Here is a 288358-nt window from a genome sequence, read left to right as displayed (position 1 = left end):
CGATGAGAGAGAAACATCCACCAACTTCCTCTTGCACACCCCCTACTAGGGAAGTGCCCGAAACTAAGGTACATACATACTCTTGACCGGAATTGAACCTGGGACCTATCAGTCTGCAGGCCGATGCTCTATCCATTGAGCCAAACCGGTTTCAGCATAGGTTCTGAACTTGGAATCCATCCTTGAAAACTTAATTTATACCTATGAGTGTAAAATACACACCCGATCATCTATATTTAATTTAACTATTGAGCGCATATGGTCATACAGTTTTAAAATTTTTTTTATTCTATATTTTAGATATAGCCTCAAATTATTCTTTTAAAATTGAAAATCTCAATTTAAGAACCATGGAAAGGTATCATTGAACCTGAATATACCCATGCCTACCTGAGATAGCTGAGTGTGCCTGAGTATACCTCACAGGTCCCTGTGTTTATGCAACACTGTCTTCCAGATGAGCAGGAAGGTGAGGTTAACAGACCTAACATGTGAGTGTGGGCAGCTGTCTCAGCACTTGCCCTTCCATTAACTGCATTGGAAGACCGAGGGCAGTCACGAGCATTCCAGAAGGAACTGTCCCACGGACTGCTCAGGCCTGACTAAAATAGAACCCTGACCCAGCCAGGAATGTTTACCTTATGGCATTTCACCTCTGTAATAGAGAGGAAGGCAACGCAAAACCCAAGCGATCCAGAAGCTGAAGTAGATAGGTGAAGGAAAGATACGTTCTGAATCCAGGTTCACAGCAGGAGTGGAAGTAAAAAGTCGGAGGGGAGCTTGTGTGTCTTTCCTCCTACTCACTCCAAGAATTGCTTCTGGAAGATTTTTTTGATCTGATGAGCCATATTATATTTCCCATGTAACACCTAGCATTTGTCTTTGGCACTGATGAACTGGTAGATTGCAAATTCAGCCCCCTACCACTTCACACATAATTTTTTAGGACTGATGTTCTCAGTTGCTTTATTATTGACAAAGAATAAAACATATTTAGAACAATGGAGAGCCAATTACATCACCACGCTCTCAGAACAAAATTTACCCACATTCTGTTGGGTGAGGTCAAGGTAACCATCTATCTCCCTTCCCAAGTTAGGTATACCTTCTCTTGGAAGCTTGTGCTTCCAGTCTCTGCCTCAGTTCTCCAAATGTTAAATGTTGTTCACCTCACTTATTTTCAGGAGAATAAAATGAAATCTAAGAAAAACCATAAACATTGTGAAGGAAAGAATTTAGTTACCTAGCAAGGGCATTTCTGACTGCAAGGATGGCAAAATACTGCACACACACCCCCGCCCACCTCCCCCGATCCCACACAATACCTCCTCTTCCCATATCCAGTTCCTGTTCTAGAAACTGTTAAACAATAAATAGATGTGAGATGTGTGGGAATGCTAAGGTGCAGAGCTGCCCAGAACAAGCATGGAAATCCAGATGACTTCTTTTGAGTCTTGTATGAATCTCTAAGCTAGGACTTTACAGATGTATCTTGTTTATACAGTATAAGTATTTTTGAAAATTGTATGGAAATTAAATTTCATCTATTAGATTATATTTTAATTAGCCTACTTATTTTGATAAAATTAAGAAATTTCTAATTTGCATTTTATTTTTATGATGGGCTTAAGAATATAAGGAAGGATTTAGTTATGTTGATAAATGTAACAACCTGTGTGAAAATATTTTGAAAATGGAAAAAACTCTTAGTCCAACTGCTGATAGACAATATAGATAGTACATTAGCTATCTATTGTTGCCTAAAAATTGTCCCAAGACCCAGCAGTTCAACATCTCAAAAAGAGTGAAAAGGAGAAGATTAAAACACACACACACACACCAAACTGGTAGCTTAAAACAACAAACAATATATTTCATAGTTTCTGAGGGTCAATAAACTGGGTTTAGGATCTCTCTCCTGAAATTGTCGTCAAGCTATGAGCTGGAGCTGCAGTCTTGGAAGGCTTCACTGGGGCTGGAGGATCCACCGCCAAGTTCACTCCTGAAGCTGCTGCCTAGAGGCTGCAGTTTCTTCTATATGGGATTCTCCATGGAGCTGCTTCTATATGGGATTCACCATGGCTTCCCGAGAGAGAATATCTACCTAAGAAAGAGAATGAGTAAGATAGAAACTAAAGTATTTTATAATCTAATCTTGGAAGTAACATACCATCACTTCTCTCTATTCCATTGGTCACCCAGACCAATCCTGATACAGTGTGGATACAGTGGCACTACACAAAGATGTGAATATCAGGAGACAGGGATCATTGGGGGCCATTCTGGAGGATGACAACCACAGAAAACAATTTAAACAGTGAATCTTTCTAAAAATCCTTGTTCCGTGGCTTTTTATAATTCATATTAATAGTAACAAGCCCGTTTTCCCAATGAGATCTCCAAATAGGCACAGCATTGGAAGTCTTCAACCTGGGACAAAAAGTAATATCAGATTGATGAGTATAGAAGTACATTAAATTGAATTAATTGGGGAAAACTCAGAAAAGTACACAATACCAAAACTAGTTATGAGACAGAGAAGCATCCGTTTTTTTAAGGAAATATCTGAAAACTGGTTACACAAGTCTTGAGCTTCTCACCCAAGGGCTTTCCCACAGATCAGAGGTATAAAAGGAAAAGAGAGAGAGGACTGGTAAGGAGGGTTTGTTGCAGAGAATAATTTATTGTTATGAGTGTTTTCTAAAGGAGATGAGTGAGAGGTTCTTTAATGGGATTGTGTTGAGAGCTTGAAATGTGGTCTCTGTGGCTGGAGGGCCAAATGGACAGGTGTCTGACTCTGCCCAAGACATTTGGAAGTGAAACAAGATGTGCTGGTAAATTGTCGGGTGCTTTGTGAAGAGGAGTTGCCAGCTCGAGATTGCCCTGAACTTCCAGAGTCTGCCAGGCCAGAACCAGGACAAGGATTTTGGAAAGAGTCATGTGTTTAACTTTTCTGTGGCAACCAGCCTCCCAGATGGCCCCCCAAAGACTCCTGGGGAGAGCATGCAGCTTTTTGTAGAACCTAAAAGGTCCTAGGGATGGAGTTATCCTGGATCCATGTAAAATCCAAGTAGAGGTCTACATGAATGAGGAGATCAACAGAGAGATTCTGCATGACCTGAAACAATCAAAAACAAGAACTGAGTCAGGAGGAGCCAGCCAATGAAACATTCAATGAAACATTATTGCCCAGACAGGAGAATTGCAGTTTAAGGCACAAAGTGAGAGAATCTCCAAATAATCTATAAAAATGGCTTATGAATCAGTTTCAATGATCTACAGGACCAGGGAAGATGAGCCATCTTAGACCAGTGGCAGCTGAGCAAGAACTTTTCAGTACCCCTGCCTCCTTGCCCTCTCCATTCAGGGATCCTGACTGGCAAGCTAGGGGTTGGGGCAGCAGGGAGGTGGGACCATCATCAGGCATGAAAACCATGAAGGAGATCCCTGTCCTCATGGCACTCCCCAGCAGCCAGGCAGCTAGGTCCCATCTGGCGAGGTCAGGTTTAACATCAACTAAAGCTTGAAGTTTATTACCTGGACTAGACACACAAAATTATTGAAATTATACTGCGTGTCTTATGGAGACTAAAGGATTTCTTTTACCTAAGAGTGACAAAACTAGTCCAAGGGGTAGACAAGCTTTTATCCCAGGGGCAAGATTATATAACAGAGCACTAGGAAATGAAATAAAGTTGTTTATATGACTCTATCCCATGATTTCTTCTTCAGTTTATAAGTTTCACCAGCAGTTGCCTCTGTGTTTGAAATTAGGGGCATTTTCAACATGAAGCTCCCAAGTTACAGCTTGCACAGACAACATTGTCACAGGTGAGAGCTTGATGGAGAAATAAGTGAACTAGACAATTAATGGAGCCCAAATGTCCGTCTTGTAGGAGGCTGTGATGTAAGATTTTTTTCACTCTCTCCAAGGCCAAAAACTTGAAAAGTCATTCAATTCCTGGCTCTTCATTCATTTATTCATTTAATTGTTTATTCACTCATGAACCTTGGTCTGACCTTCTACCATGTACCATAAAAACTCCCTTCCAGTCCCCAGAAAAACTATCTCACTCTCTTTTATATCTAGTTCATTTCTTTACCTCCAAGACTTCTCCCAAGTTCATCAGTTGCACTGAGCCAAGTGGCAGCTTTCCTATAAGAACTATTTGGATAGGGTGTAGAGAGAGTAGATAGTGTATGTAAATGTGATGTGACACAGGAACTTTGATAGTCTCTGAAATTTTTTTATCACAAATATAATTTATATATTAATTTTCTACCACATATATAATTATATATATATATATTATGTATGTGTGTATACACACACACACACATAATGTATTTGCATTTTTATATATGTACTAGAGGCCCGGTGCATGAAATTCATGCACAGGGGGGTAGGGTGTGTGTCTCTCAGCTCAGCCTGCACCCTCTCCAATCTGGTACCCCTCAAGGGATGTCTGACTGCCCATTTAAATGGGCATATTACTCTTTTATTAGATAGGATAGGTATTCTTAGTAGCACAGTAAGAAATATATTTGCAATCTGGAAAATTTAAATAAAAATAATATTTCTTATATTCATAATGCTTACAGAATTCTACCTATATGTTTTTTCTCCTAAGAAGATCAATTTCTGTTTTTATAGCCATTATCTCACAAGCCAAAGATCCATTATCTTTCTTGGTGAGGACCAAGGAGGCTAGATAATTTAATACTTAGGAAAAAACTAATGTCTACTGCTATATTAAACATTTTAATATCTTTGGGTCTTAGTTAATTTTTAGGGAGATTTTCCCATAATTAAAAAGCTGTGTATATATTATATTTATGTAATATAATATTTGTATTTCTATAATATAACATGAAGATATTTAATACATATGAAATTAATTTAGATATGTAATCACAATCAAGAATGCATTATTTCAAACATGAATAGTCATACTTGCCCCACTTATTTGAAAGAAAATCCTTAACAAATGCCTAATTTCCATGACTATTTCATTATTGTTTGGCTCCTATATTTATGCTGGTATAAAACTTTTGTTAATCAGCTTAACAATAACCTACAACCTTCGGACCAACTAAAAACTTTTAATTATGGTAGCATCAAAGTAAATTTTGATGTCTGGTTCCTCAGTGTTCCCTGAACACCCTTATTGCCCAAATTTGTCCCCTCAAACAAAATGCCTCCACCTCCTCTCCATGTTGCCCACCCTTGACATTTAGCTCAAGCAGGGTAGCCCTTACCAGTAACTAAGTCCTTGACTTAGCAGCAAGTTTGGGTGGAAAAAACTAAAGATTTTACGGTTGATCACCAATTTTCTTCTTACTTACAATGCCATGTGGTGACTGATATCTTAGGCAACATTAATGCTGTATTAATGTGTGAATTGTGTTCAGAGAATGATTATTTACAGTCACAGGACCCTTGACCTGAATGCATCTGGGGTGCTGGGCTCAGGACTGCGCACTGCCTTTGGGCAGGAGTTTTCCTGACTGAATAGAGTCCAAGGAGGACTGGATTCTGGGTCCTGTGGGGGAGGAGGGAAGGATGGCTCTTCTGCAGCGGACAGGGCTCAGGGACTGCAGGGACTGTGGGTAGTAGTTCTCTTCACAAGTGAAGAGGGCTCAAACAAAACTCTTTTGTCTGGAAGATAGGGGCTTCTGGCAGAGAGGGGACCAGGGGGCCTCGGCAGGAGGGGCTGGGTGGGGGAAGGGCGAGGAGGATGGGCCAAGACCCGCCCCTGTTGTGTGTTCCCCCCCCCTCCCCTGCCAGCCTCTCAGCCCACAGTTCCTTTCAAGGTGCACAAATTCATGCAATGTGCCCCTAGTAAACATATATTATTTGACAAACAACAACAACAACAAAATAAAAGCAGCTTACTACATATCTATTGTGCTGGATAATGTACTAATTATCCTAGCCCTAGTCACAAAGAAATTAATGCGTGTTGTCAGGGTTCTGTTTCAGAAATGCCCACCTTTTCATGTAACTTTGTCTGGAATTTTCACCCTCATTCATTTCCCCTCTTCATTTCCCTTCCTTTTTTTTTTCTTTTTTTCTTTTTTTTTTTTCTTTTTAAAGAAAAAAATGATCTTTTGCTGAAATCAAATTTGTTTTTTTGTTTACATGGTCAGAATTACAGACAGGAGATGAGCAGATGGCAGAGGCTTGAGGCTTAGCTGAGGCTTAGCACAGCTAATAAAAGGTAATTTCCCAAAGACTTAGAGAGTCGAGGGGCATTTGAGATTCTGTAAAGCCCCAAACCCACTGCCTTTGCCAGCACCTCCCCGATCCTCTCTCCGTAACCCCTCCATCCTCCCCAGGAACGTGAGGTTGCCAAGCTGCCGCTGATGAGGCCACCCGGAGGCTCAGCTCCCCGCGCACATTTGCTGGGCTGTCTGGGTAACAGGCTGGGCACCATTGTATTTTAGCAAATGATTTTGGCACCGTTCAGCTGCCCAGGCCAGGCCGCCTGGCTGGAGGCCCAGAACCCCCGTTGTGAGAGCTACCACAGTGTGAAGTAGCATCATCGACTTATTTCACTGTGGGTCGAATGCCTTGTTTGGTCCTCATTTCATTTTTCCTCCTCCCCAAAGGCCCAGCTGGATACTTCCTACATCTGCTCTGTCCCATTTAGCATTTGTGCCCCAAACTTCTCTTTATTCTGTTCCTGGTTTTCTTTGAATAGAAAGATTTCCAAAGGGCGGCCCATCTGCTTCCCTAAGACCGTTCTGGGCCTTTGTCATCCACACAGAGATGTCCCTTTGCTAGTCCCCTTGTCACTGTCATGCCAACCCTGTACAGTGTGCTCACCATACAACCGAGGGGGAAATGCTGCTTGTGCTTCTGTTTTCTTATGTCCAAGAGAGAAATGCTGTGAATCGTGGATGACTCGTTCCAGAACACCCAGGTTGGCTGCAGGATGCAGAGAGGACCGGAATTAAAGCAGAGAGAAAGTCACTGGCCGCACAGACACTTTATCTCCCCTCTTCTGGTCTTCATCATGAAAGGTAATGCTCTCCTAAGATTCGGTCAGGAGACCCATGGACGAGGGAGAAATTTGGCTTCATTTAGACTGATGCAACTCCAGCCTCTGAGCTTTCAGATCAGAGCATCAAACACGTATGGAACCCTCATTACTTTATGTGCCCGGTCATGTGCTATACGTTCTTGTGGAGGAAGAGCAAGGAGCTTATTTTGGTTACAAAAGAGGCCGTTCAGCAGGATGTGATGGTCATGGTGGGGTGTGCCCAGGAAAACATGGGTACACACAGGAAGGTACTCTGCTCACCTTCTAAAAGAGATGATGTCTGAGGTTGGACTGGAAAATGTGTTCCATCAATCAGGTAAATCAGTGGAGAAGGGGGTTTCTGGAGCCAAGTGAGAAAACATGAACAGCATTCTCAGAGACCCGGTCACAGTCCAGCCTGGTGAATGCAGGCCTCCGCAGCCAGTTTGCAGCTGCTGTAAGGTAGAGCAGCAGGAATGGAGTTGGAGAATAAAGGCTGGGCCACGTCACAAAAGGCCTCCTGTAGGAAATGGAAGGGCCGTAAGGGAAGGGGAGATGCGGAGGGAAGGGGAGCGTGACAGGACCAGGTTGCATGTTTAGAAAGTTTACCCTGGCAAGATAGATTTCAAGGGAGGGGTGCTGGGCAGGGAGGTCCCAGGGACAGAACACTCAGATCAGATCCTTTAAGTACCAGTCCCTGATTCCTGCTCCACAGCCCAGTAGTCCTTATAGTCCTTCCAGAAATTCCATTGGCTTTACTTCCACTGCTACCTCCCTGTCCAGCAGCACCTCTCACCTGCACTATTGCTGCAGCTTCCTCCCTGGTCTTCGTATCCCTCCTGGTTTCCCTACATCTGTTCTCAATGCAGCTGCCAAAGTGACCCCTGTAAAACCTATATCCGATCCTATCATTTCTCTGCTCAAGACCTAGCAATGACTTCTGACCCTGCACAGGAAAAGCTCGAGCCCCTATCGCAGACTCTGACCTCATTTCTGACCATCTCCCAGCTTCCTCCACTCCAGTGGCACTGATCTTCCTGCTGCTTCCGGAACACACCAACTGCGTTCCCATAGGGAGGCCTTGTCTCTGGGCTTGGAATGCTTCCCCAGGTGATGGCATGGCTTGTCTCTTTCACATCTTTGCTCAGAGGTTATCTTCTCAAAGAGGCTTACTCTGACCACCTCATGTAAGATGGTTAACTGCAGCTCTCAACCTCTATTCCTCCCACCACTACTTTTTTTAAAGTAGTCTTTTTTCCCCATATTTTAATATGTTACATAATTTTCCCATTTATTACATTCTTATTGTTAGCTATCTACCTTCCACCACTAAAATGTAACTCTTCAAGGGCAAGGAATTTTTCATATTTATATATTTTTTTTAATTTTTAATTATCATTGACATTCAATATTATATTCGTTTCAGGTGTACAACAGAGTACCTAGACATTTATATACTGCATGAAGCAATCACCCCAATAAGTCTAGTACCCATCTAACACCATACATAGTTATTATAATTTATTGATTATATTCCCTATGTTGTATTTTGAGAGCTTTGTATATTTTGTTTGCTAATAGTATCCCATGTTCCTAGAATAGTGCCAGCCTTCAGTATATCCTTAACAAATATTTGTTGGATCAATAATTAGCAATAGTTCAAGTAAGATATAATAAAGAACTGAACTAGGACAACGGTAGCGGGCAGAAGAGAAAGACTTTAGACATATTGAGAGACTTTCTGATTGATTAAAAATTCTGGGCAAGGAAAGGGGATGGTCTGGAATGAATATCAAGTTTGCATGAATAACTGGGCCAGAGGGCAACCTGATATGGGGAGAAAGGGAGATAACAATGAATCCCATTCAGAGCATGTTGAGATGGAGTTGGCTGTGGAATACTTAAGTGGAGACCCAGCAGGAAGTTAGAATTCCAGCAAAAAATTCACTGGAGAGATGAGAAGTGAGGTTGTAGCACTGGGAGTCATTGGCATATTAACATGTAAATAAGCTAATGATACCCCAAGTGGCTCATAGGCCCAGATATTAGTGATCAGGGAGATCTATGCATTCTGCTGCAAGTACAGAGGGTCTAGAGACTCCAGGCACACTTCAGAACTGTTTGCAAAGGAGATGGATAAATTTCTCTACACAGGTGATCCTTGAATAGCACAGGGTCAAGAGTGACAAGCCCTGCTCCCCGTGTCTTGAAAAATCAGCATGTAAGTTTTGACATGCACCCTCCAAAAAACTTTACTGTTGTCTAGAAGCCTTACAGATAATATAAACAGTCAATTAACATATATTTGACATATGTATGGTGTGCTGTATTCTTACAATAAAATAAGCTAGAGGAGAGAAAATGTTATTTAAAAAATCATAAGGAAAATACACTTATTCTCTTGAAAAAAGATCCATGTGTAAGTGAGCCCACGCAGTTCAAACCCTTGTTGTTCAAGGGTCAACTGTAATTTCCAGTTTCCTTCTCCAAGGGCAGTTTTTCCTGTGAGGCATGATCTATAATGCTCCAAGATGAAACCAAGTTAAAGGTAAAACGGTTCTTGGGTTAATCACATTTTGTTCAACCGAAAAGTACTAAACACACACAAAAATGAACTTAATTGCACTTGTTTATCTCAGATAATTATCTAAATGTTGCTGAAGGGCTAAAGTATCGTTTTTCCCTCTAGACAAAAACACAGCGTCCCCGCTGGGAATCTCATAGATTTTAAAAGGGCATTGAATTAAAGCAAGTAATATTATCTCCCTTTCCAGAGGGGATCAGGTCACAAAAAGGTTAAGGCAATTCCCAAGGATTGTACAAAATGTCAGAGGGCAACTCCTGGAACAAATCTTCAAAACTTGGTCCCAGGCCAGGGCCCCCCAAATTGAGGTCACCGTTTTGGTCATAAAGGCTTAGGCAGATTGATGAGACAATCTGAAGTAAAGTCACTACAACCATGTTAGAGTTCTTGGTTTGAATGTGAATAGTTCACTCTTTTCTCTGGCTTTAAAAAACTCATCTTGAGGCTTCCAGTCAAGGTGGTGGTGTAGGTAAATGTAGTACTCACATCCTCCCACAACCATGTCAGAATTACAACTAAACTAGGGAACAACCCTCATTCACAACCACGTAGAATCTAGCTGAGCAAAAGTCCTACAACTAAGGATGCATAAAAGAAGCCACATCAAGACTCATAGGAGGGATGGAGAAGTGAAGAACAGGCTTATCTCAAACCCATGAGTGACAGATAAAAACCAGGAGGAATGTCTTGGCTGAAGAGGGTCCCCTAAGGAACAAGGGGTCCTGGCCTCACACCAGGTCCCCAACTGAGGGCTCCAGTGCCAGGAAGAGAACCCCCCCAACTTTTGGCTATAAAAGCCAGTGGGGATTGTGATTGAGTGAGACTAGGGCTTCTGGAGTCACAGGAATTCCTCTGAAAAGGCCCTCACACAGATTTACTTAAACTCACTCTTTCTGAGATCTGATGCTGGTACAGTAGCTCAAAGGTCACCAGGGACATATAGGGAGAGTTGAATTGTCTGGCAAAAGGGCAAGGGCTGGAGGAGTGGCTTTCTCCCAGACACAAGTGCTGGCAAAGGCTGTTGTTCATTTGCTGAGCCCACAGAGTAGGCAGGTGGTGCCATATCTGAGTCTCCATCAAGCTGGCTATCACTGTTTTTCCAACCCTGGTGATTTCCTGACACCCGCACCACCAAACTTGCAGGCCAACCTAAGCTGTTTCCAGTGGCTTTTTAATACTAATGGCCTGTCTTGCCTCATGTTTCAGACTTTCCTAACATCTTTCAAACGAACAGCATCTAGCCCTGGAATGCCTGCACCTCTTGCTAAGAGGCCCTGAGCCTGGTTCTAGCAGTAGCCAGCCTTGGTTTGCAGCTTGGCCTTTCCTGGGCACCTCCAAGCCCAGCACAAGTAGCAACCATCTTTCTATAGCTCATGCCAGAAGAAATATTTTAGGCCAAAAGCCAGAACTCTTGCTACAAAATATTAATATAAATGTTGTACCTAAGGAAATTTGAGTTTTAATTTGAACATAAAATTGGGCAAAATAATTAATATTAATGACTGCAGCTTTGCTCAATTTCAGTGCTGAAACAATGGCACATATGTAAAAGAAAACATCCTGAAATCAAATATAGAAAGCCATGTCAAATATTTGTATATACCTATATTTATTGACAGGAAAGAGCTACACAAGGTAATATTTAAAAAAGAAAATAAAAACTAAACCCAGATGGCAGAACAATTAGTGTGAATCCATTTTTGAAATACACAAGTATGCATATTTGTTTGGGAAAAATAATTAGAAGGATTTACATGATATGTGTATATTAGTATCTAGCTCTGTATGCTGGCATATCAAATTTTGTTTTTTAAATGTCTATCGAAATGGTCTATCCTTTTGACTATGTGTTTGTTTAATTGTAAAAAGTTTATTATGACCTAAAATCAGGAAATAGCAACCTAATTGAAGGTGATTCCTCCTTATTGACTTCTTCCCAAGAAGTCAGGAGAAATCTTGTCTTAAAAATGAGTTGCTAAAGAAAAATAAAAGAGTTGCTTCATTATAAGTGAAAAATAAAATTTAAAAAACAATAATCTAAATAAATAAGTAAATGACCCAAACATCAGCTCTACTCTCCTTATTAGAACTCATACTTGATTCCTAAAGAAAAAAGGCTACAGCCTCCAGCCCTGCCAAAAAAGTGAGGAGTGGGGGTCTCTGGCCCGTTTCTGCTCAGATTCTCCTCCTCCTGCTTTCTCCCCTAGAGCTGTAGTTCCCCACTAAGGATTCATCAAGCGCCATGCTGGTTTAAGTCCCCTCCTACATCAAGACCTGTTCTTCACGATGAAAGGAAAGGAAGCCAGCAGAGTAGGAAAACTGGTGAGTATGCATAAAGTAAGGACGGATCCTTGGAGGTCTGTGGAAGCATGGAAAATAATGCAGCCCTTTTCATTAGATTTACAGTCCCCTCACTTTCAAATGAAGGGTCTAATGTGTAATCAAGGAGGTCAGAGCTGAAGCATAAAAGATGTTGGAAGCCCATAATTTATCAAAACAAAAAGAACAAATGTGATTTGGGGTCATTTATGGGCTGCATGAGGCTCAGTAGTCATCTTGGATGGAAGTTCCATATGGCTCTTGCTTCAAGCAGAGCTAATCCATTTGGAATAGTGAAGGGCATTTATCAGCAATCAATCAGTGAATATTTATTGAGCATCTTAGGTAGGAATTGACCCTTTTGTTTGAAACATTCTAGGGTTTTATCAGAGCAGAGTTCCCGAAGGAAATCTCCAAGTAAACAGAGGGAACCTCCACTGTGTCCTACCCTTCTGGTCTACAGTTTATTTTTTCCTCATGAATCTCAATGACTCCTACTACCATGAACCCCAATTCTTCTTCCTTTAAACACCCAGTTAAAACTTAGACACAAATGTCCTTTCTTTGGTTCCCTCAACAAAGACTAGACAGACTGACATTGACAAGAAGAATTTTCCCAAATATTAACACAACTCAAAAATAATATTTTATAGAAAGTTCACCAGAGAAAACTGGTCATGACTCCAAAATGGATTAGACAAGCCATGAATAATAGCCCTCCTTTAGCCATAGGTGGCATGCGCAACTCTGGGGTCATTTACAGAAGTTCCTCCCCACCTGCTTTCTGCCATCAGCCTTCAGCTACCACTTGGCTTTCCTCTCCTGCTTCCCAATTTTAAGGTGCACAGTTCTTGTAGTTTCTATATTCTATTGTTTAGGGATGCACATGTCTCTTTAACTGAGGCCATGATAAGTGTATCATAGTTGGAGACTATTAAAGAACATCAATTTTGCCTTCAGGTCTTTTTCCTCATTTTAATATGTTATGAAAGCTGAAAACATAGTTCAATTATTTGAAAGAGGATGGTTGATGCTTTCTAAAATCTTGGCCTAGATTAAACTGTAGTAACTAACCCTAACCTCTAATAATATGAATGCAGTTTTCATATTGTGGGAATTGAAGTCAACAAATATTTATTTAATAATTACAATGCGCTAAATTATGTATAAAATATAGAAAGATTGACAACGACAAGTAAAATGTAGCTTTGTGTTTCAGAGAGTTTACATTTTAATAATGGAAATAAGACAAGCTTCAATATAATATAAGACAGAAAATAAGTACCATAAGATTTATTTTACTGTGCTAAGATGGCATAGAAGAGGAAGAGAACACATCCAATTGGAAGCTGAGGGAGTACTTCTCAAAGGAATTAGAACTGGAGTGAGCTTTGAAAGATGAAGTGGACAGATATGTCAGGCACTTCAGAAAGAGGATATATTATTAACCAAAACCAGAGTTGAAAAAGCATGGCAGTAGTCAGGCCCCTTGGCTATGAGTGGGAGATTAATCACAGCCAGAGCCAAAAAGCAGATTCAAGGAAGAGAATTTGTACCTAATTCCGTAAAGAATCAGTGACTGTTGAGGATTTTGAGCACGGAAATGCAGTAATCTGAGCCATGCATTAGGTAAACTAATTGGGGATATATCGATTCAAGGGAGTTGGGACTAGAAAGCAGGGAAGCCACTTAAGGTCAATTACAGTGGTGTAGGCGAGGAGAAATAGAGGTCTGAACAAGGGAGGTGTTACTGGGCACCACAGAGGGTGGTGTGAGAGCTCAGAGAGATAGCAGCTGAAGGGCTTGCAAACAATCACTGTGTGCAGCAAGGAAGAATGAAGAATCAAAATGACTTGAAGGTGTCCAGCATGAGAGACTGGGAGGGTGTTACAACAACCTCTGACTTTAACCTTGACAGAAAAATCAAGAGGGAGGACCTATTTGAAGTATTAATACTATTTAAAACAACAACAACTGAATGAAGTAAGCTGAGGAAGGCCTTTGGAAAGGAACAGAGTTCTGAAGCAGTTGATCCCATTGCTGCTCTCTTTTTCATTTTATGCAGAGTTAAAACACTGATAGCTTCCCGGGTTACAGTCACTTTATTACAGGGGGGAGTTGGAATGAGTACATGGCAATCAGTAGTCCCCAAACACTCTTTCCTTCTATGAGGCAGGTTTGAGGCTCTCAAGAGATTTGATTCTTTCGGTTCAGCTCCAAGTATCCTCAAATTGATGAACAAGGTGATATTCAGGCTAGAGATTAAGTGATCAAAGTATGTTAAAGAAGTCATTGATCCAGAACCTCTTACCACAACAAATCCTGGGCAGAATCTTTGCAAAGAGCCCTTAGCGTGAGTCAAGGCAGAGAAAAGTGGTGGACACAGAATGCCGCTGATTGTAGGCAAGCCCTCTCTAAGGTCTCTGAGCCAGAAAATCAGCCTCTCTGATTTGACATGACAGCGACAAGCTGTCCTCCCAGTGCTCCTTCCTCAGTGGGACAAGCAGGGTACCAGATGGCCAGGCATTCGGGCACCTCTTGTTTTTGCACTTCCAGCAGAGAAAATAGCCTCCGGGGCACACAGGTCCATGTCATGAGCATCTCCTGCTTCAGAACTAACCTTCCATTTCTGTCCCTCTGCTTTTGACCTTGGGAATCTGGGATGGTGGCTGTTTTCTGGTCAATGATTAGCTTTTTTGCTGTTGTTTTCACTTATCAGCCTATAAAGAGAGGACCCTTTATCACCTTGCTTGTCTCTGCTGCAAGCCTCCGGACATAGAGTGACCATACATCTCAGTATTCCTGGCCTGGGACTGCGAGGTTTAGACCTTTATCCTACATCCTTTTTAAGTTAAAAGTTACATTCAATAGAATAGCTTTTTAAGTGTTCAATCTAATAGGTTCTGACAAATGTATTCATCTGTATGAGCAACAACCAGTAAGGCTTATAGTCAACAATAGGCTATTAGCAGTTAAGTTTGGGGGGAGGTGGAGTGTCAAAAGTTACATGCAGAATTTTTAATGCATGAGGGTCTGTGCCCATAAGTCCTCACATTGTTCAAGAGTCAGCTGTACACCATACAGTAGTGCTGACTGTGGTCACAATAGTGTCCATTAATTACATCCTTAGTATTTATCTTATTAGGTCTAGTAATAATTAATGTCGTTTTCTAATACTTTTTTAAATAGAATTTATTTAAACAATACAACAAAATTTAATCAACAATATAGTTGCCGTTGTTTTCTACTACTTGTGCCCAACACTCAGGAAGCATTTTAATCCCTCTGTTGTAAAATTCTTGTGATTTTGATGCAAAAAATTTGGTCAATGCATTTTTGAGGCATTCTTCATTATTAAATTTTTTTCCAAGAAGAAAGTTTTGCAAAGAACGAAACAAATGGTAATCGGAAGGGGCAATATCAAGAGAATATGCAGGTTGAGGGAGAACTTCCCATTCCAACTGGCGCAGTTTTTCAGCAGTGATTCTTGCAGTATGCGGTCGTGCATTATCGTGGTGAAGAATTACGCCCTTCCGATTAATCAGCACGGGTTCTTTTTCTCTTAAAGCTTGGGCTAACCTTTCCAATTGGGCACTATACACTGCACTTGTAATGGTTTGGTTAGATGGTAAAAGTTCATAATGAAGAATTCCTTTAAAATTCCACCAAACACACAACATCACTTTTTTCGCATGCAAGTCAGGTTTTGGCGTGGGCTGCGGAGCCTCATTTTTGTCCAACCATTGAGGCCGCCTTTTCAAATTAACATACAGCACCCATTGTTCATCTCCGGTAACAATTTGCTCTAAAAACGGCAAACAGTTTTGACGAGAGAGGAGCGAACTGCAAATTGTGACTCTTTGATTTCGGTTGTTGTCGGTCAACTCATGTGGAACCCATTTTCCAAACTTTTGGACTTTGCCAAGTGCACGCAATTGATTGGAAATTGTTTTTTGTGAACAATTTAAAGTTGTCGCAAGCTCTTGTTGGGTAATTTGAGGATTTTGCACCAAAAGAGCTTGAAGAGCTTCTTGATCAAAATTGGACACACGGCCTCGAACACTCTTGTCATCTAACGAAAAATTTCCCTCGTGAAATTTCTCAAACCAACGCTGGCATTTTCTGGCGCTAACTGCATCTTGACCAAGAGCACTACAGATGTTTTTTGCAGCCTCACTTGCTTTTCTTCCTAATTGGAACTCGTAAAGCATGCAGTGCCGAATATGCTCTTCATCTGCCATCTTCTTAGCCCTAGTTTTGCAACAAAAACCAAACCAAACACAAACTTTTTCAAGCAAAACTTGTTAATTGCACTTCACACGTTCTGTAGATACCACGTGTTTGAAGGTTATGTCAATACAAGTCAACGCCAAGCAAGATTTTAAACGAATGTTTAAAAACGACATTAATTATTACTAGACCCGATAGAACTGAAATCTGTGCCTTTTGACCACCTTTATCCAGTTCTCTCACCCCACCCTCTGCCTCTGGTAACAACAAGTCTGATCATTTTCTATGAATTTAGCGCTTTTATTTTATTTTTTTGATGTCACTTATCAATGACATCAGACAGTATTTGTCTTTCCCAACTATCTCACTTATTTCATTTTGAATAATAATGTCATCAACATTCATCCACGTTGTTGCAAATGGCAGGATTTCCTTCTTGCTCATGACAACAATATTCCATGACAGTAATATTTTCATGGCTGAACATTTCAGAAGTGGGATTTCTGAATCATATGGTAGTTTTCTTTTCTCTTTTTTAAAAATATATTTTATTGATTTCAGAGAGGAAGATAACAATATCAATGATGAGAAAGAATCATTGATCAGCTGCCTCCTGCATGCCCCCTACTGGGGATGGAGCTCACAACCCCCACATGTTCCCTTGACTGGAATCAAACCGGGGACCATTGAGTCCATAGGCTGACACTCTATCCACTGAGCCAAATCAGCTAGGGCTGGTAGTTTTCAATTTTTAATTTTTGAGGAACCTCCATACTATTTTCCATATTGACTGTAAAGTAGTACACTGGATTTCCTTCAGAGTTGCTCTTAAATACTATCTAGAAATAATATGAATAGTAAACTAACTTCATGGAGTGAAAGTAGATGGCATTTTCATACCACTTGGTTTCTAATCTTAGCTTTGTCTCGAACTCAGTGTGTAACCCTAGGTTAGTCATACCACAGATAATAATATTAATAATAATAATAATAATAACAATGGCTGCTGACCTTTATATAGAAGTATGCTAGATATTTCACATATTATTTCATTTATATAAAGGAGGAAAGATTACCAGGGTGAAATCAAGATAGAAATTCAAAGAGTAGCGATAAGAAATATCCCTAAATAGTAGCTGTCACTGTAATAAAGATTTGGCACAAAGCCTCTCATTGAACCTTCACAATAGCCCTAATGAGGTGGGTTCTGTTACCTCAGGAAACCGAGACTCAGACAGCTTACAGTGCCCAAGGCCACAGGCAGCTGGCAAATGGCAGGGCTGAAATCCAAATCCAGGCAGCCTCCCCCTAACACATTTGTTTTTAATCTTGATGCTCAACTACCCAGGTCCTAACATGGAAAGCAGATAGGCAGGGAAAGACATATAAGCTTTTCATGGGAACGTGGTCACAGGCATTCAGGTAGAGCAACTGTCTAGACCTCTCATCACTTTAAACATTTATCCCACACCTGCCACTTACTGAGTGCTGATAGATGAAGAGTTTTCCTGAAACACTTCACATGCATTTATTTCTATTTCCCTCCTGAAATTGGCTTTTGCCGTTGCCTGGTCTTCTCTCACTGGCTCTGTGATATTGTTTCAGGGCATCCCTGGCCCACCTTCTGATGCTCAGCTGCTTAGGATTCAGCACATTTGCAACGTTTCCCTGCTTTACTCACTCCCAGGTTTCTGAGAACACATTTTCTTCACTGCGGACAAGCCGATCTAATCCTTGGTCCCAGAAACCCTCAGCTGTCATTGGTGATGGGGGAAGAATGATTAGACAATCTACACCAGCAGGAGCCAGTATTCACGATGGAATGTTTTTAAAACTGGACCCAGCATTCTGAACTATGCACGATAAACTTGTGCTTCCTCCTCCACCAGCTATGGAGGGAAAGCCAATGAGAACCAGCTGTAAGTCACTACCAGGTGGGGCAGCAGCCGAACACCAAAGCCAGTTGAAGAGATCGGAGCACACAAAAATAATACGGGTTGGGGATCAGGACAATACAGACAGCTGCCAAGTAGAGTGAAGGTCAATTCCAGGTTTAGATGAAAGCCAAAATTCAGGTCTTTAGTTCAAGTCATGCTGATTCAATTTTATGTTGGTGGGCAATGTCATTATGTGAAGACGCAGATAACACAGCCAAGTAGGTATCCACGACAACAGCTCTTACTGGGGAATAACCTTTGCTATTATTTTAATTTTTTAATAACTATTTTCCTCCACAAGTGTCGAAGAGAACACAAAACCACTCAGGGCACTTGAGATGGAGAACTCCTGGGCAGGGACTTTAGCCTTATTTTGACCCCAGTGACCTTGCCACAAGGTGTAATTAGAGATTCTTAAAGGTCCCCAATGATGGTCTGCAAGTGCTCTTTAAAAAGAAGTGGGTGGCCAAAACCAGTTTGGCTCAGTGGATAGAGCGTGGCCTGCGGACTGAAAGGTCCCAGGTTCGATTCCGGTCAAGGGCATGTACCTTGGTTGTGGGCACATCCCCAGTAGGGGTTGTGCAAGAGGCAGCTGATTGATGATTCTCTCTCATCCATGTTTCTAACTCTCTATCCCTCTCTCTTCCTCTCTGTAAAAAAATCAATAAAATATATATTAAAAAATAATAAAATAAAATAAAAAGAAGCGGGTGGAACACTATCTGGGAGTTCTTCAGATTCTAATTCATCAAGCAGCATGCCCGGATCTCCTTTTCACAGGGAATTCTCTCTGAAGTGTTTGTGGTAGCACTGAGACAGCATTACAAACTAGCCCAATGACAGGCATCTTCAGATCCAGAGCTCATGTAAATGTCTCACTTCCTGGGGCTTGAAGGGGCCGAAGGGATGAATACCAGACCTGCCCCTGACTTCTGGGAGAGCTGATTATTTCCCACAGTCTCCTGGCCCAGACACAAGCCTTTACAAGGGAGCCAGGAACATTTCCGGGAGTTGAATGTAGCCCTGAGGTCACGGGTGTGATGGTGCACAATGATTAATGAACGCTTAGTCAGGATTATATTTAATGTATACTTAGGTGTAGCAACTGCTTGTAGTCAACCATTTCTCCGGGACATCTCCTCATTGCCCCTGAACCATATGACTATGACTGTTAGACGTGTACCTGAGATCTTGGACCTTCATGAATAGTTGATGGAAGACACACAGGATTGCCAATGTGTCCCCGTCCGGCACCTGCCCTCATTGTTCCTATGTTCGTCTCTATTGTATTTCCTAAAATGGTGCCCCTTTCCTCCATTTAAGAACTGTTCGGCTAATTGAATACAGTCAAAGAAAGAAACAGAACAAATGAGTGTCCTCCTGTTCTGCCTTATTTGCGGTTCAAAGTCCACAAATGAAATGTGTTCTATGGTTCTGAGCTACTTTAGCTTAACTACCCATGCTTAATCCTGCTCCTTGCCAACTTTAGACGCAGTAAAAAATGTAGACAAGGCCAATTCCTTATCTTTAAAAATAAGTTTTGACAGAAAATCTGAATCTCTGGATTTGTTTTTTTAGAGGAAATGAGGTTTCTAATAATTTCCTAAGGAAACTGCAAGTTTCCTTAACTTACTAATTTATTTACCTAAGTAAATAAGCAGCAAACAAATAAAAATGTGATCATATTGCCTTAGGGTGGCAATCCCGGGGTCAGCTATGAAAATATCTGATGAACATATTCTTCTATTGTGTTAAGTTGTTTTATCAGCCATCATCACCACAATGCTGTTATTCTCAGGTGAGAGGCCAAGGTTAAAGCTGAGTCGTGTGGGTGGCTTGGTCCTGATTTACCACATTCCCATGAGGACCAAATTCCTTTCTGAATTCTGTGGGTTGCGTGGATCCATGATCTACTTCTTCCTCTCAATGCTGTGGCCACAAGAATTTAGTCACAAAATATTCTCTTTCTCTTCTCTATACAAGCTCAAGCCATTATTGGCTTATTCTCCTAATAGAATGAGGATAATTGGTGTTAAACTATAATTGACTTAACTGTCTTCTTGTCAGCTGACCTATGAGTTGAGAGGGAAAGAAATCAATTTCTAGAAATCTAGGTCAAATGCATCTTATCTTCTCAGAAGTTAGTCTTGACCCAAAACCTTCCAACATATGTGCCGTTTCCTGAGAAAGCGAGGTCAACCACATAGAAATCAGTGTTTTAGAATAGTGACTTATTTTAATTAATTGTCCAAACAGCATCCTCAGTTCAGCTCTAAATTAAGACATTTTATTATTATTGAAACTGGAACTTTTGGATCACTTGCAATTTACATCCTTCTAGAGAACTTATTACTCAGAACATAACGGAGACTGCCAAGGTTCTTGGAAAACAAAGGACTGCTTTTTGTTTCTTTGTTTTTACTTGTGTCTCAGTTATATTCTTGTGTACCCTGGACTCTCTGCCTAATCTTGCCAGCTTCTGAAGGCAATTCCACATGCCCTTCTCTAAACTCGCCCATGTCTATCCCTTAATAGGTAGAAGATTAAGCATTTCCTTGATTTCTCTGAGTTGGAATGATAGCATAAATTCATTCAGGATTTCATTTCTCTATCTTACAAACCTATTCTTTGAATCATTTGGGAAGAATGACCTTTTTTTTTTTTTTCCTTCAAGAAGGTCCACACACTTTAAGACAAAAATCCAATTAAACATCCAGGTAATTAAATAATCACAACCCTTGCAGGTACCCAGAGGGCTGAAACTGGGGTTTCGAATAGATGAACCATTAAGCAAAGTCTTTTTTTCTCTTAAGTTGGTTTGTTTGAGCAAACTAAAATAACTGAAACCATGTTATTTTAAAAGCAACATTGCAATAAAGGAGAATTTAAAGAAATATAAAACATGATATGCACCATAGTTTTCTAGTTTCCCATCTATCTTTCAACGATTCCCTGATTATTGTGATGATGACTGCTTGCAGCAAAAAGGAAAACAAAGTACAAAAAACATCAACTCCTTTTCCATGAGTCAACCCATATGTGATACACATTTTAAATTCCCACAACGTGTTTAAAAATTTTTATTCTTATGATCTTCTAGGTTTCAGGGGGGTGATATTCTTATGATACAGGTAGCTAGTACATTTGTTCCTGCTCAACAGGAAAAAAAACAACCACACCCAGGCCGGAGGAGAGAGCCCCGACTCTCGGGAAATTAGAGGAGAGTTCACAGTGTTGAGCCAACTTGCTGTTCAGCCCACTGAGCCCCTCCAGCAATGATACTCACTCGATACCTGCAAATTAAGTTCTCAGAAATAACTGACATCATATACATTTATTCAACAAATACTTCTCAAGGGCTTAGTATGTTCCAGGCACTATCCTCAGGTGCAAAACATAGAAGTCACAGCCCTGTCCTTGGAGGTTAAGAAGCCATGATGGAAGCCAACTCATAAACAAAGAGGCCGTGCGGTGTAGGGATGAGGAACGTGGGTACAGGAGTCAGACAGATTTGAATTCCTGCTCTGCCACTTTCTTAGCCTTACGACCTGAAGTTATTTATAGCCTCAGTTTCTACATCTGTAAAATCTGGATGAGAGTAGAACCTAGGTCAGAGGTTTGTAGTGCAGGCTCAATAAAATCTTCCATTTAAAGCCACTTCGTCCAGGAGCAGGGACATATTCTAGGCAGGCCAGGAATGCAAGGTCGTGTACAGCTCAGTGGTAGCACCAGGGAGAGCAGAGATTGATCTAAGTGAGCAGACAGAAGCCCTTCTGTTTCAAGACTTTATGAATATAAATAATACTGAGCTGAAGCCAGCTAGCCAGGAACAGAGAGGGAAAATGTCTAGCGCTGCTCTGTAGCCATGGGACGCTCAACTTACGAAACACAGAGGTACCCAGTTATCTGTGGGGCTGAAATCAGAGAGGATCTTGATTAGCCTCAGAGAGTGCTGTAAGACTAGATTCTTCCTGCCTCTCTGCTTTTAAGTCCTGATAAAGCATATACTTCCTGTATATTGTTTGGGTTCCTGGGTTATTACTAGAGATGATAGTCTGACTCCCTCCTACTGACTGCAGCGCAGGCTGGCTTCCCCGCAGGTTGCTGCAGCTGGTGGGCCAGAGCTCTGTTCTTATATATGGTCTGACCACTGTCTGTTTGCATGTTCAGTCTCTCAGCCTCCACCCAGACAGTCATGAGTTTTGATGAGTAGCAATCCAGCTTCCCCCGGCGGAGATGGGTGAGGACTAAGCGGATCTGTGTCAGTCAGAGAACACCCTTCCTCAGCTACTACACTGAGCAAAACTGGAAAGATGGCCTTTCAGAAAGGTCAGTGCTGGAGGGATGGCAATGTTGTTACAGAGACTGTGTGAAGGACAGGCCTTCTCTCGTGTCTCTCTGCCTCTGCCTCTGCCCATCACCCACTTTAACCGCCTGGTCCTGCGATTCCAAGGAAAGACGCTGATGCTGGTCATTTGTACTTTATTTCAAATTAGAGTGTGCATTGTTCTCAATTATTCATTTACATACTGCTTACTATTTGTTGCTCTATACTTGTTATTCTTATTTAATGAGAAAGCAGGGGGCCTTAACTAATATTAAGGTCAGGGGTCCTTTGCAGAGCTCCCGAAATTGCAACGCACAAACAAGCAACCATCAGGCTCTTAGCTCATTTATTAAGCTGACCCTTACGAAACCGCCAGTATTTTGGTTTGTCCCCAAAATGGCAGTTACTGATATAGAGAGTCCAACAACAACAACAAAACCCAACGAACTAGTGTCATAAGATTTACTCCTAGAAACCAATAGGGTGACTAGGAAACACTTTTTAAAATATCCTAAGGCCCACTTCAACTCCTCATTTTCATCTTCCCCCCAACATACACAATAGCAACTTTTAAAGTGTGGAGGGAAAACTTCAAGATCACATCTCTCTCAACTCAGCAGAGGGTTATAACCATCACAGGGGAACATATTGTAAGCCATATCTTACTTCTTTCATTTCTCTGCTCTTAAGTGGGGATGTTTTTTGGACCTCAGAGTGTTGCATATGAATTCTCCTTCACAATGGAGTGTTAATGAATAAAATTAGATTTCATCTCCTCTGCAGAGAGGGCGCTGAGGGAGTGAGAAACCATGTTGCTAGCATGTAGAGGAGTGTAGAAGCCAATATTGGGTAAAGCACACGTAGTAACGTGTTTCTCCCTAGCTGTCACCTAAGAGGAAGCTACCTCGATGCCCTGCTGTTGGAAAATGTGCTTGCCATTGATTTCCTAATATGCTGGTGGACATCTTGTCAACCACTGTCAATGCAAAGCCCTCAGTAATTACACTTTCTGCGAGAAAGATCCTAATTGTGTTTCTATGCCAAAGCCTTGTCCTCATATACTGTTCCGTGGTAAGTCAGAAGGGAGGCTGCAGCAATTGCTGTCACAAGGAATGTGCAAGGCTCCCCAAAGGAAGTTCCTCTAATTAATGAATTAGAGACTGTATCCTTCTGATGGAGGACATCTTAGTCATTTTTCTTTCCTACTGGAGTGAAATCCTTTCATGTATGGGACAGGTTCAAGGTTAGAGAGTTAGCAGAGTTACCCAAATCCACTCTTGAGCTGTCTGTCTACCATGTTACAAACCACTGTTGAGTTTATAAAGATATCCAAGGAAAGCAGATATAAGGACATAACCATGAAATTTTTATTCTCCTTGACAGATTATCTAGATATCACACTTATATGTCACTATTTCTTCCATTCCCTTGATATTTAATCAAAATCAACCTTATTCTATATCTTACATCATTCATTTTTCTTACATTGTAAATCCAGTGAGAGAAGAAACCATGTGCTCTACCCCAGCTCACCTTTTTCCACGTTGGGCCCGGCCAGTGTTGCTAAGTGGTTAGTGTCGACCTATGAACCAGGAGGTCACAGTTTGATTCCCAGTCAGGGCACATACCCAGTTTGTAGGCTCAATCCCCAATAGGGGGTGTGCAGGAGGCAGCCAATTGATGATTCTCTGCCATCATTGATGTTTCTCTCTACCTCTCCCTTCCTCTCTGAAGTCAATAAAAATATAGAAAAATAAATTAAAAAGGCAAAAGATCTTCATCTTTAAAAAACAACAATAACAAAGTTGGGCCATAAATACATCTCTATTGAGTAGTGAGTGGACCTTCATCGATACAACTAGGTCTCCATACAACTCCAAGGACCCAAGACAGACCATAAGTAAGCACTGTTACTGAAAGGTATTGCTTGGAGGCCTGGAATCGGATTCCAGGCAATACATTCAATCCTTTTCTCAAAAGAACGGGGGATTTTGAGAAGCAAGTAGAAGCAGTTACTCTGTGCATGGACAGAAGCACACGAGGCCGTCACCACAGGAGATGCTTTTCGAAAGGGCCCCAGGCAATGGCCATGGAGTCTCCTGGGTCACTCTGAAAGAAATCCCTGGCCTTTCGGCATCGCCCCCTCACAATGCCTGCTGTGTGCTCACAACAGTTCTGCTCCGGCCCCTTGGCACTGCTGCTTCTCATGAATTCTCTCATAATGTCTCCACAAGGTTTCTGTGCACCAAAGAAATACAACACCAAAGATATCCCAGGAAAACTGGAAAAGAAAAAACCCTCACCCTCAGCGTCACCCCTGAGGGCCAAACATTCAATCTCAGAACTTGGCAAAGGAAAACAAAACAAACAAAAACAGCCCACTGCCTCTTTGTCCTTCTTTGTTCTTCCTTTGTTTGAAATGAAAATTTCACCTCGGAAGTCAAAACCAAATAAAACACCCAGAAAACATGCAAAGCTCTCAGTGTGCTCTGAGCACAGAGCTGCCCTCCACTGCCCACCGCTGCGCTGGCCAGATAACCCATCGGAGGAGGAGCAGCCTCCAAAGCCCACAAATGAGTCATTCTGAGAGCCGGGGCTCCCCAAGGGTACCATGGGAGATTATCAGCCAGGCAGAAATGTTAACATCCATTTTCCCATCATTGTGAGGCCTTTTGTTAGAGGGTTTTCTTCTGGGCAGAAAAGGCACAATGCCCTGCATTCTGGGAACATTTTATGCAAGTAGCGGTTACACTGTGTGAAACTGCTCTGTGTCCGTCACTGCAGCCCAGCAAAGATCTCCTACAGAAGGATTTCCACCCCAGTGCTGTCACCTCGCATGGCCCTCTGGTCAGGAGAGGACTGGCTCTGCATGTCTCCTCTGCAAGGGAAAGTGGTTGGGCCTTGCACGGGGTGGGCTCTCAGTGGTGGCCCAGGTAAGGGAGGCTCCACTCAACAACTAGACAGGGACTCTTCCATGTCTCTGTTCTTGAGGCTGAAGAGGATCAGGTCCTGGGTCAATACAACACTAGGAATCCTGGGACTTCAGAGCAGAAAGCACCCTCTCATCTCACCTACTCCTATCTGTAGGGAAACTGAAGCCTGGAAGGACCATGGGACTTGCCCAAGGTCAGAGAGCCTAGTCATAGTGAACCACACCCAGGGCCTACATTTCTCGGGCCACATATTGTTTCTATTCATTTAGTTCCTTAATAAGTAAAAATATTAAGGTTGAAGCACTGTGCAGGATTCCAAAGAGATGGCAATGAATAAGGCTATAATCGAGCTCAGCCGGTGTGGTTCAGTGGTTGAGCATTGTGTCAACCTATGAACCAGGACACATGCATGGGTTGTGGGTTCAATTCCCAGTGAGGTAGCCAATCAATGATTCTCTCTTATGTTTCTTTCTCTCTCTCCCTCTCCCTTCCTCTCTCTGAAAAAAAAAAAAAAAAAAAAAGAAAAAAAAAGAAAAAAAAAGAAGAAAAAAAAAGTTATAATCTATGCCCTCAGAAGGCACTCACTGTCCAGAATGGGAGGCAGAGGCAAAAAGATAGATACAATGGCAAAAGATTGAACAACCTCAGTGCCTGTCATCAGGGAACTTGTTAAATAAATGTGGTACGTCCATGCTGTGGGGAAGCAAGCAGTTGTTAAAGCAGTCCTAGGCAGAGGCCAGCCTGAGGAGAAAGTCTCCAAGTTGTATTACTGGGTAAAAGAAACAAAGTCTGTATTTCTCAAATGTATAATGAGGACTTTGGATTTGACCAGTGGTTTTTCAACCTTAAAAAATTATGTAAAACTATACATATTGTAACCTTTTAATGGTGCAGTTTGATGGAGTTTAGTATATTCACACGGTTCTGTAACCATAACCACTATCCATCTCCAAGATTTTTCTGCGTACTTTTTAAACATTAACTCCCGATTCCCCCACCTCATGGCTCCTGGGAACCACCAGTCTAATTTCTGTCTCTATGAATTGGACTACTTTAGGTTCCTCATATAAGTGGAATCCTGCAGTCTTTGTCCTCTTGTAATAGGTTTATTTCACTTAGCGTCGGAGCTTCTAAAGTTCATCATGTAGCATGTGTCATAATTCCATTCATTTTTTTGAAGCTGAATAATAGTCTATTGTATGTATATACCACATTTTGTTTGCCCATTCATCTGATGATGGGCACTTTGGGTTGCTTTCATCTCTCAGTTATTGTGAATAATGCTGCTGTGAGCATGAGTGCACAAATATCTCTTCGGATCTCTACTTTCAATTCCTTTGGTTATATACCCAAAAGTAGAATTATTGGATGATATGATAATTTGATTTCAAACTATTTGAGGAACCACTGTACTGTTTTCCATGGTGGCAGTGAAAGGGCAGGGCGAGGCTAACTCCTCGGAATGAGAGGGCAGGACAGAACTCCTGATCCTCCATTTTGTGTAACTGGACCCTAGCCCTCACCCAACCAATCAGGGTCAGCCAAAGCAGTGACATCACCACCCCTATAAAACCCCTTGATCTGTTGAAGCTCTCGCTCTTCCACCACACCATTGTCGGTGTAAGTGGGACAGAGCCCGTGCTAGCATGGAACAGGCATTCTGGTATTGCATCGGTCTCGGCTCCCTGATGGTCCTTGAGGATCACGAAATCTGGGCACAACAGCAGCACATTTTACATTCCTACCAACAGTGCACAGGGGTTCCATTTTCTCCATGTCCTTGCCAACACTTGCTATTCTCTCTCTCTCTCTCTCTCTCTCTCTCTCTCTCTCTCTCTCTCTCTCTCTCTTTCTCTTTCTCTCTCTCTCTCTCTTTCTGTAATAGCTATCCTAATGGATGTGAAGTGGTATCTCATTGTGCTTTTGATTTGCATTTCCCTAATGATTAGTGATGTTGAGCATCTTTTCATTTACTTATTGGCTATCTGTATGTCTTCTTTGGAGAAATGTCTATTCAAGTCCTTTACCCATATTTTATTGCAATAGTTGGGTTGTTTGCTTTATTGTTGAGTTGTCACCTTTTTAAAAGCTTGGGGACTCCTACTTTTAATGAAATTGTATATTAAGACCCAGTATACAAAATAGAAAAAGCAATGCTGCTCTGGTTGAATTAGATTCATGTGGAAGGCCTAGCGGTCTGACCAAACCTTCCCAAGGATTTCTGTCACCTCTGTCCTTCTATCCCTCCTGCATCTCCCTGCCCCTTCCCCATCAGGAAGAGGCCTCTCCAACACCTCTGCCCAAACCTCAGGGCTCATGGACCTGAGCAGACTTGAAAGTCACTAGACTAAACAACTGCTAGGTTACCTCCCAAATAATAGGATGTGTGAGTGGGAAAAGATACCAATTTGCATAAAGGAGAAGCTATTCAAAGTAAAGGAACTCATCAATACTTGTTTTCAGAACATTCACTGTGATGTTCACTTCCTTCCAGGAAGCCCCCCAGGTTTAACACATGAGTCATACTTACCCACATTTTTCAGAAACACCAAGCTGGTTTGTCTGAGTCATGTGTTATCAGATGTGGAAGTGAATCTGACTGCTCTGCGTGGCCTTTGCTGCACAGCCTTTGACTAAGTCTCTCTGAATTTTGTTGGTTTTTTTTTGTTTTTTTTAATCCTCACCTGAGACTATTTTTCCATTTATTTTTAGAGAGCGTGGCAGAGAGGAAAGACAAAGAGAAATATCCATGTGAGACACATTAATTGGTTCCTTCCTGTTTTTGTTAAAATAATAATAATAGTAATAATAATAATAATAATAATAATAAGCAAGTAGAAATATCTCTGTGGTACATGGGTTGCAAAACTTTCCTTAATTTCTTCTGCCCTCTCTGTGTCTCCCCACCCCCATCTTTTGCAATGGGGCTTTGTGGCTCCTCCCATCAAGAAATGGAGTCTGGCTGAAACTGGTTTGGCTCAGTGGATAGAGCATGGGCCTTCGGACTGAAGGGTCCCAGGTTTTATTCCGGTCAAGGGCATGTACATTGGCACATGTTATGGGCACATCCCTGGTAGGGGGTGTGCAGGAGGCAACTGATTGATGATTCTCTCTCATCGATGGATGTTTCTGGCTATCTATCCCTCTCCCTTCCTCTCTGTGAAAAATCAATAAAACATATTTAAAAAAAAAAAAAAAGAAAGAAAGAAAGAAATGGAGTCTGTTTTTTTCATTCCCTGATTCTGGGCTGGCTTTGTGATTTGCTTTGATCAATACAATGAGGTGTATGTGGTATTGGGGGCAGTTCTGAATCTCATTTCTGCTCTCATGTCTTCAGCCACAGTGAAAACAAGCCTGGCCTTCTCTGTCTTTTAATAAGAGACAAGTGGTTCCATCACCTTGCGGCCCCAGCTTACAGCCAGCCAACAGCCACACATGTCACTCAAGTCTTCCTAGCTAATCCAGCCCCCAGCCACCCTACTCACGAACCATAAATAATATGAGTGAACCCAATGCAGTTCAATAGAACTGCCCAATTGGCCTATAGCCTCATGAGAAATGGTGAATGCATCTTCTTCTGGGTCACATGTTGGATGGTTTGTCACATGGTGATTCCTAACTGATATTATAACCAGCTACTTCTTATAACAAAACTCGAAATGACCAAGAAGATGGTAGATAAGAGAAAGCAGTTCTGGGATTCTATTGGATCCTCTACAGTTTAAATCTTCCTCTCAGTAACTCATTCTTTAAGAGGTACTTGTACTTTCACTATCAAAAGGAAAACACTACAACTTGAATTTAAGGAGATTGGCACAAACCACAAAAGGGTGTAGAGAGAGTGTCTCATTCAAAATACTCAGATATGACCCAAGTATTTGGGTCTACCAAGGAAACATGCCCTGGATTTGATAAGCCATTTGATAAACATTTGATAAACATTTCTGTATGGTTCCCTCCAGCTTCCCCAGCAGCATTTTATGAAAACGTCAACTGACGTCATTTCAGGGAGCATATATATGTGTTGTTATTTGATTATAAAATGTTTAAAACAATAACAGAAAGCAAACAGAAATGGCATTATATCAAGTACCCTTTCCAAATCAGAGAACAGAGGTCTGCTGAGGATTAAGAGTCCAGCATCCCCAGCTATGCGCTCCCCCTGCAAAAGGGAGCGAGAGTCCTGAAATATGGCCTCTATGGAGCAAACAAGGGACTAGCCTTCTCTCTGTCCACAGCTCAATACATCCCCTTGCAGTCATTACCACAGTTAATGACAGGCCAACACGCCCCAATGTCAGACAGTCACCACAGCTCAGCCTTCTGGCTCTCGTCTTCACAAAGGCTGGGAGGTCTTCCTTTTGAGAGAGTTCAGCAGGAAGAAGGAAAATGAGGCTAATTTATGTAAATGTATGCAACATAAGTCAGATTATGTGCCAGATAGCACAAATGGCTGGGGTGATCTATTGCTTTCCTGCTCTGCACAGAATGAGTTCCAGACATCAGCTCTTTAGTTTAGTGCAGTGTACCTGGGCCACCAACTAGGTTTTGCCAGTCTTTTGTTTCTTTATCTTTAAAAATAAATAGGCAGCCCTGACCAGTTTGGCTCAGTGGATAGAGCGTCGGCCTGCAGACTGAAAGATCCCAGGTTCGATTCCAGTCAAGGGCATGTACCTTGGTTACGGACACATCCCTAGAAGGGGGTGTGCAGGAGGCAGCTGATTGATGTTTCTCTCTCATTAATGTTTCTAGTTCTCTCTTCCTCTCTGTAAAGCACATGTGTCAAACACAAGGCCCGCGGGCCAAATCCGTGCCGCCAGGCCTTGCAATGTGGCCCGCACCGCGCTGTCATCACTGCACTCCGCTGCGTTTCCATCACAATGACAGTTTATGACTGTTCAGTAAACCATTCGGCCCGCGATTTAGGCTGGATTTTAGATTTTGGCCCCTTCTCTGATTGAGTTCGACACCCCTACTGTAAAGAATCAATAAAATATGTTTTAAAAATAAGCATGCAGGATGCTTGAAACCTATATGATATTATTAACAATGTCACCCCAATAAATTTAATAAAAATAAAAATACATTAACAACAAAAATAAACAGGCACAATTCCATCTAACAGCCAACCTGAATAAGTAAACCCACAAAGTTGGAATCAGAAAGTTGTTAACGTAAGATGAAGTAGAATAAAAAAGAATTTTAAAAGGAAAGAGTGTGAGAAAGGAGACAAAGTTTGATCAACATTGATGAATATCAGAAAGATGGGAGAATGGGGGAACTAAAAAGAAGCAATTGTGTGTGTGTGTGAACTTTATAAGGTCAATGCAACTGAGGCTGATTGCCGATTAAAGTCAAGAGTATACCTTTAGGAATGCACAGGAATTGAATGAATAAAGACAGTGGGTATTTTTATATAGGTAGGAGAGATAAGAAAGGCAGGTGTAGCTTAAGGGGCTTGAGAGGTCAAGGAACAGATTTTTCTGGTGAGCAACATCATGAATTGCAGAAGCATGACTAACCCAGAGAAGCCAGGAGACAAGAGATTGAAGATATCAGAGAGAAAGGGAGCAAAATATTGTCCCAAGACAGGCAGGAAGAGACAGGATTCAGAACCTGTTTAAAATATAGCAGGTTTAAAATGTACAGCTCAGGTGTTGTTTAATAGAATTGAGTTTAGCTCAATGGCTTCATTTCAAGCTTTGTAACTTTTGGTGTAAAGTGGATTCAATTCAAGATTTAAACTCACGCAACTGAATGGTGAACAATTCTACCCCAGGATGGCTCTGAGCTTCCCAGAAGTTTGGCTGCTTTCCTGACACCTGGGCTCCCACTGCAGTGTGGGTGGATGCACCTGGCCATGAGTATCATCATGCTGTGGTATCTGTTGCTGATGTCTGTTGTCCCACCACAGTTTCTGGTCTCAAATTCTATCTACTCCGAATTCTCCTCAACCGGACCCCACTGGGACTTCCATGCTCAGTTACATCCTAGCAAACAGGGGACCCTCATCTGCCACACATCATGCCTAGGGGCTGCTCTCAGGCTCACCCCCCTTGTCACCATATCTCCAGCCACTACCCAGACATTGCACACATACACACACAGAACTTCTCTCCAAGGCTTCTAGAATCCCCAGCTAATTCCTGGTTAGCCAACCAATGGTCTCTTCGGTCTGGGATGCTTTAAAATTTGGGGGATTCTAATGCTCCCCAGGAATCAGCTGAGTGTAGGGAAACCTCTTTCAGGTAACCTTTAGCTACTGACCTCCTTTTTTCTCTCCATTCTTCCTGTTGGGCCAGCTATGCGGTCATCCCCATTGGAGCAAATGCTGCTTTTTGGATTTGGAGGAAGAGCTACTCAGAGTTTTAATATTTTTTATTATTTAAAAATATTGAAAATGACTATGAATGCTGTTCAAGAATTTAGAACAGAAACAACTATCTAAATAAAAAGCAGGTTGGAAATAAGAATTTAGTAAAACAAGTAAAGAACAGTCAGTATATTCACTGCTAATTCCTAAGGACTTCCCTGAAGTCCTTTTCATTAGCCCTGGAGGCCAGGCTCCTTTCTCTTCCAGAAAGCCATGTCTCTCTTGGCATCCCATCTATGTCAACAAAACTGTCAAGAACTGCAAAGCTTCTGAGCTTTTATTCTCCTTGTAAGCCAACAAATTAATCTCTGGTAGTTTCAGGGATGTTGACAGAAGACATGAGACTCTTAGGTCAGAGACAAACAATTTTATTACAGCAATAGCAGTAGTTGAGCATTAGCATTTTCTTATACTGATTCTCCAAGTTTCGAATCTCAGAGTGACATGAAGAGGGCCGGCTGTCTCCTTCACAAGTAGTGCATTGAGTTACAGGAGAAGAACCCTGAGTGTAAAAAATCCAACATTTTTTTGATGGGCAGCAAACATGCCTGCCCTTTGTTCTATGAAGAGTCATTATCTCTATCCTCCCAGACTGTCTGCTATGAAACATCCTGGAAAAGATACTCCAGAATAAATGTAGTCAGTACTTCTGCTCATAAGATGCCAAGAAATGCAAGAAGTCCATAAAAAAGTGTCAGCAGGATGGGTTCCTTCTATAGTCTTCAGTAATCTATAGAATTTTTACAATTGCATTGTCTCATCATTTTACTAAGAATTTTGGAGAGAAAAGGAGGTCAGTATGAATATATGTATTTTATATTTCATCTTTGTTTCAGAAATCTTGAAATTTGCTTGAACCTTTGTACTATTGAGTACGTTTTACTTTCATTAACATAAAAAATAAAAATTTATTTTTAAAATTTTTTGTATGGATGATAGGATTTAACATATCACACAGGCTGTGCCATCTATTTAATTCTGTATACTTGTGATTGCATTCACCCAGATGTCCTGAGTGAACTTCACCCACTATGTTCATTACCCTAGGTGAAAGGAGAGGTTGAAAGAAGCTGCCTTTGAAATTAGAAATGTCATTTGGAAATAGATAGCCCTGGCTCAGCCATGCTATGGGAACTAATGTGTCAGATGACCACATTTGGACCAAAGTCCTGCAGGAGGAGAAAAGTCTCCCATAGACAGCAGAGGAAAGACACTGGCTTCTAGAGACAAAGGCCCCAGGAAAAGTAAAATTTCTAATTTGGTCGAGCTACACTTTCACAGGAGAAACTCCTCTCTCGATTTCTAATATGGCAACATCTTGTTTTGATTTAAAGAGAAAAGGTGGTTAGGTTTCTGTCATTCCTTCCAAACCATCTCCAATGGCTTCCCCTCGGATGTGCATGGAATGCTAGGTTCTCTAAGTTCCCACATTCAGCTCTCTTTTCTTTTTTCTCTATCTCATTTTAGTTGGCTGTATCTATTCCCAGGGAATCAATGACCTTATATAGATTTCTAGTCTACCAATGTAGTTGCTCCCCTGAGAAAGAGCCCATTCATTGACATTACCCCAAGTCACTCCTAGTTCAGATGATTTGGAGTTTGGGTTGGTTTTATGATCTGCTGAAGGTTGTGCCATATAACCCTTTTTAAATAAAAGAAATTAACCTTGTATGAATGAACTCGGGCACATCATGCCCTTCTTAAATATTTATTAAGTAAGTGAGAGAAATAGCTAGATAAAAATAAGGGCTCTATGCTGATAGTGGTTAATGATAATATATCTTTATTTTTATATGTTATCATTAAACATGAACTGTTCTTTATACATATAAATGTGCTATTGCTCCATGATTAATGCAGTTCTTTCCTCCAATGCTGGTGATGATTATGTAGTGAGTGATGCCATTACTCTTTCATCTGGTCTTCTTTTAAAGGAAGTTGCACATATTAGTGGATTAATTAAAGGATGTTCTATCTCTATGCTTGTCAGGGACTATCTCCTCTACTTTCCTTACACATCTGTTCCATGGAGGATGGGGGTAGTCTGGTTATGAAATAGAATAGTAAAAATAACTGTGTTGTATGACAAAAGCATGACTCAGGTGTATAATACTTGTAACCAGCAAAGAGATGATAAATCTTTGCATTTACAAGAATTATATAAACATTCAACCTTTATGTACATGCCTTGGGAAAAGGCTCCAAGAACTAGATAAGTAAATAAAAACTCTTGACTCAGAGCCAAATTTCTGAGCTTATACTCAGTTATCAGTTGTAAGGAAAATCTTGAAACATCACTGAAATTGCCTAAATTTCCTAAATGTGTATATCTTATATCAAATAGGAGAGAGAGAGAGAGAGAGAGAGAGAGAGAGAGAGAGAGAGAGAGAAGACAATGTCATTAAATTGAAACATGCATGCAGTGTCTCTATCTTTTGCCTCAGAAGTCTGTTTCTCTTTGGGCTAAAATTACTTTCAAAAAATATTAGTTGCCTACAGTCAGTTTCAAAGCTTCCCGGAATGTCATGGCTAAAAATGAATCAAATTCCTGGCTAATTTCCTTTAAGACAAGACAATACAAGACAGTATTACACTGCTGGCTTCTGCCTGAAGCTCCCCCGATCCAAAAATAAATAAGTATATTTAACATGAAAGAAATCCTAAGCCTTTTAAAAAAAAGTTTGGTTTTACTTGTTACATGAAACTCTTGTGTTCGAACAATCTGCTATATTTGTCCTCACTTTGTCATGGTTTTAGGCACTTCCAGGCATACCAAAGAGACAGTTTGCTTATGTCACCAAGGTTCCATGCTTTGAGGAGACACTGGATTAGGAACAAGGCGCCTCAACTAGACCCCTCCTGCTCGCTCTGAGAGTGATCACAACCTCCAGACAAGCTGGCAACCGCAAATGAATTTCAAGTATTTGAGGAACTAAGTTGGGTTAAAGGCCACCTCGTCCAGGTTTTGTCATTCAAACCTTGATACTGAGGTATACTTTTTTCTATAGTCTACATATTTTTCTTTAGTCTGCATATTTCCTATATATGTCTATATTTTTATAATATTATATATTAGTGGACTCGCTCCTCCCCATTCAGTTAATTTACAGCTTATTTTGTAAAGCAAGCTGGTAAATGTACCAAAAGTCTTAAACTGTTCATAGCTTTCCTCCCACTTAATCCATACCTGGAAATCTTTCCTAAACAAGGCATCCTAAATATTCAAAGCATTACCACAGCACTAAAATATTGAAAATGATCTAAATGCTGAACTGGAGGGTGCTAATTAAATAAAGTATATTCTTAAATGGTTATAAAACACAATATTTTTTTTAAGAATAAAAATATACCATAGAAACCTGCTTCTGTGATGATAAAAAACCATGACTTCAGATTTTGCTGATAGTCCCTGATATATATTTAATCCAAATGATTTTTTTAAATTAAAGTACTAAAAGAGAAAAGGCTAAAAGGTAAGTATTTTTGTAGATTCTGCCAAAACATTCGATTATAGTGAGCAGTTGTAGCTTCTTGAGACATAAGCTTATATTGGCTACTAAATATTTCTAGCACTAATCATAGATTCAAGCTTATTTAGTAATAATGACAATAGTACTATCTACTATTTTTAAAAACCATCTACATGTCATGAACTATTCAAAATTCTCTGCACAGATTACCTTCATGAAGCATTATAGCAACCACACAAAGCAGGACTGACCAGTGGCAAATTGTGAAACTTCCATTTGTGTTATTTTCTTTTTTAAAAAAATATATTTTATTATTGATTTTATACAGAGAGGAAGGGAGAGAGATAGAGAGTTAGAAACATCGATGAGAGAGTCATGGATCAGCTGCTTCTTGCACACCCCCTACTGGGGATATGCCCACAACCAAGGTACATGCCCTTGACCTGAATCGAACCTGGGACCTTTCAGTCCCCAAGCCGACGCTCTATCCATTGAGCCAAAGCGGTCCCGGCCATTTGTGTTATTTTCATTAGCCATTTGATATCTCCCGGAAACAAAATCAGACATCCTTTAATGGATGAAGCAGTTTCTAAAAAAGTGACATAGTTTGAAGTTGGCTCAAATCTTTTAAACATCATGGATTCTCCTTAAATGATCAGAATCCATTGACTCTAAGTTAAGCACTTACACATGGCAAATATAACAAATCTTAGGCTTGGGACAAATTAATTGCTTTTTTTAAAGATATTTTTTAAAACACTCTGCCCCAAAAGGGGCTGTAATAAAAATATTTTTACAATGAGTCAGTTTAATTGATCCTAAGGAATGTGATCCTAAGGAAATGACTTGAACAGAAATAATGAGATGAAAGAGGAGGGGCAGGGCATTCCAGAAGGTCCTCGCCACTTCTGTTTGCATCAGTGTTACCTGGGGCTCATCCAGTTACTAACTCTGGGCTGTTTTCAGGAACTACCAAGTACATGGAGCTCAGGGATCTCCTTTTTTCCTATTCACTTGATTATAATGGTTTCCAGGATTAATAAACAAACTCAAAGTTTGGCAAAGGAAGCAGTTGTCCCATAATGAATCATAATACCCACAACTTTGCCATCTAAATATAGGGTGGGGCAAAGACAGGTTTATAGTTGTGAGTACATGAAACTCAGAGTTTATTCTTGTGTTACTATTTATTAATTATTGTATTATTTTCCATATGAACAACGTAAACCTACTCTCGCTCCACCCTGTATATAATGGTATCCAAGTCAAGTATTTCTATGGGATGGATTTTAATAGTCTTTATAGGATGGAATTTTTAAGGAATAGAAACCCCTTTTCAATAACATATTACAAATTCTTGAGACCTCTTTTAGTTTTTCTTGTAGGTAAATGGAAAAAAAAGAGCACAGTTCCCAGGGTGCTTAAGTTTATCCAATGAAGTGCAAGTTCTTTAACAAACAGGTGGGAAATTGAGACCCAGGATTGCAGGAATCAGGCTGCCACAGAATAAATACCTGACTAAAAATTTCTTGACTCTCTTCACAAAGTAGTAAATTATAAATATTTCTCTTCTCTGTTTCCTGCACAGTTAGAGAGCAGTCCAGTTCCTGAGTAGGGGCGACAGGATTAAGAAAATGAAAGAGACAGACACAAATACAGTAGGGAACCATGGGAATGGGTGGGACCACTGTCCTCTGATGGAGAGACAGGGACCCAGAGCCTATACAGCGAATTTATTTTATATAGCAAAAAACAGAAAGTTTTACTAAAGGTCAAGACAAAGGAGATGATGTGCATTCTTGGGTGAGCCCCAGTCATATTCATTCCTGGTGCTTGACTGGATTTAGATAATGAAACCCACCCTCTGGAGCCTGGGTTGAAGGTCAGGCTGACAACTCTCCTGCCTCTGGCATGGTATGTTTCCTAGACGTGGCTCTGCCAACACCACTGGATTCAGCTGAATATAATTAAAGAAATGCTCATGTGCCTTCCCAGGTGCTCGCTACAGTAAATGACAGAGAAGAAATAGAATCTGTGACTCCCAGAGCAATATTCCTCTGTGATATCACAATAACTCAAGGAAGGAGGCTGTGGACTTGGGCCTGGGAAGAACTTCAAAACAGTCAATCATTCGGAATAAGAAGTTATATTTGATGGGCAAGTGGCAAAGAAAGATGCTGATCTTTCTTTTGTTTATTTGTTTGTTTATTTTTTTAGAGGAATGTGTTATTGAGAAACAGATAGAAAATAATAAAATCCACATGACTCAATGAGAGCTTTTACTTTTACCTGTACTTGCAGAAATTTCTTTTAAAAATGTTTGTACCCTGCCGCTAATCAATGAAAATCAAAGATATCCAATAAAACCTATTTGAGAAATCCTAATAGTTTTAAAAACTTTTAAAAATATATTTTATGAATACCAGCCTCATACAATTACTAGCCCTAAGTCATTAAGAAATAACAATCACAGGACTTAAGTTTTTCCTTGAAATAGGAGTTGGATCCTTATTGGAATCCTAAGGGGTTTGTTGGTTGCTTACTTGCTTGGTTTATTAGGAAGTTCATTAGTTTAAAAAATGTGGTCGATTCTCCTCAGGACTTTTTACCAAGATGATAAAATGGGGGGAAGGAGGGGAAGTAAATTGAGATTAAAATAAGGCAGTTATTCTCATTTATTCCCATTGGGAAATTATTTTTATCATCTGCACGTTCCTTACAACATATATTATTGAGTACCTATGGGCAAGACACAGCTGGCCTAAGAATATTAGATGAGTTATGTCATGGCTCAGTCAGGGAGAGAGTTCACCATCCAAATACTGATGAGATAGTGTGTCAGCCTACAAACCAAAGGGTCCTGGGTTTGATTCTGGTCAAGGGTGTGTTCCGTGGTTACTAGCTCCTTCCCAGCCAGGCCCTAGTCAGGGGCATGCAGGAGGCAACGAATCATTGTCTTTCTTTCACATAAATATTTCTCTGTCTTTCCCTCTCTCTTGCACTCTCCCTAAAAAATCAATGGAAAAATAGTCTTGGGTGAGGATTAAAAAACAAACAAACAAATACTAATGAGAAACCAGAATGAAGATGCCATATGGAAGGAATGGACAGAGAGAGTCTTGAACCACATTGAGCAATGGGCTACTGGGGTTTCAAAATGAGGAAGCTATTCTTCTTAAACTCAAGCAGCTCATGAGATTTATGTGACCTAAGAATTTAGGTCAGCTTCCTGGCACTACAGGAAGGGAAAACTAGATCTAAGTCACTAGGTCTAAGCTCTGACTGCTGTAACTTCTGTACCACCTACAGGTGATCAATTTGAGAAAGGAAATGACAGAACTAACTCATTAATAAATGTAAAGGGGCACTTGCTAGTATATATCTTCTAGACTAATAAAAGAGTAATATGCTAATTAGACAGGGAAATCTTCCTTGGACCTCCTTCCAGACAAAGCTAGGGGCTTGGCCAGCCTGCAAACCACCCTCAAATGGCCCTCAGCTCCTCACCCAGGCCAGCCATATCCCCCACAGGGACCCACACCCTGAAGAGTGGCCAGCCTGAAAACAGCCCTCAGGCCCTCACCCAGGCTAGCCATGCCCCCCAGGGGAGATCACCACCCTGATCCAGGACCCTCTTCAGGCCTCTATCTATACTAAAAAAAGAGTAGTATGCTGATAAGACTGGGAGATCTTCCAGACAATCTTCTGAACAAAGCAATGGTGGATGGGCTGAGGCAGAGGCAGTTAGGGGTGATCAGGCCGGGGGTTGGGGGGGGGGGGCTGTTGGAGGCAAGTAGGTTGGCAGTGGGGGACAGTTGGGGGCAATCTGGCTGGCTGTGGGGGGCAGTTTAGGGAGAGCAGGCTGGCAGGCAGAGAGATTAGGGGTGATCAGGCAAGCAGGCAGGTGAGCAGTTAGGAGTCAGTGATCCCAGATTGTGAGATCAGGCCTAAACTGTCAGTCGGACATCCCCCAAGGAGTCCCAGGTTGGAGAGGGTACAGGCTGGGCTGAAAGACAACCCCCCATGCATGAATTTCATGCACCAGGCCCTAGTATTATAATAAAATAGGTAGCATTTATTGAGAGCTTACCTTGTACAATATATAATCCTAAACTTTTTACATGAATTATTTCATTTAAACCCCAGAGTGCTCCTATGTGGTTGGCACCATTATCATTTCCATTGCATACGTGAAGCAACTAAGCCACAGATGTATTAATTTATGTATCACGAGTGGCCTGGTCTCCTTTAGAATCTGCTCTCTTGACTCTTCTGCTGCTTTACATATTATTAAGAATAGAAAATACTTAATGTGATTAAAATAATTCTATCACAAAGCAGCTTATACTATAACCAAAGGGCTCCCAAGTCTCTGCATGCTAACTACTTATCTTAGGTAATATTAAATGAAAGAGCCGAGACCGGTTTGGCTCAATGAATAGAGCGTCGGCTTGGGGACTGAAGGGTCCCGAGTTCGATTCTGGTCAAGGGCATGTACCTTGGTTACGGGCATATCCCCAGTGGGGGGTGTGCAAGAGGCAGCTGATCGATGACTCTCTCTCATCGATGTTTTTAACTCTCTATCTCTCTCCCTTCTTCTCTGTACAAAATCAATAAAAATATTTTTTTTTAAAATATTAAATGAAAGAATGTTCTAACAGGGGTCCTCAAACTTTTTAAAGTGGGGGCCAGATCACGGTCCCTCAGAGAGCTGGAGGGCCTGACTATATGAACTACTAATTCCTACTGTAACACCTCGGCTGCGCTCACTGCCCAAAAAACCTGGCGGGCCGGATCAGACTCCTCTGCGGGCCGCATGTGGTCCGCGGGTCGTAGTTTGAAGACGCCATAACCAGAAAAGTCATAAAAACCTTTGGACATTCCAAATAATGGAGTTTGAATTATGGTCAAACCACTACTAATACGTTTAACTCTCCAGAGGAAGAAGTCAAGGATTGAGATATGATTTACTTCTTCCTCGGACAGCCAGAGTAATCTGACAAAACTAAGCCATCCAAACTACAAGCAAGATATTTGACAAGCTCTTCCTGGTTCCTCTAAAATGCAATTTTGGCAGCAACTTTTGACAGGATATCAATTTAGTGCATAAATAGAAGCACTCTATTATCACAAAGAGGACAGCCCTGAGCTCAAATATTTCCTATTTATGTCTAAAATAACTAAAAGAGCTGTGACCAGTCTTTGAAAACGTATACACTGCAGCTCTTCATTTCTCTTTGCGGGTCCTAGGAGGGAGCAAACAGCAAAGGGGAGCTAACCCAGAGCAGCAATCAGGAAGCTGTCTCGAGAAGGTGACATTGAAGGTTCTCAACTCAAAGCAGGACTGACCACGAACGAGAAAGGAAAGGGTGGGGAGCAGTGTTCCGCAAAGCAGGAACACGCCACAAGAGGCTGAAGGCAAGACAGTACACAGGAGGCCAGAAGTTTAGCGTAACTGGATGTCAGAACTTGAGAACGAGCTCAGAGAAGGAAGGCCAGCTGTGGCGCAGTGGATTCCTGGGGCGAGAAGAAGCTATTGAACATTGTCAGTAAATGTTAAGTGCACTTCCTATTTCCCAGGCTTCATTTAAGGCTTCATGAAATAATGTGTGTAACGTAGATGTGCAGCCTTTAAAAACAAGTATGAAGGAAATACCAAGGTGTTTATAGATCTCCCCTATGATGGCAAATGCAAAACATTAGAAGGTCTCCATAAAAAAAACTCATGGATCTCCTTTCAACTGTGAAGGGGTTCCCAGACATTTCCTCATGGCCAATCCCAGGAGCCCATGTCACAGATAAAATCTACTCGCTCTCAATGGCGGATGTCCACACATTTTTGGAAACAGCTTTGGTAGAAACATGCTTTTGCTCAAAATTTTCTGTAATAGGACAAAGCCATCACCTGTCTGTGAATTAATTTTTCTGGAACATTCCCAGTTTACCAAGGTAACAATCACCATGGACTCCAAAATATTCTCAGCACTGACTTCCGAGGCACACGGTGAACAAGGAGCAATCATCAGGATCCATGGAGCCCCTGAAACCAGGTAAAGCGGTAGCAGCTGCTAAACAACTGAGGGAAACATGGAAAACTCAACTGTCGGAGAAGCCAGAAGAATAAAACTCAACTCTGGGACCCAAAGGGTCATGCTACACCATGCCTATGTAATCACTACTTCGCCAAAAAGTGCACACAACAGGCACAAATGAATCTTCATCTCGCACTATTCTTTCCTAGCCTAAGGACAATTATGGATCATTTGACTATCTCTCTGGAACTTCCAATCACTATGCCTTTTTAACCTTCCAACTAATTTTATTGAGCAGAGAAGCACCATATTGGGAACCAGAAAAGACTATGACCTAATCCCTTTGCATTGTTCACCTTGAGATGGAATAGGTAGGCAGGTGTATATATACAGTATACATGTATATGCAATAGAGAGTCGGGGTAACAGAGCATTGGAATATACAAGGCATTACTTCAAACTATGGGATCAATGTTGTCCCCAGATCTGGGGTCAGAATAAAAAAATAAACAGGAATTCCCAGCTGCACGTTCCTACCAAACAAATCCCTTTTACCCAGGACAACAGTTCATCTTTAATAGGAAAAACAGGAAGCATCCTATTCAAAATCCTGGTGGAAGGATGCAGGCTGAATATTCATTAGGATGGGGGTGGAGGGAAGCAGGAACGAGAAAATAGCAGGAAGCCAGGGACACCCAGAGGATGTGAATTTCTCAAACCGTTGAGATGTGTTTCCTAGACAGCTCCCACTGAAGAGGGATGTGGAAATTTTCCTATTGTGCGGCTAAATATGACAACGATTACCAGTTCAGATACTAAAATACTCTTTAGTTCCTGGCCATTGTTGGGTCACTCTATGTACATTTTAACACTAAGGCGTATGGAGTAAAATGTAATTTGCTTTCTGTCCTGTCACCTAGAGTCAGATGGAAGAATATAGAGACAGTATGAAATGATAACTATAATGTAGCGAAGCCAGGGGGGTTAGCAAAGAAACATTCGCTTTCTTCGTGATCTTCTCTGTTGCTGTAATTAGGTCACTGTCTTCCTGCTGCTGATAAGTACCATTTTTGGCTTGGTTGAATGTTTGGTGGGCAGGTCGGCCTAGAGGCAGACTGCCAGAAAAAGGATCATATACACGCAGGAGTGCTATACACACAGGACAATAAAGTTGCACCAGGAGAACGAGTGTCTGTCTTTTTCTCTCTGTTTCTCTGCAAAAAGGAAGGAAGCAATGCGTATTGGCTGAATAATTAACAGTTGGATGTCTTGCAGAATTGAGACATCATCTATGAATACATCCCCTCAAAGGGACAGCTAGGAAATTTTAAAGGTGACCTAAAAAAAAGAGGGTTTCAGTGAAAAAGTAGTTTCTGGCAATAGTTAAGGCAAAGCTAAATGCATTTGGCTGTGCTGCATAACGGAAATCGATGTTCTCTATTAGCTAAATTTGAGGTCATTTGTGTTTGCTTTCCCAGCCCCTGAGAATTTATAGTCAGAAAGCCCAATCCTTTCAGAGTGAGTCACAGCCCTCTCCCCTTCCTTCCCCTCCTTTCTCCTGTGCCCACTCCACCTCCAGCCTACATCTTTCTAACTCTCTGCCAAACACACTAAACTTGGCAGGATCATCTCTTTGTGTTCAGGTTCCTTTTTACTTTTTAAATATGTTTTTATTGATTTCAGAGAGGGGAGGAGGGAGACGGAGAGAAATACAGAAATTACCCTGCAGACCCCTACTGGGGATCAAGCCATAAACCTTAACCAGGCAACTGTCCTGACCAGGAATTGAACCCGTAACCTCCTGGTGCATAGGTCAATGCTCAACCACTGAACCACACCAGCCTGGAGGGGTTCTTTCTTGCACATCTTTCTGTGGGAAGGGGACGGTGCAGTGACAGCACAGACTGACTCCCTCAGGGTGTCACTGGGACATCAGAACTTTGTATGGATATACAGAGAACACTCAGCTCCAGCAAGGGGGTGGGGAATATAATAGGCAACTAACACTACATACTCTAGTGTCCTGCCCACTCCTGAAAAAACACACACAGGTAACGCTTGGTCATGGAAAAGGAAGTCACAGAAAGCCTGCATGCTGGAGGAAAGGGCATGATGGGTTGCTCAGTAAGGTAGGGAAGGCTGCAAGAAGGGATTGTTGATTTGGCAGATACGGGTCTCAAGGTTTGCTGTTTGTACTCTTTTCAAGAAGTCCTTCCATTCTACCTGACCTCCGCCACATGCAGCCTTTTCCTAAGGGAAGATGGAGGACACCTTTGGGAGAAACAATGGAGGGGTCATGAGTACTCTCCCCCTACAATGGACATGCATGCCACATTATTGCAAAAAAAAAAAAAAAAAAAAAAGGAGCTTTGACTTTCTGGATCCTTTCCAGGTCTGCTTCTCCAGGTCAGAAATCCACCTGAGAAAGGGTTGCCATCCAGCCCTTTCCTAAGTAAACGCAGCCAGCAGTCCACACCGGGGTGGTGCCAGCTGCCTCGGAACTCTGAACTCTGAACTGTCCCTGCTTCCCTCCTAAGATCGATCGTGCTATTTGGTGGCTTTGCCCTTTATAAAGCACATCCTGGCTCCACTGGGACCCTCAGAACGTGATGTGGCTGGTCCTCCGTTTAGGGATGAGAGTCAGCAGTGTCTTGTCTGAGGTGGGAGAGGAGCTGCAGATCTGGCCGCAGCTCTGGACTGCAGAGCCCAGCTCTGTCCTCCATCCCTGGCAGCTCGTTTTCGGAGTTTTATGTGTTGAATCCCTCATGACCGGGTGCTTAAAATGGGTTGTTTTTTTGTTTTGTTTTTTCCAGATACTTGCACAAGACCCAGGGAATTTCACCTTCAGTGTGAGAAATACTCTTTCCCCCCTAAAATTCAAAGCATTCTTTGGCGTTGCATGGCATGAAAATAAATAGTTTAGGCAGACACACCCTTCTCTATTGGCAGGTTGTACCGAAATGGGTCTTTACATTCTCAAGAGACTTAGCTTGGCGCTACTCTTGAGCACCCTCTGCTCTGACTCATTTGTGACTACTCTACCTCCAAACACAGGGCATCCCAAAAGCTAAAATCCAAAGTGATCAGGAGCACTGGATGTGAGGTGAACCTGTTGCCAGAGTTCACTTCTCTGCTTCATCCTTTTTTAAAAAAATTCATAAGGAAGCAATTTTAAATAAATCATTTCATCTCCCGGGGACACGGTCTCCCCACCAATATATAAAATAGTCATCTCTGGTTGGCCTTTCTCTGTAAGGCAGAGGCATGGAGAGGGCAAGGGGTTCTTCCTGAGCTCCTAAGTGCTCACCACACACACACACACACACACACACACACACACACACACACACACTCTTCTGCACTCCGTTGAAGCAGAGAAGACCTCGGTATACGAGCTGCCGCCTCTTGCAAAGCTGAGGTGTTGGAGGCCCTTTGTAGAACACTAAGCCTGTTCTCCACAGAGTCCCTGCCTGCTGGGAGCTGGGAGAATACGGAGTTCATTTAACAATTCTAGTCCTCGGAACACACTGCTGGGGAATAACTCTCTACCCACACATCCACTGTACAGATGCCTGTGCACAAAGGTTCCTTGAAGCTTTTCTTTTATAATAGGAAAAAAATGAATAACCCAAGTGCTGCTGTTAAGTTTTCTTTGTTAAAACAACAACAACTATATTTATCCATACAATGAAATTAATCGGCTGATTTTAAAACATATTTGAGGGGATTTTGCAATGCCTTTGGAAAATGCCCACAAAATAATTATCAAACTGAAAAAGGTGACTCTCTGACCATACTGAAATGATGTAATTCCCCAAAGGTTAATGGTGTTTATCCTTGAGTTATAGTTTTATGAATGTTTTAATTTTTTTCTTTAGACTCTTCTGTCTTTTCAAAGGTTTCTATAATGAATGCTATATTTATAAACAAAAACAAAAACAACAGAAAACCACACCAAATAATTCTGGAAGCAGAAGGAATAACCCATATCTTGTTCATTCCCTTAAGCCTTCTCATCCCTATCCTCATCCCTTGTTCCTAGTCCTCCTGTGCCTCAGCCCCCAGTGCCCTATTCTTCTGTGCCTCGTGCCCCTGTGCCCTGTCCTCCCACATGCATTATCCTCCCCTGCCTAGTCCTCCTGAGCCATGTCCAATCCTGCCCAGCCATCCCGTGTGCTTAGTCCCCCTGTCTAGTCCCCCTGTCTGGTCCCCCTGTGGCAGCATTTCTTTTTTATACCCAGCTGAGAAGTAAAACTTTGTGGATCTGATTCTCGATTCAGGTCAAACCTGCTTTTCCTCAATAAGAGAAGATGTTCTGGCTAACTCCTCCCCTCTTTTCTCCTCTCACTACCCTTCATACTCTTCACTCCAGCCCGGAGACTCCTGACAAATGCTATAAACAGCAACCTGGTCTTGCACCATGGCCTTTCAAGGTCTGAATTATCTCACCCAGAGTCAAATTCCAGAGAGAGAGAGTGCGTGGGAGCAAGGGAGAAAGAGAGAGTGTGTGTGGGAGAGGAGAGGAAAGGAGAGGAGAGAGAAGAGAGAGAGAGAGAGAGAGAGAGAGAGAGAGAGAGAGAGAGAGAGAGAGAGAGAGAGAGAGAGAGAAACAGGGTGATCTTGGGTTCAGGCTTCCTAGTGGATCCGGTCCAGGTCTGGCAGTGATGAATGAGGAACACAGGTCCGTTCCCCGGGTTGGGAGCCCTGGCCCTGAGCCCTGAGCGGTGTATCCCACTTATCCCCTTTGTGGGCTAACATGTGACATTGTTTGAGCTGAAGGAAGCGTCGTGAATTCACTGATTCATTAGATTGGCCTGGTGCATCCATCACACCGACAACTGGATCAGCTAATCATGAGGCGAGCATACACTCAAGCACACACAGCAGCCTGATCAGGAGATTAGGAAAGGCTGGTTGTGGGGACGCAGGTTTCCATCTTCCCGCCACTGGGACAGGTGCCACAGGCTGTGCTGGAGCCAGAACAGCCTCACATCGACGAATGCGTGTACACGCGAGACATTAAAATAAACCCTCTCAACGGCAGTTCTTCATAGTCTTCCTTCCTTTACACCCCCCAGCCCCACACCCACTCCTGCCCAGCCCCCCAGAGACAATGAGCCATTTAACAAAGAACGTGGCTTTTCCCATCTCTCGCCTGTTCTAATACAGGCTGAAGTGCCACAGGGCCCACCTCTGATGAATAGTAATGTTAAATGTGTCTCCCTTCCAGCATCCATCTCTCCTCCAAACCTCAGAAGTCAGCCTCCCCTCCCCTGCAGCTCCACTCCTCAGTTCCCCTTTCTCACGCCCCCACCACGGTTTCAGTCCTCCCTGGCCTACCGCTTTTCCCAGGCGGAGGCAAGGAGCGTGTCCCCACCTGAGACACAGAAAGAGTCTTTGTTCTACCTGCAAGCTCCTCAGCATTTTCATCATTTAATTACTGCCGTTCTCCCAGGCCAACTGCTTGGCAGCGGGCTCCCTCCAGCTAAAGAGGCTCTCACGTTTTCCCAGGGAGACTGCCCTGGAGAATCTGTGAATGGAGACTAATTTGGGATGTTGCCGCTGGTATAAAGAGATGACTCCAAAGTAGCTAATACTTAAATGACAAACTGGGACAGAGGTTATGCATCTCCTTCAGGCACAGCTCATCTTTTGGAAACCGCCTCTACTCTCAGATCCAATGTCTTGGGCACAGACTCGTGGACTGCCTGTTAACTGGCCAGATTCAATTCATCTTCTTTCTTTTCTTTTCTTTTCTTTTCTTTTCTTTTCTTTTCTTTTCTTCTTTTCTTTTCTTTTCTTTTCTTTTCTTTTCTTTTCTTTCTTTCTTCTTCTCTTTCTTTCTTTCTTTTTTTTTTTTTTTCTCTCCCCACAAGGAGAGCTGGGTCGCATTCATTATGACTTTGGTGGCCAGGAACTGTCCCCTTGGTTGTGTGCTCAGCAAAAGGACAACTTGACTTCAGTCTTCTGGAATGTGCATCAGCCAGGAGTGTCTCAGTGACCCTGAAAGGTGTCAGCACCTTTTAAGCTGTAAAAAGAGCAAAGCATTCCACACCTGAGGTGACAACATTCCAGGCAAAAACGGCCAGCCCCCCAGCTCCGGCCTTGAGAAGTGGGAGGCTGACTTGCTACATACGTTACCGTTACCGTTACCGTGAAATGGAGACTCAGATGCAGCTCGCACTGCCTGGGCGTTGCTAACTCTGTGTGATCCGGTCCTAACCCTCCCTTTGCCCTTTGATACTCTCATAGGAAGTGTCCGCTTATGACTTTCTTCAGTGCTCCCAGCGAGGGTGGTTTTCAGTTGAACTCCTAAATTGGAAAAAAAAAAAAAAAAGGCCAGGGCTTCCTCAAGGACCATTCTCAGTATTAGAGGACTGGAGAGAGTTAAAACTTGCATACCCAGCTTTTCTCTCTCAATCCCACTCTTATTATTATTTTTTAATTATTATTATTAAAATAAAATTGACATATAACATTGTATAAATTTAAGGTACAATTAAAACATTTATATATTGCAATGATTACCACCATAGTGTTAATACCTCTATGAGGTCACATATTTATCATTCCTTTCAGTGGTGGAAATAATAAAGATAGTCTCCTAGCAACTTGGAATTTTACAATGCAGAATTGCTGACTGTAATCATAGTGCTGTGTGTTAGCTCTACAGGACTTATTTATCTACTAGCTGCAAGTTTATACCCTTAAACAATGTCTTCTCAACTAACTTACCCCCCAAGCTCCTGCTAACCACCACTCTACTCTGTTTTTATGAGTTGAGCTTTTTTAGATTCCTCATATAAGTGATATCATGCAGTATTTGTCTTTCTCAGTCTGACTTATCTCACATGGCATAATACCCTCAAAGTCCATCTATTGTTGCAAGTGGCAGAATTTTCTTCTTTCTCATGAATGAATAGTATATATATATATGAATACTTTTCATCAAATTTTGATGTAAATTTAAGGGTAATTTCCATAATCAGAATTCACTTTTAGAGCACCAATTGCAACCAAACTCTAGAATAGCTAATGGAATTACAGCAACAACTAAAGGAACTTACAGCAGAGTTGGGAGAAAGTGGTCAAATTTGAATTTGGGTGAACTCTGAAGACAGAAATTAATGACAACGTGGACAAAAAGGAAAAGAAAAAAGGAGAGAAAGAGTACACATCACCATAATGACAAACTGCCTTTATTTTTTAAGAAGATTAGATAGATAGCTCATCCATTACCTCACTATTTTAACTCTTTAAAAAACAAATACCCAAATTATCTGTCCCACGCATTTTCCCCATTATCAGCTCCAGAATGAGCATTATTTGTAAGTATCTGTGTTACATATGAAAGATGTTTTAGCTTTGCAGCCAGTATTCCTTTGTCATCCCTTCCAGGGGGTGAGAGAGGTGTAATGTCAGAGATGAAGAGAAACATAAAAAATGTCAAGAAAATAAAATTTAGGGGAGTTTGGGGTCATCCCCAGAAATGCCACTCCGGTGGGCCCTGATGAGATAGGTGAATGGGAAGTGTGGGGCTGCCCTCGAATATGGCCCCATTCAGAGACCCTAGTGTTTCTATTCTTTCACTACCCGTAGGAGTTCCACCTGGAATTGCCCTCCTTGTCCTGTTATTGAAAACACGATGTTCACACATATGAGGACTCCTCACACATATGAGGGACCACGATAAGGAAGCTGTCTGATCCTCTCGTACTTCCCGGGGGGGGGGGGGGGTTGGAGGCATAGTCTCTAGAGAGGGTAAAGCAGGAGAAAGCCTCTGATGAGGTGATAGCAAGCCCATTGAGGGTGGGAGCCATCCTGAAAACGTGCTCACATCTCAACATAGAGCTGCTCTGGCCTCTTCCCCAGTTGGCTCTCAGGATTAGACCTTGGCTTAGAAGTTTATTCTCTGTGGTATATGACCAGCCCAAGACTGAGAGGGAGAAGCTGAAGGCACTGACATTATGGATGCCCTCACCCACTCAAGTAAACAGTGCAGCAAGATCACTCTAAACAAAGATCACCCATGGTCCTGCCTTCCGCTTTTTAGCACCTCATATGTAAATATGAGCAGAAATCCAAGGGTCACCCAAAATTTGAGGAAATCACATAATATAAATATAAACACTTAAACAAACCAATGTTTTGAAGTACTAACATAAAGGAAACTAAGACTGTACAGAGGGTAAGAAAAAAAATCAAGTGAATGAATATTTGTGTTCTCAGTGAGATAATATATGGATTCATGAAGCAAAAATAGGTGGTCTACAAAATGAACATTCAAAGAGATGCAGGAATTGTTCATACAATAGAACACCGTACGGCAATGAGACAATAAATATTGCTGTGTGTTGTGCTGACTCTCACAAATATGATATTGAATAAAAGAAGCCAGATACACAAAAATACATATTCTGTGATTTTGCCTATATAAAGTTCACAAAAATCCTATAGTGTTAGAAGCTGGCATAGTGCCTTCTCTCTGTGGGGAAGGTGTGGAGAAAATCTTATAAGTTTCTAATAAAATAAATAAATAAAACAGGTTTTAAACAAAAGGTCAAGAATCAGAATAATATCATATTTCTCATCAGCAACTGCAAGCTAGAAGATAATGAAGCAATGACTTCAAATTTCTGAAGAAAAGTGATTTCTATATCCAGCCAAATTATTTATTAAATAAGATACACTGAAGATATTTTTAGATCCAAGGTCTTTAAAGGTTTATCTTCCTGTTACTTTTTCTCAGCAAGCAACTGGAAGCTCTCAGAAGCTACATAAACCAGAAAAAGGAAGATGAGATCCAGGAAAGAGATGAACCAATGGAAGTCCCAAGATGATGGCCAAGGGAAAACAAAGTGACAGGTGTGTGTGTGTGTGTGTGTGTGTGTGTGTGTGTGTGTTGTGTGATGTATACATACATGACACACACATACGATATATACATATATGATATATATACTGTTGCCTATATATTTAAATTGCATATGTATAGTATTATAACTAATATATTTTGCATATTATAAGACAAAATATAAATAAGAAAAGGTTGAATTAAAAATAAATGAGAGTTCTATTATTTTCTTCCTTCACCCAGTGAATATATGGCACACCTGCTTGCATCCCTAAGATAGGGGTTAGCTTCCTTGTATTGGTTGATCAGATTCACCTGGAGAGGATGCCTTCGCGAAACGGACCACAGACGAGGTAAATGTGAGCAACTGAGAGAGAAGCCACCCCTCTGTGGTGCGCCTTGCTGAGCACCGTCAGGTGGCTCTGGGTTTGGCCTGAGGTGGATTCATGAGGTCCTAGAGCCTTGAAGGCCTGAGCTTGGGGATCAGAGAATCGAATACTCAGAAGATGCAAGTACCTTTAAGACCATCTCAGTTACAACTTTCACTTTACTGATGAAAATAATTTAACTTCAGAATCTGGCCTAAATCTAGTTCAAGATCCTTTTGACACATCTGCTCTTTATGGATGCCCAAATGAGTGTATGGAAAGTCAATACAAAGAGATCTCATGTGTGCCAGTTTCCTGTCCTGTTTCCCATGGTATATGCATGTGGCCCACTCTCCTATTTGCTCCTGATCCGTGCTTCTTATGTGTGCTCTGAGCTGGAGCGAGGCTGTTTCTTCAGAAAACATTCTCTGAAATATTTTTGAAGAGCATCACAGAGTTCTTGTTATCTAATAGATAGACCAAAAGTCTGACTTCAAGCATGTTTTCCTTTTCTGTTTTATCAAAGGAAAATAAAGATGGAAAGCTTTTTGTAAGTGCTTATGTCTTATTAGGATGTTTTTAAAGTAAATAGCCTTAGTCATAAATGTTAACATTTGTCTATCTAAAACAGAAGTATTTTCAAGTGACAAGATTTAATAAATTCCAACTTACAAATTGGGCTAATTCACCTTAATTGCTTGCAGCAGTAGGCACTAAACAGAGATCAGCATAATTGTGATTATACTCCTGTTAGCCTTTACAAATATAATTAGAGCCAACTATGAAGAAAAGATTCCGTTAAAATTCCTTGTGAAGACATGAGAAGTAGACGCCCCTCCACTAGGAGGCAGCATTGTGATTTGAGGATAGACTGGCTCTGTGGCCTTGAACCAATTAGTGTCTCTCCCCCGCACTGAACAGTGTGATTGATTATTCCATTTACAAGGTAAAGCTGTACTGGCTGAGGAATGGTACTTCTGTCTAAGATTAAGTAACATTTTGCCTGCCACCTGAAACAAATAGAGTACACACAAACAACAACAGCAACATGTATGAACCAACAGTTTTGAAGACACTGACTCTTAGGCAGTGAGGGATAGGGATCTCTGAAAGACAGGAAACAAATTAAATGAGCTCTACTGGCAGAAGGAAAATTGAAATATTCTATTCTGAGGTTCTTATACTATATATAAAGTGGTTGATTATCACTGACAAAAAAAACAGTGGTAAATTAGAGCTGAATACTACACATTATACATTATACATTCTATACACTCTATTTTAGAAGCCATTAAAGTGACAAAACAAAGATTTGTGGCTAATAAACCAACAAAGGAAAATAACTAGAATTATTTTAAAAAATAAATCAATAAAAAAATAGGAAAAGTGAATAATAACAGATAAAAAACAAACAATAACATAATAAACTTAAACCTGACTGCATCAATAATCACATTGCATGCAAATTCTCTAACCACCTCTAATTAAAAAGTAGAGGTTGCCGAAACCGGTTTGGCTCAGTGGATAGAGCGTCAGCCTGAGGACTGAAAGGTCCCAGGTTCCATTCCAGTCAAGGGCATGTACCTTGGTTGCGGGCACATCCCCAATAGGGGGTGTGCAAGAGGCAGCTGATTGATGATCTCTCTCATCAATGTTTCTAACTCTCTATCCCTCTCTCTTCCCCTCTGTAAAAAAAATCAATTATATATATATATATATATATATATATATATATATATATATATATATATATATAGAGAGAGAGAGAGAGAGAGAGAGAGAGAGAGAGAGGTTAGCAGATTAAATAAAAAATGAAGAGACAAAGAATACTACTTATAAGAAATGTTTTTTAAATATTAAAAAACACAGATCAAAAGAAAAAGAATAGAAAACAATACAATATGCTACACTAATCCAAAGAAAACTGGAGCGGCAGAATTATTAACAGAGGGGCATATAACGACAGAGCTTTAAACTACATGAAGCAAAAGTTGACAGAACTACAAAAAGAAACAAGTCCAAAACTAGAATCAGCAATTTCAATAATTATCTCTCAAATATTAATAGCAAAACTAGAAAGAAAATCAGCAGGCATATAAAAGATTTAAAAGTCACTATTAACCAAATGACATAATGGACATTGTATTCTGTCCAGGTTTTATAGTTGATTTCAGTGGGGAATACAAAGAGAAGTAATTATTATATAATTACTTCTGACAGAATTCTAAATTCGGTTTCAAGATTCCTGCTCCCTGAAGCGGATGCCCTCTGGAATCACCTCCCCTTGAGTGCGAGCAGGATTTGTGACTGTGATAGAATATCACTCCCATGATTGTTACTTTACATGGCAGAAGAGATCTTGCAGGTGAAATGAAGGCCCCTAATCAGTTGACATTGAATTAATCAAAAGGAAGATATTTCTAGATTCATTTTATCTAATTAGAGGTGCTTTTTTCTTCTTCTTTAAAAAAAATATATTTTATTGACTTTTACAGAGAGGAAGGGAGAGGGATAGATAGAAACATCAATGAGAGAGAAACATTGATCAGCCAGCACCTCCTGTGCACCCCCTACTGGGGATGTGCCTACAACCATGCCCTTGACCGGAATCGATCCTGGGACCTTTCGGTCCAAAGGCTGAGGTTGTATCCATTGAGCCAAACCAGTTTCAGCCAGAGATATTTCCAAAGCCAGACAGGCTCTCTGGCTACCCTTGAAGATGCAGCCTCCACAGCTACAGGAATGAACCTTTCCCACAGCCACATGGGCTTGGAAGGAGACCCCAAGCCTCAGAGGAGACCCCAACCCCCGCTAACACTTGATTGCAATCTTATGAAACCCTCAGCAGAGGTTTGATTGAGGCCCTGCCTGGAATTCTGACATACTAAAACAATGACACCATGTATAGTGCTGCTTTAAGCCTCTGTGTTTGTCATAAGTTGTTACACTGCAAAAACCTAGTATATTTTCTCCTACTTGGCACAGTGATTTAAACAAAGGAAGTCTAAACCAATGTTATCCTGAGTGTTGATTATTTCTCAATATGCTTTCTAACAAATCTCTTTGTAGGTTTTCCTTCCTCCATAATTCCCAATGGAGTATTAGAGAAACATCTCAAAACTTCAAATCTGCTCAACATCAACTTTCCAGCAATGTTGACTGGAGCAACTCACCTCTGTGCAATTGCAATATAAGCTGCTTCATTACTTCCTTTGCCCTTCTTGGTTTCTCAGGCTGAGTTTTAGGAAAGAAAAGTTAATCTTATATCTCTAGAGGCCAGGTGCATGAAATTCATGCACAGGTATGGTCCCTAGGCCTGGCCTGAGATCAGAGCCATCTTCCCCAGCTGCACGCAGCCAGCCCTGCCCCCTGCTGCCACCCCCCCCCCAATTCCCCATTTGCATCTGGTGATCAGTTCTTACTGGCCAGGGAAAGGGACTGAGTGATGGTCAGTGCACCTCATAGTGACTGGTCCAGCAGTTGTTCTGGTCATTTCGCTGTTAGGGTCAATTTGCATATTACCCTTTTATTATATAGGATAGAGGCTTGGTGCACAGGTGGAGGCACAGGTGGAGGCCAGTTGTCCTGCCCTGATAGGGGCCCCAGATCGAGGTGGGGGTCCCCACTGAGGAGAGGGGCCAACCTGGGCAAGGGGCCTTGGTTGTTCTTGTCATTCTGCCATTTTGGTCACTGGGCTTTTATTATATCAAATTATATTAATTGTTGCCACATGAATTGTTATCACCCAGCTGGGGCAAACAGCAAACAGGTATAATTAGTAAACCAGAAGAAGTGACCATTTACAGCTACCCACCAGATGAGCTGAGTTAAAGTCACCTTGAACGGACAGGATGCCACCCCACCCCGTGACATGACAGTTGTCCAAAGAAAGCATGATTTCCAGGTCAGCTATGAGAGGTATCATACCCATCCAAAGGACATATGGGGACACAGGACAAGGGAATAGCGAAACAAGGCAGTATGTCTCTTAGGATGTTCCTTGAGAAAAAGAAATCTGTTAAATTGTTTGGGAAACACCAAGTACCAATGGGCCCCCCTTGGAGATGCATAACACCAAGTAAGGACAAGCCAGGTTTGTGCAGTAAAAAATCCTGTTGAACTTGGCTTCGGCCAGGATTGCCCAAATTTTTTAGCTCTGCCTTCTGTCCAGGGTTTATAGTTGAGTTCAGCGGGAGGGGGATGGAGATGTGGTTGGCAGAGCCATTTCTTCGGCACACCTACTTACCCCTGGAAACACAAATGTTTATGCGTGGAAACTGTTTTTGTGAAATGTGGATCTGGAGATTGAAATTCATTGTGTGTTTATTTATCCTGTCCCCTCTTTCCGATGATATTCCACTCCAGGTCAAGGGTCAATCGTATGTAACCTGGTGAAACACATTCCTAGCATAATTGTTCTCAAATAGGAATTGTCATCCAACCTCCCCACAGGCTGGTGTGAAGCGCGAATGCAGCCCAGTATCCTGAGATAAAACACTTCCTCCATAACTCAGGAATTCCAGGCATTGATGATCGGTCAGGGTTATCAGACCAAAGCATCAACCCACATTTTCTAAGCTCCTACCAGGTGCTAGGTTCAATTCATTCTCACTACACATGGGTTTGCCAGCTCAGAGAGGAATGGCCATGCTAGGAAGAATTCAGGAGGGATGAAAATTTATGGAACCCCCAGGAGCTTCTGGGAAAGAGGGTGAATGGCCTGGCTGGTGATGACAACCCCGGCACATGAGGTGAGAGCTGCCCTGACCACTCGGCAGGGCCTTGGGTGGCCCTGGATCAGATAGAGAACTCACCCCCCAAAAGCAAAGCCAGCTTGCAACAGACATTAGGACAAATGAACCCCTGATAGAAATGTCTTCCGGTTTAGAACAAAGAAGGAATAGGAAAGAGGGAAGTATCCGAAACAGAAAGAAGAAATTACTCTCTATTTTGCATTGACTCGAAGATGCACTTTTTTCACATTTGAACATCTCTGAGCTCCCTGCAACTGGATTCAAAGCACCTTAAAGCCGCTGTCCTCTAGCATCAACGTGACCTATTGTCATTGCCTGCGTGTGCAAACTCGTTCGCAGCTGCTGCTGTTGTCATCACTTCAACAGGATTATCCGTGTTGGCACTACACGTGCTGGGTTTAATTGCTGTGAAAAATGCCTTCAGGAAGATTACACCACGATTCAGCGCTGAAAGGAAAACTTACAGGGTGTTCAGAAAGGCGAGAGGAGAGGGGAGGGGGCAGATACGTGTTATTTGTGAAGTGTATATTCATTAGAGGAGAAATGATTGCAATTCCATTATCTCTTACAAAGAACCGTATGCTTTACCCATGCTATTCAAAGTGTAGGTCCTGGGCCAGCAAGCAGCACCTGGGAGCGTGTTAGAAGTGTAGAATCCCAGATCCTATCTTAAACCTACTGAGTCTGGATCTGCAATTTAGAACTTACCAATTGTTTGTCTCTGGAATTTTCCATTGAGTCTTTTCATACCGCGGTTGACCACAAGTAACTGTAACCGCGGATAAGACGAGACTATTGCCTGCCACCTCTAGCAGGTACCACATCTCACGCCCTATTGCACTCCATCCTGAAAGGCAGGCAGGGTCTCCTTCTCATTTTTTTACAGGTCAGTAAGCAGTGGCTCGGAGAGCTTAAGTCACTGAAGTTCCCAAAGTGACAGCCCCTGAGAGACTTACCCTGCTACTTAGACCCCACACTCAGAGGGATTTCTCAGGGACAACATTCTGCCTCCTTTAAGGAAGCCTTGGCAAATGGCAATGTAGGGGCCCTGTGTGTAAATCACTATCTGTTTCTTTGTCCCTCACCCCGACCCCAATTTTGTGACTAAAGCTTGCATCTTGGTTCAGTGTGCTTTACTTCCTGAAATTTGCTGACACCTGCTGGCCAATGGAAGGATAGCACTGAGTGAAGAAGTTTTCCTTTAAGGTCATGGCCCTGCCCCGCAAAGCTGCAGGCCTGAGGGGGCCAACGTGAACTTCATGGAAGGAGACAGTGAAGATGAGAGCGGAGAGCACTAGAAAACACAGGTCTGAACACGCCCAGGTCCCAGGCCAGGCGGGGAGAGCCTCAGGACTCCCAGTCCTGCCACATAAACACGCTATGGTTCCTCGGGCTCGTCTGACACAAGGCCGCAGATGGTCTGTGCTCTGAGGAACGTGTGATAGATCAGCTATTTCTAACAATGCAAGGAATAAATCTCACTGGATAACTGAGCAAATCCCTGCAGCTCCCCGCCTTCCTGTGTGGCACTCTTGTGGGACAGGTCGGAGAGTTGCCCTAAGTTTTCATTGACACTAGGTTTTGTTTACCGGTAGGTAATAATAAACACAAGCACACGCACACACAAAACAAACGAACAACAACAAAAGTCATGCCTTGTTTTTTACTGATAATAGTTGGGTGTCAAGAGGACCATGATGTCTGTCTGGGCTTTTAAAAGACTGCAATACCACTTCATCCTAATAGGTGGAGACAAATTACCAGCTGAAGTATATTGCATTCCTGCCTTCTGGCCTTGACAAGTATTTTCCAGCATTTGACTAGCTTTATATTTGGGATGAGTGAACAAGGTAGAAGGGAGTGGTGGGGGAAGGAGGGGGAAGAGAGACATAGAAAAGGAAGATTAGTCCTGAGGTGGAGTGAGATGAAGATTGGAGGAGGTCCCATGGGAGGTAAAGATTTGCCTTTGGGCCCTAACCGGTTTGGCTCAATGGATAGAACATTGGCCTGCGGACTCAAGGGTCCCGGGTTCAATTCCGATCAAGGGCATGTACCTTGGTTGCATGCACATACAGTGGGGAGTAGGTGGGAGGCAATTGATCCATGTTTCTCTCTCATCGATGTTTCTAACTCTATCCCTCTCATTTCCTCTCTGTAAAAACAAAACAAACAAACAAACAAAAAACAATAAAATATATTTTTTTTTAAAAAGGTTTGCCTTTGGTAAGTTTGCCTATTAGAATTCCAAGTGGACAATTCCATATGTAATTCTGGAGCCAAAATGCGAGTTTAGAGAAACAAAAAGACTATAAGAGTCATTGGCATCTGCATGAGATGATCCGATGGCCTACGCAGGAGAGACAGAGAAGCTTGTCTCAGAACAGAGTCCCCAGGGCATTCCCACACTGAGAAAAGATAAGTGAACTAACCAGATGAAGAAAGAAAATTGTGCAGTTGGGAGCATTTCAGAAACTGTGAGGTCCTGGAAGCCTAGATAAAATATGTCTCCAACAGGACAGTGTTCAGCTGTGAAAATGGTGCTCTGAGGACAGAAAATTGATGATGCGGTGACAGATGAAAGTTGTCGGTGAACTTGATAAGAGCCATTTCTGTGGCATGCTAGGGACAGAAGACGACTGGACTGGGCTGAAGACAAAAACGTGGGTGTGAACAAGGGAGTGAGGTCAACCCTTTTGAGAGTTACCTTGGTAGGAAGCCAAGTCCAAAGGCAGTATCTGAAAGTGGATGTGAAATCAAAGGTCAAATTTTTAAAGATGGCATTGTGCATTTACTCTCTCTCTCTCTCTCTCTCTCTCTCTATATATATATATATATATATATAGATAGATAGATAGATAGATAGATAGATAGATATAGATATATAGATATATAGATATATAGATATATAGATATATAGATATATAGATAGATATATAGATATATAGATATATAGATATATAGATATATAGATATATAGATATATAGATATATAGATATATAGATATATAGATATATAGATATATAGATATATAGATATATAGATATATAGATATATATCATATATATATTTAGGGAGGAAAAGAGAGGGAGAGAGAGATAGAAACATCAAAGATGAGAATCATTGATCGGCTGCCTCCTGCATGCCCCCTACTGGGGATTGAGCCTGCAACCAGGCATATGACCTTGACTGGAATCGAAACTGGGACCTTCAATCCACAGGCTGACACCTGAGCCAGGTAGGGCACTTTCACAATTCTTATCAATACAGATATTGTCCTCCATTATGCATGAGAAAACTAAAAAGTTAATATTCCATATATCAAAATGTTTTAAAAATAACAACCAATGTTGTTGTTTTTTTCTTTATTGATTAAGATATTATGTACGTGTCCATTATCCCCCCACAACCCCTACTCAAGCCCTCACCCTCCTGGTATCTGTGTCCATTGGTTAGGCTTATATGCATGCATACAAGTCCTTTGGTTGACCTCATCCCCTTACTCCCACCATCCCCCATTTTCCCTCTGAGGTTTGATGGTCTGATTAATGCTTCTCTGTCTCTGGATCTGATTTTGTTCATCAGTTTATATTGTTCATTATTTTCCACAAATGAGTGAAATCATGTGATATTTATCTTTCTCTGACTGGCTTATTTCTCTTAGCATAATGCTCTCAAGTTCTACCCATGCTATTGTAAATGATAAGAATCCCCTCTTTTTTACAGCAGCATAATATTCCATTGTGTAGATGTAGCACAGTTTTTTAATCCACTCATCTGCTGATTGAGTTTAGGCTGTTTCCAAATCTTAGCTATTGTAAATTGTGCTGCTATGAACATAGGGGTGCATATATCCTTTCTGATTGGTGTTTCTACTTTCTTGGGATATATTCCTAGAAGCGGGATCACTGGATCAAATGGAAGTTCCAACCACCAATGTTAATCTCTATCTACACTAATAAAAGAGAAAAATGCTAATTGACTGTACCTTCACTACACCCACAGCCAATTAGAGCAAGTATGCAAATTAACCCAACAAAGATGGTGGTTAGTTTGCATATGCTGAGGGAGAGAGGAGTGAAGACTGAAGACAGCACTGAAGGAAGAGGGAGGGAAAGGGGAAAGCAAAGTGGCTGCCAGAGGGAAAGAGAGAGCGGCGACGGGTGGGATGGTAGGGCGGGTGGTGGTGGTGGCTGAGGCATGTGTGCAGCAGCAGCTGCTGCAACAGCGGCCGCAACTGTGGCAGCATCGGTGGCAGCCGCTTGCAGGAATCTTCCTGCGACAGGCCCCTCGTATGTATGTTTGTGTGTATGTGTGTATATATATATACCTATGACGAGAAGGCTACAGAAACTCTGCCGGGGCTGCAATGGCCTAAATAGTGACCCGTTTGGTACAAACTGAGAAGACCTTGTTCTAGAGTTTCTATGCAAACCTACAGATCTAATACATGCATTTTCATTTGTTTGAAATTGGCTTAGAATTACAGTCTTTTAGTTTAATTAGTTTTTATATTTATAACTATTTTATATTAAATATTGTATAACTATAACTATGTAGGCCATAATATTATATATAGATATACTCTATATAATTTTGTTTATATGAAATAATTTTCATTTTAGACAAACTTTATGGGTCATTCCTAAGAAAATGCATGATGCTGCAGCTGTTACTGCAATTCCCACTCAGGCTGCCCTCAGCTCTGGCCTCGGGTCTGCACACCTTGCAAGCATGCATCTCAGTAACACTCCACAGCGTGACAGCCAGGAATGATGTTACTCACCTTGCACTTGAAGAGTGGCTGCGACTAATGCCCGTTTTGCTGGCTCTGCACAAAGCAGGGCAGAGAGATAGCCAAGGTGGTTGGCATGAGGTATCTGATGGATCTGTGCCGCTGTCGTATCCAAAGCAACTCCTCATCGCCCGGCCCTTGTCTCTGCCTCTGCTCTAGCCTGAAGTTCTTTCCTTTCAGCTCAAGTGATCAACATTTGAAAAGTAAAGATTCTAAGAGGGATAACCAAGGTAACGGACCAGGAGTGGATGGGAACCCTCTCGTCCCAGTGGAGTACTTGAGAAGGCTGGGCTATGGAAACAGGCTCCATGCAAACAAGAAAAAAGAAAAAAGTCATGAACTAGCTTTAAAAACTCCTTGTACTTCTTGTTCTGGGAGATGTTATTAATATAGTCGTTTACACTTTCTTAAATATCCCTATTTACCAGATGGAAAAATAAACATTTGAATTGTGGGGTATCCTGACCCTTTGTTCTGAACTCTGAGAGCCAAAAAGGACTCACCTACAGTCCTTTTGGATTTGGGAATAAATAAAACTTTATGAATAATAAAAAGCCAATAAGTACATATCTATCAACAATTGAATCTAAAAAACAAAATAAACAAACAAACAAAATAGAAACAGACTCAAAGATACAGAGAACTTTTTGACGGTTGCCAGATGGGAAGGGAGTGAGGAGATGGGTGGAAAAGGTGAAGGGATTAAAAAGTACAGATTGGGAGTTACAGAATAGTCATGGGAATGTAAAGTACAGCATAGTGAATATAGTCAATAATATTGTAGTAACTATGTATGGTGCCAGGTCGGTACCAGATTTATTGGGATGATCACTTAGTAAACTATATAATGACTAATCATTGGGTTGTACACCTGAGACTAATATTGTATGTCAACTATAATTGAAAAATTAAAAATTATTGCCCTAGCTAGTTTTCTCCAGTGGTTAGAGTGTTGGCCCATGGATTGAAGGGTCCTGGGTTCAATTTCATTCAAGGGCATGAACCTAGGTTACAGGCTCAATCCCGGCCTTGGTCAGGCATGTGTTGGAGGTAACCAATTGATGTGTCTCTCCCATATCAATGTTTCTCTCTGTGTGTCTCTCCCCCTCCCCTCCACTCTCTCTAAAAATCAATGGAAAAATATCCTCAGGCCAAAACCAGTTTGGCTCAGTGGATGGAGCATTGGCCTATAGACTGAAAGGTCCCAGGTTCAATTCCGGTCAAGGGCATGTACCTTAGTTGCAGGTACATCCTCGGTGGAGGGTGTGGAGGAGGCAGCTGATCGATGTTTCTCTCTCATCGATGCTTCTAACTCTATCCCTCACCCTTCATCTCTGTAAAAAAATCAATAAAATATATTTTTTAAAAATATCCACATGTGAGGATTAACAAACAAACAAAAAAGAAATAAAAATAAAAAATTATTTAAAATTAAGAAAGACAAAGCCCACTTCATCTCGAACCATAGAACAGATCGAGTCTGGCCTGCTTATAAAGCTGTCTTTAAGAACATGGTTTTCCATACTGGTAATAAAAATGCTAAATGACAAGATCAAGTCATGATTTCCACCCCCACCCCCACCCCCCACCAGCAAAACACTTAGTTTGGGTCTTGGAAATAGCAAGAAGGCATTCAGCAGAATTTTATTTCACCATTCCTTGGTCATACACACTTGGGCAGCTTAACTTTTCTGAGTCTTAAGACATTTCATAATTTGTAATAATAATAATAATAATTCCTAGCCAAAGGGTTAATTTAAGTGTAATGAAAGTATAGATCAAGGACCCAAAGCTGAGAACAACAGGTGTCCAGTACTCCCCACATTCTTAAGACTTGCAGAGAGCTAGCCCCAAACCTGTTTGCATCATCACCCTATTACCCTAAACCCGCCTCGGACATAGAAGGAAGACTTAAAAAGCAAGGAGGTACCACTGCACACCTATCAGAATGGCCAGGATCTGGAACAGTAACACACCAAACGCTGGAGAGGACGCAGAGCAACAGAACTCCCACCCATTCTTGGTAAGAACGCACGGTGGTGCCGCCACTTGGAAGACAGGTTGGCAGTTTCTAATAAAACTAAACACACTCTCACCATACGTTCCAGCAACCGCACTCCCTGGTATTCATCCAAAGGAGTTGAAAATGTATGTCTACATAAAAAACCTGCACATGGATGTTTATAGCAGCTTTATTCATAATTACCCAAACTGGGAAAACTAGGAAGCAACCAAGATTTCCTTCGGTAGGTGAATGGATAGGTAAATGGTGGTCCATCCACACAATGGAATGTTATTCAGACAAAAAAGAATTGGGCTATCAAGCCATGAAAATACATGGAGGAATCTTAAATGCATAGTACTAAATGAAAAAAAGTGACTCTGCAGAGGCTACACACTGCATGATTCCAACTCTATGACATTCTAGAAAAGAAAAGAAAAAAATGGACACAATAAATAGTTCAGTGGTCACCAGGGGTTAGCAGAGGAGGGATGAATAAAAGGAACACAGAGGATTTTTAGGGCAATTATTTAATAAAATATTCTGTATGATATTATAATGGTGGATACAAGTCACTATACATTTGTCCAAACCCATAGAATGTACAAAAGCAAGAGTGAAACCTAATGTTGACCAAAGTCTTGAGGGACAGTGATGTTCAATGTAGTTCCCTCCATTGTACCATGCTAGTGAGAGATGTTGATAATGGAGGAGACAATGTATGTGGGAGGGCAGGAGATTTAATGGAAATTCCTCTCAATTTTGCTGTGTACTTAAAACTACTCTAAAAAGATAAAGTCCTTTATCTTTTTCATTCGAGAGGCTGGTAGTGCATTTCCCCCAGAGGGTAGGAAAAGGTGTTCCCCTTCCACATCCCACCTGCTGCAGGCCAGTGGACATGGTATCCAGAAAATATTGGAAAACCTGAAGCACAGAGTGAACACATGGACTGGGGCCTGACTTTTGCCTGTTTTATAAAGTTCTTAAAAAAAAATTTATATATATATATATATATGATTGATTTCAGAGAGGAAGGGAGAGACAGAGAGATAGAAACATCAATGATGAAAAAGAATTGTTGATTGGCTGCCTCCTGCCCACCCCACACTGGGGATTGAGCCCACAACCCCGGCCTGTGCCCTGACTAAGATCAAACCATGACCTCCTGGTTCATAGGTAGATGCTAACCTCTGAACCATGCCAGCCGGGCAGTAAAAGTTCTGAAAGCCAGAGACTGTGGCTGAGTTCCATGAAGGCAGAGGGAAGAGAGATGGGTGTGATGGTTTCCCTGGGTCACAGGTTGAAAGATGGAAAGAGACCCCCAGTGGAGGAAGGGGGATATGGCAACAATCCTGACCCACAGGGAATCAGAATGTATAAGAAATCAGAGGGGCCAGAAAGGGGAATTATAACTGGTTGTGCCGAGTTGGGGTCTTCAAGATCCTCACAAAAGGACCCTAGGAGATGGTGAGTCAGTATTTGGCCGTCTGCCATACTTAAGTGGGCAGGTAATCATTGTCCCAGTCAGTTCCAACCTTTCAGCCCCTCAGCTCTTCTCCCCCTCTTCCCTGAACCTCAGAGGAGCGCAGTAAGTAGGAGAGGGGGGACAGAAAGGAAGTTGACCTGGGTCCAGCCACAGTGCAGGCCTCCCAGCCTGAGTGAGGCAGGTCAACGCTAAGGAGCAGAAGCCCTGGAAATTAAGAGAGTGCTTGGTGTTTTGATATTGGACTGGTTAATATCTGAAAGGAACAAAAAAGGCTAAGGACTCAGAAATCCATCCAAGGGCAGTGAAGAGCAATTCTATAGAAAAGTACTAGTATAATGACACAGCATTGCGAAAGCATCAGGTTGGCCTCTCTGTGTGACTGTAGAAGGGGTGTCGAACTCAATCAGAGAAGGGGCCAAAATCTAAAATCCAGCCTAAATCGCGGGCCGAATGGTTTACTGAACAGTCATAAACTGTCATTGTGATGGAAACGCAGTGGAGTGCAGTGATGACAGCGCAGTGCGGGGCCACATTGCAAGGCCTGGCGGGACGGATTTGGCCCGAGGGCCTTGTGTTTGACACATATGCTGTAGAGTCTATCTTGTAGGTGGGGCTTTGGGGGTGGGCAAAGGGAAAGGGGGAGCAGACAGAGCTCTCTCTAAGGAAGGCTCTGTGCCCAGCTCTCTCTGGTGGATTTTTCACTTTTTTTTGCATGGCCTGGGGGTGGGTGAGAGGTGACAGTGGAAGAACCGGTTTTGCATAGAAAGTCTGGCACCTTTGTTCTCAAGCTTTGAAGCCTCTGCCAGAATCCCTGGAGAACACTGGAAAAGTCAGATTCACATCCTGCTACCAGAGGCAGAGAGAGTCTGTGAGCTAAGTATTTTTCACCACGCTTGGCACATGGTAGGCACCCAGGAAATGGTAGCCATTATTGTCTCCTGATGAAAGATAAATCATCTCCATTTTGAAAGAGCAGAATCGTTGCTAAAATTTATTAAAACCTTTAACTCTATACCTATATTCTGAAATTTCACTCTCTGAATGTTCAAGTGGCCTTTCAGAAGGTGGTTTTGCATGATGGGAGTAAAAGCACAGAGTGATAAACTCGAGTCCCACCCCACTGGCCACCCAGCTTATGCCCAGGGGCACTGGCGTAGCATATGGCTCCCATAGTGGGTTCTGATCCAATGGCTCATTGTCTGAACCGATTTAACCCCGGGAAGACACAGTTGTCAGGACCAGGTCAGGCCCTGGCAGGAGCTTGAAAATTTCAATGAAAGGAAACATTGGGAACAAGCTTTATACCTGCCTCAGATGTGTTGATTTGGTGCCTAACCAGAGACAGGTAACTCGATTCAACTGAGTCTGACTAAAATAATGTTGAAAGTATTATTGCCACATTGTAAGACATTGATGGATCATGTCATTATGTAAAAGTCCAAATCTTCTTATTCTGGGCTCTTTGGCCCCTTGAGTTGGCTCTTCCATAAAATACCATGGCCTGAGCGAGTCTATTTTGAAGAAGTGGCGTTAGAAGAAGTTTAAATTTAAAAAATTTGGCTCTCAAAAGAAATTTCAATCATTGTACTGTTAATATTTGGCTCTGTTGACTAATGAGTTTGCCAGCCACTGACTTATTACATGTCAAGCAGAACGCGACACCTGGATTGGTATTACATATGGCCGTTCGTTGAATGCATGTACCACCGTTATTGGAAAAACATTTTAAAGAGCACTTGTTTTCTGGGATGAAACTCTCTCTGTGAAGCCTCTTTCTATCTAACACGTGTCTCTCTCACTTCGATATTTCTCTATCCTCGGGTGAGGATTAACAACAACAACAAAAATTTATCAACAGTGACACTTATGTCACATTAAAGAGAGAACAGCAGAAAGGAGACACATTTTGAACCCTCTTGCAAAACATTACAATAGGTGACATTTTAACTTTACAGACGCCAGTGGAACTTTTTGCAAAAAGCCTGGTGAAGAGTTTGCCACCTTTAGGATTCATTGGGGGAAGACAATCCAAAATGGATCCCCAGAATTAAAAAATCAAACCAAAGCAAGTCCTCCCATCTCCAGGCTGGGGGGTGCTCATCGATTGGTTGCCTCCTGCATGCTGCCAGACCAGGGCTGGGAGCCTCCAAACAAGGTATGTGCCCTTGACCATAATCAAACCCAATACCTTTCAGTCTGTAGGCTGAATCTTTATCCACTGAGCCAAGCTGGCTAGAACTTACCTCTCTTTAATGTGGCTACTAGAACATTTATAATTACTTTTACATATATAAATACCTACATACTAGCATAGTTACATAAACTCAATTGGACAACACTATTCTAGATGAATCCTACATTTTGGTTGTAAATATTCCTGAGGTATTTTGATATTTCTATTCACAGATAGTTGAACATACTTGTTTTATTTTTTTTTTAAGTGTGTTTTTATTGATTTCAGAGAAAGGCAAGGGGAGGGAGAGAGAGAGAGAAGAGAAACATCAATTTGATGTTTCCTACATGCCCTACACTGGGAATCAAGCCTGCAACCCAGGCATATGCCCTGACCCAGAATTGAACTGGTGACCTCCTGGTACATAAGGTGACACTCAACCACTGAGCCACACTGGTCAGGCTAGCAACACACTTTTGGTAGACAGTTACATTAATGGTCCTGATTTGTTCTCATCTTTTTATTCATGCCCTGGAAAATCCCTTTCCACACTCACTCTGGGCTTGGCCATGTGACTTAGCCAATGTGAGCAGAGTGTATTAGGGCTGCTCTCTCTTGCTGTTAGAACCCTGCATCTACACATGGTGCTCCCTGGACAGCCTCCTAGAGGGTCAAAGACCCTAAGGAAAGAGCACAGGTGTTAGGCACCCCAACTATTTCAGCGGATCCCAACCCCAGTCACAGCCACTTGACTAAGCCCAGGCAAGACCAGTAGAAATATCACCAACCATGCCACAGAATCAAAGAAAAAAAAAATTATTGAAATTTTGGCAAAGTCCACCTGATCCAACCCTTTCAGTTTTTAAGATAGAAATCCATCTTACATATAAGGTTTGTGCATAATTCAATTTAATTATATTTACATGTAAAACACATTGCTAACCTCTCTAAAGTCTCCTCCAAATGATTTCAAACTAGCCAGATATGTCACCAGTATGTCATTTCTTACCGATGGCCTCTCTTATTTTCACCTGCGTTATCACGCAGTTCAAAATTTACATACTTTATAGGTTTATCTCAAGAAACTTCCTCCTCTCCTAACCTTTAGAGATAAGCACTCTTGTTTCCATTTATTGCTCCTACAATAAGTAACTTTTCATAGGTGCTGTCACTAAGGAGTGGCATAGCCACGACTTCGGAATCCTAAGGCATTACTTCCTCCAAGAATCTTGTGGCCGATGAATCCTAAAGCCAACCTCCTCCCAGCGGGATCAGCAGGTTCTCTCCAGGCAAAAGGAGCCCATCTTCCCATGAATTCAATCTGTGATGTAGAGTAGAGCTAGCAGCTAAAAGCATCATGAGTCAATTGTTCATGAACTGTACTCTAAGAAAATCAATTGTCAAAAAGTTTAAAACATATTTAAATTGAAAATGACGTGGCTGGAGTCCAATAATAGCAGACGATATGGACTCGCCACCCTTTGAGGTTTATTTATTTATTTATTTGTTTTAAAAATATTTTTAAATTATTTCAAAGAGGAAGAGAGTGGGAGAGAAGAACAGAAACATCCATGATGAGAGAGAATCCTTGATTGGCTGACTCCTGCATGCCTCACACTGGGGATTGAGCCCGAACCTGCGGGATGGGGCCTAAACCAGCAGTTGGATATCCCTCTCACAACCTGGGACTGCTGGCTCCTAACTTCTCATCTGCCTGCCTGCCTGATTGCCCCTAACTTCTGCCTGCCAGCCTGACATCCCTAACTGCCTGATCTTGCCTCTAACTGCCATCCTCTGCTAGCCAATTTGGTTCTGATTGGTCGGTTTCTATGTCAGTCAGTGTCAAAAGCTCCACCTCCTAGACAACAATTGGTTCCCCATTGCACCCAGATTTGGTTCTGATTGGTCAGTTTCTATACCAGTCAGCATCAGAAGCTCCACCTCCTGGGCAGCTATTGGCTTTCCACAGCACCCACATTTGGTTCTGATTGGTCGGTGTCTATGCCAATCAGCATCTCTGGGCCTATCAACGGGGCCTGATCAGAAAGGCGGGGCTGATTAGCAGCTCGGGTGGAGGCCTGGAAATAAATGGAGGTGCTGGCTGCTGGCCAGACTGCGAGAGAAAGAGAGAGGCAAGTGCTGATTAAAAGCTGCCACAGAGGCAACGGATCAGTCCCTGCTTCCCTCTTCAGGCCTCTCTTTAGCTCTGATTCACAGTCCTTTCAGCAGTTAGTGCTGAGGCACTGCACCTGCAGTGGAAGCAGTCAGCACTTGTTGCCCCAGCAACCCAGCTGATTTCAGGACTGACTTCCGATTGGTTGAGCCTTCTGGGTTACTAGTATTAGGACCCAGGGTTTTTATATATTAGGATTGTCCAATTATATAAAAACATCATACTTTCAAATAAAAAGAAAAGAAAGGGGGAAAAAACATTCTACAATACTTTTAGAAATGCCCTTTCAATGATCTTTCCAATGACTAAGAAAAAGTCTTTTTAATTATCTTCAGACTTCTGTATCAAAATTGGAAAGAAACAACTTCTAAGATTGTTAAATACCTCCTTCTGCAATATAACTTAATTTTAAAAGTGTCCTGGTTTTGAACACTTGACTTACAAAATGAACAACTCAGGCCCTAGCTGGTTTGGCTTAGTGAGTAAAGTGTTGGCCTGCAGACTGAAGGGTCCCAAGTTTGATTTCAGTCAGGGGCACATGCCTGGGTTTTGGGCTGCATCCCTAGTAAGGGGCATGTAGAAGGCAGGCAATCAATGATTCTCTCTCATCATTGATATTTCTCTCTCTCTTTCCCTCTCTCTTCCTCTCTGAAATTATATATATATATATATATATATATATATATATATATATATATATATATAAATATATATATAATGTGTGTGTGTGTATATGTGTGTGTGTGTGTGTGTGTGTGTGTGTGTGTGTGTATAGTGCAAACCTTTAAAAATGTATAAAATTTTTTAAAAATCAAAATGAACAACTCAGGTCTGAAGACAAATGGAGCCAGAGCTAAGGGTCTAAGTTCTTGTTCACACTCCATGCTCTACGTTGGTTAGTGACATGGACACACTTGTTCTAATGCCACCACTTTGTATGTTGGCTCTTTATTTGAGTCTTATAGCTATGGAAAACTAGATGTACTCAACATTGCCTTTTATTTGAAATCACTACCACATCGTCAATATGAACACACTATTCTCCACTGTTCTCTTAGACATGTAGGTTCCAATTTTTATTACAAATTTTGGAAACACTAGATAAAGATTTCAATGAGGTTTAAATGCAGTATCACTCAGATGTATTAATATTAATTAATAAACACTAATTATCTACTGGTTTGGCTCAGTAGATATAACGTTGGCATGCCAACTGAAGGTCCCAGGTCTGATTCTGGTCATATGCCTGGGTTGTGGGCTCGATATCCATTAGGGGGTGTACAAAAGGCAGCCGATCAGTGATGTTTTTATCTTTCTCTCCCTCTTTCTTCTTCTCTGAAATCAATAAAAAATATTTTTAAAAAAGAAAGAAGCACTAATTCCAAGTGCCTACTATATGTTACATATTTTACAAAGGTCACCTCACTCATCCTTACAACCGTCCTCCTGAGTAGTAACTAACTGCTCCATTGCACATTTGAAGAAAAAAGTTCGGATCCTGAGAGCCCCACTTCCAAAGGAAACAGCAGGTGGCAGAGCCGGGTTTATGCTCAGGTCTGGCCATGTCAAAGCTGCCTCTAATCACCTTTGGTCGCTTCTCCCCACCCCCCATCTCTGAATTCACACCAGCAGAATAAGAAGAATAAAGCCATGATCTCATATGGTGCTTCCAGCCCCAACAATTTGTTTGTTTGGACACACCGTGGTGATTTTGTCCGTGTGTCCATTGTTGGGTTTTGTACAGGTCTCTCTGACATGTAGCAGGGTCAGGGACCGAAGCTGTTAACATTATGTGTTGCTCTGGATCTAGGCGAACTGAAAAACCGATAAATGCCTGACCAATGGCATCAAACCTCACAAACAACTGACACGTTTTGCAAGTTTAACAGGTTCCTTTTTGAATACTAGACAGAGAATGTTGAATGGATGAAAAAAAGGTCTTTCTTAACAGCTCATGCTTGGAAATGTCTCTATTTTATGATGTTCATTTTGTAGCTACTGAACTAAACACATCTCATGGCAGCCATAAGGTAAATAATCTGCATTTTTTTAATGTTTTCTTATGATGTGCCTGGTGAAATCACTAGATATTGCTCTTGTGTTTCTCCCATGGTAGTTGTTTTATTTCTGGTTGTTGATGTGAAACCTAACTGTGAACAGAACAAGGCAGGACAAAAAACTCCGGCACAGCTCTACACTGTTCTCTACTCTTAGCAAGGAAGGCAGAGAACCAGCATGTTCTGCAGCAGTCCAGGCAATGAGCATTGTTTTGCTCTGAAAACAAGGAGGGAGATACTATTTTTAATACTCTTTTCTCACCGCCAAGTCCAAACAGTCTGATACCATTATAATTAGCTAGTTATCAATAACAGGAAAGAAAAGCAGTCATTATAGGCATGTGGTTTGGGTAGCTTTACCAGGAAGCTGCACTTTCACACTTCCTAGGGAACCAGTAGCCCATTCCCTGGAGAAGAGATCCAACAAAGGGGAGACAGACACATGCACAGTGAAGTTGGGGTGACATAGGGAAGGTACTTGCCTATTAGTCAAACCAGGAAACAGACACCATTGACCTAAGTAGGCAGGGCCACTGCAAGCCCATAAAAATCTGGAAATACAGCCTGGTCAGTATGTCTCAGTAGTTGAGCATAGAGTTATGTACCAGGAGGTCATGGTTCAATTCCCTATATCTCTCTCTCTCTCTCTCTCTCTCTCTCTCTCTCTCTCTCTCTCTCTCTCTCTTTCTTTCTCTCTCTCTCGATCAATAAAGAAAGTTCTCTACAGGTTTAGATGTTTCTTACATCAACAATAGAAAGACCAGATATAGGACTCTGAGAACATTTCACCACAGCACACTGATCTGATGGGCCCTTCTTTGTCCATCACAATTTGTAACATGGCTTCCAGGATAAAATCACTGCAGAAGATTGGGATTTTGTACTTAGTGTTATCTGAGACCCAGCCTTTGCAGGCTAACAGGGGACCAGCATTAGATACTTTAGACTTAGTCACTAGGAATACACTAAGGTTGGGAGTTTGATCTCCTGTCAGGGCACATACAAGAAATAACCAATGAATGCATAAATAGTGGCACAACAAATCTCTCTCACAAATAAAATTTTTTTTTCAATTTAAATAAAGAATTAGTCGCTTGGAGCCCGCCATTCATCAGGAAACCTGGGGCTCAGTAAACAGATTCCTTTCCCGCCCTAGGGCCCCTTTTCAGAAAAGAAATCTATTCTAGAGCTGGGGATCGGTTAACACCAACAGGTACTAATCTCAGCAATAATTCATTCCTGCCACACAATGATTCATGCTTTGTTTCTCACTCAGCCTTCTAGTGAACTCGGAAGTCCGTGGAACAAAGAGCCCAGGGCCATAATCATGCTATTCTAGCTCAATCTTGTCTTTCTTTTATTACCATAGAAAGTTATCCTCATAGGCTTACACTTCGTCTTAAAAATCTGGAGCTATCCCATTATCTCAATACCTTCCATGCTGAGGAAAAAAACAAACATTCAAACCAGCTTCTTTACTGAGCTGCATGTTACAATCTATTTTGGTCCGGCTGTGGATGCTACCTGAATGAATTCAGGGCAGAGAGAGATACCATTGATTTGTTGAATGGTTACTGTTGGGCCAGGTATGAAGATGGATTTCAGGGCAAAACAGAACAGGTGGCCCTGAGGTCTGCCACAAAGAATCAACAGATTAACTGGAAAACCGATGACTCGGGAGCAAGGAGCTGTGGCAATTGTTAGGATAGAAGAGGGAGGTATGGACGTACACAAGAGAAGAAGTGATCATCTGAATGATGCATTGGGGTTGGGAAGTGGCAGGCAGGACTCCAGGAAAAGATGGTTGCATAAGAAAGAATCTAGAGGCAAAAGGGAAGACAACCCTGAAAAAAATGAGGAAAATCCTTGGATTTCCTGGGCTCTGCGTGAGAAGATGGTACTGGGAAAGGGAGGAGGTGATGGGCAGGAGGTGCGGCTGGAGAGGAACTGTGGAAGGTTTTGTAAAGGGTTAATGCAGGTGTAGGGTGTGATTTAAGTTGGACAGCGTACACTCGCTCTGCTCCGAGGGCCTATGTGGGGAACAGGAAGGGAGAGAGAAAGCCTGGGTGTAGGAAACCAGTTAGGAGTCAGCTTAAAGGGGAAGATGAGAGGATGATTTGGGTTTAGGTAGAGGCAAGCGGGGAGAAAGAGAAGTGGATGGCTGGAGAGATTAGGAGGTAGAACATACAGGATTCCCTCCTCTGCATGGGTAAATAACATCTGGGCTTCATTCACTGCACAGAGGAATCCGATGTGAAGGGAACAACTTTTGGAGGAGGTTTCAGAGCCCATGAAGTCTTTATGAAGTCTCCCTGCTGTTCTAAGCAACCTCATTGAGGTCCAAAGCAGAGAGAAACTGTAGTGCTTTCAAAGCAGAAATGCTGTCTCAGAGCTGATGGGGGCTTCAATATTTTGAAGAAATGACCTGCTGTTTTTCATAGCAGCTGCATGGGCATTATGATATAAGTGAGCATTTTGTTTTTTAGCAAGAGTGCAGATTAAAACTAAAGTGCTCACTTATATCATAGTGCCCATGCAGCTGCTATGAAAAACAGCAGGTCATTTCTTCAAAATATTAAAAATAGAGTACCATATGATCCAGCAATTCCACTTCTGGGAAATTGAAAGCAGGGATTCCAAAAGGTGTTAACACCTATATTCACAGCAGGATTACTTGCAGTAACCAAAAGGTAGAAGCAAGCCAAGTATGGATCAAAGGATGACTGGATAAACAAAGCGTGGCGTATACCTACAATGGAATGCTACTCAGCCTTAAAAAGGAAGGAAATTCTGACACCTGCTGCAACATGGTTGAACCTTGAAGACATGCTAAGTGAAATAAGCCAGTCAGAGATACTAGAATACTCAAATCCCATAGACAGGAAGTAGAATAGTGGTGGTCAAGGGTTTAGGGGATAGGAGGGGTAATGACAGAAACAGGAGTTATTGAAAAGTGGTTAGAATTTCAGTTTGGGAAGATGAAAAAGTTCTGGCAATGGATGGTGGAGGTAGCAGTTATGCCATTGTAATTAGTCAGTTATTAATAAATAGAGACCTGGTGCATGAAATTCATGCACTTGGTGGTGATGGAGGGGTCCCTCAGCCCGACCTGCACCCTCTTGCAGTCCAAGATCCCTCACCAGCTGTGAGCCCTGCTTCTGGCTGAGCAGCTCTCAGCCCTGTGAGAGTGCACTGACCACGAGGAGGCATCTCCTGCATTGAGCATCTGCCCCTTGGTGGTCAGTGTGCATCATAGTAACTGGTCACTCCTCCGTTTAGTCGATTTGCACATTAGCGTTTTATTATATAGAACTAGAGGCCTGTTGCAAGATATTCAGCAAGAATAGGCCCCTGGCTTCACTCCCAGTCGCCCAGGAGCTGGCACCCGGGAGGGGAGCCGGCACATCCCTGCTCCCTGGCCACCTGGGAGCTAGCACATCCCCCTCTCTGGCTGCCCAGGAGCAGGCATGTCCTCGCTTCTGTCTGGAGCACCATTCCAGTAGCTCCCTCCAGCGGTGCCCCTCCTTCCCTTTCCCTCATAGCAGGCTTCACTCTGCTCAGGTGCCTGCATATGCAAATCAACCTCCATCTTTGGTTAATTTTCATACTCACTCTGATTGGCTGTGGGTGTAGCGGAGTGATGGTTAATTTGCATATTTCTCTTTTATTAGGTAAGATAGCAAGGGAACAAAAAGGAAGGCCAGACATTATAGGCATGTCATTTGGGCAGCTTCACCAGGAAGCCGAAGTTTTATTTCCTCAGGGAACCATGGGTCCACTTCCTTTCAGAGGGGAAAGGCACCAGACAAAGGGGAAGATGGATGTGAAGTTGGGGGGACATAGAGAAGTTAGTTGCCTGTCAATCTAGCCTGGGAAACCATGGATTGGCTAGAGGGAGTAGAACCCATGCAGGCCCCTCAAATTTGGGAATACATAGACAAAGGAGCTCTCTCTCTTGGCTTTCTGCTTCTTTTAGTTTTGTAGATACCCATGTTCCCTCCATAGCCATGTGGCCCTGCAGACCCCACACCCAATGGACTGATGGACTGCAGTGGAGAGCACAAACGAAGCTAGCCTGATGCTGGGATAGCCGATGCCCAGTCTACTGGGCAGACATAGAATGGAAACTCGGCATCTGCTTTAATTCTAGCCCTATTGATGTCACACTGCATCTCTTCCATGGCCGTGAAACTGGACAATGAATGTGTGTAGGCTGCCTATTACGAGGTAAGCCAATTCAGCAGAGGCAGAGTTGAATCACATTTAAGCATTTTCATTTATTAATATTGCTGGCAACATAGGAGTGCTGCAGGTCATCCACAAAAACCTGCTCTACCTGCCCCTTCTACCCCCCTCCCCCATAAGTCAGCTACTAATACAATATTTAGTAGAAGGACAAAGATTACATGGGAAATAGGCAAAAGGAATAAGAATGAGTATGTAAAAGAAATAAAAAATGGGTATTTTGGTTACAGGTTACAAGCAATGTGGGCTGGAGGTTGCAAAGGGTTCACACCTCCAGGGACTCTGTTTTGGCAACAAGGCTGTTAATTTTTCCATGATGATAGGCAGTTCTTGGATAAGGAGAATGGACCACATTTTGAGGTGGACTTTCAGGTCCCGGAGCATACAACTCCCAGCCAGGTCAGAATGTGCTTAAATCAGAAAATAACAGCCACAGTTAACAGAGTATGGTTAATATTTCTTACAATTACAGCTAGTCCTCACTAGTCTATTTCTCACTCCCGGCCCTAACAGCAGCACAGAGGGAAATGGGACCTTGGAAACTAGGGGTGTAATTCCACTGGAACAGAGCTTTCTACAATATCCTGCTCTCAGAATTAGACTGAAATTCTAAGTCTCAGACATTTCTTTTTCTTTGGGTATTGCAAGAAGCCCACTCCCACCAGCAATCAGGTGGAACCAGGAGAACTCTCCTCCGATTACAATAGCACAAAATGAATTTACTTAAAGCCAATGAGCCATACACTTAAAAATGGTTAATATGGTAAATTCTACGCTTTTCTTATTTTACCACAATTTTTAATTAAAACTTTTTCCAAGAAAGGTAGTGATTCCTATTGTCCACACTAAAATGTTCAGAATTAGTTGTACACCTGAAACTAATACAAAATAATATTGACTGTAAACTATAATTTAAAAATTAAATGAAAAGATAAAAGGTTCAGAATTATTTCAAACAAATGTTTAATTGGATTTTTAGAACATTTTAATGTTAACTAATTATAAAAGATAGTGAACTTTCATTTTGAGAAATATAGGCTATGAGGAAAGTATTGTTAAAAGAGAATATTTAGAAAAATGTCAAATTATGACACAATATAAAATGAACGTATGTCAAACTTTTTATCTCCTTAATAACAATGAAACTAGTATGATGTTACAGCCAGTTCAAAAAAAAAGGAATGTAAATAACAAATATATGTAGGCAACAGGTATGCTAAAATAAATTTAGAAATCAATGCCAAACTGGTCAGTTTACATTTTACTGACAAACTCATTTGCATTTCTATGGACAACAATCAGTTGGAGGACTTACAGGTTTTCTACAATTTACAGAATTGTAAAATGGCTCAAAAATAATGGAAGGCCACAGGGCCCTATGTAGTTAGATAAATCTGAAAAGTACACCCAGTAACATCCCTCTCCTTTAGTGTGCGCCTCAGAATCCTACAGGAGTCTGAGAAATAAAAGAAAATAATAATCCCTCATCCCCGAAGCGCATTCGCTTTGATTCTTTTGAGTCAAACTTAATCTGACTATGGAGCCTTTTAAATATATATTGTTGATTTGAGAGAGAGAGAGAGAGAGAGAGAGAGAGAGAGAGAGAGAGAGAGAGATCAACCAACGAAGAGAAAGAATTATCATTTGGCTGCTTCCTGCATGACTCCTATTGGGCATTGAGTCTGCAACCGGCTATGTGCCCAGACTGGGAATGAAACCTTGACCTCCCGGTTCATGGGTCAGCACTCAACCACTGAGCCACACCGGCTGAGCCTTCATTAAGCACATTATACTGGCTAATGGAGCAAATCGATCCAGTGCAATATTCGGGGACACGCCTCCGGGTCGTGGTGCACGCGTGCCCCAGGCAACCAGGCTGGGCGTGGCTGCAGGGACCCAGCGGGCAACTTGGAGGGAGGAAGGGTGCGCGCGGGGCGTGGAGGAGGAGAGGACACACCCCGGGCCAGGACCAGAGAGACACTTTGCCAAACGAGATTAGACGAGAAGTATAAAAGCTGCGCAGCCACTGAGCCCAGCTCAGCTGTCCGAGAGCACCGCCTCCTTCCTTCCCCGCCCACGGCCCCGCGTAGCCTCCGGAGGAGCCAGAGGCGGGCCGACCTTTGCTCGGTCGGCCCCGGAGCAGCCCGGCCGGCCGGCCGCGGAGGAGCCAAGCGTTGGCGCTCCCGGACCCCGAGCCCTCCCGGGGCCGCGCCGCTCTCTGCGCGCCCCTCCCGCCCGGACCGGTTTCTGGACGCCCGCACCTCGGACCGGGTTTCGGTCACACCCGCCCGGCCCCGCGAGTGGTTTCGATTGCGGCGAGCCGGGAGGGCGGAGCGGCCGGAGCGCCGGGAGGGAGCTAGGCGAGGGGCAGCTGCAGGGAGGACCGTCCCGCATCGGAGAGAGACCGCGGGGCGCAGGCCCCACCCCCCACCCCCCACCGCCCGCGGAGGCCCCCTGCCCACTTCGGGGCAGGAGCCCCGCGCTTCCGGGGCCGTCGGGGCCTGAGATCGCGGGGTCCCAGGACCGAGGAGGCATCGGCGGAGAAGGCGCCAGTGCAGAGGGCGTCGGTGCAAAAGGCCTCGGTGCAGAGCGCATCGGTGCAGAAGCCGTCGGTGCAGGAGGCAGCAGGTGAGCGCCCCCGGGAGCGCGCCCCGCCGCCGGGAGATGCGGACGCCGGCGGCGATGACGCTGGGCATGGTGCTGGCGCCCTGCGGGCTGCTGCTGACCCTCACCAGCACGCTGGCGCCCGGCTGGCGCCTGGTGAAGGGCTTCCTGGACCAGCCGAGGGACGTGGTGCTGTACCAGGGCCTGTGGGACATGTGCCGCGAGCAGAGCAGCCGCGAGCGCGAGTGCGGCCAACAGGACACGATGGGCTACTTCCAGGCCGAGCCGGTGCTGGTGGCCCGCGCGCTCATGGTCACGTCGCTGGCCGTCACGGGCCTGGGGCTGCTGTTGGCGTCGCTCGGGGTGCGCTGCTGGGAGGACGAGCCCCACTTCGCGCTGGCGGGCGCCTCGGGCGTGGCGCTCTTCGCCGCCGGCCTCCTCAGCCTCATCCCCGTGTCCTGGTACAACCACTTCCTGCAGGACCGCGCCGTCCTGCCCGCGCCCGCCAGCCCGGTCACGGTGGAGGTCAGCTACAGCCTGGTGCTGGGCTACCTGGGCAGCTGCCTGCTGCTGCTGGGCGGCCTGGCGCTGGCGCTCAGCTTCGCGCCCTGGTGCGAGGAGTGCCGCCGCCGCCGCCGCAAGGCGGGGGCCCGCGCCGCCGGCCAGCGCCGCCCCAGCATCAGCACCGTGACCATCGACTGGCCCCAGCCCGTGCTCCCGCCCGCCATCAAGTACTACAGCGACGGCCAGCACCGGCCGCGGCCCGCCGACGCCGGCCCCGCCGCCCCCGCCAAGCCCAAGGTGGGCTTCCCCATGCCGCGGCCGCCGCCCAGGACCTACACCAACCCCCTGAACGTGCTGGACGGGGAGACTGAGGTCAATTCCCAGGGCGCGTCCTCCCGCAGCACCCGGCCCTGCCAGAGCTCCCTGCCCTGCGACTCCGACCTGTAAGCGGCGCCCGCCAGCCAGCCCGGATGGGGGGACTGGCCAGCCACAGTCCAGCTCTGAGCAGCTGGATACACCTGGCTGGGGTGGGAGCCCTGGACTCCTGTCCTGCTCCTGTAAGATGGTTTGGAGGGTGATCGTCCTTTCCTGCGGCCAAATTGGACTCCGTGGACGATGGATGCAGGTTGGGTTTGGTTTTTCTTTGTAACAGAGGTTAGATTTTTCTCTCCAAAGGGACCACACCAGGGGCTTCTTTACAGAGGGACAGACTTCTCCTGCTTTGAGCTGAAGGACATGGAGCGACTTAGCATCTTGTTGAGCGGGGACTATAACAACAACAACAACCAGTCCAGACCAGCCCATAGAGGCTCAAAAACTATTTGACACCTTGAAACCATGTTCTGAAATGCCGACGGACTTTTGCAGCGATGTCATTAAGCGTTATTCATTTCTTTCCGCCGTATAATTGCTTTTCATGCAATCTCTCAGAGACCCGCGTGTTTCTGGCTATGTATGACTGAGGCTCTTAAAAAACGAACTCTGAGCCGTGCACATAACCAGCAGCTAACGTTGGTGGCTTTTATGGAATGAAATGACCTGGTTAACCTATATTTACATTTCTTTATGTACACCTAGCATTTACCTTTTTTTTTTTTATGACTTGTTTTTGGTGTGAAAGTTGAGGTCACACCAGAGTTTCCCTTTTAGAAGCCAAAGAATGAAAGGACTAATGCTATAATGTAGTTTTGTCCCTCGGCTGCCTCGCTCTAGACTCTAGAGTCTAGAGAGAGAAGATCAGGGATTAAACATTGGTGCAGAACAGAACATGCTGATCACATTAGGTTAAAGTGCACGTATTTATATATCTCTCATTTATAAATAAAAGTTGAAAGTGAGACTTTCAGTATGTCCACAGGTGCTTATTGTCTCCAGTACAACCTCGGGGAGCTGAAGCCTTCATTTCTATTGATAACCAGTTCCTGGCAGGTCCTGAAACCCAGCCATTAGATCTCTGCACCTCTCAGCATAAGATTACCAAAAGGTGCCAACGGGCCCCACTTCAATGCCTGGCTGCTTTCTTTCCAGGTTCAGACTGTTGTCTGTGCGAAGCCAGGTCTACTGTTGAAAAACTGTAAACACCAGTTTCCACCTGAGGAGCGACTAGAAACCTTTTCCTCTTGAAACAGAGATGCCTGGTCACAGGTCGGCAGCCATGTGCTCACAAGCAGGACTAACTTTCCAAGTGATTGATTTCAAGGTGCTTTTAACAGCACCGGATCTCATCTTTACAGCCTGCCCTTGGTAGCCAGTTCGAAGGTAGGAAGGATCCGTCCCGAGAGCTGTGATAACAGCACTAGAGAACTAACTGAACAGCTCACACCGCTCGGTACCTGTGGGAGGGATAATACAGATTCACTTCCTTAGCCATTTTGTACTGGAGTTACCCGTTTCTATCTTTTTGTGACCGAACTTTAAAGTGCAGGCATATCCCCTGGGGATCTTTTTTCAAATGCAAATATAATGGGCCTGGAGGGAGGCCTGAAGCTGATTTCCTAAGATCTCCCCAGAGATGCCAAGGCTGATGGCTTCTGGCTGCCACTTGGGGCTGCCAGGCTTTCACTGGGCCTGGGCCTCACTCAAATTTCAGTCCCACAGCAGCACATAATCAGACCTTTGAGAGCTTGCCCTCTCGCTGAGTTAAGGGCTAAACTCTAGGGAACAGAGGCAGAATGGAGAAAAGGCAACCCGGCTTTTTTCACCTAACACTTCAAAAGCGGTTAGAGCCCTGGATGGCATGGCTCAGTGGTTAGAAGCATCAGCCTGTGCTCCAGAGGGTCACCGGTTCAATTCCCAGTCAAGGGCATGTACCTGGGTTTCAGGTCTGACCCCCACTCCTGGTGGGGGTACGTGGGGGAGGCAACCATTCTGATGTGTTTTTCTCTCTTCCTTCCCCACCCTCCTTCCTTCCCCCCCCCACTCCCTTCACTCTCTTGAGTCAATAAAAAAAAAAAAATCCACATTCCTTGAGTGAGGATATATATATATACTTTTAAATGACTATCACTCTTGTAGTTTGAGGAGTGATTCTCTCCAAAATCTTTTCTCTGCATAGGGTTGTTTTCACAGTGTGTTATGAATTTTCCAAGGTCAAGGAGGAGGAGGTCATTGAAGAGGAGGGCAAAAGGGAAGAATTAGCAGTACAAATATATTTTCAAAAGGGATTAGGCACCTGAGAAATCAGGATCTAGCAGATGACATAAAGACATTGGGTTTGTGGCAAGTGCCAAATTCATTGAATCCTTTCTGCATCATAGTACCACATATTCCTAGGGAAGCTCTGATAGGAACAAACTGCCATTTTGTATGTTTTTACTTTTCCTTCCTCGCCAATTATTCACTGGCTTATATTCAAAATATGTCCTCTCTGGAGGTTAAGATTAGCTGCCAAGAAAACTCTATTTTTTCCCCTACCAACAGATATGAAACCGAAACTTCTTGTGTGTCTTTTTATCTTTATTGTAGGACGTGTTCCCAGGAAACTCCAGGTTGGGCTTGGGCTGCCTGTCGCTGTGTCCAATAATGAAGGCAGAGTGAATCATATCAGCCATTTTTTTTTTTTTTTTTAATAAGGCCAACCAACCAAGCAAACAGGGTGCTTACAAGCATTTTTTAAAAAATATATTTTATTGATTTTACACAGAGAGGAATTGAGAGGGACAAAGAGTTAGAAATGTCAATGAGAGAGAAACATCGACCAGCTGCCTCCTGCACACTCCCCACTGGGGATAGGCCCACAACCAAGGCACATGCCCTTGACTGGAATCGAACCCGGGACCTTTCAGTCCGCAGGCCGACACTCTATCCACTGAGCCAAACCAGTCCCGGCACAAGCATTAAATCCTGCCTTCCAGCAAGATTCAAAGCACAGGATTATAAAGGGGAAGGGGCTGGGGTGCAGAATGCAGCTATGTGCAAGGCTGAAGGTCCACAGACATCAGTTATTGTAATTAGTCATCAGGTGATGAGATGATATTGATAAGGTGATGATTTAACTCCTGATGGGTCGGCCCAACCATGCTTATTGGTTCTGCTTTCTGGATTCACAGCTGAGTCACCTCCTCAGTTGCTTTGCTCCTCAGTTTCCTTGAAAAGGAAACGTTAAGAAAAACAAAACCTCCTATCCTATATAATAAAAGCCTAATATGCAAATTGTCCCCTCAGACAGTCATTGGACCAGGACTTGGACTCGGAGACTGGGAGTTCAACTGCTCGCTATGACGTGCACTGACCACCAGGGGGCAGCATGGAATATGGCGGGTACCAAGACACCATGCTGGCAATGGGTGGCAGTGGAGGCACTGCCAGCCCCAATGGGGCCCCTATGAGAGCAGGACCACAGCAGGATGGTGGAGCAGGTGAACTGGCGGCACCAGGCCAAGGCAGTGTGAGTGGGGCCCCAATTGCCTTGCCGATCACCCCACTGCCACTTGGCTCCCACATGCTGAAGGAGCCAGGCGGGGGGCCAGCCCCAATCAATCACCCCGCAGGCTGGATGGTGGAGCTGGTGAGGAGGTAGTATCAGGCCAAGGCACAAATTCATGCACCAGGCCTCTAGTCTATATACTGGTGTAAAAGCCCAGTGACAGTTCCAGCAGAATGACCAGTGGCTATGATGCGCACTGTGGCAGCCAACCAGTCTCATCTGGGCCCCAATACCCCCCCACCCTCCCACCCCTCATCCTCGACCAGCCCAGATCCCAATCCGCCTCCAAGACCTTGATTGGAGACAGGGTCAGCCGGCCATCAGCCTTGGCTAGCAGAAATTTGGGGTCTAGGGACCTTGGAGGTTCTCGGTCTTGGGCAGTTGTGCAGGAAAAGCCCTCCTTTGGTGGAAGTGGACCCGGGATCAGGGCACCCAAGTCAGGGATGGGGTGAGAGGCTTGCCTGGTGGCTGCTGCAGTCCCAGCAGCTGGGCATCTGGCCCAGGCCGGAGCATCCCAGAAATAGGGGCAATGGGGTGGCTAAGCTCAGGGTGGTGCCCAAGAGCCAGGAGACCTGAGGCCCAACCTAGGCACTTACCCTTCCTGATCCCAGCAGGCAGGCCATGGTGCATAGCAAGGCGCTAGGGTGGCACAGCAGACAGAGGGGAAGCCAGCAGGGAGAGCAAGGCCCCACACCTGCCAGTGCCCCAGAGAGGCATTGGCAGGGCTGGAGCTGGAAACCATGGCGGAGTGGGCGGGGCTGCAGACACTCGCCTTTTCAGCCTTGGCCTTGGAATTCTGCAGGTGATCAGTGTACCGGCTACCAGGGAGTCAGAGGCCAGCCCTGCTTCAAGAGAGAGGACGTGGTGGAAAGTAGCAAGGCCACAGGAGGGATGGGAAATGTTGTGGCCATCTTTGGGAAACACAGCTGCCGTGGTCTTCAGTAACAATGAACAGATAATAGTCTTTGGCCTCTGTTCTACAGAAGAGGAAGCTAAGACTCCAAGAAAGGAGCTTTCCGCAACACCTCACCCACTTCTCAGACCTGCCCCCGTGCAGCTTTGTTCTCGTTGAAAGTAGAGGATCCAAAATGTTTTCCGATCTTTGCTATTTCAGGCAAGAAAGAATTTAGCACCGGTAGTTGGTTCTTGGGAGATCATCGGAAAGCTGGAGGAGTGGGTATGAGGCTGGGGGCCCCCAGGAAAGACTCCTGGCCAGCGGGAGGAGCTGCCCCTCAGCCACAACTGCCAGGACACCCTGGCACAGCTGTGACCCCTGCAAGTGCCCTCCAGCTCCCAAAAACAGGTCACTGCCTCTGCCACAGCTGCCTGTGCACAGCCTGGATTCCACTGCAGAAAACCTCCACATCTCCGCAAACATGATCACCAGCAGCAAACAGTCCAAACTGCGGAAGACACCTCTGCCCCACTTCGACCTTCAAAATATTATGCAAGGGCATTCAACCAGCAGAAATGAATTCCTATCCAGAAACTTATTAGCTGCTAAGGAGTTCGGGCAATTTCAGACTTTTGCGTAGGAGTGATACCTTGCCAATGTGCCCCATGTGCCTGGTATTGATAAAAATGGGGTCCGGCTAGTGGGGCTTGGTGGTTGAGCATCGATCTATGAACCAGAAGGTCATGATTTGATTACCAGTTAGGTTTCGGGCTTGATCTTCAGTACAGGGGGTGCAGGAGGCAACTGATCAGTGATTCTTTCTCACCATTGATGTTTTATTTTATCTATCTCTTCCTCTCCCTCCCTCTGAAATCAATAAGTATGTTTTTAAATGGGGTCATGCTGTATATATGTGTGATAATGTGTTTTTCACTTCATAGATCACTAATGTCTTTCCTGTTAAAACCATACTTATAGAACATTATTTGTTTATTTATTTATCATTCATTTTCATTTATCTCAAAGAGAAGGGAGAGAGAGAGAAACATTGATGTGAGAGAGAGACATTGTTCTGTTGTTTCCCACACTCACTGGACTGGATATTGAATCTGCACCCTGGGCATGTGCCCTGACTGGCAATCGATCCACCACTTTCTGGTGTATGGGATGATGCTGTGCTGGTACCCTGACCCAAAATTCCAGCCTCCAGAACTGTGATAAAAGTACAATTCTGTTGTTTAAGCCACACAAATCTACCTAATAAAAGAGTAATATGCTAATTGACGTAGGCATTCCATACCACCCCAGCTGCTCCAGGCCTCTGGGCAGTGTGGGAAGGCGGAAAGGCAGCTCTGGGCTGGAGCAGAAAGGTGGCTCCGACCAGAGCGAAGGTGGTGTCAGCAGGCAGGGGAAGGAAGGCCCATTCTTGCACAAATCTTGATGCATCGGGCCTCTAGTTTATGATAGTTTGCTATGGCTGTCTGAGCTGACTAATCTTTATATTCTATGTATATAAAAGCCTAAGCGACCAAACGACCAAATGATCAGTTAACTGGTCACTATGACACGCAATGACCACCAGGGGACAGATGCTCAATGCAGGAGCTGCCCCCTGGTGGTCAGTGCACTCCCACAGCCAACCTCCCAGGGCCAGCCAACCTCCCGCAGTCCCTCCTCCCAGCCGACTGGCCCCAATTGGGGCCTATCAGGGCTAGCCGGACAGAGGGACTCCACATGTGCATGAATTCATGCACTGGGCTTCTCGTATACATATAAGAAACCTAACCCTCTATTCACATAAATGTATGTGTTCTAAGATTTAAGGTAATATGATTACTTTTCAGATTAATTCAGGTGCTCTATCTATCAAGTTGTAGGTTCCCCCTATCAAAAGTGCATGTCCCCTTGTTTTCCCCCATTTACCCCCTCCCAGCCCTCACCCCCCTTTTACATTTTTTTGCTCTTAAAGATATCCAACCTGGCATGGAAAGAAACTCCTGTGTCCGGCCTGGTCTGGTTTGGGCCTGAGGGCCATTCTCTGCCACAGCACAGAAACTGAGTTTGAGACTCAAGATGCTGGAGGAGGCCAGCATCTCAGGAATTGCTGTTGTGGGTGAAAACTCACCCATAAACTTAATACCAGCTACCTAGCAACCATACCACATAGGAGACAATGATGGGAAATAGCACAGCCACCTTGCCTCAAGCCCTACACACCTATCATATGCCATTGCAACTCATTTTTAATAGTCCTAATTGCATACAAAGTATGTGTTCTCACTGAATGGGTGAAGTCTTCTCAAGATTGCTCAAGCTATGCTGGGAGGAGGAAGGAATGTGAAAGGAGAGCCGACATTGCATTAGGGCAGTGCCTGTTCTACCCGCTCACATGTCTGGCTGGCTGCATGCCCTCACTTAGGAGGGGTGAGGTTTTTAGCACACACTGTCCATCCCTTGGGGAGGCTGTGGGAGGAACTGTCAGAGATGCTTCAGCCACTGCCCTCTTTATTTCCAAGATCTTCATCTCCTAAGTTTTGGGGTGCCTGTCATTTTGTCAGCACCCTGGTGGATACTCTGGAAAACAAACTATTTCTGGCCCCCACCTTCATGGAACTCACACAGTCTAGTGTGAGAGAGGCTTACAAGTAAAATATATAATAAGCCAAGGTCAAGGGCTGGAGAAAAGAGTGATATTTTAGGGAAGGTGGTCAGATACTCAGCAGAGAAATTAAAGAGGGAGCGAGGACACTCTGTCTGAGGAATAGCCACCTCGGTTCCACTGCTTCACTAATAAGCTTGCTTTCGCTTTAAGCTCTAAAAATAAATTTAAAAAGGGAGACTAGTGTGAATTTTTTTCCACATAAAGTCAAGAACCCACACACTACAGGCCAGCCTGAGGCAGACCCACTCCAGGCCCAGCTCCTGTCGGTAGCACTAACAGCCTAAGCCCTGCCCTCACTGAACTTCAGTTCTCTCACCTGTACAACTGGGAAGACTGGATTGGATGTTAGCAGAGGGCCTGTCTGAATGAAATATTCTGAGAGTGAAGGTTAAGAATTAAATGGTGCCCAGGGGAGAAACATGAAATGTGAACAGTGAAGGCTGGGGAAACGGATAGATATGTAAAATTAGTGATTGGTCTGATAGCAACAAACTCCATGATCTTCTCCTAGGTTTTTCTGAATTTCATAAACCTCCCAGTAGTTAAAATAGTAGAACCTTCGTACACCCTCCCATCATCCATACCTGAGGTTTTATAAGGAATTCAAGTTTAATGTCTGCTATAGACATACTGCTCCATCTATTAAGTGGAGGGAAATTAAGTAAGAAATTAACATCTTATAAAGAGACTAGAGTCCCAGAGCATGAAAATTCATGTACTGGAGGGGAGTCCCTCAACCTGGCCTGCCCCCTCTCACAGTCCGGGAGCCCTCAGGGGAGGGAGGCAACCCAGCAATCAAGGGAAGGCAACACCCCCATCACACTTCTCCTGCTGCCACTACCGGTAGCGCAAGCCTTGACTGGCCCTGGTTACCTGAGCCTTGGGTGGCCCTGGGTGGCTGGGCAGCCGCCATCAGAGGCTTATTGTGCCTTGGGCATTGGCTGGACAGCCAGCATCCAAGGGTTGCTTGCACCTTGGGCATCAGCTGGGCAGCCACATCCCAGGCTTGCCTGTGCCTTGGGCTGGCCCTGGCCAGCTGGGGGGCTAAGGGGACTGGAGGACTCCAGAGGCAGGTGTGTGGAGCAGCCGGGCCCACCTGGGGGTGGGCCCTGCCTTGCCATATGCCTGCTGCCCCAGCAGGGCTGAGGGGACTAGGCACCACCATTTTGGGCTGCAGGCGCCACCATCTTTGTGATGGCATTAGGGTCACTTAGCATATTCCCTCTTTATTAGATAGGATTATCACAATGGAAGGCTCTTATAAATTGAAAACATGTCATTGCTCCAAATAAGCAAATTGACATATTACAACTTAAGGGATAGGGTGGCTATTAATCTATCTATCTATATATAAAAACCTAAGTGATTGTTTGGCCAGCAGCTATGACGTGCACTGACCAACAGGGGGCAGATGCTCAATGCACAGGCATGGAAACATGGAACAGGCTGATGAATCTCAGAGGAAAAAGGGGAAGAGGAGGGTAGGAGGAGATTAACCAAGGATCTTACATGCATACTGAAAGCCTGGTGCATGGATTCATGCACCAGTGGGGTCCCTTGACCTGGGATTGGGCCAAAACCATCAGTCTGACATTCCCTGACAGGTCCTCAATTGTGAGAGGGCACAGGCAAGGCTGAGGGACCCCGCCAGTGCTTGGATTCCCTAGATATAAAATCTTAACTATCCACCCGAGCCAGTTTTGCTCAGTGGATAGAGTGTAAGCCAGCAGACTAAGGGTCATGAGTTCAATTCTAATCAAAGGTACAGACCTCTGTTGCAAGCTTGACCCCTGACCCCATCAGAGTGCGTGTGAGAGGCAACCAATCAATGTGTCACTCTCGCATCAATGTTTCTCTCTTTGTCTCTCCTCCCTCCTTTCCACTCTCTCTCTCTAAACAAACAAACAAACAAAAATCAATGGAAAAAAATATTCTCTGGTGAGAATTAACAACAAAAAAACACACAAAATTCAAGTACCCATTTATGAAAGTAAGTCCTTCTGGTGAAAAGGTCATTTGGTATGTTTTGTAAATTCTTGAACAGGGAAAGCATAACAGGGTGTGTTAAGCACACATTTATAAGAAACCAATGATAGAAAAAAGATATAGCCAAAACCAGTTTGGCTCAGTGGATAGAGTGTCAGCCTGCAGACTGAAGGGCCTTGGGTTCGATTCTGGTCAAGGGCATGTACTTTGGTTGCGGGCACATCCCCAGTACGGGGTGTGCAAGAGGCAGCTGATTGATGATTCTCTCTCATCGATGTTTCTAACTCTCTATCCCTTTCTCTTCTTCTCAGTAAAAAAATCAATAAAATATATTAAAAAAAGAAAAGAAAAAAGACATAAAAAAGCAGCAGGTGAGAAGGCTGCACATATGACCTACTAGAAGATTCAGCTGTAGTCCGATTTTCCCCCCCAAGGATCAGGAATAGGGCAAAATATGAAATGGGGCTTGGAGACTAGAAGGGTGGGGCTGAGAGGAATTGGAAAGTGAAAGCAGGCTGAGCTAGTGAGACAAACAAAAGGCCTGGACATCTGGTGGAGCTCAAGGGCTGCTAGTAAGGGGGGCATCGGCAGCTGCTTAAGCGTGTCCAAAAAGTCGAAATGCTGTTGTACATCATTCATATGTGCCTTGGGCTTGGATTCTTTTCTGTCATTTCTATACACTTTTGCACAGAGAAGCACAGCCCTGCCAAGGACAAACTTGGCAGTGAGGCTGGCTCTTGGGAGTGGGTAGCAAGATACACTTAAGTTTCACCCTGTGGATGAGGAGGGATGGAAGGAACGATGGTGCTGAAATGGTTTCTCTCAGGGATAGCTAAGCCCCTGAGGGAACTTAATGCTGCTGCTGCATCTCCCAGCCTCCGGGAAGGCGGAGCTCCAGCCTCTGCCCTTCAGGTCAAGTTGATTCCCACTGGGAGATTTTTATACGCGGCTGCAAAGCACGGTTTATTTTATGAACTGCACCCTCAGTAATAAGCCGAGGGCTTCTCTTTATGCTTGGAAGCCCATTAGACTCATTCTGCAAGAAACTAAATCTGAGGAGTCTAGACAAGACCCAAGCAAGAAAAGGCTTCCAAGTCAAGCTGTGTTTATAGCCATTGGGACTCATGTCATCAGACTCAGGGACTATGCTAAGCGTACAGGCATTTGCTTTCAATGCCCAGCTAGCCTGATGGAGGTTCTGTGAATCCCATTTTGATTGCTGGGAAAACAGTTTCATGATTAAGTGATTTGCCCAAGGTTGCTCCTACCGAATTTCAGACCATACTCCTGCTTGGTTACCTGTCTCCTATCATAGAGTCAGTGTCCCTGATTCCCTATGTGGGGTGTGAATAAAGTAGATCCCGGAAGACAAGCTGAGGTACAAGCCGTCAGAGGGACGTGGGATCTAAGTAGCATCTGGATGTTCCCCAGCAGGCCAGAGCTAGTTGACATGAGTCCTGGCCCACATCTATAACTCCACATGTTGCGTCCACAGAATCCACCCACTTCACTTCAAAGTCAGACAAATCAGTAATCTGAGTTTCTACATCTAAAAAGTAGGTCACCGCTGTTACCAGTTTGGCTCAGTGGATAGAGCGTCGGTCTGCGGACTGAGGGGTCCCCGGTTCGATTCCGGTCAAGGGCTTGTACGTTGGTTGTGGGCACATCCCCAGTAGGGGGTGTGCAAGAGGTCAATGTGTCTCTCTTATGGGCATTTCTAACTCTCTATCCCTTTCTCTTCCTCTCTGTGAAAAATCAATAAAATATATATTTTTTAAATTAAAAAAATAAATAAAAAGTAGTTCACATGTACTTAGTTTTAGAATCATACAAAAGTATAAGAAAAACGCTGATTTTACAAATTTCCAGAAAAAGTATTAACTATGCAGCAAAAATTGAGACAGGGAGTGGTAGGGAACTAACCCTTGGACATTTACTGCAGTGCAGAAACCTGACCTCTCTCCTAAAAGGTAAAGATTTAAGATAAACCATTCCCTTTTGTAATATGGAGAAAAAAAGTTCAGAGAAACTAAGTAGCTTAAAGTTATCCTCAGAGCCAAGATTCAAATCCAGAACCCCTGACTAGTTCTGGGCAGGTACTGGGATCAGAAAGTTTCTGCTGATAAGCCATGACCTAAGTAACATGGGGATCATACTGAAATCAACTCCCACTAACAAAACTATTGATAGATGACTGCCTTCAATAAAAAAGCAGTTATTTTAGCCCTAGCTGTTTTGGCTCAGTGGATAGAGTGTCTGCCTGTGGACTGACAGGTCCTGGCTTCAATTCCAGTCAAGCCTGCATACCCAGGTTGCAGGCTTGATCCCTAAAAGGTGCAGGAGGCAGTCAATCGATGATTTTCTCTCATCACTAATGTTTTTCTTTCTCTCCCTCTCCCTTCCTCTCTGAAATCAATAAAAATATATTAAAAATAAAATACAGTCAACATAATTCATCACCTCTTAAAGTCTCTTCCTGCCCTTAAAAAAAATTTATATATATATATATATATATATATATATATATATATATATATATATAATTGATTTTTTTTACAGAGAGGAAGGGAAAGGGATAGAGAGTCAGAAACATTGATAGGAGAGAAACATCAATCAGCTGCCTCCTGCACACACACTGGGGATGTGCCCGCAACCAATGTACATGCCCTTGACAGGAATAGAACCTGGGACTGGTCAGTCTGCAGGCCGACGCTCTATCCACTGGGCCAAACTGGCCAGGGCTCTTCCTGCCCTTTAAAAAAAGAAAGAAAGAAAGAAAGAAAGGAAAAGCAGTTATTTTAATAAAAAGCTGACATTGGCCACAAACTGTTCCAGAAGTTAAAATAGTTCACAATGAAGTATATAAACAGTTTTTATTGAGATGTTTCCGCTCCTTTAAAAAAAAAAATCAGATTTAAATCAGTTTACAAAGATGTCAACAATTCCTGTAAGAAAAGAGAGTTCAAGTTAGAGAATATGCACTACATTAAAACAAAGCAAAAATAAAGAGATGATTGAGCTATGCGGAAGTTGGGAGAAATCACAGGGAGCTATGAATTTCAGGAGCAATTCTAACTAACGCTGATAACATCCCACAGCCCACTCCACAATAGGCCTGACCTCCTGTGGGAGTCCACCATAAGCTCAAGCTCTTTTTCCTTTTTAATTTTTTTAACACAATTTATTTATTTATTTATTTTTATTTTTTTAAATCCTTACCTGAGGATATTTTCCCATTTATTTATTTATTTATTTATTTTATTTTTTTTAGACAGAGTGGGAAGGGAGAGAAGAGGAGAAAAAGAAGGGGAGGGAGAGAGAGAGAGGCATTGATGTGAGAGAGATACATCAATTGGTTTCCTCCTACACATGCTCTGACCAGGCCCAGGGATCAAGCCTACAACTGAGGTATGTGCCCTTAACAGGGCACATACTTCAGTCCACTGGCTCACACTCCAACCATTGAGTCAAACTGGCTAGGGCAAAATCTGAATTTCTTAATCACTATTCATGCATGTCTCACTCTGGTTTGAATAACTAAAAATTGAACAGAGTCTAAAGACAAAAGAATTCCTGACCATTCATTTGATAGACATAATGGCATCATTCTCTAGATAACACTGCCTCCTTTCACCCACCTAGGATCTTCAGAAGGGTCATTGTGTAACTATCTCTCAAGAATCTGTTTTCAGCAACGACACTTCCAGGCACACCTGTTCATCATAGGCTTCATTGACAAAGGTCTCACTGCTCATTAGAGTCTCTTCCTCTTGGTCATGTTCTTTAGAGCTGGTCAGATTTCTTGATGAGGCTGTACTATTTCTAGACATCAAAGAAACAAAGTCAAAAGAGTTGTTCCTTCGGGTAGTAGCTGGAATTGGCAAATGTTTAGAAAGGGCCATTGTGCCCTAGTCAAGATTATGTTTTAAGGAATTATGCAATTCTAATTGTCTTTTTAGCAACACAAACAAACTGGAATGGGCAACTTTTGAGTCAATTATTATTTGTGACTAGGCACCCATTTAACTTCTGAAATGATACATCGTCTCAACTGAGGGGAACGCGGGAAAGGGAGTCAATGGGTGCTGAACCCAAGGACAGGTAAGTGGCACCTGGACACAAGCAACAAGTTAAGGTGGTGACAATCACACCCCAAGGGAAGCATCTCAGTCATCTTAATAGGAACCACTTAGCTATGACAAACCAGTGCCACCTTGGGCAAAAGCAAATGGCTTCTTCTGGACTTTTCTTCAGTCTGTAATGTGAAGGCTGGACAGAGATGTAACTTTTACAACTTTTGTCATCTCTCTATTTCTTGATACATAGGCTATTTAATGCCTACTTATCTAAGCAGTTTCTTCAGGTACTATAGCTCCCTACTCTGAACCTTATTTTACCATCATTCCTACTCTAAATCATGATTTTTTTTTATTTTCTAAAGTTTTACATATGTCTTCTTTTACCCCAATTGACCCCTCTACCACCAGCCATTCCCAAGCCAGGCAAGCCCCCACCACTCCAGTGTCTGTGTCCATTTAAATCGTGACTTTTGTTATTCTTGTTTGTTTCTTTAATCCAGTGATTCTCTAGCTCTTTGACAAAACAATGTTTTTGCTTTAAATCTTTCCTGAGTTTCTTTGTTTCACCTCCTGTTATGGGATGAGTGGTGTCTCTTCCAAATTCATATGGCTAAGTCATGAACTCCATTACCTTAGAATATAGTCATATTTGCAAAGAGAGTCTTTAAAGAAGTAATTATGTTAAAAGGAGGTCATTAGTTTGGGCCCTAAACTAATATGACTGGTGTCCAAGAAGAGGAGATCAGGACACAGACATACACAGAGGAAAGACCATGGAAGACACTGAGCAGCCTGCATCTACAATTCAAGGAGAAACCAGCCCTCAGCCTCAGAAGAAACCAACCCACTGATACATTGATTCCAGACTTCCAGCCTCCAAAACTGTGAGAAAATACATTTCTGTTGTTTAATACCGCCCCCCCCCCCCGACTCTGTGGTATTTGTTATAGCAGCCCGAGCAAACTAATACACCTCTCCTAACAAATTCTTCCTCCGAACAATCATTGGCACCAGTTCTGCTTTATGGCAGGAGGGGGGATGAATCTCTTCACTTCATCCCTGAGATTGTGGCACTTATAACTGTTGAGATTTATCTGCCCCAGGTATCATTCAAAGAGATTGTCCCATTATTTTTTTTTCAGGTCATTTAACAAAGGAGGCTGCTTCATCACCTCAAGCCTTTCTCAGAGGACAGATTTCTATGATAGAGTGGACTCCTACCTCCAACCCAATCAATCTTATTTCAAAAGCGACTTCTTTGGAATAAAACTCTCCCACCAGGACATTAAGAGCTGCTCACCTTTTTAGTTCACGTTCTTTCCTGAAATACACAAATGCTCCCAGAGCTACCAGAACAACTGGCAAGGTGATGGTTAAGCTGAGGGCGATGTAGCTCAGGCCAGGTCCATGCGCTGCTTCTTCACAGAAGTCTCCACCATATTCCAGGGGACAGCTGCATTTCCTCAGCTCTCCTTCCATTGTGCAGATTCCCCTCCCATTGCAGAAATCGCTGCTACAGGGCAGATGTTTTGCCCCCTGTGAGTCCTTGGGCTGAGCAAGCTTCCCTCTTTCGTTGGTTTCTGAGGTCTTGCTTTCTCTATCAGGAATGGAGGGGATCAGTGTTTTTCTGCCTGGATAATTTGTCCCTTCCGAACCCAGATATCTAGTGTTGGTGGGCTTGGTAGCCGGGAGAGGATGGGCAGCCTTAGGAGTAACCCTTTTTCCAGCCTCTAGCTTTCCAAGTGTTGAATGGGTTTTAGCTGGAGAGGTACCTACAAAAACAGTAGGTAGGAGTATGGGTATATACACATATTTGTCTGTAAAGAAATATTTCAGAAGAATGAGAATTTGAAAGGACTAAAGCAGATATGGTTGAATTTATAAAATCATAAGTCACTATTATTACTTTGGACCAAATTAAAAAATCTATTAAAATTTATATTAAAAACTGCATATACCCATCTACTTTTGGATGATAGTATGTACAGGTTAGCCAAGATAGATTCCATCAATTACTATGCTTTATTCTATAAGGATTAGTGTGGTAGATCTGAATAGTAAATGTACAGGCTAGAAAGATTTTCTTTAAAATGTAAGTATATAGGTGTTTCAAACTTTTTGAGTTCCAGGAAACTATAGGTTTTAGCAAGATCTACAAGTTGCAAGTATTGAACCAGATTGGTGGTAGGAGGGGCACACATTAGGCGGGCAGTAGGTAACAGGGTGTTTCTAACCACAGAGGAATCTAAAGTTGAGTTTGTGTTTAAGGCACTTCACTATATTCTCTGTCATTGTTGGCACAAGGGTTATTCCGCATGTGAACACTAAAGACCAAAGTAAATATTAGCGATGAAACTACTCTTGCCTCTTTCTTAAGCTGGTTCACAGGAGTGTTTCCACTCCTGGACAGTCTAGGGTCCCTCATGACAAGGTATATCCAGAGGAAGCCAATCTAACTTTATGCACCCACCCCCTCCAAAACAATTTATGCAAAAGTCAGAGTGAAATCATTATTAAGGAGCAGAGTTAACTCTTGGGCCCCAGTCACCAGGGATGGGAGAACAAGGGAAGGTATGTTAGATTTCTGATTTAGCTTTAAAACCAGGTGATGAGGGTGATAAACATCTCACTCATTAACACGCCCCACCTGGAGTCACTGCCTATGCAGGGCTTTCAGCAAAACCACCCTCATTGGCAAGACCATAGAATCAATTCTTGGAAAATCCATTGTCTTTCCTAGTTAAAAGAAGTGAGAAGGGTTAATAGTTTGTCTTCCATCCAGTCAGGTTTTAGGAGATGAGAATTTAAATTGAGAAGTAATGAGAACTGTTTCCTGTAAGATTCATTTTTCAAGTATTTTTCCTTACTAGTTATGACTAGTCTCAGTACCAGTCTCAGTATCTGAGCAGCTATATCTAATTCTGCTCGTAACCACTATCCTCTTCAATTCTATAGCTTATATGACCTGGATATCACTGGAGCTGGAGCTATGGATTTGGAGGGTGGTTGTTACAAGCAGAATTAGATATAGCTGCTCAGATGACTGGGCATGAAAAGGCCGTTCCATGAAAGCACTATTTGGCACAGTATTTCTATAACAGCCATTTACGGTCATCATTAAAGTACTAGTATGGCAGCTTTATACACATTCTCTTGTATTCCTTAATGCCTCTGTGAGGTAGAAAGTGCTATTTCCACAAAAAGGGGGAAACAAGATAGGACAAATAGTTTGCCTAACCAACTTCCCCTGGGCTATACTTACCAAGTGATTGATAAAAAATGTACTGAGTCAAATCTAGGTTAAATGAGTGTTCTTTCAGGCAACATACAGTCTAACCCTTTAGAGCTCACTATCACATTACCTGTTCTAAAATCAGTATAGAAGCACATCAGCTTTTTACAAGGGGTTCAAATCTATATCCAATTGCCCCATCGGAAGTATCCTATTGTTCAGTTTAAAGAGTGTACAGTGATAATGTGGTAATAGTCTACACTAATAAAAGAGAAAGATGCAAGTTGACCGTATATCCACAATGCCCACCATCCAATCAGGAGTGAGTAGGCAAATCAACCCAAAAAATTGGTGCGTTAATTTGCATATATGGGTGCTAAGTGGCCAGGGGAGGGGCAGACACTTGCATCATCACCATGGCAACAATGCAGGCATTCCATCACCCCAGCTGCTCTAGAAAGGCAGAAAGGTGGCTCCAGGCCAGAGTGAATACAGAAAGGTGAATCCAGCTGGAACGAAGGCGATGCCGACAGCCAGGGAAAGAAAGGCCTATTCTTGCATGAATCTTTGTGCATTGGGCATCTTGTTTCTCTAAAAGCCTAAGGAATATTGAGGAATTACATATTATTAAAAGTAAGCCAGTCATGCTGATGAAGAGGAGCTACTCACAGCCCATTTCGTCAGATGTATCCAGACAGTCAGCACGACCATCACACACTTGATCCATGGAAATGCATTTCTGACCATCCTTACAGGCTTGTAATGGCGCAGAACATTGGACAGCTTCAATACATCTGTTTGTGTCAGCCAAGTAGTAGCCACTGGAACATTTACAAGTCTGTCCTTCAGGGTTTGGTAAACAAATATGGCTACATCCTCCATTGTCTTTTGAGCAGCTGTTACTACCTGTGGATCCCCAACCCCCCAAAATATACTGATTTAGATTTATTTTTCCAGAAGGGTCTTCTGAAAACACACTATCAGAGTTATAAGATCCAGATATTTTTCCCACAGGAGACATCTCATCAATTTAATTTCTTTTAGTCAACTAGGTACCAAGTGATTGGTGATTCTTCTTCATGGATAAGAATGGCTCTAGAAACCTACAAGTTCAGACAACAGGTGGGCTTAAGAAAAATTGAGGTAAACTCTGACTCATTCAAAAACCCATTGTGACTTCTCTTCTTCCCTCACACCATGCACCCAGCATCAGAGCTAGAAGGGTCTTACAAATAAAGCCCTCTTTAGATGAAAATATGGGGGCTATGGTTTCTATGATCCCTCTAAGAATAATAGATAGAGAACAGATTGGTGGTTGCTAGAGGGGGGGGGGGGAGTTTTGGGGGTAGAGAGAGAAAAAAAAGAGAGAAGAGTCTGATTAAGTCAGCCATTTATAGCTTCCCATAATTCTTCAAAGCTTATATCATATATCTAGATGTGAAGTTTTACCTTTTAAGATATTCCAGGAATTGTGGAATAGGTATGCTTGTAATCTAGATAAAACCTACTTTAAGGGTGCCAGAGATCCTCCTCTGGCTCTCAGAATTAAGCAACAGATTATCATCACTTTTATGATGTGACCATTTATCACACAGAAGAATTCTAAAAGGTTCATCTTGCAAAGTAAAGACTTTATAGTTTAAGCATGACTAATAGCAGCCAAAAAGTTAGCTTTGTAAAGCAAAGCAGTGGGGCAGCATTCTCTTAAGACTAATATGTATACTCAGTTATGGTGGTGGTAGGTATGATGAACTATTTGAGCTCACATTGTTGGGGTTAATCTCCACTAGGAACAGATTACTACTTCAACTAAGCCCATCATCATCCTCCCCCAAAATTCAGGCAGGAATTTTGTCCATTTATGTCCATAAGAAAGGTAGAGAAAAATATCTGAGCACCATCCCCAGTTGATATTTCAAGGTTTAGTTGACATTACAAGTAGATACAAATGACAATGAGTAGAATGAAAACACCCTCTACTTTAGAGCTAAAAGGGTTATTTTTATTATACCACTAGAGGCCCATTGCAGGAAGATTCTTGCAATGGGGCTTCCTGCTGCAATCGCAGCCCTACCTGCTTCCCTCTCTTTGCCCAGCTCTACCTGCTTCCCTCCCTTATCCCCCACCCTGCTTGCTTGCTTCTCCACAGCTTCACTCCCTTCTGCAGGCGTGGCTTCTTTCTACACTGTCTTCAGTCTTGCTCTGGCCTGGATATGCAAATTAACTGCCATCTTGGTTTGGTTAATTTGCATACTCATCCTGATTGGTTGACGAGCATATACTTGTGGACGTAGCCAAGGTACTATCAATTTGGATGTTTCTCTTATTAGCTAGGATAGTTGTCATTAATCTACAATAATAGAACTGAAAATAGAACTCGAGTGTACCAAACTCCAGTCCAATACACTTACCACTACTATGTATCCCAGATAAGTAACAGAACTAGTTATATGTCATAACCAGACAGTGTATAACTGCATAAAGATAAGTGAATTGTGTATTTCTATAGGAATTTTCCAGATAAATATTTTAATGAAAGATTTGAAGATATTTCAAGGTGATAATGTCGAAGGGAGCATCCCCTCCATGGGGAAATTCAGTAGACTTCAGTGCTGTTGTAATCATTGGAGAGTCACTTACCCTGTTGAGAAAGTTTACCGTAAACTTTTAAATCCACAATCTTCAGGTCTACTTGGAACCACCGGTTTTCTGCAAGTTCTGCCTTGCTGTACCAAACTTTAGTGATTTGGGCTGAAACAAAAGCCAGTGAACAATTCTTAAGAAAAGTGAAATTGTAAGACAACTCCCTGGGCAAAGAATATTTCTCAAAGTGAAAACTGTCACTTGTTTGCATAAACTCCAGTTGAGTAACAACAGCTTAACAGAAGAGGTATGTATTTTTCTAAATCATGTTTCTTGGAAGAAATTTCAGATAAATAAAAAACATTCTATGCCTTCCTCTAAAATAAAATCAGGTATTAATAAGCTATATTCAGAACTTTAATATATGCCCAGATATCTAAAGACAGGAAATTAGGATATATGACAGTTAGATGCAGCCCATGCAATTGATGGACAATGATTTTAAACATTGTTCTAGAACATTTCTGAAAATGGCTTCTCTGCAACAAGAGTCACCAGGGGAATCTTAAAATAGATGGCAAGGTCTTCTCACATACCTGATAAATTAACATCTCTGGGGTAGCATCTGACAATTTGTCTTTGAAATTCTGATGTGGCTAGCCCAACTGGTCAATGGACCAGAATTGGAAAATATAAAGAGACACATTTACTTCAAACACATAAACTGTGCATTTTCTAGTTTTAGCAAACCTAGATTCCAGCCAGAAGTAATATATTAGAGCACTATGATTTACAACAATCTCTCTGAATATACTAGAAATACCTTGCAAGTGTAAGATGTTCTATATTTCCAACTAGTATTTTCATGTGAATTTCATCAACTGAAACAGGTACTGTCTTCTTTGTACAGTTAAGGTGTTACAGCTACTAGCTACTAACTGACAGAGTAGTTATACAGCCTAGTTCCATTTTCTAGTCTAGTTCTCTCTCTACCATAACAGGTGGCCTCCAAAGCAGAGCGCCTCATATAAGTGCCAGAAATCTCAGGCAGAACTGGTCTACACAAAGAATAACCAAAAAAAGTTAAAGCTCCCTCAAGTCACTGTTACACATACATTGATATTGTTTGGCTATATCACCAGTAGAGATCAGTCCTAATCAGTAGCAGATTCACTTTAGATATCCAGGAGTAAATTCAGATCACAAAGACAATCAGATACAAAATTAAGACCCACCATCATCAACTGTTGTCCAGAACATCATGTTTTGGCCATATGTAAAGAGGTTAAGGCCATGAATTTCTCTGCGGTCTACTCTGTATCTAGAGCCATCTTGTTGAATACTTTCTATGAGTCCTCTCCCTGAAAGAGAGGTTTGATTTATTTTATTTAGCCCAAATAACTGTGCTCTCTCCTTCAACTCTTTTCATCTTGTCTTGCCTCCTGTCCAGAAGGAGACTATCTTCATTCATTGCTAAAGGCAAATTCTTCATTCATTCTTTCTACTCTAACAATAATACACAAATATTTGCTCATGCATATTTTTTAAGTTCTCAATTTAATGCCTTCCCAAAGGGGCTATTGCATGACTATGGGCTGTCATATGCAACTCAGGATGGGGAATGTTTGTATTTGTTTAGAAAGTGATACAGAAATATAAACTCAGACCTAAAAGCTGTTTGAAGTTGTTATTATGCCTGCAGACCAGAAAACTGAACATTTCTACTTTACTCTGGCCAAGGTCCCTCAGACTCCCATTTACGATGGAGATAATCATTACTTACTGGAATCAGCCCAGTATATTCGGGTCCCTGAATCAGAAAAGGCCAGGCCCACTGGGACCTGGGATTTCTGCCACAGCACCTTCCTCCTGATGCCATCCATGGAGGCACAGTCGATGCTAGAACCACGTCCACCACCATCCTGGGAACCCAGATCCACAAAACACATGATTGCAGTGGGTGGATGGAGCGCAACACAGGTTGGGTGGGACAGATTGTCGCTGAACAAGACAGTGGAATACTGGCCTTTGGATGAAGCTACATTGATATGCGGGTTTTCACTGTCAATCCAATATATGTTTCCACTCAACCAGTCCACAGCAAGGTCGATTACTGTCCCCTTCACAGATAAAATTTTCCTCCAAGAAATCTTTCCAGATTCTTTGAGCCTCAGTTGCCTGATATCACCATTATCCAACTCTGAAAGGTAGAGTGTCTTTTCCTGGACAAGGTAGTCCACTGATGCCAGCTGGTTCATATTGGTAAAGGGAAGTACCCTATGTTCTGGCAAAATTGCTTGTCCTAATAAAGCTCCTAGATTTTTCAGATAAATCTATGGGGGGGAAAAAAGTTAAATGGATGATACCAGTTGAGTCTAGTCTAATTCATTACCTTGATTTTGTATACATGTTAAATTCATATTAAATACTTAAATTCATATTTCCAAAAAGTTCCCTCACAAAATGTATTTGCCCCAACCTCCAGGCTAAAATGGAGCCAAGCTGTTTGTATTTGGAATCCACATCATTCATTAACCAGGTGTTTGGACAATCTAACAAAATTATCTAAAACAAAATTAAACGAGTCTCACTCTGTTCTGATGCACTAAGCATTTCCTAAAGGATTTTAAGAAGAGCTTGTTCTTATTTCATAGCTGCTTTATTTTGGGCATGATAACTCCCAGCACATAGTGTATACTAAAATTTAAGTCATGTGTGAAGACTATTCCAACTGTACAGGAAGAATTCAGATGACTCAGTCTGAAACAGAATGTATTCAATAGTTTAAGCACATGCACGTGAGGACGCCTGTGGACAATACCTGTATGATAACCGTGGGCATCACAAGGAACAGAAAGGCAGACTCCTGAACAGGGACACAGTTGATGCCATCATCCGCAAGCAGGAGTCCGACTGGGCAATGACAGCTCCCCTTGGATCGTGGGCTCAGAAGGCACAAGTGAGAACATCCAGTGTCCAGGCAAGGGTTGGAAGACCTGGGCTGTAGGACTTCATGCATGATCTGGAAGAAAACAGCTAGATGTCACTCTACCTTATTGAATTCTTGAAAATAGCAGATGAATAAATCTTCCTTTTCAATCATTATTGATAGATATGCCACTCCCATTTGTACTTTGGGCAGTTCACACATGTAGCCTTTTCAGGGAGAATGAGGGGGATACTTTGAAGAGTACAATTATAGACCTTGAGTCCATAAGGCTGTTCAATACGCTTGATGAGGACAGCCCTGTTCTTGCCTGTCATCTTCTTCATACGCTGTACTGTTCTTGTCTTTGTTTCAGACCAGAAGATTTCGTCCTCCAATACAGTGACTGAAAAGGGGCTCTTGATCTGTGTTAGCTGCAACATCTAAATAGGGAAGGTGAGGTTTCTGGGATGAGTGTGACACAGGCACATGCCAGTTCATACAAGTATAATACCAAATCAACACTTACACTAATCCCAGTGCCATCTAGATTGACAGAGCCAATACAGTGAAATTTGTCATCAGCCCAGAATATCTTCCAACTCAACTGGTCAAGAACTATGCTAGTTGGCCAGCCAAGACCTTTATTGATGAGCATTTTTCTCCTGCTACCATCCATTCCAGCTTGTTCTATGTGAGATTCTCCTCCAATGTCAGACCAGTACATTAACCTATGTGAATAAAAGTCAGCTTTGGAATAAAGTATTACCTCAGAGAAAATAACATCAATTCATCCCTTAAAACAGTGATTTTGATGCCCAATGAATGTTTCTTCAAATGCAAACTTGGTCTATTCCTTAAGCAAAATTGTAAAGTAGTAAAAGGTTTTCTTGATATTTTATGGTGATTGTTTAGCTATCATTTGTAGGGAAAATATCATGACAGTTGAGTAAGAAAACTAGAAATACATTAGTCCCTAAGCCATGGAAAAGATATTTAGGAAAACTGACTATCTTTTGTGGGCTGGAAAGTATGCTAGCTCCATGGGCAGACATGTGCTGCAGACCTTATTCTTAGCCACAAGCCATTAGCTGCATCAAAACTACCTTCATGCCAAAACCAGTTTGGCTCAGTGGATAGAGTGTCGGCCTGTGGACTGAAAGGTCCCAGGTTCGATCCCGGTCAAGGGCATGTACTTTGGTTGCGGGCATATCCCCAGTAGGGGGTGTGCAAGAGGCAGCTGATCGATGATTCTCTCTCATCGATGCTTCTAACTCTCTATCCCTCTCTCTTCCTCTCTGTAAAAAATCAATAAAGTATATTTAAAAAAACAAAAAACAAAAAAACTACTTTCATTTTGCTGAGGTCCATATTAACAGATTCCTGGTTGAAGATGTTGAAAAGGTGAGAAAAACAGGAAGGATACACAATCTGGGTTCCCTTTGAATCCAGAGTTTTGGTCTGTCTTATTTTTTATTTTTATTTTTTTAAATATATTTTATTTACTTCAAAGAGGAAGGGAGAGGGAGAGAGAAAAATCAATGATGAGCCCTAGTTGGTTTGGCTCAGTTGATAGAGCATCAGGATCCTGGGTTTGATTCCGGTCAAAAGCATGTACCTCGGTTGCGGGCTCAATCCACAGCCATGGTGAGGCTTCATGTGGCAATCAATTGATGTGTGTCTCTCGCATTAATATTTCTCTCTCTCTGTTTCCCTCCTTTTCACTCTCTAAAAATCAATGGGAAAATATCCTCAAGGAAGGATAACAAAACAAAAAAGAAACATCAATAATTAGAGATAATTATTGATTGGCTGCTTCCTGCATGTCCCCTACTGGTGATGAAGCCTGCAATCTGGGCATATGCCCTGACTGAGAATTAAACTGTGATCTCTTATTCATAGATCAACACTCAACCACTCAGCCACTCCAGCCAGGCTGTTTTTTATTATATACTATTAATAGTATATATATAATTACTGGCATGCCATGTTAGAGGCCCAATGCACAAAATCCATGCATGGGTAAAGTCCCTAGACCTGGCCAGATATCAGGGCCCAACAGGGCCTTCTGGCTGACAGCTGGGGCCTTCCTTCCCTGGCTGCCAGCTGCTGGCTGGAGCATTCCTTTATTCTGCATTGCTCCCTGGTGGTCAGTACACATCATAGGATCAATCAAACTCCTGGTCTCTGGTCGAACTCCCAAAGGGACACTTTGCATATTAATTATATATATATATACATGTTAATCTCATATATATACTATATATATACACTAGAGGCCCAGTACATGAAATTTGTGCATGGGGGAGGGAGGTGTCCTTCAGCACAACCTGCACCCTCTCCAATCTGGGATCCCTCAGGGAATAGCTGACTGCTGGTTTAGGACTGATCCTGCAGGCAGTCAGACATCCCTCTCCCAATCTGGGACCACTGGCTCCTAACCTCTCGCCTGTCTGCCTGATCTCCCCTAACCACCTCTGCCTACCTGCCTGCCTGATTGCCCCCAACTGCCCTCCCATGCCAACTTGATCACCCCCAACTGCCCTCCCCTGCCAGCCTGATCTCACCCCTAATTGCTTGCATCCCAGCGCCAGCCAGATCACCCCTAACTCGCTCTGCTTCAGCCCCTGATCCCATGGCTTTGTCTGGGAGGAAGTTGGACATCCGGTTGATCCAGTCTAATTAGCATATTACCCTTTTATTAGTATAGATAGCCATCCCAATGAGGGCTTGGCTCTGCCAAGTAGGAAATGTCTCTAAGTTCCTAGAGAAAAGACACTAGATGATGAACCCAGGTTTAATACCAAAACACAATTATCCTGCCCCAACCCCAAGCACATTATTGTAAATTAAATACTATCTGTAGTTCTATTCTCCCTCCCCTGCAATTTTAGAGCCATAAAAATTCTCTACTCAGAGGTATATTTGCTTATTTTGGCAAAAGAAAGTATAGGGGGGCTACCAAGTGAGCAACTTACAGCTTACTTTACTGAGATAAAGGGCTCTTCTCTCTCCAGAAGCTTTCAGAATTCTATGTGTATTGTTGATCTAAATGAACATTCTATATAATAAAAGGGTAATATGTAAATTAACCGTCACTCTATCACAAAGATGGCAGCATTCATAGCCACAAGACGGTGGTGTCCAGTCCTCTCAGCCCTGCCCAAATCCCCCAGTCCTGGGCGGGGGGGGGGGGGGGGGGGGGGGGGATGGCCGCCACTGAGAGCAGGCAGCATGAGCAGCCTGGAAGAATACTTGCTTCATCACTGTGGCAATGAGGATGAGGCAACCATTCCACCCTGGCCATGGATGGGCCTCTGGGCCACAGAGAGCTTCTGGGCACTGGGCGCTGAGCAGCCAGACCCCACAGAAAGCTACTAGTAGAATATAAAGTCAGATAAAGTTTCTTCAATTCACTTGTTCTGTGGTGAGTGAACACAATTAAAGAAGAACTAAGGAGGAATAACACACTTAAAGAACTTGACCAGACACTGTTATGCCTGGACTCACCCATTTAAGGGATCTAAAGCCAAAGACAGAGGCTGATTTAAGTGATCATCCAGGACAATCGAGTATTCAGGTTTTCCGGGCCACATAGCAGTCAACTGAATTGCCAAAATCTGCCCAGCTGTGCCATCTGTCCAGTAGAGATTCCTCCCAATCCAATCAACCACCATACAGTCTGCCTTTATTCCTGAAGAGAGGAAACCATTCAATATGTGTACTTAGGTTAAATTATAGCTCTTGCTAGCTTTTAACGCATAGGCATCAGACTAGCATGCCATGTTAATTCATTTTCCAACTGGCATATGCATTTCCATCAAAGCAGTCTTCTTTAAAATGCTCCAAAGTACTGTTTGTAGAGGAAGATGGCCATTGCTCGGATTGGTCACTGGCTGATAATGTGGCTTTCTCCCCTGTCTACTGAGATAACAATGCATCTTTCCATTTCAACCAACCAGCAAGCCTTGACCCCTTTTAATTGAGGAGATATAATTAAGCTGATGTTTGGAACCTTAATGGCCACTCAGCTCGTTTTCCATGCCATGTGTATGTAATAAGGGCAAGGGACATACCTTTGACTACAGTCCCTTTCTTCTTTGCGTCCATGCTTATCCACTTAATACTTTCTGCACCAAGCTCTGTCCAGAAGATTTTCTGATCCAGCAAGTCATAGTCAATAGAGGAAATAACCAGGTTCTTGTCTGTAGCTGCCAGAATATCTTCTTTCAAGCTCCTCAATCCATAGAGAAGTAGGTTACCCTGAATGGCCACAAGCAGGATTGGTTCAGCACCTGTTGAATAAGAACTACTTTCAGCGTGGTTTTAAGGAGTTGGAAGAGTAAACCCCAGCACTGGCTAAGGAATCAGAGGACAAAGTAGTCTTTGCCTCCTCATCGCCAGGGCTGTGATATCAGCTATCTGGCATCTAAGTAGCTTTTCCCTGGATGTAATGGTTGAGCTGATGCCCACATTTGAAGATACTTAGAAATAAAAACATTTATAACTAAATATTTGGGGGTAGGTGGGCAGGAAAGAAGTGCTTGTTAGGACTTCAGACACTTATTCTAGCTTCAGGTAAGGCTGATCCATGGGTACAAGGCCACAGTTATGGCTTTGTTATAATAACTCCTTTTTAGTAGACTCTTTCAAACTCAAATTCAGTCTGAAATAGGAGTTTTAAAAAAGAGTGTTTTAAGATTCTGCTAATCTTGCTCTGAAGACAGACAAAGCTGCCAGGAGCATTTGAGACCTGAGAAAGAGATGTGTATTGGTATTCCTGGAAGATTTAGGACCTTGAAGCTATGACCCAGCCTAAGAGACATTCCCAGCTCCAGTTAACCTGTTGCTTTACAGGTGTGGCCATCAGGCTCCAGCAAGTAGCCAGGGTGACAGGTACAATGGTAGGAGCCCTCGGTATTGATACAGGTCTGACTGCAAGGCCGACCACCCAACCTCCGGCACTCATCCACATCCTCACAGCTTCCGACACTGCTCTTTAACTCGAAGCCTTGCTCACAAGCACATATCTGAAAGAGGTTGATGAAAGCATTAAGACTTTCCAAAGACAGTACAACATTGATTTAAAAAGACTTCCATCTTACTATAAAAATCACATGGCAACACATTCATTGTCAGCAACTCAAATGCTTCTTAGGACCAACTTTATTTTGTTTTCTTGTGGGATTTTTAAATATATATTTTATTGATTCTTTACAGAGCGGAAGGAAGAGGGATAGAAAGTTAGAAACATAGATGAGAGAGAAACATCCATCAGCTGCCTCCTGAACACCTCCTATTGGTGTGCCCACAACCAAGGTACATGTCCTTGACCAGAATTGAACCTGGAACCTTTCAGTCCACAGGCCCATGCTCTATTCACTGAGTCTAACCAGTTAGGGCAGGACCAACTTTATTTTGAATACAGTCACTCTCTTCTTCCTATTAGCCCTGCCACACACCTCACACCCTTGCCACCACCAAGGGTCCTGAGCTAACAAGGTGTCCAAGTTCAGCACAGGACACCTAGACCCCCAGCACAACCAGAAAGTGAAGAGGCATGCAGACCTAACTGAATGGGCTGTCTCCCAATAGAGGTGCTACCAAGGACCAGGCAGGAGAACTCCGCTTTCTTCTACTTACCCATCAGAATTAAGGTCACTATGTTCAGCCAACTAATAATGCTAGACGAGAGCATAGGCAGTTCCTAACTTGAGGGCAAGTCACATTCCATCTGACTCACATGGAAAGGACTTCTGTATGGGTAGGTACTCCCTTTTCCCAGCTGCCGCTTGAGGGATGGTTACCTGGCTCTTGGGACAACCACAAAAACGTCTTGCTCAGCCCCAAGTGTGACCCCGAGCTCACAGCTGGGGTGGGAAGGACCATGGTGGTAGAGTTAGGGGAGGCTGGTTCATAGGGTTGCAGAAATCACCAGACAGGAAAGGAAGGAGACGGGACTCACCAGGAGCCCAGAATAGCTCAGACACAGGGACACTGGTGAGTGGGTGCAGAGATGATTAAAGAATCTGAAGACAAAAGATAATTTTACAAGGCATTGGGGGTCAGAGAAGCTTCAGCTGAAGAAACTAAAGACTCTTCTTTGCTCAGAACCCTGCTTTTATTAACAGGATTTATCCCTAAGGCAAGGTGGAAATAATACACTTCAAAGGGTAAGGTATCAAAGGATATTGAAGCATTGTCAGTTTGGGAAATAGTGTACAGCTGTTCAGGTGTTTGGCCAACAGGAGACAATAAAATGCCCTGAGCTGGCCAAGACTGGTTTGGCTCAATGGATAGAGCGTTGGCTTGGGGACTGAAAGGTCCCGGGTTCGATTCCGGTCAAGGGCATGTACCTTGGTTGCGGGCATATCCCCAGTAGGGGGTGTGCAAGAGGCACTGATCGATGTCTATCTCTCATCGATGTTTCTAACTCTCTATCTCTCTCCCTTCCTCTCTGTACAAAATCAATACAATATATATATTTTTTAAAAATGCCCTGAGCTGTCTGGCAGCTAACAATTCTATTCAGATTTGGGGGAAGTGCCGTTTAGCCCTTGTTGAGTGTCCCCCCACCCCCCACCCACCCAAGTTCCATCAACCTTTTGACCAAACTCTTGTAATTATTACATGTTGGAATTGGTTTCTGGCAAGTGGGTCAGCACAGCTCTGCCACTAAGACTGAGAGCTTACGGAGCAGTCAGGGACGACCTTCCCAAGACCAGGTTTGAAGCTGCTGGGAACATACTGGTGCACTCACAGGGCCTTGGGGGGATGGGTAGCAGGTGTGGGAACACTGTGCTTGGCTGCATGCTGACGCTGAGCACTGTCCACCTTCGTCCGAGCCGTCGGCACAGTCCTCCTTCCCGTCACACACCAGGCTGAGGTTGAGGCAGGCAGAGGAGTGGCACTGGAACTCAGAATTCCCGCACTTCTTGGGGGCACCTGCAGAGGACGATGCCCTGCAGTCATGGTCAAACCCACAAACACCCACCCTCCCCTGGCCATGCTTCCGTATGGGCAGGAGGCCTCCATTCTAGGGAAGGAAGGGTGTCGGGTCCTGCAGCAGGGGCTGGCTGAGCTGCTGTCTTACACCAGCACAAGCAGCTGCCCCCTGCCTCTCCCTTCGGTGGCAGACCTGCACTTACACCCAGCCTCGTCACTGCCATCCCTGCAGTCACGCTGCCCATCACAGTGCCAGGAGTCCAGCACACACTGGTCGGCACTGGCACAGGACCACTGCCTGGAGCCGCACCGCAGCTCCTCAGAGTGACAGTTCTGTGGAGACAGAGGGGGACGCAGTGATTCTGGCAATCAGCACATGGGGAGGGGTTCTCGGAGAAAGACACCTGCGTTTAAGAGACAATCCTCAAGGCCCTTGGCAACAAGGCTGGGCAGAGCCTACACTCTCAGTGACACAGATTAGGAGAAACTCCGACTGGAGGTTAGGCAAGGAGCTCACAACTATGAGTGGGAGCGGGAAGAGATGTGTTTTGTCAAATTAGAAAGTCTTCATTCAAGAGGCATCAGGAAAAGGGCACTCTAGAAGCTCTCTCCTGGGATTCCTTCCACCGTGCCTAACACACACCCCAGTTCGCTGATCGCTGTTTTACACCTAATTGACTTGGATACTCAGGGCTGGGCAGGATGTGCAAGAGGAAGGGAGGGACCCTGCTGTACCCCAGATCCACTCAACCCTTCAGACACTACAAGGCATATCTTATACCTATTTTACTGATGAGGAAATACAACATGAGGGAGTAAGTACTTTCTTAAGGTCAAGTGCAAGCTGTAGAAGTCAAGCCCAGGCGGCCTCACACACAAAGTAGGAGCTTTAGTTGCTCCATCATGACCACTGAGCAGAGCTTCAGAGTGCACCTCTGAGTGGGACACCAAGACCTAACACTTGCCTCTTAGAAAATTTGACTTTCAACAGGAGGATGTTAACACTTTGGACACTTTGTGTAGTTTCAAGGCTTTCTGGCCACTTGGTGGACCTCTGTTCTTATGTTTTCTCTAAGTTTCCTACAGGGAAGCCTGTGTTCCTCTTGTGATGAAAAGTCTATTCTATCTTTCTGGAAGAAGAGCGACTACCTTCTCATCGCTTCCATCTTTGCAGTCTAAGTCGTGGTCACATAGCCATTCTGTCAGCACACATTCTCCACTCCTTGGGCACTTCACCTCCCCCGAGGGGCACTGCTGGGGCCAGGCAGCAGGACAGCCCTCTTCATCTGAGTGGTCCAGGCAGTCTCGGTTCCCATCACAGCGCAGAGAGTGAGATATGCATTGGCCATTCTTGCATCTAAATTCAGATATGCTGCATTTTTCATGAACTGAAAAACAAAAGCTTTAGGTAAGAACTCAGCAAGATGCAGAAGTGATTTGATGGAACATAAAAGTGGTTGGAAGACTTCCTGGTCTTCTCCTGTCATGTTGGGAACTAAGCCCCAGCAGGTGTTAGGGCAGAGAAGTGGTTTGAGTAGAGATATGCAGACAAGACCTGCTAAACTGGCCCAGAAAAGCCTTCTGTCCTGGAGAATGATGGCAGAGGGACAGGGATGGAAGGACACTGGGATAGGAAGGAAAAGTGGAAGTCTCCTCTGGGACCTTAGTGTCATTCATGAAAAAAAAAAAATCCCCCACAATATCCAACACACCCTATAATCTATGTTCTTAAACTCAATTTCTATAGACAGAAGTTGCTTGACTTGGTTCAAGAAAAAGGGTCAGTTCCTCAGCAAAACTATAAGTATGTATTAAAAAGTAAATTATACCTTGGATGTCTCCTTACTTTCTTCCTATGTCTCTTTCCTCCTTATGTTTTTATAAGCCCAAGTACAGTTAAATCCTCTAGGTACCCAGCTGCCTCCACATCCAAATATATCATCTTACATTACCCACTTTCTTCTACCTTAATCCAACATGTGATGAAGGCCTTTGAAACATGAAATTAAGAAGAATAAATATAAAGATTGTGTATCTGATGAAGGGAGAAAATGAGATGGCCCATCCCAGGGGAAGATGTAGGACCAAAGTTAAAATCTTCACGGGGGGTGATTTTATTACAATAAGAAATAATACTTTATTTTGGTAGTAGACTGGATTTCCAGTAATGGAAATCTTGTCTTCGAAAGAGGAAGTTATAGCATGACCTTCAATGTTCCTCTCACTCAGAAACTTTCATCTTAGCCTGGTAACTGGGTAGTAACTACAATTGATCTTTATTATTGTACTTGTGGATTCAGTGTTTGCACATTTACCACCTTGCTTAAATTTACTTGTGAACCCCCAAAAGCAGTACTGCCACACTTCCATGGTCATTTGCTGAGATACAGCAAAGCAACAAAAATAAAAAATAAAAATAAATTGACTTGTCTGACACATGCATTCCAGCTGAGGTTGAGGAAGGCAACTCTCTATCTTCTGATTTCATTTGTCATACTGTGCATATGTGTGCTATTTGCAGTCACTTTAGGGTCATGATTTTCATATTTTTAAACTTTTTGGTGATTTTGCTCTGATTTTGGTGATAATGTCCCCCAGCAAAGTGCTGAAGTGCAGTCTAGTGTTCCTAAGTGCAAGAAGTCAGTCTTGGTGCTTAATGGAGAAATTATGTGTTGGATGAGCTTTGTCCTAGCATGAGATACAGTGCTGATGGCTGTGACTTCAGTATGAATGAGCCAACAATGTATATAAAGTTTCCTTTAAACAGAAACATGGGAAACAAAGTTGTATATTGATTGGTTGACCAACATGTGATCGGAGACTTGTAGAAACCACACTCTCCATTTTTTTTCTGAGAGCAATGATTTCATATCCACATATTCAGCATCCACAGCAACTTTATAGAACCTAACTATCAGGAATAAGGAGAATCCACTAAAATGTAGCTTAAAATATTCCAAGGAAGTTTCCTGGAACTTACGACATCCTTGTTCATCTTCCTTGTCAGAACAGTCTGCGTGGCCATCACACAGCCAGCTCTTAGGGACACAGCGGGTCTTGTTGTCACAACGCACAGAGCAGTCTTCCGTGGGCTTCCAGCAGTCCAGCTCATCAGACCCATCGGAGCACTGCTGGGCCCCGTCGCAGTGGTGGTTCTCCTCGAGGCACTTGCTTCCATCCAGACACTGGAAGACCCCTTAATGGAAAGGGTCAAGAGCTAGCACCACTCAGCCAAACGGAAGGTTCAAAATTAGAGGAACTCACCCTCATTCTGGAGTTTGAAGGGTAAATAGACTGAATTCTATACCTCAGGTGATCCATAAGCAAACTTTGATAAAGTGCTCTGGCCAATTAAGTTAGCAAGCCAGCCTGGGATGCTTAAATATGGCCTCATATTTGTTTCATGATTTTAATGACTACCAAGCAGACCATTTAGGGCACTATAACTCAGCCTATATTAAGGCAAATATTGGAACACTCGAGCAAATCTGAGGAAGCAAAGAAGCAATGGGAGCTCACAGAATCAGTATTCAAACAGACTATGACTTTTATCTATGATAATTTATCTAGCAAGTATATACAAATAGACTGAATGGTGGAACAACCGAACAATCAAACAATAGGTCGCTATTACATACACTGACCATCAGAGGGTGCATGTGGAACATGGCAGGCATCAGCTACAGCGGAATGGTGAAGCAGGTGAGTAGGGGTGCCAGACCAAGGTGGGGCACCAGTCACTGTTATCAGGGCGAGCCTCTGGTGGATACTAAAAATTCTTTGCTCCCGCACATTGCAGTCCTGCCTGGTGCTCACACCTGCTGCCAGCACTGACCCTGTTCGCACCTGCAGCCAGTGCTGGAGCCACCACTCACACCTGCTGCTGGCTCCTGGGACTGACCCTGATTGCTTGGCACCGTCAGTGGGTGTGAGCTGCCACTGCCTACCCTGATCGCCCCTCAGGGCTTCTCTACCTCCCCTTCTCCTGAGGGGTGATCAGGGCAGCCACTGCCACTGGCACCCACTGCTGGCACCAGCCCCAATTGCCCCACCAGTGGATGCAAGAGGGCCAGCAGCAGTGGGAGCAGGGCTGTTGGCAGAGAGGGGACTGGTGGCTGCGGCAGGTGGAGCCAGGCGGGGGCATGGAGGATGGGCAGAGATCTGCCCCTGTGCCCTCGGCAGCCTCGCCGCCTACGGTTCCTTTCAAGGTGCACAAATTCATGAACTGGGCCCCTTGTGATTATAATAAACAGCCTGGCAATTCATACCATAGTTTTGTTTAGTGTACCTGCAACAAAACACTGATAATAGGAGATGTTGACAGACCTGGTCTGTTGCACAAATGGAAACAGTTCTCTTCATCAGAGCCATCCTGACAGTCACGCACACCATCGCAGAGGTACTCCTGAGAAATGCATTCCTTCCCATTCCGACAGGGAACAGAGGATCGGGTGCAAAGTAGAGGGCGTGGTGAAGGAAGAGTAGGGGAGGTGATTGTGGTTGCTCCTTCAACCCTGGGACCTAGAATAAGCAGTTGCTTCAGCAAATCAGTCTATTAGACTTTAGCAATGGAGATTGGCTTCTGCTGTCCCCTCCTCCAGAAAACCAGGTATGACTGGGTAGGAAGAAAAGTGAAACCGAGCCTAGATCTTTAGATAAAGTGTGGGACATTTGCCCATTGTCTATTGGCTTTGAATTTGGACCAATTGTTTTCCACTTTCAGGTCTATTAACTTTAACCTTGATTGTTTTTCACCACCTAATGCTATATTCTGGGAACAAAAAATAAAGTAAGTTCTATGATGGGGACTTGTTCTGTTTGGTTCCCTCCTATACCATCTGTGGTCTAGGACAGGAGCCAGTATAACATGAACACTCATTGAGATGTGTAAGTTACACTATGCAAAATTACCACTTCATACTCTTCAGCACCTATCACAGCAACCCAACAGATTTCACAATAGACTAATCAAAATTGGATTTGTTACCAAAAGGGTTAACTCTGTTCATTGACACACTTTACCACCTCATAAATATGTTCATGTGCCTAATGCTTCTTATTAAGATCAGGTTAAACCAACCAATGAATCAAAAAGTAAATTTACTTTTTGATTCATTGGTTGGTTTAACTTGTTTGGCTCAGTGGATAGAGCGTCGGTCTGCGGACTGAAAGGTCCCGGGTTCGATTCCGGTTAAGGGCATGTACCTTGGTTGTGGGCACATCCCCAGTAGGGGGTATGCAGGAGGCATCTGGTTGATGTTTCTCTCTCATCGATGTTTCTAGCTCTCTATCCCTCTCTCTTCCTCTCTGTAAAAAATCAATAAAAATATATTTTTTTAAAAAAAGTAAAATAGTTTAGACAAAAGAGGGAGATGAGAGATCTTGTGGATTGGATACATGAAAGAGAAATGCTTCTGTCCCTTTTCATTTCTACTCTTCCTTCGGACTTTCAGCTGCTCTGTCCACAGGCCCCCCAGACCCCTGTAATAGGATTTCTTCTTCTGCCTTAAGATCCAAGATCAGACTTTTGGACTCTGTGTCCAAGGCTTACATAGGGGAAAAAAGGGTAACCCAACCTTACACAGGTCACCCTGAATGACTATGTGCAGCGTCCACAGAAAGAGATTACTGCTTTTGTTGGTATCCACAGCCCCAGGGCAGCTACACATGGGTTCTCCATAAGATATTACCACTATAGAGAGAGGGGGTTCCTTCGTAAAATCAAATCAGTTTGGGAAACTTCTTTAGAGAAAATTCAGTGGCTGTCTGTAGTGCTAGACTAAGAGCTCTAATATGCTAATGTGCAAGATGATTCTTAGAAGAGGCTGTGGTGTGCAGACTTCTCCAAGTATTGTCCAGGACTTGTGTCGTTTAGCAACTTTGAAAACCATCTTAGATCCTTACTTTCCTGGGACATGGACAAGTTAAGGAGAAGGCCTGCTGAATTGGGGATTGGGAGAACAGCCATACAAACTTAAAGATGCCCAGGATTTTATCCTATAAAAACACTCTGGCCTAGCCAGCATGGTTCTGTGGTTGAGCGTTGACTTATGAACCAGAAGGTCACAGTTTGATTCCAGGGCAGGGCACATGCCCAGGTTGTGAGCTCCATTCCCAGTATAGGTTGTGCAGGAGGCAACCTATCAATGATTTCCTCTCATTATTGATATTTCTCTCTCTCTCTCTCTCCCTCTCTCTTCCCCTCTGAAGTTATTAAACATATATTTTAAAAAAGCACAACACTCTGAGAAGAGCCAGGTAAAGTGGATCTCATTGAACAGGAAGACTCACCTGGAACCTCCTGGTTCTCTGCCAGGATGATTATTTTCTTTACATGTGGCTCTTTGGACATGGAGAAGGGCTCCAGCGTCTTCCTGTTCCAGAGCACAAGAGCTGCTCCATTCATTGTCACCAGGTAGGGCTCATGGGCAGCAATAATGCCGTCACTCCAGGTCTTGTTCAAAGTATATGTTCTATTTTTTAGGAGACTTAGACTTTGCAACCCTAGGGAAGAGTCAAGTTCTTACAAGCTGATATAGAACAAATAACCTGTGGGGCATGATTTGATTGAGGTTTGGTGACCCCAAATTGAAAATAAACACAGATTCTTCTTCTTACATTTTGTTGATTTATAGTTAAAGATGGTCCAACGAAGTGTTTAAAGCTCCAGGAGAGAGAGCAGCGTAGGTCTGCCATGTGGGCGCATCAGGTGGGACTTTACCATCTTCCATGAATGCACTAAAGCACGGGTCATCAGCACGCAGCTGCCAGGCCTCACAGATGGCTTTTCAGTGGGAAGACTATTAAATTTGGCTACACAGTGTAACTTGTACCTATTACCAAGTTATAACTGAAGCACCTGTATTTCATTTGCAATAGAAGTTTAGTTCCATTACTTCTTATAGAGCTAGAAACAAACTTTGAAAACTGCAAAAATATATTATGTATGTTATTTATGGAGCTTTCTTTTTAAAATCCTAAGTCTAGACTTAGAGATGAGACCCGAGTTTGATGTAAGTGACACATACCCAACCTTTGAGTATGAAGACCAGAATTTGAGCTTATAGTTTACCTTGTTCTAAGAATAACTGAAATACTTTTACTAAACACAAGTTCTCACTCATCCCCTCCAGCTTCTTCCAACTGCACTGGTTGTGTGGTGCTTACCATGCCCTTTGGTGGTCCAGAGGATGCTGGATGAGCCGAGGTCTAAGGTCATTTGAGTGTCTGCCATCCAGGTGCCTCTCCAGACTTCCTGTCTGTTTTTGCCATCAAGGGTCATCCTTTGCAAATGTTTTCCACTTTCTACCCAGTAGAGCATCCTCCTTGGCCAATCGAGAAGAAGATGGAGTATAATGCTGCTCACTCTATAGAGAGTCTGTGTGTCTGGGCTAATAATTGTAGTCTTCTGAATAACACTTCTGTCACAAGGCAGCCAGAACAAGTTCCCAGTTGATATGTCCACATTTGCTGAGCAGACTGTAAGAAGGAAAATAAGTCTAACTCAAAAGGGCACTCAAATGCCCTTTCTTAAGCTTTTGGGTCAAGAATAGAAGGGAGATCATTGGAAGGTGCAAAGACCATTCTTTAACAAGCCTCACACTTTGTTTGCATGATTATTCCCCATCATTCCTACTCTGGTTCCAGCACCATGTCTGTCATCTGAGCTCATTTAATCCTACAACCACCTGGCATGGTAAGATGCTCATTGCATTTTATAAGTTAGATATCTAAGTGATAAGGCTTGCATTTGAATGCAGAGCTGCAACTTCAAATTCACATTCCTTCTTTTTTAAAGATTAATTATGAAAAGCAATAAGTTACATGACAAGTAACTAGAACTGAAATTGCTATGGGAATGTAGAAATTGAGCTAATGTGACACCACAACAATAGTACAGAAGGTCATCAGTACAAGGGATGGAGAGCGAGGAGATCTACAACTAGAAGGCATAAATCATACAAGAACCAAGTTTATAAAAGTTATGAAGTGTTGCTTTTTGGGTGTAACTAACAGAGGTAAGCACTATTCTACAAAGCACTCCCCAACTCCTACCCTACCCAATGTAGCGAGCTGTACAATAGGGTCTAAGCTAGATATCACCACTTTGGGATGCAGGATAGCATAAAGGTTAGGTTTAGTGTTAGACTAGCAAGTTAGACTGTCTTGTTTGAAACACACTATTCCAAAATAAGGCACCAGTTAATTTTTGTGCCTCAGTTTCCACAAATGATGTGCTTCTCTCATTAAGTGCTTCTTTCATAAAGCTGTTAGGAGGATTAGAGTTAAGACATGTGAAAAACTTAGAATAATGTCCATTATTTTTAGAACAGTGTGCTGGGACTAGCTTGCACAAACTCATAACAGCCAGTTGATAAATTCTTGAATTTTGTAAGCTTGTTGTTCAATACAGACAGTATTAAAAAGTAAATTAAATCATATTTGAAACAAAACTAAAGTATATAAGCCATCACTTAATTATTTTCTTATAGATCACCTATGCTCTTAGTTATTGGCACCTATTGCATCTGTACGGTGGAAATACTACAGAAAGGTCTGCTACTGCACATCCCCTACCAACTCCACATTTAATGATGTCACCTACGTAGTGATATCTGGCATTGTGGGAGTTTTTATACCACAGAAATTGGCAAAGCCTACAAACTGGAGTTTGATTTGGGTTTTGCTTTCTAAACCAAACAATGGCCCTTATTGTCTGAACCAGCTTACTGTCTGAATGTTTCAGTGGAATGTGGCCATGGCCCTTCACACACACACTGTGTATGGCTGCTTTGGCGACACAATGGTGAAGTGACCTACCGACCTGAAATATTTACTATCTGGCCTTTTACAGAAAGAGGTTGGCAACTCCTGGTCTACATTTAAAATGACAGAGAAGAATGTTAATATTTCAGATTAAATTTATAAGTGTCATTATATTTTTACATACCACACGAAAAAAGGAAATACATTTTTCTAATATTTGAAAACTATTATCCAGTTCTGCAAATAAGTCACTTGTCATTGATGAACTAACGCCAACAAGTCTCCATTGCTTCACTTTCATCTCATTTTTGGAAACAAGTATCAGGCAGCATTCACATCCAGACTACAGTCATTCGATAATGCATCAGAAGTCAAGCTTTTATTCACTGTTGGATTTTGTTAAATTTTGATTGAACTGCAACCAGAGGTTGGCTAAGATCCCAGAATTCAGAATAAGAAAGAAATCTATGAAAATTAGTTGGCTATATAAAATTTAAAACAAAGAATGTCCTATAGCCGAAGCTGGTTTGGCTCAGTGGTAGAGCATCGGTCTGCGAACTAAAAGGTCCCAGGTTCGATTCCGGTCAAGGGCATGTACATTGGTTGAGGGCACATCCCCAGTAGGGGGTGTGCAAGAGGCAGCTGGCCAATGTTTCTCATCAGCATTTCTAGCTCTCTATCTCTCTCCCTTCCTCTCTGTTAAAAATCAATAAAATATATTAATATATATATATATATTTAAAAAAAAGAATGTCCTATATCTCATTATTTGTAAGTTGTATCGCATATTTTTTTTTTTTTTTTTTTTTTTTTTTTTTTTTTTTTTTAAAAAAAATATATTTTTATTGATTTTTTACAGAGAGGAAGAGAGAGAGAGAGAGAGAGAGCTAGAAACGTCGATGAGAGAGAAACATTGACCAGCTGCCTCTTGCACTCCCCCTATTGGGGATGTGCCAGCAACCAATGTACATGCCCTTGACCAGAATCGAACCTGGGACCCTTCAGTCCGCAGACTGATGCTCTACCACTGAGCCAAACCGGCTTCGGCAAGTATCGCATATTTTTTTTAATGGTAAGCTTTATTATAAACATATGTAGGTCTATATACACACATTTTTCCCCCCAGGAGAGCTAGTTGTTAAATATATCCCAGCACACCCTGGGTGTTTAATAAGAATTCAAATGTTAACTACCAGGAAGTTGACAAATAGGCAAGGCATGGTAGCAGGGCATGGATGATAGAGAAGCCAGTGCACACAGGCCATAATGTGCTATAAGTTCTTTCTGCTTCCTGGGCTGAAAGTTCCAAGCTTCTAATCATGGCTTGTTCTTTGTGATGACCAACCTTCATCCAGGAGCCACAAAAAAATGCCTCCTTATAACAAAAGATGCTATTGCCCAGCAGATTCCAAGGGATTTGGGAGCTCTGCATTAGATGCTTCTATCACTTAAGGCAGTGGTCGGCAAACTCATTAGTCAACAGTCAAATACCAACAGTACAACAACTAAAATTTCTTTTGAGAGCCAAATTTTTAAACTTAAACTTCTTCTAATGCCACTTCTTCAAAATAGACTCGCCCAGGCCATGGTATTTTGTGGAAGAGCCACACTCAAAGGGCCAAAGAGCTGCATGTGGCTCTCAAGCCACAGTTTGCAGACCATGGGTTCAAGGAATTAAAAGGTCTTAGGAGTTCTGTTCCAGAAACTCGGGGCAGACATTTATATACTTAAAAGCCTAAGCCACCAGAATGACCAGAATGACTGGAACAACTGGTCATTATGATATGCACTCAACACAGGAGCTGCTCCCTACTGGCCAGTGCACTCTCACAGCCAGTTTCCCCTGGCCAGCAAACCTTCTGTGGCCCCTCTCCCTGTCTCTCCTTCCGGCCAGAAGGCCAGCAGACCCTGATTGGCCTGGCCTTGATCAGCCTTGATAGCTGATTAGGCCTAGGGACTCCACCCATGCATGAATTTCATGCACCAGGCCTCTAGTGTGTATGTATGTGTGTGTGTGTGTGTGTGTGTGTGTACATATATATAATATAATTTCACATCTCCCTACCACAGAGACTGAATATTCAACAGTAGAAGAAGTTCAAATGAAATTATTAGCCTCCTACAATTCCTTGATATAATAATTGCAACACAAAAACCAGTTAGCAAAGACTAGTCAGCTGAGGGAAGATAGCATTTAAATGAAGTAAGAAGTAATTCATGATAAGAGTGTCACTGACTACTGTCCATCAGCTGTGTCACTGACTACTGTCCATTTCAGTTTCTCCTAAAAGTTCTTCGTGTCAAGTACTAGAACTCCTAAGTGCCAGCACTGTGCTGCCCACAGTTTTCTGGATAGACTTTACTGCAATATAGTAACATGCAGTTCAACACAGCACTTCTTTCACTAAAGCATATCCTAGGTACATGAGAGTACAAAAAAGGAAAAAAGAATACAAAAAGCACACACATTCAAAGATCAAATGATTCACCAAAGAGTTCAAGTCTCAGTTTTCCTTTATAAAATAGATGTTTACATTTAGGCTGAGTAGAGGGAGCTAAAGTTGGGGAGTGGCATTTAGGAGTGTGGGAGGGAGAGAAAGTATATATTACCATATTAAGAAAATATCTTGCTAGTTCTCTCTGAAATCTGCATTGCAAATTACTTCTAAATTAGTGGAAGAAAATCTGTAATGCAAAATTGAAGTATTTAAGATTCATTTCTATCATACTCAGACTTAAGGCCAGGAAAAAAAAAAATCAAACTTTATTACTGACTCTAGGACTTCCCAAACCATGGTAGCCTTTACCAGTCTGCACTCCTCTTATAAAAAGAGTAAATGAGAAACACAATATTCCAATTAGTTAAAAACCACTCTTTGGCATTAAGATTGATTTGGATCAGAAACAGGAAAGGTTTTTTTGTTTGTTTGTTTGTTTTTGTTCTTAGTAATTTTAGAGCCAAAAAGAAAAAAAGGACAAATCCAAAACAGCCATCCCAACTGACCTGCACGCTCTGTCCAAATCTCTTGCTTTTTTCCTGAATAGCCAGTTGAGCAGAACAGATGTCCCTGAGCACTTGTCCAGTAGATGAGGTTTCTTTTCCAGTCAATATCCAGTAGATAGATGTTGCTAGGATGCTCTTGAACTAGGGTTCTCTCTATCGCAGTTCCCATAAAACCAATTTTCAACAAGTAGAGCCGTTTGCCAGTGGAAAACACTAGTTTTAAGTCTACCAGGGAAAAGGAGAGATTTACTGTTCCTCCTATGTCAGATAAGCCCAAGCTTCTATCTTCATCAATGCCCCTCTCTCAAGCTGAGGTATTCCCAGAAAGGGACCTTAATAAACTTCACACATGCAACATGACTGCCTATCTTCCTTAGAGAAGGAGTCATTTGGGCAAAAGAAAGTGTTGCTCAGCTTTCCCAAGGCACTGACTCCAAATTTCTGCTGAAAGGTGAACTCAGAAGCATAAGGATTAGGGCTGGAGTCCAGCTCCATTTGACCCGGTGATGTCCTCAAATCCTTGCTGACAGCACCCAAGTCTCGGCACAGAGAATTGCAAACTCTATTGCCCGGGTAAAGGAAAGTTAATTGGGTATTGAACTATACAAAGAATGTTCAAAATACAACTTAAGCTGAAGTCTTGAGTTTGGCACAACAGCTTATTACACCAGGATTTCATCCCGTGGCTACCTATGCATTGTGTTACTTAAAGGTAATTATACCATGAACATGTTTATATTATCTATTCTTAAAATATCAATGTCCTGTAGAAAAAAGTCAAGTAATTTGGTTAGAGATGTTCAATGATTATGTAGTCTTTAATACTGAAAGTGAGAATAGCAACACGAAGGACTATATTGAAGTAGATACTATTTTACAAACGTAAGTCAGAGCACATAATAGTCATAAGACTAGACATAGAGGATTTATTTCTTATACCAACTTAGTTGTTGTTTTGCATGCAAAATTGAGTGGTGTGAGCTATTTCTTTTCCTGTGTGAAAACTAATCAAACCCATTAATGGATAGATGAATGAACAAAATGGAATATTATTCAGTCCTAAAAAGAAAAAAAAATCATGTTACAATGTAGATGAACCTTGAGGACATTATGCTAAGTTAAATAAGCCAGTCACAAAAGAAAAAACACTATATGATTCCACTCATATGAAGTATCTAGTGTAGTCAAATTCAGAAACAGAAAGTAAAATGGTGGTTTTCAGGGGCTTGGGGAGATATAAGTGGGAATTATTAACCAAGGGGTATAGAACTTCAGTTTGGGAAGATGACAAATTCTGGAAATGAATGGCAATAATGGTTGTACAAATATGAGAATATACTTGGTGCCACTAAACTATATACTTAAAATGGTTAAAATGGTAAATGTTATGTAATGTATATCTTAGCACAAAGGAAAAAAAAAAACTACCTAAGCAAAATCTTTTGATAACAAAACATTACCAAAGTAGATTGTAGGTATAAATGTGATTGATACAAAAATACAAGCTATATTATTTCCAGGGCTATCAGAGAATATGCCTCCTTGAGCCCAGCCCATTTCACCCAGCATACTTACCACTACAAGAACCAGAAGATAAAAGAGACATTCCCTCTGGACAGGCACACTTATACCCCTTGGGATGGACAGGGGACAAGAGACACAAGTGGCTACAAGAACCTGGAGCACACACCCCATATCTGCCTATTTTAAAATAGAAATAGATTAGATACAATCTCAGATTTATTTATCCATACTAGTTCAAAAATTAATACTCAAGGGAAGTTCAGTCATTTTAACAATGATAGGAACACCAAAATGCTTGTTACCGCCTAGGTTAGGAATGTTGACCTGTGAACTCCTGTGGTCTCCTATCCCTCAGATAATGACAATTCCTATCTATATATTACGCTCAGACCAATAAAACTTCAACAAATAGCACCTTCTCCCTTGAGCTAAAACAAAATGACTGTCTAACTTGCTTATAGGAAAACTTGTTTACAAGTAAATAGTGATCTAGGATCTCTACTTTAGCTAGTTTCTTAGACCCAATTAAGAAGCATTATCTGAGCAGAATTTCATATTAACAAAAGTTTTTAACTTGTAGTCAATGAATATTTGACTTCTTTTTATAAATTTGGTTCAATTTTCTGTTATCAGTTGACATTGTCAGTGAATAAACTATTCTAGCCCTTCTGTGAATAGCTTACTGTAGAGAGTGCCAGGGAAGAAGGCACATGAGCATTTCTTTCATTATTGTCAGCTGAGTCCAGTGGCATTGGCAGAGCCACATCCTGGAAACATACCATGCCAGAGGCAGGTATGTTGTCAGCCTGACCCTTAGCTCAGGTGCCAGGGGGTGGGTTTCATTATCTAAGTTCAGCCAGGCACAAGGAATAGACGCAATTATCTGGGTTCAGCCAGGAGTGACCATTACAAAGAAACCACAATAATGAGAATTACAGCTTGATCTTTAACCATGATTTCACGTAATTTCTTTTGTCTTAAACACTAGTAAAACTTGCTGGAATCATACTGTATAAAATAAACATGCTGCATCAGCTCTGGGTTACTGTCTCTTCATTAGAGGGCCAGCTGTCCCAGCTGGTCCCAGCTTTCCCTACTGTCTCTGTGTCTGTCTCTTTCATTTTCTCAATTCCCCACCTCCCTACTTAGGACTCATGTCTGCTCTCTAGTCGTGCTGGTCGTGGTCCAAGAGAGAGAAATACTTATAGCTTCCTGCCCTGTTTTGTGTGTTTTAGACATTAAAAACTTGGCTCTGTGCTGGACAAGTAAAAGGTACATACTTGGAATGAGTTTCCAAGTAGACATTTTTGTTCAGTTCATCTTACTGAGAAGTCCTGTATAAGTCTGGAATCATACCCAGAACATTTCCCCTGCCTTCCAACACTAGACCACAATAATAATGTAGGTAGTTTCTACTTGCTGTTTAGTATGTATTCTGGTTCATAAGCATTTCAGAAGCAAGCCTTGGACTTACTCTTAGGCTGCTGGGATTTATGGAGGACTGACAGAGCAGATATGGAAGCATTTAGCAGCACCACTCTCTCCTTTGGGGTGTGGGGTGAAGTGTGAAACAGCTGTATTTTATTTGCCCAGATGAAAGAGTTCTCAAATACAGCTAGTCCTACTGGTTCTTCATCTTCCAAGAAGATCTCAGGGAAGGTGTGCCTGCCACTGCCGTCCACGTTCACCGTCTCTATGGACTGAAGGATTAGAGCATCTCATGAGAGCATGGAAGCATTAGCAACAGGTGCTGGCAATGTTAGTGCACCTCAGTTTCTTGGACACTAACTAAACATCTTCACATGACATTAACATGATAGGGATGAACTCATCTTAGATTCATGCAGGCGAATGTCAAAGCCAGTGTATTGAACTGCTTCTTGTGCAAATTTGTTGTACAAGAAGCTACCATAATTTACTGTCGGCAACCACACATTGTACTACATCCTTTCACTATATTCTCCAACTGCCTTCTGAAGTATGGATTCAATCTCTCTTCAGAGAGGTTAATGAGACACCATAAGTGGGCAAAATCACAGCCAGAAGTAATAGGCTTAAAAACATGAATCCCAAGCCTGTGCTTTAGCCACCATGTCTTTTAGTCTGTTGCTTCCAAAAATGAAATAACATGAACTGCAATATTAAAAACTAGAAATATGAGTACAAGGCACTGAAGTACCTACATAACTGTATGCTTTTAAGAAGTGGTCTGTCATCTTTAAAGGTTTTGCATCCTAGCTACGACATAGACCAGGAGATTCCAGTGCTAAGTTTGACTACAGAGAGTTGAAGAAAATTCCACAAAATCTCCCAACTTATGCTGATGCTGTCTGGATCTGCCTAAAGATATTGGTTAATTATAACTTGTTTTTCTCAGTTTTCATGGCCAGAATGAGCTTCACTGAGTTGATGTGAGACTTAAGAGAATTTTATACTTACACATAGTCATCCCAAAAGTCCCCAACTAAAAGGGTTTACCTCTTCCTTCTGACCTCTCCACAATACCTTTTTATATTCACTGATCCAGTAGAGCCTGCCCGTCACATGGTCAAGTGTCAGTCCTACAGGGTCCTCCATGTTTACAACCACAAGCACCTTCCTATCAGAGCCATCCATCCCTGCAGTGTCAATAGTCCTCATGCCTTTCTGACCTCGATTTACCCAGTACAGGTACCTGAGAAAGGCAGAAGCACAGGGTGTTAGACAACCCCCTCAGTTGCACATACATTATTCTGAACAGCCAGGCTCCCTCAGCTCTGTCATACAGGTCTCATATGATTGCACTGCTAAGAATGCTAGAGATTTCTGCTCTTAGACTTTGAAAAGTTTGGCTGCATATATTCAATTTAGACTTCAAAATTGATTCATTTCTTAGAGAAAATGAAACCTAGATTGAAAAGGTTGAAGTGGCCTGGCCAATAGGGCTCAACATAACTACTAACTAAGTGGTCACCAGTTCCATTTCTGGTCAGGGAACATGACCCCGGTGATGGGGGGGAGAGGAATGTGGGAGGCAGCTGATTCATGATGTTTCTCTCTCATAGATGTTTTTATCTCTTTATCTCCCTTCCTCTTGCTCTAAAAATCAATAAAAAACATATTTCAAAAATTAGAGAGATTAAATTATCTTCTTGTCATCATGTAAAATATAAAAGGTAAACTTAAATATCTAAGATAAGCAATGATTTTGGATGTATTCCCAAAGAAACACTACTTACTTCTTTACAGGAAACACAATTAGCTGCTCTGGCACAAGATCCTTTTCCAGGATTCTGACGTATCCTCTGCCATCACTTAAACCAGCACAGATGACCCTTGCAAAGCTGCTAGCCCAATATAACTGTCCCGTGAACCAGTCCAAAGAGACACTGTTCACTGTTTTGAGTTCTGGGGACACAGAAAACAGTATTATGTTTCTGTATTCTTCTATACCCATCTTAGCTTTTTTAAAAATATGTTTTTATTGATTTTAGTGAGGAAGGGAGAGGGAGAGAGAGTTAGAAATATCAATGATAAGAGAGACTCATTGATTGACTGCCTCCTGCACACTCCCCACTGAGAACCAAGCCCCCAACCAGGGCATGTGCTTTTGACCGGAATTGAACCCAGGACCATTGAGTCCACAGGCTGACACTCTATCCACTGAGCAAAACCAGCTCGGGCTACCCATTTTATCTTTTAAAAAAAGACATAACTTTTCTACAGCTTCTAATTTCAAGCTGTACAATGAGGCAAATAGGATACAAGAAGTGACTGAAGGGTGTTCCCAATACACACTCGGTAGTAGGTAAAGAGAAAGACCTTAGCAGAAGTATAACCAAGGAATCAAAGAGAATGTGATTTCAATTTGGAGCCATTTTTTACATCAGAAGTCTCAGGTGAATTGTCATGAACTCTACCTCTTTTTCACATGCATCCCCATGCTCCTTCATCTTATGGAGGGTGGCTAACAGGATTTTACAACTTACTCAAGGTCACATTCCTGGAGAGAGAGCTATGACTAACCTTGGCCTGAGCCCATGTCCCAGAACTTATCTAATTCTACAAAGCTCCTTTAGAGCATACACACTACAGAGTCTTATACCAAATTGGGATTTTATGTACTATCATGACTCAAGGTAAGTAAATTACAGAGGAAGGTATCTGGATAGGATGCATATGCTTCTTATACCAAGTTTAAGTAGCATTAAGAAGTTCAGGTTTTTAACATCAAGAAAGATACCTGGATAGAGAGAAACAGACTTTGGTTTTCCAAGGACAAATATATTTAAGAATTCATCCACCCAAAAGTACATGCTTTTCTCAAAATCATACGCAACAGAAGTAGGTCTCGATTTTATAGGTAGCAGAGTCTCATAGATGCCTGTTCTTTGATCCAGGACACCAAGCTCTCGATCTGCTGCTATGAGAATTCTCACAGCACCATCTGCAATAGAAGTAGAAGAAAAGTAATGACACATTACTTTGCACCTTTCTTTCACACCATTCTCTTTAACTGAAGATGCTATCCTATTTCCTATGCCAGCATCTACTTATCCCTGAAGTCTGGACTAAGTATATCCAAAGGAGATCTAGTTGACTATCATATGTCTCAACTACTCCTCTGAACTCTGGCACATTAAAACTAATCTTTGGAACTTTTCTGCCTTATTTGATTTCAGATTCAGCCCTGGTAGGGTAGTTCACTTAGAGTATTGTCCTGATATGACAAGCTTGCAGGGTTCGATCCCAGGTCAGGGCAAAGCAAACAATGAATGCATAAATAAATGGAACAAATTGATCTCTCTCTAAAAAAAAAAAAATATATATATATATATATATATATATATATATATATATATATATATATATATATATCTGAAATCGGTTTGGCTCAATGGATAGAGCATTGGTTTGGGGACTGAAAGGTCCCAGGTTCGATTCTGGTCAAGGGCATGTACCTTGGTTGCGGGCATATCCCCAATAGGGGGTGTGCAAGAGGCAGTTGATCGATGACTCTCTCTCGTCGATGTTTCTAACTCTCTATCTCTCTCCCTTCCTCTCTGTACAAAATCAATAAAATATATTAAAAATAAATAAAAAAATAAATAAATATAATAAATCAGATTCAGCCCTTCTCATTATCTAGACTGAAGTCCTCTCTTATCTTTGTAAATAGCAGCCAAAGTAATTAAGTGTCCTATCATTAAAGAAGCACAGGTCAAAGTAAGATTACATTGATTAGGTTTCTGGAGGACCTAGTTGCATAGCTGATGGAGTAAGTCATTTTAAAGACACCTAATAGCAACCGACACTCAAATTGGCCAAGGAATGTTATAATAGCAGCTTTTTATAGAAAGAATGAAGTCATCTCTAATACTAAATCTTAAAGTGAACTGACTATATCATTTTTATTTATAATTACTGCTGAGAATAGAGCAGGAGCTAGGCTTTGCTTTGGGTATTGGAACTCACCTATAACCTGACAGCGGGTGCCATTGAAGAGCTGGTAACCTTGAGTACACCCACAGGAGTAAGAGCCTGGTGTATTATGACACAGCTGGTCACAAGGACTGTATGCCATAGAGCACTCATCTACATCTAATGACAAAGAGCTAAAAGTTAGAAAATACCTATGAAACCACCTGAGTATTTTTGTTCCTTTGGGACACTTTTCAGATGCTCATTGGACATATATTATATGGAAGTCACTGTGCCAGGTGCTGGAATAGACAGTCCCTGCCTCTATAGAATTCCCATGTATCTCTATATATAAAAGCCTGAGCAACCGGTTGACTGACCAATTGTCTGGTAGCCATGACATGCACTGACCACAGGGGGCAGATGCTCAATGCAGGAGCTGCCCCCTGGTGGTCAGGGTGCTCCCACAGTGGAAGCACTGCTCAGCTGACCAACAGGTGCCAAATGCTGGGCTCATGGCTGGCAAACACAGCTCCCCTGGAGACTCCCCCTGTGTGCCTCTTCCCCATCCAGATCAGGTCCGGCATAGGGACTGCCTGGACCTGAGCCTACAACCGCTTCTCAGTCATGGGTACACCACTATTGCCCTAGAACAGGCATGGAAACCACAGTGATGTGGCAGCAGGCTACTAAGCATTGGCAGTAGGCCCAGCGGGACCTGGATGAGCAGGAGTGGCTCGGGCTCCTCCCTGGCTGCCTGCTGCTTTGGCACTACAACATCCCTCAGGGGATGTAGTTTCGGTCAATACCCGCAGGCCAGACCAAGATACAGCCACCAGTACACAAATCCACGCACCGGGCCTCTAGTATAAATATAATTCAGCAGAAACTTAAATATAGGGAGCTAGATGTTTGGTTGGTACAGAATACTGATCTATGTTATCCTAGCAACATTCTTGGTTGGGGATGTGTCACTTGTTAGGCCAGCCGGAACTTAATTCAGAATGACAAGTCTTGGGACCTACTGAGACATGGGACATCTCATCCAAGATGATGGAAAAGGCTTAAGCCTCACAGGTATAGCTGGCAGAATTTAAATTAGGTACAACTATTTCCTCAAAGCCAGATGGCAGGAACCCTTTAGACTCTAAAGTTTAGAGTATGAGTCATAGGACTAGGAGGGTTTTTGTTTTTTAAGCAGGAAGGAATATGGTTCCTTGAGGGCATTGCCAGGGGAAATTATTCCTCCAAAATTACAGGGTCCTAAAGTAGAATAATGCCTTCCTAGGCTGAGGAAGAATAATCAATATGTGACCACAAGTCAAGCTCAGTGGCTAACCAATCACTACAATGAGCTGTGACCCAAGAAGGATGCTGCAGTAGTCTGAGCATGTGTGTAAAACCTAGACCCCTCCAAGGTCATGACCAGATTCAGACTTCATACTTCTAATAGAAGATTAATAAATTTAGCTGTCTTGTTTAAAATAGGCTCATTGCAATTCTTGATGAATTCTTAATATAAAAATAATTGTTGAATATAACTCTGATGCTGTCTAATAAACCAGGGCCTTTCCTCTTACATCTTTTCTTCCTAAGTGGGTAGGATTGCAGGTGAAATCCATGAAGAGAGAGGGAGCTATTGAACAGGGGTCATTGACCTGGTTCAGGGTGTCAGAGCAGATCTACCCTTTAGAACAAAACATCAAGACAATAAATCTTCGACCCTCCAATCACATTTTAGCCTAAAATACTGTCCTATATTTTTTATGGACAAGAGCTGCACAGTAACAGCCATACCTTTTTCAGATTATTAATGAATTATGAAGATGCATGACATTTATTTTAGTCATTCTGGCATCATAATCCCATTTTGCAAAAGGGGGAAATGAGACTTGAAGGATTAGGTAACTTAGAGAAGGTCAGCTAGGAGGAACAAGAAAGGATAAACACAAAATGGGCTCTCACTTCAGACTCGGTCCTGCTGCCCATGCCATAGACCTTAGGCATGGCCATGAGTGACAAGAATATATATTCTGGATAGGGAGATCTGGGGGAGATAAGAGATCAACCGAAGGACTTGTATACATGCATATAAGTATAACCAATGGACACAAAACTCTGGGGAGGGAGGGTTTATATGGGAGGGGGGGCAATGGTAAAATATGTACACAGATAATAATTTAATAAAAAAATAAAAACAAATAAATAAATAAACTAACAAACTAACTCAAAGAAAGAAAGAAAAAAAGAAGAAAGAAAGAAAGAAAGAAAGAAAGAAAGAAAGAAAGAAAGAAAGAATAAAAGAAAGAAAGAAAAAAAGAAAATCTATTTATTCTATGGCAAAAACCCACAAGTCCCATAAAAGAAAGATGCTGAATTCAATATTTTTTTATTAGTCAACAATTCCCACAAAAAGAGGATGATGATAAGCATTGGCAAGAACAGAGAAATTGGAACCCTTCTGCATTGCTGGTGAGAATGTCGATCAGTACAGTCACTGCGGAAAACAATTTGATAGTCCCTCAAAAAGTTAAATTAAATCCAGAATTTAGCATATAATCCAGCAGTTCCATTTCTGGTATAGACTAAGGAGATTTGAAAGTGGGGACTCAAATATTGTAGATACCTGTATACCAATGTTCATAGCAGCATTATCCGCAGCAGTCAAAAGGTAGAAACAAACCCAAGAGTTGATGAACGGATGAAGAGATAAAAACAAACAAGGGAGTATTTTGCCTTAAAAAGAAAAAAAAAATTCTGCGACATACTACAACATGGATGAACTTTAAAGACATGCTACGTAAAATACATCAGACACAACAGGACAAATACTGTATGGTTCCACTTATATATGGCGCTAGAATATAAGCAAATTCATAGAGACACGAAGTCCATTGAGGTTATCAGGGGATTGGGAAGGGAGCTTGAGGAGGGATTGTTAATGGGTACAGTTTCTACTGGGGATGATGGAAAGTTCTGGAAATGGATATTGGGGATGGTTGCACAACATCCTTAGTGTACTCAATGCCACTGAATTGTACACTTAAAAATGATTAAAATGATAAATTGTATGATATGTGTATTTTAAACAACAAAAACTTTTTTTAAAAAGATGAGCAGAGTGAATCTGACCCCCACAGCTCTGACCATCCGGCTGCAGTTGCCATCCAGCTCCACAGGAACACCGGACACCCCAACTGGCCTCGCTGCACTGCCCCTCGCAGCCCCCGTTGGCCAGAGAGCAGCTTCTACCTGGTGGAGACAGGACAGGGGTCAGTACAGCCGACAGTAAAGAGCAAACATTTTATAAACTGCATGTGCCATAACCGTCTACTGTATGAGGACTGGAGACTGGTTAAGGATAACTTTTGTCCCTGACTTCTAACCTGGGAATGTGGAGGCAGTGGGTCAAGACTGTAGAAAAGGGAAAGTTGGGAATCAGAAAGCAGGGCAAAGAGTTTCTTTCTCGGTAGATACGCTGGACAATGTCAAGTGTTGGTATATTGTTCACCCATGGAGGGGCCAGCAGCCTCTTCTCTATTTTCTCTAGGCTTTGTGGGCAACTGGAAGCCCTTTCCTTAGGAAGTGATATGAAAATGTAGCCAAAACTGGTTTGGCTCAGTGGATAGTCTGCCTGGGGACTGAAAGGTCCCAGATTTGATTCCGGCCAAGGGCATGTACCTTGGTTGCAGGCACATCCGCAGTAGGGGATATGCAGGAGACAGCTGATTGGTGTTTCTCTCTCATCAATGTTTCTAAGTATCATTGCACCTTCTTCTCTGTAAAAAATCAACAAAATAGGTGGAGGTCAAAACTCTCTGTACCTAAACTTCCCCTCTACATGGGAATGACAATATCTACTGTTAAATAACAAAAATTCAACAAAGCAAATTTGAAGATGTATGTAGCTTTATTCATCCATTCATGAATAGGGCAGCATCCTATCTAGCAGATAGAAAGGAGCCATAAGGAGCTGAAAAATGGAAGGCAGAGGGGACAGGGACAAAGAAAGAGTGGATTAGCTCATCTTCCCTTGGGGGATGGAAGAGGTCTGTCAGACAGATTACCTCACTAGTCCTGACCAGGATATTCCAGATTGATTAGGTAAAGCTCGCATTTATGGGAGAGGCTGAAACTGCAATTAGGTTACTACATAGAACAAGAGAGAGCAGAGGTATGGACACTTTTGACAACCCAATGTGGAGTCACTGTCAGCATGACGGTTATGTCACATGCTATGTCAGGACTGAGGTAATGGGGTGTAGCAGAGTGCCCTTAGGAGAGGCCAGGAACCACAAGTCTGAGCACTCCCATAAGGACTCCATTTGGATATGGGTGAGACCTCCATCCCCTGTGGGCTGTAAGAACTCACAGCTCAACCACCAATGCTCGAGCTGGCTGTACAACTGTCATGCTCGGAGCCCTACCAGACCTCCACTCCACAGGACATGCCACCACTGTAGCCACCTGGCTTGAAACTCACTCCACCTGAGACACCTCAGTCACTGAGACTTCATGCCTAACGCTATAACACTGCTCACTTCTATTAGGTAAACTCCCCTCTCTGTGTGTAACATGAGTATAATTCCATAGGCTTATTAAGGAGGTATTCCCAAATAAACCTGGCATTGTGGAAAGACAAAAAAAAAATTAAATCAATAAAATATTTTTAAAAAGAAAGAAAGAAAGAAAGAAAGAAAGAAAGAAAGAAAGAAAGAAAGAAAGAAAGAAAGAAAAATGTACTAACCCCAGTGAATATCTATATAGGACCAGAAGTCTGTATTTGTCCCATTGTTTATGTTCTTAGTATCTTTGTTCCTTTAGTAAAAAGTGTCATTTGTAGCCTTTAACAGGACTAAAGAAGGTTTCATCGTCCAGATCTGAGACAAGATTTGGGGAAAGGGGTGGATAATATGAAAAAAATGACCAAGTGACCTGGAGACGGATGCCCACGTTCCCTCTGCCTAACTCAAAGCAACAGTGATTTTTACTGTGAGAAGCAGAGGGTTAAAGACCAGAGCTGTGTGCTCAGAGCCTCCTCCCCTAGAAAGGCCTTTCCCAGTCTTTTCTTTGTTAAGTCCTTAGAGATTTGCCATTTTTTCTTCAACAAATGACTTGCTCCTCAATAGCACAGTCATCAACGAGAGAGAAACATGAGGGTAACTCAGGTAGCATTTGCTCACACTCAGGAGACCAAAGCCAAGGAAGGGGACTTGAGAAATGCAAAGGATCCATCGCTGAAGGGTAATTGCTTGTGTCGGAGTTTCAGTCCCAGCATTCTCAATCTCAATTCAAATTCATCTCAATCTCCCCTTTCTCCTAGAAAGCCAGGCAATTGGTTTCTTACCACATGTAGTGGGCTCATCAGTTCCGTCAGCACAGTCTGCTTCCCCATCACACACCAGGGACTGCAGGATGCACTTCCCTTTATCACAGCCAACCATGCCTTCCGGACAGGGAGCTGTGAAGGAAGGGAGGCATTCTTGTCCACTGATCGTTGTGGGAGAATAGAAACAGAGACCTCTTACACTGGGTAAGATGGCAACATGCCTACAACCTAACGCAAGTCTAGGTAGAAAATAAAGTTTTCTTTTTTTAAGCAAAGTTCCCAAGGAATTGAGGCTTAAGACTCAATAACAAAGATGTGAAGACCTCTGGGCATCAGATTGAAATAGTATTCAAACTGAACTGAGCTAGTATTAAACACTTCTAATGAAAACAGAATTAAAGCCAGGCAACACTAGCCCTAAAAGATATATTATCTTAAAAAACCAGGTCCATACTTGATTATAGGAATATTAGAATCTGCATATATTGGATACTGCAGATTTAGGCCTAGAAAGGAAAGATGGGATGAGATTGAGGTTTCCAGAGAAGTTGGGGGTTCCACCACATTGTGCGTGTGGTCTGTGAAAGGACTAGGGCCCTCGAAAGTGCTTTGGGGGCTTTCCCCTTTAATGAGGGTTTTTCCCTTCCACAATTTACTACACAGGATGTGAGGCACCTGTTAGGGGCTCTGGGAATTGGCCATAATTGAGTCGTGGAAACATTCCAGGCAATGCTTTGGGTGTCATTGCAGAGTTACTAATCAAATATGGCTCTATGTTCCTATGGGCAACTACATGTAGGTCATTGCTAGGAAACATCCTGTTTTTAGATATGGAATTTTTAGTCTCAGTCACAGGAATTAAAATACAACTTACAGAAAGCAGCGTGCCCCCACACTCCCCGAACAACCTTCCTTTTAAGCAGAAGTGGGAGGGCAAGGCTCACCGCAGTCGTCCTCATCCGAGGAGTCACCACAGTCGTTGATGCCGTCACATGTCCGGTCCTCCATGACACACACCTTGTTCTTGCACTGCCACTGCCCAGCCAGACACTGGTCCCGGGGGCAGTGTGCTTTGTCAGAGCCGACTGCACAGTCCTCGGCGCCACCACAGAGTTCCCAAGCATCACGGCACTCAGAGCTTCCTGGACACCGGACTCTGTGGTCTGGACATGCTGTCCATCTCTCTAAAGACAGGAGTTGGCTCTGTGAGACAGCGCTGCTGTACTGCGGCCTTGTTTATTTAAGCTTTTATGCTTTGCTCATGGTCTTTGTTTATAGAAAAACCAAGAGTCAAAATGGATGTTAATCGTTGGCGATTTGGCCACAGCTTTGTATACATCCCAAAGAAGTTAGACAAAAAAGCCAATAAATCTAATAATATATTTTTTATTATTTTAGGTGATTTTGAAAAATGAAGAAGTGGGTAAAAAGTCACCTGTAACCCCAGAGACAAATTAACACCTGGGTTTAGCACATACGGTGTAAGGCTATTTAATGACTTGCTTGTTCCACCCAATACTACGGATGTGAATCAATGATGCGAATAAACAAAGACTATGACTAAAGAGAAGACTAAGTTGAACCTACCACAGTCAACCTCATCGGAGCCATCTGAGCAGTCCCCCGCACCGTCACAAAGCCAGCTGAGAGAAATGCACTTCCCGTCGTCACACTGCCAGGCTCCAGGATGTCCGCAGCATGTTTCCTCTGCGGGCCAGAGGAGGTGTGTAAGAAGAGGCAGGCGAGAAGAGGTGTTAGTCCGGACACTAAATCTGTGCTTCCTCTTAACTATACCCATCAGCTGGAAAAATCAATCCCTGCTTTGTCACTGGAGTCAATCCAAAACTTGCCTGCCCTTTCCATGTGACCCCTGACGATGTCACTTTGCCCTTACCTTAACTGTCCCCTAGCTGGCTAATAAAGCGTTTCTCCCATCATTCTCCCCGAACACTGATGTCCAGTAGAACTCTCTGTGACAATGGAAGCCTTTTATATAGCTGTGCTGTCCAGAATGATGGCCATTAGTCACATAAGGCTATTGAGCACTTAAAATTGGCTAGGATGACAAAAGAACTGAATTTTATTTTATTTATTTAAAAAAATGTAAATCATCACAGGTGGCTAGTGGTCAGCTTTTATAGGTTGACTTCTTTGAACTCCTTTGATGTTTGAGACTATATTAAAATCTAAGACAGCATGTCAACTGCTTGTTTGTTTTTTAATTAGACCCTTAAATACTTCCACCTAAGTATGCCTACTGGCAGAAGCTGGTGTGTGTACTAATAAAAGGGAAATATGCTAATTAGACCAGGAGACCTTCCTGACATCCTTCTGGACAAAGCCATGGTGGCAGGGCTGAGGCAGAGGTGCTTAGGGGCGATCAGGCCAGGAAAGGAGGGCAGTTGAGGGCAAGCAGGCTGGCAGAGGGGCAGCTGGGGGCAATCAGGCTGGTGGGGGGGGCAGTTTGGGGTGAGCAGGCCAGCATGCAGAGTGGTTAGAGGCAATCAGGCAGGCAGGTGAGCGGTTAGGAGCCAGCAGCCCGGATTGCCTAAACCGAGGGATCACAGACTGGAGAGGGTGCAGGTTGGGCTGAGGGACACATGTTCTCATGCGTGCATTTTGTGCACTGGTCCACTAGTATATAATAAAAGGCTAATATGAAAATTGACCAAACAGTGGAACGACCGGACACTATAATACACACTGACCACCAGGGGACAGACACTCAACTCAGGATCTGCCCCCTGGCGGTCAGTGGGCTCCCACAGGGGGAGCACCACTCAGCCAAAAGCAAGGGATGTGCTCGAGGGATGTCCCCATGGAGAATGGGCCTAAGCCAGCTATCAGACATCCTCTGAGGGGTCCTGAACCGCAAGAGGGCATAGGCTGGGCTGAGAGGGACCCCTTCCAGTGCATGAATGTCATTCATCAGGTCTCTAGTGTGTGTGTGTATATCATAAATATAAACTTGGGGAACTGGATGAAGTATGTGTGGGGGGGGCATAGCACAAAGCATTTCTGCAAGTATAACTTTTATTCTAACCTGTATTATTATTCATCTTTATATCAATGGTTTTGTGTTAAATTATTACAGTAAGTAACCACCAGAAATGTGTACATGGGAATAGCAAAGGAATGTAATCCTCACTGAGTATTTTGGTAGGGAGGTTTGCTCCTTTAAGGAGGAATTTCCCCCTCCATATTCACTGCACAGGTTGTGAGGCATCTGTTAGGAGGCTCTTCTTGTACACAGGTGTGCATGTGTCCTTTCCGGGGCTTTGAGCACTTTCAGCGCAGAAGTTTGGGGGCCTTATTGAAGCAAAACATTTACCAAGTGGTTAATTGGACTTCCATCATGTTGTAGCTTTCTTTGTATTTGTTTTGCAAAGTTGTTTTTTAGTTGTATAAAATTTCTAAGCACATAAAAGTTGAACTAGTTTATCATATATCAAGGTAATTGTGGATGCTCTCCCTCCTGGGAACATGCCCACCCTGTTCTTCCCCCACAGCCATGCATCTCCTAAATGCTAAGAGTCCCTATGAGACTTGCAACCAGGGTAGCCATGGGCAGTGGCAGCTTATCCCAGGCTAACCTCCTAAACCTGTCCCCAAGAACCGCTTTTCTCTGACTGCCCAGTGAGTTAAGACAGTGTCATTTCTCTCCAATAACAATTTTAGAAAACCAAAGCAGCTCCACCGAGGCTCTCTCCTGTAGCTTCTTCTCTCCTAGGCCCTGCCTCTTTCACTGTCCCCAGCTTCAATAAATGTACCCTAAATGTAAAAATAATTTTTAAAATTGTGTACACTAGGATTGGCAAGGGGTTTCCAGTTTGAGTAGCTGCCACAGTTGTGTAAGCCTGGATTTAAGGTAAGGAACCAGGTTTTTTTTGCTGGATTTTCCATCCCAGCTAGCCTTCTATTTATTTTGGTAACAGTGGTATGAACACTTAAAGAGACATCCCTGGCTTTACCCACTAAAAGCCTGCAACAGCCCAGAATACCCAGTGTTTACAAACACCCCCTAAGAGGGTAAGTAAAACTATGAGGACTGACAGCGTCGTTGTTGGCCAGGTATGTACCCTGTTTCCCCGAAAATAAGACAGTGTCTTATATTAATTTTTTCTCCCAAAGTTGTGCTAGGTCTTATTTTCAGGGATGTCTTATCTTTCCATGCACTAGGTCTTATTTTCGGAGGATGTCTTATTTTCGGGGAAACACGGTAGTAGTGAAGACCAGACACAGATGAGTACGTGACCCAGTAGAGGAAGGTGCTTACCACACTGCTCGTCGGACCCATCGGGGCACTCTCGCTCTCCGTTGCAGAGCCAGGCCACAGGGATACATCTGTCACCACATGCAGCTTGCCTCGTCATGTTACACCAGGCTTCATCTGCATTGGGTGACCAAGAAGCAACACCATGAGGTCCTGGCTTCCTTGGGCACAAGAGAGCACCTTTTCATGATTAGCTGTAATCAAAGGAGGTTTTGTAAGATCTTCCTTCAGCTAATGCCTAGGACAATTGGGGGTCCAGTGCCCTAAAATCCACTTGAGTTCAGCAGTGTTGATCCTTGGGAACCATGCTTTCTGGTGTTTTGGTGTTGTTGCTGAGTTCTGCCATTTGCCTCCCTGTTTTCCTATTAGATTGGGGTGGATTTACACTTATTTAAACAGATACGAATATTTCCAGTTCTGGTTCCCTCTTAAAGACTCTGAGTATGAATAGTTGTGTATATATATATATATATATATATATATGTAAAATACCAGAGACAAATTAACATCTGTCTAGATGTTTAGAGGTCTAGGCTTAAAGTACTTGACTCTAACTTACTTTTAGACCTGTGCAGATATATCCTTTTTTTTTTAATTAAATTTTATTGTTGTAAGTACTATATATGTCCCCTTTTCCCCCAATTGACCCCCTTCTAGCTCACCCCTACCTCCCACCGCAGGCCTTCACCACCCTATTGTCTGTGTCCATGGATTATGCATATATGCATACAACTTCTTTGGTTGACCACTTCCCACCCACCCTCCCCCACATTCCCTCTGAGATTTCACAGTCTAGTTTACTTCTAGACATGTGTAGGTACATCTTAAAATAAGATTAGAGTTTTAGGTCCTATATACCATCTTTATAAGAATAGCTCTAATAGCCTGGTAAAAAATTTGTAAGTTTTCAGTTATTTGCCTGCGATTTATTTAAACAGATACGAATACCAGCTTTATTCAAGTCATGAATTTATGTTTATCAGCCCTGAATGATTAATGGTCCAAATAAGCCTGTTCTGGAATGTGGTCCTCAGAGGAAAGCCCCGGAAAGCCTGGCTGTACTTAAGGTACTACCCTGCCCTAACTCTCAAAGAGCAAAGGGCACTCCTTGGTCCCCAGAAACATAAGCTGCATGTCCCATGCCAGTGGGAGTCTCTGCTCCCAGGGATACTTTATGCACATGGGATGGAAAGTGGTACCCAAAGCAATGCCATGGTCATTGACAATGGGAGGCCATTCCTTAGATATACCTCCTTGGATAACAGACCATCTTAGTCTTTCGTGTATCCCTCTAAGACAGTGCTTCTAGCATAGTTACTTAATGTTTGACTTTTTAAAGGCTAGCTTATAAAAAACAAAAAAACAAAAAACACAACATTTTAAATAGAAGATTCAGGAAGTAGTGGCTATTAATGGGTAGCTGAAACTTTTTCAGCTATTCACACATCCCAGGCAATCTCACCAAACTTGACCGAGACCATGACACTGAGAGCAGCTGATGTCACCAACCGCTAATGTGGGAGCACAGGCTTAGTCATCAGTCCATCCAGGTTGAGGTTGGGGTTGGGGTTAGGGTTAGACCACCCACTAACACCAGGACCTTGGATGAGTTACTTCCTCTCTCTGGACCTGTTTTCTTGTCTGTAAAATGAGGCTAGTAAGTAAGTACTCCTAAAAGGAAGATGCAAGGATTAAATAGGCACAAGGCCACTTGCACAGTATCCACCACATACATACTGACAAAGCATCAATTCGTTTGCTCCCCCTTCCAGCAGATCTTTCTAAAAGGACCCCCATTCGGATTGCAGTCAGCCCTCAAAGATTCACACGGCTAGGTGGGTCACGCCTTGAACAATATCTTGCCCTGGTGACTTTCAGTCTAGAAACCAAATGTACATATAGATTCTACACATCTATCTGCAGATGGCTCTCAAATATTACTTTCCAAATTTCGGTAGATGCTTGCTGTGAAAAAAAACAACAACAAACTTATGTATAGACATGGTAATTGATGTACTAAGTTCATGGTGGCTTTCTCATAGTCTGTCAATATACAAAGCACAGGGGTCAGGTGTGGTTCCAAATCAGACATGCTAAAGATGTCTTCCCGCCGGAAGGCATTGGAAAGCACCGCCTAGTCATAACCACCTCCCTTGAATCCCGTTTCAGGAGGGTGCACACAGAACCGCCAGAGCAAGGGCTCCTGCCGCCGCTGAGCTGCTCCGCCAGGCGGGGCCAACGTCTGATGGCTAGCCAGCACCCCTCCTGGAAAACAAGCCACTGGGTGCTAAGTGGCACCTCCTTCTTCCATCCAGGGGCGGCCAGGAGCACCTGTCGGGAGAGCTGGGCATCTCCTACACTCAGCCAAAGTCGCCAGCCGAGACCTTTGGGACTGTGGGTGCGCAGTCCCGCTGGGACTGGGATTGACTGGTCTCTCCTCTGCATCGGGCTCTGCCAGGCTCTGCCTACACCTGCGTACCAAGTGCCGCAGGAAGTGGCTTTCTAACACACCTTCCCCTAGGGTTTCCGGGAGTGAGGCACCCCTTCCCGGTCCCAGCCTCCTCTGGAAACTTGGGAACACGTAGTGACAGGCAGCCCTGATCCATTCATTCTCGGCCTGGTTTCAGGGTGCTGCCTGGGAGACCTCCAGGGCGAACCCATCGGAGACCAGGGCAAGTCCACTGCGCCCGGACGACGTTGGGGATGGGGACGGGCAGAGCCAGGGTGCGCCCCCACTCGGGTGGAGTGAGCGGAGGGGACGACACCGACACCCAATTCGTCCCCTGAGCCCCCCCCCTTAGATCCCCACCCCCTCCTCCCACCCGCGGGCAGGCGTGCAGAGGAGAAAAGGGCTTAGAAATGGGGCCGCATGGCTCACCTGGCGGCCCCTCAGAAGGCCAGCCTCGCCTTCCCAGATAACGGTCTCAGCAGACGAGCGTGAGTCTGCTAAGTCCAGCGAGGGTCCCCCAAGCTCCCCTCCACCTCCGCCCCTGCAGTGCCCACACCCGCGCCCCCTGAACCCTGCACCCTTCACCCTGCGGAGCGGGGTGAGATCCCTCCCGGGGACCCCACTCACCGGCCCGGGAGCCCTCGAGGTCGCCCAGCGCGATCAGCACCGGCGGCAGGAGCAGCAGGAGCGCACGGCGACCCGTGGCCATGGCCGGGGAGGGGGCAGGCCGCCGGGTACCCCGCGCTGGGCGCCGCCGCCTCCGGGCAGGAGCTGTGCTCGTCTGAGGACACCCCGCCCGGGAGGAGCGCGGGGGCGCTGGGGCGGGCCTCCCCGCTGCCGCCGCCCATGGGGGCCGCTGGGCGGGTGGGGGTCTGGGGTGGGTTGGCGCGCGGCCCGGGAAGGAGCGGGGCTGCGGGGACGCGCTGAGGCTCCCCCTTGGTCTCCCCAGGCTCCGGGTGGTGGGGAGGGGCAGGGATACGAGTCCCTCCCGCCTGGGACAGCAGACTCTGTGCTCATTCAGGGCCCGCCCTGTCAGAGACACTTACCTGAAGGCTCCCAAACAACTTTCATGTGCCCAGGAGTCTCCTAGAAATCTCCATTCTTCAGACGCAGGCTCACTCCTGCAGGTCTGGCGGGGAGAGGGGAGGTCTGCGATGCTAACAGGCTCCCAGGTGAGGTCTCTGTTGCTGGTCCTCAGACCTCCCTTTGAAAAGCCAGGGTTTCATAGCTTCCAGGCCGAGGGCACCGCTGGGACTGGGGGTCCCTGGGGACTCCCCTGCCTCCTGCCCTCCCAGCCACCCAGGCAGAATGCAGCCGTCCTGACGCTGGGTCTGGAGCGCTAGGACATCAGCCCTCTTGGTGGTCGGCACACTAAGGATAACATCACCACAGCCCTGAGGCACAGCCTCCTTTTGGTGGGGCAGAAACTGAGCAGTGGGGACTAGCTATAACACGTTCATCATGCTGTGAACCGTGGTTCTGTTCTGATTAGAGAAAGCACATTCTGACCTGGCTGGGAGGTAATCTTGGAAAGTGATCCATTCTCTTTTTCTGAAAACTGCCTGTCATCACGAAAAGATTTACAGCCTTGTTGCCAGTCCCAGAGGTGCCCGTCCGTTGTGACTCCCGGCCCACATTGCCTGTAACCCGTAGCCATTACACCTTGGCTTTTTCCCTATCTCTGTAATGCCTACTTCCCCATGTCTGTAATTCCTACTTTCCCCTGTAACCTTCTACCTAGTATAAGTAGCTGGCTTATTGGAAATGGGAGGAGGGGAGGTGGTGGTTGAGCAGATTTTTGTGGGTGACCTGCTGCTCTCCCATTCTGCCGGCAGTATTGCAACAAATGCTCATATATGGCTCAACCCTGTCTCTAGTTTAAAAGTCTATATATATATATATATATATATATATATATATATATATATATATATATATATATATATATAAAGTTATTTTCATGGGTAAAAATGAGTCATCCTACCTCCCTTCCATGTGTTTCTCCAAAGAGTGTGTCCCAGGAACTTCACCTGAGCTTCAGAGTAAAAAATCGTGAAGTCACAGAGCAGGAAAAATAGTCAGGGTGACAGGCAACCCTGATCCATTCGTCGTCGGGTTTCAGTTGTAATCACTGCCTGGACTGGGATGCTTTAATCAACAATTGGACATGGACCTGGGTCAAACCTGTTGGATCCAAAGCAGAGCACTAGGATAAAATGACTGGAAGGGTGCACAGGTCATTTTATTCCAGCGCTGCTATTAAGGGATGCGATGAGGGATAAAAAGGAGAGGGTGTGACACATTTGCACAGGTGCAGACCGCCCTCCCAGTCCCTCCCTTACCTTCTTTCTCACGCACCAGGAGAAGTAGATGTCAGATTCTTGGAGAGAACACGATGGCATTAGGATTTAGAATGTAAAGCTGGCAAGGAGCATTTATAGTGTTTGGGAATGAGAGGCAGCCGCACAGCACCAGGAAAAAATAGAAACAGAACAGTGAATTGCAAAGTGCCTGCTTAAATTTTTATTTGCAACACACAGCTCCAATCACTTCCTTTTAATTCATGCCTCCTCTTCATTGCACGGCCAGTCCCATCCAACCACCCTCTGAAGGCGGCAGAATGCCATATGCTCTGAAGTTTTCTTGAAATTCCTTGTTGTTGTTGTTTTTTTCTAGATAAATGTCTTTGACGTGGATACCTCAGCAACCAAAAGCTCAATGTCAGGCACTTACAATCAAAAAAGTTAATTGTCAGGAGTTTATGATACAGCCAATCTTGCATTCCTGAGATATGTCCAACCTACTTGGTCATATATTGTATATAAATTTGCACTAAAAAATAGAGCATGGTGCCCTAGCCGGTTTGGCTCAGTGGATAGAGCATCAGTCTGCGGACTGAAAGGTCCCGGGTTTGATTCCGGTGAAGGGCATGTACCTTGGTTGCAGGCACATCCCCAGTAGGGGGTGTGCAAAAGGCAGCTGATCCATGTTTTTCTCTCATGGATGTTTCTAGTTGTCTATCCCTCTCCCTTCCTCTCTGTAAAAAAAAAAAAAAAAAAAAAAAAAAAAAAAAAAAATCAATAAAATATATATTTTAAAAAATATATAGAGCATGGGTAATGGAATACACACAAAAATTGACTCGTAGAACATGAGCATGTAGTTAGCACAGCACATACAATACATCTAAACAGTAATCCAATGAACACTGTGATCTTGTGAATTCTATGTGCAGGCAGAAATTCCAAAGTGTTCAATTCATAACAAGTAAGCTAATAACAAATGATAGGTAAATTGCTATAAAGCTTTATACCAATGATAGATACTGAAGTTGTTTTTTGGGTATTATATGCATTTTATTTTCTTACTCTGTAAGATTTGCTAATTTATGGGTGTTTAAGCACCGCGAGTCTCCATTAATGAGTTGATTCACCAACACCTTATTCTCTCTCGAGCGGATAGCAGAGAACTGTGTGGGTGTCCATGTGTGTATCGAAGAGCTGCAGGGAATAAACGCTGAATGGTGATATGCCAAGAGATCTTATCCGGGAAAGATTTCACAGAAGAGGTAAAATGCAGGCAGCAATTGGAAAAAAAAAGAAAAAGAAAAATGCCGCAGAAGGTCATTTCTGTAGCAAGTCAAGAATGTTCATTTTCCTAGCTGTTGCTTTGACAATGTGGCCACCTGAATCGTGCTGGAAAAATCCATCTGTTTGAACATAAATACCAGAAAATCACCTTTTCCCAGCCCTGCTTGCTGGTGGCCGTCTGTGCCACCTGCCGAACAGATTGCTCATGTAATCTGGTGCGACAGGAGACATTCGGAAAACTGCTGTGCTCGTCCCATCCTGAGTGACAGCCCCCTTTTTCCCCAATGCCTAGCCATGTGTCTGGGGGACTCTCCATTCCATGTATCCATTTGCTTTCACTTCCTGTCTAAATCTGTGTCATTTATGATTCCAATTTAAATATTGCTACTTTCCATTTCTCAAGTGCCATTAAAAAGTTATTGTCATGGGCTGAAACCGGTTTGACTCAGTGTTAGAGCGTCAGTCTGCGGACTGAAAAGTCCCAAGTTCGATTCCGGTCAGGGCCATATACATTGGTTGCGGACACATCCCCGGTAGGGGGTGTGCAAGAGGCAGCTCGTCAATGCTTCTCTCTCATCGACGTTTCTGGCTCTCTCTCTCCCTTCCTCTCTGTAAGAAAAATCAATAAATATATATATATATATATATATATATATATATATATATATATATATATTTTTTTTTTTTTTTTTTTAAGTTATTGTCATGGGTAAAAATGAGTCATCCTACCTCCCTTCCATGTGTTTCTCCAAAGAGTGTGTCCCAGGAACTTCACCTGAGCTTCAGAGTAAAAAATCGTGAAGTTACAGAGCAGGAAAAATAGTCAACACCTTATCAGTGTTTCGTGGGTAGCAGTGTTAGTCTTGACTTTTAAAAAAGCAGCGGCTAATGTCAGCATGAAATCATCACAAGCGGGGCCACATGTGGGGCAGACCTAGAAAGACTTCAGAGCCACAGCCAAAAGCGTGAGGACAGCGCCTGTGTCCATGTGTTGTAGTTACATATGAAGTTTCTAACAAGGAAGACAGCTCTTAGTGAGTGCCTCTGAATTGTACCAACTGAGGAATCCTTTGTTCAGTTGGATGCTCACCTGTAATGTCACCTCCTACCTGCTTTCTCTCCCTTGCATCACCCCTCCTGCTTTGCCCGCTGCCCCGCCCCAGGGCTGGCCTCAGTGCCCCTCACACACGGGCCTCAGCAGGCTGTGCTCAGGGTCTGTGCTCAGTGCCAAAAGGCTCATAAGCCATTTATTTCTCTGTAGCTGGACTCAGATGTGGTCACACAAGTCGGCTTATATTCCACTTCCCCCAAATAAGGATAGATGTTGGTTTACTTGGCAACTTTCTTTCTCTGATTCTTTTACTAAATGCTGCAAAATTGTGACTAAGAAAAAGATAAAGCTGTCTGACTTTATACGTATTTTGAAAGTATGGTTTGAATGTTTATTTGCCAGATTTTTCACTTCTTTTCTTTTCGTTATTTTTTGTGGTGATCATTTTTGTTGTTTTGATTTGGTTCTGGTTTAGGTTTGCCCCAGTAATGCTTGAAGATCAGTACAGTATTAATTTGTTGATAGAGCAATAACAAAAACCACCACCCTGGAAGATCTAAGCCATGAAGTGGAGAAAGAAAGCAGGGGTCTAGAAATGAGGAGATCTGAGTCACTTTTCTTGTCTTCCGACTTATTAGCTCTATAACATTTGTTAAGCTTTATAGCCTCTCTGAACTTCCTATCTAATAAAAGAGTAATATGCAAATTGACCATCACTCCAACACACAGGATGGCTGCCCCCATGTGGTCAAAAATGGCTGCCCCATATGGACACAATATGGCTGCCACAAGATGACCAGCAGGGGAGGGCAGTTGGGAGGGATCAGGCCTGCAGGGAAGGGCAGTTAAGGGGGGGATCCATGCCTGCAAGGGAGATCAATTGGGGTGGGACAATCAGTGGTAGGGGAGAAGTTAGGCATCAATCAGGCTGGCACAGGAGTGGTTAGAAGGTGATCAGGCTGGCAGGCAGAAGTGATTAGGGGCAGGCAGGCGAGCAGTTGGGAGCCAGTGGTCCTGGATTGTGAGATGGATGTCCAACTGCCCGTTTAGTCTTGATCCCAGTAGGATCCCCTCGAGGGATCCCAGATTGGAAAGGGTGCAGGCTGGGCTGAGGGACACCCACCCCCATGCACTAATTTCATGCACCAGGCCTCTAGTTATATATAAAATTGGAAGGTGGATATTGGTCCTCTTTCAGGTCTTTTGAGAAAATAAGGACCATTGGGACTGGTGGGGGGAAGGGGATTGAAAATAAGTCATGAACCCTTTTTAGTGGTTTGCTTATTTTAGCAGCATAGAAAAGTAACTTGGAACCAACTTTAGGTTTATTAAAGGACTGAGAAAATAGCTAAACATGTTGATATTGCTGGGAACCAAATTTTCACTGTGTAATGAGGGACACACAAAAATGACTTTCCCTGTCAAATCTGGGGTAATTTAAGTACCAAATCATTAAGTACAGTACTGAATTACAAACCATTGAAATTCAGATTAATGAGTTCATGCCAATAGACTAGATAGATAATAGATAGGTAGATGATAGATAGATAGATAGATAGATAGATAGATAGATAGATAGACATAGGTAGGTAGATGATATATGAACATAGGTAGATATATATGGATAGATAGATTATAGAGATAGAGATAGATATATGATATGATATATAATATGTGAGGGCTGTTGCTTACAATAAGATGCCAAGAGCTGCCTGGCAAATGTGCAGGGAGTGATAGAGCTGAAAAATCACTATTTTGCAAGATCATAAGTAATGGTTGGATCAGGGAAGAATCATCAATGGATGGTACATCGAGGGGGGATGCTGATAAGGAGCACGATAGTTGCATGGCAACAAGGTATATCCCACAGATGCTTATTAGTTGCAAGGGAGAAAAAAAAAAAAAAAAAAAAGAAAAAAAACAGCAACAGAATGATAGAGTGGAGAGCCAGGCAGCAGCCTGCATAGGTGCTTGAACCTAGCATCCCCAGTGGAGGGCAGGTAGGCATCGTGTGAGGGCAGCAGAGAGACCCTGAGGAAGCACTGCCTCATTGGCCAGCCGTGAGCTGAGCGTGCATGAGCTGAAGCCAAGCACCGTGGACTCATCTGCAAACACAAATCAAGCAACGTTCTACTCTTTAGATGTCAGAGGCTACTGTTAGAAAATGTTAATGTCATCGAATACCAAGACAGGCTGTGAGCATTCCAGACTGAAGGAGGCTAAAGAAACAACTAAATGTGAGACTCATCATGAGACTGGGTCCCGCACTGGAGAGGGGCGGGGGTGCTGCAAAAGGCCTTAAGTCTACTGACAAAATGTGGATATGGATTATACATTAGATAAAACATACAACAATGTGAACTTGTGAAACGGATAACTGTGCTGTGGGCATGCAAGAGAATATCATTCTTCTTAGGAAACATACACTTATGTGTTTAGGGATATGAGTAAATATAAAGGTAAATATGCAATTTACCTTTAAATGGTTCAGAAAAGAATTACATCTGTGTGTGTGTGTGTGTGTGTGTGTGTGTACACGTACACAGAGAGAAAGAAAATTATAGAATTGGGGCAAAATATTAGCAATAGGTAAATCTGAGTAACAGGCATTACAAATGTTCCTTGTACTATTTTTATTTTTCTAAATAAAGTGTTTTTAAACTAAGTTTTAAAAGTCATAACTACAAATTCTAATTTTATGAACAAAATATAGGTATTAGGAATGGAGAATGAATAAGTAAGTAAGCAAAAGCCGTCCTACATCCCAATTTGGTGGAAAGGAGGATTGAGAATGTTAAAATTTCAGAGAGTCAAAGTGACTACGTGGCCTTTAATATATTGAGAGAGACTTGTAACTTTAAATATGAGTTAAAGTAGAAGCATGATGCAGTAACATGTACATTAGATAAAATGAGAGGAAAGAGGGCAGCGAGGAGAGTCTGGAAAATAAACATCCTGATGAACTGGAAGACATTAGGAAAGGGAAGAGCATGAACAATAAATACAGTCCCCGGTGAACATAAAGAAAGGAGGCAGGCAGGGAATCGATCTGTCAGGAGAAATATGCTCCCTCCGGTGTCAGGTGATGGGACTCTCAGGCTGGGCTAGGAAATAACATCAAGCCACATGCTCCCCACAAGAAACATATCTTTAAACGTTCACAGAAAGATTAAAAATTAAGGGGTGGGCCGAAGCCAATTTGGCTCAGTGGTAGAGCGTTGGTCTGTGGACAGAAAGGTCCCAGGTTCGATTCTGGTCAAGGGCATGTACACTGGCTGCGGGCACATCCCCGGTAGGGGGTGTGCAAGAGGCAGCTGGCCGATGTTTCTTTCTCATCAACGTTTCTAGCTCTCTATCTCTCTCCCTTCCTCTCTGTTAAAAATCAATAAAATATATATATTTTAAATTAAGGGGTGGGTAAAAATAGACCAGACATAGGCTAGCCAATTAATATCTGATGAAGTGAAATTCAAAAGCGATGATGTTGACATCATCCATAGGAGAGGCCTGGGGTTTGACTGTGATAAGAATCATTTGGCACCCCTCCCCCAGCTTCTGTTTACCTCTAGAAGGGTCTGCACTGTTTCCTTGGCAACCCAGTCAAAAGGGGAGATTTTGTTCCCGAGTAAATAGCATTCATGATGGATAATGGCTGTCACAGGCCCTAATTTCAAAGCTTTCTCTCATGAAATGTGGATTAATAATAACATCCTAATACTGAGAAAGACATTCTAATATATATATATATATATATATATATATATAAAGAAATATGAACCCTTGATTCTTTAGTGTGCATACTCGTGCTCTTAGATCCCCTCATTCATGCAGAAGAACAGACAGGATGGTTTCAAAGGGTGTGTTGAATCCACTGAAATTACGGCTGCTAAAATCTCCCAGGTCGTTTTCTAAGTCGCTGAAGGCAAGTAGAGGGCCCCCTGCCATCCAGATCCACAGAAGGCTTTGTGCGTGGGCTTTCCCATGGCTGAGTTTCTGCTGCCCCCTACAGTCTCTGTCTGTGTACTGCATTTCCCCCTTAACGTTTTTTTCCACACCTGCTCCTCCCTGCCTCATTCATTCATGCCAACATGTTCCTGGAGCTGCTTTAGCCCCATAAATCAGACCGCAGTGCAGTGCAGCGGCTGCATAAGCAGTGGTGTGAGGGCGCCTCACGCAGCAGCCTCCCTCTGATGCTTCCCTCTTGGGGGACTTTTGCCAGGGGAAAGGGAGAGCTTGGAGGAGCTCAGGAATTTTGCTCTGCAAGCTATATCTTTCACTATGGAATGCAAAAACCTTGTCTTCTGTCCAGTGAATTCTAAGCTTTAGCAAGTATTCAAGGAAGTTATTTCATCGCACCATATAACCTAAGGCTGATCCTAGACACACAAAAGTGTAAATGGTGCAGAGATACCCAACTTAAACAATAACCTGTGCTGTGAAATGTCCATAAGGTTTAACTGGGGAGAACAGTCCAATTAGTTTGCCACCCTGAGCTTTAGTGTAAGGAAACTCAACTAAGAGAAGGAAGGAGACCACTGGGCTGGGGTCCATGGCAGCCCTATGAACCTAAACTGAGCCAGGAGTGGTGGCATCTGCATTTCAGATGTCCATTTTAATACCTACGGGTGCTGGGATCGTTTAATTTGGCCAATTCTTGATATCATGTCACTGAGAAAGATTTATAAACAAAGTTCTCTTTTTTTCACAAACGACTTTCTATTTCATCAGGTGTAAATACTTGCGGTTGACAATTTATACTGACGAGCAGTCCCCTTTATTGATTTTTTTTTTTTTTACTTTATATCGTGACTAAATGTAAGTGTTTTCAAGTATAAATATTAAATGAGCTCCCTAGTGTGAGCCCTCAACCCCCACCACCACCACCACCGCCAAGCAGCAGCCTCCCTCTGATGCTTCCCAGGATTAGGATCCAGGGAATACGAGGTGCAGTGCACACAAGCTTAGACTGGGCTCTGAATAAGTCACCAAGAACCAGCAGAACAGCCACATGTTTCTTTAGAGATGAGTATCAAGATCCCCCATGGGTAGAATGAGATGCCAAATCAGAATATAAAAGTAAGTTGCCCAGCCAGTGTTGCTCAGTGGTTGAGCGTCAACCCATGAACTAGGAGGTCATGGTTCAATTCCTGATCAGGGCACATGCATGGATTTGTGGCTCTATCCTCAGTATGGGGCATGCAGGAGGCAGCCTATTGATGAGAATCTCTCATCATTGATGTTTCTCTCACTCTCTCTCTCCCACTCTCTGAAATCAATTTAATAATAATAATAATAAATTAAGTAAAAGTCTATATATTAAACCATGAAACTTCTCCCACTCAGTTCCTTCGTCTACCCAGCTCTGTGCAGCTGCAGCCAGACTTGTGCCCTCTGGCAGGAAATGGGGGAGACGTGCTTCCTTGTCTGGAGGATATGAACATTAAGAAGTTGCCCAATAAAGCAGAGGGGTCCCTTCCAATCATGCTTCAGTAGAGCTCACCTAATACTAGCCTCACAAGACACATGATTTGTCATCAGCTCAGAAAGATGCCTCACTCACGCTTAGTCAGCCTCACCTTGCCAGATATTGGAGGAGTCAATCTAAAGTAAAAGTAAAACAAAGGAGATCAAAGCAAATGCATGGAAACCAGAAGTCAGAAGACACCGAGACTATGCAGGGAGGAGTAGAAAAGGCAATGAATGTGGTCAGAGAAATAAGCGACCATGGCATCCTGAAACAAGGACAGTAAAAGTATTTTAAAGAACAAGAAGAGCTTTAGAACTTAACAATCTGACAGCCAATGTTTTGTAAAAATCAGTAAAGTGTTGGAAAATAATCTCCCAGATGCTTTTTAAGGATAACAGGAGGTGGAAGACAAATACATGAGAAGATCACTGCAGGACGTGCAACAATCAGAATTCCCAAAAGAAGAATGGACAAATTAGTGCAAAGAAAATGATCAACAACCCACAGAAGCAAACTCCCCCAAACTACAGACACAGTCCTCCAGACTCTGGACCCACCGAGTGCCTATGACAACAAAGACTCACAACACAACACATCCCCAACAAACTTCACAGCTACAGATTTAAAGAAAATCTAAGTTTTCCAGAAGAATCAGGACACAGATAATTAAAAAAAAAAAAAAAAAAAAAAAAGAACCCAAATGATTTCAAACTTCTTAAATGGGGACCCTGGACACAAGAAAACAGTGGAACAATACCTTTAAAATTCTGAATGAAAGTGACATTTCACTAGAAATGAAGACCCAGCCAAATCATCAATCAAGTGTGAGGCTAACAGCATGTTCTGCTGGCCTCAGGTAAGTGTCACAAACAATGAAGTAACACCTACCTTGCCCATCTCACAGGGTCCTTGTTAAGGTGAATAAAGCAGAGCTTCTATCCACAGAGCACTGACTCCCTTATAAATCACAAACTCGAGGTTAGTGTCTAATCATGATTCATTGTGAAACCCTTTAAATTACCCGGGTCAGGCCAGTGACTTGCACTGTAGATATCAATAAATAGGTTTTAAATAAATAAATAAGATTTGTAGAAAGACTTCCTGAAGTTTGAGATGTGGGCCATTTTATATATAACTAGAGGCCCGGTGCACGAAAATTCCTGTGTGTGTGTTCGGGGGGTGGGGGTTGGGGGGAGGCAGTCCCTCAGCCCGGCCAGCCCCCTATCACAGTCCAGGAGCACTCAGGGGATGTCCTACTGACTGCTTAGGCCCTCTCCCCAGGGGCCTAAGCCACAGTCTGGCCTCCCTCTGCAGGAGGTGACTTGGCTGATCAGGGAGGGACGCCACCCTCATCACCCCATGCTGCTGCCACTGCCGGCCATCACAGCTGCAAGCTCTCAGACCTCGCTTCTTAGCAATGGCTCCACCTCCTGCCCACTGGTGGGAGGGGGCGATCTGGGGCCAGGCCAGCTAGGGGAAGGGCTCTGGGAGATTGTGGCACAGCAGGTCGTGCCCTATCCAGCCTCTGTGGAGGCGTGGCACTGAGACTGAGCCCATGCTGCTGCCCCTGTGGCTGCCTCTGCGAAAGGGGCAGCACTGGGACTGGAACCATACAGTCCCCTCTCCCACCGCCTCTTCAAAAGGGGCCATGGCACTGGACTGGCCAGTGGCGCCACCTCTCCCGCACTACTGGTCCTCAGCCCTTGCAGCTGCTGTGGCTTTGTCTGGAAGGATGTCTGAAAGATGTCAGGTCTATTTGGTCTACTTAGCATGTTACCCTTTTATTAGTATAGGCTAGAGGCCTGGTGCACGAATTTGTGCATGGGTGGGGTCCGGCCAGCCCACCCTGATTGGGGCCCAATTGGGGCTGGGCTGGCCAGGTGGAGGGCCTCAGGAGGTTGGCTGGGCCCACCCCCAATAGAGGGGAGGGGGGCATCAGGGGCGAGCCCGGCCATGGGGAGGAGCCACAGGCAGGGCCAACTCGAGGGAGGGGCTGCAGTGCACATCATATCGACGGCATAGCTAAGAAATAGGATGTTGTGTATTCATTAAGCTAAGTGGCTACATGTGGGGAGATTAGATATTTTGATTAACGTTTAGGAGACAAGCTTGGAAAACCTCCCCACTTTTCGGGAGTTGGTGTCTCAGTGGACAAAAATTTTACTCATTTGTTAGGCAAATGCTGTTTGGCCCAATGCCTGGGAATTTATCCTAAAGGCACAGGAGACTGTTAACCAGAAGAGTGAGATTACCCGTTGGAACCCCAATTAGTAGCTGAAAATGCTAGTGAGTAAAGAATGCTCCCCATCTGAGCAGAGCCCTGAAGCAAGACAGCAGCAGGGGGAATGTACCCATGTCTAGTTCCAACCACGAGGTGGCGCAGCAGACAGCAAAACGCTCAGCAGTCCATGGCAAACCCATTCCTTGGCTGTCGTCTCAGAAATAGGAGTTTGAGAACCCCAGAAATTTGTCTACAGGGGAGTTCAAAGTCAGACACCATTGAGACAGTAACCCCATACCTCCATTTCACCCTTCTCCCAATTTTACGCTAAAAAGTACTATCAGGAAATGTATTATTTGATAGAACTGGCCCTTGAGCTCTAGATGCTGTGTTTTCAGAAATTAAAAGAATTTTTAATTAGAATTATATTATATAAATTTATAATTAACTAGATTACATTTAAAACAAAGATAATAAACACTCAAAGCTCATTGTTACCTAATTATTTTGTTACACTTTTTTATTTCCTGTGCTCCTGAGCGCATTTATACATCTTCTGTATCCATTTATACATCTTCTGTATCCATACGAAGAAATCCTATCTAATGGGGTTCTACTGCTCATCTCTTCCCAGCTCCAGGTCCAGTGACAGCAAGTTGGAAATTTAAAATTGGCCACTTGGCCCCTAGCCAGTTTGACTCCGTGGATAGAGTTTCCACCTGCGAACTGAAGGGTCCCAGATTTGATCTGGTCAAGGGCACATACCTCTGTTGCAGGCTCAGTATGCGACAGCAGTGCATGCGGAGGCAATCAATGAATGTCTCTCTCACACATAGATGTCTCCCCCTCTTTCTGTCTCTCCCCCTTCCACTCTCTCTGAAAATCAATGGAAAAATAACCTCGGGTGAGGATTAACAACAAAAATAAATAAATAAATAAATAAATAAATAAATAAATAAATAAATGTACAAATCTTTTTCTTTTTAATTAAAATAAAACTGGCCACTAGGAACCTGGCCATGGAGACTGGAAAATGATCAGCTCTTTGGGGGCTGGTTGTTGAATGTTTACCAAACACCAGTGTGCGGGAGGAAAAGGGGAGTCCACCCATATATGATGCTGGAAGTATAATTTGGCTTCTCTAAGCCAAACAGAGAGGTTGTTCAGAAATGGGGTTAATAGAAACGTTATGTCTCATTCCTCTAAATGAGGGATTAGGAAGTGTCCTCCCCATTTGGGTGGCTGTCTTTGAGGATACATTCAGGGAATTCTCTCTTGTAGTGATGGAAGGGAACGAGAAGAATCTAGACTACACCAATCCTAAGTTAAAGACTGGGCTTTGTGATATGAAGAGCTTGATCCGTTAGATCTGGGTTAGGAGGATGAGGGATATAGAACTTTGGATGTCTGCTGGCATGGAGTTGTGAAATCCCTGCAGTCTGTGGGAGCACAGCCGACCCTCTGAGAGCTGGCCTGCATGCAGCCTGTCTGGGCCAGCGGTGGGCTCAGCGAACCCTCAGGCGCTTCCAACTGGCAGAGACTGGATGGCTGTGGGACGAATTGGATGAGACTGTCAAACCCATTGCATAATCCAAACTTCAGAACCCAGACTGCAGAGTTTTCTCACACCTTTTAGATTCACTTTTTGATGAGCTCATCCGACGAGTATGCATCGGACTTCTAGCACTTATGCCAACACTGAGAAGTGCTATTTCAATTTTCATTTTATAAAGAGAACATAGTACTTTTCCAAGGCACCCAAAATGTTCCATATACTAGAACAAAGAATACTTTGCTTTTAAAAAGATCAATGACACCTGCCTGGCCAGCATCAGTGGGTGAGCATCTACCTATGAACCTGGAGGTCAGGGTTCAATTCCCTGTCAGGACACATGTCCAGGTTGTGGGCCCAACCCCCAGCGTGGGGCATGCAGGAAGCAGCCGATGGGTGATTCTCTCTCATCATTGATGTTTCTATCTTTTTCTCCCTCTCCTTGCCTCTCTGAGATCAATAAAAATATATTTAAATACACACACACACACACACACACACACACACACACATTTATTAAAAAAGAAAAAAGAAGGGGGGAAAAAAATCAATGACACTTCAGCAAGTGCCTCACTCTGGAACTCGGATGCCACCAAAAAAGGGCAGGGTGTTTCCTCACCAGAGTGTGCACACTGTCATTTTCAGAATTCCTTCTGTCATACGATGTCCTCATCGCCTCGGGGGAGAACGATGTCACGTCAGAGTCATCTGAGACTCCAGCTGTCTCGCTGTCACGAGCCCTCTCCGGGCTATTTTGGCACTGCCACAGCTGCGGCACAGCCCCGGGCCTGGGGACAGCAGCCACAAGCAGCGCGGACGCTGATAAGGTGCCATCGTAACCCATCGGGGCCGCGGCCCCTGCCAGGGCCTTTGCCTATATGTATGTGAAGAAGAAAAACACATGCTCATGCTTGAGTCTGTGTGCAGTAGAAAAGCATAAAGATGAATTTCACTTAAAAAATTTCCTCCCACCTTTATGGAGATATAATTGACCTATAACATGGAATAACAACAGAATGATTTGATACAAGAATATATATGAAATCTTCACCAAATGAGCTTAGTGAGCACCTCCTTCACCTCCCAGGGACCTGGGTGCTCACAGTGAGCACGGCTCCGGTGCTTGTTAGTCATAGTCGCCGTGCTGTACCTCAGATCGCAAGGACTCTTCCACCTTATGGCTAGAACCTTGTACCTTTGGACCAGCATCTCTCATTCCCTCACCCCACCCCACACCCCACCCCGGCACCCACTATTCTACTCTGTTTCTATGAGTTTTATTTTTTTTTATTTGTTTGTTTTTAAAATATATTTTTATTGATTTCAGAGAAGGGAGAGGGAGGGAGAGAGAGAGAAACATCAATGATGAGAATCATCAATCAGCTACCTCCTGCACACTCTGACTGGGAATTGAACCATAACCTCCTGGTTCATAGGTCAATGCTCAACCCACTGAGCCATGCTGCCAGGTTATTTATTTACTTTTAAATCTTTCTTTTTGAGAGTATTACAGATGTTTCCTTCCCCCTCCCCCGCCCATTGTCTCCCTCCCTCCCTGCCACAGGCCTTCACCACCCTATTGTCTGTGTCCATAGTTAATGCACATTTAAATATATGAAAGCCTAACCGACCATTACAATCAAACGACCAGAATGACCAATCCACCAGTTGCTATGATGCACACTGAACACCAGGGGGCAGACACTCAATGTAGGAGCTGCCCCTTGGTGGTCAGTGTGCTCCCACAGCCAACCTCCCATGGCTGGCCAACCTCCCACAGCCCCCTCCCTCTACTTGGTCGGCCCCCACATTGGCCCCAATGGGGGGGATAGGCCTTGATTGCCAGCCAGGCCAAGGGACGCCACCCATGCAGGATTTGTGCACCAGGCCTCTAGTATGCATAAAAGATCTTTGGTTAATCTCTTCCTGCCTCTCCCTAACCCCCTTCCCTATGAGATTCATCAGTCTGTTCCATGTTTCCATGCCTCTGGTTCTATTCTATTTAACAACTTATTTTGTTCATTTATTTTTGGGGTTTTAAGCTACTGGGAGGAACTGCTCTCCCTCCTCCCCATCTATTTATTCACTTATTTATATCAGTATCGATGCTCGTGGATCCTCCTTTTAGTTTGAATTATAATATATTGCTCTCTCTATTTTGAGACTTGGTTAGTGGAGCCCCCATAATCTGGCTCCTAAGTCCTTTGGGCATATCCCATCATTCTTTGAGCACATCCTTGCTTATTTGCATAGTGAGCTGCTCCAGCCCCCAAACCAGTCAATTCTCCAAGGAATTCTAGCTTTTTTTAAGAAGAGCATGGAACTTAAAAACCCAGATCTGGGCACTAAATGTGTTCACTGATCCTGGGATATCATTGCCTTGTAAGTCTCTCTTAGCAAACAGCCAGGAGTACATGTTTATGTCCTGAGATTCACACTGACTTGTGTACCTATGCATTTAAAATCCCTATGTCCATACTGATACTTTGCATTCCAGTACAGTTAGCACCACAGGGTGCATTCTAGCTTTCTCCTTTCATGTATTTGAAATTCTCTTCTCTGGTAGTTACACATCTGGATCCTGATATTCCCTAATTTTCCACCTAATATGCAAAATTCCAAATTTATATAAACTATAAATGAGAAAGTAAGTGAGCTACTGCAAAATTATGTACTCTAAGGAACCTTTCGAAGTTAGTTCTCCTGATACATTTAAACCCCCACCCAGTGAACAAAGGACAATGAAGCTCATGTCACTTGCTTGGCTTCTAGTCTAAAAGCAGTTGAACTTCTGCCCAGGGAGCACTGCAGTCATCTTGTGGACCTTTATCCAGAGAGCATTAGGTAAGTGGCCTTCCTGTTTTAATAATAGAGGAGCCCTTTCTAACACGTTATGACCGCAGGCGTGGATGAAACCCTGACTGCATTGCGCATTTATGAAATATAGTCACAAACAGGGTCGCTGCCTCCACAGCAGAAGCACACGACCCACTCTGTTAGCATGTGCAGCCGTGTGGATCCGGGGCCTTTGCTTCCTCCCATGCCCACGTTGGGAAGTCCCTGCCGGGGCTCACAGTGCTGACATTACTGGGGGCGTTTGCAACCGTGAGCAACAGAAGTGAATTCTGTGGCTTTTTCTCATTGGCAGTGTGTCTGCAGGGAGCAAGGCATGGTTGTACTAAAAGGGGAGACCAAGGAATTTCAGGTAAGGGGGCAGGGATGACCACCTAAGGGACTTGGTTTTCTGTGGTGAAGTTATAATTTCAAGGAAAAGCTTAATGTGGGTACCTTGGAAAGCAGAGTGAAGTCTAGAGGAGGGAAAAGAAACCACTCATCCTCCCAAACCTAAAGTAATCTCTGTTAGTATTTTAGGTGCTTTAGCGTATTAAGACCGAAATAGGGAAACCACTTTTAAGCTGAGGTGCCTTCTTACCGCAAATCTTGAGAAGTCGCAGCCACGGGCCTTCCTGGAGCAGAGCCGGTATCTGGGTGCTGTCATTTCAGCAACGTATTCGTGCGGGAAACCGTCATGTTTCCTCCTAATTGGCCATATAGAATTTTTTTTTTCATATATAAGCTTTTTAAGGGAGGCGGGAAGTTCACATTTGAGAACGGAGACCTGTCGTGTCCTCTGGAGAGACTTGCTGTCAGGAGGCCTGAGAGAGAGCTATGTGACAGGAGGTGTCCCTGAGGTGTCAGCTCTCCTGTCTTTGGTGGGCTCTCTGCGGAGGGGGAGGGGCCTTCGGTGGCACTCTCATTCGTGCATTCATCCTTATATGTGTTGAAAATATATTAGATATAACCCAGCCGGTGTGGCTCAATGGTTGAGCATCAATCTGTAAACCAGAAGGTCACAGTTAGATTGCCATTCAGGGCACATGCCTGGGTTGCAAGCTCGGTCCCCTGTGTAGGGCGTGCAGGAGGCAGACGACCAATGGTTGTCTCTCATCATTGATGTGTCTATCTCTCTCTCCTTCTGCCTTATCTCTGAAATCAATAAAATAGATTTTTAAAATAAATGAATAAAAATGCATTGTATATAAAATTTACAACCTTATTCTTTCAAATCAAATTGTAGCAAAGCCTTTTGTACAATTTTTTTGTGTTTTTTTTTAACAATATTTGATGTTTCTATCTCTCTCTCCTTCTGCCTTCCTCTCTGAAATCAATAAAATAGATTTTTTAAATAAATGAATAAGAAAATGCATTGTTTATAAAATTTACCTTATTTTTTCACATAAAATTGTAGCAAAGCCTTTTGTATATTAATGTAAACCATTCTTCAGAAGCATCATGCTAATGACATTTCTCATCACATTCCGATTGTTGCTTTATATGTTTATGAGAAACATCCATATACATATACCTTTGGCCATATCTCTATGATGTTGGGATAGAGTCCAGAAAGTGAGGTTAAATTTGGGCACAATGACAGCTTTTGAAAGCTTTTCCTGCTCTCCCTCCCACCCCCACCCCAAGAGTCCCACTCTTCTGCCATGCCTCAAAAGGCACCTCATTTGGGGAAGACCTAGTGGCAGATGGCACAAAAAGACAAAAACAAGGTGGTTTACCGGTACGATCCCTCTCGGTACCTTCACTTTACAGTCCCAATAATGGAGCACCATTCCGTTTGGGATTCCATCTGGGGAGTGTGGCCTCAGGAACGCCTCACAGTACAGTCCGGTCAGTCCATGTGTTAAAAACTTGTTCCAAGAACAGCGTTCTGGAGGTGCCCCAGGGTGAAAAGACTCTCTGTTTGCCTTAAGCTGAGTTGAATGTCCTCCTCGTATTTATAAGGGAGCACTTTGCACAGAAACACCACTCCGCCAACCTGTCCACTTCAGAACTTGAACACCGGGTTCTTTTCACTTGCGTTTGGAAAGAACACTGTGACCAAATCCTTGGAGGCCGGTGATCACATGAACTGCTTTATTCACTATCTGTTGGTCTCTGCGGCTAAGGAGACTGCAGTCCTAGAGGCTGTTCCCGAGAGTAAGAGGAAAAGTGCCCCAGCACCAACCAGATCCAACTATTCAAGGCCACTGCAAGCCAGATCCAACTATTCAAGGCCCCCGCATGACAGACGCGGGTTAGCCTCAAGAAGAACCAGGTCAGAACGTGTGTGTGTGTGTGGATCCGTGCAATTAGGAAAATGACCAAATGTTGACAGACCAGCTGCAGTAATTGTGCATCGAAGCATATGGGCATGAGCCCCTCCTTATCACCCTAGCTCCCAGGGCAAAACTGAAATGATGGCTTATATCTAAAGACTCAGCTTGGTCCAGCGGCCTTCTTACAAATCCAAAACATCACCAGTCGATGGACAAGCTAGTTATTTTTTCAGACTTAGCATATGTCATTGTCATCCAGCGAGGAAGAAGGCATCATGAAATACTTCCACGTGCTTTGAACTGGCAAAACTGTGTTTATGCCATCTCATGGAAACCAGCCAGAGGCATGCTATTGATGAGGTTTACTGATGCTGAGGTCAGGAAATTACAGCTCTCTGGCTACATGTTTCACTGCAGACTGGGTCAACAGCCTTATGAACTGACATAGATTCTGTTCAAACTGTGGAGGGGACCGTAAGCAAGCACCAGGAATACAGATGAACAGTCTGTGGCCTAAAGAAGTCCCATCACACGTACAAGATCCCGTGGCTAGTTAGAGGCGATCTGGGTCTTTCTTTTTTTCTTTCTTTCTTTTTTTTAATATATTTTATTGACTTTTTACAGAGAAGAAGAGAGAGGGATAGAGAAACATCGATGAGAGACATCGGTCAGCTGCCTCCTGCACACCCCCCATTGGGGATGTGCCCGCAACCAAGGTACATGCCCTTGACCAGAATTTAACCTGGGACCTTTCAGTCCGCAGGCCGACGCTCTATCCACTGAGCCAAACCGGTTTCGGCCGATCTGGGTCTTTATCCATGCTCAGTGTTCCTTCTAGTCCTGCATCAGCTGTATCTCTGGCCATGTCCATGGGGACTTGGCAAGGCCAGTGGTGCTTGGCAGAACTGGCTGAGAGAGAGCCCTGGGTATGTGAAAAGACATCTTTTTATTATGTTGCTGTCACCTGCACAGTAGTGGAATTTTTTGATGCAGCCGGGCGACTGACAGCCATCTACTTGTCTTCATTTGCATCTCTTATGAGGAAATAAAATTCATTTAAGAATTCCAGCCCCTTATTTATAACAAACTCCTTCCTCATGCATGAAGGAATAGCTCCAAATCAAGATTCTTTTCCTGATGACATGCAAACCAGTTACAGTGAAACATGTAACCAGAGAGCTATTATTTCCTTTACCTCGGCATCATCCAACCTCATCAATAGCATGCCACTAACTGGTTTCCATGTAATGGCATAAACACAGTTTTGCCAGTTCAAAGCACATGGAAGTATTTCATGATGCCTTCTTCCTCGCTGGATGACAATGGCATATGCCAAGTCTGGAAAAAAAAAAAAAATAACTATCTTGTTCATCGACTAGTGATATTTTGGATTTGTAAGAAGGCAGCTGATACTCAAAGCAAGTCTGGACTCTATTTCAAAAAGCTCACAATTAAGTAGGAGAAACAGTCTTGGGAGGGAGTGATCAATGCGATAAATCAGGAACTTCCTATTGTCACCTGCTGGCCACGTTTGAAGTCCTTGGTAAAGAAAAACCATGCCCACAGTGATGACTGCTCTCCTGCCCTGTTCACCAGGAGGGACAGAGGGCTGAGCACAGGGCCTTACTCACCTGGACCAGCTTGTCAGAGCAAAACCGTCTATGCCGCTCGTTTGAAAATTCTGCCAGCCTCGTTATTTCACCTTCTCCATTGGCAGAGGTACGTTTGGATTCAGGGCTCCTGGCCCCACCTCCCTTCTCAGGAGTATCACTCGAAGCCTCCTGGCTGAGGGGCCCTTCTTCCCTGTGCCCCCAGGTTGGACCTTCCCTTCGTTTGTCCTTCTCTGGAGACTGTGGCTTCGACCGGAAGCAGCCTCATTCTTTTTCTTTCCTTAGTTTCTCAACTGTCCTTTCAAACAAACAGGGAGAACAGGGCCTCTGGTCCTGGTACCTGGTCCCAGCCAGAGATACACCCTCCCTCTCCGAGGGTTACAAGGTGGTGGCAGGCTGCTAAGACTCCAGGCAGAGGGAACCTGCAAGCTTATCACACAATCATAAGCTCCGCTTCAGTAGAGCAGATCACTGGAAAAGGACCTGATTTAAGAGACCAGAGCCTATATTTAAGAGTTGAATCTCCAGTCTAAAAACAGAGGACAGAGTGAGTTTTTGTTGTTGTTGTTGTCTTAAATATGTTTTTTATTGATCTTTAGAGAGAGAGGAAGGGAGAGGGATAGAGTAATAGAAACATCATCAATCAGCCGCCTCCAGCACTCTACCCATTGTAGGTGGTGCCTGAGCATATGCTCTGACCTGGATCGAACCAGAGACATCTTGGTTCCTAGGTCGGTGCTCAACCACTGCACCACACTGGCCTGGTCAGAGGGCAGAGTTTAAACAGCCTTCTTCTTTGGGACTCAATCCCCAAACCAAGCTGCCACAGCCCAGCCCCCCTCCCAGAGCTCAAAAATGACTTACTAAAAATATAAAAGTTATTCCTTAAGTGATAAAAATCAAAATTAAAAACAAATGTATCAATAAAAAGAAAAACATCCATAGAAATAACTAAACTCTGGAAATATAGTTGCTTAAACGTTTGTATTTTTTATTGAAACTTTTTTTTCACTTCTGTCCGGTTACGACAATTAAATAGGAAAACCGCAATTACAATTCACAAACTGTGGCATGAAAAACAACACACATCCCATCACCCACCAGGAATGACACCGAGCCCTTTCCGTGTGTTTCAGTCATGGGAGTCCATCACACACGTGTCAAGTACGCGCACTGTCATTTTTTTCTTGGGAAGGGGAGAACATTAATCCCGGCAGCATGTTACAATTCTAGGAAGTGGTTCCAACAGCACAAGGTACAGAGAGAGAAACCATAACCAATGTGGAGTGGAGGGTGTGTCTGTGGGGGACCAGGGACAGCTTGGTGAGAAGACTCCCCATGTGCTCAGTGACCTGCCTGTCGCCTCAGCTGGCTGGGTCTTCCCAGGTGCTGATGGAGGGAAGGGCTTCCTGCACAGATGGTGACAGCTCCTCCCGGAGAGCAGAGTGCTTTCTGGATCTTCAACCCTCCCCCACCCTGAGGCCAGGTCTCAAGCTTTTCTGGAGCTGCTTTTCTGGACCCTCGACGGCACGGTCTTTTTACTTAGACACATGTGACCCCACGATTTCTTCTTACTCTGCTTCTCTAGGGTTCGGATGACAGCACAAAACATCACTTGTTGAAAAATAGGTATATTAAGAATGTGGGCACACACTTTGCAGGAGATGTCATCCAAAGGGGCACTTCTTTTTTTTTTTTTTTTTTTTCCATTTAATATGATTCCCTGGAGAATTAGCTCCAAGTCACACGCTTAAGAGTCTTTACAAAAATCCATCACTTTGACAGTTTAAGAACTGTCTCGTGCCAATTGGAAACTTTTACGATTCAATGGTCCATGAAGCAATTAAACATTAGCATTCGGTTGACACTTACACACGCACACACGCCCATGCACACGCACGAGAACTGTGACAAAAGGCTCAACCAGACTGATTTTGTGACTGTTCCAAAGAGAGCAAAATCTCAATTTCGAGGGGTCACATTCAAGTATTTAAAAACGGAGAAACAGCCTGATTCCACGTGGTTTTCTGATCAGAAGAAATCACCCTTGTTTAACCAGAGATTCTGGAATTGGTAAAGTTAACTCCTGGGGCACAAAATAGCCCACAGAAATTGGCGTGTGGTTTTTCTGTGATGCAGCCGCGTGCCTGCTGAGACTTTGTGGCCTGTGGCATTCCAAGAGTTAATACTTTATGAAAGAATATGACCAGCTGATTCACTTTTCCTGCCTCGCACTGGTGGGAACAGTCTCTCACATTTTCGATCAGCATGCAGAGGAGGCAGATGCAAATGGTCCCTCACATCCCTCCGACTAGAAGGTGTTACTACGGCAGCAGATGCTGCGTGGCCTCAATTAGGAATCGAAGGGAAAGCAATTTGTTGGGTTTGCTTTTTTTTTTTTTTTTTTTTAAGTTTTGCTTCCTGGAGATTTTAAAACAAGTTTTACTAGTTCTTGGCAGGAGACCGACCAATCAGAGGCTCTGTGTTTATAAATAACCAATGGGGGGATTACGCTCTCCAATTAGGCCACTGACTCTCTGCAGGCCTGACAGCCAGATGTGGAGGCTTGCCAAGTGCTCTGCTCAGTTTCACAGACGCTGTTCCAGAAAAGAGAGCACTCACTCCAAGGGGTCTCTGCATGTTTCAGACCTGACTCCTGACTATCTTAAAAGCTACTGAAAGACTCAGGCCCTGCCAGGGTGGCTCAGTGGCTGAGCGTCAACCCATGAACCAGGAGGTCATGTGTCTATTCCTGAGCAGGGCACATGCCTGGGTTGCGGGATTCCTCCCCAGTAGAGGGCGTGCAGGAGGCAGCAGATCAGTGATTTTGTTGCATCAATGATGTTTCTCTCTCTCTCCCTTCCTCTCTGAAATCAATTTAAAAAAAATTTTTTTTTTAATTTTTTGAAGAAAGATCCAGGTTCTCAATGGACTCGCTAACACTTCGGCCTCCTCTGCTGAAGAACCCTGACCCCAGACCTCCAAATCACCATTGACCATAGATGGCCAGCGAGGAACACTGTGCTCGGCAGTAGTGACACGTGGCAGCTCACAGGCAGGACCTTTCATTAGAAGGAGAGGAGGCAGTGCCTGTGTGTACCTGATAGACCATTGGCAATCTCTACCAACCAACCCTTAACCCATGGCAGACAGGTATCTTTTTCCTTTTTTTTTTTTTTTTTTTTTTTTTAATCTGCAATGGATTACAGAATAAAGAATGAACAGAAAGGTCTTTTGCTAAAATAAGAAGCCAGTCCCATCTTGGCACAGTTCTCATGCGAATATTGCACCCAGTGTTAACTAATGCTAGAAGCTTCCCACTGTATAAATTTAAATGTATTTGCATATTATAAAAATAAAGATAAACATGTACATATTTTACACTAGTTTATACGGAACAGCAATGCATGGTAGGGCGCGCCCTCGGTCACAACTGGACAGAACTGAAATCTGAGTGCTCTAACTACTGCCACCTGCGCTGGAACTATGGCTTATATGTGCACAGAAAACAAAATCCCTGAGAAGCCATTTGACTTTTTTTTTTTTTTGTCTTTTCTTCAAGTAGCGCTCTCCTTGGAGGATCACAGTTCTGAGGTTCAGGTTGTAAAACACTTGCTCCACAGTCTTTCTCCCCCGACTTTCCCCTAGCCCTCCGCCAGCTTGTCTGCAGGCCAGGCGTGCTCCCTCCTCTGAGGGCACCCTGAGCCATGCCCCCAAGTTCAGGACACAATGGGAGTGTGGAGGGTTACCAGGTACGAAGCATGGTCTGGGTGCGTCTCTTCACGGAAATTCCACAGCAATAAAGGTCACTGGTTTCTGTGCTTTTCACCAACGTTCTTCCTATGTGGGTGGACAAGAAGAAAGCACAGCGATGACAACAGGCAATGGTGTTCTCAATGATAAACACAGGGAGCGAGACTCTAAATCTACTTTTGCACAGGTTTTCATTTCTATTTTTGGAGCGCCTTCTAGATGCCTAATAATGTTCCTACCAAGCAGAGTCCTTTCACAAGACACCTGTCGAACATTTCTGTGAAAGGAGGCTCAGACATAGAGACTAGACCAGTGGTCGGCAAACTGCGGCTCGAGAGCCACATGCAGCTCTTTGGCCCCTTGAGTGTAGCTCTTCCACAAAATACCACGGCCTAGGCAAGTCTATTTTGAAGAAGGGGTGTTAGAAGAAGTTAAAGTTTAAAAATTTTGGCTCAAAAGAAATTTCAATCGTTGTACTGTTGATGTTTGGCTCTGTTGACTAATGAGTTTGCCGACCACTGGACTAGACCAATGACAAAGAAGCACTCCACTGCAATCACACAGATCCCTGGATTTGTGATGAAGAATCCCAAACTCTAAGCATATCACGCCCCCTGACCAGGAACTCACAAGGACACACGCTAAATAACCCTCCAGGGGTAGGGATGTACACTAAAGAATAAGAAGGATTTTCTTCAAGTGTTATAAATGAGGCTGTTGAACTACACTCAGGTGTTGGGTGAATATAAAATGAAGAAGCTACTGTCTTCGGTTAAATGAAGTGACCTTCAATTCAGACAAAAGAGGAAAAATGGCAAATGTCCCCATCCCTTATTTCAGCTTTTCTACAAAGGCAAGCTGTGATGTTTTAAGAACTAGTTTAGCAACGTTTAAAAAAACATACACATACCTCCTCCCTCACCCTCCACCCTCCATCTCTCCTAAGGCTACTTGATTTTAAGGAAACTGATAATTCAGTATCTTCCTAAGACATCTCTCCGGCCCATACAAGAATCTGCTGAACATAATATTAATAATAATGTCACCAAAAACGGACACCTTCTATTTACTAACAACTCTCTACACGCCAGGAATAGGATTGTTTGCTCTAGGACAGTGGTCGGCAAACTCATTAGTTACCAGAGCCAAATATCAACAGTACAACGACTGAAATTTCTTTTGAGAGCCAAATTTTTTAAACTTCAACTTCTTCTAATGCCACTTCTTCAAAATAGACCCAGGCCGTGGTATTCTGTGGAAAACCCACACTCAAGGGGCCAAAGAGCCACGGTTTGCCAACCACGGCTCTAGAGCATTTTTTTCAGGAATCATCAGCTCAGCTCATCCTACCAGGCAAGCACCAGTTTCCCCTGTATTTTACCAAGAAGCGAACCAAGGCTCCACGTGGTTAAGTAACTTGCCTGAGGGTCCACACCAGAGAGCAGCAGAGCCAGGCCTTCAAAGGAGTTACCTGACCCCAACCAGAACTGGACGGGTTAGAATATTCAGGGCCCCAGGACAGTCTCCGGTTTCTATGGCACTCCGCCGGAGGCCCCTCTGAAGGCCTGTTCATACAGTAACTTCGCAGGAGAGAAAGATCGGAAGACCGCCTGAAGTTCAGGTCATAATACAACACATCTCACGTAAAGAGGATGGCCCCGTGAAAACACACGTTTCAACCACACAGTTAGCTTCGGAGCTGGGAGATGTGGGTTTGTGCGAGAGAAGTGCTATGTAAATGTTTTGTTCTCAGATCCAAGGACCTGCGGAAATGCTGACAGCTGGGTCTGGCCATCAGCTCCCCTGAGCCACACATGAGATTGAGAAACACCAGAGTCGCTCATCAGGGGCACCTCCAGGGAATACTCCAGCGTGGGAGGGAGTGAAAGGAAAAAGCGGTGTGCACACTGCCCCACATGAATACCACTCTTCACGTTCGGGCTCTTAGAGAGAAAAAAATCCTTCGAGTCACCGCTTCCCCATCTCAGTTAGCTTGTCCTCACCCATCAATCAAGACGCACTCAAGTTCCTAGAACTTCTCCCAGCTCTGGCTGGTGGTGGTCTTTCTTCCCTGTGCCTACAGGACTGCTGATACACCGGTCAGCAGGTATCGCATTTTGGTTGTAATTACAAGACTGTCTGGTTGTAGCTCTGGTTCTCATTCTCCCTCTAGGAGGCTATTAGGTTCTTGAGGGTAGAGTCTAACTCAGTTATTTCTGCATCAACACCTGGCACAATGCCTAGCAGAGGTTAAACACTCAACAAAGACCTGCTGGATGAATGATTAATAAGATGGGATGAAGAAGTCAGAGGTAAAAAACAGCCAAGCTACTGTGAGCTCATCAGAAGGCCTGACGGCTTTTCAGAGATGACACGGGCCTGGGCCTTAGGAATCATGGGCCTTCAGTGGGTGGGAGGGATGGGGACGGGGGGTGGGGGGACAGCCAGCTGAAGACTGAGACCCAGCCAGGGACGCAGAATGGCTGACCCCTCCCTCAGTGAGAGGGTATCACACATGTCTGATTGTGAGTCATGCCCAGGATCTGAACCTGAGACTATAATCACTAGGAAGCCATTCTAAGCTTTTTGACCGGGAGAGATGGAACAGGGTCTCACACTTGAGCTGAGACTTAATCCCAGAAATCCTGGCAAAGACAGGTGGGTCTAAAGAACAGCGTGGGCCAAAGAGAAAGTCCCACAGCGGGATTCACTCCTGTTGAGACACGTGGATATGACCGCAGAGGGTCTGCACCTGGAGAAGAGGCACAGCGCTGAGGCTGACAGATCCCTAGCTTCATAGATGGTGCAAAGCTAGAGTAATTCACAACCATGAAGCATACCTCCAAGGGGGTTGCCAGTAGGAAGTTGGAAACAGAGGCCTGGAGAAGGGAGAGATCAACTTGGGGGCGGGGAGGGTGTCTTAGACCCAGCATCCTCTTGGGTTTTTGATAAGGTGACCAGACATTCCGCTTTTAGCGGGACAGTCCTGATTTTTAACAATTTGTCTCATGGTGTTTTAAAAAGTGCCGATTTTTGCCAAAAATCGAGACTTTTTTAAAACGCCGCGGGACACAGGACAAATGGTTAAAAATCGGGACTGTCCCGCCAAAAGCGGGACATCTGGTCACCTTAGTTATTGAACATGCATTCCTGGGATATGTGTTATTGAAGGTATTGAAGGCCCAAAACTGAAGCCACACCATGAGGTAGTAGCCGTGCCTTTGACTTCCTGTATTCTGAAGTTTTGGCATTGGGATCTTGCTGCTGCTGGAGGGTCTGCCCTCCCAACATGAGCCAGTTGCCAGAGATGGTAAACAACTCAAACGTGAGTGTACTTCTCACATGCAAACCAGAACCCACCACCTCCTCACCCTCTGGGCCACCATCCACCTGCCCCGAACACGGCAAGGGTCCCAGACAACCAGGAACAGTCCTATGGCCCAGAGCCCCCCAAAACTACCCACACTGGCCTAAGCCTGTCCCTCTGCCTTCCCACAGAAACCACAAGACAGGCCCTTGCCCAGTTCCTCCCTCCCTCTCTGCCTCGTGACCGACCCGGTGATTCCCCATGTAGCTCCCCGCCCCGACCCCCCACGGCATGCCTGTCCTCTAAGGAAATGTGAGTCATCAACTATCTGTTCACTGGCAGCCGTTTCCTGATCTGTTGGCCTTACTGTATCTCTGATGTTCTATTAATATGCTACCAGTATAGTTTGAAACAAACGTGGAAGGAAGAGCTTGCTGTGAAAACAGCCCTGACTGGGAGCCATGATGCGGACTGCAGCTTAGCGGTGCACTCAGGAACTGTGCTGCGGGCTCAGTGCTTACAGGGCTGCTGGGAGGAGCGAGGGAGTTGGGGTCCCCTCTGAGGAGTTTATCCAGTCACAGCAGGCCCGTGTGACCACACACGAAAGACATGCTACCTACCGCTCATCTCTTTAGCTCCTGAAGCCTGGGCCGGGTATTGATGCCCCCCGGTAACTGCAGGCGGCTTTACCCACAGGTTCCCGTGCATTCTATCCGGGCCCCTTCATGGGCAAGGAAGGGAAGGGAGGCCCACAACCTCACCCACCTATCCCGCACTCCTGTGTGCCTTCCCTGAGCAGGCACCTCCACGAATAAGTCAGAGGGTGGATTTTACTCAAGTATCTCTATGTGTCTTATGAAACTTTTTCATTATTACCTGTATGTGCCATCCCCAGTGCACACCACTAATAATTCTGAGTAGAAATAAGAGCGACTGGATTTACTGAGCATTATTTACTCAGTGCAGGGAACAACACTGAATGTTTTCCCTGTGACAGTCTCCCTCAATGCTCCCAGGAACCCCAGGAGATGAGCACTTCCGTATTCTGCGTCTGACAGATGCTACCTCACAGCTGAAACTAGTCAAGGCGGGAAGATTCCAACTCAGGAAGTTAATTCCAGAACCCACCAAAGTGCCCTGAGAAAATAAATACAAACACTGCTCTTAGGAAGCCATAGGCTGTGCTGATCAACTGAGCTTTTCCTGATGTTATCATCTTGCCTAATATTGCAGTGATTTTTTTTTTTTTTTGGGGGGGGGGATGACTTCTTTTTTCCAGTAAGGATCTGATGACTGATATATGCGGTATTTCAGAGAATTGGGTGAAAGAACCAAGCCCTTTCCTTCTCCTGAATTCCCATGTGGGTGTAGAGGGCCACCCAGGGAAGGCACATGGGCATTTTCCTTCAATTGTCAGCTGAGTCCGAGACAACTGGCAGAGCCGAGGCTCAGAAACACATTTCCCCAAGATGGCGGAAAGTGTAATCAGCCTGGCCTTCATATCAGCCCAGGTGTCGGCAGGGGCAAGTCTAAATATGTAAATTCAGGCAAGCTAGGGCCTACTTAAGAATGCAAATAAGCTTCTTTGATCCTAAGTTGTGGTGTTATGTCTGGTGTTGGGGGTATAAAATAAATGTGCTGGGAGGGGTTGTCATTATCTTGCAGCCTCTCCATCAGAGAGGAAGGATGGCGTCCCACCCAGCTCCCAGCTTTAAATCTACTTCTGCGTCTTCTTTCTTTATTTCTATTATTTCTCAATCCCTGGCCGCCTCTCTCTTCCCACGCTGGACGTGGAGAAGGGAGATTCCTGCCATGTCTGGCCCCCGCCGCGTCAGGCCCCCACACGTGGGTCTTGATTTCTGGAGAAGTAAAAGGTGTGTCATCCGTCCTTCTCTATACAATTGTTCCATCCCAAACCCAATCCCCCCACTTCCCCTAAACTCCCTGAGTCGGCCGTTCAGAAACCCTCTCTGCTTCGCAGACACTTACCCTTAAACACTGGTGCTCCTAAAGTCAGAGTGGGCACAGTAAAAATGGTGGCATGGGGGAAAGGAGCACTATCTTTTCCACTTAATTTTCCAAGAAAGGATGGAGATACCTAAGCAGAGAGGGAACAAACGCCAGTATCAATGTGGCTGACGGGAGACTACGTCATCCAAGAAACACGACTGCTCCTCGCCTGTAAAAGTTGCGAGGCCAGGAGTTGCCTTCCTCTGGCAAAGAACATCAACCTGCTCCAGCCTCCGCATGCAGCCTGCCCCGCCCTCCGCATTTAAAAAATGCCGTCATCAGTGGAAAAGTCTCCGCTGTGATAAAGCCAAATCTCTCTCATCTCATTGTTTAGGAGAAATTTTTTTTTATCAGGTTCATATTAAAGAATCTGAGTGCGATTAAACACACTTTGCCTGTTTATTTGGTGAGCTACACAGGCCCCAGGGTCTTCATCCTACTTTTTATAAAAGGCTGTTTCAATTGGTCTTAAATGTCCTTATGTCATAACAATGTACCTGCCAACATTCCTCTGCAATGTGATCACTATATTTTTGAGCATACTTACAACAGTGCACAACTGGAATTTTCCTGAGATCTTGCATGAATGGAACGCTACACTATATACACAATAGCGCACGTTGAAAAGGCAGCTTTGAAATGCGGCACCTCAACCTTGCTTCCTATTATCGGTAGTACTTTCTGGAAAAGGAGGAGGCTCAGCCCATCAATTTTCAAACAGGTCCATTTTTTTTTTTTCTCACTTGGTAACACACGACCTGCCAAAACCAGGATGAAGGCCCTTTTTCAGTGCTGCCACCCCGCAAATGACGGAGCCCAGACAGACAAGGACCAGCACAAGAGAGATGGCAGCTGTCGGGAAATAAAAATGATAGATTCCCATTTCCTGTACATTCAAGGAGCAGTCCATTAACAAACCACAGGAAAGAATGTGGGCTGCACTCCAGTGCGGAAGGTCAAGCATTTTCACATGCTAACCTGTTGAATTCTACCTTTCACATGAAAATCAGGTGATACACTGGTGGTGTCTGGCTGGGGTGGCGGGGGGTGGGGGGACGTTGTCCTACATTTCTTTGGAAATGAGGAAGAGAAATAAATATCTTGCAGGGAACCTAACAATGAAAGGCACAGGTTGCTCTTTGCTCAACGTTTGCACCTTCCCTTCAGAATCAGAGTTTTAAGAGGCTCAACATGCATAGCAACAGGATGGAGACGGGGATTCACAAATAAACACTTTTTCAATAAAATTTAACCATTATCCATCTCCTTTCTCCTTTCTTTTTTGACCGAAAGTATATTTTTGTCCCTTATGACTCCTAACACCCAAGGCTCAGCATCCCTTTAAGGCCTGGGGCCGGCTGGGCTGCCACTCAGGAGCCCTGAAGGGTAAACATATGAGAGGGGATGGGTGTGTTCCTTCACCAGATGCCTGCCAACTTTCACAATGTGCACCAGGGTGCAAACTCTAAACATCTTACAGCTTTAGGTGCCAATCACACCTCAATGAAGCTGAAAAGACCAAGATCAGTGTGTGCCAAGGGTTAAGGAGGCGGGGCACAGAGAAGTTTCAGGGCAAAAAAATCCCATATACGATACTGTAACATGTATGATATATGTCACCGTACACTTGTCCAAACCCACAGAATGCACACCACCGAGTGAACTCCAACATACACTGTGGACTTGATGATTACTTGTCAGCAGTATCAAATGTGCCTTCTGTGGGGGGGAGGGTGGGGGGAGGCCGTGCGTGTGTAGAGGCAAAGGGCGTATGGGATCTCTCTGTGCCTTTGGCTCAATTTTGTTATGAACCTAAATGGCTCTAAAAGATAAAACCTATGTTTGAAATTGCTACCTAGACTAAAAAAGAAAAGCAAAAAACAACTTCTAAAGGAGGCTGATTTCCCTCCAAGAAGCTCTATTTCCCCTCTTTGTCCAGTCAACTGGTGGGGGCCACGTCCACTCGCTGCCTTTAGACTGCAGGGGACAAGGGATGACGTGTTTATCAGCATTTCGTTAAAACTACAAACATGTTTTAATACCATCACCACCGGCAGCAAAGCCATACCCGAAAGGCCTACTGAGATGTGTACTGACTGCAGGGAGCTAGGTGTTATATCAAACACAAGCATCACACATGGGCCGGAAGTTTCTCTTTGGAGTGTTGAAAAATGTTCTAAAATTAGACTATGTTGTCAGTTGCAAGTATCTTCATAGTCTCTCAAGGGGCCAGTTTTATGGTGCGAAAGTCTACCTCCATGGAGCTTTAAGAAACGTACCCTTAAGAAGGTCAGCATTTTTTAGAGCAACCCAGCCAGCTTGCTGCTGGATAAATTTTCATCTCATCTCAAATGCAAATCTTGGAACATCAGCTCCAAAGGGCAAAAGTAAGGAAATGACTTGTAGCTCTATCTGATAACCAGCCCCCTGGGGGCGTCCTCTGGAGGCTGAGGTGCAGAAACAGAGGCTGCACTTCATTCCTGTCAGGACAGGTACCCTCTCCCCAGGGCAATGTCTGTCCAGACCTCAGCCACCCACCACAGAGACCAGTCAGGAGGGTAAATCAGTCCCTGTTCTTTGTTCTCTGTCCCTCCCGACTCAGGAATGAAACACCTAGAACATTTGTAAATGAGCAACGGAAAAGCTTAGAATTCATAAGGAATATCCGATCAAGTAACAGTCCTCAGTGGATTTTTTTTTCATAAAGCTCACTGAACACCGCCGCTGTACGCATCCATGGTCAAAGGCAGGCAGCTGCGTGGCCAATAAAGGGAAGGAGTAAACTGGTCAAAGAAGAGCTTGGCATGTCTTTTTAAAAACCACCTACGGTCTAGACCCGTGACCCGAGAGCAGGTGATTACTCTGGTGTGCCTGGGACAGCTCTGGACGATGCCTGGAATTCTGGTCGATGCCTGGCATTCTGGTGAATAGCCCTCCTGCTACCCTCCATCCTTCCCGGATGTGAACAACAAATTACGTTCAGCTCTGAAGGTGAATGGGAGGTGGAACGGGTGTGCTCATCCAGGCAGCATGGCTCTGTGTTGCTCGGTGAGGCCCCCGGGCCAGGGGCCCACCCGTAGAGCCAGCCATCCATCCACCTGCACCCTATGGGCTGACAGAAGTCACAGTTCGCTCTACAGTGACCTGCTGCTTACGTTCACTGGAGCTGCAAGGCCAGTGCAAGAGCCCCCCAACTCCCCACCCCATCTTCGTCTCCCCGTTTCTCCTGCCAGTTTGGGCCCCAAGTCTAATGCTCAGGCTCAGCCCACGGCTGTGTTGACGTAACAGCCATCTCCTATGACAGCTTCCCTCACCGTCTCCTAAATCGCCTGCTTCCACTATATTGTCATCTACTAGTAAGTGAGAGCTCCCACTGGGCCTGGCCTGGATGTGTTTTGTTTTCACAGATTTCCTTCGTTTAGAATAGAGACCTGCACTCCAAACCCGCCACCCACTGTAGAAGGCCCTAAAAAAAAAAAAAAAAAAATCCATTTCAAAATAAAACCATTCACAGTGCGAGGCCAACAGCGGTCCAGTCCTCAAGGCATTCCCCTCCAGCATCTAGATGTCTGAGGCCAGGGCCGGCTCTGATTACGTGGGGCTGTAAAGAGCTGTTCATTTAGGAATAATAAGCTGTGGGAGAGACGGGGCTGATAGCATTTTTCCAGGACGGTGTGAGTGTCTTGCAGTGGCAGTACAACAAGAAGCCCCTGGGAAAACGCCGATAACGCTGGCTCCGGGCCACTGCGGTTTCTCCTGCAAATGGATCTGTAAATCCCAGCTCTCTCCTGCCTATTAAATGCCACGTGGCTGGGGCGAAACAATAGGCTAAAACCTCTCCCGGCTCAGGGACGTCTACACCGATGCAAAGTGTATTGTACAACGGTTTCTCTCCCTCCCACTCCCCGCTGTTTCTGTACGGTCCCCTTGTCCTCACACCACTGGATCTGAAAGAAAGGGACCAATTCAGAAACCGGGAACATGTCTGTAGTTTGATAGGCTCAGGACTGGAGAGTTTCTAGTTAATATGAAGTTCCTGTGTGATTCTACTTAATATGTAGGTAAGAAGCACTGCAAGGTCTGACAATGTCTTAGGGGCATATGAGTGAGGCATGACACTCTATTCGTGTGAGCTAAAACAGCATTCTGAATATAATGCCTTACATACGCGTTTCTTTGAGTGCTCCTGTTTCGCAGGAGAGCCGACACCCTAGGGACACAGCTCTCCCCAACACAGCCTGACAGCAAGCTTCTCCAGAGGAGATGACCATCCTCAAATGTGAACTTCCCAACCTCCCTGTAAAAAGCTTATATATTGGGGCGGGGGGGGGGGGGGGGGAGATCTATGTGGTCAACTAGGAGGAAAAAAGTAGGTTTCTGGCATGAATACTTTGCTGAAATGACAGCACCCAAGATACCAGATCTGCTCAGGAAGACAAGTTTTATGGTAAGAATGCATTTCATCTTAGTTAAAAAGTGAAGCCACTTTTCAATACCACTGAAAAGGAAAAAAAAAGGATGAACTTTATCTATACTAAGCTAACATTGCATCCAAAAGTTAATTCAGCCCAGTTTGGCTCAGTGGATAGAGAGTCGGCCTGCAGACCAAAGGGTTCGATTCTGGTCAAGGGTATGTACCTCAGTTTGATTGCAGGCTCCTCCCGAGCCCAGGCCCTGGTCGGGAGGCAACCAGTGGATGTGTCTCTCTCACACCGATATTTCCCTCTGTCTTTCCCTCTCTCTCCCACTCTCTCTAAAAATCAATGAAAAAAATATCCTCGAGCGAGAATTAAAAAAAAAAGTTAATTCACACAGGTGCATTCTCTGTCTTTAAGTCCCTTTGGGGGAAGATGAGAGCAGACAATACAGACTCTGACTACCAAGGACTGACACAGAACCAAAGGCCCAGAGGAAAATTAACTCGCTGCGGCTTTTCCGCAAGCTTTTCTTATGGAACGGGCCCTCACTGTTCCTTGAAGCAAGGGCCCACTTACCTCTGCAATGGCAGAATTAAGACTACCCATGAAAACAATGCTTTTTAAAAATTGCGTTTAGCTGCAAAAATGAATTACACACTTCTGATGAGTGAACTGAATGGCATATAAATAATATCTCAATAAAGCTATCATTAAAATATTCTGCCTTTTTTTTTCCCAGCAGAAGCTTAAAAATAATCACAAATAAGAAAAAAATAAAAGCACGGTGTTGGCATCACCTAGATAACTAGGTCTGTTCTGGGGGCTGGGGGGAATACTTTATAAGGTCTGAGATGTACTTGAACTCGGCTTTTTGTGATCACAACTACGGAGGCAGGATCCGGAGGGAGGGGCAGGGGCCACCACGTTGGGAACTCACTTGGAACAGGGGCTGATCACAGTCGGCGTAGGTGGGTAAACCAAGGCAACATTCACTCGCTCACTGCCGTTCTTGGGGCAAATGATCTCCGCCACTCCTTCGGGTCTGGGCTGGCTCAGCAGCTCCCCTGCAGGAGGAGAGAGAGAAATGCACGAATGAGATCTGCCTTAACAATGGGACCATCTGGCAGAGGAACTGAGCTGGGGATGAAGGAAGCAAGGAGATGGCAGGTAGTGGGGAAGCCCACGAGTGCCTGAACAAATATGCAAGGAGGACAGCAGCCTTGGCTCTGCGCCCACCTGCGCTGCCGAAATTCTCATCTGCATCACCACGGGGAACGTGCTGAGGGCTGTGGCAGGAAGGCCATCATTCCAGACAAAGGCAGCATCTGCCACTAGTCCCCTCACCTTCCTTTTCACAGACTGACTCCCGGCATCTTTAGCCACACGTCAGACGAACAGAGCCAGGATCCCCAGAGCCCAGAGAAGCTGCCAAGGAGGCAGTTGTGCACCATGAGGACGGGGCAGATGGGATGCGGGCGGAGGGAGCAGTCGGTCCACAAAGCCCCACACAGATGACCTGGAAAGGCGGCCACCGGAGGCGTTATCAAGGTGAACAGCCCGGCCTCGCACTGGCACGAGGATTTCCTGGGTAGGTCTGTGTGCGGATTTGAAAAGACCAACATAATACTATCTTGTTAGTATTGGGGTCTAGGAAACACAGATAATAAACATAATGGGTTCCCACAATACTCAAAGGAAACCTGTGTCCCCAGCACGCCCGGGATACAATTTCTCTCCAACTGGATCATTAAATCCCAAATCCCTAAGAGCCGGATGAAGGCTGCTCCTTAGCCCCCCCCCCCCCACTCCTTAGCCCCCCCCCTCCCCATCCAGCAGCACTTTCTCGGTTGTCATGGCCAGCACAGCGCTCTCACTCAGTACAACCACACACTCCTAAGGGCATGGTGACAGAATTCTTAGGATTTAAGAAATGTGCCGAATTGCTAAATTAAGAAAATAACAGAAACAGCTTTTTCACCCCCCCCCCCCACCCCCAAAACCCATCTTAATCACGAGTGCAAAGAGTGGTTCGTAACATGAGCTATCTGCTAAAATAGAAGCTCGTCGTCTCAAGTGTCTTTAACACAAATTTGATTTTAAACCAAAGCGCAGCCTCTCCCTGAATATTTACATAGAGAGACGGTGCTGTGTGTGAGAAGCTGCAGGAGACGCAGGAGATAAGGAGTCTAAGGCAGGGTCTCTCGTATGGAGGGTCAGTCCTGCATGATGGGTGCACGCAGCCCAAGCGCCCATCAGCGCTACAAAGGCTGTGGCACATTTACACCATGGACCACTGCTAAACAAAAGAAGGAGGTCTTACCCTAGTGACAACAAGGATGGACCTGGAGCGCATTATGCTAAGTGAAATAAGCCAGTCAGAGAAAGACAGTGCCCTACGATTTCACTCACATGTGGAATTTGATGAACAAAATAAACTGACAAAATAGAAACAGACTCATGGATGAAGAGCAGACTGACAGCTGTCAGAGGGGAGGGGGGTTGTGGGGCTGGGTGGAAGAGGTGAAGGGGTTGAGGAAAAGAAGCATGAACACTCATAGACACAGACACAAGCATGGTGGTGACCAGAAGGGGAGGGGGTTGGGAGACGGGGAGAGGGAGGAGAGCTAAGAGGAGGTAGAAGAGGGTACAGGGAGGGGAAATGGTGACTGAAGGAGACTAGACCTGGGTTGGTGAATACACGATACAACATACAAATGAGGTGTTATAGAACTGTATCACTTTATTATAACCAATGTTACCCCAATAAATTTAGTAAAAAAAAGTAGGCCTTGCTTTCTGACAAAAATTATACAATGATTACTCCTAGCAACACTATCCACAACACTGAAAACTTGATAACCCTCTCAGATGTCCAACAACGGGGACATGACAAACTATGACCCGCGAATCAGATAGAATTGTCTGTGCTCACAAAAAACTCCGAGACTGACACTTCAATGTGGAAATGTAAACTTGAAAGTACATTCTAATTAGAAACATAAATTGACAAAGCACACACAGGAACTCGGAGCGAAATGGGTCATTCAAGACCAAGAGGCCCTGGGGTTGCCGGCTTGTTTATTTTTACGTGGAGACGAGAACAGAGTCCGCCTCACACTGAAGGGAGAGGCCAGTGCTAAGAGCCAATGCTTTCGCCTCCGCAGGAAACTGTCTGGTCATGCACAACGTACAATGAACGCAATGGAGATGCAGACACTGGGCCTGATAAACAGACCCCTCCATTAGCTGGAGCTGTGTTAGGCCACTGAACTGCCTCCTTGTGCCCGTTAACGTTATGAAAAACTGTTCTTACTTGCTCTCGCTCAAGATTGCTGGCATTAAAATGTGAGCAAGCCCTTATCAACTGTGTTGCCCCCTGTGAAAGAGCAGAACACCACATTTTATTACGGTTTTTCAAAGTAAAGTCAACAGAAGATAAAGTAAAATGAGCTCAGCTTTTTCCCTCCCTCATCAGAACTCTCCAATATTAGGCACATGATGAAAATACTAAAAATGTATCACACTGACAACCCAAACCACAATATTAAAAGCCCCAAATCTTGCTTTTTAGTGCAAATCAAAAAACCTACTTCCTGATGCAGGATAATGATGTAGGTTGTGAACATCCCTCCAAACAGCAAAAGGAGTCTTAAAACTAATCAAGTATAAAGATACTATTAAACAAGACAGTATCTGGGTATCTTTCAGGCCTCTTTCAGCTCCAATGCTGTAAAACTCATACCCTCTAGCCCCAAGGCCCACTCCTGCCTTTTAATTAATTTAATTCAGTGAGACTCTGGATGTAGCTGGAATGAGGTACACGGATGCATCTTCCATGTCTCCTCGGGGCAAAGGCAGCATCCACTGCAACCAGTGAGCAGGCAGGTTCCCCGCTCCGAGAGCCCAGCATCACCGGGGGCTTCACGCACTGGAGAGCTCCTCGGTCCCTATTGTGTGGAACAGGAAAGCCAGAGACAAAAGGACACCTTGTCTGTTTAAGACAAAAGAAAGCCCATCCCTGACTGGTTTGGCTCAGTGGATAGAGCATCAGCCCGCAGACTGAAAGGTCCCAGGTTCGATTCCGGTCAAGGGCATGTATCTTGGTTACGGGCACATCCTCAGTAGGGGGTGTGGAGGAGGCAGCTGATCGAAGTTTCTCTCTCATCGATGTTTCTAGATTTCTATCCCTCTCCCTTCCTCTCTGTAAAAAAAATAAAAATAAAATAAAAAATTTAAAAATAAAAATAAATAAAGCCCAGAAAGCAAATACAAAGGAGTAGAAATACAAGGGAGTAGTAAATACAGAACGTTAACATCTTCCATTTAACACCGTGTCACGGCATCTGCTGGTTCCAACGTCGCCCACTGTCTACAGAAGGAGCTGCCCAATGCGCTCCAGGGTGGGTCCCAATTCCGGCTCCTCCTGGCACCACCCCGGTGCTCCCTCCGGACCACGGCTAAATAAACCGAATAAGTAGGCCAGGTTGTACTTTTGCATAGTCTTGGTTTAAAAAAATACTCCACTGTGTGAAGGGACTTGGGTCTCGGCCCTCGATGATGAACGGTAACTTTTTTTGGAAGAGAAAGTGATGGCAGGAAGGAGCAGAGCAAGTCTGTGTAGAGAGCAGAAACAGGTCTGGGCCTTGGTCGCCGAGCCCAGGGCTGTGCCCATCTCGGACAGTCAGAAGTAAAAGCTATGCATAATCTGAGCCCTAGCTGGTTTGGCTCAGTGGACAGAGCACCAGCCTGTGGTTCGGTTCCGGTCAAGGGCACATGCTTGGGTTGCGGGCTTGAACCCCATTACGGGACATGCAGCAGGAGGCAGCCAGTCAATGATTCTCTCTCATAATTGATGTTTCTATCTCTCTTTCCCTCTCTTCTTCCTCCTCTGAAATCAATAAAGATATATTTAAAGAGAAAACAAACTAGTATGCATAATTTGGAAATAACTTGTAAAAATGTTTTTTAAAAATATCCAAAAAGTTGCAGGTCATGAAATGCCATGTAAAAATATTTTCTATCAGACTTAAACTAAAGGTGACGTTTAAAAGAAAAGTTTAAATGCAAATGAATTAAAGTAATACAACTTTGGAAGTGTTTTAAGAAATTTTACCATAACCTCTAAGTAAACAGCAGATATCAATAACTTGGAGCCAGGAAGTACTTCATTGGCAAAAGACATCCTGGTATAAATCAGAGGAGAAATGAAAGGGGAAAATCCTATGTCCCAGGCCTATGCCCCAGGCCTGGCTCTGCCACTGAATTCACTCATTCATGCAACAGCTGCAAACCAGCCCCTGACGAATGTGAGGCAGGCACCACTGCAGAATGAGAGAAGGGCAGGGAATAAGTACACAAAGATCCCTGATTTCATGGAGCTTACAGTCTACAAAGAACACTAGTAAAAAACAATCTGCATAACTGATAAAAACTTATTATCCAGCCTGGCCGGTATGGCTCAGTGGCTGAGTGCCAACCAATGAACCAGGAGGTCATGGTTCGATTCCCGGTCAGGGCACATGGCCAGGTTTCAAGTTCCATCCCCAGTAGGGAGTGTATAGAAAGCAGCCGATCAATGATTCTCTCTCATCATTGATGTTTCTCTCTCTCTACCCTTCCCTTCCTCTCTGAAATCAATTTTTAAAAATGTATTTAAAACAAAAAAAAATTGCCGAAACTGGTTTGGCTCAGTGGATAGACTGCACATGTGTCAAACACAAGGCCCGCGGGCCAAATCCGTCCCGCCAGGCCTTGCAATGTGGCCCGCACCGCGCTGTCATCACTGCACTCCGCTGTGTTTCCATCACAATGACAGTTTATGACTGTTCAGTAAACCATTCGGCCCGAGATTTAGGCTGGATTTTAGATTTTGGCCCCTTCTCTGATTGAGTTCGACACCCCTAGGATAGAGCGTCGGCCTGTGGACTGAAGGGTCCCAGGTTCAATTCCGGTCAAGGGCATGTACCTTTGTTAAGGGCACAATCCCCAGTAGGGAGTGTGCAAGAGGCAGCTGATCAATGTTTCTCTCTCATCAATGTTTCTGACTATCCCTCTTCCTTCCTCTCTTTAAAAAATCAATAAAATATATTAAAAATAAATAAAACAAAAAAAATTGTTACCCAGATAATTAAAACAGGTAATTAAAACAGGCTAATGAATATAATAGAATCAGAGGTATGGAAGGGGAGTGGACTGACGATTCTCAGGGAAAAGGGGAGTGGGGGTGCGGGAAGAGACTGAATAAAAACTGTGCACCTATGGATGAGGACAATGGGGGATGGGGAAAGGACAGAGGGTGGAGTAGGAACCTGGTGGAGGGGAACAATTGAGAGGGGGAAGAGGAACACATTTGTAATAATCTGAACAATAAAGATTTATTAAAAATAAAAAATTAAAAATAAATATTTAAAAAAATAATAATTAAAAAAAATAAAACAGGCTAATGAATCGGAGAGTGACTGAGTGTCTGGTTCCCCTGGCACATCCAGGACAGGATGCCTCTCTGAGGAGGCACCATCAAGCTAACTAAACCCTAAACAATAGGGAGACATGAGCTACAGGAAGAACATTCCAGGCAAAGACCCGAAATGGGATGATGCTCAGATGCCCAGAAAAGAGCCCTGGTGGTGAGATCATGGGTGAAGGAGAAAGCGGACAAGGGGAGGAAGCGAGGCAGTGAGGGCCAGACCAGGGGCCTTGGTTTTCATTCTAAGTACGTAGTAGGGAGCCACGTGCAAGATTTTACACGGAGTAACGACATCTGATCAGTTTTACGAAGGTCACGCTGATGAGGGCAGGGACGCTGTTAGGAGGCTCACACTCAGGCCCGGAGAAGAGGCGGTGGAGGCCTGGTGTGGACAGATGCTGGTGGAGACAGGGACCTTGAGGTGTGTTTTGTAGACAGTCAACAGGACTTGCCACTGCACTGGATGTGCAGGTCAGAGGCAGAGAAGAACCAAGGATAATTCCAAATCTTTGGTTTGAGACACTGGCAGATGGTGGCGGTCCTATTTGCAAGACCAAGAGAAAAAGGTGGCTTGTGGGAAGGGGAGCGATGCAGAGTTTTGTTCTGGCCAAGTTAGATTTGACTGCTAGACACACATGGGACTAGGTATTAAATGCGTAATTACATAAACAATTCTGATTTGCAGGAAAAGGTTAAGGCTGGAGGTAGGGATCTGGGAGTGATTGGCCAATAGATGATATTTAAAGGCAAAAAAGTAGATGACATCACCGAGAAAAGTGAGGAGATAAAGAAGAGAAAGAAACCATAGACAAACTCCAGGGGTGGCTGAAAATTTAGAGGCTGGGAAGAAGAAAAGAGCAGCCAGAGCTGCCAGAAGGCAGAAGGAAAACTAGAATGTGGCTTCACAAAAGAAAACAAACTCCTCAACAAAAGGAAGTGATCCATGGTGCCAAATTCTGCCAAGCAAAATAACAACAGAAAAGGGACCCAGGGTTGGGAGGTCCCTGCAGGCTTTCAGCAGGAAGGTGGGGTGGATGTGTGCGTGAGGAGTGTGTGCCCAAGGTTTGGGAAGCGAAAGTGGAGACCACAACCAGAAGCGGTGAATTACATTGTACACATCACGTGCAATCTATTGTATGAGCTGGACAAACCACATCTAAAAAAAAAACAATCAGAAAAAAGGACTCGTGCCTCCTGGTGTCTGACGAGGCTCCGCATCTGAACTACCAAAAGGAATGAAAGATCCCAGGGCTTAGGAGACCAGAAGAGGAAGGAGCCCCGGAGGGGAAGGCACTGGATTGCTATTTGGAAAAGATAAACAGGGACGTTACTCCTGTTCTGGATGGCTTCCGTGAGAAGGGAGCCAGCCATCGGCACGGTACACGTCTCCGTTCTTAAAAAACGATGACCATGAAATGACAACTAGGTGCTACTGAAAACAAATTTTAATCAAAAATGTAAAAGCAGACTAAAACTCCTTAACCACACTAACAAACTTAATGTATTGGAAATGAATGGTCCTTGAGAGACAATCAGACAGCGTCGAATCTGCCGTCAGACAGCCTGAGTTCCCACCCAGTCTAAGACTGATGGCTGCATGGATCAGCCAGGATCTAGTCATGTGACGGAAACCACAGCGCAGGGCTTCATTTACAGGGAATCTATTATCACGAGGAAAGAGACTTCTACAAACCACCTTGAGACGGAGGGAGATTATCTAAGGAAGAAAACCTTGGATGTGGGGAGATCCCTCCCCAGACCTGGTTGGATAGGGTATGGCAGAGGTCGGCAAACTCATTAGTCAACAGAGCAGCAAACCGCGGCTCGCGAGCCTCACATTGCTCGAAAGCTGCAGTGTGCCGACCACGGGGGCATGGCATAGCCTCCTGTAGAGTGGAGAGGTGGGCTGGATGGCCCCGGGTCAGACTTGCCCACAGTCAGCTGACCAAAGGTAGCAGGGATCCGTCCTCTGAGTGCCAACAAAATTCCAGGGGAAGCTGGATAGGGTTCCCATAGATTCAGCAGGAATCTTCTGCTGGGCCACTGGGAAGTCAGCTGGGTGGCCAAAGATATTGTCCAGCACTTGGTCACATATACTCTTAGGGAGTTCTGGGATTCAGAGCGGTCTCCCAAACCACAGGGGTGTGGCTTTCTTCTCCCAGTGAGTTCTAGGCCAGTGGTCGGCAAACTCATTAGTCAACAGAGTCAAATATAAACAGTACAACAATGAAAATGTCTTTGAAGAGCCAAATTTTTTAAACTTAAACTTCTTCTAACAGCCACTTCTTCAAAATAGACTCGCCCAGGCCATGGTCTTTTGTGGAAGAGCCACACTCAAGGGGCCAAAGAGCCGCATGTGGCTCGCAAGCCGCAGTTTGCCTACCACAGTTCTAGGCAATTGGATGAGGTCCAGCCATTGGTTGAATTCTCAAGTCCAGTTTTGATTCTGAATGCTGGGACTTCTTAAACACACACACACACACACACAAAACACTCTATGACTTGAACTTTGATGACAATTTTGTGTTATCAGTAAGAGAGTACAATCTATAAGCCAAACAGAAGCAGGTGAGTGGGGTTCTTAAAGATGCCCTTGAATTAGGGGCACAGCTCAGTACCTATCTTCTGAGAGTCTGTGTGGCCTGGTCATCAGGCTACAAGAAACAAACTAAATCTCAGCACTTCTTCAGCTTCTCCCCAATATTCTCCAAAGTGGTGGCAGCGGTGGCAGTTACAGGCAGAAGGAACAACAAAAGTCACGCTCCTGAGCACCTCCATGACGCGCACGATGACCCCACCTTGCGAAGTCCTCCCACTCCTGATGAATAATGCAACAGAAGCCCCGGGCGGGCCCCACGCTGGGCACAAACGCTTCTTGTTTAGCCCAGTTCCTGAGAGAAGGTGACTGTCCTAATAGTAATGTCTGCTTATATAATCACATAAAGCGTTTCTGTTTGTGTGCTTGAGGGACAGGAGATGACTAAGGAGCTCAGGTGTCTATGCTGAGAAGCGTGGCATTTGGTCCGTGGGGCCCCTTCCCTGACGGGTCATCGCTGGGGTCTCTTTTGGATCAGGAGCTGTGAACCTCAGGTCACAGCACCTCTTCCTGAGCATTTGGCTCAAGTTCAGCCACGGGGAGGAAAATCTGTTGGCAAAATATGTTTTCAAATGTCTGCCTGAGTGCAGTCACATCCCTCGTATTACAAGCTAACACTTCCCTTAGCTAGTGTCTCTTTTTGTCTGTTTGTTTGTTTGGTTTGCACACATCCAACCTGCTTTCCTACCAGCTACCTCATGTCTGGCTATTTGAAATTCTCTCTCCTACATCTTCTCGGCCCCATGCCCTTTTCCCCCTTCCCCCTCCCCGCCACCCCAATTCCCTCACCTGCAGTGGAACAAGAGCCTCATCCCACCTCCTCCAGGCTGTTCTGCCTAGACCCTTTCCATCTGCTCAATCAGCCTCGGGTTGATTCAGAGTTCCTGAGAAGTTTCCTAGGACCACATGCCAGGTAGAAACTTCTGGAAGATTCCACTTGGCAGTGAGGCTTCAATGACACAAAATGAATCTCCCTGGGGCCAGAACAAACATCCGGGACAGCAGGTGAACTTTGGCTCCTTGTGGCATTTATTAATACGCAGGAGAAATTACTCCAGGGAAGCTGCAGGAAGCTAAGGCGCCTACCAGGAAGGGCTTTGCTTTTGGTTCTAGAAAAGTGAACAATAGCAAATAAAAGACGGTTTGATATCAAAGTTCTTTCTACTTGCTGTGCTCAGCATCTTCATCGGTTTCACATGAGGCCAGAAAATATACAAACCACAGCAACACAATAACAAGAGGTCCTGTCTTTCAATTCTGTGTGAGATTTTTCTAGAAGGTCTAAAAATGAATCACCCTGCATCCCAGAAACACAGAACCACAAGGAAACCACATGAAGCTTAAATGGAGTGGTCTCATGACAAGAAAGCTTTCGTATTGATGGCAAGCACACTTTCAAATTGCACTCCCCACGAGAAGTAGCAGGGATTGGCCCCAAAATGGTATAGAGTCCACTTGTCAATCTACCGTGGGACACACGGTGAGAAGGTAAAGCTTCCTTCTGAGGCCAAGTCAGAGAAAACTAAGGCTTCCACATCACCCTTCTCTTAGTCACAACAAAGAAATAAAGTGACTGGTTAATTCAGTCATACAGGGTGGGGCAAAAGTACATTTACAGTTGTTTGTGTAAATATAATAAATAATACTAACGCAAGAATAAACTCTGTGTTTCACGTATTCACTATTGTTAACCCACTTTTGCCCCACCCTGCACAGACAGCTCAGTGGCGTCCTTGTCAGGGGTTAATGGACTGGCTGCTGCTTCAGCCTACGCTGTGCTATAATATAATGGTCCACACAGAGGCACGTCCTTCAGAAAATGCATGTAAGCCGAAACCGGTTTGGCTCAGTGGATAGAGCATCGGTCTGCGGACTAAAAGGTCCCGGGTTCGATTCTGGTCAGGGGCATGTACATTGGTTGCGGGCACATCCCCCGTTGGGGAATGTGCAGGAGGCAGCTCATCAATGTTTCTCTCTCATCGATGTTTCTAGCTTTCTATCCCTCTCCCTTCCTCTCTGTAAAAAATCAATAAAATATATTTTTAAAAAAGAAAAAAGAAAATGCATATGAGGTCTCATACTACCCTCTCCTCGCTGATCCTTAAAAGGTCTGCCACCATCTGGCCCACGTTGAAGCTGCCTCTTCCCGCCATTCATTCATTCATTCATTCATTCCACCTCGCCTCCCGGTGGACGTGAGTGCGCCTGCCACTTGGATCCATTTTCACTGCTAAGGGTTTATATAAATACAAATCCATCCAAGAAAGGAAAAATATTTCCCCCTTTTCCTGCTCTGGATAAAGTTCCAGCAGACTTGGCTGAGGATTAGACATGCTTCACAGATCAAAGGGAGTGGGGGGAGGGAAGGGGAGGCAGATCAGAGCCGAGGCCCTGCTGGTCTGGCCTTCCCTTTCTCCAAAGGCGAGTGAGGCTGGAGCAAAGCCCTCCCCGCCGCTGCCTGCCAGGGTGAAGTGCTGGCGGAGGCTCCTCTCCATCGATCGGGGGCGGCCTGTCACCTCCTTCTTCCTGGAAGTGGTTCCAGGCTCAGAGAGATGAGCGCAGACGGCATCAAAGCGTTCAGGATGAAACCGTCTCTCTCCATCATCAGTCTTCTTTTCAACCCAAAACGGGAGGAACTTTCATGACCCGAACTGAAATTTGAAACGCCGGCCCAGAGGTCTTATCAAAATCGACCCGATTCTGAAATACTCCAGGAGCCGTTTGAACTCCTTAGCCACTATCAGAAACCACCCATTTTCTTCCCGTTCTCCTAACAAGGAAGATGACAAGAGTGTCTGCAAATTCATTTCCTTGGAAGGAGGGAAGGTGGGGGAGTGGATGTGGGGCTGGGCAGGGGGAGCTTGAGAGACAAAAACCCCCGTGAGTGAGAGCTGGACAGGACCTCAGCGCCTATGGCCGGAAGGAATCTCGAGATGGTTGACCTTCCTTTGCACATGAACAAGGTCCCCCACACGCACAGCCAGCAGTGCAGGGGATGGGGCCAGCTGGGCCCGGGCCCAACACGAGCTTTTTCGGATCCAGCCCGGACCTGAGGCCACTTGAACCAAACAAAAAGCATCTCTGATGACCTGAAAAGCAGTAAACTGCAGGAATAATCGAAGCTGAGCACTCCGCAGCCCCTGCAGCCTCCTGGAGGTGGTGATTATGGACAAGAAAGGCTCTTTATGTGTCTGTTGAGCTCCACCTGCAAAGCCGAGGCAGCTGGCTTCCAGACCGGAGCCCAAACGCAGACAGGCCAGCCACAGCCAGTTACCAAGTTCGGGATCACCACACAGGCCCAGCACACAGGGGAACCACCGCTTAACTAGGCCACTGGCCTGGCCAAGGGCTCAGTGTACTTTCAGTCCTCAACTCTCGCCTGAATATCAGACTGAGATCAAAATATCCACTAAAGCCCCGGACGGTTTGGCTCAGTGGATAGTGTGTCAGCCCTTGGACCTAAGGGTCTCAGGTTTGATTTTAGGTCAAGAGCATGTACCTCAGTTGCAGGCTCCATCCCAGGCCTGTGTCTCGTCCACATGGATGTTTTCCTCTCCCTTTCTTCCCCTCCCCTCCTCACTTCCACTCTCTAAAAATCAATGGGAAAATATCCTCGGGTGAGAATTTTAAAAAATAAAAAAAAATTTTAAATACACACACACACACACACACACACACATATATACTATATAAAACATTGCTACTTGGATACTGATGTGTTCAAAGTCAAACTCTTAATGCCCACTGGCCCCATCTGCCAAAGTTACTCCTTCCCCAGACTGCCCCATATAAAAAAAGTGTCCACTCCGTGCTTGCAGTAACTTTAGACAAAAAATGTGGAGTCATTTTTGCCTCCCCCTTTCTCTCTCACACACAATGAACCCATCAGCAAGTCCTGCTGCTCTGCCTTCAGACCATCCAGCCCCTGACCACTTAGCAGCTCACGAGTCCACACCGTGGTCTCCTTAATCCAGGGGACCTACTGGGCGCTGCCTCGACTCCCCCTCTCTGCACCACAGCATCACACTTCCGAGGCCCTAGCTGAGGCAATTCTGGGACTTGTCCCATTTCTGTATCTCAGGATACTGTCCTTTGTTGCCTGATGCTCAGGGTCTTGAAGATTATTATTTTACTAGAGGCGCAGTGCACAAAAATTCGTGCACTTGGGGGGGGAGTGTCCCTTAGCTCGGCTTGTACCCTCTCACAAGGAGTCCTCAGCGGATGTCCTACTGATGTCTGATGGCTGAACCACAGTCTGGCCTCCCTCTGCAGGTGACAGGCCTGCTGATCAGGGGATGGCACCACCCCCATCACCCCACCTTGCCGCCCAGACTCCCTCTGCAGAAGGCAACCGGAAGGGCCAATTAGGGGATGGTGCCCGCCCCCACAATCACCCCTCCTGTGAATAAAATAGTATCTTTCTGTATGGCAAGCCCATCATCGAAGTGAAAATCCTATACTCTTTCAAAGACACTGAATGAAAAGACAAGACACCGGGAGGGAATAATTGTAAAGCATACATTTGACAAAGGGTTTGTACCCAGAATATATAAAGAACTCTCAAGAATCATTAGAGAGAGAGAGAGAGAGAGAGAGAGAGAGAGAGAGAGAGAGAGAATCATTAAGAAAAAAAAATAAGCAGCCCAATTAAAAAAAAATGGGAAAAATTGGAAAAGACATTTCACCAAAGGAAGTATACTAATAGTAAATAAGCACAGGATAAGACACTCAGCATCATTCATTGTTAGGGAAATGAAACAAGACCACAATGAGATACCACTTCAGATGAATCTGAAAATTACCGTGCTGAGTAAATGAAGCCAGACCAAAGAAGAGTCCGTGTTGTATATGATTCCACTGTGTAAAACTCTATTAGATGCAAACTAATCTATCGTGACAGAAAGAGGATCCGTGGTTGCCTGGGGTAGGGATGGGGATAGAGGGGGCAGGAAAGAAGAGTGTGAGCAAGCAAAAACTCCAGAGGGAGATGCATTTGTTCATTATCTTGATCAGGGTGATGGTTTCACGGGTCTAGACGTATGTCAGAAGTTATTCTTTCAAACTGGGCATCCTACTACATGCCAATTATATCGCATCTGTGTCTCAATGAAAGACAAAGCCCTATCGTAAAGCAACAATCTGAACTAGAAACACCAACTGGGGTTTCGGCATGACCACCCTTCCCAAGAAAAGGAAAGGCTTGACAGATGTCAGGAAGGACAGATTTCATTTACCATATTTTTCAAGCTAAAAAAAATATCAGGGACTCTCACAGATCAATCCACAGAAGGCAGAAATGCCATGAACGCATGTGTCTTTTGCTGAGATTCTTTTTTCAGCTTATACTTATGATTATTTCATTGACGCCTCACTGTGATAGTTATAAATAAAAGGGAAAATACATATTCTATTAGATGAAATTCAAGCTGAAGCTATACTCAATCACATAGAAAATTCCAATATGGATAGTACTAGATACATACTATCTAATGTCTAATAATGATGGGTAGGTGACACTGCCTGCTAATGGCTATTAAATTAGCAGGTCCAAGTAGGCAAAGATAATTGGTGGGTGTCAACTATCAAGGGGCAGCAATCACATGAACGTGTTATGGGAGGAAAGGTTATGGGGAACATACTCCCAGCACCTCTAATCAACTAGAGACAACTGAGCTCGGCTTCTTCCTCCTCTCCTTCCTCTTCCATCTCAGGAAGTTACTCCCTGCCTACTGCAAGGTTAAGCGTGTGCATCTTAGAAGTGAAACCTAAGTTTTAGTTCATCCAACACTATCCCACCAAACCTCCAGAAGACAGGGCTAAGGGTGAGAAGAGATAAGGGCACTGGCTCCCTTCAGTCTAGAAGCCAAAGGTCATCTACTGGCCAACTCACACAATGAGCTCAGAAGCACACCATCTTCTCTCCGGCTAGACTGAAACCTATACCACTTTTGATAAAATGAGTAGGAAAAATGAAAAATTACCATAATAATCCCTACTTCCCATGAGAAAATTTATCTTGGCTTGGATGGGAGGGGGGAAAAAGCTCCTTATCTCTTGAGCTGAAAAATTACACCAAATTATACCCAAATTTTTTAACTGAAGTCCATTTGTATCAGAGGTCATTGGCTTAATAAAGTCACGTGGGACAAAAAGCACAGGCACAGTTGCCAACCTACAAACATCTAACTTTCAAAAATAACAAGTGGCCCCATTCCTTATGCAGCGATGTGGTAGCACCTAAGCCAGCCTCTACTGTCCTGTATCCCTGGCCCCAGCCCCCAGACTCTGCAGCCAGGCCCAGGTAATCCAGCTATCTACTCTTAGGGATTCACTCGGGAGAACGTGAGGTCTCTCGCCTCTCGTATTTTCCTCCCTGCTGTGGCTCTAGCCTTTACCTATCCATGCATCCTCCCCACGATGGACTGAGCACACCAAGGAATTATGGCCACCACACTCTCAGAACACTGTAGGTTATGTGGGAAGAGAACCAGCATTCAGAGCATTGCTGCTTTAGGTCTATCTTCTCTGTTAGAGTTAGTAGACAAATAATAATAATAATAATAATAATAATAATAATAATAATAATAATTTTTTTTAACACAGCCCTTCGTAGGTTAAGGACAATCCTTATAACCCAATGGCAAACGTGAAACAGATGTACTGAAAGGGACTTCTGAGGTACAAGCAATGTCACACATTACAGGTCAATCATAGGTGACTCCTACCTCCTACACCTAGTTCATGCTCAATGCATCTCCTGATTTTCTGCAATGCCAGAGCTACAGAGATTTCTAATTTTTTTGTTTTTTGGGTGGGGCGGGGGAATCAATGAGAACCCCAAAGATCACAAGTTCTTTGCCAAAGTCTGAAATCTGAGTCTCCATGTATCCACAACTCCACTTCCAGGTATTTGCTCCATGGACATACCCGTACATGTCAAAAGATACAGTCATAAGTATTTACTTCAGTGCTGTTTCTAAAGTAAAAAACCAAAAACCAACTTAAATGCTCAATAGAGAGCTGGTTAAATAAAACCAGCTTATGCCACAGAATAATATACAACCAATAAGAAAGGATCAGACAGTTTCATACATATTCATATGACCAGTAATTGTATATATTTTCAATTTTTAAAGAAGATACAGAACAATGCTTTTCCTTTGGGATATGGAGGGGGGGGGAGCTCGCTCTTCTCCATTTATACATAAAAATATGTGCTTATTTGTAAAAACATAGAGCATCCTGCAAGGACACCCAAGAATCTGGCAAAACTGGCTTTGGGGAGGGAAGACGGATGGCCTCCTTTCCCAACAGCGCCATTTGTGGCTTCTGAATTTTGTGCCATTCACATAGACCACATCTTAAACATGAAACTTAAAATGATCTACTCCAGTGTGCAAATTACAATATTTTCCCTTTTTTTTTATCCCTAAAATGGCTTTTTGGTTTTTTAAACCTTACCTTAAATCTATTTATTTTTAATTACAAAAGTCACTATGTAGTCATTTTAATAAGTAAATTAATAGGAAATGTGCAAAGAAGGTAGAATCACTTTCCCCTTCACCCCTCGGCAAGGATCCAGGGCTGGGCTGGCCTGAGCGCATCCCTCCGTCCCTTTCTCCCGCTCTGACATACTGAGAGAGCCCAGACACGGGCCAGTTTTTTGCCTCCTCCAGGCAGCAGAATCACATGGTAAGCATAAATGCAACATTCCTTTCTTTCACCTGACAGGATGTTCTCTGACAGCCACGTGAGAACTATATTTGTCCCCAATTCCTTTATTCAACTGATCTCAATGTCCTCTTCTTCCCTGCCCCTCCTCTGCCCATACAGATATAAGCAATCTATATATATATAAAAGGCTAATATACAAAGTGTCTCCTCGGGAGTTCAACCAGGAGTTCGATCACTCGCTATGATGTGTGCTGGGCCACCAGGGGGCAGCGTGGAACAAAGGAAAGCCCCAGCTGGCAGCAGGCAGTCAGGGAAGGAAGGCCCAAGCCAGCAGCCAGAAGGCCCCAATCGGCCCTGTTCACCAGCCAGGCTAGGGACCCTACCCATGCACAGATTTCATGCAATAGGCCTCTAATTTTATATAAATATGCAAATAGACTGAACAGCAGAAAAACCAATCTAAGTGTAATATGCTAATGATATGTTAAGGCTGCTCAACTGCTCACTGTGATGTGCACTGACCACCAGGGGGCAGACAGTCGACCAATCGCTATGACATGCACTGACCACTAGGGGGCAGATGCTCCAACCAGTAGGTTAGCTTGCTGCTGGGGTCTGGTCAATTGGGACATGCCCTAGAGCCTCCTGTGGTCCCTCCCTGGCCCGATCATGCACCAGTGGGGTACCTCAGCCTGACCTGCACCCTCTCACAATCCGGGACCCCTTTGGGAATGTCAGAGAGCTGGTTTCAGCCCGATCCTGCAGGCCACTCCCCTTAAGAGAGCGCCAGATGCAGGGCTCATGGCTGGTGAGCGGCAGTGAGAACCTCTCCCGAATGGGCGTGAGCCCACAGCAGGCACAGTGGGGCTGGGATGAGCAGGAACAGCAGGTAGGACATGCAGATGGCATTGGACTGTAGGTTTCAGCCTGATCCCTGCAGGCCACCCAGAGGGACCCCACCTGTGCACGAATTCATGCACCAGGCCTCTGGTTTTATATAACTGGATTCATGTCACACACGAATTTTTTTTTTAAGAGTTTTAAAAATATATTTTATTGACTTTTTACAGAAAGAAAGGGAGAGGGATAGAGAGTTAGAAACATTGATGAGAGAGAAACATCGATCAGCTGCCCCCTACACACACCCCTACTGGGGATGTGCCTGCAACCAAGGTACATGCCCTTGACTGGAACTGAACCTGGGACCTTTCAGTCTGCAGGCCGATTCTATCCACTGAGCCAAACCAGTTAGGGCACACACATAAATTTTTTTAATGGGGTCCTTTCATCTGTCTGATTATTACCACCACTCTCTAAACAGCCTCGCACCCCCTGGCAGGTGAGTCTGGTGCCCACATCCCACTTGACTGTTGGGGCCTCCAGAGGCTCTGTGCTGGGGCGGTCTCTTCCCGAGGGTGGCTGAGAGTCGAGGATGCCCTGGGCAAACAGTGGCCAGCTGGCCAGTCAGGGAAGCTGGGCTCTGGCCACATGGGAAGTGTGATTCCAAGACTCAAGCCCAGGTGCCACTTGCATCACAGGATTAAAGACTATAAAGGGAGAGGCCACAGGCAGCCTTTCCCAGACTGACATCACATATCTGATTGGGAAATAGCAGTACAGGGACAGAGAAAAGCTCTCCAGCAAGTAGAGGCTGCTCGTGTCAGCTGCCGGCCCTACCCTCTTCCTTTAAAGCCAACCGAGATGAGAGAGGCAGATCTGGACAGCATCTGGGTTGGACCGCCCACTGGGGTCCCAGGCCACTCCCTGCCTGGCCTTGGCTGAGACAGGGAGCAGCTGTGGGAGAGCCAGAATGAGCTGCTGGAGATTAGTGGCTTCTGTGCAAAGCTCCCAGGAGGCCAGGGCCCACGGCAGGAGGTCAGTGCAGGAGGGCCAGGGAGTGGAAGTGAAAGCTCTCTGACCACTAAGCCCATTTCCACCCTCTATTTCTTGGGTCTTAGGTTTCATCATGGCAAATTTCATGGAACATAAAAAGTACTTAAAATCTTTGTCTGCAAGGAAGATAGTGGAGAACTGATCACCGCCCTCCCAAGTATACCTCCAATTCTTTTCTTTTAAAAAAAAAATATATTTTATTGATTCTTTACAGAGAGGAAGGGAGAGGGAAAGAGAGAAACATCGATGAGAGAGAAACATAGATCAGCTGCCTCCTGCAAACTCCCCATTGGGGATGTGCCCACAACCAAGGTACATGCCCTTGACTGGAATCGAATCTGGAACCCCTGAGTCTGCAGGCCGAGTCTCTATCCACTGAGCCAGACCAGTTAGGGCTATACCTCCAATTCTTATGTCCATATAAAACCTTTACGGATTCCAGGGTTATGAAAATATAGGTTTATTACCCCTGATTAATCAAAATTTGGTTTAGGCCAGGGCTTCAGATATTTTTTAAAAGGGGGGTTTCAAAACCAACTAGCGATGTTTAAATGTTTAAACCATACTGGGTGTTTCTACAAGGCCTTGACCTAGATCCAAGAAATCCTCTTCATGCCCCAGCTCAGTGCATAGAGCACTGGCCTGTGAACTGAAAGGGTCCCAGGTTCAATTCCAGTCAAGGGCACTGCCTGGATTGTGGGTTTGATCCCCAGTAGGGGACGTGCAGGAGGCAGCCGATCAAAGATCCTCTCATTGATGTTTCTTTTCTTTTTTTTTCTTTTTTTTAATATATTTTATTGATTTTTTTTTTTTTTACAGAGAGGAAGGGAGAGGGATAGAGAGTTAGAATCATCGATCAGCTGCCTCTTGCACACCCCCTACTGGGGATGTGCCCGCAACCAAGGTACATGCCCTTGACCGAAATCGAACCTGGGACCCTTCAGTTCGTAGGCTGACGCTCTATCCACTGAGCCAAACTGGTTTCGGCCATCATTGATGTTTCTATCTCTCTCTCCCTCTCCCTGCTTCTTCTTTGAAATCAATAAAAATATAGTATTTAAAAAAAAAAAAAAAAAAGGAATCCTCCTCGGGCTCGAAGCATGTGAAGCTGTTAGCAGGTACCATGCAGGGTTTCAAACAAGGTTTTCACAGAATCCTGTCGCGATGGAGCCTCTACTGACAGCTCAGGTGCCGGCACAGTAACTTCCACGTACAGGAGGTGCACAAGAGAGTGGGGTCTCCCGGCATGAGGACATTGTGACTCATTAGGAGTAACTGACTCCCTGCAGGAAAGCCGAGCCCCAGGAGGTCAGTGCAGTGCTGACCCCAACGCTGGCTCCCAGCTTGACCACCTCCTGGCCATGGAACCCTGAGATATCGGCTTTAAGGGGGCTGGCTAGGCCTAGGTATCCACACCCCTACAAAGGTCGTGAGGACTGAGTGAGATCACACAGTATTTCCCAAAGGCGGCTGCCTCCCTCAGCACTCCTGTGGCCCCGGGACCCCGCTCCCACCTCACGCAGGACTGGCCACCTGGCCACGGGCGCCCATGCCCGAGTGTGGCAGGAACCAGCCTGGTGAGAAGCGCTGGGACAGGTGGATCCGGAGGCTCCCCGGGGCACGGGAAATGAGGTGAAAGACAGAATTAGCCTGCACGAGTGACGGAAGCAGAGAGGCTGGTCTGAGGGGAGAAGGAAAAGCAGGGCGAGTCGTTAGGGACAGAAAGCGATGGCACTGAGAGGTGACCACACCGAGGTGGAAGGACAGAAACAAGGAGGGGGAGAGGGGGAGAGGGGACTGAGGTAGGCCCAGGGGACCGGGAGACAGAGGCCCGGGGACCAAGTCAGGGGAATGGAGCTGAGAGTCAGGATGACTGACAAGTAGAATGACAGACAGGATGGGGGGATGGGTTATACCATCACACAGGAGATCTGGGGCAGGGGACACAGAGAGAAGCTGGGACAGAGGGACAGAGACACAGACCAGTCCCACGTTCCAATTCCCATCAGGAACAAAGCCTCTACTTTGCTTCCTTTCCTGGGACTCTGGGGTTCGCTCTTCTGCTGACAAATCCTGCTTTTCCCCCCTTAAATAAGCTCAAGAGTTCTGACTAGGACTTCATCATTAATTAATGCATAGCTTTTATTGAGCATATCCATTTCTTTTCTTTTTTTTTTTTAAATGTTTTTATTGTTCATATTATTACAAATGTTCCTTTTTTTCCCCCCACCATTGCTCTCCTCCACCAGGTTCCCACCCCACCCCCGCCCTTTCTCCACTTCTTTCATTAACTATAAATGATTACTTGCAACTAATTATGGTGCTCTGATGAATTATTATAAAAACAGCTTTTTTAAAAAAACATCCTTTTAAATGTTTTTTATTGATTTCATAGAGGAAGGGAGAGGAAGAGAGAGAGAAATATCAATGATGAGAGAGAATCATCGATCGGCTGCCTCCTGCCTGCTCCCTACTGGGGATGGAGCCCACAACCCAAGGCATGAGCCCTCACTGGGAATCAAACCGTGACCTCCTAAACCTGGCCACACCAGCCGGGTTATAAAAACAACTTCTAAACCCTTGGTTTTAAGAGTAACAGGGTTATGCCTCTGCATTCAGGGGAATGCTTGGCAGAGGCTGAGTGAGCATTCCTGCAGGGAGGGAAAGGGCCAGGAGCAGGCTCTGGGTGCTGGGTTCTAGTCCCGGGCTGCCCTAACGCCCTGCGAGGTCCTGACACACCCTCACTCCTCTGGGCCTCAGTCCTGCAGCTGCAAAAGGAAGAAGCTAAACTGGTTTACCTCCAGGGTCGGTTTAGCTCCAAATAGTCTGTTCCGGCTTAACATGCTGTGAAAATGTTATTTTCTACTCAATTTTCTAGGCTTCTCCAGTTAAACGCCTCGCAAACTCAGCACGATGTAGAGCAATCTCTTAAAGAGGCCAAACAAACGTGTCCTGGCCTCTCCCCAGCCACCTCCCTGGTTCCCGGCCTGGGCCCTCCACACAAGGTGCTGCAGCCTCCTGGCACCCAGGAAGGTGTCACCTGATCCACTGCTTATACAAACACCTGTCTTCCTATTGGGCTTGTTGTAAGCAAGGCACAGAAACTGGGATAGCATATGCAAATGGAGTTACTAAAAAGTTTTAATTAGCCCTAACCGGTTTGGCTCAGTGGATAGAGCGTTGGCCTGTGGACTAAAGAGTCCCAGGTTCAATTCCGGTCAAGGGCATGTACCTGGGTTGCGGGCACATCCCCAGTAGGGGGTGTGCAGGAGGCAGCTGATTGATGTTTCTCTCTCATCGATGTTTCTAACTCTTTATCCCTTTCTCTTTCTCTCTGTAAAAAATAAATTAAAATATTTTTTTTTTAAAGTTTTAATTGTATGTTAGGAATGCAGAGCATCCATCGGGAAAAGAAGCCCAGGTGATCCATGTGCACACAAATGTTGGTGGAGCACGGACTTAATTCTGGGAACCACTTGCTTTTTCTCAAAGAAATCCCTGGATGCTGCCTCATCTTTATTCCTCCTGGTGCTTCGGGGCATACAGATGCTTGTGACATTCCGTATTACCTCTCAGCTTTCTTTCTTATGTCTTGCAAATTTTGATTTACAGATTAGGATGGTTTTAACCAACATAAAAACAAGAAAAGGGGTGTCTGCTTTGCATGTAGGAGTGTGGGAGAAAAAGAAGGGGTTGGTGTGGGAAAGAAAGGGAAAGAGCAAAAGGTGGGTAGATGCAGGGTAAATAGCGCAAGGCAGAGAAGAAAATGAGGAGAGAGGAAGGATGATAGAGGAATGGTCATTCCCCACCCCTGGATTTCACCTTACGGCCCCTCCCTCTCCATAAACACTAACAAATTCATCCCATATTTTATAGACTGAAAATAAAACACTAGCATTCCTCTTGAATTTAGCTTTTGCACTGATGATGAACCAAAAAAAAAAAATGGAAAGGTAGAAACGAAAGACTTATCTCTCTGTTTTATCATTATCTGGGGCAAGATTAAATTAAGTAGCAGAAATCTATTTTTTTAAATTATTGTAGGATAATTCTATATAATAAAGGGCTAAAATGCAAATCAATCAAACAACGGAACGACCGGTCGCTATGACACGCACTGTTCACCAGGAGGCAGACACTCAACACAGGAGCCGCATCCACAGAGCGGGCCTAAGCCGTCTGTCGGACATCCCTCGAGAGCTCCCGGACTGCCAGAGGGTGCAGGCCAGGCGGAGGCCCTCCCCCCGACCCTGCCCAGTGCACAAATTTTGTGCACCAGGCCTCTAGTCTATAATAATAAAAGAGTAATATGCTAATTAGACCGGATGTCCTTCCAAGTGTCATTCTGGACAAAACTGGGGCCAGAAGGAAGCCCAGGTCCTGGGTGCCAGAGGGAAGCTGGTGCCAGCAGCCAGGGGAAGGAAGGCCTACTCTTGCATGATTTTCGTGCGTTGAGCCTCTAGTTTAATATAAAAATCTACTCTCCTCTGGGACTCTGACGGCATGGATGTCATGCTGAAAGACATGAGACACAGATGCTAACGGTTTGGAAAACTGGGATGGATGGAGAGGAAAAGAGCCCAGAAGTCAGAGAAGCCTGGGCTGCAGTGCCAGCCCTTCTGCTCATGGGAAGGGTAACTTTGAGCTCAGATTGTCAGGCTCAGCTGTGTCATTCCAAGAAATGGGAGAAATCAGGCCCGATGACTTCTAAAGGTCCCTCCATTTTATCCCTTAAAAAGCATTGATTCTATTGTTCCAATATTACCCCATCTTTTAAAAATGGGAAAAATAATCCACAGATGTTCTCACCAGGTGCAGGCTTCACATGAGTTATTTGTTCAGTGTGGGAAACAGAACAGCACTCTTCAAGATATGACTCTATTCACATTTAACCAGGTTTCTTTGCAAAAATACAAATAAACGGGCATCTACATCACTCATGTCGTTTAAAATTAGCATGCCTGCCGAAACTGTTTTGGCTCTGTGGATAGATTGTCGGCCTGCGGACTGAAGGGTCCCGGATTCGATTCTGGTCAAGGACATGTACCTTGGTTGCGGGCACATCCCCAGTATGGGGTGTGCAGGAGGCAGCTGATCAATGTTTCTCTCTCATCAATGTTTCTGACTCTCTGTCCCTCTCCCTTCCTTACTGTAAAAAAATCAATAAAATATATATATTTTTTAAAAAATTAGCATGCCCTTGCACCAGCTTCTCACCCGGAAAGGCCTAAAAGCACACGATCGAGATGCTATGGTTCTGCAGAGATGAGGCTGGCTTCCCTCCACCTTCTCTGTCATAATCCAGGAGGCTGGTGAAGGTCATATCTCAGCCTCAGATGCCTCCTTCTCAGATCCTCCTACGCCCTGCACTGCCCATCCCTCTCTCACTCCGGTCCAGCCTGCACTCCCAGCCTCTCAGAGGGTGCCTGGCCCGTCGAGGTGCTGCACAAACGTTGCTGAATAAGCAAATTTACCGTATTTTTCGGACCATAAGACGCACCAGTTTTTAGAGAAGGGAAATGAAGAAAAAAAGATTCTGAAACAAATAGTGTCCTAAAATATTTTATGTGCATTAAAACCCAACATCACAGTCATAAACACATGTAATCAACCCTGTAAAGTAAACAGCAGCATTTAGAACCATTTTAGAGCCGGGCAAGCACACAGAGACCACACAGAGCCGGGCAAGTAAAAAAACTATTTTTTTAAAGTATATGTGTAGGCTATATTTGGACCATAAGACGCAGGGACTTTTTCCCCCCACTTCTGGGGGGAAAAAGTGCGTCTTATGGTCCGAAAAATACGGTAAGTTCCAACACGGGTCACGTAAGAAGGCCCAAATACTATCGGCATAAAAGAGCAACACTTGGGTAAAGTTAAAAACAACTGCCACCACAAAAGGTAAAGATGAGAAGAGAAAAGAAGGGAAGTCAAGGAGGACTCTGAGAACAAAACAGACTAGCTATAACTTCCCTTGGTGTCTTAAATGCAGACGTGTTGTTTTTTCCTTATAGTTGGGGATAGAGCTTTAAGCTGGCTGCTTTCAACTATAGGCAAACAAAAGAAAGTTGGTAGAGTGGATTTTTCTTCTTCCACATTCTGCTTCAACTGCAATTCTTTCTAGGGGTGAATATGCTGAACAAATAATGAAGTTTTCTAGCGTTAGTCTGTATAGATTCAGAAACAGTTCCATAAAAGAGAGAGAGAGAGAGAGAGAGAGAGAGAGAGAGAGAGAGAGAGAGAGAATAAAAAAGCTTCTTTCACAGTGATTGCCAATACTGGCAAGATCACAACAGATTCATGAGGCACCAAAAAAATCATATTCCTTTTTAGCCCCGTCACATAGCACGTCAGGTAGCCAAGTCCAAAGCTGGGTACACACCCAGCCAGAGCCAGACACAGGAACAAAGGATCGTAAAAGACATTTGTGAGACTGCCTGCAAAGAGGTCTCAATGAGAAACCTACAGTTTAATTAAACTGCCTGTAAAAGACCCGGGCCCAAATCATACTCCTTGGAGACGCCTTCTCCTAACTGGTCTTTTCTGGCCTTTCCCTTAAATTTTCCTTCCCATCACTTAATGTTTCCGTATCTAAAGTTAGTGTTGCCCTGATATTTATTAGGAAAAGCACACTGATCCCTTTGGGAAAGCACTGGGAGGATTAAATAAGACAATAATAGGTTTTCGTAACAAGCATAATAAAAAAAAAACTAAGGTGGTTCCAACTCAACGTCTGACTTCTTGCTCAAAATCCCAGCTGTCTTTTCCCAGCCCAATGAGTGGCAATTATCATCTTTCTGGTTGCTCAGACCAAAAATCTTATGTCTTCCTTTCCTTCCTTCTCTCATGACCCAGAGCCATTCTGTCAACACAGCCTTTAGCTCTGCCTTCTCCCAGATTTAGGATGTGAGCGCCTCACGGGCTCCACTGCTCGCATGCAGTCCGAAGGGCCACGTGTCTTCCTGGACTACTTACTGCCCCGTCCTACCTCCCCTCCCTGCTTCCCCATCTATTCACCACACACCCTCCAGGGTCTCTGAAAAATATTTAATTAAAATTTTTCTCAGTGCAAAAGCCCCCATTGGCTCTCCAACTCTCGTCCATAGAGGTGGTGAGATTACAAGTGACTGATCTTCGCCTTTCTCGTTTCATGCATTGTAATTAACATATTTTATTGTCCCTGAAAGGAACAGTGACAGGGTCTTTGGTTCTTGTTTTTCCAATACATTCGTTAGAAATGCCATGAAAGAAAAAGATTCTTCGGAGTGGATAGAATGCATTTAAATCGTAGAAAGAAACTGTGGGCTGGGCTAGGAATTCACTATTGACAACTAGTGGTTATTCACTAAGAAATAAAAAACAACCTCTATTTTAAATTGTCATCCATGAACTGAAATGAAGACACCTCGTCCTACACGTCCTAACTCATTTTGCAATCAATTCCTCGCACGCCCTAGACCTTCAGAAAACATGTCTCGACTAAAATTCTGTCTTACCATCAATAAAGGGAATGTTTCCATTTCCAACAACTTCCAATAGCAGGTGCCTGAGTCCCCATCAGGGCCCATGCAGCCTAGTATACACTAAGCATCCCGAGTGGAGTAATATTCGCTGTAGCCACACAGCTGAACAACCTCAACTTCCCACCACATTCACGCATCGGAAAAATGCTGCGGATATTTGGCATGGCACAAACAGGTGGGACAGAAAGCAGTACACACACATCCCTCCCTCTGGGGGGATATTCCCCCCTCGTGACAAAGGTGAAGGAGGAACTTAGCCAAATGCTGGGGAATCCACCCGGGGCCACCTTCTGATTGAGGTTCGGTAAATCCCTTGCTCCCCAGCCTCCTGGGGCTGGAGGCAGAGGATGCCCCCCTGACACCACGGGGCTTGAAACGGCCCCCGTGTCCCGCTGTCCTCTCCTCTTTCATCATCGCCAGCACATTTCCCACAACAGCACTCCTCCAGTTCTTCAAAGGGAGGATTATGACCCCAATCTACACACAGCTGAGCACGTTAGCCATTCTGAGGGAGTGGCTCTTCTCTCCGTTTTATAGAGAGCCAGTCAGGCTTACAAATGAAGAAGAAGTCATTCAATCTTATTCCCTCCGCCATCCCCAGCCAAGGAATAGCAGTGAAAGCCATTAATATAAGGAGACACAAAAAGAACAGCAAATGAGCTCAGGGGACTCAAAAGCTCCTCGTCATTAGGTCTGGAACTGAGATATTAAAATATTCATGAGATGAAGAGAGCGGGATCATCATTCTGAAACAATAGTAAAATATTCAACAGAGGGAACTGAAAAAAAGCTTTGTGTACTTACACTGGGACTTTTTTAAAAAGCAAACAGATGGAAAAAAATGCGGACGGCTGTAGCAAGCCACCAGCCCGCAGGCTGCGTTAAGTATTAACTTAGAACTGAATGTCCACAGAAATACTTTTTCAAACACATTGCAATGCCGGCTTCCACACACAAAACTGGTTTGGAGAAAAGTGGTTAGACCAAACCACCTTCTTTTTTTCTTTTTTTTTCTGACGATGAGAGATTTACTTCTAATTTCAAACCACCCTTTATACTTACTTTCCTCTTAGTTGCTAACTGATTGAATTTATCATTTCCCCCCAAATATCACAGTGAAGATACATAGCTAAATGTAATCCAGCTCTCTGAAACAACTCTGAAAGTTAACAATTCATAGGCTTTTATCTCTTCATCCACCCATGCATATATGTGTGTAAACATACAGACATATGTATGTATGTGCGAGTGTATATATGTATGTGTATATATTGAATACATATTGTCAGTAATGCTTCTTACTATAATGATATAGCAAAGTAACATTCAGAAATACATTTAGCATTGCACATTACTAACTAGTGAGATTACATATTTTCCTCTGTCAGGAAGAAAAATGTGGGTTTATTATAAAGGCATTTATCCAGTTGCACATTTGTACCTTCATGGGTCCCTCAGAATCCAGCCCACCTCTGGCACCCAGCGCCTCCCAGGTCTCACTGGCTGCTGCACTGTCATCCAGGAAACCAAGCTCTGGAATGAAGAATCCCTTTCTTTAAAGTGCAAACAGGTAGGGGGAGATAAGCTTTACTTTCTAGCAAAAGCAAGCGTTATCTCCTTTCCCTTTCCCTCCAAAGGAACCAAACCCTGAGAGGGTTCACAGCTCACAGCCCATTGCCTGGCCTGACCCAGGAAAATGCCCCTTTGGCAAAACGTGCTTTCCTCTGGCACTGCGAGCCACACAGCAGCCCGGTCTCTGAAGGGACTTCCTCAGGATGGCAGACACTTCTAGAAAAGCAATGGAAGTGAAGGTACTTAAACCCAACAGAGTTTATTAGCGATCCTTACCACATCACTAATACCACGCCCGCTCTCATATGCACCACCTCTGCCTGACTGGGTTTTGAGGCCACACACACTAAAAATGAGATTGTCAACTTCTGCATCCAGCGGCAACGACCAGCTATTACACTAGTTAGCACTTAGACACCATTAACGCTCAGCCACACCCCTTGGTAAATGTTCACAGTCACGTAGGGTTCTCTTCCAAGAACTGGAATGCAAATGGGTTAGCATGGGTGTGACGGCGCACACTAAGCTCCCGCTTTCTATAAGTGTTAACAGCAAGAGTAACGCTGGCTGGTACCCAACCAAAAGATCCTTCCCACGTCAGGGAGGTGGCTGTGGTGCTGGTATTTTCCTAGTGTGTGTGCAAATGACAGCAGAACGTTTGAACTGAAAGAGACCTTAGAGATCACTTAACCCAGCCCCTCCTTTTCAAGATTCGGAGGCAGGACCAGAGAGTTGGAATGTCCACAGTCCACAGAGTTTATTAGTAGAAATAGTATCCAAAGACCCTGTATTCCCAGGCCATCGCACTACACACCAATCCACACAACGCTTCACCACTCATGTAATCGCAAGAGAACTCTTCTCCTTTCTCTTCTCCATCTCCAAACTCACCACTGCCTCTTCTCTTCCAGCGAGTTCCATATACAGCACATCCCAACCCAACGGCTCCATCATTGTACCATCCTGGGAACCAATCACCTGTAGCCGATCGGCTTTTCCTTAGAGTAAACCTCCTCTTCCTAATGCAGAAGAGCTTACCTAAGTTAGGGAAGTATGTCTCCCTCGTGGACTTAGGGGCAAATTCCAGAACTAGATGAATTACTGGAAATTGAAAGTACCAAGTTCGATTTCCCGATGTATTAAGCTTGGGTTGTTTTCAGGATGCCCAACTCTGCCAACAGGGCCCCTGGGAATGCACATAAATGACCTTTAAATTAATGTCAGCTGAGTCCAAGGTGACTGGCATGGCCATCACCGGAAACAGCCTCCCAATGAGACTGTTATCAGTACTGATTTCTTATGAATAGGACCTTGACTTACCCAGATCTTGATATGCTAAATCCTGTCCTAGTACCAGGAATAAGAAATGAATGGGACCTGGGCACACCCAAAACTCCTTTGACCTTAACCCCCCTCTGGAAATCAATAAACGCGCTGTGTTGTCTGTGGTGAGTGTGACTGCCCCTCCATCAGAGTGACAGCCCCTCACCCGGGTCCCAGCTTGTCTCTATTTCTGTGTCTGGCCTCATTTTTTCTTCAATTTCTTAATCCCCAGCTCCTCCCCTCAGGAACCTGTCGTTTTTCCGAGCAGGTCGAGGAAAACAGAGAAACAGCCCCCCCCCCCCCCCCCCAAGACAGGGGTCTGAGCTTTCCCTCTGTACAGTGGTTTGGAGGTGGGCGTCTGGTCACCAGGAGCTAGATTTAGCCGTCTGATCCCAGATGTTGATATTTAGTATTCTTCCGGTGCGTACAATTGGCAGTTTCTGTCATATAAATGAGAAGCACCACTGGCAAGAGGAGAACCCTGACGCTCTCAGGGATATGGGGTGCCAGCGAGCCGCTGGGTGGGTCCGCGCAGGAGAACCCTCTCGAGTGAGGTCTGAGACCCCAAAGCAGCCTCTGCAAACGCCACATCTGGAGTCTCTATCTATACAAGAAGACCGATTCGCTTGGCAGTTTAGTCAAATGCACCGCATCACATAGCACTACAGGACAGTGTCTGTGGTTTTATAGATGTACTAGCAGCCCTGCGCCCGATTGAATCGTGCAGGGTCCCTAGGCCTAGCTGCACTCAGGGCCATGTCCACTGCCCAGCGTCCCTCCTCCACCTCCGTGGCCCCTGCCCCATGAACCTCCACACTAACAGCCTCCACCCCGCGAGATTCCTCTGCCTCTGCTGCCCACGCCCCGGAATGCTCCTCAGCCTCAGCAGCCCCACAAAGCTCCAGGCTCACAGCCCTCGCCCTGCCTCCACCACCCTGTGAAGCTCCACGCTAACAGCCCCTGCCCCACTCCTCCACCTCGCCTCTGCCACCCTCACCCTCGAGGTTCCTCGGCCTCCGCAGCCCCACCCTGCCACACTGTGAGAGCTGGACCGGTCCTTTGGTCGTTTGGGCCCTCAGCTCCCTCCTCCCAGCTGCCTCGGGTGGACAGGGACCCACAGCTCCAGCTCCCTCAGCTTCCTAGCCTGGCATCTGCTCAAGCCTGCGGTCATTACTGGTCATTACGGACCCAGGGGTTTTATATGTTAGGACTAAAGGCCTGGTGCACGAATTCATGCATGGGTGGGGTCCAGCTGGCCCGCCTCAATGGGGGCTGATGGGAGGAGGGGCCACCAGAGGTTGACTGGCAGGGCCTGCCCCCGTAGGGGCGAGGGGGCTGATCAGGGGTGGGGCCGGCCAGGGTAGGGGGAGGCCGTGGGAGGTTGGCCAGTTGGCCCTGCCCCAGATCCGGGGAAGAAGGGCCAGTTGGGCCCTGATCGGGTTGGTTGGCTGCCGCAGTGCATGTCATAGCGACCAGTCATTCCCTCGTTTTGGTCGCTGGGCTTTGATATACAAAGATTTTATTTTATTTTATTTTATTTTATTTTATTGATTTCAGGGTGTAAGGCAGAGGGCGAGAGAGATTGAAACATCAATGATGAGAGGGAAACACTGATCGGCTGCCTCATACACACCCCACACTGGGGATTGAGCTCACAACCCAGGCCTGTGTCCTGCCCGGGAATCTCCTGGCTCATACATCAACACTCAACCACTGAGCCACAGCAGCTGGGCCAAAATGGAGTTTTAATGTGTAAAGGACCGGAAGACACAAAAGTTACAGGACTTATCTACTATTTCAAAACAGATGGAAGCAAATCTGTTGTTTAATATTCTATTCCTGCCCATTTCACCCAGCGCGTCCCTCCGAAGGACTGAGAGCTCCTCCGAACACCTCTGCAGAGCCCAGCTTTAGAGGCACAGGGAGGGGTGGTGCCAGCTTCCCTCAAGGAGAACCACACCATGCAGACCCCATGCCTAACCCTCCCCTCCAGGGAGCTGAGGCTTCAGAACTGCCAGGAACTTTACACAGCATTCATGTGACCTCTTAAAACACACCACATGCGGTTCTGCATCCAGCATCTGCTGGTTCCGATGGCTTCCAAACAGATGGGAACATTGTTGCTTTTCTTTTTTTAAAATCTTCACCTGAGGGTTCTCTTTCCTTTTACTTTTAGAGACTGAAAGGAAGTGAAGGAGGGAAGGAGGGAAGGAGGGAGGGAGGGAGAGAAAAAGGAGAGAGGGAGGGAGGGAAACATTGATGTGAGAGACACTCATGGACTGGTTGCCTCCCACATTAGCTCCAACTGGGGTTGGGGATTGAACATGCAACCAAGGTACATGCCCTTGACCAGGAATCAAACCCAAGACCCTTTGGTCTAAGCGCCAATGCTCTAACCCCTGAGCAAACCAGCCGGGGGCGTTTGGTTTCTTTTAAATTCTGTGTTCTCAGTACACCATCACCCTTCATCAAGGCTGGGACTCCAGCTTCTGAGGCCCTTTGCCACCAACGCTCTTAATAACCAGACATCGATGTGGCTCTCGAGTCTAGAGAAAAAGCTCTCTATTTTTTGTTTACCCTCCCAGGGTTCAGCCCACAGGGCGCACCCACCGTGCAAAGCTCTAACTTGGCTGACACAGAACAAAGGCTGTTCAGTGCCATCGTTGTTTTTAGCCCCAATTAGTCAGATTTACATTCTGGGAAAAGGGCATGGGTTCCCACTTCCAAATCTGCACTTTGTGGGCAGGAAGATGACCTAAAAACACCAATGTGACCCAAAGGAGGGGAGCTCCCGGCCTGCTCTCAGCAGCACCTCCTGCCTCAGCCTGTGTCTGCCCTCAGCCTGACCTCACCCCTCCCTGCCCCCTCTCTCCTACGATAAACATGGAGGTGTTACCATCCACTCACACTTAGTTGCATTTACACTGAGTGGCCAGATTCTTCTGGTCTCTGAACGCATAACAATCTGGCCACTCTGTGTGTCCTATATAATAAAAGGCTAATATGCAAATTGTCCCCTTGGCCAGGAGTTCGACCAGCAGGCAGGCTGGCCAATCACCCATGTCCCCTCCCCCTGGCCAGGCTGGCCAGACCCCACCCATGCATGAATTCATGCACTGGGCCTCTAGTGTATATATATTTATATATACACATACATATATATACATACACACACTTGAGTGGCCAGATTATTATGTGTTCAGAGTTCATAATAACCTGACCACTCAGTGTACAGTTACACTGACACACACAGAGAGACTTACAGCACCCCACGCTGCCACAGCCCACTCGGAAGCTATCTCCCGCAGCTCGACAGACGACAGCCCCCTCCTGCCTGTCCCTGCCCACCTCCCAGCACGGGTGGGGAGCACGGAGAGCTGCACAGGGAGAAACAGAAACCACAGCTCCTTAGCCAGACAACTACTCCACTAGGTGCCATGCACAGCCTCAGGGCGGCTGGTCACAAACATGGAAAACCTGGGTTTAGACGGTCTGGCTCACAGCAGCCAGGAGCACCCACAAACCCACCCATCAGGTCCTCCTGCCCATCGAACTCCCGGTTGAATAATTTGCATATTAGGCTTTTATTATACAGGATACCTATTTTTATTTTTTTTTTAAGTTTCTTCTAAGTAATGAATTTTCTATAGGTTTGCCTAATTTTGCAAGTAAAAACACAGGATGACCAACTACATCCGAAGATTGGATGGGATGCATTTATATGAAAAAGTTACTTGTTGCTTATCCAAAATTAAAATTTAACAAACATAGGCACGAGATATATTTAGGATGACACTTAGTTGATGTTTATCTGAAGTTCAGATTTCACACAAAAATAGAGCATCCTCCGTTTCATCTGGCAGCCCTACCACGGCTTTAGGACCTGGGAGAACAGAGGTGAGTGAGACTCGGCATCTGACTCCTCAGAGCTCACTGTCCGGTGAGAACCAGACCTGGACAAGCACAGTAAGGTTACAATGGAGGGAGAGGTGTCTCCCAGGTGCTTTCAGGAACTCGGGCAAAGGAGCCATTAAACCCTGATTTAGCACCTCACGTCCCTATCCTTCACAACGAAGATGAAATTATGGAAGTTCTCATTCTAGAATTCTCATTCTAGAATTCTCATTATCCTACAGATTCCATAATCCTGATTCACGACCTCACTAAGCATTCCAAATGTTCCTCCCTGACGGGCCATCACCCCCTTCAGGAGTAGTGTCCACAGCAAAGGCATTTTCTGACACATCTGGGGCGCAGGCAGCTCTCTCCTTACCCCTGGGCTACAGCGGTCACCTCACAAGAACCCATTTAAGAGCACGCGATGGCGCTCAGTAAGGGTCCTCTGGGTAAGAAAACCCAACACCACTGATGCTGCCCCATCTTCATGTACAACCCCAAAGTCTGAGCAACTGTGAAGGACATTCCTGGTGCCTTCGCCATGGCTCCCATCAGAATCAAGCGGCTGCCAAGGGCATCTGAAACAAGGTCATCTGAAAGGAGCTGGAGAACACCGGCCACAGGGCAGGTGTGAGAAGATGGGGGAGGAAACACATGGAGCTGCACGCACTGCCACGTAACCCCCTCCACCCACATGCTGAGAGCGAGCACGGCTGGAGGGTTGGCCTATTTCAGATCCATCCTCACCACGTCAGCCGAAATGTCATACTACTCATGAGCACACTTCTGAAAGTACAAGTTTTGGGCCCATATTTGGAAAACTAACTCTCGGGAGCTCTTTTCTGAGCCAGCGGCTGAGGGAGCTGGGCACGGAGCAGGCGGGTCAGGTGGGGTCAAGCAAGGACAGCGCTCGAGGGACCTGCCCAGGCTCATGTTATTCTCTCCTCGGGGCCCTGGGGCAGGCGTGATGGGCACGGCCTGGCACTGAAGCGGCTCCTGCCAAAAATCACCTGAACCGTTTCATGAAGAGCTGCTCATTTCCCCAAGATTTCAAGATCACAGGAGACAAAGCAAAAGGAGGACAGGATGTGGGGGGAAGGGGAGCAAGGAAGCTAAGAAACAGGTGGTATGTCCCTATTTTCTGCCAGGATTGGCTTAGTCCAGTGGTCGGCAAACTCATTAGTCAACAGAGCCAAATATCAACAGGACGACGACTGAAAAGTCTTTTGAGAGCCAGATTTTTTTAACTTAAACTTCTTCTAACGCCACTTCTTCAAAATAAGACTCGCCCAGGCCGTGGTGTTTTGTGGAAGAGCCACACTCAAGGGGCCAAAGAGCCGCATGTGGCTCACGAGCCGCAGTTTGCCGACCACAGCCTTAGACCGGAAAAGAGGGCATGACCCAATATTGCCAAGTGCATTCGGTAAGACTCTGGGACCCCCGGTGAGAAACCAAGGACATATTTCATGTCCAAGACAACCATTTGAAGACTTAAAATGGGATAATTAGATGAGTGGTATTTTACTTACAAGGTCTCAGTTTTCCAGTGTTAAAAAATAAAACTGGTCTTCCATTCCTAGCCTATTCATGTCTGCATCCCCGGCATTGAGTACCATGCTGGCACTAGCAGACCTCCAATGGTGTCTGATAAATTGACAAGTTGCAGTGTTTCCCAAACTTTTGACATATGTGTACCCCCCTTCTATAATTTTTGTAACGGTGAGTACCCCCTGTACTCATGAGAACGTAGAATTAGGCGCAGCTAAGCACGGTGCAGTGCATATCCCCACCAAACTCTGGTGCAACGCGTACCCCCACCAAACTCTTCCCGTACCCCTGGGGGTATGCCTACTACACTTTGGGAAACACTGAGTTAATGGATGGTGTCCAGGACGTTTCAATCCTGTGAGCCAGACCCTCGATGGGCATTGATTAGGGCACATGTGTCAAACACAAGGCCCGCGGGCCAAATCCGTCCCGCCAGGCCTTGCAATGTGGCCCGCACCGCGCTGTCATCACTGCACTCCGCTGCGTTTCCATCACAATGACAGTTTATGACTGTTCAGTAAACCATTCGGCCCGCGATTTAGGCTGGATTTTAGATTTTGGCCCCTTCTCTGATTGAGTTCGACACCCCTAGATTAGGGGATGACTGAACCCGGGAAACTGCAGCCACATGGCTTTGTTTATACATTTTTCCTAACAGCCACGGTGGACCTCCAAGTGATAGAGAAACAAGTATATGCAAATTCTCATCTTTCAAGGCCCAACATTAAAACTTACTCAAAATAAGATGCTTTCACAAGTCAGAAAAGTGAGGACACTTTTACAACTTCAATATATACCAAAGAAACATCAACTTGCTTATAATTTTGTTTTATTTTTATTTTTTTATTATATATTTTATTGATTTTTTTACAGGCAGGAAGGGAGAGGGATAGAGAATTAGAAACATTGATGAGAGAGAAACATCAATCATCTATCTCCTGCACACCCCCAATTGGAGATGTGCCTACAACCAAGGTACATGCCTTTGACCAGAATCGAACCCGGGCCCTCAGTCCAAAGGCTTTACCCACTGAGCCAAACCGGTTAGGGCTATAATTTTGTTTTAGAGGCAGTGTAGAAGAAAACATTTTGAAAGCATTGCCAAATTCTAAAAAAAAATTAAAATAATTTGTACAAATCCCAAATAAACCCAGTCCATTAAAGCAGAAACACACACACACACACACACACACACACACACACACACACACACACAGTTTCAATTCAAGACAATAAAGGTTTAGACAGAAAGTTCATTAAAGATTAACAACTAAATTCCAAATATGGCTCCACAATTTAACTATTAAACAGCCAACCCAAATATAGGACAGGTCTGCTTCTAACTCAATATCCCTACTGGATCTCTGACTCTACAGCAAGGTATCTTCCAAGCCAAAATATGCCAACTACTTCCTGGGCTTAGGTACTTCCTTCTCTGTTATCCAGCCACAAACGATCCAGTCATCTCAACCACATTTAATAGTAAGTAATCTATAATAATAAAAGCGTAATATGCTAATTAGACCAGATGTACTTCCAGAGGAAGCCAGGGCTGCGAGGGAAGTCCGGGTTCCGGGTGCCAGAGGGAAGCCAGTGCCGGCAGCTGGGGGAAGGTAGGCCTACTCTTGCATGAATTTCGTGCATCGGGCCTCTAGTGTGTAAATAAAAACATACACATGTGTACAGTAGCCTCCACATCCACAGTATCGCTTTCTATAGTTTCACTTACCTATCGTAACCAATCATGGTCTGAAAATAGTAAATGGGAAATTCCAGAAATGAACAAATCCTAAGTACTAACACTCTGAGGAGCATGATGAAATCTCAGGGCATCCTGCCCCATCCCATGGGGGACATGAGCCATCCCTTTGTCCAGAGTGTCCATGCTGTATACACTCCCCACTCATTAGCTACTTAGTGGTGGTCTCACTATCCCAGTGCTGTGTTCAAGTCCCTCTTGTTTTACTCAATAACGGCCCCAAAGTGTAACAGTAATAATGCTGGCAATCTGGATAAGCTTTTAAGTGGAAAAGTGAGTACAGTACATTACGATATTTTAAAGGGGGGGGGGAGGCACATAAATTGTGTTGCAATGTGTTGTTGTAACTATTCTATTTTATCATTAGCTATTATTGTTCATCTCTTACTGTGCCCAATGGGCTAATGGTAATTCAAAACAGGGAACTACTATACTGCACTTTAGTTAACAAGTTAAAAGCCCAGGGATTTTTTAAAAATATATATATATATATTTTTTTTTTTACTGTTTTTTATTGATTTTAGAGAGAGAGGAAAGCAGAGGGGTTAGAGAGAGAAACATCCATTGGCCTGCACGCCCCCTACTGGGGATCAAGCCTGCAAGCTGGGCATGTGCCCTGACAGGAAATCACACCTGAGATCTCTTGGTGCCCGGGACCTGAGCCACTCTGGCTGGGCCAAAGCTAAAGTCTCTCTCTCCTCTGAACTCTCATGGTGTTTGACTAGATCCACTTCACAATGCATCGCAGCTGCACACAAGCCTCATCTCTCTTTCTGGACCGAGGTCCCCGAGGACACGCTCTGGGGGAGATTCCCACGGACCCTCCCCTGGTACCCGTGCTGTGCTGGAAGGCTGGAGCCCATCCCTATAGAACAAAGACAGGATTCGCCAATACCTACCCTTACTGGCTCCCCATGCCTTAACCCTAATGCTATTCTACTTCTCTGTATTGCATGAAGAATAGTTAATAATAGAGTGCTCTTAGTTATTAATAGAGACAAACTAAGTTAAACCGTGTTTCTTGCAAAGATTCTTTTCGTCTCGCGTGAGCTAAACCCATCCTAACCCCTGAGAAGGCAGCCCCAACCTTTTCCAGCGCCCGGGAGCTGGAACTCTGGCGTGGGAAGCTGCTCTCCGTGGACGTGGACTTCGTAACAGAGGCAGATTCCCCTCCTTCGGAGCCACGCCCGGCTGCTGGGACCCCTGCCTCTCATCACCCACAGACGGCCCTCCTGGAAGGTGAGACAGCTCACCAGCCCACAGTGCAATCCCCGGGAAGCCGGTTCCAATTAACCCAGATGAGCCAGGCGGACACCTGCCCGGGAGGCCCTCCCCGCAGAGCAGGCCCTTACTGTCACACAGACATAAGCACCGACTTAAATGACTCAACTGAGCTGCGTTACAAGCGGCTTCCGCTGAGAGTCATCACAACGTCCTGTGTGAATTTTAACAACACCTTTGATATCATCTCGCAGTTCCCAAAGGAAATCTTTAGGGGAGGGGGAAGGGTCATAGAGCACACACTAATTCTCTGCTGCTGGCATCGTTGTTTTTTGTTTGTTTGTTTTTTGTTTTTTTAAATATATATATATATATATATATATATATATATATATATATATATGTAACATTTTATTGATTTTTTTCACAGAGAGGGAGAGAGATAGAGAGCTAGAAACATCGATCAGCTGCCTCCTGCACACCCCCCACTGGGGATGCGCCCGCAACCAAGGTACATGCCTTTGACTGGATTGAACCCGCAGGCTGATGGCTCTATACACTGAGCCAAACCGGTCCTGGCTGGCATCGTTTGTAATCCCCTGGTTGCAGCTAGAGGCTAGAGGAAAACAGTGGGAGAAAAGATCTCTTCGTGCTCTTCGTGTCTTATTCCATTTACTTTCTCATTACGCAGTTAAAAAGTAGTGAAGGCTTAAACTGCTTTTACTCGGAGCCTGAAGATCTTCGTGGGGGCCCCTGCCCTGGAGATGCCGAGGGAGCAGGAAGGAAGAGGAAGGGGCAGGAACAGAACTGCTTTACAGCTGCCAGGAGCCGGGAGAGGTGTGCCCGCTGTCTGCTGGGTCATTCGGCCAAACCTCAGCTGTTAACATCACAGGCCGCCTCCTCCCACTGCCCTCCAACCCCGCCCTGCCGGGGACCAATTTGATAATGAATAAACAAGGCACCAACAAAAGCCACCAAATGAATGGAGTGAACAGCAAAAACAGATCGTCTTACGCCAAACAGATTTCTTGAATAGATGTGCTGTGACCTCTTCTCTCACCAGCACCACCAGCGAAAATGAGCGAGAACAAAAGAGGCCTCCACGGGCACAGCCCTGGAGAACTCCAGGCGCGCGACATGCATAATTCATGAGGCAGAGCCAGCCGCCATCAGCATCGGTTATCCTTCCAATATTTTAGAGTGGCGAGAGGTTACTAGATATTCATAGAGTCTCTTCTTTTCTTCCACGCGGCCCTTCCAAATGTAAGAACAAATTGGGAGCTTTATTACCTGCAAACGACATTACCTACGAACCTGACACTATAAATCTGCTAGAATTTCGCTCGGTATCCATCATAGGACGGTGGCTAAGCAACCCTAACCAACCAATTAAGTCAGCAGGCGATATATATCAGCCCTGTTGGAACTGATCTGATCAAATCACTCCCGCTTTGTTTTAAAATACCCTCCCTCCCCCCGTTTTCTTCCTGTTGACGTTAAAATTCACCCCATACACTCAAGGCAAAGACACACACAGACGAGGACTCTGGAACCAGAGAGGTCACCTGCCTGACTGAGATCTCACAGCCAGGCCCAGAGGCCCAGGCCCCGGAGTGCCTCCTGCCTTCCCCAGGACCTGCGAGGGGGCCTGTGTCCTGTGCAGTGCTGTCTGAATTAGCCCAGGGTGGTCCCCCTGGCTCCATCCACATTCCATCCGAGACAAAGATCCCTGCTGTGGTCCTGAGTGTTCGTAAACACTGTAAATTTGACATTTCACCACTTGACCCTCTCCAATATTTCATCAAAAAAATCATCAAATCAAAAATATACTTTAGCTTTATACCAAGCTGCCAAGAGTTCTGTTCTAGTGAGAGAAGGGGGGGGAAAGTTAGCTGATAGGATAAAGAGGCTAAAAAATACTTCCAAGGAATGTGCACCTACAAGGGGCACGACCCTCCTCCCCCGACCTCGACTGCATCGAAGTTCAATGGCTCTCATGGTTTGCAGAGAGGCTCCCAGAAATCACCTCCACATTGCTGGAGACCTGCTCCTATGCATCCAACCCCAGCCACCTGGCCCAGAGGGCAACCTTCCCCGGGCCTCTCTTGGCTCCTGAAGATCTTTTCATCTCAGTATTCACCACCCAGCCCCGCAGCTCTATGTCTACTGCTTGCTCCCCTCCCTGGACTGCAGCTTCCGGGGACAGGGCCTGCTCGCCCTGACTCTCCCTGACCTTACCAATGCCTCGTCATTGCAGGTCTCTAGTTAATGTGTACACAGAGTTAAACGCGTGCCTTGCACACACACTATTTTGTTTATCATTCAACCGACCACCCATGTGTGACAGCCGGAAAGCTATCGTTTTCCCGAGAGGCATTCTATACCGGGTGGTGGCAGAGAGCGCAGGTTCCGGAGTGGGCAGCTTGGGCCCTGCCACGTACCGTGGTGGTGCCCAGGCCACGTGACTCAGCCCCTCTGAGCCTCAGCGTTCCTCACCTGTACACAGGGATCGTGGTGATCAGAGCTACCGTTTATTAAACATTCGGCAAAAACGACTCTGGACACTCGGCACCTAGTCCTTCGGTTAATCCCCACGTCACCTGAGGCGGCTGACAGCAGGAGCAAAAGCATAGGAGCTGCTAGAATGATTCTCTTTGTTCACAGATAAGGAAACGGAGACCAGGCTCCTGGAGTCCCTGATCCACGGGATCTCAGAGATAAAAGATGATAGGCCGCTTTATCAGATGCTGGTGAAGCCGCTCGCAGAAGGCTTCCCGGCATGCTCACCTCTGTCCACAGCAGCGGTCACCAACCTTTCGGACCCCAAGGGCCACCGGTTAGCGACTGCTGGTCTAGGGGACATCTGTCCTCTGTCCCCCTCCAGAGAGAAGTACGTGGACTCCTTGGGGTGGAGGTGGAAGAGGAAGAAGAGGAAAGTTACTCATACGTGACAATCTGAAGTTACACACGCGGATTCCGAGCATGACACACTTATCTGCATGACGCCCGTGTCCTTGGAAGGCCAGCGCGTGTCTGGGCACGGCTGAGAACAAAGCCACCAGCACCCCACCAGAGCCTTCAAAAGCAAGTATGTGTCTGCAACTAAAGACAAAGGATTCTTTTCTAACAGAGGCTTCCTCCCGGTTTTATAGTGGCTCTGCCTTCAACGCAAACCCCCCTCCCCACACCCCATCCCCGGAGAGTTAACTAATGCGCCTTGAGTCACAAACGGCACCATACGTCAGGAGATTTATGAGCTGCAAAAAGGGACAGTGGGCGGGCATGTTCCAAGCTTTCGGTGAACACCTGGTGCCGGCTACACCGCACTCGATCACTTCCTGGAAACAGAACCTGTGTTTCTGGCTCGGACACTGAATGGTAACAGCCCTGCTCATCGACCAGATGCATGACCACCCCTGTATGTGGATCAGCTTCTCTCTCCCTCTTTTTTAAGATATGTTTTCACTGATTCCAGAGAGAGGAAGGGAGAGACACAGAAACATCAATGATGAGGGAGAATCCACTATGGGCTGCCTCCTGCATGCCCCCTACCTGGGATGGAGCCAGCAAAAAATTAGCAACCCAGGGATATACCCTGACCTCCTGGTTCATGGGTCGACACTAAACTACTAAGCCACACAGGCCGAGCGGGGTCTTCTCTTGCTGCCCATGTCACACAGAAAAGACTCGGAGGGGCAGAAACAGTCCTCAAGAAGCAGCTTGCACAGTCCTATTCAGGGGAAAGGCCAGCTGCAGGAAAGCTGGGCCCAACCATCTCAAATGCCAATTCCTCACACGACCAAACAGAAGACAAGCGCCCTTTCCTCTTGCCCACACCAAGAAAAAGAGGTGGAAATACAGTAGCCACCAGGAAGAATGCACATGACAGGAAAGGAACCAGAGGGCGTGCATGTGTGTGTGTGTGTGGGGGGGGGTGGGGGGGCGGTTGGGCGGGGAAGAAAAGGCACACACAGTCACAGAGGATTAACAAACGAGAAAACTCAAAGGAAACACCTGCCCCAACCTCGAGGGGCACAACCAGGGCCAGCCATCTGGGGTGTCAGCGGAGGGGACAGGTGCAGCCGCCAGGGGCTGCGCGGCCCATTTTGGTTACTGTGTGCTGGGCACACAATGGCCCGGCTCTCCGCAGACCCGGGAGCTGATCTGGGCATCCCAGCGTTCTGGAAAATTCACATGTCTCTCTCTCTAATTCGTTCTCTTGCAATTTATAGGCACCGAGCCTCCTAAATCCGAGGCACCGCAGCCATGCCACACAGATGTGTAGCTTAGGTGAACTAAGAGAAGCCCAGGATTAACACGTATTCTTCATGCCGTGTTCGGAAAACGTGGCTGCTCTTTCCTCCTCACCGTCTGCATTGATCTGGACACTCGGTATGAGATGGAGGCTCTATGTGCCGTTCTCTTTCTCCAAGAACCTGACGGGGGATTTTGTTAGCTGTGAATAACATACTTTAAACACAAAAGCCACTCTAGCAGGATTTGACTGTTTACCTTCTTTGCAAGTCAAACACATTTTAGTGGGCTGGGTTAGACCCATCCTTTTTTAAAAATATATATATATATTTTATAGATTTTTTACAGAAAGGAGGGGAAAGGGATAGAGAGTTAGAAACATCGCTGAGAGAGAAACATCGATCAGCTGCCTCCTGCTCACCCCCTTACTGGAGATGTGCCCGCAACCAAGGTACATGCCCTACACGGCAATGGAACCTGAGACCCTTCAGTCCGCAGGCCAACACTCTAACCACTGAGCCAAACAGGTTTCAGCCCATCCTTTTTAAATATATTTTTATTGATTTCAGAGAGGAAAGGAGAGGGAGAGAGAGATAGAAACATCAATGATAAGAGAGAAACACCAACCAGCAGCCTCCTGCATGCCCCCTACTGAGGGACCGAGCCCACAACCCAAGGATATGCCCTGATGAGGTAGCAAACAGTGATCTCCTGGTTCATAGGTCGATGCTCAACCACTAAGCCATGTCGCCTGGGCTAGACCCATGGTCGGCAAACAGCAGCTCTCGAGCCACATGCGGTTCTTGGGCCCCTTGAGTGTGGCTCTTGCACAAAATATCACGGCCTTAGGCGAGTCTATTTTGAAGAAGTGGCGCTAGAAGAAGTTTAAGATTAAAAAATTTGGCTCTCAAAAGAAATTTCAATCATGGTCCTATTGATATTTGGCTCTGTTGACTAATGAGTTTGCCAACCACTGGCTAGACCCAATCTTTATTCACTATGCTCACGGAAGAACAAATGGTGCGGATGATCTCTTAAATTTTGAGTACAGGATCCACCTAAGGCACATTTCCCGAGGCTAATTCCCAAGCTGAAGTCTAGAAACAGGATGGTGTGAGCTCAGAAGGCTGGTTGTAGGGCGGGAGAAAAAGCCACCCCACTGGCTCAGGTGGGTTTTCCCGGGGGCCGAAAGCCAGACACGAGGTTTCCAGTCAGTGAAACTCGGCTCATTATCAATTCTTTCCCACTAATTCCTCACCTCCACACAGCGTTAGTCTATCTGACACTGTCTTGTTGTAATGAGCAGCACATTTGTTTGCAGGCATGTAAGATTTGCAATTATTGCTGTGTCTAAACATTACATCCCGTTATAATGGATGAATTAAGCTGTGAAATGCATAATTATGCTGAAAACAGTGGTATTCCAATATGCATCACAAAAGCCAATTACAAAGATTACTCTTCTTTTAAATCACAGAGGTAAGCTTTTTTATACCTCCCAAGCCCCTTTTTAAGTCCCACCGTTTTGACTCAGTCATTTGTCTTTTTCTAATTGCACCGCCACAGTGTTCTGAGCACAAGGAGGGGTTATCAACCCTGAAAGAAATAAGGTTGTTTCTCAAAATTCTGGAAAGTGGAGAGCTTGCTCAGCTTAAAATCTGTAAAAGAATCTTGAAAGAATCAAAGGCCTGTCACTTTAGGACTAAGGAAGCAGTACTTCCATTGTAGAATACTATGATATACACACACACACACACACACACACACACACACACACACACGTACATATATGTACGTATGTATATATGTATACTAGAAGCCCGATGCATGAAATTTGCACAGGGACGGAGGTCCCTCAGCCAGGCCTGCACCCTCTCACAATCCGGGATCCCTTGGGGGATGTCCAGCTGCCGGTTTAGGCCCAATCCCTGCACTCTGAGACTGCTCGCCTGCCTGCCTGATTGCCCCTAACCACTCTGCCTGCCTGCCTGATCACTTCTAACCTCTCTGCCTGCCTGCCTGCCTGCCTGATCGCCCCTAACTGCCTGTGCTTCAGCCCCTGCTGCAGCAGCTTCACCCAGAAGGATTTCCAGAATGACATCCGGAAGGTCATTCGGCTATCCAGTCTAATTAGCATATTTACATTTTTATTACTATAGATTATCTATAGGTGTGTAACTGTTCATATAGAAGCATCTTGAAAATATATTGTAAGTGATCAACAGCAAGGCGCAGAACAATGACTATAAGTGATCTATTTCAGGTTAAAATATTTGCAAATATGTTTTCTTTTCCTTACAAGAAATTCACAAGAAACATTTCACAGAGGAGAAAGAGACTTAAGGAGGGACTAAAAAAGATAGGCTTTTGCTTCTAAATATATCATCCAAGTACAAATATTACTTTTTATTGTCAGTCAAATTTATATTGATGGAGAGATTATGGTACACTGTGTGATTCCCTCTCTTACACCTTTGAATTTAGAAAAATAATAATACTTCATTTAATCATAAAGGAAGCTATCAATAAATTGTACCCAATGAAATCTGAAACTTCAAAACATGTTTTTTAAACATTGAAAAGGCAGATAAGCTAGAATGCCTGGCAGGTGTGGCTCAGTGGTTGAGCACTGACCTATGAACCAAGAGGTCACCAGTTCAATTCCTGGTCAGGACACATGCTCAGGTTGTGCACCTGACCCCACTAGGGGGTGTGCAGGAGGCAGCGCATAAATGTTTCTCTCTAATCATTGATGTTTCTCTCTCCCTCTCCCTCTCCCTTCCTCTTTCTCTAAAATCAATACAAACATATTTTTAAAGGCAAATAAGCTAGAAAATAAACACCTTAAATCTGATAAACAAAAGGTCATCATCTTTAATACATAGTGTTCCTATAAACTGAACTCTGTGATTAGATCACCGTGATTAAAAACACACAGCTAAGATGATGATGTCAAAAGACATGATCAGACAACTCACAGAAGCAGCTGCACAATCAGACAACACTCAGAGGAAAACATTCACGTTCACTAACTGAAATCTGACCCATCTGTGAGGCGTGGTTTCCCGTTCACTGTCAGTGCACGTTTAAGATGATGCCCAAAGCTGAGGAAGGACAGCGAAATGGACCCTGCACGCTCACAGGTGGGAGTGTGAACTGAGTCCTCCCATGAAAGACAATGTAAACATGAATGACTGCACCTACACAGGCTTTGCCTTTGCCTTAATGACTCCACCTCGAAATGGGGGGTGGAGGGAGGAGGAAGGGGCGTGGAGGACTACTGCCCAAATAAGAAAGAGCTTTTACATAGAAACTAGAGGGCTAGTATGAAGTTTCCTCAAAAAACTGAAAATGGAACTCACATTCGACCCAGTAATCCCATTCCTAGGAATATATCCCAAGAAACCAGAAACACCAATCAGAAAGGAAATATGCACCTCTATGTTCATAGCAGCACAATCTACAATAGCTAGTATTTGGAAACAGCCTAGGTGCCTGTCAGCAGATGATTGGATCAAAAAACTATGGTACATCTACACAATGAAATACTATGCTGCCATAAAAAAGGAATTCTCATCATTTGCAGCAACCTGGATGAAATTGGAGAACATCATGCTGACTGAAATAAGACAGTCAACGAAAGAGAAATATCACATGACCTCACTCATTTATGGATAATAAAGAACATTATAAACTGATGAACAAAAAGATAGATACAGAGCCGGGACCGGTTTGTCTCAGTGGACAGAGCGTCAGCCTGCGGACTGAAAGGTCCCGGGTTTGATTCCGGTCAGGGGCATGTACCTTGGTTGCGGGCACATCCCCGGTAGGGGGTGTGCAAGAGGCAGCTGATCAATGATTCTCTCTCATCGATGTTTCTAACTCTTTCCCTCTCTCTTCCTCTCTGTAAAAAATCAATAAAATATATTTTTTTAAAAATAGATACAGAGACAGTAAAGCAAAAAACGGACTGTCAAATTACAGCGGGGAGGATAGGGAGATCTGGGAGAGATAAGAGATCAACCGAAGGACTTGTATGCATGCATATAAACAAAACCAATGGATGAAAAACTCTGGGGGGGGAGGGCATGTATGGGCGTGGGGGGAGCAATGGAAAGATATGTACCCATATAATATCTTAATAAATAAATTTTTTTAAAAAGTAACTAGAGGGTCGATGCATGAAACTCACGCAAGGGGCTCATGCCTCGCAGCCACGGTGGCTTGCCGCAGCCCGTGCCATGGGAGGACAATGGTAACCCCTCGCTCCTGGGGTTGCTGGGAGGATTAAAAGAGATGGCCCATAAGAAGCACTTAGCTGCCTCTGGAACTTTATGAGAACTCAACAGTCGCCGACTCTCATATTTTCCCCCAAGCCTCCATTCTTAGACAGACAGACGTGATAATCTATAAAATAAAATCCCAGTGGTCATAATGCCATTAACGACCAAACAACCAGTCACCAGGAGGTGCATGAAGTAACCCCCACCCCTGAGCCGCTTGCCATGAGAGGGTGGTGGCAGCAGGGTGTGGCTGGAGACTGTTGAGGGACGGCAGCTGGAGGGAGTTTCTCGGAGCAATTGTGGGGTGGGGGCAGTTTCGTGGGGCAGTCTAGGTGCAGGGGAGCCTCGAGGAGCATTCACAGGATGAGGGGAGTTTCAAGGGGCAGGGGGAGCCTCGTGAAGCAGTGGTGGGGCTGGGGGGGGGGCGGGGCCCTCAAGGAGCAGTCAAGGGGCAGAGGTCACGAGCACAGACTAAGCCTAGGGATCCTACTTGTGCACGATTTCATGCACTGGGCCTCCAGCTAATACAATAATAGCCCTATGGCATGAAAAATAAGAATCTTATTAAAACTACAATAAAGTTGATAGCCAAACGGTACCTAGGAGAAATATGATTTTTCTGATTTTATCTCTTCCTTCTCCATTCTTTCTTTTTAAATCCCCCTTTTCAAAATCAGAAAGGAAGGAGGCTTCACTCTCCTAAGCCCAATTCACTAGTGCCGTAACAATGTATTAATACTACGTTCATTTATATGCACCTCGTTTATATGCATCGTTTTAGCTGTGGGGAGGATCTGAGAAAAGTTAACTCTTTAATTCTCTCAACATTAAACATGCTAAGAATGAAAAACCACCTCAACAACGCATCCCTTCATCAAAGAAATCTGTAAGTAGCAGCCATATATTTTCCTGATGACAGGATCCAATTTAATTTATACTGCCTTTGGAGTGAGTGTGCGTGCAGTCTTTGGTGTTCAGAATCACTGATGACTTCAATCCCTCTCAATACAAAAGCAAATCCATAAATAGCTCTGAGAAATGTAAAGCCTTCTGAAAGAGGAGGCATCGCCCCCTTCCCTCAAAAAGCTGATTAATTTTGGAAGTTTTTAGAAATCTATAAAATTTTATTTTATAGATTATCACGAATTTTCCTATCTCAGCATCCTGCCTATTTTGAGATCTGCCTGAGCCTTCTTGAAAACAAATGATCCAAACTGAAAATCAATGGAAAAGAATGACTTCCCACCTACTCACATAAGTCATCAAATTCAAAGCTGTAGCCAATCTTTCTCAGTATGATCATATTTTCCCCCCAGAAAATCAAAAGCCAGTTTTTTTCAGTAATTACTCAAACATGTAAGTGAATTTCTGTGTATGTGGTCAGAGTCCATATATACAAGAATCAACAATTGCATCACCAAAGTCCCTGTCAGCTCCCCATGGCCAATGCCATGTTTTTGTGGACAAAAGGGGCCACATGCTAACCTGCCAAGCTCAGGGAAGGCCTGCATGGCAGTCTTGCAAACCTAAAGACCTGGAGTAACCACAAAGCACTGTCTGAAATTAAACTTTAACTAAAAGCAGTTAAGGTGGGAAGTCACTTCCTAGGCCCTTATCTTCCTGACGAGGCCAACGTTTACCTTAACTGAGCTTATAGTCTTTTTTCATCTACAATAAGATAACATATCATTGAAATGTCAGGGTAACTTGTAACGTCTCCTCCCTCCCCAGGACCGCTGGGGACAAAACCAATACCACAACAGACACCACAGATTCCTTTACTGTCAGTGGTATCACGGTAATTGTTGACTATTAACCATCCTGCACCCACCTAAGTAAAAGAAGTGTATGTCTATCCTTTTATTTTTTATCCAATCTCAGAGGTTTCCCTCTTTGCTTTCTCCTACCTCTCTAATCTATCACCAATGGATTTCATGTAATCTTCCTCCTTTGATTGTAATGCACACAAAAAAGATTTAAAAAATTCCATTTTCTGGAGCATTATCCCAATTCACTGAGATTCTGCTTCCTGGCAATTGCCGTCAGTGTGGCTCAAAGAAACTTACAAAAGCTGGTTTGGCTCAGTGGATAGGGCATCAGCCTGTGGACTGAAGGGTCCTGGGTTCGATTCTAGTCAAGGGCACAGGCCTGGGTTGATTCTCTCTCATTGTTGATATTTCTAACTCTCTCTCTCTCTCTCTCTCTCTCTCTCTCTCTCTCTCTCTCTCTCTCTCTCCCTCCTTCCCTCCCTCCCTCCCTCCCTCCTGTTCTCTCCAAAATCAGAAAAATATATATATATATTTTTAAATGAAGTGCAAAAAAGCACATACAGACAGACAATAGGAACTCACATGTGTTCTCTGGTCCCCATTAACTCACAAATGCCACAGACAGACCTGTCCTCACATCAACTAGGAGTAAGAGGGTGTCCGTTGCAGCCAGGTTAAAAGATGTTCAACAGCGTGGCATCTCAAGGCCTGGCTAAAAAGCCCTTCTCTCCTTCCGCCACGTCTTAGTGTCTCAAAACTTGGCAAAGGAATTCCCAGTCAACCCCCACCCCCACCCCCGCCCCCAGGCAGGAAGCCAGCATCTGAATCAGCTCCTAGCCTCCTAGCACTTGGCTTAAAGGTGTGGTTGTACAACACTGGATGCACTAAATGCCAGGAACTGCTGCCTCACAAATGGTTACTGAATCTCCATAAAAGGAGGAGGAGGAGGAGGAGGAGGAAGGAGCAGCAGCTGGGACTTGGTGAGCCACTCAGACCAGAAGCAGAAAGGCGCACACAACCGAAGAGCAGCAGCCTTGACACAGCTCCAGTTTTCCTTTCCTCCTAGTCCTTCTCACAAGCGCCCTTGTGCACAGATTTGCAAAAGCAGAGGAAGCAGCTGGAACAGCCTGGGTGCCTGGGGCTGCCAGTCCAGAGCACGAGTTCCTTCCTGAGGCCCATGACAGCCTCCAGGCTCACTGTGCCCCTGGGAATCCACCGCTGGGCCCCCCTCCCAGCCCCGGCCCCCCACCCCCTTCCCCCACCCTACCCCCCGCCAGGACCCCGGGACCTCTGTCCCACTCCACTTCCCCCCTGCAACGTCCTCTCTGCTTCTGTAAACCTATGGCCAAAGATAAACATTTGATTTTTGTTTTGTCTTGTTTTGTTTTGTTTTACTAATTTACTCTCTAAGTAACAATACGTACTTCCAGCTAAGAGATTATTAATATGTTGAGGAAGGAACATGAGAAAACGTTTTCAAGCACTCGGTGCCAAAAATAAAAAATAACTACGAATGTTCCCTTCTCCCTCTCCACGCAAGTCGGCCCGGCTGGCAAGGGTGTCTGGGAGTCGTTACGCATAGTAAACAGCATGTACAGATCCATCTCTGCGCTCACTGCAGGCAGCAGCCTTTCCAGGCGCTTCCGTGAGCTCAAACCAGCAACCTTACTCCGTCCGGAGCTTCGAAAGCAGGGGCACGTGGGTGAAGAGAAAACAGCTGGTCCGCACCCTGAGGAACATCTTCCCGCACCACCAGCTCCACCCTCCTCCCCGTCTACAGTTTCCCTTTCCGAGAGGCCAAAGTCAAAGTCAGGGTTGGGGCGGGGTTAGCTGGAAAGAGCTCCGGAACCTTAACTTAGTGCTCGGTCCTGCAGGCTTGGGGAAGAGGGGTGCTCACTGCTAAGGAGAGAGAAGGCAAGGTCAGGTGGCAGAAGGCTCTCTGTATTCTGGACGTTGAATGCTTGAAAACTTTTTCTCATTTTCCTTCATTCGCTTTGCATCCTGATAGCTGCCCCCCTGCCCACTTTTGCTCCCACCACACCTTTCTTTGCTGAAAGAATTAGGAGTTGGATATGGAGGACAGGAATATATGTACCAGAAGTCACATGGGAAAGTTATATATGCTTACTTTAAAGTGCACACTTTAAGCAACCTAAAAAAATAAAATAAAAGCACTTTGCCAAGGAATTGATTAAGAAACACCAGAATGGCCGAAACCGGTTTGGCTCAGTGGATAGAGCGTCGGTCTGCGGACTGAGGGGTCCCAGGTTCGATTCCGGTTGGGGGCATGTACCTTGGTTGCAGGCACATCCCCGGTAGGGGGTGTGCAAGAGGCAGCTGGTCGATGTTTCTCTCTCATCGATGCTTCTGTCTATCCCTCTCCCTTCCTCTGTAAAAAAATCAATAAAAATATATTTAAAAAAAAAAAGAAGAAGAAAGAAAGAAAGAAACACCAGAATGACTTGAGTTCTTTAAAAATATCCAATCCGCTCTGAGCCCCTTCCTACCTGCTCAGCCCTGCACCGGGCTCTGTCTAGGGCGTGTGAGCTGCCGGCACAGGAGACATCAGGCCTCAGAGAGGAGAGTGTAGCTGCGGGGGAGAACTGCCACACGTACAGAGGAGAGGGTCTTGGTGGTTCAACGAAGACCTGTCCTCATGTGTGTTCAGGGCTGTCAGGGATGCCTGTCCATCACTGTGGGTTCTAGGAGCTGCACAGACATGAGGAGCCAAACGGGGCTCAGAGGGTCGGCCTCACTAAGGCAGACGCAGGGCTGGGGGAGGCGGCCAGAACGGGGCCTCCTCACCTCCCCGATGAAGGGCAGGAAAGCGGCCCCGGAGGGGAGGGAAACCTGGCCGCCACCGGCAGCTGGTTCTGCAATCAGAGCAGCTGGGCCCGGGAGCACAGACCTGGGAGCACAGTCCTGGCCGTTCCTGCCCCCAGCAGACCCACCTGGTATGCTTTCCAGGCGCCCGGAACACAAAGCAGCTCAGCTCTCCTCCCCACCCCGGCGCTCAGGAGCGCCAAGGAGAGGGCCAGAGAAGAGGACGGCACCTGCCCCCTAGATTAAAAAAAAGGGGGGGAGGGGGATTGGGGGGGTCCTGCCAGTGTTGCTCGATGGTTAGAGCATCATCCCGTACATCAGTGTTTCCCTGTGTGGTACGCGTACCCCCAGAGGTACGGGAAGTTCAGTGGGAGAACGTGTTGCACCGGAGTTTGGTGGGGATATGCACTGCACCGTGCTTAGCTGTGCCTGATTCTATGATCTCATGAGTACGAGGGGTACTCAGCGTTACGGAAATTATAGAAGGGGTACACATATGTCAAAAGTTTGGGAGACACTGCCGTACACCAAAGCACCCTGGGTTCGATTCCTGGTCCAGGCACATACCCAGGTTATGGGCTCGATCCCTGGCTGGAGCACATGTGGGAGGCAACCCATGGATGTTTCTGACATCAACATCTCTCTCTCTCTCTCTCTCTCTCTCTCTCTCTCTCTCTCTCTCTCTATCTATCTCTCTCTCTCTCTCTCCTCCCATCCTCTCTCTAGAATCATAAATAAAAAATAAAAATTAAAAATAAAATAAAATAAAATCATAAATAAGTAAATCAGGCCCTAATGGAGGGATAGTCAGGTCCTCAATCCTAACAGGCTCCCATGACGACAAGGGAATTCATGGGTGGACGGAGACAGCAACCAAAAATGTAAAAGTGTTCGCTCCAGCATCAGTCCCACTCCTGCCCCCACCCCCACCCCCACCCACCTATGGAGCAGAAGCCCCTCACTTCCTTACAAACACACCGAGAATAACCACGTCTCAACACGTCCTCTCACCTAATCCCCAAAACAGCCTTGTGAGCACACTGTAGCTGTTTTAGGCACTAAAATGAAGTAAATGAGTAACAACTAAGAGTTGCGTGAGGCTTCCTGGGAGTGAGACTAGCAGGCAACAGAGGAGACTGCAAACCCTCTGTGAACAAAGGAAAAACACTTTCTCAAGGGAATCTGCGCCGCTCGGGCAGGGATGGGCTTGCGATTTAAAGAAGAGACAGCCAACCACTTGATGCAACTCTTGAAGGCCTTCCCAGCCTTTGCATTCTACCAGGCGCAGCATTTGTTTCTCCCGCTGCATGACTAACGTTTTAACTTTTACAGGAAGCAAAGCCCAGCAGAGCTCAAAGAGGACCCTTCACAAAAATAAAAGCCAAGCGGCATCAATATTAATAGAGCTGAACTCTAAAGATAGTTAATAACCTTTGTGAAATTAAAAACAATGACTAATCCAATCCAAACAACTAGGTCAGCTCAAATCCCAGTCGCTCTAAAACTGAGATATAACAAGGCCGAGAACTTTGCTTTGCTTCAGTGGTCAGAATGAAGGGCCTATTCAGGGGAAGGACCAGCAATGCAGCGACAATGGGAACACTGGGGCATCTGGGGCACAGGGGAAGGAAGATGGGACGGGGGACGAAGCCAGAGGATCACTACAGAACCACCTGGGAGTTTGACAGAATATGTGACTGTCCAAGAAAAAAGACACTTCTCACAAAAGACCAAACAGTCATTCAGCCAACATGTGACAGGCTCACAGAAGCCACAAAGCCTCAAGCGTGTCTCCTGCTCAGAGAAGCGAACAACCTCATCAAAGAGCAATCAGGGCACATACACAGACACCAGCAGGACGGGGCCTCGGAGAGCTACCCAGTGGGCAAGAACTTGAACTCGGGCAAAAGGCACTTGATGGGAGATGTACACAGGCATGGCGTTAACTAGTGACTGAAAGAAACCAAATCTAAAGTGTAGAGGGCCCCTTGGGAATGCACATGGATGACCTTTAAATTAATGTCAGCTGAGTCTGAGGAGACTGGCATGGCCGTCCCCCGGAAACAGCCTCCCAAAATGTGGGACACAGTTATCAGTACTGATTTCTTATCTTTATCCATGTGTTTGGAATGAGGAACGAATAGGACCTTGACTTACCCAGGTCTCGATATGCTAAATCCCAGGAATGTGGGAATGAATAGGACCTTAAACCGCCCTCTGGAAATCAATAAATGCGCTGTGTGGTCTGTGGTGGGTGTTGACTGTCCCTCCATCAGAGTGACAGCATCCACCCGGCACCCAGCTTTTGGATCTATGTCTGCCTCTTGTCTCTTTCTTTCTTTTATTTCTTAGTCCCCAGCTCCTCCACTCAGGAACCGGTCCTTCTCCCTTTCCGTGCAGCACGCGGAAAAAGGAGAAGCACCCACCGCACCAAAAACCATGTACCAATGCTCTGTCTTCTGGCTGTGGGGTGCTTCCCAATTATCCTTAAAAAATAACCTTTTAGCCGAAGCCGGTTTGGCTCAGTGGTAGAGCGTCGGTCTGAGGACTGAAAGGTCCCAGGTTCGTTTCCGGTCAAGGGCATGTACCTTGGCTGCGGGCACATCCCCGGTAGGGGGTGTGCAAGAGGCAGCTGGTCGATGTTTCTCTCTCATCGACGTTTCTAGCTCTCTATCTCTCTCTCCCTTTCTCTCTGTTAAAAGTCAATAAAATATATATTTAAAATAAATAAACAAAAAATAACCTCTTATGATCTGGAGAGTAAGATGCTCAGTGAAAAATTATACTGACCCAAGTTTCAACTCATTAAGATGCACTCTTTCCACTTAAAAACACACAGCATTCATTCAACCACTTACATGGTAGAGCAAAGCACTGGAATCTTGCTGGAGGCCTATGTCCTGGCCTCAATAATCCACACGCCCAACCCTCCGGAGTATTCAGCTTTTCTGCCATCTTGGTAAGAAAGAACAGATGATGCCCGGGCAGCGTGGCTTAGTGGTGAGCATCAACCTGGGAACCAGGAGGTCAATAGTTCCGATTCCTGGTCAGGGCACACGCCTGGGTTGTGGGTGTGGTACCCTGTGGGGGGGGCTTGCAGGTGGCAGCCAGTGAATGCTTCATCCTCCTCAATGATGTTTCTCTCACTCTCTCCCCCTTTCCCTTCCTCTCTGAAATAAAAAATACTTTTTAAAAAAGAACAACAAATAGCCAAAACCGGTTTGGCTCAGTGGTAGAGCATCGGTCTGCGGACTGAAAGGTCCCAGGTTCGATTCCGGTCAAAGGCATGTATATTGGTTGTGGGCACATCCCCGGTGGGGGTGTGTGCAAGAGACAACTGGTCGATGTTTCTCTCTCATGGACGTTTCTAGCTCCCTATCTCTCTCCCTTCCTCCTCTCTGTAAAATATCAATAAAATATATTTAAAAAAAAAAAAAGAACAAATAAATATCGCACAAGACACTCCAGGACACCAGACAAGGTGGAGGGAGGCTGGCTGTTGGGAGCTGGCAGTCGTCAGTGCCCACAAAAAGCAGGGGAAGACTCCCACACCTGACCTTTAGGCTCATTAAAGCCTCATTCGAATTTCCTGTCACTCCACCCATTTATCTTAAGTGAGATAAATCAGTAATCTCTCTGGCCACATAATTAGATCTTTTTTTTTTTAAAAGAACTTTGAAAACCAAGAGGTAGTCAGCTGAGTTTTCCAAAACATGGCACTTCTTTCGTTAGTCAAAATAAAAGAAGAGAAACTCTGTACTTCCCTAGGCCAACTGCGTGAGTGCAGCTTAGGCTGGACTTAACTACCTATTGACAATGACAGGGCCAAGGCAGACTTTTCACAAAATAAGGTTTAAAACTGTCCGTTCAGCATTTCTTCTCTGTAAACACAAGAGAGACGGTCATTTGCTTTTTACTCGCAATGTCCCAAAACTGAAAAAAAAAAAAAAAAAATCAAATTCTAAATTTTTTTTACATTGGGTCAAAATTATCAGTTTACAGGGGTAGTTGACACTAATAAAGTGTAAAACTAAGTAACCAACTTATTCAATGTTTCTAAAAGCAAAACGACTTCTTAAAAAAGACAAAAGGCTACCAATAGAGTCAAAGGGTTCTGCCCAGGGAAAATACATTTTAATAGTCTAGGGACTGAATAAATGTATTTTAAATGGTTAGGACCTAACCAACTGAACACCCAACATCATAATTCTGTTCCTATATCACCTTCTAATTTCTTATTACTTTAACTCTTCCCAAATCTTTTTTTTTTTTTTTCCTTTATTTCTTTCTTAAGCCTCACTTAAGGGCATTTTTTCCCACTGATTTCTAGAGAGAACTGAAGGGAGGGAGAGAGAGATAAACACGAATGTGAGAGAGACACATCCCTTCTGAGCCCCGACCAGGGAATCAAGCCTGCAACCAAGGTTTCTGCCCTTGACCAGAATTGAACCCACAACCCTTCAGACTGCGGGCTGATGCGCTAACCACTGAGCAACCGGCAAGGGCATTCCCAAATCTTTTGGAAATGTGGCAAATACTAGCAGATGATGGCTATCACAGAAAAATATGAAAGAAGGAAATATGTTTTTTTTCCTTGCTGTCTTAATGCAATGAATGTACTATAACCACCTTTTTCTATAGATTTTGTGCCCTCTGCTACTTTCAGAATAGAAGCCTAAACAAAACAACAAGATAACTTATTTCCCTGCCCATAAATTCAATAGAAATAGACAGTCTACATTATCAAAACACCTGGTAATTTATTCCTATTCAACATGTAAGATAATTTACAATTTTCAACCATTTCTTTGTTGAGAGGGGAAAAAAAATCATCTCTTCCTTGGAGCCTGGATTGCAAACCAGGTGTGCCTCCTTTAGCTGGCAGGCAGGCCAAATGATAACAAGAGAATGGACCTGGTTGGGGAATTTTTGACTATTACCAAAAATAAACAGCTGAGGTTAGGGGGGGAAAAATTCCAGCCTCACTGTTTACTCCTCGAAGTTCTTGGAATTCCTCCGCACAGATCGTTACTTGGCCAATAACCTATGTTGCTAATAACCTCAGCTGTATGAATGTTCCATCTGGATGGAGTTGGCTTTCGTTAGCTCCTTCAATCAACGACTCTGAGAATATGTAACCCTCAACCACTTCATTCAGTTTGGTTAGACAATAGAGAAGTGTCTGCTTTCGGGAAGAACATACAATGGCAAATATAAAACGAACTGAAGCATCTACCAAAGCCTCAGACTGTGAGAAGACACCAGATAATCATACAGAATGGGCAGCTCAGTTGACAGGTAACTGAATACGATGGCTTTTTTTCAAGGCGAAGAATTAAACTCAGCCTAGATCTAGGGCAAAGGGAAGATGTTACCTTCGGAAATATTGGTGTCGGGTTCCTCCCCGATACTATGACGAGCTGCATGGGCCCAGGACAAAGATCACAGTGGTACAGTCTTCTGTTTCAGCCCCTCTCGGGGTGCTGGGGGTGGGGGACCGAAGCGAGAGGCTGGCAGTGATACTATCATTGGGTTTGTCCTCAGGACGCCTGGAATGTGGTGAGCCGAGCCTGTGCTTCACAAATATCTGAGTTGTTTAAAGAATTGCTCCAAAGAATGCCTTCACATGTGGGAAATGGACATAGTCCAAACTCAACGCTCAGGAAGCCAATTAACTAGAATCAGAAGTCCCAGACAACGTGTTCTGTGTTCTCCCATTCATTACAATGGTGTGTGTAGATAGATAGGTAGATAGGTAGGTAGGTAGGTAGGAAGGAAGGAAGGAAGGAAGGAAGGAAGGAAGGAAGGAAGGGTGCTGGAAAACATTTCCCAGAGGAGAAAAAAATTATTGGCAATATTGTATCTCTTCTCTCTTACAAAGTACTTCCAAAAAAAAAAAACCACCTTAAGACATCTGTAAAGCGCCAAATTGCCAGGAAATACCCGAGGAAAGTCCCCTGAGAGGTCTCAGTAAGCTGCGGTTCCTGCCCATGAGTGTGGTGAGTGAAACTGTGATCCCAGGAGTTAGTCATGCAGGACAGGCTGAAAGTTTTGTCTTCACTAATTCATCATTAATATCAGTATCATTGTCTTCATTAATCCAAGCCCGATTACAAAACATTCTTCTCTGGAATTTCTTAGGAAAAGTGAACTATACTTTCTACTTTATGACTCCCCTCTCTAAATTTAAACAACAAAAAAATGGCAATAGACATGTCAAACTCAAGAGCATCTCAAAGCCTCTGGATGCATCTAATAAGCATTAAAGCCCAGGCTCAGCAAGAGACTAACATCAGACACCACATTCTATTCAACAACCTGACATTTCCTCCCCGAGAAGGCGGGCTAACTTGGGAAGAGGGGAATAATGGAGATCCACATGTTTTGACTAGAACCCACTTGGGAAGTCTGAATCTTTCTTGTATGAGAGCTTGAGACTGGGGACCGTATGTCATAGGTGCCCCTGTACTTACTGCCTTTTGCTTGTCCCCACACCCCCTTGTATTATTATTATTTTTCTAAATATATTTTATTGATTTTTTACAGAGAGGAAGAGAGAGGGATAGAGTGTAAGAAACATCGATGAGAGAGAATCATTGATCAGCTGCCTCCTGCACACCCCATACTGGGGATGTGCCCGAAACCAAGGTACATGCCCTTGACCGGAATCGAACCCGGGACCTTTCAGTCTGCAGGCCGATACCCTATCCATTGAGCCAAACCGGTTTCGGCCCCCTTGTATTATTTACCTTGAGAAGCTTTCCTGGGGGGGCCTGTGAGGTTAAGCATCTTACAAATGGGAAACAAAAATCTTCTTAAAAAAGTGCATCTCAAAACACAGCACAGAAGACCCCCCCCTCCCCCGCCCCCCATCCCTCTCTCCACTCACCTGGGAAAGCGTGTGGATTGGGCGACCCTCTCTTAAGGCACTTAGAACAGAGGATGTGCACGGTGTAGTGCAGTCCAGGCCATTCCTGAAGCAGGACGTTCAGTTCTTCCACCAAGGGGGTGATGGCTTGCCATGCCGTCCATATGTTCGGCAACGAGGCGTGGCTGGCGATGGACAGGGTATCTGGCTGCAGGGCCCCCTTGGCCGGTCTGTAGCTCACCACCACAGGGACCTTCCCTCGGTAGGCGAAGATCTGAAGCTTCCCGTCCGACCTCTGCACCACGTGGCTGTTGATCTGGACACTGTAGCGTGCAAACAGCCCCGGCGGGAAGGTGAAGGGGAAACTGTACTCAATCTGCAACTGCTCGGCCACAAAGGACTGCCCGGCCAGGTTGGTCCCGTTAATCCAGGCCTCGGCGTGGGGCACCTCGTTCTGCACGTAGCAGGGGAACTTGTACCAGGCGGTGGAGCCGTTCAGGGGCTTGCCCTTGGGTTTGTTGAGGCAGTAGCAGAGCCCCATCTTCTCCAGCAGCTCCAGCAGCAGCTGCAGGTCCTGCTGGGCCTGGACGTGAGGCTTCAGCAGCAGCCGAATGGCGTGGGCCGGCAGGAGCCCGTGAAGCAGGAAGCCCTCCACGTAATGGTGGAGCTGGGTGGCCCGGAGCAGGTCCTGGCTCAGCTGCGGCGGCGGCGGCGGTGGCACGGCCATCACCAGGGAGCTCTCCCCGTCTCCCTCGCCCTCTCCGCTGGTCCCGGCGAGCAGCTTGTGCAGCAGCAGGGAAGGATCCCTCTGGAAGAAGACGTTGAGGATGTCGATGAGGCGGCTGAGGTTGTGGAAGACGTGCTCCTTGAGGGCCGGGCTGTCCTCGAAGTAGAGCAGCTTGCCGCTCTCGTGCAGGTAGGACAGGGCGCTCTGCAGCCGGTCCTCCGTCAGGCCAGCCTGCAGGCCCAGGCGCGCCGAGTCCCACCAGCTCAGCCAAAGCCGCTGCGCCTGCGGGGGCTGGAAATGCAGCTCCTCCAGCACCTGCCAGGACCGAGGCAGCACTCGGTGCAGGTTGGGGAAGATCTCCCGGTGCTCGGCGACCGACAGCAGCTTGTCCCGGAGGCGCTGCAGCTGGCGGGGGTCCCTGCAGCTCACGGGCAGCACCGGGGAGAGGATCTGCAGCCGGTGGTTGAGCAGGTACTGGAAGTGCGCCTTGCGCCGCCGGAGGTTCTTGTCCGAGACGCCGTAGTAAGCCGCGTGCGGGCTGGCGGAGCGCAGCTCGAAGTCGCGGGCCAGCGCCTCGTCCACCACCCGGGCCAGGCGGCTCAGGCCCTCGGCGTCGCGCTTCTCCTGCAGGGCGATCTGGCGGTGGATGTCCAGGCACTTCTCCTCCAGCTCCCTCTCCGCGCACAGGTCCGCGTGCGTGCCCACGATGCACACCACGGCGTGCGGCACGCGGGCCCCCACGCGGTGCAGGAAGGAGCCCACGGTGGTGGGAAACCGCGGGGGCTCGTAGGTGGCCAGGTTCACCACCAGCATGTACAGGGCCCCCGGGGAGAGGAAGAAGGGCTGGATCACCTCGTAACTCTCGTCCCCGGCCAGGTCGTACACAATGAACCGCAGGCCCCGGGAGGCGTCGGCCGTCCAGCTGGTCACCTCGATGCCCTTGCTCGCGGGAGGTGGCGGCGGCGGCGGCGGCGGTGGAGGCGGCGAGTAGCCCTTCTCCTGGTCGCCTCCTTCGCCGGAAGCCTCCACCCGGTCCTCCGTGAGGCAGTGGCGGAGCAAGGTCTTCCCCGCAGCCTTGTGGCCCATGAGGAGCAGCTTGAGGCGCGGCTGCACGGCCGGCTGGGAGTGGGCCAGCTCCTTCTGGTAGGCCGCGATGTAGGGGATCCCCTTCATGCAGACCTCGTAGGGCGGCTGGATCAGTGGGTTGTCCTTGATCTTCCACAGGCCCACGCGGGAGAGCTGGCCGAAGTTGTCGGGCAGCACGGCGATCTGGTTGCCCTGCAGCACCAGCTCCTCCAGGCCCGTCAGCTCCACGATGGCGTCCGGCAGGTAGCGGATCCGGTTGTTGTCCAGCCACAGGGTGAGGAGCCGGCCCAGGCCCGAGATGAGGGAGGGCACCGAGGTGAGCTGGTTGCGGCTCAGGTAGAGCTCTTCCAGGCCGGCCAGGGGCAGCAGCGCGGCGGGGAACTCCTCGAAGAGGTTGGAGGACAGGTTGAGCATTTTGAGCCTCTGCAGGCGGCTGAACTGGGCGGGCAGGGCCTGCAGCCTGTTGTTGTCCAGCATGAGGCTCTCCAGGCTGGCCAGCTCACAGAAGCCCTCGGGCAGCGTGCCAAGCTCGGCCCCGCTCAGCCAGAGGATCTTGAGGGCACGCAGGGCACTGATACCCTCCGGGAGGCCTCGGAGCCGGTTGCTGGACACGTCCAGCTCCTCCAGGGCAGCCAACTGCAGCAGCTGGCCCGGGAACGCAGTGAGCTGGTTGTGGTCCACGTCCAGGGTGCGCAGGCGGCAGAGGCAGGACAGGGAGTCGGGCAGGTGCGCCAGGCGGTTGAAGCTGACGTCCAGCTCCTCCAGGTGGGCCAGCGCGCCCAGCTGGGCGGGCAGGGCGGGCAGCTGGTTGTGGCTGAGGTTCAGCTTGCGCAGCTCGCGCAGGGCGCTCAGCACCTCGGCGCCCAGGGCCGCCAGCCGGTTGTGGCTCACGTCCAGCTCGGTGAGGTGGTGGCCCAGCTCGGCCACCGCCGGGGGCAGCCTGGCAAAGCGGTTCCTCCGCAGGACCAGGACGCGCAGGCTGCCCAGCGCCGAGCCCAGCCCCTCGGGCACCTCCTCCAGGCCGTTGTTCCCCAGGTTCAGCACCTCAACGTCCCCGAGGTTGGCCGGCAGCACGAGCTGCGGGGGGGAGCTGTCGGGGGAGTCGTCGATCGGATCGGCCCCGACCCCCGGGCAGCTAAGGGTGAGCTGGCGCAGGTTGCTCCGCAGCTTCCTGGCGCGCAGGGCGGCGTCCCGCCACAGCCGCACCGTCTTCAGGTTCCCGCCGTCCTTCCCGGCCATGGCGGGGCCCCGGGCCCACAGACAGCCTCGCTCACAGCTCCATGCCGGGCGGGCGCCGGGCTCCGGGTCCCTCTGGCTCCTCTCTCCCCACCAGCCCTCCGCGATTGGCGGCGGCGGCGGATCCTAGCGCAGCAGCCGGTGGCCGGGCGCCCGCGGCTGGGGGGCGGCGGCGGCGGCGACGCGAGCAGCTACGGGGGTCGCCGAGCCGGCGGGGCGGGGGGCGGCGGCGGCCGGCGGGGAGTGCGGCTCGCATGCTCCTACCTCCGGGGCCATGGGCGCGCCCGCCGGGAGGATGCCCGCGGCTCCGCCTCCGCTCCGCCCGCCGCGCGCTCTGCACCCTCCGCCGCGCCCGCCGCTCCGGCTCCGCTACCGGCGCAGCCGCGGCCCCGCGGCCCGCAGCGCCGGCGCCTCCGCGAGCTCCGGGAGGAGGGCGGCGCCTGGCGCGGCGGCGGGCATGGTGCGCGCACAGGCCGGGGTGCAGCCGGGAGGAGGGGGCGGCGGCGGTCCCTGCTTTCCCGGGGCCCGGGCGCTGGGAGGGCGCGATCGGGAAGCGGCAGGCAGCGCCGCCCGGCGGCCCGGCCCCCACGTGACCGGGGCGGCGCCGCGGGTTCCCGGCACCGCCCCGGGGGCGGGCGTCCCGCGCGGGGACCGGGCGCCTGGCCCGGTGCGGGCGGCTGGGCGGGGACGTGCGTGCGGGGAGCGGGTCCTGGCTGCGCGCCCGAGGCCCCGGGCCCTCGTGTTTGCATTAGGTGCGCTCAGGCTCTTTGTTGCCCCCGAGCCTCCAGGGACTTCTTTCCCCTCCGGGCGCTGTCTCCCTTTCCTCATTCTTGACCGGGGGGGGCCCCCCCTCCCTTCCACTCACCCTGCATCCATCCACAGGGTCCTGGAACCGGCAGGATTCAGGGGCCTGGGTTTCATGGTGGCACCTAATCACTACACAAAAGGAGACATGCAAACAGCCATTCACTCATCTGATATGTATGTATTGAGGCCCTATGTTGTGCCAGACCAGCTGAGACAGGTTCTCAGAACACCTTTGAGCAGGCTCTCCGCAGGCCTGATTGGGGGTTGGGCTGCGGGGTGGGGGACAGTGTGCTTGGTAAAGCACAGTGTTTTATCTGGGGGAGAAGGGGGGACCCCATTTATCATTATTGCAACCTGGGAGGTAAGTACCATCAAACTTAACAGCCCAATGCTCCACTCCTAAGGTTGATATTTTCCTTTTTGAGGAAGTTTCCTTGTCACATCGATGCTAAGTAAATAATTCCTTCAGAATTGGCCAGAATCTTAAGACTTACTGAGTCTCTGGGTATCGCCTCCCTCACTGCCTCCAGTTTAGTTCATAATGAAGCAAATTCTTTTCGAAGACGCAAAACTGAATTAATTGGTTAAATCCACCTCTTAACACTTGTGACTGCCCCCCACGCATGGCAATGCTGTTTTGGGGGGACCCATATCCAGGTGAGAGGGCAGGGGTCTGGTGGGCAGGGCAGGGGTCCGGTGGGAAACAAAGGCAGGTGGAACAGGGGCGGGGGCAGACAGGGCAGTTTGAGCAAGCCTAAGCACAGAAACCAACCATGCAGGAATCTCAGACTGTTTTTAGACTCAGAGCCAAAGGCATGTGAAACTAGGGAGGGACAGCAACAAGGAGGTAAACTGACGCATAGAAACAGGGAAATTTCAGGCCCTTCCCAGGCAAGAACCACTGAGGGAATCTATCAAGTGGTGACACAGGCTTGTAGCACATATATACACGGGTGCAGGCAGTCTGAATCCGCTTGCAATAAGTTTCCCATGCATCTGCTTAAATCTTCCGAGATCTCATTCTTCAGGGGGACATGGCAGGGGGACAACTCAGCTTGCCATTCCAGTTATCACTGGCAGTTATTGCAGTTATTTTAGTAGTTATAGTTTGTCTCTTCAAAAAGAGCTGGAAATTCGCCCCAGGGATGGTTATCAAGCCTGGCTCGATGATCAGATGTCCCGCTTTTGGCAGGACAGTCCCGATTTTTAACAATTTGTCCCGAGTCCCACGGCGTTTTAAAAGTCCCGATTCATTTCTAAAACGCAGGACAAATGATTTAAAATCGGGACTGTTCTGCCAAAAGCGGGACATCTGGTCACCTTATCCTAGGACAATGGTTGGCAAACTGCAGCTCGAGAGCCACATGCGACTCTTTGGCCCCTTGAGTGTGGCCCTTCCACAAAATACCACGTGTGGACGCGCATGTACAGTGCGATTGAAACTTGGTGGCCCACGTGCAGAAGTCGGTTTTCGGCTCTCAAAAGAAATTTCGATCGTTGTACTGTTCCTATTTGGCTCTGTGGGCTAATGAGTTTGCTGACCACTGTCCTAGGATGTGCCCTCAGACAGGTGGGTCTCAACTATGGGTATATTACCAGGGATAGCTGAGCGGTGTGTACCTGAAGGATTTCCTAGAAGATCGGATTGCTGGAATATTCCTTGGCCTCCCACCACAAGAAATATTTTAAATTATCTAGACTGACCTTTTTTTTTTCTTTTTTTTTTCCACATAGAAGAATACATGAAGCAACTTCCCAGCCAGGTAAAGGGTAGAGTCAGGTGTGTCAACATCCCTTATGCAGTGATTCCCCTGAAGGCGTTACCTTTGTGGTCAGACCCCAACTCTCCATCTTTGGCTCCTCCTAACTCCAATCTGAACCTCAGCCTGCAGCAGGAGCTGGAGAAGGCATCGGCTTCCTACCTTCAGTGGCTGAATTGAAGTCCTAGAGTGGTTTGGATTCGATCTAAGTAGCCTGTGCTAAGCTGGTCCCCTTTGGAAGCCATCAGAAAATTACACTTCCATTTTAAACGTCTCTGAAAATTGTGCTGTTGCTCTGCCAGGAGATAATGTGCCATTTGCTTTATCTAATGAAGAGAGCTCACGAAGACCAGACAACGCCCTGTTTGGGGCCACTCCTAGCCCTCCCAGCCCCCAAGCCTGGTGTGCATGCATTTGCTCAGCAGCAATATTCTTTTTTTTTTTTTTTTTTTTAATATATTTTGTTGATTTTCCACAGAGAGGAAAGGAGAGGGATAGAGAGCTAGAAACGTTGATGAGAGAGAAACATCGATCAGCTGCCTCCTGCACACCCCCTACCGGGGATGTGCCTGCAACCAAGGTACATGCCCTTGACCAGAATCGAACCTGGGATCTTTCAGTTCGCAGGCCAACACTCTATCCACTGAGCCAAACCGGTTTCGGCAGCAGCAATATTGTTTTTGAGCCCCTTGGCCTGCTGTGTGCTGTTGCTGCCAATGTTTTGGGAAGCCTTGCTGTATAAAGTATTGTCCGAGAGTTCATTCTTTGAAAATTAGATCAGGAGAATACCGTGTGTCCAGTGTGGCTCTTAAACCCGGACCAGAAGGATCCTGCGCTGGGCTCCCAGCCTGGTCCTCCTCCTGCCACATCCCACTCCTTGTGGTAAAATTTCTGATGGGCTGAGGGGCAGGACGGGCGAGCCCCTGAAGCCTTCTAGAACGTGCTTGGCATGAAGGACACTGAAATCCCTGTGCAAACAGCCTCCAGCCGGCTTGCAGGAGGCGGGGCAGTCTTTCAGAGCCATTCCGGAGTTTAGTGGCCATTAGAGGCCTCTGGAGTGTGGGTGGAGTTGACTGTCCCTCTGTGTCCACAGGCTCCTCATTGTGCTGGATGGAGCCCAGGTTAGGATGAGAGGGGGCATGGGTAAACCACATTTGCTAGCCTTATAAAGCACAATTAAACATTTAAACATATGGTATATGGGCCTTCATTTGTAGTCCTGCCCCAGGCCCGTGGCCCTGGACCAGTAAGGATCTTCCTAAAAGCATAAAATGATCATCTCAGTTTGGAGTAGAGGGATTCTGATTATTTGATGTTTTCTTGCCTTGGATATCTATCCAATGCCATGGTCCTAATCTATAAACTTTCCCAAACCTTTTCAATAGATTTTTATTTACTTCAGAGAGAAAGGAAGAGGGAGAGAGAGACGGAAATATCAATGATGAGAATCATTGATCGGCTGCCTCTTTCACACCCCCTACTGAGGACCAAGGCCATCATCCAGGTATGACCAGGAATCGGTTCCTGGTTCATAGGTCTATGCTCAACCACTGAGCAGTCATGCCAGCCAGGCTCCCAAATCTTTTCATTTCTCCTGTTTTTCTTACTCTGAGGCTGTTTTCATTTTAGTCACTGCCCTATGATAGCAATTATATCCCATGCACATTGGCTTCCTCCCAGAGTGCAGACGCGCTGTTAGAGCACAAGTCTTTTTTGTGAAATGCATTGTGGGCATTAGTTTTTCATAGCAGTGTGGATGGTCCCAGGCAGCTCCAAGGAAGCTTTCATCCCTCACTTACTTTGTTCTGCCTTCAACATACTTGACTTTCTTCCATCTTGACAGATTTTTTTCTTGACCTTGCTAATCTCCTCGCTACTGTCTCATTGCCTTATTTCCTTTCTCTGTCAAATATCTTACATAAGCGGTCTGGGACCAGTCTGGTTGTCTCCACTGTCCCCTGCTTGGACCCAGTCATCTGGCTTCTATCCCCAGTAGCCAGCACATTGCTCTCTAGAAGGTTCACTCAACGCTTCCTCCTTCCTCGACCTCCCACCATTGAAAATGTTAAGTAACTTCTTCACCTCCTTGATTTTAACCATTTTTTGTTTTTGTTTTGATTTTGTTAGATGAAAGTGTAGGCAATCCAGGGAAAGACAGAAAGAGGAGGAGAAAGGCTCGTCCCTCTAAAAGGTGTTAGGCCTGTTCCAAAGAAGAGGATTAGAAATAAAAACAAAGGCAAATTTGGCCAAAACCGGTGTGGCTCAGTGGATAGAGCATCGGTCTGCAGACTGAAGGGTTCCAGGTTCAATTCCGGTCAAGGGCATGCACCTTGGTTGCGGGCACATCCCCAGTGTGGGGTGTGCAGGAGGCAGCTGGTGGATGTTTCTCATTGATGTTTCTAGCTCTCTATCCCTCTCCCTTCCTCTCTATAAAAAATCAATAAAATATATTTAAAAAATAAAAAAAAATAAAGCCAAATTTGACACAAGGCAGTTTAACCACAGGGATCTTCAAGGTCATGTCCTCAAAGCTCTTGATGTTGGGCTGAGCTGTCTAAGAATAATCCCCAGCAATGGCAGCTAACATGCATGAAGGTTCCCCGTGCACTCAGGCTCTGTGCTGTAAGCCTACGGTGCAGTGTTCCATTGACCTGCACAACAGCCTTCCATAGCAGGCCCTATTATTGTCCATTTTACAAACGGAGACAGAGCTACCGAGTGGCAGAAGCCAGACTCACAACAAGGCAGAGTCCAAACCTCCTGTGTTAATCACTGTGCTGTTTCTTGGGGGTGCAGTGGGGTTAGGGGGTGTGGGGGGTGAAGAGGAATGGGTCTAAGTTTGCCAGCCAACGGAGTATTGTAAGCTGTAGAGAAGTGCTACCAGCTGAAAGCAGGGAAGACACCCTTCCACTGTTAAAGTGAGCACTGCTCTTCTATATGAAGAATACTGGGCCACCCAAAGATTTAAATAGCCCCAAGCACAAGAACTAGGTTTAACATCTGTTATTAAAACAGAATCTCTCTGCCATTTGTTGGTAAATTATTTGATTTGCTTCTTTGTTTGCTTATTCGAAGGAAAAAGGACAGAAGATAAGTGTCCATAAAAATCTATCCTTCAATTAGAAGGCAATTTAGATTTTGTCTTTTAAGAAGATAGAAGATAGAGAAGAAGAAGAGGAGGAGGAGGAGGAGGAGGAGGAGGAGGAGGAGGAGGAAGGGAAAAGGAGGAGGAGGAGGAAGAAGGGGAGGAGGAGGAAGAAAAGGAAGAGGAGGAAGAAAGAAAGCTTTCCTTATTCTTCTTTCTCCAAATTTAATAAATCTGCCTTGGACTCACCAATTTGAATGAGCTCCAGTTCGGAAAGCACCGACTAAGAAGTCTGAGAGTGGTCACTTAACTACCAACAGTGAGCCTAAAACACTTGTTCAATACACCGAGGCCCCCTGAGAGCAGAGACAACGCTGTGCCAGTGTCTGTTGTTCTTTCTTTCCCCTGCTCCACGGAAAACAGATTTATCTTGGACTGGGCAGCACCAGATTTAACATTGGCTCTCTTTGTGTTTCCAGGTCAAGTGGGAACACATATGCTCCCTACTGAGGAAAATAAACTGCAGTGTATTTTTAGCATCCGCTGCAAGTGCTCACAGCTGAAGCTACGCAGGATCCAGGCTATTCACTGAAGGGCCCAGGACTGGCCGCCATGCCACCTAGAATTCCAGAACGTGCCCTGGGGGTCTGTAAGTAACAGTGTCCCCTTGCCCCCCACCTTACCCTCGACCAGTTGCAACCCCAATCCTGTTGCAAACATTTTTTCTCCTGAGAAAGAGGGAGAAAACACTCCAGTGAAAGATCAATGAAAAACATCTGTGAAATAGTTACATGAGGCTAACTGTAGCACGCTTGGCACCCTGAGCCGAAGCAGGTTCAGGAGGGAAGGGGGAGCGCAGGGAGCAGAGACAATGCCCTCCCCGCCCCCCGGTTGGTGCCTCACGCTGGAGATAAGCCAGGCACAGGGAGCCACCGTATGTGTCTTCGAGAAAGAGGACAGGTGCCACCCTGGCACACCTGGCCACTGCGTGCCATGGTGAGCTCGCCCAGACGGTCTCACCCTCCATGGGTGGCATGTGCAATGTGTAAGGGGGCCGGAGTCTGAAATGGAAGGTTTGCTCCTGAGATTGGGTGACAGGGAGACATAGGGCTTAAGACCTTCCTTCTGCCTGTACAGTTTTGAAAAATATTTTCCATTTTTGAAAACCAACTTAGGCAACTGTGTCAGTGTAAAATCATTCAAACCGATAGTTTTTGCAAGTTTATTTGAGCCAAACTGACAATTGCCGGGAAGGAGAATACTCTACATCCTATGAAATTGCAAGATGGCTTGAAATAATAAGGGTTTATGGTGAGCTGTTATATAAGGATCATAACTTCATTATAAATTCATCTAATCTATAAAAATAAAAGTGTAAGATGCTAATTAGACTGGACAGCCAAATGACCTTCCAGACATCCTTCCCCATGACTTTCCAGATGAAACCGAGGCTGTGAGGGTCAAGGTAGAGGCAGCCGCAGTGGCTGTGAGGGCCAAGCCCCTTGTGTGAATTTCGTGCATTGGGCCTCTAGTGTAAGGTTTGAGGCGCAGGAAACTGACCACCAACACATGCTAAAGTAAAGTTTGTTCCCCAGTAATGAGCAGGACTCATTACAGAGGTAGAGAAATCAGAATTGAAGGAGTGGGGAGAGGAGAAAGGACCAGCCGGGCTGCCTCCATAGATGGCGATGGAGAGAATCAACACGTGGCTGGTCTGGGGAGTCTTTTTGAGGGGAGAAACAAAAAAGGGTTGGACCCAGGGTGGAGCAGGAAGGGATGGGCTCCAGGGCACTTCGGCACGCCCTGATTGGTGGATCAATGTCTTGGGGATGTCTCTGTAGCAGATGTCATAACTTCGCCCACCAGTTGGCGGAAGGGAGGATCTCACATCTACCGTGTTTCCCCGAAAATAAGACATCCTCCGAAAATAAGACCTAGCGCATGGAAAGATAAGACATCCTCTGAAAATAAGACCTAGCACAACTTTGGGAGAAAAAATTAATATAAAACACTGTATTATTTTCAGGGAAACAGGGTAGTATTTATGGAAGGCCTGTGCAGGGTGCCTGAATACGAGACGACTTGAGAAAGCTTCTATTTCTGTTCTCACCGTCAAGGTGTAAAAAATAAAGCATTCATCTGATATTAAGGCAGTCTTCAAAAGATATGGTCCTTTCCTAAGTTAAAAGATACTGTCTAGTTCCAAATTGTCAGATCCGAGGGGGAGGGAGTCCATTCTGTGGGACTCTTTCCCTCTCCCCACCTGGGAGTCTGTACTTGTTCTTCAATAAATCTCCACCTTCGTTATATATTAAAAAAAAAAAAAAAAAAAAAAAAAAAAAAATTGTCAGAGCCGGTTGAATGGAAGTCCTGATCAAGTCTCCAGCGACTCCTCAGCTTTGTTCCTTTGTTCCCTAACTACAGTGGCTCCTCAGGTGTAAGAACAATTTGAGGAAGCCCTTCCCTTCCTCTGTAAGGTAACATTGTTCCGAGGGTGTGGTTGTTCTTGAATACAATTACATTAACACTTACTTTACATTTTCAAAGCGAAGAATATTGTTTATATATTAGGAGTTTGGGTTTTGTTCTAACTGCAGAATATTAAATGTATTACTTTTCCCTTCCTTTTGGCTTTTAAAATACTTTTTTTTTTTTTTTTAAAGTTTAACATGATGTACAAATTAAGTGAAAATGTTTCCCAAAGTAAACTGGAAAAATTATAGGAGCCTTATCCTAGAAGTTTAGGTTTGGAGGAGAGAAAAGAAAATAATTTTCCCTCTACCCTTCTGAATTCTTGGCTAAGACCTCTGTAAGGAAAGGCAGAGCAACAAGAGAAAAACAAACAGAAGTTTATTAACATGTTTAACTCATGGCCACATAGGAGAGACCCAGGGATAAGTGACTAGCTCCCCAGGGTGACTTAGAATTCAGGTGAAATACAGCCTACTAGGGCAGCAGAGAGACATACCGGCCTCTGGTGGGAGAGTAAAGATTCTTAGGGGAGATGAATGGGCCCCTAGCAGAACAGATGGGCGGTATGATCCTCTGTGACAGGTGTGTCTTGGTGTAATGTCAATTTCTAGTCTCTTCTCCTGAGGTGAGTCAGGCTTCCCTGGTTGATGACACTCTTGGGGAGGGATCTGTGAGGATGAATTCCTTTTGGAAGATCTTAGGGCAGATAAGGGAGCTCAGAGAAAGCCTCTCCTGGCCTTTGCTGTTTCTTAAGTGCTTCCAGTTCAGAGAAATCAATATGCCCAACCAGCATTTAAAAAATATATATATTTTATTGATTTTTTTTTTTTTTTTTTTTTTTTCAGAGAGGAAGAGAGAGGGATAGAGTTAGAAACATCAATGAGAGAGAATCATGGATCAGATGCCTCTTGCACACCCCCTACTGGGGATGTGCCTGCAACCAAGGTACATGCCCTTGACTGAAATCAAACTGGGACCCTTCAGTCTGCAGGCTGGTGCTCTATCCACTGAGCCAAACCGGTTTCGGCCCAAGCAGCATATTTTGAAGGGGCTCGTCCTGAACTCCTACAGTCGTATTCTGGGTGGCATTCAGCTGCTCTTCAGGTTCCACAGGACACTGGGCAGAATCAACTACCCTTCCTGCTTGTCATTGCATCAGAGGCTTTGTCTCTGAAAAAAAAAAAAAAAAAAATGGAATTAACTAGGACTAGACGCTCAGGTTTTTTCTTACATTTCAGTAGTTGTTTTCTTGCAGATGATATTCCTAAAATTGATAGTTTCCATTTATTTTTAAATTGCCTGGCATGTAACCTTACATCTGTGCTAGAAGTTACAGCATATCTGATGTTTAAAAACACAGTTAATGTGATGCATACTTTTCGTATCTGTGTAAATTCATAGCAGTCCTTTAGCTGCCCCCTGTCCCCCCGAGAAGTGGGTTCACCCTCCTACTCTCAGTTCATTAGCTCCAAAGTAGGCACTTCATGAAAACCGGACCAAGGTCCTACCTTGGAGTTTTAGATTTAGGATAGTAGGGGGGAAAAAATCTCCCTCTAACCTCTGACTTCTTGGCTAAGACTCCTGTAACAGAAGACAGATTTATAAGAGGAAAATAAACAGAAGCTTATTAACATGCATGCCTCAAGTATGCATGGAGATAATCAGGGGGAAATGAGTAATTAGAACTCTGGCTGATGGGGCAATTTCAGCTGACACCATAAGAAAGTGTGGGGGAGGCCAGTCTTGGGGCGTGGTGAAAAGTTGTGCACATAAATTACTGCCTTTGTTAAGGGTCTAAAGTTGCCCCCAGGGATTAAATGTTGTCTTTCCTGGTAGAGAATGAAGGAGGGAGACCTTTGAAAATGTGTGTCTGCTTTTAGGCAAATAAGAGGAAGGCAGGGTGCTTTTGTTATATCTGCTTCTTTTCAATTGCATTCAGGCTCAACATAATCCTATGCTAACGTGGCATATTCTGCAGTGGCAAATTCTGCTACCCTTAGGGCTGAGAGTAGGAGAGTCAGTCTTCCTACGTTAAATTGGAAACCATGAGCAGCTATCCCTAAACCGTGGTCGGCAAACTGCGGCTCACGAGCCACATGCATCTTTTTGGCCCCTTGAGTGTGGCTCTTCCACAAATACCACGGCCTGGGCGAGTCTATTTTGAAGAAGTGGCATTAGAAGAAGTTTAAGTTAAAAATTTTTGACTCTCCAAAGAAATTTCAATCATTGTACTGTTGATATTTGGCTCTGTTGACTAATGAGTTTGCTGACCACTGCCCTAGACTATCACAGGGACTTGGGAACAGAGGAAATCCAGTTCACCAAGAAAGAAAAAGGCAGATATGACATGATAGCCAATGTGAGTGTGAAAGCATGTGTCTCAGATTTCCAACATTTTGGTTTCTTGTCTAGTATTCTTGAGTCTTAGCGACATTTTCTGCCCCCAGAGACTTATAATAAATCCTCTGCTTTTGCTAGAGCACCCTTGAGTTGGTTTCTCTTCTTTGAAACCAAAAGAATCTTAGCATAGACGTTATATGGAAGCGAGTCTGCACGTTACAGATCATCAAAGGAAATGGTTATGTCATAGCAGATGAGGTGAGAAGTGGGTAGTCCTGGTAACAAAGAACATACATATGTTAGAGTATGTTTTTGCAGCCTTTCAAGGAAATGCAATATGATCAAGAAAGAGAGAAGCTTCAGGCCGAGGTTGCCCAGCCAAAAACAGGCAGAAAAGGAGAGTAAGAATACAATTATGGCCCTGGCCTGGTGGCTCAGATGGTTGGAACATTGTCCCATACACCAATTCCATTCCTGGTCAGGGCACATACTTAAGTTGCTGGTTCAACTCCTAGTATAGGCGGCGACATATCAATGTTTCTTTCTCATGTTGATGTTTCTTGCTTTCTCTCTCTCAAATTAATAAGAGTGTATCCTCAGGTGAGAATTAAAAAATTTTTTAAAAAAATATATATAGTTATGTTCCAGAAGCTTTTCTTACTATAGCGAGTGTCTACCTGAAACTGTTCAAAGTTATAGACACCTGAGACTGCTCAAAGTTAGTCAAAGAGGCAAGTAAAAGACACAAATAAATACAACCAGATTCCATACTGTAGCCGTTTTTGAAATGAAAATTGGTGTTTATTGAGAAAAAATGTATCATTTCAGTGATTAGAATGGGAGATATCTGAGAGAAATCAGAGATGCTAAGAACTTCAACTCTAGAACTTCAGCTTTAACACCCCAAACCCCTCCCTCTTTTGTCTCACCAGATAAATGTGATGAGGCCTGCCCCATTCAAGCAGTTCGGCTCAAATCTACTGGAGGCACAAATAACATTTCATGATACATTAAGGGGGAAAGTGCCATCAGAAGCTAAAGAAAATATTTCCAATTCCTAAAACATAGGGCTTATACTTAAGTTATATAAGGAATTTTTATAAATCAGCTTGCAAATGATAAGTACTACAATTTTAAAAAAGCATGCATGGAAAACAATTTATAATAGAAGAAATAGAAATAGATAATAAATATATAAAAAATAGTTCCATTTCAAGAATAATCAAAGTAACGACTATAACATAGGATACTATATTTAGCTCATCAAGTTGGAGTAAATTTTTAAAAAAACTTTCATTCTTTTTTTTTTTTAAGTGATTTATAGAGAAATTCATTTTCTTTACTTCTGATCTAAACACATATATACATTGGGATATATATGTATATGTGTGTGTTTAAAAGTCATGCAGACAAGTACTCTTTTTGTTCAAATTATTTTTGTTGCTACTTCATAACTGTAATTTTGCTACTGTTATGAATCGTAATGTAAATATCTGTATTTTTCCGATGGTCTTAGGCGACCTTGCTAGCAGTTCTCAACCTGTGGGTTATGACCCACAGGTTGAGAACCGCTGCTGTAGAGCCTAAGAGCATCGAAAAATACATATTTTTACACTATGATTCATAACACTAGCAAAATTATAGTTATGAAGTAGCAACAAAAATAATTTTATAGTTGGGGGTCACCACAACATGAAGAACTATATTAAAGGGTCACAGCATTAGAAAGGTTGAGAACCACTGACTTAGGGGCTATCAGGCAGGCAGGCAGAGTGATTAGGGGTGACCAGGCAGGCAGGTAAAGTGGTTAGGAGCCAGTGGTCTGGATTGCAAGAGGGATGTCTGACTGCCGGTTTGCAAGAGGGTGCAGGCTGGGCTGAGGGGACTACCCCCTTCGGTGCACAAATTTCATTATTAGTCCTATCTAATAAAGAGGGAATATGCTAATTGACCCTCACACCATCACAAAGATGTCGGTGCCCACAGCTAATAAGGAGGGAATATGCTAATTGACTGTCCTGCTCTCAAAGATGGCAATCCCCACAGCCAATAAGGAGGGAATATGCTAATTGACTGCCACACCCTCAAAGATGGCGGTGCCCACAGCCACAAGTTGGTGGTGCCTAGTCCCCTCAGCCCCCCAGCCACCCATGGCCGGCCCAAGGCATAGGCAAGCCTCGGATGGCAGCTGCCCAGCTGATGCCCGAGGTGCAGGTAAGCCTTGAATGGTGGATTCCCAGCTTCCCAGGGCCACTGGAGGCTCAGGTAACCAGGGTCAGCTGAGGCTTGCACTGCTGGCAGTGGCAGCAACAGAGGTGTAATGGGGTGTTGCCTCCCACCCCTGAGGGCTCCGGGACTGTAAGAGGGGGCAGGCTGAGCTGAGGGACTCCCTGTCCAGTGCATGAATTTTCATGCACAGGGCCTCTAGTTTAATAATAAGCAGGAAAATCCTAAAGAAATGTTTACCATGGTAATTGTTCCAAAGAAATACAGATCCATACAGAAGGATATTTGGTGAGGGAAAATGACTTCCACCATAATTTTCTTTAGCTTCCGATGTAAATAGGTACAAACATTGGGATATGTATGTATATGTGTGTGTTTAAATGTACACTCATAGAAAAGAACCTAAAAATACAAGCATCAAATTGTCAGTAGTTTTTATCACTGCTTACTGGAATTACAGGGGTTTTTTTCTTGTTTTCCAGATTTTTCTATCATAGGTGTCATCTTTATCATTAGAATAAATCATATTTCAATAGAAAGTCATTCAGACAAGTACTCTTTTTTGTGATTGTTCAAGCAATCACAAAAAGCACTTGTTATATTTAATGTTGTATTTCAATTTCTGATTTGTTTGAGGGCAAGGATGTTCAAAAGGAAATCCCATCTTTCCTGGCTTATCAGTCTAAGTTTCCTTCTTGGCCTTAGACACAGCCCTTATCCAACATGTGCAAGTTTCTCTATGTGAATTGCATGAGACTCATAAAACTGGAGACTTGTAAATACATTCCAACAATGTTGAGAATATGGTTGCCTAGTATTACAATATAAAACATTTCCAGAACTCTGGCTTCTAGAGGCAAAAATATTCGAAACAGATGAATTTCTGAAAATGCTCTCTTTACTTAACTTTAACCTTGCTACAGGGAGTTTTCGGCCCCATCCCCCATTTGTAACAACAGATCTCTCTAATCCCACCTCTTTGTTCCACTGAGCTGATGTGGGAAAAGTAGGAAAATACATAAAGGCAGCAAGGTCAATGGCAGGTAAGGAGACACAGAATCCCAAAGGAGAATTCCCAGAGAAAGAATCTGGATTAGTGACCCATATCATCCTCTAGTCTGCCTTCTCCTGGCATTTGAATGGAGGCTGGTGCTTAATGTTCTGTTCACATTAACACAAGTATGCTATCAGAAGACCTCACGTGTGGGAATTGAAGGCACTGTGAGAGGCCAATGGGGTCTCTCACATTAGTCATCTAAGATAGGTGAGCTCTTATTTAGAAGTTTCATGACCAAGGGGTACTAAAAACCACTTTGCAGGGTGACCTCTCTACCATACCTCACATGGTGGCTATGGGCACATTGCATAGCCATCACGATTCTCTGTTCCATCAACCATATAAGGAAGGAGATTAATTATATCTGAAGCTTATTTTGGAGTTCAGCCATGGGCATCAGAGGGTTCAAGAAACAAAATTATATACATTTTTGTAGAGGGAAGATCCATAGCTTTCATCAGGTTCTTAATTCACAAATTCAAGGAAATGATGACCCCCTGAATTATATAATGTTTAAATATCAGTCAACATTAATATTCTTTGATTCTCCACTTATGCATATTTTGGGTAGTGTTTTTTACCTTATTAAATACTTTATTTTATACCATGTTAAGTTTACTCAAACTTCAAATTGTTGAGGTCAAAACTCCAGGTGAAGTCATTATTATTATTTTCTTTCTCATTTATAAGGAGTTTTGCTACAGCAAGGATTTGTGTATATAAATATGCACAAGAGCTACAAAATGCAGAAAACTTATTAAAGTAGTTAGTAAAGAATCTAGTGCAGCGATTCTTAACCTTTTCCATCTCATGGCACATGTAAACTAATTACTAAAATTATTCGGCACACCAAAAAATATATTTTTGTCCATCTGACAAAACATAGGTATAGTTTTGATTGATTCACACCAGATGGCTATTGTTGTGTTGACTGTTGTCATTTTTTTTATTTGATAATCTAAAGGAAAAGAGGTCAGTGCCCCTGACTAAATAATCACGAATTGTATGTTTTAAAATTCTTGTAGCACACTAGTGTGCCTGCCACGCACACTGGTTGAAAACCGCTGATCTAGGATATGTGATGTCAATGATGAAAATCTTACCTTTATGTGAAATTTGAAACAATTTACTAGTTTAGTTGATCTAATTAAAATATCTTAAAATGAACATATATTAATATTGATTTTACACAGTGTTATCATTACGTGATCCTGATACTGACTTTGTTTTTAAAGAGTAGGTAGAAAAGAAGTTGGGAGAAGTCACAGAACTAGTATATTTCCAAGACCCCAACTCCATCTACAATAATAAAAGCATAATATGCTAATTAGACCAGACAGCCGCATGACCTTTGGACATCATTTTGGACATCCTTCCAGGTGAAGCCTCCATGGTGGGGGCCAAGGCAGAGGCGGTTAAGGGCGATCAGGCAGGGAGGCTAGCAGTTAGTGGTGATTTAGACAGGCAGAGTGGTTATGGGCGATGAGGCAGGCAGGCTAGAGGTTAGGGGAGATCAAGGAGGTAGGCAGGTGAGCAGTTAGGAGCCAGCGGTCCCAGATTGCTGAGGGACCCCACCCCTGCCCCCGTGTGAATTTTGTGCACCAGGTTTCTAGTAAAAATATAATTAACTGTAATAAATTCAAATTCTTCAAATTTTCATTTTCTGTTTGACATCCATAATCAAATTGTTTGTTCACATCAGTCTTCGTGAAATTTGCCTACTCTTTCAAGAGACTGCATTAGAAGTGACTTAATGATGACACACAGCATCTGCCTGCTCCAAAAGCTGACTTCAGGTGTATTGGGAAATTCTGTCTGGGAATGAATCCTAGCAGTGTCTGCCAGGGGCACTGAATCAACACGCCAGAACACAGTCCTCTTTCCCGATCAGTCAAGATGGGCACCTGGAACCCACCTCGTGGTCCTGGGCACCACATCCTCTACACGAAGGACAGCCCCATACCTGTGAGGAACAGTTTGCTGTTATTTTTAAAGTATTTAACTTTGGATTGTTGGAGCTCCGTAAAGGTCTTAAAAGGGGTTTAAATTCTGTCATTTGATTCTTAGATTTCTCATCTCTTTGCATTTTGACAAATACCACTACCACATATTTTATGTGCAGCTTTGCCTCCAAAGAATTAAGTGGATTTTCAAACAAAGACTGAAATAAAATAGTTAAAAAGAAGTATGGGACAATTGGATAAATAAAATGTGGTATATACATACAATGAAATATTTGGCCTTAAAAAGAAATGAAGTTCTGATAGATGCTATACCATGGATAAATCTTGAAGAATAAGCCAGTTGCAAAAAAAAACCAAAAAAAACCGAGACCGGTTTGTCTCAATGGATAGAGCGTCGGCTTGGGGACTGAAGGGTCCCGGGTTCGATTCCGGTCAAGGGCATGTACCTTGGTTGCGGGCATATCCCCAGTAGGGGGTGTGCAAGAGGTAGCTGATTGATGACTCTCTCTCATCGATGTTTCTAACTCTCTATCTCTCTCCCTTCCTCTCTGTACAAAATCAATAAAATATATTAAAAAAAAGAAAGAAAAAAAGAGCTATTACATGATTCAGTTTACATAAGGTACCTGGAGTAGCCAGATTCATAGAGACAGAACATCGAATGGTGCTTGTCATACTTACTCTGAAGGAAAAGGGGAGGAATTAAGAGTTGCTTAATGGGTATGAAGTTTTAGTTTGGGAAGATGAAGAAATTCCGGAGGTGAATGATGTGATAATTGTACAACAATGTAAATGTACTAATGCCACTGAACTGCACACTTAAGAATGGTTAAAATGGTAAATTTTATGTTGTGTATATTTTTACCACAATTTTTAAAAATCTGCTTTGTTAAATAAGTTATGAAACTATAAAGAAATTTGAACACTGACTGGATAAAGAAAGTATTGTTCTTTATTTTAAGACTACCTTTATCTTTTTAGAGATACATAATGAAGTAGTTATAAACAAAATTATATGTCTATTAGTTGGGAATAGATGAAACAATTTTGGCTGTATGTTGATTAAATTTAAAAAGAGAAAGGAAAAAATAAAAGCAAAGCTATAAGCATATATTGCTGTTAACCTGTTAAATGAAATAAAAATATAGATTGTGGGTGTTCTTTTTTTTTTAAATTAAAATGCATTATCCATTACATTATTATTAATAGTTTTTGGTTTGCCTGAAATATTCAATATTTTTAAATCATTTTTTATTATCTATCTATATATATAAGAGCCTAAGTGACCATTCAGTTGTTGACCAGTAGCTATAACATGCACTGACCACCAAGGGGCAGACACTCCAAACAGTAGGTTAGCTTGCTGCTGGGGTCCAGCCAATTGGGACTGGGTGAGACGAGCTAGACATGCCCTGGAGATCTCCTGAGGTCCCTCCCCAGTGGCCAACCTTCTTTTGTCCTTCTCCAACCCCAATTATGCACCAATGGGGTTCCAGATTACGAGAGGGTGCAGGCCAGGTTAAGGGACCCCAACAGTGCATGAATCCGTGCACTGGGCCTCTAGTTTGGATTATAAACATCTCAATGTCTCCTTGTTCAGTACAATAGTTTGTAAGATGTAAAATTATAGAAAGCATTCACTATGTTCTCTTGAATGAATGATCTTTCAGCTTAATAATTCTAGTGTCTTATTTGAGATCATAAAGAAAATATAAACTATGCCTTTGGAGTCTCATGCAGGGTCATTTTTTTAGGAGTCACTTTTTTCTTACTATGCAACTTTGCTGGATTAAAAAATAAATTACATAGCATTATCATATAATCTTCCCTGATACTAACACAAATTTAACACTAATTTAATTTAGTTTCCTCATCCAAACTGTTTGATGTTGTCTGTTTCCCATACAAGATTGTAACTTCATAACGACAAGGAATTTGTTCTCACCACTACACATTGACACATGGCAGATCACAATTGAATATTTGTTGAATCCATGAATAGAGTTTCAAAGAGTTGAAAATGAACCTAATGGCTAAAGAGAGTTAAACGTTTAGCTAGAACAATGAACTCAGTCATATCGTCAGCAACCTCTATGGGAACTTTCATGGAATTTCATTACATGCATATTTCATCTTCAAAGAACATTATAAGTAAAATTTTAATACCTCCTTGAAACAGATACCTATAGTCCATTTTTCAGATGGGAAATCTAAAGCACCAAAAATCTAAATCCTTAAAGAATAATGCATGAATCCATGTCAGAGTTAGATTGAGAAACTATTTTAAATATTTGGTCTTGAACGATTGACTCCCCAAAGTCATTTATCCATATCTTGTGCTTGTTACAACTCATGTAAAAGAATTTACTCTTCCTGAATTTGGAAGTCTCAGGTAAGAAATCAGTTTGTTGTGACAGCAGGTGACTCAGATACTGGAAATGTTTTCTCAAGAACTTGTTCCTCAATCTGTATCCGGTAATTCACAAAGCAAGTTGCTCTCTTAGCAGAAATATATGGTGTATAACTAATTTACCAATGAGTTTCCTTAATACTTGTCCCTCATTTAGTTCTTAAATGGATTAAACCACCCCAAATCTATTGCAAACCCGGAGGGAAACCTTGTATGTCAGGTCTATAAAATTAAAATTTAAAAGTCTAATTTTACTGATGTTTCTTCAAACATTACCAGAAATGATATGACCCCAAAACCTACCAAGCCAGAAGGACACACAACCTCATTTTTTTTTTAATTTTATTTATTTATTTATTTTATTTTATTGAAAAGTCTCTTATGTTGGGACAGTGGTTCTCTAATTCGGCTGCATTTTGGAACCACTTGGAAACTTTACAAGTACTGATACCTGGATTCCACCCCTGAGATACTGATTTATTTGATCTGCGGTGTAGTCTGGGTTTTGTGACTTTTAGAAGAAGCTTCTAAAGTTCAGCCACGATGGAAGAGCCTCTTCAGACATGACCTGGGAATGGAATGCAGGAAGAAGGCCAAGCCAGAGGACCGTGGACACAATGGTTTCTAGATTTCTCTTTAAATCCAGATATTTTAAACTATTTTAATACTGTAGTTTTAATATCTTATTGTATCTTCACCCTGGGGTCATTTCTTAGAAGGCTCTAGTTTCACATATCTCAGATTTAAGTCAAATTGGATAAGGTGAAAAAGATGTCAAGGTGACAACAACTGGGATAAAGTGTGAGAAACACCGCTTAAAATGTAAGTAACAGGCTATAAAACGGTCAGATACAATGATTATTAATAAAAATTTTGACATGCTACATAAGCCATACAAGACCAAAGTGGTCATTTGTGTGATATGAACTGCCCCCAAAATAATTCTTTGTTAACAAACAAAAGTTACTCAAAATGTGTCCATTTTTATTTTGGAGGCGTTGTCCTTTCCTCACCACCACTTTCACTCGCAGGAAAATGAATTTGGTTTTTCATGCCTGAACATTCTAATGCCTACAGTTTAAAGTAAAATAACCCTGTTGCATCACCCTAGTTACTACATTTAACAATCCCAATCCCTTCAGAACAAAACATTATGAGAGTTACTCCCAGGCCTGGTTTTCATTTGTCTTCCATCAACTTCTTACACTTAGTACTTCCTTGGTTGGCTGGCTTGCTTAATTGTGAATGGTAACTAAGGCGACAGAGAAAAACAGATCCAAATGAGGAAAAAGAAATGCTTTTCTACAAAATCAGCAAGAGAAAAGACGTGAACTCAGCTCTTGGAAAGCAAGGACTAGACGCCCTGCCTCGATCAGTGTCTCTTCCTTGGCATCTTGTTGGTTGCTTCCAGAACCCAGTTCTCCCAGAGGCCCCCTCCCTTCCCGGGCTTGGGTTTATAGTCATTTGATTACTTAAGCTCTTGGAAAGAGTTCTTCTCCCTGCTTTGCTCCAGGCTGTTGGGCTTGCTTAGGGGTAGGTTTTCTGAAGCAAGAGGCTAGTGTCATCATTTAGCAGTCCTGTTAAAAACCCCCTTAATTCCTCCTGTTTAGTCTGGCTCACTGGGTGTTGCCCATAAAAACAGTTTGGCTTTTGTAATCACAATTAGAGTAGGGTGGTGTGACTAATCAGTCAGTTCACGGCATCTCTGTTATCTTCTGTGAAGTGAGTCAGTTTCAGCATTCACTGGTGCTCGTGTGTCACTCCCTACTTTCTGATGTGCAAGTCCATATTTGTCCAAATGCTAGATTTCTTTTTTTTTTAAAGGCTGTTTGTTTTCTTTCTAAAAACATGTTCTGTGCTCCCTCTCAGGAGTGAAACTAACTCCACAGGAATTTGGAAGAATTCCCATAATAGGAGTTCTTATACAGAAATTCCCAGGGCAGAGAGGCCGTTTTGTTCTCTTAGTTTGGGAAATTGTAACAATAATACAATCAGTTCAGGCCAATACACATGTACTGAATATTTGCCAAGTGCCAAGTACTTTTCATATAGCATTTTTTAAAAATAAGGTTTATTTTAGAGCCATTCTAGATTTACAGAAAAATTATAAAGATAATAGAGTTCCCATGATATATCCCATACTCAGTCTCCCCTATTATTAGCATTTTACATTAGCCTGTTAGTTACAATCAATGTAATGACACAATAATGTATTGATGTTGATATATTATTATTAACTAACATCCATATCATTCATATTTCCTTAGTTTTTACCGAATGTCCTTTTTCTATCCCAAGATACCATCCTGGATACATTACAACAATCATGTCTCCCAAGGGTCTGCTGGACTGTGACAGGTTCTCAGACTTTCATTTCAATGAACTTGACAGTTTTGAGGAGCACTCATCAGGTATTTTGTAGAAAGTCCCTTAATTAGGATTTGATTAATGTTTTTGTCATTAGACTGGAGTTAAATGTTCTTGAGAGGAAGACCACAGAGGAAGTACACCATTTTCATCACATCATGTCAAAGGGTATGATATATGTATACACTCAACATGACTTAGCATTGTTGATGCTAGCCTTGATCATACGGCTGAGGCAATAAGTGTCAGATTTCTCTCCTGTCATTTATTTTACAGCTAGAGATCCGGTGCACAAAATTTGTGCTCCGGGGAGGGAAGTGGGAGAAGATTCCTCAGCCCGGCCTGCGCCCTCTCACAGACCAGGAGCCCTTGGGGGATTTCTGGCTGATGGCTCCAGGGATGTCCGACTAACAGCTTAGGCCTAAGCCTATAGTTAGCCATCCTTAGAGGCTCCTGCCACCACCACTGTGCTCGCCAGCTGTGAGCCCAGCTTCTGGCTAAGTGGCACTCTCCCTGTGGGAGCACACTGACCACCAGAAGGCAGCTCCTGCATTGAGTGTCTGCCCCCTGGTGGTCAGTGCTTATCATAGTGACCAGTTGTTCTGCCATTGGGTCTATTTGCATATTAGCCTTTTATTATATAGGATGACTGCCCTCTTTTCCCCTCCTCATCTTTAGAAGGAAGTCACATGTAAGGAGTAGGGTCACCTACTTGAGGGCTGATATTTACATAGATTGTTTGAAGTTCTTACCTGTTCAGTCATTTATATCAGTATAAGTTTAAGCATTTTAAAAACATACTTTTTCTTATAGAGTAATCCAATAAATTCTTCTTTGTTTTCTTGCTAGATTTTCCAGCTTTGGTCACTGGAAACTTTTTAAAAAAATATTTTGTTGATTTTTTACAGAAAGGAAGGGAGAGGAACAGAGTTAGAAACACCAATGAGAGAGAAACATCAATCAGCTGCCTTTTGTACACTCACTACTGGGGATGTGCCCACAACAATGGTATATGCCCTTGACCAGAATCAAACCTGGGACCCTTCAGTCCACAGGCAGATGCTCTTTCCACTGAATCAAATTGGTTAAGGCTGGAAACTCTTTTTGTTGGTTCTTGGTCCCTTTGACATACTCTTTTGTTGTGGATTTATTTATTTTTTTAGCACTTTCTTAATTTGTGGGTTTATATTGTAAAATGCTCCAGCCTTATTTTGCATTTTTCTTGCCCAAGGCTTAGAAATCGGTCATTTTTCTAAGAAACCCTGGTTCCTTTTATTGGAGAGTTGTATTAGAGATCAAGATCTGGGTAATAGATATGTCCCTTGTTATTGTGGTGCTTTTGCTTCTCAGCTGAAAAGGAAAGGAACTAACTCAGGTAATTACATATGTACATAAACGTTTTTATATATAACCATTGGTATCTATATTAAGCACAGCATGAGTTCCTACAGATGTCTCCAACTCTAATCCATTACCACATGGATCACTCTAACCACTTTCCCTTGCTCCAGCAGTGAGAAACCTGGCTCCCACGACCCACCATTCATTGATTTGATTGTTCAATTCCAGAACACATGGATAGCAGTTGTTAATCTGACCCAGTGGGAGGCCATTTATCAACTAGAGTAGCTTTCCAGGGAGTCTGGGAGATAGTATTCTGGATGACCCTGAGCCTGTGTCAATCAATAATTTTGTTACCAAGGAAGAAGGAAAGGATCAACTAGGGAAGATAATGGTCTTCACCATAGAATGCACTGGAGTGGCAGGTCAGGGAAGGGGAAAACAGTGATCTGATTTTGAATTTTACCTGTGAGTTTCTATGAAAAAGTCAGTTATTTTCTTCTGCAAATGGCAGCCTTTTGACACAAAGCTCATTTCCTTCCTCTGCCACAGCACAAGCTCCATCTTGCTTCAGCCTCTACAGCCATCAGCTGTCACCAGCAGAAGTAAGGGGAGAAACCCATTGAGTACATTGTAAACTCAGGTGAGAGGGCAGGGTAATGAGGTGGTGGTGAGGGATGGATGGGTGGGGTATCAAGTAGTTGTTGGGCAGAGATTGCAAATAGGTGCTGTCTGAGCCAAGCTATTAATATTTATATAACAAGGGGGAAGAAATGTGGGTGATGGGATCGGCTTGGATAGTGGACCATTAGTGATGCCCTATCCACCACTTTGATAAGTCTCTGCCCTTTATTGATCTACTAGAGGCCTGGTGCATGAATTTGTGCAGCGGTGGGGTCCTTAAGCCTCGCCTGCTCCCTCTCGCAATCCAGGACCCCTCCGGGCTGAAACTGGCAGTCTGGTGACCCTGGAGGGATGTATAGTGGGGCCCAGTGCCACGCAGCTCCCGCTCATCCAGCCCAGCTGCGCCTGCTGCCTGGCCAGTGCTCGATAGCCCACTGCCATGGAGGCGGGAGAGACTCGTGCCACAGGAGAGGCTCACGCTGCTGTAGCTGCCCCCATCAGCCCTAAGCCTGGCATCTGGCACTCCAGCTGTGGGAGCGCACTGACCACCAGGGGGCAGCTCTTGTGTTGAGCATCTGCCCCCTGGTGGTCAGTGCATGTCATAGCGACCAGTTGTTTGGTTGTTTGGTCACTTAGGCATATATATCAAATCAGTTGTCAATGTGCTATTTTCATCCCATGGAGTTGACAATCTTAGATCCACTCTTTAAACTTGACCTGATATCTAGGAAGTGTTGTGCCAATACATGGGGAAGAGCAAGTGATCCCACACAAGAAATCTAAAATTCTTCCTATAAAGTGAGAAGACTCAGAGGTTAAGATTCCTTGAAAAAAGAAAATAGTGATGTAGAAGGAAAGAGGGCTTTGTAGATCCATTTGTCTGGGTTTGAATCCTAGCTCTGCAATTTAACAGCTTGCAACCCTAAACAAATTATTTGCTGTTGTTTCTATTAAATATATATTAACATACTAAATTATTAAATACTAGAGGCTCAGTGCACAAAATTTGCACAGCACGAGTTCCTACAGATGTCTCTGGGGGTTAGGGGGGTGTCCTTCAGACTGGCCTGCACCCTCTTGCAATCCAGGACCCCTCAGGAGATGTCAGGCCTAAACCAGCAGTTGAACATCCCTCTCGCTGGCTCCTAATGGCTGACCTGCCTACCTGATCACCCCTAACTGCCTCTGCCTGGGCCCTGCTGCAGAGGCTTCGTCCGGAAGGATTTCCGGAATGACATCCAGAAGGTTGTTCGGCTGTCCAGTCTAATAAGCATACTACACTTTTATTATTATACATAATTTATTAAAGCAATATCACAATGATACAGTTTATTGATGTTTTAAACCAATGATCAGCAAACTCATTAGTCAACAGAGCAGCAAATCGCGGCTCGCAAGCCACAGTTTGCCAACCACTGCTTTAAACAATATGTGACAAAACCCATAGAATTTTGTAGCACAAAAAAGTGAGTCTAATGTGTGCAAATTTAGAAATCATTTAGGAGGGCGAGGGATCCCAGAATGTGACCAAAGGATGTGAATTATAAATGCATGAAACAGCCTCACTGGGGATAGTGTTGACCTAAACTGGAACGGAGTGGAGTCTGTCAGACTGCAGGCAGAAGAAACTGCACAGAGACACTGGTCTCGCTGGAAGGGAGACGGGATACTTCCAGGAGGGTGTGTGCTTCTCACTCTCCTCCTTCCTGCTGGCAGATAGGCTGCTCTGTGTGGGTGGAGCACTGGTCTTGGACAAGGTGGGACACAAGGTTTGAAGAAGATAGAAAAAGAAAACATCTGCCTGTCTTCTTATGATTGTGATGCCACTATACCAGTTGAATTTGCATGAAAAGAAAAAGAAACTACTGCTTTAACCACTCTTTAAAAAATATATATATTTTTATTGATTTCAGAGTGAGAAAGAGAGAGATAGAAACATCTATGATAAGAGAGAATCATCAATTGGCTGCCTCCTGCACACCTCCTACTAGGAATCAACCCTGCTACCCAGAAATGTGCCCTGTTGGGAATTGAACCTTGATGTCCTTGTTCATAGGTCAGTGTTCAACCACTGAGCAACACTGGTCGGGCTTACCTCCCTCTTATTTTGACTTTCCCGTTACGAATGAATCTAATCCCAACTAATAAAGATTTCACTTGTATATTTTCCTCGTTGCCTTTTACCCCTCCACCAATTCTTCAATTCCCCGCCTCCCCCAAATGAGGTTACTTAACTTTCTTAAGCAACTAATTCTAGCCAATGAGAGATATGCAAATAAAATAAAAATAAATAAATAAATAAATAAATAAATAAATAAATAAATAAATAGTGGGCTTTGTTCCTAAAACAATTATGCCTTTTCATGGAATAGTAATAATTGTTCAATATCATAATTTGTATCCTCACAAAAAGGGTTATTTAACTGAGCTAAGCAGTATAAATATAGCTTTTATTTCCTTTATACCTAAAGTACACACTTACTAAATTTTGGGAGAAATGCCAGAAAGTACAATCTTTAAAAATGTAAAGCAACCCAAAATAAGAACACTAACATGTTGGCTTGTGAAGTAAATTCCATTGACCTAAAACAATGGAAATGTTAAGAAAGTAGTTATTCATGAGTGGCATGTTGCTTTTCTTTGAAGTATTTCCATAAGTGGGCACCCATAGTCTAAGCTATCTCTCTCTCCCTTCCCCACCCCCCCGATTGTTGAAGTTAAATTGAATTTAGAAATTACAAGTCACTTCATGGAATGATAGAAGAGAAAAGGAAGATGGCAGTTAATAGCCACTAGGTGTCCGTTTCAAAATGGTTACCTAGCAACAGTTCCAGCCCATAGCTACCAGGAGTAGTGCCAGGGGCTTACAGTTAAAAAGCTTGCTTGAGCTACAAACTTGCTTGTCTGACATCTCATCTGCATGGTTCTCAAAATTAGAATCATCTTTGGTGTCGTGTGGGCTGCTGCACAATTAACCATCTGTTTTATCTGGGTAATTCTTGAAACAAGAATGTGCTCACCGTGTTTATAGAAAACCACTCAGGTTGTGGAACACACACACACACACACACACACACACACACACACAAAACGAAACAAAACAAAACAAAAAACCCTGACAATATTTGAAGGCAAAAGAAAATCTCTTTCAATGTTCCTTGGTGCCATGGATAGCAGCTATGTGAATTTATAAATAGATTTAAAAATGCAAAGTCTACTTTCAAGTAAGACAACGAATAGTTTATTTTGACCTACAGAATAAGTTTGAGAAGTTCAAATAAATATTAAACAAAATAATTTTCACTCAAGTTAAGTATCACGCTAAGAGCTCTCTAACTAACCCAGACTCCCAAGTTTTTATGTTCAGTTCCTGGAAACTAGGACAAATATCTATAAGAGAAGAAACACAGGGTGTAGTAAGGTGGTTGTGGTATTTAATATTTATATCTGGTCATCAAGCTACTGCACCTGTATTTCCTTTGTGTTAAGCCTCTCTCCTGGTTTTAAACCTATTTTCTATCTGTACTTCACAATTGTACAAATATTTCATTTGTATGAATTCTTTGTAAAGTCTTTGGAGATTTTAAAAATATTTTATTATTATTTATTTTAGAGAGAGATGGAGAGGGATAGAGAGTTAGCAGCATCAATGACAGAGGAACACTGACCAGCTACCTCCTACACGCCCCCTACCAAGATTGAGCCCACAACCTGGGCATGTACCCCGACTGGGAATCGAACCATGACCTTTTGGTTCATGGACACTCAATCACTGAACCACACTGGCTGGGAATCTTTGGAGATTTAACCTGTCAAAGGGAAAGTCTCTCAAGAAGGTTTAAATATTCATCACACATGATGTATGTGTTAAGACATGAGATTTTTGTTAAAAATCAAATTTGTAGGGACTCGGGTATTATCACCCTAATGTTCATAGTAGCATTGTTCATGAGAACTAAAAGGTGAAATAATCCAAGTGTCCATCAACAGGTGAACGGATAAACAAAATGGGACATTTCCATACAATAGAATATTACTCAGCCCTAAAATGGAATTAAGTTCCGACATCTGCTCCACATGGATGGAACTTGAGGACATTTTGCTAAATGAAATGACCCAGACACAAAAGGACAAGTATTGTATGATTTTGCTTATATGAAGTACTGATAGTAGGCAAATTCATAAAGACAAAAAGTAGAATGGCAATTGCCAGGAATGGGGTGGGTAATTCTTGTTTCAGTGTTAGAAGATGAAAAATTTCTAGAAATGGACAGTGATGATGATTGGACAGCATTAAAAATGTAGTTAATGTCAATCATCTGTATACCCCAAAAGGGTTAAAATGGTAAATTTCAGTTATATGTATTTTACAATAAAAAAATTAAGTCCAGACCAAATAACAGTGCTCAGAGTTTTAAAGGGGGATAATTACATGGAGATTATTTCTTTTAATTACATTGATAATTACATGGAAAACGTGCTGTGGGTATTACTGTAATGTGCACCCATGTACAGAATAAACCTTATTATCAAAGAGCAACGTCCTGCCAGATTCTTTCTAGGAATTCTGACATCTGTTAAACCAAAAGTTGTAAAAAAAAAAAAAAAAAAAAAAAGTGAAAGATTGACTGTTTTAAAGGGTGAAAGGGATGTCAATATATATTCTAACAAATATATTCATTGTATTGGTTTTCATTGGCCTTTTCCCTTCTATGGCCAGACATCTCTTAAATTATGTACCTAAAGAATTAAAGAAAATATATTTAAAAGTGAGCTAGACTTGCGATTAGACATTCTTATTGCTTCCCCTGAGCAGAACTTTCATAACCACACTGGCTTTTATAATTGACTAGGGGTCTGGTGCATGGATTCGTGCACTGGTGGGATCCCTTGGCCTGGCCTGTGCCCTCTTGCAATTCGGGACACCTCAGGGGATGTTGGAGAGCTGGTTTCGGTCTAACCCCCGCAGGCCAGGCCGAGGAACCCCACCGGTGCACAAATTTGTGCCCAGGGCCTCTAGCATGCATATAAGATCTTTGATTCATCTCTTCCCACCCTCCTCTCTTCCCTCTGAGATTTATCAGTCTGTTCCATGTTTCCATGTCTGCCCCCTGGTGGTCATTGCACATCATAGCTACCAGTGGGCCAGTCGCTTAGGCTTTTACATATATATGTTATATATATATATATATATATATATATATATATATATATATATATATATATATGACTAAAGGCCCAGTGCACAAGATTCGTGCACTGAGGGGCAGTTCCTCAACCTGGCCTGCACCCTCCTGCAGTCTAGGGCTCCCAGTGGGCAATCGGACAGCCTTAGTGCTGCTGTGAAGATGGGGCTCCTCCCACTGCCGCTGCGCTCACCAGCTGTGAGCCCTGCTTCTGGTTGAGCTGCTCCCCCATTGGGAGCGCACTGACCACCAGGTGGCAGCTCATCCATTGAGCGTCTGCCTCCTGGTTATCAATCCCTGTCATAGTGTCATAGTGACCAGTAGTTCTGCCCTTAGATTGATTTTCATATTAGCCTTTTTTAGATAGGATTCTGCTCAATGGTGTAATTATAATGCTAGATTCACTTGTTTTCTCAACTGGACCCTATTCTAAGACACCATGGTAGCTGTTATATAGAGATATTGCCATTTTAATTACAGTGCCATGGGTTAATCATGATGGACTCCAAAGGAAGACCTTTAGACTTTTAGGCTCTCCTGAGTCACAAACATAAAAGGTGTCATTTTAATAAATGCGACTCGCTTCACTTAAAACCATGATTTTTAACTTTAGACATATATTTTCTATATATTTTTTGTTCTTGCAAAGTAAAAGGTGTCTATTATTTTTAAAAAATCAGGAAATATATGTAGGCCTACTACATCCTAGGGGCCCATCTAGCTCAACGGCCACACAGAATTCTACCCAACACGCCTGGTTGGCTAGCATGTTGCTCTAACTGCACTGAGTTGATGATGTCCCATTTACTGCACCCATTTCCTCCTTGTAACCCCAACCTCTCAGAGGCCAGCCCTTGAGCACTGTGTCACCCGCGTTTCCTGTCTTTTGGTTGGAGTCAGCCAATGCAAACACTAGCAGCCCCACATCTCCAGCATCCCAGAGAAGTAGCTACTGGCCAGCGGAAATACAGTGTCTTATGTGGGGTTCCTCCAACAGCAGATCTTGAAACAAGGATTTGAATGCAAGCAGTTTATTTTGGAGGTGATCCCAAGCACAGTGGTAGGGAAATGTGGACGTGAAACAGGGAAGAGAAGAAAACAAACAAAAGGGAGCATTATCCTGTAAGTCACCCAAGGAGGGGAGATCCTGGAAACAGTGAAGAATCTGCGGCTTGGAGCTGTCTGGGACTTGGAGTTTGTATCTGTCATCGACGGAGGACGGGATGGGAATAATGTACATGAGCATGTACGGACAGAGGGCTTTAGGAGGACACTACATATTGGGTCATGAGGACAGAGAAAAGCAGGTTAAGATTGAGTCATAAAGCTGCATGATGATGCTGAACTGTTCCCACTGGTTTCTCCAAAGAAGTTGCTGGGAGGACAGTCTTAGTGTAGAGGCAGGAGTTGAAGCAGGAATCTTAAGAGAAGGAAATGGAGGTATTATGTGTGGACACTTCTTTCAAGAAACATGATTCCCACCCGACCTGCATGATTCAGTGGTTGAGCATTAACCTACGAACCAAGAGGTCGAGGTTCAATTCCTGGTAGTTGCAGGCTTGATCCCCAGTGAGGGGTGTTCAGGAAGCTGCCGGCTGATGATTCTCTCTCATCATTGATGTTTCTGTCTCTTCTTCTGCCTTCCTCTAAAATCAATAAAAATATATTAAAATATAAATAGATAAACTTAATTCTCAAAGGGAAGAAAGTAAAGGGGCTGCAGCCAAAAGCTATGGATGTGATGTTTTTCAAACTGGGATCTTTGAAAATATTCACGGTCCATAAAATGTGAGAATTTTAATACACACACACACACACACACACCATATCCACTGACTGCCCACTTATAACTAAATACTGTCTCGAGATTTCAATTTCTCCGGTTATATTTGGGAAGTCATCCTTTAAAATGGCCTTTGAGCAGAAATTGCCCATGCTGTCCCAGAGAAGGGATGATCTTCATGAGAGCAAACACCGCTTCTTTGTTGACAAAGAGAATTGGGATCCTGTTTTATGCTCCACTGTTCCTTATAATTAGATTGAACATTCCCAGAGGAGAAGGTTTATGCTCTAGAAAAGACACTGACACTCAAAGAGAACAAAGGGAAACAGAGGGAACAGAGGATGGGGATGGGAGATTGGTCCTATTAAACCACTGTGTGGCTCAGTGGTTGAGCATCGGACCCATGAACCAGGAGGTCATAACTCAATTCCTGGTCAGGGCACATGCCAGGGGCTGTGGGCTTGATCCCCAGTGTGAGGCATGCAGGAGGCAGCCAGCGGTCAATGATTTTTCTCTCATCATTAATGTTTCTATTTCTCTCTCTCTCTCTCCCTTTATCTCTGAAATTAATAAAAATATATTTAAAAGCAAACGACTTCAGGCTGAAAGCTCTATTACATCTCTACTAACTCACTCTGCTATTCCAGAGCACCTGTCCTGAAAGCAGCTCTGGAAACTTCCTACCACAAACTACTCAAGGACTTGCTTGGCAAAGGGGAATCACTTTAGTGGGTATATAAATGAGTGTCTCAAGCAGGATTCCGGGGGAGGGGGGGGCTGGCAGGCTCCCTTGTGGTCACAGCAGTGTTGGAAATAGGGACACAGTAGCCAGCTACTTGTTTGGTCACCCTGGAGAGTCTTCCTGTCCGTATGCAATGCAGATGATCTGTGTGTACCTGGGGAAACAAAGAAAACCTGCGCTATAGGTTATCCCAAGATTTGATGTCAATTAGGGAAGCTGAAGAAGTTAACTGCAAGGATTAAGATATATAGCCTTACAGATATTCAGCGTTGAAAGGAGCTCTACAGAAAAAAACAACAGCAACGCATACACACGTACCCGGAGAGAAAGACACTTTTTTTTTTTTTTTTTTTAAAGAACAACACTTTGTTTAAACAGAGCAACTTTTGCAGCTTGTTATGGTCTTTCCAATCTTGATCTACGCACCTATGGTTTTTAAGTCGTTGTGGTCAATGAGTTGAATATTTCATGAGTAACCCAGACAAACCATTTCTCCATGGGTCTGTTTTCTTATCAGCAGATGGTGGGAACGACTTCTGTCTCACAGGGTTGTTGTGAAGAACCAAGGAGATAATGTGATGCAAAAACAACTTATAAACTCTAACGTGTCTAATTATGAGGCATAATGCATGTGATCGCTTCTTATATGCTTTTCTATGTTCCATTTTTAATGGTTGCATATTCTAACTGAATTGCTATCCTAGTTTATTTAACCACTGTCTAATTGTTGCTCATTCTTTCTCTTTTGCTATCCTAAAGTTGATTGCAATCATCTCTGTGTGATTAGCATATTTCCCCTTGTGAAATGTTTTTTTAGGATGAATTCCTGGGACTGAGTCCAAATAGTAGCTGAGACAGACATTCTTCTGTAGATGATGTACATCTTCTCAGTACAACCCCTGCCCCGTAAAAGGTAAAGACTTCAACTCGGATGCATCCCAAACCAGATGGATTAAAAAAGGAACCTAATCCTGGCAGTGGTAGCAAGTCAGGGCATAGAACACGCTATGATCAGAATTTTCAAAAGGCAAATAGGTTAACTTTTCTCTGATTCTGGAACATGTCTCCTAATGGCTAAAAATCGTCTTTTTTTTTTTTTTTTTTTTTTTTTTAATGTGGCCAATAAACTGTGAGATACAGAGACCCTGACTTGGTCGCTGTCTTTTCCAGTGTGTCATTTATTGACAAGACAACTGGGCTTTAAGGGAATACAGTTCTTCCCATCTGAGACTCCAGACTTCTTTACTTCAATTGCTTTAGATTCAGAGCAAAGTGGTTTGGGAATAGACTATTTTGCTACACAGCTTTTAGGTTTAAATTCAAGAAAGTGAACTTTGTGCTGCCTCTATAAAAGTACAAAATTGTATTTCTCATAACTTGGTTCCAGTTTCCGGGAAATATTATCTTAATGTTTATAGAGCATATGCAGATTCTCAGACTCTTGAACTGTAGATGCTTTTCCCATCTATTATGGAGGCTTAAATGCTCATATTGGCAAGCGTTCTCTCTGCCCCAAAGGTTCCTTATTGGATTGAAATTTTGCCTTCTTCTGGGCCATTTCTTTAGGGATGGCTACAGGAATCAAAGAACTATCTGACCAAACTATATGGTTCTGTAGGAACTTTCCCTATACTATGTTTCAGGGGAATTTTACTTAGATTCTTAATCAAGGAACCAGTGTGATTATTAATGATTTGCTCTACTTCACTCATTTTGTTTCTCTGGGTACTTCTTTTTTAAATGGCTTGAAGGGGAGTTAAGAGAAAATACAATGGAAAAGCACTGGGCTAAGAGATTTGACTTACGGTTTTAGCTTTGTCAATAACTGGCTCTATGACCAGATCCATGTTATTTAACCTGTTTAAGTATTTAAAAAAAATTTTTTTTTAATTTAAGTATAGTTGATGTACAATGTTATTTGGGCTTCAAGCGTACAGAATAGTGATTTGACATTTATATACGTACGATATGACCATTATGGTAAATCTATTCATCATTTGTCACCATCTAAAGTTATTATGACTACATCCCCGTGACTTATTTAATTTATAACTGGAAGTTTGTACCTCTTATTCCTGTTCACCTCATCCACTCATCCCCTCGGCCGCGTCCCCTCTGGCAATCATTAGTTTGTTCTCTGTATCTGGGAGGCTGTTTCTGTTTTGTTTGTTCTTTTTATATTTAAGTTTCTGTTTTCCTTGTTTTTGTTTTGTTTTGTTTTGTTTTGACCCAACATATAAGTGAAATCATGGTATTTGTGATTCTCTGCTTGAATTATTTCACTAAGCATAATGCCTTCTAGTTCCATCCATGTTGTTGAAAATGACAAGATTTGATTGTTTTTTATTGCTTACAGATAGTCCACTGCAGCCGAAACCGATTTGGCTCAGTGGATGGAGAGTTGGTCTGAGGGCTGAAGGGTCCCAGGTTCAATTCCAGTGAGGGGCATGTACCTTGGTTGTGGGCACATCCCTAGTGGGGGTTGTGCAGGAGGCAGCTGATCGATGTCTCTCTCTCTCATTGATGTTTCTGGCTCTCTATTCCTCTCCCTTCCTCTCTGTAAAAAAATCAATAAAATATATTTAAAAAAAATAATAATCCACTGCATTTTTACACATACCACATCAGAAGAAAAAGATCTGTCCCAGATCAAACACTGTGATTCAAATGGAGCAAAAGCTCTTCCCCTTGACAGTGACCCTCTGAGGGCCAAATAACTTTAAAAAGTCTTTCCCAATTGCTGGGTTGTAGTGTGTGTGTGTGTGTGTGTGTGTGTGTGTGTGTGTGTGTGTTTGGAGAGTCCATCTCTAATATCAGCAGTTTAAAAGCAGGTTGAAACAACACTGTGCTCTCCTGTGTTTGGGCAAACAGGAATCAGGCCACCCTGACCTCATGGTCCCACGGAGACTGGCTGCCAGGAAGCCTGTGAGGCCGTCCAACTCTGAGAGGGCGGGCCTGGCAGAGCCCAGGACTTGGCAGAGCCCAGAGGAAGCTGGAAGGCGCTGTGCACAGAGTGAAAGCCTGAAAGACGTGGACACGGAGCTTGGCAAGGGTGAGGCAGGTAGGAAGAGCTGAATTAACACCTGCCTTGTTGTCATTATTAGCCCTTTCAGCCTTGTCTGGGGAGGGAAGAATGACTTTTAACTTACCCAAACTTCTCTTTAGGCACATTAATATCTTTTAAAAACAAACTATAATACTTCTTTTTTACTTTTAAATTCTTTTTTGAAATTCATCTTTTTTGTTGAAAGTATCGATATTACAGATTCCTCTTTTCCCCTCCATTGACCCCCATCCACCCCACTTGCCCCTTCCAGGCCTTCACCACACTATTGTCTGTGTCCATGGGCTATGCATATATGTATGTAAGTTCACTGGTTAAACCAAAGACCGTATATATACGTGCATGCATAGCCCATGGACACAGACAATGGAGGGGGGGATAGCTGGGAGGAGGAGGGCTAAAGGGGGGAAAATGGGAAACATCTGTTATATTATCAACAATTATATATATATTTAAAATAAAAATCTTATATAATAAAAGGCTAATATGCAAATAGACCAAACGTTGGAATAACTGGAACAACCTGCCGAACAACCAGTTGCTATGATGTGTGCTGACCAACAGGGGGCATGCGTGAAACATGGTGGGCATGGCCACGGTAGGATGATGGAGCAGGTGAATGGGGGCACCAGACCAAGGCAGCCTCTGGTGGTAACTGAAAATTCTTTGTAGCAGTCCCGCCTGGCGCTTGCACCTGCCCATCTGGCCTCACTCGCACCCACTACAGGTGCCAGAGCCGCTGCTCACACCCGCTGCTGGCACCTGACCCAATCACTCCATGCCTTCAGCAGGTGCTAGGAGGCTGGTGGAGCAGGGGGAGTGGGGCTGCTGGCAGACAGGGGGCAGTGGCGGGAGGAGCTGGCCTGGCAGGCAGGGAGGATGGGCTGAGATCTGCCCTATGTCTATGGAAGCCTCGAGGCCCACAGTTCCTTTCAAGAAAGTTCAAACACAGGGCCCCTAGTAAAAAAATAAAAGGCACATCTGAAACTCAAAAAAAAAAAAAAGCTGAAACCTGTTTGGCTCAGTGGATCAGAGCATCGGCTGCGGACTGGAAAGTCCCGGGTTTGATTCCAGTCAAGGGCATGTACCTTGGTTGCGGGCACATTCCCAGTAGGGGGTGTGCAGGAGGCAGCTGATCGATGACTCTCTCTCATCGATGTTTCTAACTCTCTATCCCTCTCTCTTCCTCTCTGAAATAAATAAATGAATAAATAAATAAAAGCTGCTATAAATATTCACGAATAAGTATTTAAAATTTTTTTTAAAAATCTTTCACCACCCACTTCCACCTTCCCTCAGAAATTTATCGGTCTTGAAGGCACTAACACTCCTTCCAGGTTCAAGTTCCGGCAGCTGTTTATTTCTATCTTCCTTTGGTATCTTTCTGCATCTCCATTGGCTCTGAGGCCCATGTTGGACGGTCAGCAGCAACATAGCTCAGCTGTGCGAGCTGAGTGAGAGCAGGTCCCCGTCTCCTGGGCCAGACTCTCCATCCGGCAGCCGCCTCCCCTGGAGGCCCTGGCAGGCCCAGCCTCTGGCTCCTGCAGTCTGCACACCTCTGCCGGTACCACCTACAGCCACTCTCATTGTCCCTGAAACCTTTCTGGCCGCCTCCTGGCCCAGCTCTTCTTCCCACTGGCCCTGAGCTCCAGGGAAAATAATCCTGCTGTGGGCTTCCAAGTGCCTTCCCTGGCTCTGCCTGCGAGCTTCCAGTAACGCCAGGAAACTGCTTGTTGGCCTAGTAAACTTGCACACCTGCCATCCTTCAGGACTTGCTCCGGTGTCTCTCCCAGGAATTGTACGGCCTCCTCCTCGGAGCTGCCTCAGTGCTAGGAAAATACACACACACAGGACACGGTAGGTTTCTGAGGGCACTTTACTTTGACTTTTGCGTTTCTAGCACAGAATCTATCAAATAAGTGTTGAATACATATTTAGACCCACATTCTAATACTCTCATCTTCAATTCCCATTTAGAACAAGGTGGGGGGATTTAAATGGGAAATGAGGGACCTCATATTAAACCTGTTTGTGTTTCACTGCGCTGTCTGGAAACTCATCTTTAAAGTTGAACAGTGGGACCAGATGACCTACAGTCCCTTTTAGCTTTAAAGATCTCACCTCAGAGGAAAATCCCTCAGCATCCACCAAACTTACCACTGAATTTCTTACACATTTCCTACCAACCATGAACCCATTTAGGTTAACACACTACTCTTTGAATCTGTTTATTATTTGCTAGAAAGGCCTTCTTTATCAGTTGGTGAGAGTGACTTTAGGTAGAGATCCTCTCACGGAAATGATGAGAAGTGGTGGCAGTTCCTAGGAAAAGCGGGACGGATGGGTGCTGGGGACAGTGAGTACTGGGCAAGCGGACTTTGGAAGGAGGACTCTTCTGGATACAGGTCACAGCTTTGAAGCTCATTAGCACTCCTCAGCTGCAACCCACTTTTGGCCCTAATTCCTGGCCCATGAAAATCCAAAATCCGTAAAGAGCCTAGGGATCTTGCCAGACACAGCCAGTTTCACATCCTGGCTCTGACACCTACTAGCTCTATGATTTTGGGTCAGTTACCTAACTTAATAGATTATATAATATATATATCGATATATGATGCCCCTTGCAGGAAGATTCCTGCAATAGGGATTCCTGCTTCAGTCTCCGCTGCCCCATCGGCTTCTCTCCCTTCTCCCGCCCCACCTGCTTTCCTCCCTTCTCTGCAGCTTCGCTCCCTTCTGCCGTGCTTGGCTTCTCTATGCTGTCTTGAGTCTTCCCTCTGGCCTGGATATGCAAATTACTGCCATCTTGGTTGGGTTAATTTGCATAGTCACCCTGATTGGCTGGTGGGCATGGATTGTGGGTGTAGCGAAGGTATGGTCAATTTGCATGTTTCTCTTTTATTAGAGAGGATATATATATATATATATATATATATATATATATATGTAATTGATTTCAGAGAGGAAGGGAGAGGGAGAGAGAAACACCAATGATGTGAGAAAAATCATTGATCAGCTGCCTCCTGCATTCCCCACACTGAAGTGATCTGGGCATGCGCCCTGACTGGGACTCGAACTGTGACCTCCGGTTCATAGGTTGATGTTCAACCACTCAACCACTGAACCACACAATCCTCTATTTTCTCACCTGTAAAATTATGGTAATAACAATAAATGCCTCTCAGCTTTTATTGAGAAGATTAAATGAGATGATGTTCTAAGGTCCTGTCACATACCAAATGCACATAAATGGCAGCTGTCGCATTTTTCATAGCTTTGGGGCTCTCTAGATCCCCAGGACTAAGTTTGGGTCAGTGGGTTATTGGGTCTTGCCCTGAACTGGAGATGGGGTGGGATAGGGTGGGATGCAGTTTGGTCATAAGACAGGAGGCCTGGGGAATAGTCGCTGTGGAACCCTGAGGTTTGATCTGCTAGGGATGTGGTATTCCAGGAGCTCCGGCACAATCCAAAGGCACACCCTGCCTGGGGGGAGGGGGGATGGTTGATTATCGATAGATTCTAGCATCTACTTCCTCTTTTCAGTTGAAGATCGTTTCCATCCCCAGCCCTCTGAACCCAGGGAAGGCCACCAGTTTGCAGACTTGGAAGGCACACAGAAATGTTTATTTCAGATATTTGAACCTTCATCTATAAATTATCTGTCTCACCTTTGGAAGTACCCATAAGAAATTATTTCTCTAAGTGTGGGAGGGGAATTCAAAGCAGCTACATCTGAGCCCTGTCTCACGTGTTGAGTCAAGATCTCTGAGATGAGGACTGAGAATCTATAGTGAACCAAGTCCCGCAGGTGATCCTGATGCACCACACTCTTGCTTCTGCAAGTGCGGTCTCAGAGCCAGCACAGCCTCACTTAGACTCTAGGCCAGGCGTCCTCAAACTTTTTAAAGTGGGGGCCAGATCACGGTCCCTCAGAGAGCTGGAGGGCCGGACTATATGAACTACTAATTCCTACTGTAACACCTCGGCTGCGCTCACTGCCCAAAAAACCTGGCGGGCCAGATCAGACTCCTCTGCGGGCCGCATGTGGCCCACAGGCCGTAGTTTGAAGACGCCTGCCAGTGGTTCTCAACCTTTCTAGTGCCAGGACCCTATAATACAGTTCTTCATGTTGTGGTGACCCCCAACCATAAAATTATTTTCATTGCTGCTTCATAACTGTAATTTTGCTACTATTAAATGTATTATAATGTAAATATCTGTGTTTTCCAATGGTCTTGGGCTCTTCAGCAGCAATTCTCAACCTGTGAGTCCTGACTCGGAGACCCTGCTAGCAGAGCAGATTCAATGAATGTGAATCCCCAGCCTGCAGTCTGGATTTCCTAACCCATTCTTTTCCAAATCTTTTCTTTCTTTAGTTTCGCTCAGGTGACTGCCTCATTGCTAGAACTTTAGCTTTGATTTTGTGTGTGTATGTGTGTGTGTGTGTGTGTGTGTGTGTGTGTATAAAACTGACTTGTGAATTGTCCTCTATCATTATACCAAGAGCTCTTGTACAGAGAATACACAAAAAATTAAAAAGATTTATTTAATGTATTTCCCAGCACAAATGGAAATGTCTTTTAGGACAGGAACTTAACCTTCTGCTTCTTTCTGTGTTCCAGCCTCAATTCTGCAGTGAGACTCACTGAGCTGATTAAGCACTTTTAAGATCACAACAAGGACAATCATTCAGATGGGTAGTGATGCTCCTGGAACATTCTGCAACCCTTGTTCAAATGTAGCGCATCCATGCATGGTTGACACCATGGACCTATTTACATTCTGACGATGTACTATAATGATGGAATCATATCTTTATGTGCTTTACCTTTTAACAGAATTTAAAGTATTAGGAAAAGAGATATTATGCCGGGGCTGACCAGCAGCCCCTAAGCAACCAATGAATGATTACTCCGACACAACATTTGCTGTGAAAGAGAGGGCTAAGGGACTGCCTGGCTAAACGAACCAGACGGCCTCAATTGCCTGCCTCTTTAGCCTTTTATTGTGATAGCAGTTTGAGATAAAGTTTATCTGTTAGATACAATCAGTAGAGTAAGTAATATTGGGAGTACACATGTGTCTGCAATGTCCTTTAAGCAAGGACATCAAAAGATTAAGCATATGGCTGAAACCGGTTTGGCTCAGTGGTAGAGCGTCCGTGTGCGAACTGAAAGGTCCCGGGTTTGATTCCGGTCAGGGGCATGTACGTTGGTTGCGGGCACATCCTTGGAAGGGGGTATGCAAGAGGCAGCTGGTCGATGTTTCTCTCTCATCGATGTTTCTAGCTCTCTATCCCTCTCTCCCTTCCTCTCTGTGAAAAATCAATAAAATATATATTTTTTAAAAAAAGAAAAGATTAAGATATGGATTCCAGTAAACACCCGGGGGTCTGCATGTGAACAGACTTGTTTGGAAGGGTCAAGGAATAGTTAAGGGCACTACCTTCAGCACTCCACTAAGTTGGAATTCTGATAAACAGGGCAGGTGGCCTTCGGCACATTTCCCTTTTCTCAGAATGTCCTCTTTATAAACTGTCCAACCAAGTCTTGTGTGTTCCCCAACAATGTTATGTCTTTATTTATTTATACGTTTTTAAATATATTTTATTGACTTTTTACAGAGAGGAAAGGAGAGAAATAGTTAGAAACATTGATGAGAGAGAAACATTGATCAGCTGCCTCCTGTACACCCCCTACTGGGGATGTGCCCGAAACCAAGGTACATGCCCTTGACCAGAATCGAACCTGGGACCCTTGAGTCCGCAGGCTGACACTCCATCCACTGAGCTAAACCAGTTTCGGCACAATGTTATATCTTTAAATTGTCATGCTATTGTTTATGTTAAGACAGCGGCAGAGAATAGAAATTTCCTCCTCCAATCTAATCTCCCCAGTTTCTTTAAGTAACAGATCCCCAGTTTTTGGTTAGTGCATTGCAGTCCAGTTAACAGAGGACATTCCCTAGTTTCAAGGGCAGATGATTTGGGCAGATGACTAGGTGCTCGATATAGATATGTCTGTGAGAGCATCGTGTGGCACTTCTGCAGTAAGTGTCCTTATGAGGAAAGGGTTCTGTGCTAATTCTTCCTCTGGGCCTGAAACATGGCTGAGATGGCTGGAGCACCAGTTGTCTTGTTAGGTGAGGAGTATAAGGGCTGTTAGAGATCTTAGAGTTGACAGCCAGAAGGAGATTGAGCCGTTAATGAATTTTGGGCTCCTTGCCACACCAACCCCCAAATTACCTATTTATAAAACCCATTTGCAGGAGAAAGTGGCCAACAGTTATATGCAGATGACCTAATTTGAACTGGTACAAGGTATAGTTAAATTATGCTCCTTTTGTATTCAATTCATATGAATGAGGTTTAATCACAGATAATTAATACACCGATTCCAGGATGATAAAATAGTGTAAAGTCTACTAATTGTACTGAACTGCTGGCTGAATGTGGCATTTTTATTTGTAGCACAAAATAAAAAACGTTAAGATGCTTTAGAGAGTGTAGTTGATCCAAAAGCCAATTTTAGACAGCAATAAATAGTTCTAAGCTCTTCGGGCCACTGAAGACTTCCCCTTAATGGAAATAAAAAGCACCACAATCTAGTTAAAATAGAAACATTGCCATTGTTCTTGTCGATTTACTAGCTACTTTTGTTTTAAGTTTTAAGTAGATTTTAAACATGTTTATTGTGCTGAAGAATTTTCTTCTTCTTCAGAAAGAAAGTCTCTTCTAGAAACACCTACATGAAACTTTTTTAAATAACCAGAGTGGGAGAGAGCCAGAGACTAAGGTAAAGGCAATACAATGGAGGATCATGATACTGGTCAGTAGGAAAACAGGGAAAAGCAGAACTTGGAGGAAAATGATGATAGGGAGGGTCTTATGTGCTGGCTGGGACATAGGGTAGTGATAATAACCACTGTAGTCATTTGCCGCATAACAACATTTCAGTCAACAACAGGCCGAGTATATAAGGATGGTCCCACATAATTATAGTGAAGCTGGAAATTCCTACTGTCTAGTGACATCATAACATCCTGGCTCAGTGCATTACTCAAGTGTTTGTGTTTGTGGTGATGCTGGTGTCAACAAACCTAATGCCCCGCCAGTGGTATAAATGTATAGCACATACCATTAGAGTAGTCGGCTATGCCAGCCACACTTGAGTAAGTGTACTTTATGTCTGTCCCCGATGTAATAGCCTCATGCTGCCTTTCTCGGAATGGCTCATTACTAAATTTGAATAATGGATTTCTGTTTACAAAGCCCATGAATTAACTCACTCCGAGATAGGAACACTGGGAGAGTTGTGAGGGCTTATGAGTGAGGAAAGGGAAGACCATAAAGGAAGCAGGAGACAGTTCTTCTGGATGACGGGAAAATATAAAGTCCAGCCGTCCAAGATAGCCAAGGCTGGTCACAATGTTTGGTCGTGTTTATGGTTCAGTTTTTGCACCTCACTCTTATGCTGTTTTGGAGAACCTCTTTAAAAAAAATACAAAAATTAAGTTCAGGGTCTTGAAAGAGACCTACGCAAGTGAGTTCCTAAGACTTGGTTAGTGCCACAGTAAATTCTTTGTGCCTTAAACACAAACAAAACCGGCACCATAGGATACAATCACTTCTGTAAACTCTTCCCCTCAGCTACATATCTTGGGTACCCTCCTCTGTCAATACATGATTTAGTTCATCTTTTAAAATAATTCTGTGTCCAAGACCGGTTTGGCTCAGTGGATAGAGCATCAGTCAGCCTGCGAACTCAAGGGACCCAGGTTCGATTCTGGTCAAAGGCATGTACCTTGGCTGTGGGCACATCCCCAATGTGGGGTGTGCAGGAGGCAGCTAATTGATGTTTCTCTCTCATCGATGTTTCTAACTCTCTATCCCTCTCCTCTCCCTTCCTCTCTGTAAAAAAAAAACCACACAATAAAATATGTTTTTAAAAAAACAAAATAATTCTGTGGTTGTCCCTCATTGAATGATATTTAAGTTTTATTCCCTCACTTTGATCTTCTCACGGGGTGGGGGGTGCTTTACATAACAACTCAGCCTGGAATATGGTGAGTGCTAAATAAACAGTTGTTAAGTTGGTATGCTGTTCTTTTTTTTTTTTTTTTTTAATACATTTTATTAATTTTTTACAGAGAGGAAGGGAGAGAGATAGAGAGTTAGAAACATCTATGAGAGAGAAACATCAATCAGCTGCCTTCTGCACGCCCCCTACTGAGGATGTGCCCGCAACCAAGATATGTGCCCTTGACCGGAATCGAACCCAGGACCTTTTAGTCCACAGGCCAACACTCTATCCACTGAGCCAAACCGTGTTGGCTGGTATGCTGTTCTGAGCTGTACAGTCTCCAGGTCTGCTGCCTTAAAAGATGGTGATGTGGACTCTGACGCTGCCTTTGGCTGGAGTGGTGAGAGAGAGAACAAAACACCACCCTCTGTCCTGGAAGCAGTCCTTCCTCCGTATCTCCTTTCCCTCCCCCCCTCCTTCCTCCCCCTCCCCTACTTCCTTAGGCTGTCAACTCCCGCCTGGATCTTAGTGAGAGGAGGGAAACCTCACTGAACAGGTTTGGCCAGAACACAAGATGGTGTTTCAGGAATAGGCTCTAGATTTCAATGCACTTAAAAACAAAAACAAAACAAAACAAAATAAAACAAAACACCCACAACTTTTTATTTATGGATTTTAGAAAGAAAGTTGATTTGTGCAATTCCACTAATTTATGCATTCATTGGTTGCTTCTTAAATGTGCCCTGATTGGGGATCAAACGCACAACCTTGGCATATCAGGACAACACTCTAACCAACTGAGCTACCCAGCCAGGGCTATTTCAGTGCACTTTTAACTTTAGAGGGAAAGTTTCATGAACATTCTTTCCCCAGGTCAATGGCAGCCAAGTTTAAAAATTAAAACTTGAAAAATAGTGCCAATCGGAACGTCTCAAGCAGGGCATTTAGCTGTGGTGAACCTGAAAAACAAAGTACATTAGAAATGAACAAAAATTTCATAAGGAGTGCAGGACGCTAGGAATTAATTTCGCCTTACATTTTATGTGCTAAATGGGACCAGGAATATGTCCACTTTAGCTGGGACAAAGGCATAATTGATTCATTTGTGAGTAGAGACATTCTCTAGAAATAATAAGCGGACCAAAAATATCAGCAAAAGAAAGAAAAGCTTCTATCATCCCAGAATAGTGGGTAGAGTTTGGTGTTTTTAATGAGAAAATTTACATGCTCATTTCCTCGAAGAAATCTCTACAGCTTGCTTAAGGCCACCTAGTCCGGTAGTGACTGTCCCCAGGTTTTGTCTGTTCCCTGAAACCAGACACAGGTTCTGTGTATACCAAGAATCTGCCAGGTTCTGAACCATAAAGAAATTCACTTCCCAGCAGCATCTGGGGGGTCATACTACCCAGTCAGAAGAAAAGGTGACTCCTCTCTGCTGACTGCCAGAGGGGGATGGCAAGAAATAAACTCTTCAATCTCGGTTGGAGTTCATATTGCCTTTTATAAAAATGCACCCTATTCCAGAGAGAAACCTTTCAGATTTGCTTGTTCATATTTTATTAATACCTATACAGACTTTGTAAATATATCACTGCTATTTGGCCCAGGTGACTGATGAAATATTGACAGCGCGTGATTTATATGTGCAGAATGGCACAGCAGGAAAGCTATTTGGCTGTAATTACTTAGGGTTTTATTACCTTCTCTGCTAAGACAAAGTGTGAAAGGGTGAAAGCACCGATTGTTCCCAATTACTTGAAGTATTTTCTGTAAATATCTAACCCTTTCCTGCATTTTTATTAGCCAAATTGAAAGGGAAATTATCAGATTATTTTATGGTTTTTGTTGTACAAATACTGATAGTCGACATTAAAACATTTCCAATTCGATATATATGACAGAAAAAAAATGTAGTTAAACCCATAATGATGTATCTTCTGCCTCCTACACCACCGCTGCACCTGCTGTTCTAATTCCTCCACCTCCCACTCTGTCCTTAGCCTGGAGGAGCGCAGCGAGAGACACATCTACACTGAGGGCCTGGGCCTCCCCAAGATCTTGCTCTCAATCTGCAGCATCCAGGAAAGCCTGGTCCTTATCAGAGGCCCCACTAAACCACAGAACTCCCCAGATGAAAAGGGCCCCAGGTGATATGCCACCAGGGCACCAGGCTGAAGTGGGTCCCAGGCCAAAGGTAGGAAGACCATGGAGAACTTGTGCTGAAGTGGGCGGGGATCCAGGGCGCTCTTGCTGTTGGTCAGTGGCAGCCCTCTGTGGAGCATGAAGTCTAAGGTAGAGTCCACGGGGTAGATCTCTTCCCCATATAATCTAATAATAGAGTGGTTATTTGAGGAATCAAAGTAGCTTTCAAAAGAAAGAAGTCCTAGAGGTTCAAAGAACCAATATAAAAAGACTAATAGTTCATTCTATAAAAAAGATTTTCAATAGAAAAAAAAAGAAAAAACAAAGATTTTAAATTGTAAATGATCACTGCAAAAACTGTGGTTTGTAAGGAGTGCTTTTTAAAATAAATATATTTTTATTGATTTCAGAGAAAGATAGAAATATCAATGATGGGAGAGAATCATTGATCAGCTGCCTCGTGGAGGCCCCCTACTAGGGATGGAGCCTACAACCTGGGCGACTCTTCGTAAATGAGCCTATGCGAATATTATCTTCTTTTAGTAACAAAAAAATATACTTCAAGGTGGGGCAAAAGTAGGTTTACAGTTGTGAGTACATGCAACAGTTTCTTCTTGTATTATTTATTAATGGTTGCATTATTTTCCACACAACAGTAAACCTACTTTTGCCCCACCCTGCATACATTTTGGAATATATGTGTGCAAATAATTTACCTTAAAAGGTGTCCGGCTTTTGTTTATAAAAAAAAGTGCTTTTGGAAACAAAGTCAAATGAAACACTTACTTTAAATTCTTTTTTTGGCATCTTTGATGAGAGAGAGCCTTTGATCACTTTTCTTCCCAGTGTCACCCAGTTCCATAGGCCCTGGGGTGACACTAACTGAGCGGTGCTCCTGGGCAGGAGCGAGTTTGGAAGAGGGCTTGATTAATTTCACCTCCAGCTGTGAATTCTTAGACCAGCCAATCCCTGTGTTCTCTCATTTTCACTCTATTCTTGGTAATGTCACCTCTTCCCCAGGAAGTGACGTTTCCCCAGTAACCAAAGTTCCACCCAGGGTTTCCCATACAGCTCTAGCAGAACAAACTTTTTGGGGGAGTGGGGTACCCTTTAGTAAGTTTGTGTACTAATAGCATAAAGACTTTAGAAAAGCAGGAGCTGCAGGCTTGATCCCCAGCAGGGAGTTGGGTAGGGGGTTGCAGGAGGCAGCCAATGGATATTTCTCTCTTATTGATGTTTCTCTCTATCCCACTCCTTTCCTCTCTCTCTAAAATCAATAAAAATAAAAACATATTGGGGAGGGGGGGGGGGAGAATCTGTAATTCAAGTCTTCCTTCTGTGCCCTCTTTCATTAAAAAAAAAAAAAAAGCCCCAGAGTACAGTACAAAGAGTCAATCTTAAGGAAAACTATGGCTCAATTAATAATAACGTAGCTGTGCCGATGGATCAGTTGTAACCAATGCACTACCCCAAAGCAAGATGTTAATAGGGAAACTGTGGGGGAGAGGGGAAGGGGCACCTGGGAATTCTCTGTACTTTCCACTCAGTTTTTCAGTAAAACTAAAACTGACTTTAAAAAAAAAAAGTCCATTAACTTTTAATGACTTAATGCCGATTTAAAATATTTATATGTGAGAGTAAAAGGCTAGTAATGACATTAAATACGATTACAAGCTACCATGTCAACACCAAGGTTTGCAAGGTTAAGGCGCACGAAAGGTTCTCTTCGCTGCTATCTGGGGTGCACAGCCGTCCTGGAACCCCTCCAGGCCCTCCCTCTCCTGGAGCTGGCACGGACCTGGGGCGCCTGGTTCGCCTGCGCGGCCTCGGCCAGCCCTCCCCTCGCGCGCCCCCTACCGGCCGCCCGGACCCCTCTGCTTGCCCCGGGCGTGGGGAGCCGCGGCGGTTCTGGAGTCCTAACACAAGCATCTCCCGGCCCCACCCGTGGACACCCGGCCCCACCCGCGCACGTCACAGTTCCGGCTCCACACGCCTGCCCAGCCCCGCTCATTACCAGCACCCCGTGAGGCTGATTTCTCTTTTCACGCTGCCCAGCCCCAGCTCAGGCCCCTAAGCCAGCAGTGCATCGGACACACGACGACGCTGCTGCTCAGGAGGTTCAGTCTGTCGTTCCCGTAAGCCTGAGTGGTGGTGCTTACAGCCTAAAAATAAACACCCACTTCCCTTGGGGAGTATATTGGGATTTATTCTGTTTAATCACCGCAGATTGTTTTCATTCCTTGGTGTCTGAAATATTGAAATCTGCTTCTCGGCTCTTGGCTAGTATTTGTTTTAGTGATGGAGCCACCCATGCAACCAGGGCTGCTCCTATGGCAACTGCAGCAAAACAAGGTCGGGCTTCCACCGGGAGGGAGCCGCCAAGCCAGGGGTGGGGATCTCCCTTTGGGGCTCTGGGAGGGAAGGGAGGGCTGGTTAGCAGGCCTTGAAGGAAAGACAGTATGACAACGAAGGCTTCATGATCGATCAGTTCTGCATGGTGCTACCTCAGCTGAAATTTTTTCAAAAGCATGCCCTACCCTTTGGGTTAAAAGGAAGCATTGAAATTCAGTGTTAATGTTTATTTCAGTTATGTGAAGGGAAAGTATTCCACCTTAGTTCATATTCAGAAAATTGCACGCATTATCCTTTATATGATTGGTATATATTATATACTAGAGGCCCGGGGCATAAAATTTATGCAAGAGCAGGCCTTCCTTGCCCCTGCTGCCAACACTGGCTTGCCTCCTGCACCTGGGCCCTGGGCTTCCCTCACATCCCCAGCTTTGAACAGAAGGTTGTCCAGAAGGATGTCTGGTCTGATTGGCATACTATGCTTTAATTATTATAAATATTACAACATATATCATATATCATATAATAAAAGCCTAATATGCCATATATTAATATGCCATATTATAAATATTACAACAATATATCATATATCATATAATAAAAGCCTATATATATCATATATCATATAATAAAAGCCTAATATGCTAAGTATCCTACCATTAGTTCGACCACTAGACAAGTCACTATGATGCGCACTGACCACCAGGGGGTGACCGGTAGGGTAGCTTGCTGCTGGGGTCCACTGAGCAGGACTGGGGAAGACTGGCCAGACATGTCCCAAAGCCCTCCTGCAGTGCCTCCCCAGCCCAATAGTGCACCAGTGGGTCCCTTGGCCTCACCTGTGCTCTCTCCCAATCCAGGACCCTTCAGGGGATATTGGTATTATTATAATTTTCATATACCTAATGAAAACATGGACATTGGTATTAAAAGATGCTTTATAAGCTTTATGAGCATGATCAACAGCATACCTTCTGCAGTCAGGACACAAGGATTCTATTTCTTGCTCTGAGGCTAATTAACTCTATGGCTTGGGTGGGTCCCAGGACCTCCCTGTGTATTACTTCTCTCACCTGCAAGGTGGGGCAGCCAGTCTCTGAGACTTCTGATGCACATACCATTAAGCCTTGTAATTTGTCAATGCTATATCCTATATAATAAAAGCATAGTATGCAAATTGTCCCCTCCACCAGGAGTTAATCTGGGAGTTCGACTGGGGGGCGGGGCTGGCCGGGGGAAGGGAGGAAGTTGGCCAAAACTGGCAGCTGCCAGCCACTGGAAACCCTATCAGTGCATGAATTTCATGCACTGGGCCTCTAGTCCTATCTAATAAAAGATTAATATGCAAATTTACTGTACCTCTGCTACATCCACGAGCTACATCCAGGTAGGATCGGGCCTAAACAGGCATTTGGACATCCCTCTCACAATCCAGGACTGCTGGCTCCCAACTGCTCGCCTGCCTGCCTTCCTGATTGCCCTTAACCGCTTCTGCCTGCCAGCCTGATCACCCCCTAACCACTCCCCAGCCAGCCTGATTGATGCCTAACTGCTCCCCTGCCAGCCCAATTGCCCCTAACTGCCTTCCCCTGTAGGCCTGATCCCCCCCATCCCGAACTTTTCTCCCCTGCAGGCCTGGGTCCCTCCCAACTGCCCTCCTCTGCTGGCCTGGTCACCCCTAACTGCCCTCCCCTGCAGGCTTGATCACCCCTGCTGCTCTCCCTTGCAGGCCTGGTCCCTCCCAACTACCCTCCCAGTGGCCATGTTGTGTCCACATGGGAGCAGGATCATTGACCACATGGGGGCAGCCATCTTGTGTGTTGGAGTGATGGTCAATTTGCATATTACTCTTTTATTAGATAGATGCCTAATTGCTCCCCTACCGGGATCGGGCCTAAATGGGCAGTCAGACTTCCCTTGAGGGGTCCCAGATTGGAGAGGGTACAGGCTGAGCTGAGGGACACCCCCCATGCACAAATTTCATGCACTGGGCCTCTAGTATGATATAAAAGTGAACTAGCTTATCCCATGCAGAAAATGAGAACCATATAAATATAATTCAGGTAATAAATAAATGAAAACATAGACTTGCTATCCTCCATTAAAATGTTTACATTGCCATACATGAAAATCTATTCTTATAATTTATGATTTTTGTTCTAAAAGGACTTTGCAAAAACATTAGTAATGTAACATTATTTTCTTTTTAAAGTTAGCTTGAGGCTACAATTATTTCTTAAGGTTTCTTTTGTTTAGCAACTGTTTTTCTTTGAATTGAAACCTAGAGGATTTTGCTTTCTGTTAGTGACATAATGGTGGAATTTATTGAGAGGTTTATCCAATTAGGTGAGTGAAGTAAGGCTTCCTATATTTATTTGTCCTTGAATTACTTCTAAAAGGAGGTACTAAAATATTTTTTATTAAATTCTCTCCTTTTTGTGACTTTGTATTCAGTTATTATGTGGGGGGTACATCAGAGATTTGAAAGAAATGAATCAATTAAATAGAATAGTTGCATTACAAATTAAATTTAATGTAATCTCTGTCCACTGGTTGAGCATGCCGAGGGCCTTTGACATTCTTATGGATTTAGGGAACCCTGAAACCTGTGACTCCTGTAGTTTGCTGGGAATAAAGATGCTGCCTCCTTCCCCCCAGTGGTGCTACTTCTCTCCCACCTCCAAGGGAGAGAGTGAAAGAGGGAAGGGCAGAATGTCCGTGGAAAGGACCTGGGCTGGGACTTGGCAGTCCCAAGTTCTAATTCTCCCTTGGCCAGTGCTTTGCTGTTACTCTAGGCAAGTGACCCTCTTTCTCTGGGCTTCACCTATAAAAGGAAGATTGGAGTAAAATATCCCTGAGGTCCTTTCTGGATTTACTAGTCTATGACTTTAGAGCTGAATTTTGAGGGCATTCATGGTCCAGAGGAGACTGGTTACAGAAACTGTTTCAATAAAGGGCTGCTGTGAGTAAAGAATAATAGAAACTGGAAGACCGAGAGAGCCCCGTTGAGGGAATCCTCCCAGTGGCTAGGTTCAGATTCCCTGGCAGACAGGCCCACTGCACAGTTATCTTTAGTTAGTGTCCTGTTCCAGATAGTCAGAGCTGATGAGGGGATTCTAAAGAGGCCTAACTAGGTGTTTCCGGCTGTCTGACTAGCAGGCTTTGTGCAGCTTGTCTTGGGAGCAGCCAAACAAGAACCAGTTCTCCCAGGAGAAGTACTATTTGCTCGAGCAGTTACATTAATAACCCAAGGCCTCCTGAGACAGAGATTGATACAAGAAAAAATTATTTATTCTCCCTTCACAATCCCAAATATCACATTCTTATAGGTCAAAGCTGTATCTTTCTTTTCCACTTCACTTTAATGCAGGTAATTTCTATTTTAGTAACCTCCAAGGAGCCTATCTACCAAGGAGAGAAAGAGATTAAAAGGGAATATATGAAACAATTCCTTAGGTTATACATGTTTTCAATTTACATTTTTATGTGGGTGTGGATGAAGTAAAACCAAGTGACTAGACAATGGTCCCATTCATTTCAGACTTTTAAGCTATTTGCTGTCATAGAGTCACACTGGAGAGTCCTGGGCCTACAGGGACCTTCAGAGACCATCTGGCCTGGGGTATGCTGGTATTGGCTTTCTGAAAACAAGGGTCCAAGTTTATAGTTTTTGCTGGTTGCTGTGGGATATACATTCTCTCACTGTGGTCAATTTCAAAGTATTAGTGTGATGTCACTGAATGTGAAGAAGGGAAACGCTATAGCAAAATAGGGTCATAAGAGGCTGGCTAATGGGCTATTGGCATTGGATCGATGTCAAGCATCAACTACTTAGAGTACTTGTACTGTTTCAAAAAGATTCACCTTCCATTAGACAGTAGTATAAGCACAGTGCAGTGCCCATATAAATGAAATCACTGATTCGAGGCTCTCCTAATTAGTTGCATTACTACTAACTTTGTATTACCTAGTTACTATTGCATTACAATTATATTAGCCTTGCTGTGACTGCCAATCAAGATGTCCTGCCCTAGCTAAGGGTTGGTCACGTGGCCCAGCCCAGGCCAATGAGACTCCCTCTCTATGAATATTGAACAGAATGACCGAAGCTGGAAAAGAGGGAAACCAGGCAAGACTTCTGTCCTAGAAAATTTCTCATACTCCCTTGGTGTGGATGGGAAAGGAACTGGAGAGTACCTCTCTCTAAATTCATTTTCCTCAAAACTTTTTCTCTCAGCTTCAGCTCTTTTATATCTTTGACTTGGCTCAAGTAGTCAAGAGTTGTATAAACAATTTTTCATCCTACTTTGTAAGCCCTCTGGGGTGGTCTGTCTTACAACTCACTTTGGTATTTAATATCTACTGTCTTCATGCCTCAGCCAAAACTTTGAAAGAGACCCATTTTTTATATCTTGTATATGTGAAGAGCACTTTATAACAATCTTTAATAAGTGTTAGCTAGTACGGTATTACTATTCTTGACGTAAAACAAGACGTGGGTAGTTTAAGATTTATAAGTGGAACAAAACCAAAAAAATCACTCATGTTGTCCTTTTCCAACAAATAGTGTTGGATACTAAATTTTATATTTTCCATGTAAAAGAGATTTTTCTTTATTTGGGATAAATTAACTGCAGTTAAACTTAAGCAGAGCAATGGACTCATAACCTCTTATTACCAGTCATGTGGCAGCAACTATGGCTGACATGTTCATAAGAGAGCTCATAAGCAATGACATCCCCATAGAAATGTTGTCCAAATATTATTCTTCATTTAAAGGAACCAGGACTTCTTAGATCCAAGGCCAGGACTATAAATATATGATGAGCTTGAAACATCTTATTGCACAAGAAAGTAGGGAAATGCTTAAAATATGACAGAAATGTGTCAAAAGGACATAGGAACTGGATTGAAGGGACTCCCATGGGCAAATCTGTGTCAATATGAGCATTAAAAAAATTGATAGTAATGGATTACAATCCCTTGAATAAAATAGAAAGCCAAAGAAAATGAAATCACTATCTCAAGGAAATGTCTGAGAATGTCCTTTTTTGGGTGAGGTAGACATTTAGGTATGTAGAAGCGATGGAGCACCTTGTTTAAAGCTTGCACTCAATGGTTAAAATAAACTAAAGATTAAAAACTAAAGAACAGGGGGGAGAGAGGGAAAAGGGAATAGTGGGGTCAATAGGGAGGGAAACAAGTGCAAAAAAGTTACAATTGGGTGAAGTGGATTTGGGAATTATTTGAACTGTTTTTGAAACTATTCTATATGCTTGAAATTATTTAAAAATAAATTAAAACTATTTCACTATCTAGCTAATCTCTTAATAGTATTCTAGAGTCACAGTGATCCTTTGATTATAGATTTTAAATATTATTTAAGTTTCTATTTCTTATCTTAATACTAGAGGCCTGGTGTGAGAATTTGTGCACCTATTCTCCTAATTTTGTGGGTGTAGGTTTTGAAACAAAACACTTCCCATCTTTATGTTTGTTCAAAAGGGAGAAAAATTAAAATCATATGTTCAATCTACCACTTTAACTTGGAAGTTCAAAAGTGTCTACTACTCATTCAGTAAGATTCAGTTCTTCTGTGAAGCATTTTTCTGAAACATTTTCTTTTAATAGAATTTATCCTGTTCTTTACCACATTGAAAGGTTTTTTTAATGTGGTACACAAGAAATTGGATCCTAATTCATTTGTTTTCATATGTCTCTTTCCCCAGAAAGAATATTAATCCTAAAGTGCCAGGACCAAGTTTTATCAACAGCACTTATCACAATTAACAGTAAGCACTCAATAAATGTTTGTTATATTCAGAAATATATTATTAGGGTCCAAAAAGAGTAGTGATAAAACTTTTCAAAAATTTACTATTTATTTAGATACAATTTTTTACCAATTAAATTATTTTTAAATTCCTCCCCCTGCCGCATGCCCCCTCTCCCCCCTTTCCCCGCTGCCTTCCCAAACTAAAACTGAAAACCTGTTAGCACCTCCACAGCATAGAAGCCTACTTATGCATCAGCTAGAGCCATTTTTGGATTTATCACCCTCTGGTGGCATTCAAGAAACTAGCCCATCAGTCAGCATAAAGAGAGGCTATCTGCTATTACTGCTATTAAAATCTCAATGGAATACATCTATTTAAAAATTTTTCTCAATTGAATATACATAATTTCTGTAATCAGAGAAAAGCTGTAATTTTCTAAATAATTTGATGAGTTTCTGATACAATATAAGGACATTAGGAAACAGAACAAAAGCACAAATATAAATTATGTGTTTATAGAAAGCAATCTATTTCATTTTTTAAATGTCTTTTTATTTTAGAGAAGGATTAGAGAGATAGAAACATCGATGAGAGAGGAACATCATCGATTGGCTGCCTCCTGCACACCCCCTACTGGGGACTGAACTCAGGCATGTGCCTTGATTGGAATAGAATTGGCAACTAACCTCTTGGTACCAGGCAAAATACAAACCATTTCTAATGCTTATTTTGTTTTTCTTATTTCTTAATCTGACTTAGTTGACTTACAACCTTCAAATGAATTGCTTATACAATAATTCAATATCCTATATAATAAAAGTGTAATATGCAAATTGACCAAATGGTGGAATGACCAGTTTCTGTGACACACACTGACCACCAGAGGGCAGATGCTCAACACAGGAGCTTCCCCCTGGTGGTCAGCACCACTCAGCCAGAAGCTGGGCTCACAGCTGGGGATCTCCTGGGGAGCTTAATCTGGCAGGTGGACATCCGCTGAGGGGTCCTGGACTGAGAGAGGGTGCAGGCTGGGATGAGGGACACCCCCCCATGCATGAATTTCATGCACCAGGCCTCTAGTTTATAAATAAATATCTGAAGTTCTTTATAATTAAAAATCCTCTGTGTTTTATATTTTAAAAATCCCAATTGTTTCCTCTGCTCAATTTTAAAATAAATCTAAAATCTTTCAGATGCATATTTAAGCATGCTTACTTAAACAAGCACATATAAAAATGTGCAAAATACATGTTCTTGGATGACCTATTTAACAAAAAGGCTCAAAATTTGTATACCCTCTCTTGTCACTGGATTGTCATGCAGATCTGTGCTTGTCAGCAGGGATACACATCCCCATGTTGTGAGTAAAGAACACTGTTTGTTTTGTGTTCTAGATGAAATAGGGCATAATTTGTATATCAGATCTTGCAAATGTTTCTAAGCAATTGCATAATATTAGACAAGAAAAGAACCTATTAGAATAAGGAATTATTTAACTGACAAATTTTATATGTATATTAGTATATTTCATATGAAAATATATATTTGTATCTAAACTGAATTTTTTTTTTTTTTTACTTTCAAATGTTTTACATAGCTAAGGAGTTCCCGCTAAGCAAATATAAGAGAAATGTATATTGCCAGATGGGAGTCACATAAGTTAGAGATGGGAAAGATAACCCCCTCTCCTATCAATCTCCCTGAGAGCAAAAATAGTGCCTAATCAATTTGGGTCTAGAGTCTTTTCAGTTCCTGCTCATTTCTATGGCCCAGTAACTATGTTTTTCAGTCTTATTCTCCCCCTCCCTTCCCCCAATAAGCATTCTTATTCCAGCTACCCTACTGCTGCTCCTACTATTTTGTATTGGGATTAGACAGAGAAGTTAACTTGTCTTTTGATTTATAAGTGGCTGGACCAAGATGAGCCCATTTGGGCCTGATGGACAGGCCCAACATCATCACCAATAGATAATAGGTATTGAGCTGGGTGCACTAGCTGAAAAGGATCTGGGGGTTGTCTCCACTGGAGAAGAGATGAGTGTGCATTATGTGCTGGAATAAGGGTGTGCATGAACATGTATGTTCACCAGGACTGTGGCAGAGGCTGTTAGTTATCAGAATATTCAATCTTCCCCTTTCCAACAATAGACTTTCAACTGTTAACAGTTAACTGTTTATAGAACCATCGCAACATTTCCCCCAGCCTCTTTTGCAACTAGTGTGTGGTTAATGTGACCAAGTTCCTAGAGGTGGAATAGAAGCATAAATAATGTGCATAATTCTGGGTGTGACCGTCAAAGGAAATGCACATTTTCCCTTTCAGTTTCTTCCTCTCTCCACTGGCTGGACTGCACACAGAATGCCGAACTGTCTGGAACATGGAGATGAGACCAACACACTAGAAATCATGCAGCAAGATAGGAGAACCCAGGGCCGTTGAACATCTTTGCCTTACAGAGCCAAGCTTTAACTTCCAAGAGAAATAAACGTCTATGCCATTTAAACCACTGACATTTTTTTTTTTTTTTTACATAGTTCAATCTTTATTCTAAAAAAAAATAAAGTGTCAACAAAAAAGGCTGATCTCATAAAGGGCAGAACCCAGTAAAATCTGGAGATGTGGGGGAAACATTCTGGAGAAGTAAAGTTTAGTCTCTAATCTAGAGAATCACAGAAGTTAGCCTGGAAAAGCTCCAATGTGAGAACTAGCATAGGATATTGAGGTACTGATAGTAGTTAATATGGAAGGAGATAGAAGGTATCTCACACTGAACTTGGAGAGATAAGCACAACCCAGATCATTTTGAGCACTGTGGGCATCTTGGCTAAGGAAGGTGAAGAAGATGAAATGTCAAAAGTGAATTCCATATTTCTGGCCCGATCAACTGTACATATTGTAGAATCATTTGCTGAGAAAAGAAACAACAGAGAAATTGTAGGTTTTGGTGGAAAGATGAGTTTACTTTTGGATATGTTGAGTTTGAGGTATTTGTAAGTAGGCAATGAGAAATGTGGATCTGGTGGTCAGAACTAAGATCTTGGGTGGAAATACAAATTTTGGAGCCATTGGCAAATGAATAGTAAATAAAGCTACAAGAACGGATAAGAACACCTAGGGCAAAAATTTATATTGAGAAAAGAATATAATAACCAGTATCACATGATCTTACTCATATATGGAATCTAATGAACAAAATAAACTGTTGAACAAAACAGATACAGAGACACAGAAGCATGGAACAAACTGTTGATCTCAAAGGGAAGGTGGGAATAGGTGGGTGGGAAGAGATCAACCAAAGAACTTGTATGCCTACATGCATAACCCATGGACACAGACAATAGGGTGGTGAAGGTCTGGGGCAGAGGGTGGGTGGGCTAGAGAGGTCAATGGGGGAAAAAAGGAATATATGTAATATTTTCAACAATAAAGATGGAAAAACAAAAAACAAAACAAAACAAAAAGAATGTAATGGAAAAGAAGAAAGTCTAATATCCATCTCTAAAAGAATTCCTACATCATACAATTGAATATAAGAGGGGGAGCTGACCAGGAAGATTAAGAAGAAATGGTCAGAGAAATAAAGGAAGCCAGGCAAGTGTGTTGATATGGAGACAACAGGTTTTAACCACATGAAGATAACTGGTGACTTCAATGGAACAGAAAAGGGCCTAGACAGTGGGGATGGAATCCAAATTAGGGTAGGTTGTATAATGAATGATGATGTGAGAAAAAAGGCTTTTTTTTTTTTTTCAAGAGGTTCACCTTTAAAGGGGAGAGAGGAAGAAAGAGAGAGTAGTAGCTGTAGAGTTTCTGAGATTGAGGGAAGTGCTTGGTTTAGTTTGTCTTTTTAAGTTGGAAATTGTTAAGTTAAGCCTATTTAAATACAGAAGGAAAACGTCTGTTTGCAAGGAAATGATTTTATATACAGATGAAATAGTGGGTAATACAAAATTCAACTGCATTTAAAGAGAATAACCAATGGTAAACATTCTCTTTTAGGTTTGTGCCATGCCTGAAAATTTAGGGAGGCTTTCCCCATTAGCTGTTTAACTGGGCACATATTTTCTTAGGCAAAAGGCACTAACATCATTGGGATTTCTCCCTTGTTGGGGTAAACAACTGACACACTATAGCATGGTATTAAATGCATAGCGACTTACAATACTTTCAACTTAATAAGTTTATCAGTACCTAACCCCATCTTCAGTCAAGGAGCATCTGTATGGGACACTGTTACTTCTTGAACGTTCTAGGCATGTTCTCAACTTACGGATGTTTTCACTTGGTGCTTGCTCTGCCTGAAATTCTCTTTCCCCAGATATCCTCACAGTTTGCTCTTTTATTTTTAGGTCTTTGTTCCAATAGCACAGCATTAGGGATACCTCCCACAATCACTCTATTTAAAATTGCAACCCCCCTTACCTGCTTAATATTTCTCCATATTGTAAACACTTTACTTATTTCTTTTGTTTATTGTCTGTAATCCGCTTTTGGAATGTGAAATCCACCAGGGCAAAGTTTTTGTCATTTTGTTCAATGATCATTCCTGGCACATAAAAGGTGCTCAGTAAGTATTTGTTGAATGAATGAATGGTTATTATATCTTAGCATCCCCATAGATACAGGCAGCAGTGCTAAGGTATGAGCCCATCATTTGCAGTATAGATAGCTTATCAATCCTTGATAGTGAATCTTCTTGACAGTTGTCACATGTATCAAATAAAAAAGTTCAAGAGAAACAGTTTATACCTAGTGCTTATTAATGTTCATGTAATGTGGGTCCTGATAATGTACATTGGGTCATTGTTTTTCTTCAAGAGTAAAGATATCTTTAGAGAAAAGAGAAATGAGATGAACAATTCTCATTAATTCCTCTGAAGCTGTGTGTCAAGACTGAAAGTCATTACTGAGGAGAAAATGAATAAATCCTAGTAAAAAGAGAATATTAGTTCAGGAATTGTACCTTAGTAGTTTTTATAATTTCTGAGTCTATAAACCTTAGTTTATA

At 44.3% G+C, this 288358-nt stretch overlaps 3 protein-coding genes and 1 long non-coding RNA gene across 14 annotated transcripts; 2 read left to right on the top strand and 2 right to left on the bottom strand.

The window, feature by feature from the left end:
- Positions 1-76088: 76088 nt before the first annotated feature.
- CLDN23 (claudin 23) lies at positions 76089-78588 on the top strand. 2 transcript variants are annotated; one of them, XM_045588913.1, is made up of 2 exons: positions 76089-76683; positions 76755-78588. In XM_045588913.1, the coding sequence occupies exon 2, from the start codon at positions 76800-76802 to the stop codon at positions 77688-77690; it is 891 nt and encodes a 296-aa protein (XP_045444869.1). In that variant the 5' UTR covers positions 76089-76683; positions 76755-76799; the 3' UTR covers positions 77691-78588. The 2 variants fall into 2 exon arrangements, with proteins under 2 accessions (XP_045444869.1, XP_045444868.1); XM_045588912.1 differs by having other exon boundaries at positions 76135-76711; positions 76753-78588.
- An 11026-nt stretch (positions 78589-89614) lies between these two features.
- Positions 89615-134886, bottom strand: LOC118730422 (low-density lipoprotein receptor-related protein 1B). Of its 2 annotated transcripts, XM_045588911.1 has the most exons (32): positions 134776-134886; positions 132087-132206; positions 131444-131683; positions 130518-130631; positions 128303-128422; positions 125225-125350; positions 123993-124196; positions 122989-123157; positions 122276-122444; positions 121245-121470; positions 119822-119947; positions 118247-118471; positions 113644-113955; positions 112768-112980; positions 110803-110997; positions 109457-109672; positions 107626-107864; positions 106680-106809; positions 106292-106476; positions 104375-104561; positions 103608-103826; positions 103042-103225; positions 100061-100262; positions 99810-99974; positions 99427-99627; positions 98389-98938; positions 97841-97966; positions 96663-96773; positions 94692-94928; positions 92091-92562; positions 90425-90533; positions 89615-89656 (listed from the first exon to the last, which is right to left on the bottom strand). In XM_045588911.1, exons 1-32 carry the CDS (start codon positions 134870-134872, stop codon positions 89636-89638), a joined length of 6210 nt encoding a protein of 2069 aa, XP_045444867.1. In that variant the 5' UTR covers positions 134873-134886; the 3' UTR covers positions 89615-89635. The 2 variants fall into 2 exon arrangements, with proteins under 2 accessions (XP_045444867.1, XP_036314275.2); XM_036458382.2 differs by lacking the exon at positions 89615-89656 and having other exon boundaries at positions 90148-90533.
- Positions 134887-159530: 24644 nt separating this feature from the next.
- Positions 159531-231934, bottom strand: MFHAS1 (multifunctional ROCO family signaling regulator 1). Of its 8 annotated transcripts, none has more exons than XR_004990909.2 (4): positions 228802-231934; positions 172249-172375; positions 166873-166981; positions 159531-161663 (listed from the first exon to the last, which is right to left on the bottom strand). XR_004990909.2 is itself a non-coding variant. In XM_045588908.1 (4 exons), exons 1-4 carry the CDS (start codon positions 231830-231832, stop codon positions 161630-161632), a joined length of 3297 nt encoding a protein of 1098 aa, XP_045444864.1. In that variant the 5' UTR covers positions 231833-231934; the 3' UTR covers positions 159531-161629. The 8 variants fall into 8 exon arrangements, 7 of the variants coding, with proteins under 7 accessions (XP_045444864.1, XP_036310913.1, XP_036310914.1 ...); XM_045588908.1 differs by lacking the exon at positions 166873-166981 and adding an exon at positions 171284-171388; XM_036455020.2 differs by lacking the exon at positions 166873-166981 and having other exon boundaries at positions 228802-231933.
- A 5726-nt stretch (positions 231935-237660) lies between these two features.
- LOC118728499 lies at positions 237661-270173 on the top strand. 2 transcript variants are annotated; one of them, XR_004990911.2, is made up of 4 exons: positions 237661-238130; positions 245479-245562; positions 252249-252361; positions 269680-270173. It is a non-coding gene; the product is annotated as an uncharacterized LOC118728499 (long non-coding RNA). The 2 variants fall into 2 exon arrangements; XR_004990910.2 differs by lacking the exon at positions 269680-270173 and adding an exon at positions 254211-254297.
- The last annotated feature ends 18185 nt before the right edge of the window (positions 270174-288358 follow it).

Source organism: Pipistrellus kuhlii, unplaced genomic scaffold, assembly GCF_014108245.1.
Source record: "Pipistrellus kuhlii isolate mPipKuh1 unplaced genomic scaffold, mPipKuh1.p scaffold_m20_p_3, whole genome shotgun sequence".
Taxonomy (NCBI): Eukaryota; Metazoa; Chordata; class Mammalia; order Chiroptera; family Vespertilionidae; genus Pipistrellus; species Pipistrellus kuhlii.
Note: the sequence above shows the minus strand (reverse complement) of the source record. Positions and strands in the feature narration are given on the sequence as shown.

Bases quoted from the DNA above. Each gene is read 5' to 3' on its own strand.
- CLDN23 (XM_045588913.1), top strand. From the start codon at position 76,800: ATGCGGACGCCGGCGGCGATGACGCTGGGCATGGTGCTGGCGCCCTGC.
- LOC118730422 (XM_036458382.2), bottom strand. From the start codon at position 134,872: ATGACGAGGCAAGCTGCATGTGGTGACAGATGTATCCCTGTGGCCTGG. The intron at 132,207-134,775 runs GTAAGCACCTTC...TCTGGCCCGCAG, and splicing joins TGGGTCCGACGAGCAGTGTG to AGGAAACATGCTGCGGACAT. The intron at 92,563-94,691 runs GTGAGTAGCTCC...CTGTTTTTGTAG, and splicing joins TACATCTGACGAAATGGGCT to GTACCTCTCCAGCTAAAACC.
- MFHAS1 (XM_045588908.1), bottom strand. From the start codon at position 231,832: ATGGCCGGGAAGGACGGCGGGAACCTGAAGACGGTGCGGCTGTGGCGG. The intron at 172,376-228,801 runs GTGAGTGGAGAG...CTCCTCCTGCAG, and splicing joins CAATCCACACGCTTTCCCAG to GGGAGCTGCTGAGCCAGCCC. The intron at 161,664-171,283 runs GTATTCATGCCA...CCACCCACATAG, and splicing joins GGTGCTGTCATTTCAGCAAA to GAAGAACGTTGGTGAAAAGC.